Source organism: Dendrobates tinctorius, unplaced genomic scaffold (genome assembly GCF_039654945.1).
Source record: "Dendrobates tinctorius isolate UK_male_01 unplaced genomic scaffold, ASM3965494v1 ptg000040l, whole genome shotgun sequence".
Classification (NCBI taxonomy): Eukaryota; Metazoa; Chordata; class Amphibia; order Anura; family Dendrobatidae; genus Dendrobates; species Dendrobates tinctorius.
The window spans coordinates 6,349,733-6,638,090 of NW_027361708.1; the positions used below are offsets into that span (position 1 = coordinate 6,349,733).

The 288,358-nt window shown below is 44.9% G+C and overlaps 1 protein-coding gene across 1 annotated transcript; it reads right to left on the minus strand.

Moving 5' to 3' along the window:
* Window positions 1–19,999: 19,999 nt before the first annotated feature.
* On the minus strand, window positions 20,000–134,954 carry LOC141088727 (uncharacterized). Its single transcript, XM_073574910.1, has 3 exons — window positions 134,862–134,954; window positions 130,515–131,906; window positions 20,000–20,105 (listed from the first exon to the last, which is right to left on the minus strand). Exons 2-3 carry the CDS (start codon window positions 131,786–131,788, stop codon window positions 20,000–20,002), a joined length of 1,380 nt encoding a protein of 459 aa, XP_073431011.1. The 5' UTR covers window positions 131,789–131,906; window positions 134,862–134,954.
* Window positions 134,955–288,358: the final 153,404 nt, after the last annotated feature.

A 288,358-nucleotide genomic window follows, 5' to 3' on the forward strand; every position in this document is an offset into this window, starting at 1 on the left:
GGAAAGTGTCAGTGAGTCCTCTCTCAAATTTACACATCTCACAGGCACCTTCCCATTTTGTACGGTAGCCAATGTTCGGGCAATTTGGAGTCTGGGTGGCAGGTTCTCTATAGCAACTGGTTCTAGTTGTACTTCCACTCCTTCCAGAGGGGTACAGGCCCGGACAGGGATGGAAAGCATGGTCTGTCCCGGAGGTATTTCAAGACTGTTCGCAGCCGGAATGACCACTCTGCCCAGCACTTTTCCATCGCAGGAGCCTTCTTGTGCCTGAGCAGTCAGAATAAACTGTTGAAATATTTTCTTTTGAGGTGTTTGGGGGCTCCATTGCCTCAGAAACAGTTCTGGGGACTCGTTGATAAGCAAACTTCCGAACTCCTTAAGCACTTTCATCCCCAGGGTAACAGTATATCCATGCATAGTGCAACCCGAACTCAGTACCACACCTCTGCAACCCAAGTCTTTGCTGCCGACTTTAATTTGCATCCATGCCACCCCTGCGACCGGGATAGGGATCTGATTGGTGGCTGTCAACTTTACCACCTGTCCCCACTCAGGCCTAATCGCTTCAGGGAAATGGTTTCTGAAATATTTCTCGGGCATCGTGGTTACTTGGGAGCCGTATCTACCAGACAGCGCATGGCTTGTCCATCTATTTCGGCTCAGACTAACGTACACATTGAAACTAAATTGGTGGGACTTCTGGTTCTTCCTACTGGCTGTTCTGGCTCCGGGCCTTGGAGCCTCCTAGTTTAATGGGTGACGCTGGATAGGCTGCCCCCATTGTGGGCACATCCAGGACATGTGCCCCAGTTCTCCACAGAGGAAGCAAGTAGGAAGTTCCTCCTGTCTAGACACTCTTCTGCCCCGTCGCAGTTCTGATAAAGCTCTGTTCCCAGATGAGCTCAGCGAGGTCACCTTCTTTTTAGTTTCCGTCAAGTCTTCCCTCATCTCTTGGATTTCTCTCTGCAAATCTTCCACCCATCCAGTTGCAGCCACTACATTCACAGTCACCTCTCTGCTCCAGACCATTGCCCCCAGGAACTGTCACCTCCTGCATGCCTCACTTCCAACTTCTGCAAAAGTCATGTGTGTGTTCACACGCAAGTGCTCCCGCAGGGCCTGTTTCAGCAGCGCATCTCTCAACCCAGTCACCAACTGATGACATAGCACCACATCAATCGACCCTACCCCCACACTGTCTTTCCGAGATATGGCTTTGTCTATTTCCTGCAATACGTTCCCCCTCTTTTTGAACCTGGCTAAACAGTCGCATGTGCAGCTCTCCTACATCTGTGGGGTCCCCATATGTTTTCTCCAGTATACGTAACACCTTGTCAAGCGCATCCCACTGTCTGGGGGGGCCACAGCATCACTGAATCCCTCACCTCCCCTTCCAGGGCCATCATGGAAAACTTCATCTGTAGGGCGGGTATCATAGAGTGTATTCCTATCATCCCTTTAATATGTTCAGTCCAGCTCCACAACATGGTGTTACTCCCATTAAATTTAGGTAAGTTGTTTAACATTGCCCCCAAAGAAATGCTGGACCTAGGGCCCTCCCCAGATGCTTGATCTGCCCCCTCCATGCCAATAGACTGCATCCTGCCGACTACACCAAGTGTGAGCAGGTAGAAAGATGCAGTAATGGGTCAGATGCAGAGCAAGGGCTAACATGGGGTTAAATTTAACAGGTACACTCCTCGCAGGAAGAAAATAGGGAAAACAGTATGAAGGAACACAGGGTACGTAACTCTTGGGAATCAGGTGTGAAAAAAAGGGTAGGAAGTTCAAGAATAGCAAACTTATCAGTCTATCGACTTCAGGATGCGGTTTGTTCAGGACATGGATGTTGGCACCAAAGCTGTGGTGCATAACGGGTCCGGTATGGTACTGGAAAAGATGGCATCCTAGATCCTGGTGGCGGCGGTGATTCCTAGTGGTCCAGTGTAGTCCTGGAAAAGATGACATCTTGGCTCGTGGTGGCGATGGTGATTCCTCGTGGTCAGGTCGGTGATCGGTGTGTCAGGAAACGATGAGTCGGGCACAGCACAGTGTATCCCCCTGTCAGCTTACAGGGACAATGAGCGACTTGATTCAATTACAAAGGGAAACCTTTCACAGCGGGTGTCCCAAGTCTCCCGTCCGTGCGTGCAGCGATGCCAGGGGGACCAGGTACATTGTTGCTGGTAGTCTCTGACAGCGGCTTTTAGCCTCTGCTGGTTTAGGCTACTTTCACATTTGTGTTTTTTTTGTGCAGCGCTTCGTGCACAATAAAAGTGCATGCAAAAATGCATCATGCATTTTTGTATGCATTTGCATTTTTAGGCGCATGCATTTTAACCCTTTTCTTTCCATGTTAACTCTTAAACTGCATGCGTTTGCAAATGCAGGCGTACGCATGTCAAAGCGCACGCCTGCGTTCCCATAGACTGTAATGCATTATTTTGTCGCATTACGTGCGCAAGCGTGCACATGCTTTTTTTACGCCTTTCGACGCACCAAAAAATGCAACAGGTTGCGTCTGGCGCACCTAGGTGCACACCGTGAAAAACGCATGCGCACAAAAACGCATACGAATGTGTGCAAACAGAAGACCATGCGCATGCCATGTTAAACATAGGTGCGCATGATGCATGCACATGGACACACACAAAGCGTTGTACAAAAAAACGCTAATGTGAAACCAGCCTTAGTCCTACTCTGGCAGACGGCTCTACGGTAGGAGCCCTGACATTGCTCTCCTGCAAGTTCCTGCTCCAACTAACTGATTTCCTGCGTGCTGTGACCCTTATCTTAGCCATGCCCCATACTCCTAGGTACAGAGGTCGGTCCGGGGCCTTAAGCTTTCCCCAGTGAAACCTGGGTGACAACCCTGACAGTCCAAGATCCGTCACAGAGTAGGTAGGACTGGTCCAGGTCTTCTCCTTACATGTACAGTACATAGGAGAAAAGACAATTTTTAACAACGTGAACTATCAGCACTATGTGTAATTTATTATATTACAAAAAGCGATAAGATAAAATTCAAGTTTTGTTAAGCAGAAAAAAAATGAATTTTGCTGAATTTGTCTGCCCTATAGAAATACATAAAGCAATTTGTGTAAAAAAAATGTACTTTTTTGTGTTTACTCCATTAAAAACTTGAGCAATACCCCCCAAAAAACATTAAAAAGCCATGAAATCATTACTTTTAGAAAGCTGGTTTGATATATGACTACATTTTTATTAAAAAAAAGCTCCTGTAATCTCATTACTTCCTTGGATTCATTATAACCCGGGCTCCTCACTGCAGTAGCTTCATTCTAGCCAGTTCTGTATAAGGTCACTAGAATGGCGTCTAAGAGGAGCTACGGGAAGCACCGCCATTCTGGTCTTGTCAGTGCTGAGCTGTCTACATTGGAGTTGTTCCTGTGTGGACTTCACTACAGCAACTCTACACTGGTCACCTTGTAAGGGAGGGACAGGACTGTAGTCGTGACCTGTGTTACTGTAGCAGCTGTGTCCAGTCCTTCCCCTAAATGAAAAAATACTCTTCTCCTCTGCACACTTGCATCTCCAGATTCAGCTTCATCCGGGCACTTCCCAGGCCATAATGGTCCCTCTTCTAGGCGACCCCCATCAATGGAGATAAAGTCAGAGACAACTTAAACACTTTCTTTACTTAGTATTTTGCACGTTACATCCACAGTTGGTACATCATAACATTCGCTTGCTTCTTCATTTCCCTTGATCGTTGTCTCTTCTGTGCAGTACTTGCCCGGACCGGTCTGTCTTAGACTGCTTCCCAGTTCCTTCCTTGCCTGTCCTTGCTATAATGTAATTTCCTTTAGCCCCAGACATGAATTCATCAATCACTACGTTTGGTGACCCCCAGTGAAGCATCTGGCCCGTCTGTACCGATCTCGTTGAAGTGCCATCTCCTTTCATCTACTTTGTCCAGCCAACTTCTGCCCTAAAAGCATTGGCCCAGGCGATGAGATGCTGCATCTTTCCTTTCCTATTCGGGCCCACTGCTAAGACCCGCAGTGGCCTTGGGTAACGTGGGCTATAACAACTTAACTTTACGTGGCTGCCAAACTGTCCGGATCTATAGCCCATGTGGACACTTGGGTGCCCTGGCCCCGTCTCACTAAACTGCTTTGAATTGTCTAGTGGAGGCTTCGGTGAAACCCTCACTACAGCCCACTCCACTCTAGTGCCTGGTAGAGTGGAGCTGCTGGAAGTAGCCTCACATGAGCCTTCAATCTTGATGTAACCGTGACAGGAGTTGTTGGGATGCAGAGATCCAGGATGATGTGACTATTGGCTGCGATGAGCGGTGTTCACAGCCTCAAGTTAGTATAAGAACACAGTCTGCTGATTACTGCTCTCTGCCTGCGTGTTTCAGAGTACACCAGAGTAATCATCATGTTGCTGTGCTCTGGTCAGTGACTCAGCTCTGCTACATAGTGTAAGTCTCTGTAGGAGCCTTTCACTGGGATAACAGACAATATGTCTAATGCCCATCATGCATGATACGCTCCAGAGATGTGTATCTAATGCCCATCGCTTTACACCACTGCTCCCATATACGTGGACAGAGCGGGGACATTTTCATGTCACCTTCCCTTTAAATTGGCAAACTACTGCAAGTTTGATAGATCTTGCCATCTCAGGTTGTGGTTCCTAGAAACAATGAACCCTGTAGTGGAGCTTAAAGAGCTGTTCCCATAATAAACATTCATTACCTATGAGGGTTGATAAGTCTACCTTTCAGACTTCTATCTACTGATCATTCCTCACACCGTATAATTGTAGTGTAGAAAAGGCTTTATAGAATGGAAAATAGTAACGAGAAGGAAAAAAGAATTAGGAAAGCGCTACATATGACAGACACCTGATAAGTAGTCCTGAAGAAGTGATCGCTACAATACTGAAAAACATTGACATATTATCTTTGGAAAAAAGACTAATTGTCGTAGAGAACACAGCATATGGCGTGTACTAATTAGAGATCAGCAGATCTTTTGAAATTTGAATTTACCGACTTCACCAAATTTTCACAAAAAAATTTGATTTGCGTTGAATAAATTTACATGAATCTCAATACTGGAAAGTTTGTAATTGCTCAGTAATACGTTTACTCTGTACAGGAGCATAATAGTATGTTTCCACGGTCCGTTACGGCAGCGCTTAGGACGCAGCTCTGTTCAAAGCGCTGCCGGCTTTTGTACTGTCGGAATCACCTCATCCTATACATTGGACTGTGATATTTATCTTTCGGAGTCTGAGCACCTCCGCAAGATAAATAGACATGCTGCGGACTAGAAAGACGCGCCAAATGTGAGTATCCTCAGGTCTGCCACCTGCGTCTTTGAACTCATAGTGGAGTTGGGATTTCATAAAATCCCATCCACTATGCTGTAACATTTGGCTGCTGCGGATTGGACCCTTCTGCTGTACGAAGCGTCCAATCTGCAGCAAATACTGATCGTGGAAACATACCCTAAGAGATTACATTCTACAGGAGAGAGAGCCAGGACTGCTGACCATAAGAGCCTACACTCTACAGGAGAGAGAAAAAGGACCCTGCGGACTATACGAGCTTACAGTCTACAGGAGAGATAGAGAGAGAGAGAGAGATAGAGAGAGCTTACATTCTGCAGGAGAGAGTGACAGGAACCTGCTGACTATAAGAGCTTACACACTAACACACAACAGAACTGTAACAACCTTGCTGGGCCAGCATCACTGCATGGCCTCCCATCCCCCGCACACCAACTTACTTTCTGCTTCAAGCCATGCTGTGAATCTGCACCCATGCAGCTCTATCTGTGAATCTGCACCCATGCAGCTCTATCTGTGAATCTGCACCCTTGCAGCTCTATCTGTGAATCTGCACCCTTGCAGCTCTATCTGTGAATCTGCACCCTTGCAGCTCTATCTTTGAATCTGCACCCTTGCAGCTCTATCTGTGAATCTGCACCCTTGCAGCTCTATCTGTGAATCTGCACCTTTGCAGCTCTATCTGTGAATCTGCACCCTTGCAGCTCTATCTGTGAATCTGCACCCTTGCAGCTCTATCTGTGAATTTGCACCCTTGCAGCTCTATCTGTGAATCTGCACCCTTCAGCTCTATCTGTGAATCTGCACCCTAGCCGCTCTATCTGTGATTCTGCACCCTATCCGCTCTGCCTGCATGGTTCTCTAGCCGCTCTGCCCGCTCGGCTACCTAGCCGCTCTGCCCGCTCGGCTCCCTAGCCGCTCTGCCCGCTCGGCTCCCTTGCCGTTCTGCCCACTTGGCTCACTTGCTGCTCTGCCCGCTCGGCTCCCTAGCCGCTCTGCCTGCCCGGCTCCCTTGGAGCCCAGCCTACCTGCATCTCTTGTGTGAACAGGTCCAAACCTGTTCCTTCATATTCCACTCCTTCCTGCCTATATCCATACCTGCACTTCCTGTGTGAACAGGTCCAAACCTGTTCTCTCATATACCACTCCTGCTTTCCCTGTGTCTCAAGCCGTCACCTACCTGTCCTGTGTCTCCAAGCCATGCCCGCCTGTCCTGTGTCTCCCAGCTGTTCCCGCTTGCCCAGTGTCTCCAAGCTGTGCCCGCTTGCCCAGTGTCTCCAAGCCGTGCCCGCTTGCCCAGTGTCTCCAAGCCGTGTCTCCAAGCCGTGCCTGCCTGCCAGTGTACCAAGCCGTGCCTGCTTGCCCAGTGTCTCAGCCTGCCTGTTAGTCACACCTGTCCAAGTGACTTGACCCCGAGTGGGATCAGCAGCCACAGCCAGACACCACCCTGGAGTGGCACCCGACAGCTACCTGCCGCACAAGCCTGACCTCACCATCAGAGGCTCCAGTGAAGACCGAGGTAGCTGTCGTAGTCACGCCCCTTCCAGGGTAGTCTGGTTTGTGGCACAGTGGGGCCACAACCCCCGGCTCGCGCCATTCAGCCAAGGCGCGAGCGTGACAAGAACAAACTGCTGTACAAACTAGGTTCCACTAGAACTGTTGACCTTTGATTGCCCGGTTACTGATCACCCTAGTATTTGGTATGATAATCCATAAGAGGTCATAGCTGCAGGGCATTATGGTGAAGCCCACAGGGAATTGTGGGAAAAAGGTGCCTGGCAAGTATTTTCTCTTCAAGAACCACAAATCACATCTTAAAATGTTTAAATTCACTTGAAACCATGAATTTCTTCAAATTTTACTCAAACTCGATCCGCTTTAGATGAATCCACTCATCTCTAGTTCTATCTATGATCAGCACAGCACTGCAAACTCTCAAACTATTGAATTACACATGGTTGACATGACCGTTGTATGGCATATGCCTGAATTGCTGTAGGGTTGTGTTCCCCAACTCCAATCCTCAAGAGACACCAACAAGTCATGTTTTCAGGACTTCCTTAGTATGGCACAGGTGATGGAATTCTTGCCTGTCCATGTGATACAATCATCACCTGGGCATTAATAGGAAATCCTGAAAATATGACCTGTTGGTGGCTCTTGAGGACCGGAGTTGAGGAACACTGCTTTAGGATATTGTTAGGAATGTAATTGAAAGAAAATATGTCTTTAAAATGCTTACTACTAGAGAAGAGCCAATATTGTGAAATTCAAATTTGCCAGCTTCGACAAATTTCTGCAGTAAGTTTGACTTGTGGCAAATCGATTCTCCTCAAATCAAAAGTACTGCAAAGCTGCCAATTGCCCTGAAAAGATGTCTGTGACCCTCTGAGGTCTCCTAGTAAATTCCTTTCAAGCTCTTTAATGCAGTCAGCTTTAGTAAAGTCAAAGTGACCTTAACATATCTGACTACATACAGTATATGGCTGCAGTTTTTCGCTGCTGGGCTGCACACGCAATCTGTACAGGTCATTCAATGTTTAATGCCTTTCTCTATTTCTATATCTAAGATGTGAGCCATAACATCCAATCACTATCTAGATTAGGCATAAAATTACTGCATTTCCTGCTTCTGCTTTTAGACAAGCTTTGATAGTTTCTCCTGATTGGGTGTGCTATACCATGTGATTTGATAGTTGCAAGGCACTATTGGGAAACTCGCCTATCATGTGATCATTCTCTGGCTGAAATAACTTTCTGCAGTGTGTAAAAAAGAAGACTAGATCTAATAGATTCATGTGAATAAAATCTCAAATTTTTCAAACTTGTCAGGTTTAGGAAATTCCTAAGACTATGATGCACATTTGCTTATCTTTATTTACTGCCATTGGAGAATTCCTCAGATGATAACAATTTTTTTGCAGGACCCCTGACCAATGGTCATATCAGTGGTCGGTGGCCGCCAAGCTAGAGCACTGCGAACTGTCTCATACCTGCTTGATTCCACTGCACCACTTCCGATTTGCAGGCCTACTAACTAGAAGAGGTGCTGGAGATTCTGCCAGGCAGGTGGAGGGTCACATTCTCTGGTCCACCGTCCAACGACCCGGCTCCTGCAGTTCGTTTTGATTATCTCAAGAGAGTTGTACATGGATGAGGACCCCCAACCAATGGCCACATCAGTGGTAGGTGGCCGCCAAGCTGGAGCACTGCGAACTGCCTCATACCTGCAGGAATCCCCTGCACCACTTACAATTTGTAGGTCTTCAAACTAGAAGAGGTGCTGGAGATTCTGCCAGGCAGGTGGAGGGTCACAGGGTCTGGTCCAGCATCCAAGGACCTGGCTCCTGCAGATCATTTTGACTATCTCTAGAGAGTTGTACATGGATGAATTACAATGCAGTGGACATGTTACACCCCAGGCATCAGGATGTCAGTCCGAGTACTTACCAGATGTCCCAAATCTGATGATAAAAGTCTGGGTTAGATTATTTATAACAGCAAACAGCATTAAAAAATACTCCATTCATCACAAAATACCAGTAAGCATTAAAGAAACTCCTATCAGATGCTCTGAACACCCGAATTAACAAAGCCTAAGATGACTGGTTCTAAATGGCACAAAGATGTTACTATAACATAGATATCTGTACATCGACACTGAAGGGAAACAATTCAATATATGAGATCATTACAGCAGCCTGCTCAGTTATTTCCCATAGGTAAAGCTAGGTCAATTTCATTGTTAATTACATGTGAATGGAAAACCCTCCCTTATGCTTTTCCTTTAAAATGTAAACCTGGGAAAGTGTAATTAAACTGGGGGTGGAAATGCATCAGTGGCCGGACTGGCTGTTTGTACTTGATATTTGTTGTGGTTTTCATTACATTTGATGAAGTGGAAAGGAGACGATCACGGAAGTTAAACAAATCCATCATGAGAGCTCATCATTTTGTAGGTAAAAAAAATTAATTGCATCAAACATGTCTTGGGATGAAAAAATAATAAGATCTGTAAGCTTTGCAAAATGGTGTACTTAGGTAATGTCATAACTGAGATTTTTTAATTTGCCCATAATACACTATTGGCCTGCTGCATTAGAGCCGTGGTGACTTTCTTTTTGCCATCAGCAATAAAAGCTCTCAATTATGGGACCCTTTGAGACTCCTTGAACATGTTTAGAATCACTCAATGTAATTAACTGCCCTCCTCTCCGCCGGCCCTTCTGGTGGCAGAAATTAGAATTTTCTGTTGCCGTTCTGCAGATTTCTTTTGCTAATCAATCATGAGGGATCATGCCACACAGTCCAAGAAATTTCAGCAGCTCGGGACTCCTGAAACCGTGCTGGGTTAATGAGCACGTGCAAACCCAAATGCTTCTTCTAATTGACTTGTCCACTTGCTCTCAGTTCATTCCATGAAACGTTTGGCAGAACCGTAAATGATTCAGCTGTGCGGACTCAGCTATAGTCAGAGAGCGAAAATTGTACACCAATAAAAGCTGTTCCCCCTGGAACCGTGCTAGAAATAATCTCCTTAGAATGTTATGTTGTAATGCCGGAAAGCTATCCATCTTTATTGACAGCACATAAATGAAAATATATTGCAGCACTTATCTAACATGAATGATTTGTTTTCATGGGACAGAACTGGAGTGACAACTAGCTTTCTTAATGTTTCCTGCCTTTACTTGGGACTTTACAGCAGCTTTTATTCAAATGTAATATAGTATGTCTTATCAAGTCATACAGAAGATGGGACTGTAATATTGTATATTAATACTCAAATATGTGATACTCGTAAACAATACTGAAGATTTTATTCTAATGTTACTGTACTGTACATTAAAATATCTATCTATCTACCTATCTATCTATCTATCTATCTATCTCGTATCTATTATCTTTCTCTCTATATCTATCTTTCTATTATTCATCTTTCTATCTATACATTAAAATATGCTATCTATCTATCTGTCTATCTCATATCTATCTCATACAGGTGCATCTCACAAAATTAGAATATCATCAAAACGTCATTTTTCTTACAGTTCTTCAATACAAAAAGTGAAACTCCCATTGTGATGTCATGGGTGACTGGATACTCTGCCTCCAGCAGGGCGAATTTCTATGACACCCGTGGCCCTGGCTACACCGCCTCCAGCAGGGCGAATTTACATAGATAAGGGAAACACCACGGAAACCGATACAATGGAGGGCCCTGCAATAGGGAACGGGGACGTGGAGATCTTCTGCACTCCCCTGAGTCAGTGTCTCTACACTCCTGACGGTCCCTAGGCAGGTTCCGCACCAGGCGACGAGCAGGATACCTAAAAACCCTAGCTCGCCCTGCACCTATCCCTTTCTAATGAATTGGACGGTGCAGAAACTAATCCCACCACTGCACTAAAACACACATAAGGAAAGTTACAAAAAGGGAAAAACCACTTAGCTTTGCTCTGTTGCTATTGCTCCCAGCAACAGAGTCCAGAACCTGAGTGCAGCTTTCCTCCTGAATAGCTGCTACTTCACCAAAGCTTTGTCAGAGCTGCAAGGAACTCCTCACTGTTGCTCCTTCCACACCAGGACTCTGACTGAGCTGCAAGGAACTCTTCTCTAGCTCCTTCCTCCACCAAGGATGGTTGGAAATGACCAATATCACCAACAGTGAGTGAGACCACCTGACTCTCCTTTATAGGCAAGAGCCAGAGCCATCACACCTGCTAGTGATTCCCGTGTAATAATACTAGCCACCACCGGGGGCAAAACTAGAACTAAAGACACCATTGTGTAATGACCCTAATGGCCACCGGGGGCAAAACTAACTTTAAGCAAACAGCTTAAAGGAAAAAAAAAAGGTTACATGTGCTTTTATCTGTCACAATCCCGCATGGATCGTGACACCTATATTATATAGAGTCATTACAAACAGAGTGATCTATTTCAAGTGCTTATTTCTGTTTATGTTGATGATGATGGCTTGCAGCCAATGAAAACCCAAAACTCATTATCTCAGTAAATTAGAATACTTTGTAACACCAGCTTGGAAAATTATTTTAAAATCCGAAATATTGGCCTACTGAATTGTATATTGTAAATTTTGCAAGACTTCTTTCTTCCCTCAGCCGACAAGCTTTTTGGAGATGGAAATTTCATTCTCCAGCAGGACTTGGCACCTGTCCACACTGCCAAAAGTGCAAAAACAACAGTATCACTGTGCTTGATTGGCCAGCAAACTCGCCTGACCTTAACCCAATAGAGACAGATTTTCTGTCTCTACAGCATAATGTACTCAGATTAGATTGCAAAAACCTGGTGACAAAATTACTTTAAAATGGTTGTTCTTTTCCACATGAATTGAATGTCTCAACCTCCTTGTTGGGTTTTAATCAAAAGATATAATAGAATTTGCAGCCAAATATTCAAAAAGTGAAATTATTACATAATTAAAAGGAGCCTGTACATTTTTACTACCTCATCTGAGACCCTGATGTATGTCTTAGGCTAGTTTCACACTAGCGTTTTTTGCCAGCAGCGCATGCCGCCACTAAGCCCTGCCCCCTGTCCACCCCCTCTGGTCATCTCCGCCTAGTATCGCACACAGCTGCATGCGATCTGCACACCCTATCTTTAGTATAGGGTGCACAGACCGTGCACTGACCGTGTGCTAGTAGAATTTAGCGTGCGCTGCGCCCTTTTGACGGTGTGCCGGTGCACACCGAACGCACCATGTTCCATTTTGGCGCGCGCAGAGCACCGTCAAAAGGGTGCAGCGCACGCTAAATTCTACTAGCGCATGGTCAGCGCATGGTCTGCGCACCCTATGCTAAAGATAGGGTGTGCAGATCGCATGCAGCTGTGTGCAATACTAGGCGGAGATGACCGGAGAGGGCGGGTAGGGGGCGGGGCTTAGCTGCGGCATGTGCTGCTGGCAAAAAAAGCGAGTGTGAAACTAGCCTTACACTTACACAATCAGAAATTTTCGATACATGTAGCAGAGCTCAGAAAACTGACCCCTCTCAAACCACCACTTTCTGTGCGCATTGTATATTAACAGTAAGCTGCTAATCAAGACATTGGATGGTGGGTGGAAGGCAGTAGACAAATTGACAGTAACTCCAAAAGCTGTACAGAAGCTTTTCCAAAATTTTGATGTAAACTGAACACCTCTATCAGAAATGACATTGTCAGTTATTCCATGCAGCCTAAATATATCTTTGACTATTTATTCTGTTTGTTCAGCAGTAAGAATCCCTTTAGTTGGAATAAAACAGGCCATCTTTGTGAGCTGATACACCACAACAAAGATAACAGTAAGTAGGGAGGGAAGAGTCAGTTTGAGGGAAGTAGGTCCACGATAAAATTTATTGAGATTGATCCCCAAGTCCTTGATGGAACAGGACTGGAAGAGGTTGAAGAAGCCCAAGAGAAGAGGATTGTGGCATCTAGTTGCATGCACATTTTAAACAAGAGGACACATGTTTTCTCACATTCTACCTAAAATTAGGCCACCAAACAGAATGATGCTGGAGTTCATGAGTTTTCATGACTCTAGGGTGTCCTACAAGTTTAGAATCATGGGCAAATTTGAGGACTTCAAGTTGAGCAGATTTGGGGACAAATATTTGGTTGTTCTTCATCCAAAACCCCTCCTTAAAAAAGTCAATTTAATATCCATTTTTATTCTTTAGAGTGAAATATACACGGGCGCTACCCAGCCACAAAATAGCTCAGATGCAGCGGATAGGGAGACAGGACCATGTCGATCCCTGTTTGAAACCAAAGAATTGTATAATTAAATACCTTACCGCGCTATACTGAGCAGATATAAAAAACAGAAACAAGGGATCTATAATGGACAAGGAAAAAAGGGGGGGGGAAAGAGGGGTTTATAAACCAATACTTACTTTTAATTGAAGGGATTTTGAGGAATATTCTTAGTGATATAGGGCGTTTGTCTGGCGGATACCTCGCCTGTGATGTTGTTTTCGTGATTTCTTGTAGTGATCAGTGATACTGATAAAAGAATATATTAATAGGATTAAAATATCAGTAGTGTTAATATCCTATACTAAACCTTAATAAATTAACTGTACTCACTATGATTTACTGAATATTGCTATTTCCTTCAGGTTGGTACCGTGGTGTTTGTGATAATTCCTGCTAGTTGGACAAAGCAGGAGCAAGGTTTGCTGGTTATGTCAGGCACTAGACAGGAAGAAAACCACTTAATATAGTGATGTTATAGTAATCGGTCAGTCCAAAAAGGACTTATTTCATCTGGACTTACTTGTACCGCTTGCTGAGTGCCGCAATCAGCCTAGGTGGTGGCTGTTGGCGCAAAAATCCCTGCACACGGGAGCCTCATCCTCCCCGTGTGCAGGGATTTTAGTGCCTGACATAACCAGCAAACCTTGCTCCTGCTTTGTCCAACTAGCAGGAATTATCACAAGCACTCTACAAGTGAAAGTTTCTTTACAGCTAAAGCCTCATTACAATGCTTACATGAGAGGATACTGTTCCTGCTTACTTCTTACATACAAATATAAGTAAGTGCAGCGGCTACTCCATAGCTGTGATACTTTATCACGGTTATTAATACTAATTGTATTTAATTTTATTTGGTCAGCACTGTGAAAGTGGGCTATCAGCAAGCACCACAGTAAACACCACGGTACCAAACTGAAGGAAATAGCAATATTCAGTAAATCATAGTGAGTACAGTTAATTTATTAAGGTTTAGTATAGGATATTAACACTACTGATATTTTAATCCTATTAATATATTCTTTTATCAGTATCACTTATCACTACAAGAAATCACGAATACAACATCACAGGCGAGGTATCCGCCAGACAAACGCCCTATATCACTAAGAATATTCCTCAAAATCCCTTCAATTAAAAGTAAGTATTGGTTTATAAACCCCCTCTTTCCCCCCCCCTTTTTTCCTTGTCCATTATAGATCCCTTGTTTCTGTTTTTTATATCTGCTCAGTATAGCGCGGTAAGGTATTTAATTATACATTTTTATTCTTTGTTAAAAATTCTTTGATGTACAGAATTCCCCAAAAAATTTTTGGACAAATCCATTGGTAAAATGATTTTTGTAAAGTTTTTAAAGAATCTTTTGTAGAAATTTTCAAATCCTACAAAGCGCTGGATGCCTTTTAGATTTTTTGGGGGTAGCTCAGTCAACTACTGATCCGACTTTATTGGGATCCATTCTCAAACCTTCTGGGGAGAAGATATATCCAGAAATTCAGTCCTTATTTGTTCAAATTCACATTTTTTGAGTTTTATATAGAGATGATTCTCCTGTAGGCATTCCAGGACTAACTGGACATGCCTACGATGCTCCCCAGAGGTATCTGAAAATATAAACAACAACAAATTGATCCAAGAAATCTCAAAAAACATAAATAATAGCTGGCAAAGAAGAAGTTTGAATGAAGCCTTTCTCTAAATTTTCATCTAGGTATTCTTTTAGTACTTTCAATTCTGGTTCAGAAAGATTGTAAATTCACCAAAATGGAATAGATTGTCCAGGAAGCAATTGAATGGGACAGTCATAAGAATGATGAGGAGGCAGCAGTTGATTGGCTTTTTTTGTTACTGCAGACCTCACTGAACTGCTGTTACTGAGATGGCAATGTATCATAATTCTCATGAGAAATCTCAGATGCTTGAATTTGTTTGAATACAGATAAATTAACATGGCAACTGTTCTTACAGTTGTCAGAGGAAAAGGTAATGGTCCTCGATACCCAGTTGATGGAAAAGTTATGGATTGAAAAGCAGGTAATTCCTAGAATAACTGGAAATTTTGGCGAGGAAATAAAATGAAAACTAAGGCCGGTTTCACATTGGCGCTTTATGGTGCAGCGACGGTCTGCGCACAGCCGCCGCTAAGCCCCACCCCCTGCCGGCTCCCTGCCCGCCCCTTCCGGTCATCGACGCCTACTAGCGCACATGGACGCTTGCGATCTGCGCACCCTATTTTTAGCATAGGGTGCACAGATCGCGCGCTGGCCGTGCGCTAGCAGGATTTTGCCGTGCGCTGCGCACTTTTGAAGGTGCGCCCGTGTGCGCCGAATGCAGCATGTTGCATTTCGGCACGCACGGCGCACCTTCAAAGGTGCGCAGCGCACGGAAAATCCTGCTAGCGCACAGCCAGCGCACGATCTGCGCACCCTATGCTAAAGATAGGGTGCGCAGATCACAAGCGTCCATGTGCGCTAGTAGGCGGTGATGACCGGAAGGGGCGGGCAGGGAGTCGGCAGGGGGCGGGGCTTAGCAGCAGCCGTGCGCAGGCCATCGCTGCGCCATTAAGCGCCAATGTGAAACCGGCCTAACATCTTCATGAAGAGTTAATTCAATATGAATTTCAAATTCAAATGTCTCGTGTGTAACACGTGCAGAAAATAAAGGTGGTCAATCCACAGTTTCCTTATCGATTGGCATGGATTTAGTCCTAATTGCAATGTTATGATCAAGTGTAAATGGTAAGTTCATAAAATTCCCTACTGCTCCAGAATCTAACATGGCAGAGCTTTGAATTTGTATTGGCTTCTGATTAGGACCTAAATGGGAATGACTAAGGCTAGTTTCACATTAGCGTTTTTTTGCGCAGCGCATCGGGCGCATAAAAAACGCAAAGAAAAACGCAAAACAAACGCGCGTTTTTTTAACGTCATGCGCACGCTGATGTGTAAAAAAACCGCAGCGTTGTTTGCGTTTTACATGCGTTTTTTGCATGCGTTGGCGTTTTTTATGCGCATGCGTTTTTAAGTGTGACGTTTTTTCCATTGTCTAGAGAACATTCTAGACTTGTTTCACTCAAAAACGCATGCGTAAAAAAACGCAACCGTGCGCAAGACCATGCGTACGCATGCGTTACCATAGACTTCAATGTGTTGTTTTTGCGCATTCAGTGCGCAAGCGTGCGCATGCGTTTTTTTGCCGAGACAGGGCGCACCAAAAAATCCAACATGTTGCGTCTGGCGCACCTGGCGCAAAAGACAAAAAAACGCATGCGCACGAAAACGCAAGTGTGCGCAAAAACATGCGCACGTCATGTTAAACATAGGTGCGCAGTGCGCATGCGCACGGGTGCGCACGATGCGCTGCGCACAAAAGCGCAAATGTGAAACCAGCCTAAATGAGATGATGGTGATTGCTCTTTGCCTTTATCCTGCATTAAAGATGAGATAGTCTGCATAACAGGATCTGGCCATTCAGAAAGGTCTAAATCGCTTGCAGTGTTGTCATTTGTTAAGGTTGTAGTCCTTTTATTAGGACAGTTAAATGTAAAATGTCCAGAACCCCCACAATGGAGGCATACATTTTCTGTACGTCACCTCTCCATCTCTACTGCAGAGAGTTTTTCAGATTACATCAATTTGTAGAGTTTCAAGCACACTTTCCATTTCGTATTGTTTTTTTAACTGAGTAAATGTTTAATTAGGGGTGTTTCCAAATACTCACAGTCTTTCCTTTCTTCATTCAATGAGTCTCTCATCAATTTGGATCCACAATTATATAAAGTCCTCTAAATATTTAGTGCTCTTAACCCTTGCAAAACTGAAAAAATCCTCTGAAATAATATGATGATTGATGATCCCTTCCAAGCGTAGAATAGTAAGCAGAGTGTTCCCAAATTACCGTCTAAATTTTCTTAACTATCACAGACTCAAAAATGCCATGGAATTGTATTTGAAACCTGGAGTCCCAACCAGGAGATTAACGGTCTTTGAATCATTAATAACCCAGACCAAACGCCCAAGAGTTATACTGACAAAATTGTACCAGATACTCATGACCAATTCAATCTCTGTAAAAAGAGCGTATATACTGGTGTGGGAGAAAGAACTGGGCATCACACTGCAGGACTGGGAAGTTGAACATATATAAAAATTCATATGGCCCGTCCGGATGTGTGAGAGTCCAAGAAAACTCCTATAAGATTGTTACTAGGTGGTACATCACTCCAGTGATAACACATAGATGGTATCCCAATATTCCTCCAATTTGCTGGAGATGTGCTACAGATAAGGGAACATTCCTTCACTTATGGTGGTCTTGCAATATGATAAAGCCATTCTGGGAAGGTGTCCTGAAAATTATCACTAAATTGTGCAAGCTTACAAAACCAAATCCTTATTGTTATTTCTGGTGGCGGCAGCTGAATTACTTATTCCTCCAAAATGGCGCTCCCAGAGTTGCCCGTGCACTTAAGAGTAGATACAAAAAGTAGATCAGTTGTACTATATAGAAGAAATAATCGCATATACAAACCTCTCCCATGCTAAATTTAGGGAAATTTGGGCTCCATGGATATCATATAGAGAGTCTGATGAATATTACGGACTTCTTCAAAGATAGTAAGTTGAAAGAGTCAAAAAAATGGTCTTCCTCTTATACAAAAACTAGACCAGATGCTAAGGCAATGATAACACTATCCCTGAAATCCTTCTGGGATAGTCTGAATTTAGGCGTCATTCCGCCCCCCTCCCCAGCCTTGGGAACTTTTCTATCACTCCATTCCTATCTTCTGTTTATTCTTTTTATATCTGTATTTTATACTGTTTAGCTTTTAGAAATGTATGTAAAAGAATTAGTTTCCTAGAGAATAATTGTACAGGAGACCGAACTACATGGCTTTACAATAGGATATCGGATCTCTACTGAGGAATTATTACGGTATATATGAACAAATATGATTAAGGTCATGTTTGTATACTTACCTTTGATTAATCAAGAAAGGACTTTCAATACTCAGATTGTAAGACTACATACTTTTCAAAGAATGTTCTTTTTTGCTTTGCATTTAAAAATCAATAAAGAGATATAAAAAAAAAAAAGAATAGTAAGCAGAGGCACTGGCGTATTGAAAGGGCACTCAGGTTTTATGACGCCTCGCCTGGGTAACAGGTCCAATCAGCTGAATGGGTCATGTGAATGATTGATGTGCATGGTGAGCACCGCCTCCACTCTGATGCGGCAACATGACAGTCACGTGCCAGGACATTCATCAGATGCATTAAATATAGCCTACACAACAACTACTATATAAGACACACTGATTCACATTATTTGTACCTCCTGATAAAACTGCAGAGGTGGTGAAAAGCGCACCGAGGTGTAAGCACCTGTGCCGCAGTTGCCTTATCATGGCCACAGGAATTTAGTTACTTTTAATGTTGTACATTTTACATGCTATGCAATATTTATGCCAAGATATATACACAGAGCACTAGTGCCTATGGTGAGTACTTGTGGCGAGTACACCATTAATGCCAACTTGGTCACCTTTTTACAACTCTGCAAGCTAAACCTGCTTTACTACCTGTATCATAATAATTTCATGAAAAACCACCCCATTTATATTAGTCAGGTAAGTACATAAAAGTATAACACTACAAAAATGGGTATTACAATGGACATAATAAGACTATCGCAAATATATATGTAAAATATATGTAAGAAAAAACAGTGACAAAAGTCCCACACAAAAGTTTACAAAATTACAAAATAATTTTTTTAGAATATATCAGGAATATAGGAGAAAGGTGGAGTAAGAGTCAATAATGACCATAGATAGCACATGGGCAGAAGCATAGGGCACACCAACGGTACATGGACAAAGGGATAAATCTGATTTTATCAATGTATAATGTAAAAATTAAATATTCAACATTATCCCATATTAGTATAAAACAACCAGTCGTGGTGTACAAAATAGAGACATAAATATAACCATCACAAATGGTGGAACCTGCCACCTCATATAATGAATACTAAATACAATACTCGCACCAAATAAGTTCACTACATAGTATTAGCTCTAGACTGGTTGGTAGTAGAAGTCCACCAAGGTGTACCCTCCCCGACGCACGTTTCGGCTAAATGGTCTTCCTACCCCTTGATTCGCATTTCCCAGGGAGCATTGCACCTAGGATTTCACTGATTGAGCGCCTTTGCCGGCTGCCGCAGTGTTTTCTTTGACTGGTCTCCCTGAGGTCAGTGATTGTTTTGTGATGTTGGTCTGCTAGGCATTGCTCCCACCTAGCCAGAATCCTACTCCACACTGATGAGGGGCAACAGCTGTCTGTGGATGGGTACCTGGCCTTGGTATTTCCCTTGTCATATCTGTAAACTCGTAAAGAGCTGGATATTGACTTAAAGGGCCACTTAATATGGTGGTACTGGTGGTTTCCGAAAGGAACCACCCCTTGGCTGGGTCCTTCCCTGGAGGAAGATCTGGCTAGTCCCGTGTTTGAGACTCTTAAATGCCTGATGCCTGTTTACGATATAGTTTTACGGCATCACTACTTGTCCTTCCTTTTTTTCAGATTATTGTTATATTTCTATTTTCTTAATATAGTGTTATTTAACTTTAAATAAATATATTACTTTACATTATCCTTTGTGATCTCCTTCCTTTTGCTCTGTTTTGGTTATTCTCAACCCTTGCAAGTTCATACTTTAGTAGCTCTGATAATCCTCAAAGAAATTGACTCCTCTGGGCAGATGGCTGCCACCTAGTGGTGAAATTCTGAGGTATATTCATCTACAGAGTTCGGCCCTTGATGTAAATTATGTAAATTGGTTTCAGCGGTAGCGCCACTATTCGGGTCATGAAACACTTGATCTATAGCTGTGATGAAGGAAACTAAGTAATTAAGTAGGTCACAATTCTTTTCCATGCAAGAGCGTCATCAGTCAGGAGATGAATGATGAAAATAACCTTTTTCACTGGTAAACGGAGAAGGTTGATTCTGGAAATAGAAACAACATTAAGGAATACATGCTAATGATGACGATCCCCTCTGAACTTTGCAAGCAGTGGCATGCGTGCGTTTGATTCTGAGCCTGAGTTGTGCAAATCCAGAATTTACCTCCGTAACTCAATAATTTATTTTAGCTTATGCAACACCTGTGTTTTCGCAACTTAGAGAATTTTTATTGGTATGTGGCACCAAAATTCTGAAGCTCAGCAAATTCTTGCATCAGGGTGGCTGTAACAGACTTGCAAGATTACTCTGTTATGAACTGACCTAAGCTGAAGTGTTGGTATTGTAACTACTGAGGACAACATCAACAGGATCAGTAGATTACAGGGTAGAGCCAATCAGTAACTCACAGCGGAGACAATCAGGAACAACACAGCTAATAGTATCTGGGTTAGCAAGAACTTCCCAGCGAGCCCAATAGGTCAGAGGGAAGAGCTGCCGTCTGGTACACAAGAGCTATCCACAGATTTTCAATGATGTTCAGATCATTGAATTTTTTTTAAATAATGCCAGTAACTTTCCTCACATATATCTTATTTTTATTATAGATATGGACTTTGGGTGACATAATACAGTGTATAAGTGTATAAGGAGCTGTGGGGACCATATTGCCGTATATAAGGGGCTGTGGAGGCAATAATGCTACATGCTAGGGGCTGTTGGTGCCATAATACTGTATATCAGGAGCTGTGGGGGCCATAATACAGTATATAGGGGGATTCGGGGGCTATAATACAGTATATAAAGGGATATGTGGCTCACAATTCAGTATAAAAAGGGCTGTGGAATGCATATGGGCGTCATAATACATTATATAAGGGACTGTGAATGCCATAATTCTGTATATAGGAATCTATGGGGGTTATAATACAGTGCATAAGAGGCTGTGAGGGCAATAAGGCAATAATCTATATATATATAAAACTGAGGGTATGTATGTGTGTGTGTATCAAGCCACGCCCACTCCACATAGCCCTGCCCACTCCACATAGCCACTCACGCCTCATGCAGAGCCCCGTATAATAAATATCTAATCTAATATATACCGTATGTAAATAAATATCTAATCTAATATATATATATATATATAATGTAGGATCGCACGCATTCAGCAAAGCATCGCATTAGCTAGGCATCAAGCAAAAGTCAGTTATTCCATGGCAAGGAATTAACATCCATCTTCTCTATTCACACAGGTAATCAGATCATTCAACTTCTGAACTGATCCACCCTGCATGTATTTCACTCCATTCAATGTTAACAAGCAGCCTGAATGGTAATCAGATCATTCAATGTCTGAACTGATCCACCCTGCATGTATTCACTCCATTCAATGTTAACAACCAGCCTGAATGGTACAACTCCCCACCTCTGCTGGCTATTTTTTCTGCTGCAATATATCCTATTGGTAACCATTTCATTGAACTCCTTTGCTATAATTCATCTGTTACATTGTTCTCAGTACTTACTGTTGTATATCCTTGGGGGAGATCACTGTAGATGTTATCATGGGAGAGGTGCTATAGCATAGAGATGGAATCAGGGCTAGCATCTTTGATCATCTATTCCACATCAGGATGTTGAGCAGCTGTTGCTAATTTATAACAAACAGCTCCCACAATCCCTCTCTCTTGTCCCTGTATTGGGGCCTATAAATTTAGAAACATTCTAAGGGGTACAGGCATGTGTGGGGTCGCACGCATTCAGCAAAGCATCACATTAGCTAAGCATCACGCAAAAGGCAGTTATTCCATAGCAGTTAGTCAGGGTAGGAATCAGGCAACCCACACCTTGCACTCTCTTTTATCCATGTGCTTTATTTCTATCCTCCTATGTTCCCTTGCCATCCACATTCCCCACCCCATCTCCCTCCATTATGATTCATACACATCAGCCCATCTATAATTCCCTCTCCCATGTACAGCTCCCATGCACTTCTCACCTTCCTGAAAAACCTCAGCCCATATTGCCCATACACATTGCAGAAAAAAACTTCCTACAATTCCAATAACTACTTGCTCTTTATCTTCCTACTCCTAAAGATTTCAGGGGACAGCTCCCCCAACCCCAGTCCACCATCCCCCAACTTCAACCCGATCCCTACCTCATATCAAAACCATAATAATCTTATTAATATTACTTGCAATCTCACATCTCCTTCTTTTAATTGTGCCCTCTGTGTTAGGGATGACGAAATGCACTAAATATAAATAATAGGACGTGTGTTCGCCGCCCAGGGTCCACCATGCAGTAGGTGTAACAACCGCTGCTGAGTAATGGCAGACTCGCTATATGGCGGTATACTGCGCTCGAGTTAAACGTCAGCCGAGGTGCGCAGAGCGGACTCTGTTAAACTCACAGAGGCGCTAAAGCATAAATGCCGAGCCTGTTAGCTTCACAGGTCTCAGCTGGCGTGCACACACGGTATATGGTCACAGGACACAGCCTAAGACAGAGGTCGGTGTCTGTCTTGACATACCGCGCGTGTGGCGTCGCTACCGCGGATGCCGGTAAGTGCTGCTAACTGCAGCGCGGCAGTAACTACTGCCGCTATACGACAGTGCCGTGAGGATCTTCTGGAAAAGGACTTCTCCTGCACCGACGGAAGAGGCATCCACCCCCAGGATAAACAGATTATCCACATCGGGACGGTGTAAGATGGGAGCGCCAGCAAAATGGGATTTTTGAGATGAGAAGGCCTTGGAGACCTGTTCAGACCAAGCATTAGGATTAGCTCCTTTCTTTGTGAGAGCAACCAAAGGAGCCACCAGTGTGGAAAAGTGAGGTATGAACTGGTAGTAACCCTAGGAAGCGCTGCACCGCTTTGAGTGAGTGTGGTTCCTGCCAGTCCATTACCATTTGCAGTTTGGCCGGATTCATAGCCAACCCCTGGAATGAGATGATGTAGCCCAGGAATGGCAGGGACTCCTGCTCCAGCTGGCACTTCTCCAGCTTGGCGAAAAGAGAGTTCGCCCGCAGACGGTCGAAGACCCTGCAGACGTCTCTCCGGTGGGATGTCAAATCTGGCGAGAAGATGAGGATGTCACCCAGATAGACCACCACCGAGGTGGAGAGTATATCGCGGAAGATGTCGTTGACGAAATCCTGGAAGACAGCAGGCGCATTACAAAGGCCGACGGGCATGACCAGATATTCGTAGTGGCCATCCCTATTATTAAAGGCTGTCTTCCACTCGTTTCCTTCGCGAATGCAGATCAGGTTGTACGCCCCCCGTAGATCTAATTTCGTAAAGATCCGGGCCCCTCGCAACCTGTCAAATAGCTCAGAGATCAACGGGAGAGGTTATTTGTTTTTAACGGTTATGGCGTTGAGACCTCTGTAGTCAATGCAGGGACGTACCATATATACTCGAATATAAGTCGAGATTTTCAGCCCAAAAAATTGGGCTGAAAGTCCCCCTCTCGTCTTATATTCGAGTCATATACAAAGGGGGTCAGAGGGGGAGGGGGGCGGGGGTGTCAGGTCATACTTACCCGTCCTGACGCTGTCTCTTGAGCCCCCAGCTTCTCCCCGTGCTCTCTCTTCCTGCCTTCAGCGGTCACGTGGTGCCGCTCATTAAAACTCATGAATATGCGCATATTAATGAGCGGCACCACGTGACCGCTGAATGCAGGAAGAGAGAGCGCGGAGAAGCTGGGGACTCAAGCGACAGCGTCAGGACGGGTAAGTATAGCGATACTCACCTGTCCTGCGTCCATGGCTGCTTGCTGCTGTCTGTCATCGGTCAGTGACTTCAGACAGCAGAGGGCGCGGTGACGTGGTTAGTGCGCGCCGCGCCCCCTGCAGTCTGAACATCACTGACTGATGACGTGCAGATAGCGGTGAGCAGCCATGGACGCAGGACAGGTGAGAATCTGACACCCAGCGACGGAGAGGTGAGTATGTCATTTTTTTTATTTTTACATGCAGCAGCAGCATGGGGGCAGCATATGGGGGAACAACCTATGGAGCTATTTATGGGGGCAGCATATGAGGGAACAATCTATGGAGCTTCTTGTGGGGCAGCATATGGGGGAACAATCTATGGAGCTTCTTCTGAGGACACCATATGGGGGGAATAATCTATGGAGCATTTCCCACCCTAGACTTATACTCGAGTCAATAAGTTCTCCCAGTTTTTTGTGGCAAAATTAGGGGGGTCGACTTATACTCGGATCGACTTATACTCGAGTATATACGGTAACTCTCCGCTCTTCTTCTGCACGAAGAAGAACCCTGCACCAGGCGGCGACACCGACTTTCTGATAAAACCTCTAGCCAGGTTCTCCCGGATATATTGAGACATAGCCTCTGTCTCAGGGATTGACAGCGGATACACACAGCCTCTAGGAGGTTCCGTGCCTGGCAGAAGATCTATCGGGCAATCGTAAGGACGGTGCGGCGGGAGCGTCTCCGCAGATTTTTTAGAGAAGACGTCCGCGTACTGGTGGTAAGGTTTAGGAAGCGCGGAGAGATCAGCAGACACTTCAGTGGAAGCTACCTGAACACTGCCACTCAGGCACCTTCCCTCACAGTCCTTGCTCCAACCCAGTATATTCCCCGAAGCCCAATCAATATGAGGGGAGTGACAACGGAGCCAGGGAACTCTGAGAAGCACCTGGTCGATGCCATATGGCAAAGTGAACAAGGACAGAATCTCACGATGAGAGGGTGAGATTGAGAGCCCGAGTGGGGCTGTCTGGTGGGTCACCTGAGATGGTAAAGGTGCACCATTAACCACCCTGATGGTCAGAGGTTGGGGCAGTAACACCAGTGGAATAGCGTGTTTCTGGGCGAAGGTCGAGGACATAAAGTTCCCCTCAGCCCCGGAATCCATGGTAACCTCTACCTCCCAGGTGGAGGCCCCGCTATCTAATGTCCCTTGGAATACCGGTTTGGGAGAAAAGGGTCTCATATTTGTCTGACCACCACCTACGACCACTGGACATGATCGTTTTTCCGACCACAGAGGACACGTGCTAGCCAAGTGACCAAACTGCCGGCACTGGTAACAACGCGCGGAGCTTCGCACCGGACGTGGTTTGGGGCCGGCGCGAGACACCTCCATAGGTTTGGAGGTTGTAAGCTCCTGAGCGGGAGATCTTAGCGGCTCAGTGAAGGTGGGAGCTAAGTTAACCCTTCATCTGGATTTCGCACGTTCCAGTCCGCGCTCCATAAACAGGAGATGGCAATCACTTTCTCCAGACTTGTGGGGACCTCTCTAGTTGCTAGAGCATCTTTGACATGCTCTGCTAACCCTCTCCAAAACTCAGGGATGAGTGCTTTATCGGGCCACTCCAGTTCGGAAGCCAATGTCCGAAATCCGACGGCATAATGGCTGACCGAGAGAGACCCCTGTGTTAGGGCCAATAATTGGAGAGAGGTGTCATGCATGATCCGTGGTCCCAAAAATACCTGCTTCAGAGCGGCGAGGAACTGAGCAGCCCCCTGAACCATGGGATCATCACGCTCCCACAATGGCTTTGCCCACTCTAATGCCCTGCCAGATAAAAGAGAAACAATAAATCCCACCTTAGCCCGCTCTGTAGGGAACCGTGCAGCCAGTAACTCAAGCTGGATAGAGCACTGACTCACAAATCCCCTACAGGTGGTGCTGTCACCCAAAAACTTGTCGGGGAGCGGGAGGCGAGCTATTGTCGGCATAGGCATGAGTGTGGGCACACGTGAGACAGCCTCTGTGACTGCCTGAGCAGCGGCTAGCGTAGCATTCGCAGCTGAGGTGGTTCTCTCGATAGCCACCATCCCGCTCTCCAGCTGCCAAATGTACCGCTGCAGCTGCTGAAGGTCCGCCATTACTAGCCAGACCCTGGTGCTAGTATAATGTTAGGGACGGCGGAACACAGTAAATATATATAATAGGAAGTGCGTTCGCCACCCGGGGTCCACCGTGCAGTAGGTGTAACAACCGCTGCTCAGTAATGGCAGACTCGCTATATGGCAGTATACTGCGCTCTGGTTAAACGTCACCCGAGGTGTGCAGAGCGGACTCTGTTAAACTCACAGAGGCGCTAAAGCATAAATGCTGAGCCTGTTAGCTTTACAGGTCTCAGCTGGCGTGCACACACAGTATATGGTCACAGGACACGGCCTAAGACTGAGGTCGGTGTCCGTCTTGACCTACCGCGCGTGCGGCGTCGCTACCGCGGACGCCGGTAAGTGCTGCTAACTGCAGCGTGGCAGTAACTACTGCCGCTATATGACAGTGCCGTGAGGCTTCACACTATCGGACGCTGGTGTAGCTGTGTGGTATGCACTGTGGCGTATGGCTTGCCACGGACTGGCGCTGACTATAACTCTAATTCCCTATCCACATGCGTAATATCAGAGGGAAGGGGTTTCATAATGAGTCAGTCACCAGAATCACACATCCGTCACCATTCACACATAGCATGTATAGCCTATACTAGTGCATGGCCGAGCGGCCATGCGGGCCTTTTATAGCCATGCGCTTCTGGGACCTTCCAGACCTCTGAAATGGGCCAATCAGATCAGGACAAGGACCTGAGCACGTGACCCCCGATCTCCACTGGGAGATCGTATCATGGGCATGCCCAGTAGCACGGTGAGAGGACTTAGCCTCTGGAGTGGTTTCCTGCAAAACAGGCTGCGCTATCATTGCTGGTCCAGAGGTGGCAGCAACATCCAGACCCAGAGAGCTGGTCCGAGCAGGGCGCCTGGATCGCCGAGATTGCTGTGCGGTTCCCTGAGTGTTTGGAAAGGAATGGGAGACCGCTGGATATATGGCTCTGGATTCCAGCTGCAGGAACCCGACGCCTAACACTCTGGAATCCACGGTCTGCATGTAACAAACTTCCTTACCTGCACAATTACTTTCTGAACAACTCTCTGAATCTGTTGGCCCTCACTGAAATCTGGATTCAGGATTCTGATACAGTCTCCCCTGCAGCCATTTCCCATGGTGGCTTGCAATTCTCCCATTCCCCGAGACCCACAAACAGACTTGCTGGTGGAGTCGGCTTACTCCTGACCCCACAATGCACTTTCCAGGTCATCTCCCCAGTTCCATCACTCTCACTCCCTTCTTTTGAAGTTCACACCATCAGGCTCTTCCGTCCCCTCTCCCTCAGAGTAGCGGTCATATACCGGCCCCCAGGCTCACCCACTCGCTTCCTTGACCACCTCTCAGCCTGGCTGCCGCACTTCATGTCCTCAAAACTACCAACCCTTATCTTGGGAGACTTCAACATCCCCATTAACAGCCCCACTTCCACATCTGCATCCCAGCTTCTATCACTATCCACTTCTCTAGGCCTCTCACAGCTTTCAACCTCTGAGACACACAAGGACGGTAACACCCTTGACCTGGTCTTTGTCCTGCTCTGTGCAATTTCCTACCTAAATAACTCACTGCTTCCCCTCTCTATCCACAACATTCTCTCCTTCATGCTCACAAACTCTCGCCCACCCCTGCACACTCCTATCTACCACACATTCAGTAATCTACAAGCCATTATCCCTCAGACACTTTCAGACTCCCTACACTCATCACTGTCCCTAATCTCCTCTTTTTCCTGTCCTGATCTGGCTGTTCATCACTACAACGAAACTCTTAGAAGCACCCTTGACCAAGTAGCGCCCAACACCCTCAGAAGCTCCAAACACAGAGTAAAATAGCCCTGGCTCACATCGCAAACTCAACATCTCCAGTGATGCTCTAGGAGTGCTGAACGTCTATGGAGAAAAACCTGCTCCCCAAAAGACTTCACTTCAAATTTATGTTAAGAACCTATAACTCTGCCCTTCACATCGCCAAACAGACCTACTTCACCACTCTGATCTCCTCACTAGCCAACAATCACAAGAAACTTTTTGACACCTTTCACTCCCTCCTCAGGCCAAAAGCACAAGCCCCTATCACAGACATTTGTGCTGATGACCTGGCCTCTAACTTTATAGAAAAAATAGCTAATATCCATCAGGAAATCCGCTCTCAAGCAGTGCCGTGACTCCTATCCCTTCCTGAATTTCCCCTGGCTCACTTTCCACATTTGATCCCATCACAGAAGAAGTCTCCAAACTCCTCTCTTCTTCCCGTCTGACTACATGCACTACTGACCTCATTCCCTCACATCTCCTCCAGTCTCTCTCTCCAGTCGTCAAAACTCACCTAACTACAATCTTTAATCTCTCCCTCTCCTCGGGCATTTTATCTTTCTCCTTCAAACACTATTGTTACTCAATTACTAAAGAAATCCCCTCTCGACTTATCCTGCCTTACCTGTTACCTCTTCACTCACTCCCTCCTAGGCTCTTCATAGTCCAGCTTCTGCCCCTACATTCGACTGAAACTGCACTCATCAAAGTTATCAATGACCTTCTGACAGCAAAATGTAACGGTGACCACCCTCTGCTCATTCTTCTCGACCTTTCTGCAGCTTTCGACGCCATTGACCACCGTCTCCTACTCTCAAGGCTCCAGTCACTAGGCATTAAGGACATTGCTCTCTCCTGGTTCTCTTCCTATCTTTCTGACCGTTCCTTCAGTGTTTTACTCGCTGGCTCCATGTCATCTCCTCTTCCTCTCGCGGTCAGGGTACCTCAGGGCTCAGTCCTTGGCCCCCTTCTCTTCTCTCTCTACACGGGCCCAATTGGACAGACCATCAGCAGATTTTGCTTTCAGTACTATCTTTATGTTGATGACACACAACTATAAACGTCATCCCCCGACCTTACCCACGCTGTACTACAGAACGCCAATGACTGTCTGCAGTCTCCAACATCATGTCCGCTCTCTATCTGAAACTCAACCTCTCAAAAACTGAACTTCTTCTGCTCCTGCCGTCTACTAACCTCCCTAAATCTGACATTTCCCTCTCCGTGGGTGGCACCATAATAACACTCCGGCAGCAGGCGTGCTGTGTGGGTGTTTTTTGACATCAATCTCTCCTTCACATCCCATATATAATCTCTTGCCCGCTCTTGCTGCTTACACCTAAAGAACATCTCTAGAATCCTCCCTTTTCTCACCATGGAAACAACAAAAAACCCTCACTGTCGCACTGATCCACTTCCATCTGGACTACTGCAACGCTCTATTAATTGGCCTCCCCATTACTTAACTTTCACCTCTCCAGCCCATACTTAATGCAGCAGCCAGGGTCATCCATCTGGCTAATCGGTACTCGGACACGTCCGTTCTTTGCCAGTCCTTACATTGGCTGCCCATTCATTATAGGATGCAATTCAAAGTCCTTGTTCTCACCCACAAAGCTCTCCACAGTGCAGCGTCCCCCTACATATCCTCCCTCATTTCTGTCTATCAGCCTAACCGACTGCTGCATTCTGCAAACAACTTTCAACTAACCTCTGCGCCAATTCTCTGGAATGCTCTACTCTAAGAAATTAGGACTATCCACAATTTGCATAGTTTTAGGCGCTCCCTCAAAACACATTTGTTCAGAGCGGCCTATCACATTCACTAATCAAAGTCATTTTATGTGTAAGTGTGCATGTGTAGCCCATTCACTATCTACATCTATTCCTCACTCCCTCAAGATGGCTGGACGATCATTGTAAATACACCACTGAAAATACATACCTGTACTTTGTATCTCCCCAACCTCATTGTAGACTGCAAGCTCTCACGAGCAGGGTCATCTTATATTGCTTTAATTATTATATTGTTAATGATGCTACTTATGACTTGTGTTTTGGAACTGTTAAACTGTAAAGCGCTGCAGAATATGTTGGCGCTATATAAAGATTATTATTATAAAAATCTAATATATATGTTTCATAGGCACATTTTCTTGACCACATCAGGTTACACTGCCTGTGTTGCCCATAGCAACCAATCACTAAGCATCTTTCATTTCACCAGAGCTGTTTAAAAGTTGAAAGCTGAGCTGTGATTGGTTGCTATGAGCAAGTTTTCCTTGTAGACAGTTGTGGTAACTGAGGCCTATTATTCTTATGATTTCTATGGTGTTATCATCCTTCTGTAAAGCAGGAAATAACACAAAATATTACCGTGCCAATACAGACAACCCTCTGACACAGACTGCACGGGGAGCCCAGAATCAGGAACTTCTCTTTGTCTGGCATGAAGCATCTCCTTAACTTAAAAATGTAAATACAGATTAAAGAAAGAAACACAAGATGTAACAGCGTCAATCTGACAATGCCTGGTTCACGTTAAAATTATTTTTACAGCTACTACTAATCAACTAATGCCACTCCAAATTAGTCTTTCTTTACAATTTCTAACTAAAAGGTATTGCACTCAGGGGGCGGTGTCGCTGCACTGAAATGCTCTGTGCTGCAGGGACACTGTGTAAGGGGGTCGACCATACCGCGGGTACCTGCGTGCAGGGTCTGGAACTGTTGAGGCTGCATCCCCTGTTGTTAGGGGAAAGTATTAGCAAGCTGGACCTTCCTGCTGACTGAGGGTGGTGGAGGATATAAAGAAAAAGCGCACGCAGCAGCGCTGGTTTTCCACCAATCCAGGGTAGCACGCAGTCAGGCAAGTGGCGCACTCTGCTCCCCCTCCCCACCAGGTACCGATGCTGCAACAGGCTGCTTAAGGAGAGTCCCCCGCCATTTGCAGAGGGACTGCTGTGCTCAGGGGAGCCATATGTTCAGCAGTCCAGAGAGAGGAGTGCTCCGTCCTGGAAGCACCAGCATCGTGCAGCCCAGCATCCGCCATCTCCCATCGCCAACAGCGGTGACCAGAGAGAGAGAGGAACGTGCAGTGTGTGCCTGGTGACTACCAGAGAGAAAGGCGCCGTATGCTCCGTGTCTATGAATACAGCGCATGGGACACAAAAGAGGAACCGGGTACGTGACAGACACTTGCACCTTGATTTTGCCAGTGTATATTTGCTGAGCCACGTTGGGCTCATACAGGACTGTGGCCTTGTCAGCCACTGCCACATATGAACAAGGGGCTCAGCGGAAGATACCGGAGACCAACTGCTGCTGCCACAAGACGGGGCATTGTTGTCTTCAGGATCCCACTGGAAAAGGCATCACGTGTGCTGTTGTCGGCACTATTGACTTCATAGTCTGAGGAACTATTGACTTTCTAGCCAGAATTCAACAGAACTGCCTTTACTCTATCCGTTGTTCTTTACCCCTGAATATCCTTTGCAAATTGTACTGTTTTGTCCTCCCTTTAACTGTTTGCTCCCTGCGTGGAGTATTCCCCTGTTAGGTAAAACTGGTAACCCTTGCTCTGCCTCCTGTCCGTCACTGCATCCCACAATGCCTCCACCGTGTACTGTATAAACAGGAGGGAACCTGGAGATGACATACAGGTATATACTATAAACAGGGGAGATGACATACAGGTATACACTATATACAGGAGGAGATGACATATAGCTATATACTATATACAGGAGGAAATAACATACAAGTATATACTATATAGAGGAAGAGATGACATACAAGTATATACTATATAGAGGAGGATATGACATACAAGTATATACTATATACAGGAGGAGATAAGATACAAGTATATACTATATACATGAGTATAAGACATACAAGTATATACTATATATTATTTACAGGGGAGATGACATACAGGTATGTACTATATATAGGAGGAGATGACATACAAATATATACTATATACAGAATAAGATGACATACAATTATTTACTATATACAGGGGAGATTACATACAGGAATACACTATATACAGGAGGAGATGATATACAGGTATATGCTATATACAGGAGATGACATACAGGTATATTCTATATACAGGAGGTGATGACACCCAGGTATATACTGTATACAGGACTGTGGCCTTGTCAGCCACTGCAACATATGAACAAGGGGCTCAGCGGAAGTTACCGGAGACCAACTGCTGCTGCCAGAAGATTGTTGTCTACAGGATCCCACTGGAAAAGGCACCGCGCCTGCTGTTGTCGGCACTATTGACTTCATAGTCTGAGGAACTATTGACTTTCTAGCCAGAATTCAACAGAAATGCCTTTACTCTATCCATTGTTCTTTACCCCTGAATATCCTTTGCAAATTGTACTGTTTTGTCCTCCCTTTAACTGTTTGCTTCCTTGCATGGAGTATTCCCCTGTTAGGTAAAACTGGTAACGCTTGCGCTGCCTCCTGTCCGTAACTGCATCCCGCAATGCCTCCACCATGTACAGACGGGAGGGAACCTGGAGATGACATACAGGTATATACTTTATACAGGGGAGATGACATACAGGTATACACTATATACAGGAGGATATGACATACAAGTATATACTATATAGAGGAGGATATGACATACAAGTATATACTATATAGAGGAGGAGATGACATACAAGTATATACTATATACAGGAGGAGATCACATACAAGTATATACTATATACAGGAGTATAAGACAAACAAGTATATGCTATATACTATTTACAGGGGAGATGACATACAGGTATATACTATATATAGGAGGAGATGACATACAAGTACAGTATATACTATATACAGAATAAATGAAAACAGACCAAAAGCAGCAACAGCCAATATGAAGGGAAGCCACCCACAAGCACAATCATAGTGGGACATCAGTGAGGCTCCCTAAAGGACACTCCCAAATACTAATATGAAACCAAGAGAAACACACTGGAGTTCAAAGTCCATAATTATAAAAACTAATGAAATTTATTATAGCAACTTAAAATGACAGGAACAATAAATACATATACATATAATGCAGTATAAAGATCAGGCAGTAATGGCTGGGGTCAATAGTAATAAAGTTAAAGCAAATTTGATTACAATGCAGGGAGCACACAGGGCTTAATAAGCTCACACCTCTAACAATAATAGTCTAAATGCAAATGTACAGACAATAATCTGAGGTGTAAAGAAATGCTCAAGCAAAGTGCTAACCCATGATAAACTACCCAGGACGACAGACCGCTGCAACCGACACGCGTTTTGCTCACTCTTTTTCAAGGTGTGGTGTAGTGTGCCAGAACGGGTCACCCTTAAATATCCCCAAGACACATTGTGTTTCCATGCCTACCGATGATGCAAGTTCCGGGGACGGTTCCCGGACACAAGCGCCGCTATTGTGCTCAGCTGGTGTTGTAAAGCTGACAATACCATACGTAACTCATCACTCAGGCGCCAGTCACAGTTGAACTTCTGGCGATGGTGGCGAATCCTCTGGATCCTCATAATGGTCTTGGGTCCAGCAGATGAGGTTATGAAGAGGGATACGTCCTTATTCTCAGCGGTGAGTGTCTCAACACTATGGAGATTTGCCGCACTGCCCAAACACAGTTTACAATGGGCAGCCTGGTTCGCTGTGCCGAATCGACACATGCCTAAGTCCCGTTCACAGACCTTGTTTCTCACGGTCAGTACTGTCAGCAGGGGCGGCTGTGACAGTGTTGTCGGCTGTGTCAGTGGTCTCAGCGGCCTCATCGAGGACAGTGATGTTGGCTGGGACAGCGGTGTCTGAGCTTTACTCAGTTGACGGTCTCCTGTCAAAGCGCTCTGCCATCCCAGGCTCTGCTCTGCCCAGACCCCTCTCAGCTGATTTTACCTCACAGGCATCTCGCGTGCCCAAAGTTCCCGCCCAAACTGTCTGGACACTCGCGCGCTGCAGCTCTGTCCGCTTAACCACGTTCCCATTCTCAAACACAGAGTATGGTCTGGAGTCTCAAGCTTTCTACCCCGCAATATAGGTGACAGCCCTGATGGTTCCGAACCCTTCAAGGAGGAGACATGCCTAGTTAGTTCCTTCCCCTTACAGTATTAATGATGAATATTGTTAAGACAATTTTTTGGGCAGTGTGGAGGGCATTCACAATAAGAGAGACAGTGTGGGGTTCACATTTTGTGAAGGGAGCAAAGTGAGGGCAATTATTTATTCAGGGGCATAGCGTAGGGCAAATATTTTACATAGTAACACAGTAACATAGTTAGCAAGGCCGAAAAAAGACATTCTCGCATCCAGTTCAGCCGTTATTCCGTCAAATAAATCCCCAGATCTATGTCCTTCTAAAGAACCTAAAAACTGTAAGATACAATATTGTTATGCTCCAGGAAGACATCCAGGCCTCTCTTGAACCCCTCGACTGAGTTCGCCATCACCACCTCCTCAGGCAAGGAATTCCAGACTCTCACTTCCCTAACAGCAAAGAATCCTCTTTTATGTTGGTTAGAAAAACCTTCTCTCCTCCAGACACAGAGAATGCCCCCTTGTGACTGTCACCTTCCTTGGTATAAACAGATCCTTGGAGAGAAATTTGTATTGTCCCCTTATATACTTATACGTGGTTATTAGACTGCCCCTCAGTTGTCTTTTTTCTAGACTAAATAATCCTAATTTTGCTAATCTCTCTGGGTATTGTAATTCCCCCATCCCCTTTATTAATTTTGTTGCCCTCTATCTATTGTACTTGCTTTAATTCCATTGTATCCTTCCTGAGCACCGGTGTCCAAAACTGTACACAGTACTGCATGAGCGATTTAACCAGGGATTTGTACAGAGGTAGTATAATGCTCTCATCATGTGTATCCAGACCTCTTTTAATGCACCATCCTGTTTGCCTTGGCAGCCGCTGCCTGGCACTGGCTGCTCCAGGTAAGTTTATCATTAACTAGGATCCCCAAGTCCTCCATGTCAGATTTACCCAGCGGTTTCCCATTCATTGTGTAATAGTGATATTGATTAATTTTTCCCATGTGTATAACCTTACATTTATCATTGTTAAACAGCATCTGCCACCTTTCGGCCCAAGTTTCCAACTTATCCAGATCCATCTGTAGCAGAATACTATCTTCTCTTGTATTGACTGCTGTACATAGTTTTGTATCATCTGCAAATATCGATATTTTACTGTGTAAACCTTCTACCAGATCGTTAATAAATATTTTGAAGAGAATAGGTCCCAAAACTGACCCCTGCGGTACCCCACTGGTCACAGCGACCAAGTTAGAGAATATATCATTTATAACCACCCTCTGCTTTCTATCACTAACCAGATGCTTACTCATTTACACACATTTTCCTCCAGACCCAGCATTTTCATTTTGTGTACCAACCTCTTGTGTGGCACGGTATCAAACACTTTGGAAAAATCAAGATATACCACATCCAATGACTCACCTTGGTCCAGTCTATAGCTTACCTCTTCATAAAAACTTATTAGATTGGTTTGACAGTAGTGATTCCTCATAAACCCATGCTGATGTGGATTTAAGCAGTTATTCTCATTGAGATAATCCAGAATAACATCCCTCAGAAACCCTTCAAATATTTTACCAACAATAGAGGTTAGACTTACTGGCCTATAATTTCCAGGTTCACTTTTAGAGCTCTTTTTTGAATATTGGTACCACAATTGCTATGCGCCAGTCCTGCAGAACAGACCCCGTCGCTTTACAGTCCCTACATATAAGAAATAATGGTTTGTCTATTACATTACATTACTTAGTTCTCTTAGTACTCATGGGTGTATGCCATCCAGACCTGGAGATGTATTTTTTAATCTTATTTAGCCTGCTTCGCACATCTTCTTGGGTGACATTTAATATAGGGTTTTCTTTGTCTCTCGGCATTTCACCTAGCATTTTATTTTCCACCATGAATACTGTTCTGTCTCCAACATAATAAATGACTGTCTATTTTGATAACATATATTCAGTGATAATGCTCAGTTTTCCATAGATTTTGATGTTCTCCATTTTGTCTCCATCTAGTGGCCAAAGTAATTACTACAGTGCTATTTCTATTTGTTTTCGTTCTTGATTTCCCTCCAATTCCCAATGCATCCTGGGTAGGTTTGCAAGGGATTGTGGTTAGCTCAGCCCACTTCCTTCCAGTCCACCATTATCCTTCTGCTTGCATACTGGATGCACCTCATCCCTCTACTCCCCCCGCGTCAGCATCGTCGGTGAGTAATCACACTCCCCACATCTAATCGCTGTCCTAGATCACCCCGCTTAGTTAGCTCTCCCCTGGTTAGCTATTAGCGCAGGTAATCTATGTAATGTATATTATGTATTTCTATGTACCCATACTGACTGATTGTATTATATGTTCACCTGTAGTTTCACCATGCCAATATACCATCACGTTCAATAAAGCACAGATTCAACCTACAGTTTTCTTATTGGACCCCCGGTATAGCAGTTTAGCTGCCTGTATACGCTACATGAATCCCGGTTCATTAGTAAGGACAGAATAACAGTGGAGAAGAAGGTGTTTATATATTAGTTTTTTCCTCGTCATCTACAACCATTCTTTCCTACCAATTTTTTAAGGGGCCTACATTTTCATTTTTGATTCTTTCACTATTGATATAGTTGAAAAAGAGTTTGGGATTAGTTTTAGGGTGTGTGGACACGCTGCGGATTGTCCTGCGGATTTTTCCACGCGGATTTGTCAAAAACCGCAGGTAAATCTGCAGGTCAAAAGACCTGCGGTTTAGCTGCTGCAGTTTTTCTGTGGCTTTGCCTGCGGTTTTTCCCTGCGGTTTGACACCTGCCATGGAGCAGGTGCCAAACCACAGCGGAATCCGCACAAACAGTTGACATGCTGCGGTTTTGACACCGCAGCAAATCTGCGTGGAAAAATCCGCACTGTCTGCACAGCAGCTTCCATTTTTCATTGATTTTAATGGTACTGTACACAGCAGCAGAAACTGCTGCGGATCCACAGGACCAAAACCGCTGCGGATCTGCAGCAGAATCTGCAGCGTGTGCACACACCCTTACTCTCCTTAGCAATGTGCTTCTCTGTTTCCTTTTTGGCAGCTTTAACTAGCTTTTTAGATAAAGTATTTTTCTCCCTATAGTTTTTTAGATCTTCAACGGTGCCATCCTGCTTTAGTAGTTTAAATGCTTTCTTTTTACTGTTAATTGCCCCTCTTACTTCTTTGTTTAGCCACATTGGGTTTTTCCTATTTCTTGTCCTTTTATTTCCACAAGGTATAAACCACTTACAGTGCCTATTTAGGATGTTCTTAAACATTTCCCATTTATTTTATGTATTCTTATTTCTGAGGACATTGTCCCAGTCAACCAGATTAAGGGCATCTCTAAGCTGGTCAAACTTTGCCTTCCTAAAGTTCAGTGTTTTTGTGACTCCCTGACATGTCCCCCTAGCGAAAGACAAGTGAAACTGTACAATATTGTGGTCGCTATTTCCTAGATGCCGGACGACCTGCAGATTTGTTATTCTGTCAGGTCTGTTAGATAGTATTAGGTCTAAAAGTGCTGCTCCTCTGGTTGGATTCTGCACCAAATGTGAAAGATAATTTTTCTTGGTTATTAGCAGAAACCTGTTGCCTTTATGGGTTTCGCAGGTCTCTGTTTCCCAGTTAATATCCGGGTAGTTAAAGTCCCCCATAACAAGGATCTCATTATGGGTTGCAGCTTCATCTTTCTTTCTTAGTAGTAGACTTTCCATGATTTCTGTTATTTTTGGGGCTTAGTAACAGACCCCAATGAGAATTTTGTTACTATTTTTCCCTCCATGTACAGTATTTCGACCCAAATGGACTCGACATCCTCATTCTCTTTGCTAACATCCTTCCTTAAAGTGAACTTTAGACAAGACTTTACATAAAGACAAACCCCTCCTCCTCTCTGATTTTTACAATGCTTTCTAAACAGACTGTAACCCTGTAAGTTAACTGCCCAGTCATAGCTTTCATCTAACCATGTCTCGATTATTTTCAATCTCCTACCAGTAGAGTGTTTTAGAAATTTTCTTACCTCCCTTCTGAGAATGTTGTCTTGGTTGTTCTTTGCGGCACCTCATATCCTTCATCAGTATATTTTCTGGCTTCATGTTCCTGTCTAATGTTTTTCTTCCCATCCTCTCTTCCTCTAGTTTAATGCCCTCCAGATGAGTGCAGTGAGTAGAGTTGAGCGATACCGTCCGATACTTCAAAGTATCGTATCGGATGGTATCGGCCGATCTTTAAAAAAAGTATCGGTATTGCCGATTCCGATACCGGAAGTCCCATTCAAGTCTATGGGACTTCCGGTATCGGAATAAGAAAAACCCTTTCCTGCCCTTGTACAGCCTCTCTGGGGTCTGTACGGGCCTTTCGGGGGGCTGTGCCGGCCTGCCAGGGGGTCTGTGCAGGCTCCGGTGGTCTGTGCCGGCCTGCCGGTGGTCTGTGCAGGCTCCGGGGGGCTGTGCCGGCCTGCCGGGGGGCTGTGCAGGCTCCGGGGGTCTGTGCAGGCATCGTCCGATGGGACTACAAGTCCCATCGGGCGATGCCTGCTACCATGACAGTGATTGACACATTAGCCAATGATGGGACAGTAGTAGTCCCATCATCCGGCTAATGTGTTAAATGTAAAAAAAAAAAAAATTACATGCTACATACATACAACATGCATACTACATACATGCTACATTCATACTACATGCAACATACATACTACATATATACTACATGCATGCTACATACATACTGCATGCTACATACATACTACATATATACTACATACATACTACATGCATGCTACATGCATCATACATAACACATATATACTACATGCATGCTACATACATACTACATATATACTACATACTACATGCTACATACATACTACATATATACTACATGCATGCTACATACATACTGCATGCTACATGCATGCTACATACATACTACATACATGCTACATTCATACTACATGCAACATACATACTACATATATACTACATGCATGCTACATACATACTGCATGCTACATACATACTACATATATACTACATACATACTACATGCATGCTACATGCATCATACATAACACATATATACTACATGCATGCTACATACATACTACATATATACTACATACTACATGCTACATACATACTACATATATACTACATGCATGCTACATACATACTGCATGCTACATGCATGCTACATACATACTACATACATACTACATGCTACATACATACTACATATATACTACATACATACTACATACATACTACATGCATGCTACATACATGCTACATGCATGCCACATACATAACACATATATACTACATGCATGCTACATACATACTACATGCTACATACATACCATATACATACTACATGCATGCTACATACTACATGCATGCTACATATATACTACATGCATGCTACATACATACTACATGCTACATACATACTACATATATACTACATGCATGCTACATACATACTACATGCTACATACATACTACATATATACTACATGCATGCTACATATATACTACATACATACAATACATTCATACAATACATACATAGACATACAGTACATATAACATAGAGTAACATACTTACCAATACTTGTCACATTGTTCCCCGAAGCCATTGTCTTTCCGGAATAAATATTAACATAACAAACCACAAAAATACTCACCCACGATCCGAAGCAGTCCACGAGTGTGTCCCACGACGATCTTGGGTAGAGAACTGCAGCATCAGCTGTTGCTGCCGTTCTCTACTGGCTGCAGGAATCCAATGACGGAAGGTAGGTATCCTTCCGCACTGTATTCCTCCGCCACTTAAAAAAAAAAAAAGTCCCTAGTCTCACTTTATGCCATTGCTGTGTGGGAATTTCCCACGCAGCAATGGCATAAAGTGAGACTAGGGACTTTTTTTTTTTTTAAGTGGCGGAGGAATACAGTGCGGAAGGATACCTACCTTCCGTCATTGGATTCCTGCAGCCCGTAGAGAACGGCAGCATCATCTGATGCTGCAGTTCTCTACCCAAGATCGTCGTGGGACACACTCGTGGACTGCTTCGGATCGTGGGTGAGTATTTTTGTGGTTTGTTATGTTAATATTTATTCCGGAAAGACAATGGCTTCGGGGAACAATGTGACAAGTATTGGTAAGTATGTTACTCTATGTTATATGTACTGTATGTCTATGTATGTATTGTATGTATGTAGTATGTATGTAGTATGTATGTAGCATGCATGTAGTATATATGTAGTATGTATGTAGCATGCATGTAGTATATATGTAGCATGTATGTAGTATGTATGTGGTATGTATGTGGTATGCAGTATGTATGTAGCATGCATGTAGTATATATGTAGCATGTATGTAGTATGTATGTGGTATGTATGTAGCATGTAGTATGTATGTAGCATGCATGTAGCATGCATGTAGTATGTATGTGGTATGTATGTAGCATGTAGTATGTATGTAGCATGCATGTAGTATGTATGTAGTATGTATGTAGTATGTATGTAGCATGCAGTATGTATGTAGCATGTATGTAGTATGTATGTAGCATGCATGTAGTATGTATGTAGCATGTAGCATGCATGTAGCATGTATGTAGTATGTATGTAGTATATATGTAGTATGTATGTAGCATGTAGTATGTATGTAGCATGCATGTAGTATATATGTAGTATGTATGTAGCATGCATGTAGTATGTATGTAGTATTTTTTTTTTTTTTTTTTTTTTTTTAACATTTAACACATTAGCCGGATGATGGGACTACTACTGTCCCATCATTGGCTAATGTGTCAATCACTGTCATGGTAGCAGGCATCGCCCGATGGGACTTGTAGTCCCATCGGACGATGCTTGCACAGACCCCCGGACATCAGCACAGCCCCCCGGCAGGCCGGCACAGCCCCCCGGCAGGCCGGTACAGACCCCCACAGGGTGCACAGACCACCGGCAGGCCGGCACAGCCCCCCGGCAGGCCGGCAGAGACCCCGGGCAGTCCACACAGCCCCCCGGCAGGCCGGCACAGCCCCCCGGCAGGCCGGCAGAGACCCCCGGAAGGCCCGAAATGACGGCGCATCATGATGCGCACACACCGCGCATCATGATGACGTCAGGCCGTCAATCAACTGAACTTCCGATTCCGATGCCGAATTCCGATATTGAAAAAATATCGGAAGTCGGTATCGGAATTCCGATACAGCAAGTATCGGCCGATACCCGATACTTGCGGTATCGGAATGCTCAACACTAGCAGTGAGTCTTCTGGTGAATGTGTAAAATATATTTGAATTTCGGAGCATTATATGAAACTATTAGGCTATGTGCCCACGTAGCGTTTTAATCCGGACACTGAAAACCGGACTCCTTCCCAGAAATTGCGCGTTTTTTTCCGCGCGATTTTACCGCGATTTCATCACCATTATGTTTGTGATTTTGCCGCGATTTTATCGTGCGATATTCAAGCACTTTCCAAGCGATTTGAAGCATCGCTTGGAAAGTGATTGATAGGTTGGTCACAATCGTCAAACATAGTGTTTGACAAGTGTGAGCAGCTTTTTACTATTGAGGCTGCCTATGCGGCATCAATAGTAAAAGATAGTATGTAAAAAATAATAAAAAAATAAAAAATCGGGGTATATTTACCTTCCGACGTCCCGCGCTGCATTCCCAGGCCTCAGCGTTCCCAGTAATGCCTTACGAGACCTGTGATGACGTTGGTCTCGCGTTGCTATAGCGATCTTACGAGACCGCTAGAGTCACGCGAGACTACGTCATCACAGGACATTGCCGCAAGGCATTACTGGGAACGCTTAGGCCGGGAATGCAGCGCGGGACGTCGGAAGGTAAATATACCCCGATTTTTTATTTTTTAATTCTTTTTTTACAGGGGTATGGTACCCAGGGCCTGGAGGACAGTCTCCTCTCCTCCACACCGTGGGTACCAACCGCACATGAGACGCTTAACTTCGCGCATGGTGGGCATAGCCACATGCGGGAAGTAAACGGTTCTCATGCATTCCTATGGGTGCGGAATCACGGCAATTCTTTGCGATTCTGCACAAAAGAATGAGCATGCTGCGATTTTTTCAGCGATGCGATTCCGCCGTGGAAAAAAGCGCAGCATTAGCACAGCATGTGCGGAATGCCATAGGAATGCATGGGGGGCGTTCTGTACACGATTTTTAAACGTTTTCGCAGCATTTTCGCGCCAAAAATCGTGGCAAAAACGCTTAAAAATCGCACCGTGGGCACACAGCCTATTGTTAAGGGCACCATGTCAGGATGTGCTGCAGAAGATCGGAGAAAATGGAAGTCTGCAGAGATTAGCTATTTCTAGACCTAGTGTTACTATGCTATTTTAATTCTTTGTTCATTTTTTTTCTTTTTCACAAGGTTCTAATAAACGATGTTTTACTTATTTTTGTGGTTGCTGGATTGTTCCTATTTTATAAGGCTGTTTGACTCTGGAGCCAACCTGATACCTTGGTGCACCAAGCCCTCATCATAGCACTCTTCACACAGAAGAGCTGTTGTTTTTTCTCCTTAGGGCAGAGACAGACTGCCGTATTTCTCATGCGAGAATCGCATTGTAAACCTCGTACTGGCTGTCGGCTCTCCTGACCGGAGCTTGACGGCTGCATAGTAATCCATCATGCTGTCTTGCTCAAGTCAGGAGAGGTGGCGTGTCAGTCCATGCAGTGTGATGCGATTCTCACACCAGTTATATTGCAGTCTGACTTTGCCCTCACTCACAGGTGGAAAGGTGTACTTAAATGTTTAGCCATGCCATGATGTACCGAATACCTGTACTCAGTTTGAACAGTATTTTTGTACTGACTGAGACCCTTTAAGTACATACTGGGAGTTGTAGGTTCAGGCAAAGCAACTGTATATGGAGCTGACCTGACATTACACTTGACCACTGAACTGGGCTTGACAAAGTAGTCTTATACCGTTCTAGTGATGTATTTATATACTGATGGTGGTTCTTGTGATGTGTTAATTTATCGATGGTGGTTCTGGTGATGCATTCTTGTCTGATGATGGTTCTTCATTTTTGTACTATTGGTGGTTCTGGTGATTTAATTCTGTACTGATAGTTGCTATGGTGATTTTTTTTTCTGTACTAATTGTGGTTCTGGTGATTTAATTCTGTACTGATAGTTGCTATGGTGATTTTTTTTCTGTACTAATTGTGGTTCTGGTGATGTATTTTTGTATTATTAATGGTTCTGGTTATTTATTTATGTATTGTGATATTACAAATACTAACAGTACGTAATATACTCACTGTCAAGATTTGACAGTGCAATTTTCATACTTATGGTAATGTGCAAACCAATTTCTCTTCCTGCTTCTCTCAATGAAGTAGGAGCTGTAGTTTTGCACTGAACAGTGAGGAAATTTGGAAGAGCACTTAGTCGGCATGTGACTCTAAGTATGCAAATTACACATGAGAAGTCACATAATGAATGCTCAAACTGTAAATAGAAGGGGGCATAAAGCTTAATTTTTGCTCCAGATGCAGAAAAACTGAAATCTGCCTTTGATTAACAGCTTAAAGGGAACCTGTCAGTAGTTTGGGCCACTTTAAGATGCTGCCACTGCCTTTCAGGGCTTATCTACAGCATTCTATAATGCTGTAGATAAGCCCCTGATCTGACCTGCAAGATAAGAAAAATAAGTTTTATTATACTCACCCGGGTGGGTGGTTCGGTCAGATGTGTGTTGCAGGTCCTGGTCCGGCGTCTCCCTTCTTCTTGCAACGCTGCCCTCCTGTTTTCTTCATGGCTCCCAGGCATCGCACTCCTGTGCAAGCTTACTTATCTACCCTGTTGAGGGCAGAGTACAGTACTGCAGTGCACAGGCGCTGGGACTCTCTGACCTTTCCCAGTGCCTGCGCACTGCAGTACTTTGGTCTTGGTCTGTTGAGTGCAGATAAGTATGCCTGTGCAGGAGCATGATGCCAGGGAGCGATGAAGCAAGCAGGAGGGCGGCATTGCAAGAAGATGGGTGGTGCCGGACCCGTACCTGAGACACCGATCGGACACGACCTAACTGGACAGCCCCCCCAGGTGAGTATAATAAAACTTATTTTTCTTATCTTTCAGGTGGAACGGGGGCTTATCTACAGCATTATAGAATGTTTTAGATAAGCCCTGAAAGGCAGTGACTGCATCTTATATGGGCCAAAACTGCTGACAGGTTCGCTTTAAAATATTTCACTTATTATGTAGCGCAAAGTGTGAAACTGATTTACAATCAGTGTTGCTTCATAACTGTACAGGTTTCACAGAAGTGTGATTAACTTGGAGTAAGGCTAGTTTCACACTAGCGTTTCTGTCGTCTGTGCACGGCTGCCGATAACCCCCTGCCCCCTGCCGCGCCCCTCCTGACATCACCGCCTATTATCGCACATGGCCGCATGCGATCTGCGCACCCTATCTTTAATATAGGGTGCACAGACGGTGCGCTGACCATGCGCTAGTAGGATTTTTGAGTGCGTTGTGCAATTTTGAAGGTACGCCGAGTGCGCCAAACTGCAACATGCTGCGTTCGGCACACACCGGCGCACCTACAAAAGTGCGCAGCACACTCAAAAATCCTACTAGCGCATGGTCTGCACACCCTATATTAAAGATATGGTGCGCAGATCGCATGCGGCCATGTGCGATAATAGGCGGTGATGTCAGGAGGGGGCGCGGCAGGGGCGGGGCTTATCGGCGGCTGTGCGCAGACGGCAGAAATGCTAGTGTGAAACTAGCCTTACATTGTGTTGTTTAAGTGTTCCCGTTATTTTTTGAGCAGTGTATGTGTATAGATCACCTTTGAAGTAGTGGGAAGGAGTCATATGTGGAGACATAAACTTTGGGGCATGGGCCCCTGATCTTTTAGGACCCAAGCAACGCCTCTGATATACACAGTGATGTAACAGCACAGGAATGATTAACACATTCATGTCACAGTACAGGGATGAGCACACTGTTGTCACAGAACAAAGATAGAGATGAGTGTAGGTATCACATCACATGGTATAAAACATCCAGTTAGGAGAGTCTATCATAGCCTGTATAAAAGCATGACGTTGGGATTGTCAAGTTGTTCACGTTTATGGGAGACACAACCGTCCCCAAGCCCCACCCCACCCCCATGTATTAACCCATATGCCGCTTAAAAACACCAGAGACAAAGTTTCTTTTTGGAATTTGTATAGCCACAGCAGCCTTTTATTACATTAACAAACAACAAAACAATGTATTATGAACACCATAAATACAATACTTGAACACTGAGGAGGAGTCCTTGAAGCCACAAAGATCTAGGTGAATTACCCCAAAATGTTGTGGACAAAACCAACGTATTACTCCCAGCCGTTACCCCACTGGCTCGGGAGGCATCTTGTCCACTAATCAACTAGGGGATCCGCCCACTTTACGGAAACTCTCCCTCCACTTTTCACCAGACCACCACACCATACCATACCATATAAACGTAGGAGACCCAATACCGTGAGTCTCCAAAACCAATTTCAAAACGACTCCAAGGACCCCCCCTTTTGAACCGCCATGACCCGAGTAACAGCAACTTTACCATACACAAAGATAGAAAATACAGGGAGGGAGGTCGGGACAAACTTTCTTAGGGAAAAAGAGCGGGAACTGTGAGGAGGGAGGCCCGTTGCTCGCCCATATATATATGCCCCCACCTCCTCCTCTAAGCCCTCTCCCCCCACATTCACCCTCCACACCCCTCGTCATGCTGGCCTCCGCCTGACGCCTTTTCTGAGGGGAGGGGAGGCTCAGCTCCGGCCTTTACTGACGCAGTGAATGTAGTAATTATTTTGTGTTGAATCTGCAAAGTGAAAGGATTTCACAGCTCACAGCTTAGCAATAGAGATAGTACAGGGATAATAGACTCAGTAATGTCACAGTGCAATGATAGTAAAGACAGTGATCTCACAGTATGATAAACACAGTGATGTCTCAGTGCAGGGATGATGACCACAATGATGTTACAGTACAAGAATAATAAATACAGTAATGTGACAGTATCTAGATATCACACACGATAATGTCACACTACAGAGATAACAAACACAGTGATGTCACAATACAAAGATAACACGGAAATATCACAATGCAGAGATAACAAAAATAGTACAGTAATGTGACAGTACAGTGCTAAGAAGCCAGTCATGTCACAGTAAAAGGATAATACACACAGTGATGACACAGTACAGGGAATATTAACACAATGATGCCACAGAACAGATTTGATACACACACTGATGTCACAGGACAGTGAGAGCGCTGAGTGAATCGATATGATGCAAATCAAATTCATGTCTAATTTTGGGAAATTCACTTGGACCCAGTGAATATGAATAATTTGAAATTCAATTTTCACAAATTGCTAAAAATGACCACAGCCGTTTTTTCACAAAAAAGGTTTTTCTATAATGCTTTACAGGTAGCAAATCACATGGTAAAACACAGCCAGTCAGGAAAGACTATTGTAGCATTAATAAAAGCAGGGGCAGGAAATGCAGCAGTCATTGAGAGGTGAATCTAGAGGTGAATCACAGGTAAGCAATAAAGATGCCAACAGACAGAAAACACTGAATAAACTTAGATAGATGAGGGACTGTACAGGGATAATCAGCAAGCCTATGTAAGTATAAGCATAAGGGCTCACTCACATGAATATGGCCGGTTGCTCTCTGATGTCTTATTGGATAGCACTCAGATCAATCTTATACTATGGGGCAGTGCGGCTCTGCAATTATTTTCTCATGCCGATTCAGCAATAGAAAATAATTTCAGCATGTTGGGAGTCGCTCCAGAATTCGGATCACGTCTATGATTGTGTTATGTCATCCAAGTGCAATCTTACATCCGCAGACCCAGACAATGGAGAAAATAGATAAATTAAGTTTCCCATCTTCTACACACTGGCAATACAATTCTCACATGCAAGACAATCGGATCACACTAAGGGTATATGCACACAGTGTGGATTTGTCGTGCACAGTACAATGTTAATTTATGGAAATTAAAAACCGCTGTGCACATGCTGCGGAAAAATCCGCACGGATACACAGCGTATTTTTTTGCAGCATGTCAATTCTTTGTGCGGATCTGCAGTGTTTCTGCACCCATTGACTTGCATTGATCCGCAACAAAACCACAGGTCTAAAAAAGATCTGTGGTTTTGCTGCGGATGAAACGCTGCACTTCAGGAGGGGAAAGAGTGTGGGCGGTGTCTGTGTGTGCATGTATGGCCTATGGGGGTTGCAGGGACTGTACGGTGTCTTGCGGGGGGTCACTGGACTGTGCCGGGGCTGTGCAGGGGTTATCAGGCTGTGCCGGGGCTGTGCGGGGGTCATCTGGCTGTGCCGGGGCTGAGCGGGGGGGTGATCGGGCTGTGCCGGAGCTGTGCGGGTGCTGTGCGGAGGTCATCGGGTTGTGCCGGGGCTGTGCAGGGGTCATTGGGCTGTGCCGGGGCTGTGCGGGAGTTATCGGGCTGTGCCAGGGCTGTGCAGGGGTCATCGAGTTGTGCCAGGGCTTTGTAGGGATCATCGGTCTGTACCGGGAGTCATTGGGCTGTGTCGGGGCTGTGTGGTGGTCATTGGGCTGTGCCAGGGCTGAGTGAGTGCTGTGCAGGGTCATTGGGCTGTGCGGGTGCTGTATGGAGGTCATCGGGCTGTGCTGGGGCTGTGTCGGGGTCGTTGGGCTGTGCGAGTGCTGAGTGGGGGTCATCGGACTGTTTGGGGGTCATCGGGCTGTGCGGGGGGTCTCCCGGGGCTGTGCAGGGGGAGGGGGGTCTGTGGGGTTGTGTGTGTGTGTGTATGTGCATGCAGGCATCTTCCAATGGGACTACAAGTACCATCGGGCTATGCCTGCTACACTTACAGTGAATGACACATTAGCCAATGATGGGACAGTAGTAGAGATGAGCGACTTTGCCTTTTTTCGGGTCGAGTCGGGTTTCATGAAACCCGACTTTCTGAAAAGTCGGGTCGAACGAAATCAGCCGATTATCGTGAAAACTCGAAGGCCAACTGAAACACGAAACCCAATGCAAGTCAATGGGGAACCAAGGTCTTGCAGGGAGTTGAAGGCAGGAAACACACCTACAGTGCCCATTTAATGCTAAAAACATCAATTCTTATTACTTAAGCTTGTCAACCTTAATTTACTTTATAATAATAGTTAGGCATTGAAAATATGGGGTTATTTGGCTAACGTTGTGGGGGGGGTAGGACTGGCTTCAGATTTTCATGGGCCCTGGGCCAAAGAGTGTCACTGGGCTCTTTTAACACATGCCACAATTCATGATCCTCTGATACGGCAGAGAAATAGCAGTATAGTACAAAGAAAAATACTTCACTTCTTACATCTCATGACTTATATCCATTTTAAATTCTCCAATAGCTCCAAAAACGGACAGTATATTACTTCATACAGTATTATGGTCACCGCATAGTGCGTGATACAGAGTAATGAGGCCCATATATTTCTCCATACAGAATCATTGGTCCCATATAATGTTTGAAACAGTATATGATGAGCTCCACATAATGCTGCAGTATATGTTGGTCCCCATGGGTGAAGCTCCACTATGTTATGGGCCCAAATAATGCTCCATATATAATGGACCTCATTTCTAATGCTCCAGTGCATAATGGGCCCTGTAAATAATGCTCCCGTGTCTGATGTCCACCTTTGGAATGCTCCAGTGTATGGTGGGCCTCATATATCATTCTCCAGAGTATAGTGCTCCCCAAAAAGAGCTGTCCCAACATTGAAAACAATGAATTAAGTCTCCTCGCTACGGAATCCCCGTACTAGTCTGGACTCCTTGTCGTCCCCATCTTCCATCTCACTGATCTTGGACTGTTTAGGCAGAGGGCGTACAGACATGATGTCATCGTGCTCTCTGACCAGAATGTCACTGTCAGGAAACGCGGAAGACGTCAGGGCAACTTTGCAAGTGATGAGATCCTGAGCAAGCAGGGGGGGCCCACTCGATGGCGACGGCACTGGCACAGGGCGCCTCATAGTACGGCAGTGTGTCTGACGTGGGTTGGGCCTCCAACCGGCAGAGACACTTTTGCGTACTATGAGGGGCCCTGTGCCAGTGCCATCGCCCATGAGTATGCCCCCCCACCTGCTCAAGGAACCTGCACTTTCATCTGCACCTTCCTCTTTGTCACCGTGTAAGGTGGTATAGTATGCGAGAAGGGGAACCTGAGTTTCATCAGGGTCAGATTCTGGCTGTGTAGAGTGCGAGGGGAATGTAGTGGTCTGGGTCAATGTACCAGCAGAATCATCTAGCAGTGGCTGGGCATCAGTGCACTTGTGGCGCCCCCAGGAGTACAGTTGCCACAGTGGCATTAACTTCCTCCAAGGGAGTGTGATGTCATGCTTGGGAGCAACGAAGGATCTCTCTAGCAGTTAAACCAACCCACACACAGTTCCCACTCCAGGCCAGCAGGGAGACCTCTGAACCTGACTGCTGAGGAGCTGCTCTCTGTGGTCGGGAGGAGGTAAGTTAGGGCAGTCTGTGAAGGGAAGGGGAAGTGTGTGGACGTGAGAAGGGGAGCTGGAGGATGAGCAGAGTTAAGGCTCACTCCTAGCTGGAGCACATGGTCGGGATTTCGGTCTCCGAGTTTGTAGGGACACTGACGGTCCTGCAGCAGAACCTGGAGGAAGTAGCAGCTATAAATGCTCTGTTCCCAACTAAGGCTCGGAGGCCCCAGCAGCGACGTGTGTGAGCCAGAAGGAAAAGGCTATGGCTGCCTGCCATACAAGAAAGTTCCAAAAAAGAGTCAACAGGGGGAACTTCAGTGAACTCAGTACTGCGAGTACCTCAGATAAGCGCTAGAACGGAGGCCACACTACCTATCTGCAGAGAGAGAATTCCAAATTTGCTTTCAGACTGACCAACTCCTTCTCCATCTGTACTGTACCAAGTAAAGGTAAAGGAACTGCACGACTGTGTCTGTCATCTTTCTCTGGCGCACGACTCTGCTGCATCCTGCACTGCACACCATCTACCAACTCTGTCATCTGCCCGGCGACTACGGCCCTACCTGTGCAGGGCTTCTATTTCTAAGCTGCACCACAACATCTGTCCCAGAGAAGCGACACTGCAGCGCGGGTCAATGTGATCAGAAACCACAGGTGGCGTCACGTATCATTCACCTATAAACGTCATTCACCCCTTTGTATGGACGCCCAGGGCCACGGATCGAGTCATTACCACCAACGTGACATCCCTCTGAGACACCGGCCCGGTACCGATTAACCGCATTGCCCTGGCTGGCCACCCACACTCCATGTCAGATTCATCTTGGACTGGGGAATTCACGATTTGACTTGATAACCCAGGCAGAGCTGTATACACTAGTGTTGGGGTAATTTTTAAATGTACATCTAAATTGCAGGAGTAACCCACAGACTCTCACACGCTCAGGATGGATCACACCACAATATAACAAGAAGATCCGCAAGAAATAATCACACATGTGGGACAATGTTCCAGGTGTCAATGATACACTTAGAGTGGTGGGTGGAGGAGGACTTCCCGGCAGAAAGGGTACAGTATCACCAGATACCAGGTATATATAGCATAGTTTAAACATTAAAAATGTACGTCTATATATTCAGGAGTAGTGTTGAGCCACACCGCTAGTGTTCCAGTTAGTTTTGGATCGTCGAACAAGAGGCAACTTCATCGAATGTTTGTCGAACGTTCGACGAACAATGTCGAACACCATTGATAACAATGGCAGGCAAACACAAACACATACAAACACATAGAAAACAATTACAAAACACCTTAAAAGGTGTCCCAAAGCAGACAAAATGCTCAGAATACAAAAATAACATATGGAAAACGGCAACTACATATAGAAAAGAGGTGGAGGAGTAAAAGGAGGAGGAGGAGACACAGATATAGGCATGTCATTCCCTTATGAAGTCAAGAAAGGCTGGAATAAAATGTAAAATACCAAAAAACAGTAAAAATCTGAAATCGAAGACGATCATATACCGTCGGACTTCCCACCATAAATTAGGCCAACTGCTGATCGGGCGGCGTTATTCCCATGAACCTCCGAACAGCGACCATGAAGGCAAAGTGTTTGGTTTCCGGGGGCAGTATGGTTGCAAAGGTGAACCTTAAAGCAATGTCCAGAGGGGCACCACCAGGAGTGGAGCCTGCAGCTTAATTCGACTCCACCCGGGAAACCACAACCATGCCAGCTACAGAAAAGATTGACAGATTGCAAGCTTTGTTGATTCTGTGGGTGGTGGTGGATGTCCATTTATAGTTGTGCTAGCGATTTGTCAGCTTAATTCCATTAACGAACGAGACTCCGGCATGCCCCGCGGTACGCATCATGCTTACTAGAGGGACACGCGAGGCTCTGGCATGCGAGATCGATCAATAACAGGTCTGTCATACCCTTACATGTCCGGGGCTGCATGCGCGCTACACTGAAAGGTCCAGCGTGTGTCGCTTACAGGTGCAGACAACCCACTGAACCCCGTTAGTGATGGGGATCTGGGATTACAATTCTTCCCCGTGAACGAGGATTTCCCAGTAAGTGCAGGTCAACCGGAATTCCGGAATTAGGCCTAACCGGCATTCCAGAAAAAATGAAAAAATTAAGTGTCCAAACCACAGGTGCTGTAGCTTGCTTAACAGCTGGGGTCCTATGCTGAGTAGCACGCTGATCTTACATAAACAGGCGGCATAGCTTGGTTCACTGGTGGGCTCCTCTGCTGAGTAGCAGATAGTGCAAAAAGGCACAAAAGGATTTTCTGGACAAGATGCGGTAAAAAATAATTAGAAACACACACGGTGTAGCTCCTTGACAGGTGTACCACACGCCGCTACTATGCCATGAAACAGTCTATTAACATTGAAAACCATTATTAATGTGAAAATGAAGTTACGCTTTTGGTGAACGAACCGTTCTCGAACGGAACCTCGAACAGCCGAATTTTAAGCAAAGTGTTCGAGTTCGAAGAACAGCTCGAACACCGCCCAAAACAGCTGGAATTTTAAGTTGGCGAACAGGTTGACTCGAACACTGCTCATCTCTAATCAGGAGGCAGACTCAGACGTTCTCAGGCCCAGTATGGATTCAACAAGATTGCAGAAAGTTGAGAAAGGGTACAGTATCACCCGATAACAGGTATATATGTAGTATAGTTTACACATGAAAAACCTATGTCTATATATCAGGAGGCAGACTCAGAGGGTCTCAGGCCCAGTATGGATTTGACATGATTGTACAAAGTTGAGAATGGATACAGTATCACTGGATAACAGGTATATATAGCATAGTTTAAACATTAAAAACCTACAGTTGTGGGCAAAAGTATTAACACCCCTGCAATTTTGTCAGATAATACTCAGTTTCTTCCTGAAAATGATTGCAATCACAAATTCTTTGGTATTATTATCTTCATTTAATTTGTCTTAAATGAAAAAAACACAAAAGAGAATGAAGCAAAAAGCAAAACATTGAGCATTTCACACAAAACTCCAAAAATGGGCCAGACAAAAGTATTGGCACCCTCAGCCTAATACTTGGTTGCACAACATTTAGCCAAAATAACTGTGACCAACCGCTTCCGGTAACCATCATTGAGTTTCTTACAATGCTCTGCTGGAATTTTAGACCATTCTTCTTTGGCAAACTGCTCCAGGTCCCTGATATTAGAAGGGTGCCTTCTCCAAACTGCCATTTTTAGATCTCTCCACAGGTGTTCTATGGGATTCAGGTCTGGACTCATTGCTGGCCACCTTAGAAGTCTCCTGTGCTTTCTCTCAAAACATTTTCTAGTGCTTTTTGAAGTGTGTTTTGGGTCATTGTCCTGCTGGAAGACCCATGACGTCTGAGGGAGACCCAGCTTTCTCACACTGGGCCCTATATTACGAAGCAAAATTTGGTGGTAGTCTTCAGACTTCATAATGCCATGCACACGGTCAAGCAGTCCAGTGCCAGAGGCAGCAAAGCAACCCCAAAACATCAGGGAACCTCCGCCATGTTTGACTGTAGGGACCGTGTTTTTTTCTTTGAATGCCTCTTTTTTTCTCCAGTAAACTCTATGTTGATGCCTTTGCCGAAAAGCTCTACTTTTGTCTCATCTGACCAGAGAACATTCTTCCAAAACGTTTTAGGCTTTTTCAGGTAAGTTTTGGCAAACTCCAGCCTGGCTTTTTTATGTCTCAGGATAAGAAGTGGGGTCTTCCTGGGTCTCCTACCATACAGTCCCTTTTCATTCAGACACCGACGGATAGTACAGGTTGACACTGTTGTACCCTCGGACTGCAGGGCAGCTTGAACATGATTGGATGTTAGTCGAGGTTCTTTATCCAACATCCGCACAATCTTGTCAATTTTTCTTTTCCGTCCAAATCTAGGGAGGTTAGCCACAGTGCCATGGGCTTTAAAGTTCTTGATGACACTGCGCATGGTAGACACGGGAACATTCAGGTCTTTGGAGATGGACTTGTAGCCTTGAGATTGCTCATGCTTCCTCACAATTTGGTTTCTCAAGTCCTCAGACAGTTTTTTGGTCTTCTTTCTTTTCTCCATGCTCAATGTGGTACACACAAGGACACAGGACAGAGGTTGAGTCAACTTTAATCCATGTCAACTGGTTGCAAGTGTGATTTAGTTATTGCCAACACCTGTTAGGTGCCACAGATAAGTTACAGGTGCTGTTAATTACACAAATTAGAGAAGCATCACATGATTTTTCAAACAGTGCCAATACTTTTGTCTACCTTCTTTTTTATGTTTGGTGTGGAATTATATCCAATTTGGCTTTAGGACAATTCTTTTTGTGTTTTTTCATTTAAGACAAATTAAATGAAGATAATAATAACAAAGAATTTGTGTTTGCAATAATTTTCAGGAAGAAACTGAGTATTATCTGACAAAATTGCAGGGGTGTCAATACTTTTGGCCACAACTGTATGTCTATATATCAGGAGGCAGACTCAGAGTGTCTCAGGCCCAGTATGGATTTGACTTGATTGTACAAAGTTGAGAAAGGGTACAGTATCACTGGATAACTGGTATATATGTAGCATAGTGTACACCTGAAAAACCTATGTCTATATATCAGGAGGCAGACTCAGAGGGTCTCAGGCCCAGTATGGATTTGACGTGATTGTACAAAGTTGAAAAAGGGTACAGTATCACTGGATAGCAGGTATATATAGCATAGTTTAAACATTAAACATCTGCGTGTATATTTACGGAGTCCAACAAAGACACTCACAGCCTCAGTATGGATTAGACAAGAATATAAAAAGTAGAAAAAAGGTTATGTATTCGAAGCATACACCAGTATACACTGTTGGGGTATTTTTCAATCTTCATATATATTTCAGTCTCAGTAAGACAGTCCAGACTCTCTGCAAGAGGAAACGAGATGGATACAAGTACAGACGGAAAGTCGACTGATTGCAGAAATTTTAGAATTACTAATCACGGTAAAAACTCCTGGGAGAATTCTCAGAGGCGATGCTGACCCTCAATTACTTTGTCTGTGAAGACAGCGAAAACAGTTCTTGTGAAGAAAGGTTTGCTATATCTCAGTACCATGGAACCCATCAGCGTTACTCATCTCCATCAAATTGTGATCACAGGGAGAGATGTAGACATTGTCCTCACTACCTATCATGATCTGTCAGGTAACTTTGGAGTGCAAAAGACACAAGCCACAGGCCGTAGGCGATTCTATTGGATTGGCATGAGAGGACACATTTGAAAATGTGGGCAGGAATGTCACACGTCTATGAGTCGGAAAACCGTGAAAGCTGATGATAAACCACCACTGCATCTCATTGTGAGCCAATGTCCATAATAAATGGAAGCCATTGATCATCTGAAGATAGAGCTCAGCAGGACAGGGCATAGCTACGTCTTAACCATCATCTGTCATTTCACCAAATTTGTATTGGCAGTCCAAGTGAAGTATTTAACAGGCCAGACTACACAGTGGTGGAGCAGGGAGAGGTAAGTATTGCAAGTGCTGGTGCCCTGAGCAAGCAGGGGGGCCCATTCGTGGGCGGCGGTACTGGCACAGGGCCCCTCATAGTATGCCAGTGTGTCTGACGGCGGGTGTGCACCCCCACAGTCAGAGACACTTGATTCTACTATGAGGGACCTTGTGCCAGTGCCGTTGCCAAAGAGTGTGCCAACCCACTTGTACAGGGCAACGGCACTCGCACAGGTGCGTGCACCAGGTGGTGACCCCAGCCCTGTGCGGGGTGGCAGCCCAGTTAGGGAGGTGGAAAAAATGGCATATGTTGATGTTGGACATTCAGCAGCTGCAAATGGAGTAATTGGAGAAGTCCGCGGAAGAGGAGGACAAAAGCAAGCCATTTTTCTGGCAACGTACCTGTCAACAGGGGAGGGTGGGACAAAATCCTTTGAAACCCATGCATGGTTGATTTTAATGAAGGTTAGGTCATCAACATCAACATTTTGGTTCCATAGACGGGTCCTTTTTTCTGTCAGGATTGATCCAGCAGCACTGAAGACTCGTTCAAATAACACACTAGCAGCAGGGCAAGCGAGCTCCTGTAAGGCATATTGTGCCAATTCAGGCCAGGTGTCAAGTTTACTGGCCCAATAGTCAAAGGGGAATGACCGGTGAGGGAGAACATCGATATGGGAGGAGAAGTAGTTTGTTACCATAGTTGACAACTGCTGTCTCCTGTCACTTTCGATCGATGCAGTATTACCAGTCGTGTGAGCGGTACTTGAATAATCAGTCCACAACATGGTCATGAAACCCCTGTGTCCAAAGCAACGTCGGCTGTGTGCACCAGGAACACCTCTTCCATGTTGCCCCCTACGGCTCGTTGGAAAAACATCACCGCCGCTGTGTGCTGGGAATGCCTCAAACAAACGGTTTACCAGAGTTGCTTGTTTCTTAGCCAATATTAGCTCTAGGTTCTCCTGTGGCATGATGTTTTGGAATTTGACTTTATAGCGTGGATCCAGGATGCTGCCAACCAGTAGTCGTCATTAGAGTTGAGCGAAACGGGTCGAAAAAATTCAAAAGTCTCCGACTTTTGGCAAAGTCGGGTTTCATGAAACGAAACCCGACCCTAGGATGAGGTCGGCCACGAGGTCGGCGACTTACGCGCCAAAGTCGCGTTTCAAAAGTTTGTTTTGCGCTCTTTTTCAGCCAATCAGGATCCACGGACACTGTGGGCAACGTGATGACATAGGCACGGGTCACCACCATCTTTCAGAAGGGCATGCAAGTGATTGGCTTGCTTTGGTGGGCGTCACAGGGGGTATAAAAGGGCGTGCACGCCGACCGCCATGTTAATCATGCTGATCTCAGAATAGAGAGAGCTGCTGCTGCTGCTGATTTTGTAGGGAGAGCGTTAGGCAGGGAAGAAGACACCAAAAACTGCTTCTGCTGCTAGCGATTTTGCCTGTACAACACACCAGTCACTGTGTGTGCAGTGCAAGGGGAGGCTATATTGTGGTGTATCAGTGGTGTTGGTTGTTGGGCTGCCTTCTAAGGCTTCCTGACATTCCTGCATTGCTGTTTACCCACTGCTCCGCAAACTGCTTTTTTAAAAGCAATCACAATTTTTTTTTTTTGTCCTGCTGAGAAGAAGAAAAAAAAACTGCTTCTGCTGCTAGCGATTTTGCCTGTACAACACACCAGTCACTGTGCAGTGCAAGGGGAGGCTATATAGTGGTGTATCAGTGGTGTTGGTTGTTGGGCTGCCTTCTAAGGCTTCCTGACATTCCTGCATTGCTGTTTACCCACTGCTCCGCAAACTGCTTTTTTAAAAGCAATCACAATTTTTTTTTTTGTCCTGCAGAGAAGAAGAAAAAAAAACTGCTTCTGCTGCTAGCGATTTTGCCTGTACAACACACCAGTCACTGTGCAGTGCAAGGGGAGGCTATATAGTGGTGTATCAGTGGTGTTGGTTGTTGGGCTGCCTTCTAAGGCTTCCTGACATTCCTGCATTGCTGTTTACCCACTGCTCCGCAAACTGCTTTTTTAAAAGCAATCACAATTTTTTTTTTTGTCCTGCTGAGGTACTGAGCATGCATTTTTTCACACCATACAGCGGTGTACGCTCCTCACACAGTACCGTGTAACGGCTGTTATCACAGCCACAGTGAAGCTATCAGTGAGTCACTCTGTGAGAATAAGTCGAGGACATGTTCCGTTCTTACAGACCTGCACTCTAGGGAGATTCCAATTCTGCCCAATTCTACATACACCTTGTAGTTTGTGATACACTAGCCAATTTCTGCCTGTGACATAGCGCTCAGATATTCAGTGGGCCTCACACAATCCATAAGTGTCCAGTGTCCACAAGTGTTTGCAGAAATTAAAAATCTCCCTTATCCTCTAGTCACTTTGGTCACAGCTCTGCCATCGAGCCTGTGACAGAGCGCTCAGATACTCAGTGGGCCTCACACAATCCAAAAGTGTCCAGTGTCCACAAGTGTCTGCAGAAATTCAAAATCTCCCCTGTCCTATAGACACCTTGTACCTTGTTTTACATTACTATATAGTTTGTTGGATTTTGTCTACATTTCTACCAAAAATGAGGAAGGCTGGTGGAAGAGGCCGTGGAATTGGGCGGGGGTTGGCAGCTGGTAATGATGGTGTTGGTGGTGGATCTGATGGTAGTGGCAAGAGCAAAATAGGACCGAATGCAGGAGGTGTTGAGCCTGCGTCATCGTCTGGCTACATAAGGCCTCGAACGCTTAGTTTTCTAGGAGTTGGCAAACCGCTTTTAAAGCCAGAGCATCAGGAAAAAGTTTTGTCTTACATTGCTGACTCAGCCTCCAGCTCTATGGCCTCATGTTCTTCAGTTGTAAAAAGTAAAAGCACTGACTCATCATTGGAGGCTCATGTTCATGAACCACACCTTTCCTTGTGTTCTTCACCCCAACCAAGATTGAAGGATGACGCAGGCCATACTACTGATTACTCCATGGAGCTGTTTTCACATACCATGCCTGGATTATCAAGTGAAATGGTGAATTACCCAGGCCAAGATGAATCTGACATGGAGTGCACTGATGCACAGCCGCTGATGGATGATTCTGCTGGTACATTCACTCAGAGCACTACATTGTCCTCGCAGTGTACAGAGCCAGATTCTGACCCTGATGAGACTCAGGTACCCCTTCCCGCACACTATACCACCATACACGGTGACACAGAGGAAGGTGCACATGACATAGAAGACTGGATGACCCAGTTGTTGACCCAGATTGGCATCCATTGGGGGAAGAGGGTGCTGCTTCCAATAGCTCAGATGAGGAGCATCCACAGCAGACATCGACATCGCAACAGCTGTTATCTGGCAGGCCCGGAGCACTCCAAAGACAGGTTCCAAACATCAAAAGAGTTGCTGGACAGCTTGTCCAGAGGGTCAAAAGATCACAGCGTGCTAGGCCGCAAAATGTCTGCCAAAGTAGGAAGAGTGCAGTGTGGCACTTTTTTGAACAAAATCCTCATGATCAGGCCAAGGTTATCTGTAAGAAGTGCGCAAAGACCTTTAGCCGAGGGAAAAATCTGAAAAATTTGAATACCAGTTACATGCTTAGACATTTAACCTGCATGCAATTGCAAGCGTGGACACAACACCAAACCTCAAGTGCCACATGTGCAACTGATCACAACGAAGGTAGTCAGCAATGCTACATTGTTTCCCCCACTGTAAGCCCACCGGTTAGCACAGCAGCAAATGTTGAGGTGTCGTTGCAATGCCACAGCAGTCAGGGAATCCCACTGTTATATCAACGAAAGACTGATTCTAGGCCATCAGAAAGAACAACAACTCCATCACCATCATCAACCCTCTCTCAGTCCGCCCTGTCCACCGCTACTTCCACCATATGCAGCTCTCAAGTCCAGCTCACCCTCCCAGACACTATGAGTAGGTCAAGAAAGTACTCAGTCTCTCATCCGCGTACACTGGGTTTGAACGCCCACATTGCCAAACTAATCTCGTTTGAGATGATGCCCTTTCGGTTGGTGGAAAGCGCAGCTTTCCGCGAACTCATGGCCTATGCAGTACCACGCTATGACCTACCTAGTCGCCACTTCTTCTCTCGCAAAGCCATCCCAGCCCTCCACCATCATGTGAAAGACCGCATTGTCCATGCACTCCATCAGTCAGTGAGCGGAAAGGTGCACCTCACAACTGATGCATGGTCCAGTCGGCATGGCCAGGGCCGTTACGTGTCCATCACTGCGCACTGGGTTAATGTGGTGGATGCAGGGTCCACAGGGGACAGCGGTGGTGGGACAGTGCTGCCTAGCCCACGGTATAGGAAACAGTTGGCTGTAGGCGTTCGACCCTCAACCTCCTCCTCCAGAAGCGAAAGCTCGTCCACAGAGCGCAGTCGTACGAGCAATCCATCTGCAGCTGCCACTGTTGCACACGATGTGTCCCCCTATCGAGCAGCTAGTGGAAAGCGTCAGCAGGCTGTGTTGCAGATGATGTGTTTGGGCAACAGACACACCGCCGAGGTACTGGCCGAGTACTTGAAGCGACAAACTGAGTCATGGCTGGGCAGTGTACATCTTGAGGCAGGCAAGGTAGTTAGTGATAACGGCCGTAATTTTGTGGCAGCCATAGCCCTTTCAAAACTCAGCCACATACCTTGCTTGGCTCACACCTTGAACCTGGTGGTGCAGTGCTTCCTCAAAAATTATCCGGGGTTAACAGCCCTGCTCCAGAAGGTGCGAAGACTGTGCGCGCACATCCGCCGGTCGCCTGTACACTCCGTTCGTATGCAGAAGCTGCAGCGATTGCTCCACCTTCCCAACCACCGCCTCATTATCGACATTGCAACAAGGTGGAACTCCACCCTGCACATGGTGGAGCAGCTGTGCGAGCAGAGGCAGGCCATAATGCATTTGTGGGAGGATACACGGCCAGGCACTTTGAGAGCAGACATGGAGTTGACCGGTGTGCAGTGGTCGAAGCTGAAAGACCTCTGTAAAGTAAAGTAAAGTAAAGTAAAGGTTAGAAAGGGTACCGTATCCCCAGATAACATGTATGGATAGCGTAAACATTCAAAATATATGTCTATACATCAGGAGGCAGGCTCAGACGGTGTCAGGCACAGTATGGATTTGACGGCCCAGATTACACAGCGGAGGAGCAGGGAGAGGTAAGATTGCAAATGCTGGGGCCCTGCCCAAGCAAGGGGGGCCCACTCGTGGGCGTCGGTACTGGCACTGGGCCCCTCATAGTACAGCGGTGTGTCTGACGGCGGGTGTGCACCACCACCATCAGAGACACTTGATTGCACTATGAGGGACCCTGTGCCAGTGCCCGCGCCCAAGAGTCGGCCTACCCACCTGTCCAGGGCAACGGCACTCGCACGGTGTCGTGCGCTAGGTGGTGACCCCGGCCATGGGGGGGGAGGCAGCACAGTTAGGGAGTTTTAGAAAGTGGCATATGTTGATGTTGGACATTCAGCAGATGCAAAAGGCGAAATAGGTGAAGTCCCAGGAAGAGGTGGACCAAAGCAAGCCATTTTTCTGTCACCCTATGTGTCATCAGGGGAAGGTGGGACAAAATCCTTGGAAACCCATGCATGGATCATTTTAATGAAGGTTAGATCATCCACATTTTGGGTTGACAGACGGGCCCTTTTTTCTGTCAGGATTGATCCAGCTGCACTGAAGACTCTTTCCGATAGCACACTTGCAGCTGGGCAAGCGAGCTCCTGTAAGGCATATTGGGCCAATTCAGGCCAGGTGTCCAGTTTAGCGGCCCAATAGTCAAAGGGGAATGACCTGTGTGGGAGAACATCGATATGGGAGGAAAAGTAGTTTGTAACCATAGTTGACAACTGCTGTCTCCTGTCACTTTCCATCGATGCAGTATTACTAGTTGTGTGAGCGGTATTTGAAAAATCAGTCCACAACATTGTCATGAAACCCCTGTCTCCAATGCCACTTCTGCTGTTTGCACCACGAACACCTCTGCCAAGCTGCCCCCGGCCCGTACGGCTCGTGTGAGAACCATCACCGCTGCTGTGTGCTGGGAATGCCTCAAGCAACCGATTTACCAGAGTTGCTTGTTTATTAGCCAATATTAGGTCAAGGTTCTCATGTGGCATGATGTTTTGTAATTTGCCTTTATAGCGTGGATCCAGGGTGCTGGCCAACCAGTAGTCGTCATCGTTCATCATTTTGGCAATGCGGGGGGTCCCTTTTTAGGATCTGCAAGGCATAATCTGACATGTGGGCCAATGTTCCCGGTGTCAATGATGCACTGCGAGTGCTGGTTGGAGGAGCACTTTCTGGCAAATCCACATCCCTCCAGTCACGCACAAACCCTGTACCAGACCTTGCCACGCCAACATTTTCACTTGCCCCACGAGATGCATCCTCCTCCCCTAAGTAATCATCCCCATCATCATCCTCCTCCTCCTCTTCTTCCTCCACCTCGTCCAGGAGAGGTCCCTGAGCAGACAATGGCTGAATGTCATCAAGGATTCCCTCCTCCTCTTCCTCCTCATCAACATTGGCTGCAGACGCCTGCTCCTTAAGGTGCGTCAAAGTTTGCATGAGCAGACGCATAAGTGGGATGCTCATGCTTAGGATGGCGTCGTCTGCGCTTACCAGCCGTGTGCATTCCTCAAAACACTGAAGGACTTTACAGAGGTCTTTCAGCTTCGACCACTGCACACCAGACAACTCCATGTCTGCCTGCAAACTGCCTGCCCGTGTATCCTCCCACAAATTAATTACAGCCTGCCTCTCTTCGCACAGCCTCTGAACCATGTGCATGGTGGAGTAACACCTTGTTGCAATGTCGATAATTAGGCGGTGCTTGGGAAGGTAGAACAATCACTGCAGCTTCTACATACGACTGGAGTGTACGGGCGACCGGCGGATGTGTGATCACAGTCTTTGCACCTTATGGAGCAGGGCTATTAACTCTGGATAATTGAGGAAGCACTGCACCACCAGGTTCAAGGTGTGAGCCAGGCAAGGTATGTGTCTGAGCTTTGAAAGGGCTATGGCTGCCACAAAATTCCGGCCGTTATCACTAACTACCTTGCCTGCCTCAAGATGTAGACTGCCCAGCCATGACTCAGTTTGTCGCTGCAAGTAGTCGGCCAGTACCTCCGCGGTGTGTCTGTTGTCGCCCAAACACATCATCTTCAACACAACCTGCTGACGCTTACCACTAGTGGGACAACTCGTGTGCAACACTGGCAGCTGCGGATGGAGTGCTCGTGCGACTGCGCTCTGTGGACGAGCTTTCGCTTCTGGAGGAGGAGGAGGAGGGTCGAACGCCTACAGCCTACAGCCAACTGGTGTGTCGCCACCGCAAGGTGGCTTCGTCAGGGGCACTCCACAAGCTCCTCCATGTAAGCGTACCTTATTTGGACAGTGTAGGCAGGGTTCTTAATTTTACTATTTAAAAACTTTCTTGAGTATTTTTGAATTTGTCTGTGGGCGATACAGGGTCTGATCCTTATCTATCTTGGATCTTCTCTTGCCTGTCCATGATATCTTTTGCACTGTCTTGTGTGATTTTTTGGCTGTAGCTCAATTGAACATGTGGTTTTATCTGTGTTATAGGTAATTTTCATGGGCTTTTCAAGATATTTACATATGTTTAGTGTGCTTTGTAGGCGTCACTATATTTAAATACCCTTGATAGGTGTTTTTTCCATCCGCTTGTATCTATTGTGACCTGTTCATGTTTCAGAGCAAATGGATTATATTGCAGCTATTATATACAATAAGGTGGTGATATTTATACTATCCTGATTCACATCTTCTCAGTGTATTTTTCTGATTAACACCATTATTGTCTGCCCTTTGCCATTCGATAGGGTTTGAATTGTGAAATCATCCCCCTTTTTTTTTTTTTTCTTACATGAGGTTTGTTTTGTTGGCTCTATTATGAGCCCTTTTTGTGCTTTTGTCCTGACATTGTATATGACTTTTAAATGTTTTTAACACTAATTGGAGTTGTTTTTGTGTGTCCAATAAAATTTACAATATTTTCATATATTATGGTGATCCCTGCGTTTTTTTGATCAGTAGCTTTCTCTACTTTTCTTCTGGGTAGGTCATAGCGTGGTACTGCGTAGGCCATGAGCTCGCGGAAAACTTTGCTTTCAACCAACCGGTAGGGCATCATCTCTAACGAGATTAGTTTGGCAATGTGGGCGTTCAAACCCAGTGTACGCGGATGAGAGGATGAGTACTTTCTTGTCCTACTCAGATTCTCTGGTAGGGTGAGCTGGACTTGAGAGCTGCATATGGTGGAACTAGTGGTGGACATGGCGGACTGGGAGAGGGTTGGTGATGGTGATGGTGATGGTGGTGTTGCTGATGGCCTAGATTCAGTCTTTCGTAGCAATAACATTGTGATTCCATGACTGCTTTGCCCTTGTGACGACACCTCGACATTGGCTGCTGGTGGTGTGCTAACCAGTGGGCTTACAGTGGGGGAAGCTATGCAGCATTGCGGACTACCTTCATTCGGAGCAGGTTCACATGTGGTACGTGAGGTTTGGTTGCCCGTCCACGCTTGCAAGTGCATGGTGGTTAAATGTCTAAGCACGCAACTGGTATTCAAATTTCTCAGATTTTTCCCTCAGCTAAAGGTCTTTGCGCACTTCTTACAGATAACTTTTGCCTGATCATTAGGATTTTGTTCAAAAAAGTGGCACACTGCACTCTTCCTACTATGGAAGACATTTTGAGACCTTGCACTCTGTGCTAATTTGACCGTCTGGCCAAGCTGTCCTGCAACTTTTTTGGTTTTTGTAACACGTTTTTGGACTGCTCCGGTCATGCCAGATAACAGCTGTTGCGATGTCGTTGCCTGCTGCGGATCCTCCTCCTCCTCTTCTGAGCTATTGGCAGCGGCACCCTCTTCCCCAATGGATGCCAATCTGGGTCAACAACTGGGTCATCCATCACCTCCTCTTCAATTTCGTGTGCACCTTCCTCTGTGTCACCGTGTAAGGTGGTATAGCATGCGGGAAGGGGCACCTGAGTTTCATCAGGGTCAGATTCTGCCTCAGTACACTGCGAGGACAATGTAGTGCTCTGAGTGAATGTACCAGCACAAAAGTCTAGCAATGGCTGTGCATCAGTGCACTCCATGTCAGATTCATCTTGGACATGGGAATTCACGATTTGACTTGCTAACCCAGGCATGGTAAGTGAAAAGAGCTCCATGGAGTACTTGGTAGTATGGCCTGCCACATCCTTCACTTTTGGTAGGGGTGAAGGACACAAGGAAAGGTGTTGTTCCTGACCAGGAGCCTCCACTGACGACTCAGTGCTTTTATTTTTTGAAACTTCAGAAGAGGAGGCGAGAGAGCTGGAGGCTGTGTCAGCAATGTAAGCCAAAACTTGTTCCTGAAGCTCCAGCTTTAAAAGTGGTTTACCTACTCTCAGAAAAGAGAGCCTTCGAGGCCTTGTGGAACCAGACGATGATGCAGGCTCAACACCTCCTGCCTTAGGTGCTATTGTGCTTTTGCCACTACCAACAGATGCAACACCACCATCATTGGGACCAGCTGGCAACCCCCACCCACTTCCATGGGGTCTTCCACCATACTTCCTCATTTTTGTGAAAAATGTACCCAAAATACCACCAGCTAATGTATATGGTACTGTAAAACAAGGTAGAAGGTGTATCTACTATTGGTGAGAATTTGAATCTCACTATAGATTTGAGGACGCTGAACTATTTTCTCAGGCCCAGTAGAGATTACACCTCAATGTAACAGGCTGAAATTGGATGGTTTATGACAAGGTGGAGGGTGTCTATAGGATTGGTGAGAATTTGGATTTCACTATAGATTTGATGACGCTGACCTATTGTTTGAGGCCCAGGAGAGATTACACCTCAATGTAACAGGCTGAAATTGGAAGGTGTATGACAAAGTGGAGGGTGTCTATAGGATTAGTGAGAATTTGAATCTCACTGTAGATTTGAGGATGCTGAACTATTGTCTCTGGCCCAGTAGAGATTGCACCTCAATGTAACAGGCTGAAATTGGATGGCGTATGACAAGGTGGAGGGTGTCTATAGGATTGTTGAGAATTTGATTCTCACTTAAGATTTGAGGACGTTGAACTATTGTCTCAGGCTCAGGAGAGATTACACCTCAATGTAAGAGGCTGAAATTGGATGGTGTATGACAAGGTGGAGGGTGTCTATAAGATTGGTGAGATCTTGAATCTCACTATAGATTTGAGGATGCTGAACTATTGTCTCAGGCCAAGGAGAGATTACACCTCAATGTAAGAGGCTGAAATTGGATGGTGTATGACAAGGTGGAGGGTGTCTATAGAATTGGTGAGAATTTGATTCTCACTTAAGATTTGAGGACGATGAACTACTGTCTCAGGCCAAGGAGAGATTACACCTCAATGTAAGAGGCTGAAATTGGATGGTGTATGACAAGGTGGAGGGTGTCTATAGGATTGGTGAGAATTTGAATCTCACTATAGATTTGAGGACGCTGAACTATTGTCTCAGGCCATGGAGAGATTACACTTCAATGTAACAGGCTGAAATTGAATGCTGTATGACAAAGTGTAGGGTGTCTATTGGATTGGTGAGACTTTGAATCTCACTATAGATTTGAGGACGCTGAACTATTGTCTCAGGCCCAGTAGATATTACACCTCAATGTAACAGGCTGAAATTGGATGGTGTATGACAAGGTGGAGGGTGTCTATAGGATTGGTGAGAATTTGAATTTCACTATAGATTTGAGGACGCAGTACTATTGTCTCAGGCCCAGTAGAGATTACACCTCAATGTAACAGGCTGAAATTGGATGGTGTATGACAAAGTGGAGGGTGTCTATAGGATTGGTGAGATTTTGAATCTCACTATAGATTTGAGGACGCATAACTATTGTCTGAGGCCCAGTAGAGATTACACCTCAATGTAACAGGCTGAAATTGGATGGTGTATGACAAAGTGGAGGGTGTCTATAGGATTGGTGAGAATTTGGATCTCACTAGAGATTTGAGGACGCTGACAATGATGCTCTCAGTCCAAGTATGGACGCAGACAGTCTAATAAGCAGGACTGCTGCACACACAAAAGGGTGGAAAAATGAACGCTTGGTGACTGTGCAGAAAAGAGGAAGAAAAGTATTTTTGCTTTTAAAAAAGCAGTTTGCACAGCAGTGTAACAGAAATGCAGCTATCAGGGAGCCTTATAAGGCAGCCTAATAACCAACACAGCTGATGCACAAATATAGAGCCAGCCCTGTCACTGCACACAAAGTGTTGTGTTGCAAGTGGAAATCGCTAACAGCAGAAGCAGTTTTTGGTTCTTCTTCCCTGCCTAACGCTCTCCCTTATTCTGAATCAGCAGCCAGCAACCTCTCCCTAATGCTAAGATCGGCAGAAGTGGTCGACATTCATGCCCTTTTATAGCCCCTGTGACGCCACACAAAGCCAGCCAATCACTTGCATGCCCTTCTCAAAGATGGTGGTGACCGATGCCTATGTCATCGCGTTGCCCACAGTGTGCGTCCTCTATCATTGGCTGAAAAAGGGCGCTGGAAGCATCTTTTGAAATGCGACTTTGGCGTTGTGGTCGCCGACCTCGTGGCCGACCTCACGCTATGGTCGGGTTTCGTTTCATGAAACCCCACTTCAGTGAAAGTCGCCGGCTTTTGAATATGACCAACCCGTTTCGCTCAACTCTAGACAGTAGTAGTCCCATCATCTGGCTAATGTGTTGAATGTAAAAAAAAAACCATACAGAACATACAACGTGTAATAAAAATAAAATAATAAACCAACCTATACTTACCTTTCTGCCATTGGTCAATTAATAACGAGAGTTCCACAACGATCTCCCATGGAAAGCTGCCACATCAGCTGATGTGACCACTCTCCAGGGGCTCCATCAATGAAATGACTGGTGGGGTAATCCTCCGCTGTGTATCCCTCTGCCGGGAAAGAGGTCCCGTAACCCTAACCTAATTCTCAAGCAGCATTGCTGTAAAGTGAGACTCTGAACTCAGGTAACCTCAGTGATGGACTGCAGGAGCCATTGTCTCCTGTTAGTTCATCACTGGGAGGCCCTATAGAACAGTGACATGCCCTGATGACACTTTTCTATAGGAGAGATCATCGTGGGACACTCTATTAATTGGACTGCATCGGACAGGGAGTATACGGTTGGTTTATTATTTTATTTTTTATTAAAGGAGATCAAGGGCGTCGCTTGGATCTGGCATGCAATAAAAAGATGAAAATTGTGTTGTCTTTTATTTCATTGAAAGACTTTATGTGTGTGTTTTTTAACCCTTTCTAAAGATTAATAATGGATAGGTGTCTTATTGACGCCTCCCCATTATTAACCGGGCTTAATGTCACCTTACAATAGCAAGGTGACATTAACCCCTTATTACCCCATATCCCACCGCTACACGGGAGTGGGAAGAGAGCGGCTAAGTGTCAGAATTGGCGCATCTTATAGATGCACCATTTCCGGGGTGGCTTCGGGCAGGTATTTGTAGCCGGGGCTATGAATATCAGCCTGCTGTCTGCGTAGCCTTTCTGGCTATAAAATATAGGGGGACACCTCATCATTTTTTTTGGGGGGTTCCCCCTATTTTAATAGCCAGTAAAGGCTATGCAGACAGCTGAAAAGCATCTGAAGGGTTGGTAAACTACCTGAAAGCATTTTTCATTACATTAAGGTGAGCTGCTTTTAAAATGGAAACAAAATAGGAGAGAGGAGGGGGCGCTCCTGGTGTGATACCCGGTGGTCAAGTAAAGTAGGTTAGGAACAGAGTACATTAACCTGCCGTGGTTATGCTGCCGGCATAACCACATTTGCAGAGCCTGCAGTGCTTATCGTGCACCATTCGTCATCCTGGCTTCCAGGTTTCAAGGTTAGCTGGTCACAAGGGGCGTCACGTGATGCTGATGTCACCACAGGTCCTTCGTCTTTCAGGTCTTGCAGGATGATTGGAAGCCTGCTGGGTCCGTGCTGCACCAAGCCGCTCACCCAAGAAGGGTGTAAAATACAAGGAAAGAGAAGTACGGCTGATTAGGTGCTCAAACCAAGATAGACACTTTTTTGGATGGAAAAGAAACTTCTTTACTTGGTCATTATGTCCTCACAGAGCTTTTCGGCGGTGAATGCGCCTTCACTCTTTCCTTGATGTTAAAATGGAATCACTTTTGTGGGATTGCATTAAAGTCACTTCAAAACTGAATTGGTCCCTAAAAAAATAAGTTTTGTAAATTTCCTTGAAAAAAGATGAAAAATGACTGCTGCATTTTTAAACCTTTTAAAACGTTAACAAAATAAAACAACATTTTACATATTTTGCTAATGTAAAGCAGATATAAGGGAAATGCTATTTACTATTGATTTTATTTGGTATAATTATCTAGATTAAAGGAATAATCATTCAAAGTTTGAAAATTGCATTTTTTTTTTACTTTTTGACAAATTTCTGATATTTTTATAATTAAACACAAAACATATCAACCTAAGTTTACCATTATCATAAATCATAACGTGTCCCTAAAAATCTCCAAATCAATGGGATATGTTGAAGCATTCCAGAGTCATTGCTACATAAATTGAGGTCAAATTTAAAAAATGTTGCCTGATCATTAAGGGGTTAAATATATCCATTTATATACAAAAGTAATGATGGAACCACAAAGAAGGAGGGAGTCTATAAACTACCACCAAAGAGTATTATATAATTTAGTATTATTAGTAGTATAGCATTCAGGAGAAGAAGTCTATTACCAAACGTGCATTGGGGCGGCAGGAACACTGCAGTTATCCTTAAACAACCAGTAAGTTGCATTTTCTATGTCTCCTATATGCTTTATTGTATTTTCTAACCCATTGTGGGTTGTACACTTGTCACTAATCTGAGAATAGCACCTTTTGTGCAACCAGCAATTAGCACTTGGCACTTTATTTTAGCTGATGTTTGCATACCTCAATGTGCTTTTTTCTTATATAAGCACATCTCCAATTGGTCAATATGTTATTTCATTTTTATAATTGATTATTTCAATGGAGTATTGCATCATGAATTGTCCTAAATTAGATTTCCTTTTTAGTATGTATTATCACTGATGCAATATTTTGCACTTTGCACTTTTTTCTATTCTTGCTGCTAAATGTGTATAATGTATTACTGTATGTGGAGGTGTACTTATCTGACTCTGTTGATATGTTTTGTACTTTTGCATTTTACTGATAACTCTTGTACCTGTTAAACTGGTGTTTAGCAGTTGTGGAATACTTAGGAAAATGGAGGGCACCACTAGTTAATGTGTGCAAGAGGGCTCACCATGGGCAGGTAAATGTGAACTGAGACAAAGAGAAAAGATCATGACCATATAATGGGAGACACCTCAATTGCATATAGAAATAATTTTTATTTTACATATATATCAAAATGACACAAGAAATAACACAAAAAATACGTGAGGACACAGCACAAAGCGATTTAAAAACAGTTAAAAAGTGCATATAGTACACAGAAAAAGACCTATCATAGGCCCAGACTTAATATGAAGACCTGGGCGAACCACACCAAGTCCCACAAAAAAGCCCAATGTAAACCGTTAGAAAAGACTGTAATAACAGTTTGAGGCTGGTTTCACACTTGCGTTTTTTTTCGCGGGATTTTAGCGCTAAAAAACTCATGCGTTTTTTTTTCTATACTTTGCATGGGATGCGCTTATGTGCGCATACACATGCGTTTGTATGCGTTTTTCCGCGCATGCGTTTTTTTGCGGTATGCGCTCGGGCGCACAAAATGCATCCTGTTGCATTTTTTGGGCGTCCGACTTGCCTCAAAAAAACGCATGCGCGCGCAATGCATTTTTTTTACAGCAAGACACCCATTATAAGTCTATGGGTGCGCATATGTGCGCATTGGCATGCTTATGTATGCGTTTTTTTGCGCATGCATTTTTCATTAGATGGACAATGGAATTTAGGGGTTTGGGTTAGAGTTAGGGTTAGTTAAGGGGGTTTAGGGCTAGGGTTAGGGTTAGCTAGGGTTTAGAGTCAGGGTTAGGGTTAGGGTTAGTATGGTTTGGTTAAGGGTTAGGGTTAGGGTCAGGGTTAGTATGGTTTGGTTAAGGGTTAGGGTTAGGGTTAGGGTCAGGGTTAGGGTTAGGGTTAGGGTCAGGGTTAGGGTTAGGGTCAGGGTTAGGGTCAGGGTTAGGGTTAGGGTCAGGGTTAGGGTTAGGGTCAGGGTTAGGGTCAGGGTTAGGGTTAGGGTCAGGGTCAGGGTTAGGGTTAGTAAAGTCATGGTTTGGGTTAGTGTGAGGGGCCACCTAATGTTGGAAAAAAATGCAAACGCGGTAAAAACGCACTAAAAACGCATACAAACGCATAAAAACGCTGCGTTTTTTTCATGCATGCTCATAAAAATGCTTGAAAAAAACGCAGCATTTGTATGCGTTTGTATGCGTTTTTTCAATGCGTTTTTTTGCGGGAAAAACGCGCTGCAAAAAAAAGCAAGTGTGAAATTAGCCTTAGACAAATCCTGTATATGCAGGAAAAAGGTTTCAAAGGCAAATACTCACAGTACCATATGGGCCCCACATTATCAAAAAGGAGCAGATATGAAAACCTCAAGTTGCCAAGAAACTTTAGCTGTTTGAGCAACATAAGTGGTACATGGGATGCGTGGGCAATGGAAAAATGAGCTCTTTTGAGCAAACAGGCACATACACCAGAGCATGAATAAACTCTGGGATATAGTGCAGAATACCAGTGGGAAAGAACAAGGTGTGGGATAGAGTCAGAGGCTTCCTCAGGGAGAAATAGCTTGCTGTGCTCCCTGTCCTACATATATAAATACACAACAATCCAATTAGTAAAGAAGCTTCACCTGTGAGGGGAAGATCGGCAGCAGAGCAACTGATGAGAGGCATGGTTGTGGCCATCTTGTTAGTGTTCATGCTACTCTGATGTTAATAAAGTTAGGTGACTGCACATGCGTCCGTGAGCACCACGCTGTCTCACAATGTAACACCACGCTAAGTCTCATAATGGAGCACACTGCGCATGCGCTATAGTTTTTTATAGTAAAGCGCACGGCGCGTGCGCTATCAATCAGGACAGAGAATACATCAGAGTCTTTTATGCGCAGGCGCTATCAGAATACTAGATTGCGTGTGCGCTATAGTGTTTCAATCGGGACAAAATATACGTCAGAGAGTTTCTTAATGTGCAGGCGCATATACACATGTCGGCACATGAAAAAGACAATCAGAAGTTAGAGAAATAGTCCACTGTAATAAGGTATTCTTTGTCATTCCATGTGAACAAGTCCGTTCCTATTTTTGACCATGGCCTATGTGGAATTTCATGTGGTTGCAATGTCTCCTTTGGTTGCTTATCACTGTAGGATGCACATATTTAACATTGTGCTATATAATTTTTAATGTGATCATTCATACCTGGCCAATAAACATATTCTCACTCTCGACGTAGACATCCTTTCATGCCTAAGTGAGAGGAGTGCAATGTTTTCAGTATGTCTCTTCTGAGAACTTCTGGTATAACCGCCCTGTCTCCTTTAAAGATGATTCCTTGCTGCACTGACAATTCATCTCTTATGTGGAAGAATGGTGAAACTTCCCTTGGAGCATGTTGCTTGTATTTTGGCCAGCCCTGCAAGATGACAGTCTTTAAACTCTGGAGACTTTTATCCTTCTCTGTGAAAGTCTGGATTTTCTTCAACTTTTCTTTTGACACTGGAAGATAGTTACATAGTTCAATGTCTTTCTCCTCATCATTTGTAATAGGAAGGTAAGCTCTGCTTAGCGTATCTGCAATCAGTAAGTCTTTTCCTGGACAGTACCCCATGTCAAACTCATATTTCTGAAGTCGTAACAGCATGCGCTGTAGTCTCTTTGGGGCATTCAGTAGTGGTTTCTTTGTAATGCTCTCCAAAGGTTTGTGATCCAACTGTACTCTTACCTGTCCACCATAGGTGTATTGGTGAAACTTCTCCAACCCAAATACCACAACCATTAGTTCCTTCTCAATCTGAGCATATCCCTGCTCTGTTGTTGTAAGGACTCTGCTTGCAAATGTGAGTGGCTGTTTGTTCTGCATTAATGTAGCTCCAAGGCCGTTTTCTGAAGCATCACATTGTACCACTATTTCTTGATCTGGATCGAAATACTTTAGGGTTGCTGCACCTGCAATAGCTTTTTTTACTGATTGGAAAGCAGTCTCCTGGATTTCCGTCCATTCCCAGAGCACATCTTTGTTGGCTAGCTGTCTCAGTGGTTCACACATGTCTGACAGATGACTGCAAAATTGGAGAGATAATTTACCATGCCCAAAAATCATTGTATTCCACAACCATCAGTAGGGGTAGGCAAATCTTGTACTGCTCTCACCTTTTCAGGATCCATTTTTACACCGTTTGAAGTCAGACGTCCCATATAGGCCACTTCTGTCATTTTCAGTTTGAATTTGTCCAAGTTCAGCTTTATATGTTTTGCTCTGCATCTGTCCAAAAATTGTATCATCTTCTGATTGTGATCCTTGATTTCAGATTCCATATCTTCACCTTCTCCCACTATTAGTATATCATCTGTTATTGTCTTCACTCCAGGAAGTCCTTCCAAAGCCTGCATTAATGTCTGCTGGAACACCTCTGGAGCAGGTTTTAGTCCCATGGGCATTCTCAGCCATTTAAAGCGTCCAAATGGTGAAGAAAATGTTGTCAATAGACTTGATCTTTCAGTCAGTGCCACATGCCAAAAACCATTTTTCACATCACATACAGAAAATATACTAGCTTTTGATAGATATGGTAGAACATCATCTAATGTCGGCATCGGGTAATGATTTCTTTTCAGCGCCTTGTTGAGTGGCTTAGGATCAATGCATATTCTTAACTTGGCAGATGATTTCTGCACTATGACCAAACTGCTGATCCAATCTGTGCTCTTATGGACTGGTGCTATCATGCCTCTTCTCTGTAAATCTTGCAGTTCTACTTTCAGCGGTTGCATTACAGCTACAGGCACTCTCCTTGTAGGTAATCTGGTAGGCTGCATGGTGTTGTCAATTTCTAGCCTATACTTACCTTCAAAGCACCCATCACCTTCAAATAAATCAGCATACTTTGTTTATATTTTCTGAATATCCAAGTTGTGCTCTGCATTTAGTTTGGGATTTGGTATATCCTGGGAAACTTCAACAGACATAATATTCTGAGACTGTACTTTTATTAAGTCCATTGCCTGAACAGCTTTTACGCCCAATAATGGTACATGGTTACCACCACGCAACATGGTAAATTCAACTTTATAACTCTTTCTGTTACATGGGTTCCATATTTTGAGCTTACATGTCCCCATCGGTTTCAGAACACTTTTGCTGTACATCACCAGTACCTTGTCAGTTGGCTCAATAGAAACCTGTTTGTTCAGCAGAGCAGATGGAATTACATTGCAGCTTTCTCCACAATCCAGCTGAAATCTAATGGGCTTCTCATCCAACAAGAATGTTGCATAAAGCTGCTTGGCATCCTTGCCTACTGACTGCCTGACTACATTGACTTTCTCTGCTGCAGGCTGCAGTTGTAGCCATGCAATGTCCTCTGCACTGTCAGTGTCTGGTGTCACAGTGTGGAGCTGTCTGTACTGCTTGCCTGTTTCTTGCCTGCAGACAGCTGAGAAATGATTATTCTTTCCACACAATCTGCAGGTTTCACCAAATGCTGAACACTTGGTTTTGTCGCTCTCATGTCTTTTCCCACAATACTTACAGTGGACAGTGCTTATAGGGGAGCTTGGTCTTGTCTTTCCTTTCATAGATACTGCATTTACCTTATTATCATCATTATCACTGGTGCCTGCCATCATCTTCAGGCTGTCTTTTGTCAGTTCAGCAGCCCTGCAGATTTGCATGCATTTCTCTAAAGTCATGTTTTCCTCTCTCAGTAATCTTTCTTTGAGATGACTGTCTCTTATGTAACACACCATTCTGTCTTTGATTAGACTGTCCCTGATCTCTTCAAAACCACAAGTTGTTGCCAGCCTCCTCAGCTCTGTCAGATATCTGTCCACATTTTCACCATCCTCCTGATGTCTTGTGAAAAAGTTATATCTTTCCACTGTCTCATTCTTCTTTGGGTCACAGTGTTTATCAAAAGCCTGCACAATATCTGCTAGAAGGAGGCTGTCTGTGTGTGGGAGTAAGGTGTGGGCTAATTTTCTGCCATTTTCCCCAATAAGGTAATAAAACAGCTTCACTTTTCATTTGTCATCAGTGGGGGCCACTGTGAGATCCACATACAGTGTAAACTCTTCCTTCCAATGTCTCCAAGTCTGGGTCAAATTACATGAAGTGACATCCAGTCCCTGAGGGGGCTTCAGACCAGTCTCCATTTTGCAGCAATGTCAGGGAATCTGTACTTACAGGTGCTGTGATTCTCTGTGATCCTCTGTACAGTCCCAGCCTCACACAAGCTCTGAGGATTTGCAGGTTCTGTGCCCAGCTGCCACCATGTTCTGTTCTGTTTTTCCGGTCAAGGATCACACTCCTTGGATATCTCCAGGCTTGTTTATTACATGAGACTTGTGATACATTCCTCTATTACAAGATGTCTGCTAACAACAGCTAACCAACAAGTTCTTACACTCTATATTACACACATCAAAGTAGTGAGACCCCTAGAGGCCACATCAACATATAACATATTGCTACATAACCAAACAAAGATGAGGATATGAACAAAGTATGTACAAAAAAACAAAAATGTCCAATCTCCAAGAAATTATGATGAGATGAAAGTACCAATATCACTGGATGTCCTTAAAGGTGACTTGGCTTCACGATGGAAGTAGCTCAATTTCTTTCTGAAATACCATGGAGAGACAGGGATGCTTCCAGAATAGATGATCTTTGAAGTTTCTCGCCCTCCTAGCAACAACTCCTGAGGAATTGGCCCTTTGGAAGATTTTCTCCCAGATGCCGGGCGTGAAAACTTGTGAAATGAAGTAGGTTATTTGTAGCTGTTGTCTTGCGATATATCTTAGTCTGAATCCGGCAGCCTGCTTTTATCACCTTTAGATCTAAAAATTCAACCGACTCCATGGAAAACGATGCTGAAATTTGTTGGTTGAAAAAGAAGGACACCGCTTCGATCCCCAGAGAATGACTGATGCAGGTATACAAAGATGTAACATCCATCGTCACCAATATAGTATTATCTGGAACAATCAAGTCCTGTAGTTCACGAATCAAATGGGACGTGTCCTGAACAAATGAACCTGGATTCTCCTGAGCGACTTATGGACTTTGGGGAGTAGGTATAGAGTTGGAACAACTGGAAATGGAGTAGTCAAAAATTTTTGTTCCTTTTTGTCCAAGATATTGTTATTTCTTGCTGAGGCAATATGGCGGTCCAATTTATTCTTGAAAACTTCCGTAGAATCTGAAGGCAGAACCTGATAACACTCGGAATCATTCAACTGCCGCTTTGCTTCCTTCAAGTACATCTCTGTGTTATTAGGGACTGCGGCTGGTGTCATTTTCTCCTGTTGTATCTCAGTTGTCTCTTGTACGTGGGACACCAAGTCTGATATCGCTGTCCTTTTCTCTTTTGATTTGGCCTATTTTCTACGACCTCTTCTGTTGCGCTATCTTGGTTGCTGGTTCCTGAAGATAAAAAATCACTGATAGAGGAATCATCTACCGCAATTGTAGAGAGAGACTTTTTTTCACCTTGACCACCAAATTTATTCATATGTCTATTGCCATGATGTGACCATTTAAAAATTCGCTGGTTATCAAAATCTGTTTTATCACGTATAAACTTCTTATTTTTCCTTTGTATGATGTCTTTCTCTAAAGAATCAATAGTCTATTTTAGACATTGTTGGAAGGGCAATACACATCTTGTGAGTCAAGAGTGTTTAGTTGTACATCTTTCTCATTTATGCGCTCCTTCAGTTTGCTCAATAATTTGCGATCGTGCTCAATCAATAACTTTATCAGAATGGAAGAGCATTTTAAAAGACCAGCTTCCCATGTGCACTTAAAGTCATCATCTGCCTCCCAAGCTGGAAAGTGCGCTTTACTATGAAAACACAATAGCGCATGCGCAGTTTGCTCCATTATGAGACATAGCGTGGTGTTCCATTGCAAGACATAGCGCGGTGCTCACGGATGCATGTGCAGTCACATAACTTTATTAACATCAGAGTAGCATGAACACTAACAAGATGGCCGCAACCATGCCTCTCATCAGTTGCTCTGCTGCCGATCTTCCCCTCACAGGTGAAGCTTCTTTACTAATTGGATTGTTGTGTATTTATATGTGTAGGACAGGGAGCACAGCAAGCTATTTCTCCCTGAGGAAGCCACCGGCGTGTGGCGATACGGGTGGGACTCTATCTCACACCTTGTTCTTTCCCACTGGTATTCTGCACTATATCCCAGAGTTTATTCATGCTCTGGTGTATGTGCCTGTTTGCTCAAAAGAGCTCATTTTTCCATTGCCCATGCATCCCATGTGCCACTTATGTGGCTCAAACAGCTAAAGTTTCTTGGTAACTTGAGGTTTTCACAACTGCTCCTTTTTGATAATGTGGGGCCCATATGGTGCTGTATTTACCTTTGAAACCTTTTTCCTGCATATACAGGATTTGTCTAAAACTGTTATTACAGTCTTTTCTTGTGGTTTACATTGGGCTTTTTGTGGGACTTGTGGTTCGCTCAGGTCTTCATATTAAGACTGGGCCTATGATAGGTCTTTTTCTGTGTACTATATGCACTTTTTAACTGTTTTTAAATCGTTTTGTGCTGTGTCCTCACGCATTTTTTGTGTCATTTCTTGTGTCATTTTGATATATATGTAAAATAAAAATTATTTCTAATGCAATTGAGGTGTCTCCCATTATATGGGCATGATTTTTTCTCTTTGTCTCAGTTCACATTTACCTGCCCATGGTGAGCCCTCTTGCACACATTAACTAGTGGTGCCCTCCATTTTCCTAAGTATTCCAGTCTGTTGTCCTACATTTGGTCCTCTTTGCCTGAATTTCTCTTGGAGTGCTGGCACGCTTTTTGTATATGTTTCATTGTCTATTGCTTTTCATATATATATCTTGCAATTTGACCATTGTATCATATAGTTGTCAGAATATTCTTTTGAATGAATGACACTTTTTATAACTCTTTACAATCTGATATAGAAGTTTTTGCCTTGTCTGTATCCAGATTTTTCCTGGGGCAGTATTGGTTTACCCCTAAATTACCTTTTTTTGGGTGCATTTCACTTGTTAAAGACTAAACTTGAGACAGAAAGGCCCACAAACAAACAGCAACTGAAAACCACCACAGTGAAGGCCTGGCAGAGCATCAAAAAGGAGGAAACACAGCGACTGGTGATGTCCATGAGTTCAAGACTTCAGGCAGTCATTGCCAACAAAGGGTTTTTAACCAAGTACTTGAAATGAACATTTTATTTACAATTAATTAATCTGTCCAAATACTTCTGGTCCCTTTAAAAACAGGGTGGCACATGTTAAGGAGCTGAAACTCCTAAATCCTTCATCCAATTTTAATGTGGATAATCTCAAATGAAAGCTGAAAGTCTGAACTTCAACTACATCTGAATTGTTTTGTTTAAAATTCATTGTGGTAATGTCTAGAACCAAAATTAGAAAAATGTTGTCTCTGTCCAAATATATATGGACCTAACTGTATATGTGTGTGCATGCATATATGTATATACCACAGTACCATATGGGTTTCTTTAGGTCCTTTACTTACCCTTTGCATTCGGCCTCTTTGAAGTTGCTTCTCTGAGCTTGGACATCTTGTTCTCACATCACTGAAGTTGATGTATCTTCTTACTTGTTCATGAGGCAGCAGCATACAATATAGTATAGTATGGCTTAGTATATTGTATGTTTTGGTTTGACCACCTTTATCCATCTCGGCTCATACAGCCCTTTTGATATATGTCCTTTGGTTTAGGTTTCGGTAGTGACTACAAAATCTTTCTTGTGCATGGTATATAATAAAAACTAAAAAAAATTAAAGACCAAACTACCATGACTACTTTGTATTCTAACATACGTACAGCATATAATATTGTGAAATATATTTATTTGTTTCACCAACATTCGTTAACAAATTGTGGATATGCATGAAGATGCACTTTCCACTGGTCTGGCAGTGAATTGGTTAAATTCATAATGTACCCATATGTATGGTGTTGTGAACAACAATTTTGTGGGATCTAGGATTGTATAGAGTGTTAATGCTGGAACATATGAATTTCCTTGTCATGTATTTAAGTCAGAGAAATGACCTCTGCGTTTTCATTGTTATAGCACACTCTATACTCTCTAATGTATTATATTATACAGTATATATTATTTATCATATTTTCAGCTATCAACTTTGGTATCATCTGCTTCTGGGTTTTATCCTCTGAGTTTAACATGTCGATCTATATACATATACTGTATATACACGCTTACTTGCAATATGGCTATATGCTTATTGCAGCAGTGGATTATTGCCAATAATATGCCGATGTTAATGATTTTAGTGGTAGTTTAGCATCTTTATTTTAGTGATAACTTAGTACTTTGATATCGCCTGCGCATATGAAACTATCTGACATATATATATTTTTTCTATTTGAAATACTACAGCGCATGCGTATTACCCGCCGCTTAATTTCTCAAGTTTGACGCTTATTTTTTAATTCAATATGCTTATGTATATGTATGTATAAATATTCTATATGCTTTTTACAGTGGGGGACTACCAATATGCGCCCATGTGAATGTCCCCTTTTCATCTCAGTGGTGGTTCAGTCTTTTGACAACGCTTGCGCATAGGAAATTCCTCAATTTACATCTTTGTTCAATGAAACACTATAGCATATGCATAATATGTTTTATCTAATTGTCTTTGTCATGCGCCGACATGCATATATGAAGCGCATAGGAAGCATTGGAGCACATGCGCGGTCTAGTGCTCTGACAGCGCCTGCGCATAAGAAACTCTCTAACGTATATTTTCTCCCGATTGAAACACTATAGCGCACGCGCAATCTAGTATTCTGATAGCGCCTGCGCATGAGACTCTGACGTATACGCGCTTTACTATGAAAACACTATAGTGCATGCGCAGTGTGCTCCATTATGAGACATAGCGTGGTGTTCCATTGCGAGACAGCGCGGTGCTCACGGACGCATGTGCAGTCACCTGTGTATTTATATATGTAGGACAGGGAGCACAGCAAGCTATTTCTCCCTGAGGAAGCCTCTGGCATGTGGCGATACGTGTGGGACTCTATCCCACACCTTTTTCTTTCCCACTGGTATTCTGCACTATATCCCAGAGTTTATTTATGCTCTGGTGTATGTGCCTGTTTGCTCGAAAGAGCTCATTTTTCCATTGCCCATGCATCCCATAAGCAGCAAAAGTTTCTTGGTAACGAGGTTTTCACATCTGCTCCTTTTTGATAATGTGGGGCCCATATGGTACTGTGACTATTTGCCTTTGAAACCTTTTTCCTGCATATACAGGATTTGTCTAAAACTGTTATTACAGTCTTTTCTAACGGTTTACATTGGGCTTTTTTGTGGGACTTGGTGTGGTTCGCCCAGGTCTTCATATTAAGACTGGGCCTATGATAGGTCTTTTTCTGTGTACTATATGCACTTTTTAACTGTTTTTAAATCGTTTTGTGCTTTGTCCTCACGTATTTTTTGTGTTATTTCTTGTGTCATTTTGATATATATGTAAAATAAAAATTATTTCTATATGCAATTGAGGTGTCTCCCATTATATGGGCATGATCTTTTCTCTTTGTCTCTGGTGATTAGCAGTTGGTTATTACCTATCCCATCTCTAGTGAATAATTTAACAAAATTCTATTTTTAAAGGATTATACTCTTTGGTGGTAGTTTATAAACTCCCTCCTTCTTTGTGGCTCCACTGTATTTTTGAGTTTAAGTCCTTATTATTAAATCTGGGACTTTTTTTGTTACAAAAGTAATGATGTAGTCGACAGTTGTTTGTTATTGGAATCAACCTTAGTTACTGTAAACAGACATATCTCTTATGTTCACACATAAGGTCAGATAAAAATGACTGGACGGGATTGGTTCTTATACTGAGACAGAATATAATTATAAATGCTCACTTAGGCCTCATTCACATGTTCATATTTAAATACGTACAAGAAAAAAATCTTACTAGTGTTATGTGTTTTGCACCAGTGTGTTCATTTTTACCATCAGTGTGTCATCAGTGTTTCTGTTTTTACCATCAGTGTGTCATTAGTGTGTTTGTATGTCCATCAGCGTGTCCATTTTTACTATCAGTGTATTGTTATTGCATCCATTTTACCATCAGTGTGTTATAAGTGTGTCCATTTTTACATTCAGGGTATTGGCAGTGTATCCATTTGTACTATCAGTGTGTCATCAGTATGTCTGTATTTCCATCAGTGTGTCCCTTTTTCCTATCAGTGTATCATCATTGTACCTGTTTTTACTTTCAGAGTGCCCATTAGTACTATCAGTGTGGCATCGGTGTGTCCTTTATTTACTATCAGTGATTTATCAGGGTGTTTGTTTTTACCAAGAGTGTTTCATCCTTGTGTCTGTTTTTACCATCAGTGTTTGGTCCATGGTCTATTTTTACCATCAGTGTTTGGTCCATGGTCGATTTTTACCATCAGTGTTTGGTCCATGGTCCATATTTACCATTAGAGATTGGTCCATGGTCAATTTTTTACCATCAGTGTTTGGTCCATGGTCCATATTTACCATCAGTGTTTCGTCTATGGTCTATTTTTACCATCAGTCTGTCACCAGTACATGGTACATGGTCCATGTTTACCATCAGTGTGTCACCAGTGTTTTTCACAGTTGGAGAAAGAAATAAATAAATGATAAAGGTTTACCTGTTCTTTGCAATGTTACATAAGTACAAAATAGAGTAGACACACTGATGCCATTTATGTGTTGCACATGTTTTTCATGGAGCCACATACTTGTATGCAGTGGCGTAACTACAAAGTTATGGGCCCCGTTGCAAACTTTCAAATGGGGCCCCCCAATGCCAAAATACATGCACATCTCCACTCCGTACACCTTGTACACTCACCGCTCCATACACCTCGTACACGCTCCGCTCCATACACCTCGTACACGCTCCGCTCCATACACCTCGTACACGCTCCGCTTCGTACACCTCGTACACGCTCCGCTCCTCTCCGTCCACCTCGTACACATGCGGATCCGCTCCATACACTTCGTACGCACATGGCTCCGCTCCGTACACTTCGTACGCACACGACTTCTCTCCGTACACCTCATACACAAACGGTTGCGCTCTGTACACTTTGAACACACGGCTCTGCTCCGTACACCTCGTACACACACATCTTTGCTCCGTACACTTCGCACACGCGTGGTTCCGCTCCGTACACACACGGCTCCTCTCCATCTACCTCGTACACATGCAGTTCCGCTACGTACACTTCGTATGCATGTGGCTTCTCTCCGTACACTTCGTACGCACATGGCTCCGCTTCGTACACACACGGCTGCGCTCCGTACACTTTGTACACACATGGCTAATCTCCGTACACCTCGTACACACATGGCTCCGCTCCACACACCTCGTACACATGTGGCTCCGCTCCGTGCACTTCATACGCATGTGGCTTCTCTCCACACACTTTGTATGCACGTGACTCCTCTTCGTACACACACGGCTCTGCTCCCCTCATACATACACGGCTGCGCTCCGTACACTTCGTACACACGGCTCCGCTCCGTACATGTCGTACACATGCGGCTCCGCTCCGTACACCTTGTACACACTCCGGGCCCCCCCGCGACCGCAGTAGTCCCACCCCTGCTTGTATCCTGTTCCAGCCCCTAGAGTTGCACTTAAATTTTGTGATTTGCAAAGCTTTTACTTCAGAATTTTGGCGTGAGTGCTTTGATGAATTGAGCCCCCAAGTGTTTATATGAATAGCACTCAGATGCTACATATGTGCTGTGTGTTTTTCACTGACGGATAGGAGAGCCTTGAGAAACCTCCATCAGATTATTCTTCGTTTATAAGAAAAGCTGATGAATCTCTGCAGACAAAACTGACACAAAAAGCAAACTCTGATGAGAATCAGATCCAAAGCTAAGATGAAACTCACACCATTTTTTGCTTACTATGAACATCACTGATATATGAATGATCCTTTAGTATGTTGTCAACTTATCACTAAATCCAATATTGCATCACTTATGTAGGTGGCATAAATACATATAGGCTTGCGGCAGATTTCCTGGGTTGCAGAGTGCTGTGAATCCCTTTTCAAAGAAACATACGTAAGATAGTATGGAGATTAGCAATGGCGGTTATTAGACTTTTATGTTTTCTCTTTGAGCATACATAAGAGGAAAGCATTTGTTGCTTGTACAGTAAACAAATTATTAAAATGGAAGCACTTTTAATGAATGTCGTGCTTGAAAAGTTGCTCATTGATAATTACCAGCTGCTAAGAGGACACTCAAGTAATTATAGCAATTCATATCTGCCGAAGAGTTTCCTAGTATTCTGTGAAACTTGAAACAGCAGAAAGATACTTAAATCAGGTGATACACTCAATCATTTTAATACTATTCCCTCTACTTTGTAGAAATATTAAAGTAACATTCCCACTTGTGTATTTTAATCAGTTTTCAGCCACACTGTTTTCCTAAATCTTTTCATTATACTTTTTCTTTTTTGTCTGTTGTCTTTTTTCCTTGTCTTACAAATACATAGTTAGATAGTTAGATAGTTATATAGGCTGAAAAAAGACCTAGGTCCATCATATTCAATCTATTTCCACCAATTGTACAGTTGATCACTAATTTAGCTATAACCAGCAATGTTATGTGTACTGAAGACATTAACCAACCCTTTTTTAAAAGCTGTTTTAGTATCTGTCATTACTACCACTTGCTTTAGGGCATTCCACAGTCTGACTGATCTAACTGTAAAGAACCCTTTCCTGTTAAGCTGCTGGAATCGCTTTTCTTCCACTTGTAATGAGTGCTCTCTGGTCCTTAGCATGGTCTTTGGAAGGAATAAGTCATGTGCCAGTCCTTTGTACTGGCCACTAGAGTTGAGCGAAACGGGTCGAAAAATTTCAAAAGTCGCCGACTTTTGGCAAAGTCGGGTTTCATGAAACGAAACCCGACCCTAGGATGAGGTCGGCCACGAGGTCGGCGACTTACGCTCCAAAGTCGCGTTTCAAAAGTTTGTTTTGCGCTCTTTTTCAGCCAATCAGGATCCACGGACACTGTGGGCAACGTGATGACATAGGCACGGGTCACCACCATCTTTCAGAAGGGCATGCAAGTGATTGGCTTGCTTTGGTGGGCGTCACAGGGGGTATAAAAGGGCGTGCACGCCGACCGCCATCTTACTTCTGCCGATCTCAGTATAGGGAGAGGTTGCTGCTGATTCTGTAGGGAGAGCGTTAGGCAGGGAAGAAGACAAAAAAACTGCTTCTGCTGCTAGCGATTTGGCCTGCACAACACACCAGTCACTGTGTGTGCAGTGCAAGGGGAGGCTATATTGTGGTGTATCAGTGGTGTTGGTTGTTGGGCTGCCTTTTAAGGCTTCCTGACAGGCTGGCATTGCTGTTTACCCACTGCTCTGCAAACTGCTTTTTTAAAAGCAATCCAATCTCCCTTATCCTCTAGTCACTTTTGTCACAGCTGTGCCATCGAGCCTGTGACATAGCGCTCAGATATCAGTGGGCCTCACACAATCCAAAAGTGTCCAGTGTCCACAAGTGTCTGCAGAAATTCAAAATCTACCTTATCCTCTAGTCACTTTGGTCACAGCTGTGCCATCGAGCCTGTCACATAGCGCTCAGATATTCATTGGGCCTCACACAATCCAAAAGTGTCCAGTGTCCACTAGTGTGAGAAGAAATTCAAAATCTCACTTATCCTCTAGTCACTTTGGTCACAGCAGTGCCATCGAGCCTGTCACATAGCGCTCAGATATTCATTGGGCCTCACACAATCCAAAAGTGTCCAGTGTCCACTAGTGTGAGAAGAAATTCAAAATCTCACTTATCCTCTAGTCACTTTGGTCACAGCAGTGCCATCGAGCCTGTCACATAGCGCTCAGATATTCATTGGGCCTCACACAATCCAAAAGTGTCCAGTGTCCACAAGTGTCTGCTGAAATTCAAAATCACACTTATCCTCCAGTCACTTTGCTCACAGCAGTGCCATCGAGCCTGTCACATAGCGCTCAGATATTCATTGGGCCTCACACAATCCAAAAGTGTCCAGTGTCCACTAGTGTGAGAAGAAATTCAAAATCTCACTTATCCTCTAGTCACTTTGGTCACAGCAGTGCCATCGAGCCTGTCACATAGCGCTCAGATATTCATTGGGCCTCACACAATCCAAAAGTGTCCAGTGTCCACAAGTGTGAGAAGAAATTCAAAATCTCACTTATCCTCTAGTCACTTTAGTCACAGCAGTGCCATCGAGCCTGTCACATAGCGCTCAGATATTCATTGGGCCTCACACAATCCAAAAGTGTCCAGTGTCCACTAGTGTGAGAAGAAATTCAAAATCTCACTTATCCTCTAGTCACTTTGCTCACAGCAGTGCCATCGAGCCTGTCACATAGCGCTCAGATATTCATTGGGCCTCACACAATCCAAAAGTGTCCAGTGTCCACAAGTGTGAGAAGAAATTCAAAATCTCACTTATCCTCTAGTCACTTTGGTCACAGCAGTGCCATCGAGCCTGTCACATAGCGCTCAGATATTCATTGGGCCTCACACGATCCAAAAGTGTCCAGTGTCCACAAGTGTGAGAAGAAATTCAAAATCTCACTTATCCTCTAGTCACTTTGGTCACAGCAGTGCCATCGAGCCTGTCACATAGCGCTCAGATATTCATTGGGCCTCACACAATCCAAAAGTGTCCAGTGTCCACTAGTGTGAGAAGAAATTCAAAATCTCACTTATCCTCTAGTCACTTTGGTCACAGCAGTGCCATCGAGCCTGTCACATAGCGCTCAGATATTCATTGGGCCTCACACAATCCAAAAGTGTCCAGTGTCCACAAGTGTCTGCTGAAATTCAAAATCTCACTTATCCTCTAGTCACTTTGGTCACAGCTGTGCCATTGAGCCTGTCACATAGCGATCAGATATTCATTGGGCCTCACACAATCCAAAAGTGTCCAGTGTCCACTAGTGTGAGAAGAAATTCAAAATCTCACATATCCTCTAGTCACTTTGCTCACAGCAGTGCCATCGAGCCTGTCACATAGCGCTCAGATATTCATTGGGCCTCACACAATCCAAAAGTGTCCAGTGTCCACTAGTGTGAGAAGAAATTCAAAATCTCACTTATCCTCAAGTCACTTTGCTCACAGCAGTGCCATCGAGCCTGTCACATAGCGCTCAGATATTCATTGGGCCTCACACAATCCAAAAGTGTCCAGTGTCCACAAGTGTCTGCTGAAATTCAAAATCTCACTTATCCTCTAGTCACTTTGGTCACAGCTGTGCCATCGAGCCTGTCACATAGCGCTCAGATATTCATTGGGCCTCACACAATCCAAAAGTGTCCAGTGTCCACTAGTGTGAGAAGAAATTCAAAATCTCACTTATCCTCTAGTCACTTTGCTCACAGCAGTGCCATCGAGCCTGTCACATAGCGCTCAGATATTCATTGGGCCTCACACAATCCAAAAGTGTCCAGTGTCCACTAGTGTGAGAAGAAATTCAAAATCTCACTTATCCTCTAGTCACTTTGGTCACAGCAGTGCCATCGAGCCTGTCACATAGCGCTCAGATATTCATTGGGCCTCACACAATCCAAAAGTGTCCAGTGTCCACAAGTGTGAGAAGAAATTCAAAATCTCACTTATCCTCTAGTCACTTTGGTCACAGCAGTGCCATCGAGCCTGTCACATAGCGCTCACATATTCATTGGGCCTCACACAATCCAAAAGTGTCCAGTGTCCACTAGTGTGAGAAGAAATTCAAAATCTCACTTATCCTCTAGTCACTTTGGTCACAGCTGTGCCATCGAGCCTGTCACATAGCGCTCAGATATTCATTGGGCCTCACACAATCGAAAAGTGTCCAGTGTCCACAAGTGTGAGAAGAAATTCAAAATCTCACTTATCCTCTAGTCACTTTGGTCACAGCAGTGCCATCGAGCCTGTCACATAGCGCTGAGATATTCATTGGGCCTCACACAATCCAAAAGTGTCCAGTGTCCACAAGTGTCTGCTGAAATTCAAAATCTCACTTATCCTCTAGTCACTTTGGTCACAGCAGTGCCATCGAGCCTGTCACATAGCGCTCAGATATTCATTGGGCCTCACACAATCCAAAAGTGTCCAGTGTCCACAAGTGTGAGAAGAAATTCAAAATCTCACTTATCCTCTAGTCACTTTGGTCACAGCAGTGCCATCGAGCCTGTCACATAGCGCTCACATATTCATTGGGCCTCACACAATCCAAAAGTGTCCAGTGTCCACTAGTGTGAGAAGAAATTCAAAATCTCACTTATCCTCTAGTCACTTTGGTCACAGCAGTGCCATCGAGCCTGTCACATAGCGCTCAGATATTCATTGGGCCTCACACAATCCAAAAGTGTCCAGTGTCCACAAGTGTGAGAAGAAATTCAAAATCTCACTTATCCTCTAGTCACTTTGGTCACAGCAGTGCCATCGAGCCTGTCACATAGCGCTCAGATATTCATTGGGCCTCACACAATCCAAAAGTGTCCAGTGTCCACTAGTGTGAGAAGAAATTCAAAATCTCACTTATCCTCTAGTCACTTTGGTCACAGCAGTGCCATCGAGCCTGTCACATAGCGCTCAGATATTCATTGGGCCTCACACAATCCAAAAGTGTCCAGTGTCCACAAGTGTGAGAAGAAATTCAAAATCTCACTTATCCTCTAGTCACTTTAGTCACAGCAGTGCCATCGAGCCTGTCACATAGCGCTCAGATATTCATTGGGCCTCACACAATCCAAAAGTGTCCAGTGTCCACTAGTGTGAGAAGAAATTCAAAATCTCACTTATCCTCTAGTCACTTTGCTCACAGCAGTGCCATCGAGCCTGTCACATAGCGCTCAGATATTCATTGGGCCTCACACAATCCAAAAGTGTCCAGTGTCCACTAGTGTGAGAAGAAATTCAAAATCTCACTTATCCTCTAGTCACTTTGGTCACAGCAGTGCCATCGAGCCTGTCACATAGCGCTCAGATATTCATTGGGCCTCACACAATCCAAAAGTGTCCAGTGTCCACAAGTGTGAGAAGAAATTCAAAATCTCACTTATCCTCTAGTCACTTTGGTCACAGCAGTGCCATCGAGCCTGTCACATAGCGCTCAGATATTCATTGGGCCTCACACGATCCAAAAGTGTCCAGTGTCCACAAGTGTGAGAAGAAATTCAAAATCTCACTTATCCTCTAGTCACTTTGGTCACAGCTGTGCCATCGAGCCTGTCACATAGCGCTCAGATATTCATTGGGCCTCACACAATCCAAAAGTGTCCAGTGTCCACTAGTGTGAGAAGAAATTCAAAATCTCACTTATCCTCTAGTCACTTTGGTCACAGCAGTGCCATCGAGCCTGTCACATAGCGCTCAGATATTCATTGGGCCTCACACAATCCAAAAGTGTCCAGTGTCCACAAGTGTCTGCTGAAATTCAAAATCTCACTTATCCTCTAGTCATTTTGGTCACAGCTGTGCCATTGAGCCTGTCACATAGCGATCAGATATTCATTGGGCCTCACACAATCCAAAAGTGTCCAGTGTCCACTAGTGTGAGAAGAAATTCAAAATCTCACATATCCTCTAGTCACTTTGCTCACAGCAGTGCCATCGAGCCTGTCACATAGCGCTCAGATATTCATTGGGCCTCACACAATCCAAAAGTATCCAGTGTCCACTAGTGTGAGAAGAAATTCAAAATTTCACTTATCCTCTAGTCACTTTGGTCACAGCAGTGCCATCGAGCCTGTCACATAGCGCTCAGATATTCATTGGGCCTCACACAATCCAAAAGTGTCCAGTGTCCACAAGTGTGAGAAGAAATTCAAAATCTCACTTATCCTCTAGTCACTTTGGTCACAGCAGTGCCATCGAGCCTGTCACATAGCGCTCACATATTCATTGGGCCTCACACAATCCAAAAGTGTCCAGTGTCCACAAGTGTGAGAAGAAATTCAAAATCTCACTTATCCTCTAGTCACTTTGGTCACAGCAGTGCCATCGAGTCTGTCACATAGCGCTCAGATATTCATTGGGGCTCACACAATCCAAAAGTGTCCAGTGTCCACAAGTGTCTGCTGAAATTCAAAATCTCACTTATCCTCTAGTCACTTTGGTCACAGCTGTGCCATCGAGCCTGTCACATAGCGCTCAGATATTCATTGGGCCTCACACAATCCAAAAGTGTCCAGTGTCCACTAGTGTGAGAAGAAATTCAAAATCTCCCCTGTCCTATAGACAGCTTGTACCTTGTTTTACATTACTATATAGTTTGTTGGATTTTGTCTACATTTTTACCAAAAATGAGGAAGGCTGGTGGAAGAGGCCGTGGAATTGGGCGGGGGTTGCCAGCTGGTAATGATGGTGTTGGTGGTGGATCTGACGGTAGTGGCAAGAGCAAAATAGGACCGAATGCAGGAGGTGTTGAGCCTGCGTCATCGTCTGGCTCCATAAGGCTTCGAAGGCTTAGTTTTCTAGGAGTTGGCAAACCGCTTTTAAAGGCAGAGCATCAGGAAAAAGTTTTGTCTTACATTGCTGACTCAGCCTCCAGCTCTATCGCCTCCTCTTCTTCAGTTGTAAAAAGTAAAAGCACTGAGTCGTCATTGGAGGCTCATGTTCATGAACCACACCTTTCCTTGTGTCCTTCACCCCAACCAAGATTGAAGGATGACGCAGGCCATACTACTGATTACTCCATGGAGCTGTTTTCACATACCATGCCTGGATTAACAAGTGAAATGGTGAATTACCCAGGCCAAGATGAATCTGACATGGAGTGCACTGATGCACAGCCGCTGATGGATGATTCTGCTGGTACATTCACTCAGAGCACTACATTGTCCTCGCAGTGTACAGAGCCAGATTCTGACCCTGATGAAACTCAGGTGCCCCTTCCCGCACACTATACCACCATACACGGTGACACAGAGGAAGGTGCACATGACATTGAAGAGGAGGTGATGGATGACCCAGTTGTTGACCCAGATTGGCATCCATTGGGGAAGAGGGTGCTGCTTCCAATAGCTCAGATGAGGAGCATCCACAGCAGACATCGACATCGTAACAGCTGCTATCCGGCAGGCCCGGAGCACTCCAAAGACAGGTTCCAAAAATCAAAAGAGTTGCTGGACAGCTTGTCCAGAGGGTCAAAACATCACAGCGTGCTAGGCCGCAAAATGTCTGCCAAAGTAGGAAGAGTGCAGTGTGGCACTTTTTTGAACAAAATCCTCATGATCAGGCCAAGGTTATCTGTAAGAAGTGCGCAAAGACCTTTAGCCGAGGGAAAAATCAGAAAAATTTGAATACCAGTTGCATGCTTAGACATTTAGCCAGCATGCACTTGCAAGCGTGGACACAACACCAAACCTCAAGTGCCACATGTGCAACTGATCACAACGAAGGTTGTCAGCAACGCTACATTGTTTCCCCCACTGTAAGCCCACCGGTTAGCACAGCAGCAAATGTTGAGGTGTCATTGCAAGGCCACAGCAGTCAGGGAATCCCACTGTTATATCAACGAAAGACTGATTCTAGGCCATCAGAAAGAACACCAACTCCATCACTATCATCAACCCTCTCTCAGTCCGCCCTGTCCACCACTACTTCCACCATATGCAGCTCTCAAGTCCAGCTCACCCTCCCAGACACTATGAGTAGGTCAAGAAAGTACTCAGTCTCTCATCCGCGTACACTGGGTTTGAACGCCCACATTGCCAAACTAATTTCGTTTGAGATGATGCCCTTTCGGTTGGTGGAAAGCGCAGCTTTCCGCGAACTCATGGCCTATGCAGTACCACGCTATGACCTACCCAGTCGCCACTTCTTCTCTCGCAAAGCCATCCCAGCCCTCCACCATCATGTGAAAGACCGCATTGTCCATGCACTCAAGCAGTCAGTGAGTGGAAAGGTGCACCTCACAACTGATGCATGGTCCAGTCGCCATGGCCAGGGCCGTTACGTGTCCATCACTGCGCACTGGGTTAATGTGGTGGATGCAGGGTCCACAGGGGACAGCGGTGGTGGGACAGTGCTGCCTAGCCCACGGTATAGTAAACAGTTGGCTGTAGGCGTTCGACCCTCCTCCTCCTCCTCCTCCTCCTCCAGAAGCGAAAGCTCGTCCACAGAGCGCAGTCGTACGAGCACTCCATCTGCAGCTGCCACTGTTGCACACGAGGTGTCCCCCTATCGAGCAGCTAGTGGAAAGCGTCAGCAGGCTGTGTTGCAGATGATGTGTTTGGGCGACAGACACACTGCCGAGGTGCTGGCCGAGTACTTTCAGCGACAAACTGAGTCATGGCTGGGCAGTGTACATCTTGAGGCAGGCAAGGTAGTTAGTGATAACGGCCGTAATTTTGTGGCAGCCATAGCCCTTTCAAAACTCAGACACATACCTTGCTTGGCTCACACCTTGGACCTGGTGGTGCAGTGCTTCCTCAAAAATTATCCAGAGTTAACAGCCCTGCTCCAGAAGGTGCGAAGACTGTGCGCGCACATCCGCCGGTCGCCTGTACACTCCGTTCGTATGCAGAAGCTGCAGCGATTGCTCCACCTTCCCAACCACCGCCTCATTATCGACATTGCAACAAGGTGGAACTCTAACCTGCACATGGTGGAGCGGCTTTGCGAGCAGAGGCAGGCCATAATGCATTTGTGGGAGGATACACGGCCAGGCACTTTGAGAGCAGACATGGAGTTGACCGGTGTGCAGTGGTCGAAGCTGAAAGACCTCTGTAAAGTCCTTCAGTGTTTTGAGGAATGCACACGGCTGGTAAGCGCAGACGACGCCATCCTAAGCATGAGCATCCCACTTATGCGTCTGCTCATGCAAATTTGACGCACCTTAAGGAGCAGGGTTCTGCAGCCAATGTTGATGAGGAGGAAGAGGAGGAGGGAATCCTTGATGACATTCAGCCATTGTCTGGCTCAGGGACCTCTCCTGGACGAGGTGGAGGAAGAAGAGGAGGAGGAGGAGGAGGAGGATGATGGGGATGATTACTTAGGGGAGGAGGATGCATCTCGTGGGGCAAGTGAAAATGTTGGCGTGGCAAGGTCTGGTACAGGGTTTGTGCGTGACTGTAGGGATGTGGATTTGCCAGAAAGTGCTCCTCCAACCAGCACTCGCAGTGCATCATTGACACCGGGAACATTGGCCCACATGTCAGATTATGCCTTGCAGATCCTAAAAAGGGACCCCCGCATTGCCAAAATGATGAACGATGACGACTACTGGTTGGCCAGCATCCTGGATCCACGCTATAAAGGCAAATTACGAAACATCATGCCACAGGAGAACCTTGACTTAATATTGGCTAATAAACAAGCAACTCTGGTAAATCGGTTGCTTGAGGCATTCCCAGCACACAGCAGCGGTGATGGTTCTCACACGAGCCTTACGGGCCAGGGGGCAGCTTGGCAGAGGTGTTCGTGGTGCACACAGCAGAAGTGGCGTTGGACACAGGGGTTTCATGACAATGTTGTGGACTGATTTTTCAAGTACCGCTCACACAACTGGTAATACTGCATCGATGGAAAGTGACAGGAGACAGCAGTTGTCAATTATGGTTACAAACTACTTTTCCTCCCATATCGATGTTCTCCCACACAGGTCATTCCCCTTTGACTATTGGGCCGCTAAACTGGACACCTGGCCTGAATTGGCACAATATGCCTTACAGGAGCTCGCTTGCCCAGCTGCAAGTGTGCTATCGGAAAGAGTCTTCAGTGCAGCTGGATCAATCCTGACAGAAAAAAGGACCCGTCTGTCAACCCAAAATGTGGATGATCTAACCTTCATTAAAATGAACCACGCATGGGTTTCCAAGGATTTTGTCCCACCTTCCCCTGATGACACATAGGGTGACAGAAAAATGGCTTGCTTTGGTCCACCTCTTCCTGGGACTTCACCTATTTCACCTTTTGCATCAGCTGAATGTCCAACATCAACATATGCCACTTTCTAAAACTCCCTAACTGTGTTGCCTCCCCCCCATGGCCGGGGTCACCACCTAGCGCACGACACCGTGCGAGTGCCGTTGCCCTGGACAGGTGGGTAGGCCGATTCTTGGGCGCGGGCACTGGCACAGGGTCCCTCATAGTGCAATCAAGTGTCTCTGACGGTGGTGGTGCACACCCGCCGTCAGACACACCGCCATACTATGAGGGGCCCAGTGCCAGTACCGACGCCCATGAGTGGGCCCCGCTTGCTTGGGCAGGGCCCCAGCATTTGCAATCTTTACCTCTCCCTGCTCCTCCGCTGTGTAGTCTGGGCCGTCAAATCCATACTGGGCCTGACACCGTTTGAGCCTGCCTCCTGATGTATAGACATATATTTTGAATGTGTACGCTATCCATACATGTTATCTGGGGATACGGAACCCTTTCTCACCTTTGTGCAATCACGTGCAATCCATACTGGGCCTGACACCGTCTGAGCCTGCCTCCTGATGTATAGACATATATTTTGAATGTGTACGCTATCCATACATGTTATCTGGGGATACGGAACCCTTTCTCACCTTTGTGCAATCATGTGCAATCCATACTGGGCCTGACACCGTCTGAGCCTGCCTCCTGATGTATAGACATATATTTTGAATGTGTACGCTATCCATACATGTTATCTGGGGATACGGAACCCTTTCTCACCTTTGTGCATTCACGTGCAATCCATACTGGGCCTGACACCGTCTGAGCCTGCCTCCTGATGTATAGACATATATTTTGAATGTGTACGCTATCCATACATGTTATCTGGGGATACGGAACCCTTTCTCACCTTTGTGCAATCACGTGCAATCCATACTGGGCCTGACACCGTCTGAGCCTGCCTCCTGATGTATAGACATATATTTTGAATGTGTACGCTATCCATACATGTTATCTGGGGATAGAGAACCCTTTCTCACCTTTGTGCAATCACGTGCAATCCATACTGGGCCTGACACCGTCTGAGCCTGCCTCCTGATGTATAGACATATATTTTGAATGTGTACACTATGCTATCCATACATGTTATCCGGGGATACGGTACCCTTTCTCACCTTTGTGCAATCACGTGTAATCCATACTGGGCCTGAGAACAGATGGCGAGCTGTTAAGCAAGCTACAGCACCTGTGGTTTGCACACGTACGTTTTTCATTTTTTCAGGAATGACGGTTAGGCCTAATTCCGGAACTGCGGTTGACCTGCACTTACTGGGAAATCATCGTTCGCGTGTAATAATTGTAATCACAGATCCCCATCACTAACGTTGTTCAGCGGGTTATCTGCACCTGTAAGCGACAAACGCTGGCCTTTTCAGTGTAGCGCACATGCAGCCACGGACATGTAAGGGCATGACACACCAGTTATTGGCCAATCTCATGTGCCAGAGCCTCACGTGTCCCTCTAGTAAGCCAGACTCGGACCGCGGGGCATGACGGAGTCTCGTTCGTTAACTTAAGCTTGCAATGTGTGCATCTGTTCTGTAGCTTGCATGGTTGAGGTTTCCCAGGTGGAGTCGAATTAAACCGTAGGCTCCACTCCTGGTGGTGCCCTTCTGGACATTCCTTTAAGGTTCAGCTTTGCAACCATACTGCCCACGTAAAACAAACACTTTGCCTTCATGAACGCTGTTTGGAGGGTCATGACTCGTGGGAATAACGCCGCCCAATCAGTTAACCTGCTAGAGAGATCCTTCGTTGCTCCCAAGCATGACATCACACTCCCTAGGAGGAAGGTAATGCCACTGTGGCGACCGTACTCCTGGGGGCGACACAAGTGCACTGATGCCCAGCCACTGCTCGATGAATCTGCTGGTACATTGACTCAGACCACTACATTCCCCTCGCATGCTACACGGCCTGAATCTGACCCAGATGAAACTCAGGTTACCCTTCCCATATACAGTTCCATCTTACACGGTGACAAAGAGGAAGCTGCAGATGAAAGTGCAGGTTCGGCCCACCCGCCATCAGACACACCACCGTACTATCAGGGGCCCTGTGCCAGTGCCGTCGCCAACGAGTGGGCCCCCCCTGCTTGCTCAGGATCACAGCACTTGCAAGGTTGAAATACTGTGCAGTGAGATTGAAGATGGGAACGACGAGGAGTCCAGACTAGTACAGGGATTCCCTAGCGAGGAGACTTATTTGATTGTTTTCAATGTTGGGACAGCAATTTTTGGGGAGCACTATACTCTGGAGAATGATAGATGGGGCCCACCATACACTGGAACATTCCAAAGGTGGACATCAGACACTGGAGCAGCATTTACAGGGCCCATTATACACTAGAGCATTAGAAATGGGGCCCATTATGTTTGGAGCATTATTTGGGCCCATAAGACAGTGGAGCTTCATCCATGGGGACCAACATATACTGTAGCATTATGTGGAGCTCATCATATACTGTTTCAAACATTATATGGGACCAATGATTCTGTATGGAGAAATAGATGGGCCTCGTCATGAGATGTAAAAAGTGAAGTATTTTTCATTGTACTATACCGCTATTTCTCTGCCGTATCGGAGCATGATGAGTTGTGGTATGTGTTAAAGGGGCGCTCTTTCACCCAGGGCACATGAAAACCTGGAGCCAGCCCTCCCCCCCCACAACTTTAGCCAAATAACCCCCATTTTTCAGTGCGTAACTTGTATTATGAAGTTAATTAAGGTTGACAAGCTTAAGTAAGAAGAATTGATGCTTTTGGCATTCAAATGGGCACTGTAGGTGTGTTTCCTGTCCTCCTCTCACTGCCGACTTTTATTCCCCATTGACTTACATTGGGTTTCGTGTTTCGGGACGACCCCGACTTTTCCCTATAATCGGACGATCTTGCTCGACCCGACTTTTGGAAAAGTCGGGTTTCACGAAACAAAACGCGACCCTAAAAAACCAAAAGTCGCTTAACTCTACTGGCCACACATATATTTCTACATGTAAATGAGATCTCCTCTGAGGCGTCTTTTTTCTAAGCTAAACAAGCCCAACTTTTTTAATCTTTCATCATATGAGAGGCCTTCCATCACTTTTAATAATCTAGCTGCCCACCTTTGAACTGAATCTAACTTCTGAATATCCATTTTAACCCCTCAACGATCGCCGATACACCTTTTATCTGTGGCAATTAAGGGAACTTATGCCTCAGCGCTGCTTTTTAACGGTTGAAAAATAAGTGTTTAACGCTCCCCAGTGTTGGAATTTCTCCAGGGTCTCAGCTACTGGGGGTAGCTAAGAACCCAGAGAACATGCATTGGGTCGGTTTTTACTGACCCCAGTGTTGCAGTCACCGTTATTAATGGAATAACAGCGATCGCAAAAAAAAGTCAGATTTCCCATTTAATTTCTCTCTCCTCTGATGTGATTGCACATCAGAGGAGAAAGAAATAGGGTCCCCCAATTCCCCCCTGTGCCTCCAGAGTCCCTGCAACCCCCCGTGAAGTCCCCCAGGCCGTCGGCATCTTCCGGGAAGAAAATGGCGGGCGCATGCGCAGTGCAACCGCTGAGCTGTACGCAGAAACAATAGGAATTTTCTTCATATTGGTTCATTTTGATCACTGTGATAAACCCTATCACAGTGATCAAAATAACAAATATAGTAAATCAAACCCCTCTTTATCGTTCCCTTAGGTAGGTAAAAATATTAAAATTTAAAAAATGTACTTATTTCTTTTTTTCCATTAGGGTTAGAGTTGGGCTAAAGTTAGAGTTAGGGTTGGGCTAAAGATAGGATTAGGGTTGGGCTAAAGCTAGGGTTGAGCTAAAGTTAGGGTTAGGGTTGAGATAGGGTTAGGGTTGGGCTAGGGTTAGGGGGTGGGCTAAAGTTAGGTTTGGGCTAAAGTTAGAATTGGGGCTAGGGTTAGTATTGGGCTAAAGTTAGGGTTGGGCTAAAGTTAGGGTTAGGCTAAAGTTAGGGTTGTGGTTATGGTTGGGATTATGGTTAGGGTTGATATTTGGGTTAGGGGTGTGTTGGGGTTAGGGTTGGAGTTAGAATTGGGGGGTTCCACTGTTTAGGTACATGAGTGGGTTACCACATGCGACATGTATCCATATCAGTGTGTCAAGAGTGGGAGAAGAGGGCAGCATTGCCAATCCAACACAATGGGCAGCACTTTGAACACATTTTATAAGTGGTCATAAACTTGTAAATAACTGAATAATGAAAGAATAAAGTTATGTTAAAACCAGTCGTAGCACAGATCCCTGTGGTCCCCACTGACTGTAACCCATTTAGAAAATGTACCATTTATGACTCTTTGTTTCCTGTAATTTAGCCAATTCCTTACCCATCTGCATATAGTTTCACCCAGTCCTTGCTTCTATAGCTTCAGTATAAGGCTGTTATGTTGTACACTATCAAATGTCTTTGCAAATTCCAGAAAAATCACATCAGCCACATTACCAAGATCCAGATTTACACTTACCTCCTCATAGAATCCCAACATAGTGGTTAGACACAACCTATTTTTTATGAATCTGTGCTGGTTGTCATATATTATATTATTCACTGCAATATGCTGTATCTCTGCAGGTCATATCTTATGATGCCCTCAAAAACTTTGCACACTACTGATATCAGGCTTACCAGATTTAATTTGCTCCGACGCAGGCATACTTCTTCTTGTGTTAAACTAATTATATCAGGTAATGAACTCTGATTTTTGCCTTGATGTGAAAGATCACTGGAACAGATGGTGAACGTGGATGAAAAGTGCCTGGTTAATATCTCAGCCTTTCCTCTGTTCTCTATAATTATCTTATTATCATCTTTTAAGGGGTCAATACCATCTGTTTTTTTTTCTTTTTAGCATTAAGGTATTTTTAAAAATTTAGAGGATTTATTTTAATGTCACTGGCAATGTCACAGACTCTGTTGCCGGGTGCCCTGGGACCAGAGGCTCCTTCCCTGTCCCTAATGCTAATAGCACCCTAGAACACCCTGTTCCCCAGATTACTATTAGTCATGAAGATGCCCAGGCCACGTACCTTGCCTTAGCTCCTGAATCCACCCTCAGGCTGTACCCATCCCCTAGGGACGTCAGGCTGTGTGATAATAGGCGCAAATGCAAAGCACTCCTTCAAGGTTTTGAATGTCTCCCTGGCTGGACTGGACCACTTGGAAAAGCCTGTCCCTTTCCTGGTCATATCCATCAGAGGCTTTACCACTACCTAAAAGTTTTTGATGAACTTATGGTAGTAGTTGGAAAAACCCAAAAACCTTTGTATCTCCTTCAAATTCTCAGGGCGATCCCTAACCATTACCACCCAGACTTTTGCCGAATCCATGCAAAAACCGGTAGACGATAACACGTATCCTTGAAAACGTATCTCCTCAACCAAGAACATACATTTCTCTGGTTTGACAAATAATTTGTCTCTGAGTATCTGTAAGACCTGCCTGACTAATGCCTGATGTGACTCACGGTCAGGGGAATAAATTAATATGTCATCAAGATATTGTTAGGCGTCGGATTCCTGCAGCGGCACAACTAGAATCCAAAGCCTCACATGCTGCTCTGCAGCAAGCCATTCCTGAGGCTAAGTCCCTCTGCCGCCCCACTGAGCATGCTCACGAGACGATCTCCCGTTGGAGGTTGGGAGTCACGTGCTCAAGTCCTTCTCCAGATCTGATTGGTCCATCTCAGAGATCTGGAAGGTCCCGGCAGCGCACGGCTATAAAAGGCCCGCATGGCCGCTCGTCCATGCGCTAGTATAGACTCTTCTTGCTAGATGTATGAATGGTGATGGATGTATGACTCTGGTGACTGACTTATTAAGATTCCCCTCCCTCTGATATTATGCATGTGGATAGGGAACAAGGGAAAGAGTCAGCGCCAGTCAGTGGCAAGCCATAGGCCATAGTGCACACCGCACCTCTACACTAGCGTCCGATGGTGTCACGTCTCACACGGCACTATCACTTAGCGACTGTGTCTGCCACCGCGCGGCAGCCAGCAGCACTTACTGGCGTCTGCAGTAGTGACGCCGCATGCACGGTAGGTCTAGACGGACACCGACCCCAGTCTTGGGCCCGTGTCCTGTGACCGGATACCGAGCGTGCAATTTTGCTGAGACCTGTGAGTCTAACAGGCTCTGCATTTATGTTTATGTTACAGCGCCTCTGTGAGCTAACAGAGTCCGCTCTGCGCGCATCGGGTGACGTTGAACCCGTGCGCGTTATACCTCCATATAGCGCGTCTGCCTTTAATTAGCAGCAGTGTTTTTACCTTCTGCAAGGTGGACCCCGAGCGGTGAATGCACTTTATTATTTATTTATTTAGTGTGTTCCGCCATTCCTAACAGATATATTACAACAAATCTACCTGGTGACTAAAGATGTCATTTACTAAGTGCTGCAAGACGGCAGGGGCATTCGTCAAACCAAATGGCATCACAAGGTTCTCATTCCTCTCTTTAATATGAATGAGTTTATACACCGTACTAAGATCCAGTTTAGAAAACCATTTTGCTTCTACAACCTGATTAACCCCTTTCTGCCATCATACGTACTATCCCGTCCTTGTGCTCTGGGACTTAATTCCCAGGGACGGGATAGTACGTCATAGCGATCAGCGGCACTCACCACGCGGCCAGGTGTCAGCTGATTATCACAGCTGACACCCGGCACAATGTGTCAGGGGCGGTCACGGACCGCCCCAACACGTTAACCCCTTGTACACCGCGATCAAACACGATCGCGGTGTACCGGGGGTTAATGGGAAGCATCGGCAGGGAGGGGGCCCCCTCCGTGCTTCCCTGAGCCCCCCACGGCAGCTCAATGTGCAGTGCTGCTGCGGGGGGCTCTTTCCCTACAGGCCCCCGGATCCAAGATGGCGACGGGGACCTTCGGGGGCCTGTAGGGAGCTGACTTCCTCACTGCCTGCAAAGCGCAGGCATGAGGAAGTCTGCAGCAGTGCCTGTGACAGATCGCTGATCTGTCACAGTGATCTGTGATGTGACAGATCAGCAATCTGTCACAGGACAGTGATGTCCCGCCTGGGACAATGTAATAAAGTTAAAAAAAAAAAGTGTACGAATAATTTTAAAAAAATCGCTAAATAAATTAGTAACAAAAAAAAATCCACAATAAATTCATTTTTTGAAAATAAAAAAACAATAAAAGTACACATATTTGGTATCGCCGCGTCCGTAACGACCCGCCCCATAAAACTGTCCCATTAGTTAACCCCTTTAATGAACCCCTTAAAAAATAAAAATAAAAAACGAAGCAAAAAATGATTTATTATACCACCGAACAAAAAGTGCAATAACGCGCGATCAAAAAGACGCATATAAATATCCATGGTACCGCTGAAAACGTCAGCTTGTCCCGCAAAAAAAGAGCCACCATACAGTGTCATCCGCAAAAAAATAAAAAAGTTATAGCTCGCAGAATAAAGCGATGCAAAAATAATTATTTTTTATATAAAATAGTTTTGATTGCATAAAACCGACAAAACATAAAAAAAGACCTAAATGAGGTATCGCTGTAACCGTACTGACCTGAAGAATAAAACTGTTTTATCAATTTTACCGCAAGCGAAATGGTGTAAACGCACCCCCCCCAAAAGAAATTCATGAAACGCTGGTTTTTGTTCATTCTGCGTCCCAAAAATCAGAATAAAAAGCGATCAAAACATGTCACGTGCCCGAAGATGGTACCAATAAAAACGTCAACTCGTCCCGCAAAAAAAAAGACCTAACATGACTCGGTGGGTCAAAATACGTAAAAATTATAGCTCTCAATATGTGGTGAAGCAAAAACTATTTTTACAATAAAAAGCGTCTTTTAGCGTGTGACAGCTGCCAAACATAAAAACCGCTATAAATAGTAAATCAAACCCCCCGTTATCACCCCCTTAGTTAGGGAAAAACAATAAAATTAAAAAAATGTATTTATTTCCATTTTCCCATTAGGGTTAGGGTTAGGGCTAGGGTTAGGGCTAGGGTTAGGGTTAGGGTTAGGGCTAGGGTTAGGGCTGAGATTAGCATTAGGGGTGTGTTGAGGTTAGGGTTTGAGCTATAATTGGGGGGTTTCCACTGTTTGGGCACATTAGGTGCTCTCCAAATGCAACATGGCGTCTGATCTCAAATCCAGCCAATTCTGCATTGAAAAAGTCAAATGGTGCTCCTTCCCTTCCAAGCTCTGCCATGCGCCCAAACAATGTTTTACCCCCTCATATAAGGTATCAGCATACTCAGGACAAATTGCAAAATAATTTTTGGGGTCCAATTTCTCCTGGTACCCTTAGGAAAATAAAAAATAGGGGGCAAAAATATCATTTTTGTGGAAAAAAATGATTTCTTTATTTTCACGCCCAGGCGGTGTAAACTTCTGTGAAGAACTTGGGGGTTCAAAGTGCTCACCACACATCTAGATAAGTACCGTGGGGGGTCTAGTTTCCAAAATGGGGTCACTTGTGGGGAGTTTCAATAGTTTAGGTACATCAGGTGCTCTCCAAACACACATGACACCCGCAGACCAATCCATCAAAGTCTGCATTCCAAAAGTCACTACTTCCCTTCCGAGCCTCGACATGTGCCCATACAGTAGTTTTCTCCCACATATGAGGTATCAGCGTACTCAGTACAAATTGGACAACAACTTTTGGGAAAATAAAAAAATTGGAGACTAATTGATCATGTTTGTGGAAAAAATACGATTTTTTCATTTTCATGCCTGGGCATTATAAACTTCTGTGAAGCCCTTGGGGGTTCAAAGTGCTCACCACACATCTAGGTAAGTTCCTTAGGGGGTCTAGTTTCCAAAATGGGGTCATTTGTGGGAGGTTTCCACTGTTTAGGTACATTAGGGTGTTATGAGTTCATTTTCCCCTTCACCATTGAGGTCTGATGAACTCCCTCTTCTGGTGAAGGAAGGTAGTGAGGCTGATTACCAAGCACCTGAGCTGGGAGAGGATGACTGGGCGACGGGGATCTCTGACTGGATATAAGGCAGCCGACGCCCTTCTGCCTCGCTGGTGATTTCTTTGTGGAATTCTAGGAGACCAGTCTGATTCCTGCTCCTCAAAAGCTAAGTTTTCTGCTTTGCCTTTTTGCATTTGTGTTTTGGTTTTAGTTTGCCTTGCTTTTCTGGATTCTGCCATTCCCTGCTGGGGTGAGCTGAATTCCTTTTTTGTCGGTTTGCTCCGTCTTCAGAAAATACCTGAGTACTGACATAGTCTTTTTGAAGCCTAGCGTCTTCAGGGCCTTTTTCCCTGTCAGTCTGTTGGCTCTTATTTTGATAGGGTTTTTCGCGGATTGCAGACAGCAGCTTTCCTATCCTGTCCTATCTAGTTAGCTTGGGCCCCATCATTTGCTCAGTCTATCTTTCTATCTGTGTTAGTGTTTTTTCATCTTGCTTCACCGTCATTATATGTTGGGGGCTGCCTATTGCTTTGGGGTCTGCTCTGGGGAAGTTTAGATTTCCCTTTCTGTCTTTAGGCTAGGCAGTTCTCCGGCTGTGATCGAGGGGTCTAGTGCATCGTAGGAACCCCCCACGGCTACTGCTAGTTGTTGTTGATAGGTTCAGGGGTCTGCAATCCGATAGCTCCCAACTTCTCTGGTTTTCTGGACTTAGCTAGCATTTCTGTTTTTGCCTCCTACGGTGACTCATTCATAACAGAATCACCAGCCATACTGCAGATCCTAGGGTACTCAAAAGCAGGAAAGAATTGTAAAAAAAAAAAAAAAATGTGTATTTTTTCCTCTATATCTCTGAGGCTGTAGGGGGAATTTTTTTTTCTCTCAATGGAGATAAAGCAATTGTCTGATCGTGTGGAGCAGCTCGTTGCAGAAGTGCGGGGAATTTCCGCCTACCTTGCTCATTCACCTGCTGCTGAACCAAAGATCCCTACTCCTGATGTGTTTTTTGGGGATCGGTCTAAATTTTTGAATTTCAAAAATAATTGTAAATTATTTTTTGCCTTGAAGCCTAACTCGTCAGGGAGCTCCGCGCAGCAGGTTAAAATTGTCATCTCTTTGCTGCATGGCGATCCCCAGGATTGGGCATTTTCTTTGAAACCTGATGATCCTAGTCTGACTAATGTGAACGCATTTTTTCAAGCCTTGGTGTTGTTGTATGACGAACCTAATGCTATTGATCAGGCTGAAAAGACCCTGTTGGCATTGAGCCAGGGTCGAGATTCTGCAGAATTGTACTGTCAAAAATTCCAAAAGTGGGCGGTCCTTACTGCCTGGAATGATAATGCCTTGGCAGCTCTCTTTCGGAAGGGTTTGTCAGAAGCCGTAAAAGATACTATGGTGGGATTTCCTGTTCCCTCTGGTCTGGACGATTCTATGTCATTAGCCATTCAGGTTGATCGGCGTTTACGTGAACGCAGGACTGCACGAGAGGTGTTGCCACCTGTTGAACAAGTGTCTGAACCTATGCAATGTGATAGAGTTTTGTCCAGGGAGCAACGTCAGGAGTTCAGAAAGCGTAATAAGCTGTGTTTTTTTTGTGGAGATGCCTCGCATATTATTTCTGTCTGTCCTAAACGAGAGAAACGTTTTGCACACACGTTTTCTGTGGGTGGTGTTCAACCTAAGTTTCTTCTGGCAATTACTCTGATCTGCTCCTTGTCCATATTTTCCGCCAAGGCTTTTGTGGATTCTGGAGCAGCCCTGAACCTAATGGACTTGGATTTTGCTAAACGTTGTGGATTTCCTATGACACCTCTGCGGACGCCTATCCCTTTGAGGGGGATTGATGCTACTCCTTTGGCGAAAAATAAACCTCAGTTTTGGACCCAGGTGGTAATGCGGGTCGCCCCAAACCATCAAGAAAATTGCAGATTTTTTGGTGTTGCAAAATTTGCATGATACCATTGTTCTGGGGTTTCCCTGGTTGCAAATTCATAATCCAGTTTTGGACTGGAAATCTGTGTCTGTGGTGAGTTGGGGTTGTCGGTGTGCCCTTAGTGAGGCTCTGGTTTTTTCCACCTCTCCTCAGCCGCATGATGTTCCTGACTATTTGGCAGACTTTTATGATGTATTTAGTGAGAATGAGTCTGCGTCTTTGCCTCCTCATAGGAGTTATGACTGTGCAATTGAACTGAGCCCGGGGTGTAAATTTCCCAAGGGTCGGCTCTTCAATTTATCTGTACCCGAGCACGAGGCTATGTGATCCTATATTAAGGAGGCATTGGAGAAGGGTCATATTAGACTATCCTCTTCACCATTAGGTGCTGGGTTTTTTTTTTCGAGGCCAAAAAGGATGGTTCATTAAGGCCTTGTATTGATTATCGTGCCCTCAACAAAATTACTATTAAATATCAGTATCCGTTACCCCTGATTTCGAATCTATTCTCCAGAGTTAAAGGTGCTTGCTGGTTTACCAAGCTTGACCTCAGGGGGCGTATAATCTTATCCGCATTAAGCATGGGGATGAATGGAAGACGGCGTTTAATACTCCAAAGGGACATTTTGAGTACGTGGTGATGCCTTTTGGGCTCACTAATGCCCCTTCTGTCTTCCAGTGCTTCATGAACGACATTTTCCAAGACTTAGTGGATAAATTTTTGATTATCTATCTGGATGATATTTTGATCTTCTCCAAGGATTGGGATTCTCATGTGGAACATGTTCGGACGGTGTTCCGGATCTTGAGGGAGAATTCCCTGTATGTCAAAGGATCGAAATGCCTTTTTGGGGTACAGAGGATTTCATTTTTGGGATTTATTTTGTCTCCGTCAACTATTGAAATGGATCCGGCCAAGGTACAGGCCATTTATGATTGGGTTCAGCCCACTTCTTTGAAGGCCCTTCAGAAGTTTTTGGGTTTTGCTAATTTTTATCCGAAATTTATAGCAAAATTTTCTAGTATTGCTAAGCCATTGACTGATCTGACTAAGAAGGGTGCTGATGTGTTGAATTGGTCTCCGGAGGCTGTTTCTTCCTTTCAGGAGCTTAAGCGAAGAAGCACTTCTGCCCCGGTTTTGCAGCAACCTGATGTCTCACTCCCGTTCCAAGTAGAGGTGGATGCTTCTGAGATAGGTGCAGGAGCTGTTTTATCCCAAAAGGATCCTGTGACATCTAAAATGAATCCCTGTGCTTTCTTTTCCCGAAAGTACTCCCCATCTGAACGTAACTATGACGTGGGGAATCGGGAACTGTTGGCCATGAAATGGGCATTTGAGGAGTGGAGACATTGGTTGGAGGGAGCTAAACATCAAGTCGTGGTCCTCACTAACCACAAGAATTTGATTTACCTGGAGTCGGCCAAACGTTTGAACCCTAGACAGGCTAGATGGACCTTGTTTTTTACACGTTTTGATTTTGTGGTCTCTTTTCTTCCTGGCACTAAGAATGTCAAGGCTGACGCTCTTTCTAGGAGCTTCTTTGCTGATTCTTCTGTGGTGACCAAGCCTGCTACCATCTTAGGCGAAGGGGTAGTTCTTTCTGCCATCTCGCCCGATTTGAGACGTGCTCTGGAAGAGTTCCAGGAGGACAAACCTGAGCGTTGTCCCAGTGGAAAGTTGTATGTTCCTGACCAGTGGAGGAAGAGAGTGATGTCTGAAATTCATTGCTCTGCATTGGCTGGTCATCCAGGTATTTTTGGTACTAGAGATCTGGTGAGTCGGTCTTTTTGGTGGCCCGCCTTGTCTCGTGATGTCAGGAATTTTGTGCAGTCCTGTGGGACTTGCTCCCGGTCTAAACCTTGTTCTCGCTCTAGTGGGTTGTTGATGCATTTGTCGGTCCCAAGGAGGCCATGGACCCATATTTCAATGGATTTCATCTCTGATATGCCTGTCTCTCAGAGAATGACTGTTATTTGGGTGATTTGTGATAGGTTCTCTAAGATGGTTCATCTTGTACCACTCCCTAAGTTGCCATCTTCTTCTGAGTTGGTGCCCCTGTTTTTGCAACAGGTGGTTCGCTTGCACGGGATACCTGAGAACATTGTATCTGACAGGGGAGTTCAGTTTGTGTCTAGATTTTGGAGGACGTTCTGTTCTAAGCTGGGAATTCAGTTGTCCTTCTCCTCTGCCTTTCACCCTCAGACCAATGGGCAGACGGAGAGAACAAACCAGACCTTGGAGTCGTATTTGAGATGTTTTATTTCCGCTGGTCAGGATGATTGGGTTTCATTTTTGCCCTTGGCCGAATTTGCTTTAAATAATAGAGCTAGTTCTGCCACTTTGATGTCACCTTTTTTTGTAACTTTGGGTTTCATCCTCGATTTTCTTCAGGGCAGGAGGAGCCTTCTGCCTGCCCAGGTGTTGACACTGTGGTTGAGAGAATGTACCAGATAAGGGACCAAGTGGTGGATAAGTTATCTCTCTCCCAGGAAAAGGCCCAGCGGTTTTCCAACCGACATAGGACCGTTGGGCCCCAGTTTAAGGTGGGTGATATGGTTTGGTTATCATCAAAAAATATCGCTATGAAGGTAGCTTCTCCTAAGTTTAATCCTAGATTTATTGGGCCTTACAAGATTTTGGAGATCATTAATCCGGTCTCTTTTCGATTGGCTCTTCCTGTCACATTTAAAATCCATAATGTGTTTCATAAGTCCTTGCTGAAGAGGTTTGTTGAACCAGTAGTTCCTGGGGTGGCACCTCCGGACCCTGTATTGGTTGAAGGTAACATGGAATATGAGGTAGAGAAGATACTGGATTCCCGTCTGGCTAGATGGAGACTCAAGTATTTGGTTAAGTGGAAGGGTTATGGTCAGGAGGATAATTCCTGGGTCTCTGCCTCTGATATTCATGCCAAAAAATTGGTGCGTGCCTTTCATCGGGCTCACCCTGATCGCCCTGGTGACGTGGATGAGGGTTCAGTGACCCCTCCTCAAGGGGGAGGTACTGTTATGAGTTCATTTTCCCCTTTATCATTGAGGTCTGATGAACTCCCTCTTCTGGTGAAGGAAGGTAGTGAGGCTGATTACCAAGCACCTGAGCTGGGAGAAGATGACTGGGCAACGGGGATCTCTGACTGGATATAAGGCAGCCGACGCCCTTCTGCCTCGCAGATGATTTCTCTGTGGAATTCTAGGAGACCAGTCTGATTCCTGCTCCTCAAAAGCTAAGATTTCTGCTTTGCCCTTTTGCATTTGTGTTTTAGTTTGCCTTGCTTTTCTGGATTCTGCCATTCCCTGCTGGGGTGAGCTGAATTCCTTTTTTGTCGGTTTGCTCTGTCTTCAGAAAATACCTGACTACTGACATAGTCTTTTTGAAGCCTAGCGTCTTCAGGACCTTTTTCCCTGTCAGTCTGTTGGCTCTTATTTTGATAGGGTTTTTCGCGGATTGCAGACAGCAGCTTTCCTATCCTGTCCTACCTAGTTAGCTTGGGCCCCATCATTTGCTCAGTCTATCTTTCTATCTGTGTGACATGTTGGACGCTATTCACACCACAGCGTCCGGCAGGCAGCGGTAGTTCCATCTCCGTCCACTATAGCCTCAGTGGCGCCGGCTTGATTTTACTCAGGTTATCAGGGGTTAATCTAGCTGGAAATCAGGTGGGATGTTTGGTCACGCCCACGGTCTTTAAATAGTCGTGCTGGCCTGTGGGCGTCGCCGATTATAGCTTGTGTTTTATGCCAAGTGGTTCCTGTCTGGAGAGGTGGTGTTGGAGAGAGAAATTCATATCTGGTGTCGTATGATCCGTTGTTACCTTTTCGCCTTCCTATATTTGTGCTTTGTTTTGCCCTGTTCACATTACAGTATTGTCCGGTGTGTTTGCGGCGCAGTGTGGTTTAAGTTCTCCCTGTCTGTCTTTACTGTGTGGGCTTTGGTGGTTTGACAACTCACTGGGTGGAGGGTGGAGGGTTCAGCTTAGGGCTGAGCAGGAGATAAGGAAAGGTTGGAGGCTCAGGCATTTGCACCATTAGCAAAAACCCTGGGTTGAGGGTCAGACAGGGTTTTCCCTAGTTTGAGGGACTCCGCAGGGGCCCCAGGTATTTCAGCCTCCTTTGACCTAAGCCCCGCATAACATTATAATCGGCCCAACATTTTTCCATGGATTCCATGACTTCTATAAACCGCCAGTTGGCGGCGCTGTCCTTACAGGTCACCGAGTTGAAGGGGGCAGTTCAGCAGCAGGGCCTGGTTGTAGCTAATGTGCAAGCGGCTTCTGCTGGTGCAGGTGCAGAGCCAAAGATTCCGCTGCCTGAACGATTTTCTGGGGAACGCAGCAAATTTGTCATCTTTCGGGAGGCCTGCAAGTTATACTTTCGCATGCGCCCGGTCTCCTCAGGTAATGAGGCTCAGCAGGTGGGTCTGGTGTTATCATTACTGAGTGGGGACCCTCAAGCATGGGCGTTTTCTTTACCAGCCGACTCTGCTACGTTTCATTCGGTTGAGAATGTTTTTTCAGCACTTGGGCTCATTTATGATGATCCCGACAGATTGGCTTTGGCGGAATCTAAAATCCGCGCCCTCCGTCAGGGGGAATGTATAGCGGAAGACTATTGTTCAGAATTTTGCCGTTGGGCAGTAGACACACAGTGGAACAACCCAGCGCTGCGGAGTCAGTTTATTCATGGGGTTTCAGAAAGAGTTAAACAGGCCCTCCTGATGTATGAGACTCCTGCATCGTTAGAGTCTGCCATGAGTTTGGTTATTCGTATTGATCGCCGTTTGTGGCAAGGGTCGCAGGAGACGCTGCCCCTGGGGGAAAGCAGGGGTGCAAGTGTGGTTGCTGCAGGTGAGCCCACGGAACCTATGCAAATCGCTGGGGTATCACATGTGCAGCGTCGCGTTCCTGGGTTCAGGAAGCATGAAGCATGTTTTTACTGTGGTAAAAGAGATCATTATGTAAATGCTTGTCCTGTGCTACCAAAGAAAGTCGCACCGGCGGAAAACTGGTAAGCTCAGAGGGTATGGAGGAGGCCCAACTGAGCGTATGCATATCCTCCATGATGGTATCTCAATGTATGCTCCCTGCCAGGGTTATTATTGCGGGCAGAGAGCTACCCATATCAGTGTTTGTGGATAGCGGTTCCACCACCAATCTCATGGATGAGGAGTTTGCACGCATGGCAGGTTTTAAGATCGAAAAACTCCCTCATCCTATTTGCGTGGTTACCATTAATGCCGCTCCCCTCCCACAGGGGGAGATTACTGAGTTTGTAGCTGAGGTTAAACTCCACATTGGGGTCCTACATTCTGAGTGGGTTACATGTAGGGTACTCAATAATCTCCCAGCACAAATGGTCCTGGGTTTCCCATGGTTGTCCAAGCACAACCCGGTGATTGACTGGAGAACCCAAGACGTAGTTCAGTGGAGAGGTTTCTGCCAGGAAAATTGCTTGGCCACATGTGTGTCCGCCGTGAAGTCCAGCCTTCCAGAGTCGTTGCTGGATTTTGCGGACGTATTCTCTGAGAAGGGTTGCTCAGAACTACCTCCACATCGAGCCTATGACTGTGAGATTAGGTTAAAGCCCGGGGCTAAATTGCCAAAGGCGAGGATGTTTAGTATTTCTGGTCCGGAGAGACAAGCTCTTAAAGACTACATCGCGGAGAGTTTAAGTAAAGGGCACATCCGGCCTTCATCCTCACCTGTAGCAGCGGGGTTTTTCTTCATTAAGAAAAAAGGTGGGGGGTTACACCCGTGTCTGGATTTCCGGGAGTTAAACCAGATTACGGTCCGTGATCCCTACCCGATGCCTCTGATCCCTGATTTGTTCAACCAGGTGGCTGGTGCGAAGTGGTTTTCCAAACTTGACCTCAGGGGGGCATATAACCTCATAAGGGTCCGTCAGGGGGATGAGTGGAAGACGGCATTTAATACCCCTGAGGGTCATTTTGAAAGCCTAGTTATGCCATTTGGGTTGACAACCGCGCCTGCTGTTTTCCAACATTTCATAAATGATGTATTCGCTCATGTGCTGGGAAAATTTGTGATTGTGTACCTGGATGATATCCTCATCTATTCGAGCGACCAGAACACTCATTTAGAGCATGTCAGGCAGGTGTTACTGTTGCTCCGTGAGAATAAGCTTTATGCTAAGCTTGAAAAATGCGTATTTTTTGTTCAGGAGTTACCTTTTTTGGGTTATATTGTATCCGCCGCAGGGTTTAAAATGGACGCCGCGAAGGTGCAAGCGGTGCTGCGATGGGAACGGCCTGATAATCTAAAAGCGCTCCAGCTTTTCCTTGGGTTTGCCAACTATTATAGGAAGTTTATTAAGAATTTCTCTACTATAGCCAAACCGCTCACGGACATGACGAAAAAAGGTACCAATCTCGCTATCTGGTCTGATGATGCGGTGCGTGCATTTGAGCTTCTGAAAAACCGTTTTGCTTCAGCCCCCATTCTGGTGCAACCGGACGTATCTAAACCTTTTACGGTGGAGGTCGATGCGTCTGAGGTGGGAGTGGGGGCAGTATTGTCACAGGGCTCGTCCTTGAGCAATATGCGTCCATGTGCCTACTTCTCCAAGAAGCTGTCGCCTGCCGAACGGAATTACGACATCGGCAACAGGGAGTTGTTGGCCATCAAATTGGCTTTTGAGGAATGGCGACACTTCCTGGAGGGGGCGGCCCACCAGGTCACGGTCATCACCGACCATAAAAACCTGCTCTATCTGGAGTCGGCCAAGCGTCTGTCTCCCAGGCAGGCTCGCTGGGCATTGTTTTTTACACATTTTAACTTTCTGGTGACTTACCGTCCTGGGGCTAAAAACACCAAGGCGGATGCCTTGTCCAGGTGTTTTCCGGGGGGAGAACCTCGGGAAGATCCGGTACCCATCCTCCAGGAAGGTGTAGTGGTTTCGGCTCTCACGACTGAGGTAGAGGCGGAGATTGCCGAGGCCCAGGCGGAGGTACCGCCAGGACTTCCCGCTAATAAGTCATTCATACCCCTTCATCTTCGTCTTAAAGTGTTGGGGGAACACCACGACTCTGTCCTGGCCGGTCATCCAGGGGTTAGGGGCCCCTTGGAGCTGGTATCGTGCCGCTTCTGGTGGCCAAAAATCCGGCAGGACGTGGTCTCGTACGTGACAGCTTGCATCACGTGCGCCAGGGCCAAGTCGCCCAGAACCCGTCCTGCTGGCACTCTACAGCCTCTGGGGATACCTAGTAGGCCATGGACAGAAATCTCCATGGACTTTATCACGGACTTGCCTGCCTCGGCGGGGAACACGGTCATCCTGGTGGTGGTTGATCGATTTTCGAAGATGGCGCATTTTGTGTCGTTGCCTTCCTTGCCCAACGCGAAGACGTTGGCTCAGGTCTTTGTGCAGGAGGTGGTCAGACTACACGGAGTTCCGTCGGACATAGTGTCTGAGAGGGGGACCCAGTTTGTGGCGAAGTTTTGGAAAGCTTTTTGCTCACGATTGGGGATCAAGTTGTCTCATTCGTCGGCGTTTCATCCGCAGTCAAATGGTCAAACTGAGTGCATGAACCAAAATCTGGAGCAGTATTTGCGATATTTTGTGTCTGACAACCAAGAGGAGTGGTCTACTTTCCTTCCCTTGGCCGAGTTCGCGTTAAATAATCACCGCCAAGAATCATCGGGAGAGTCTCCGTTCTTTTGTGTTTATGGGTACCATCCTCAATTTTGTACCTTGTGTCAGGGGGGCTCTGGGGGCGTCCCAGAGGAGGACCGGTTAGGATTTCAACTATCATCGGTCTGGAGGAGTGTGAAACAGCGATTGCTGAGCATGAGTGCAAGGTACAAACATGTGACTGACGCTAGACGCGTGCCAGGTCCGGACCTGTGTGTGGGTGATTGGGTGTGGTTAGCTACTAAAAACATAAAACTCAAAATTCCATCATTGAAATTGGGTCCAAGGTTTATTGGCCCTTTTAAGATTGCTGCCATCATTAACCCAGTTGCTTATCGGTTGGAACTTCCTGCAGTATACAAGATACACAACGTGTTTCACAGGGCTTTATTGAAAAAGGTGGTAGGCTCTGTGGACACGACGCCGATGCCACCTCCAGTCATGGTGGATGGCGATTTAGAGTTTGAAGTCTCCAAGGTGGTGGACTCTCGAGTACTGCGCCGTTCTCTTCAGTATTTGGTACAATGGCGGGGGTATGGTCCGGACGAGAGGTCTTGGGTACCAGCCTCTGACATACATGCGGATCGGCTGGTCAGTTCCTTTCACCGCCATCATCCGGACAAGCCGGGTCCTATGAGTCTTGAGGGCCCTGGGGTCCCTCGTAGAAGACGGGGTACTGTCATGTCGGACGCTATTTACACCACAGCGTCCGGCAGGCAGCGGTAGTTCCATCTCCGTCCACTATAGCCTCAGTGGCGCCGGCTTGATTTTACTCAGGTTATCAGGGGTTAATCTAGCTGGAAATCAGGTGGGATGTTTGGTCATGCCCATGGTCTTTAAATAGCCGTGCTGGCCTGTGGGCGTCGCCGATTATAGCTTGTGTTTTATGCCAAGTGGTTCCTGTCTGGAGAGGTGGTGTTGGAGAGAGAAATTCATATCTGGTGTCGTATGATCCGTTGTTACCTTTTCGCCTTCCTATATTTGTGCTTTGTTTTGCCCTGTTCACATTACAGTATTTTCCGGTGTGTTTGCGGCGCGGTGTGGTTTAAGTTCTCCCTTTCTGTCATTACTGTGTGGGCTTTGGTGGTTTGACAACTCACTGGGTGGAGGGTTCAGCTTAGGGCTGAGCAGGAGATAAGGAAGGCTCAGGCATTTGCACCATTAGCAAAAACCCTGGGTCGAGGGTCAGACAGGGTTTTCCCTAGTTTGAGGGACTCCGCAGGGGCCACGGGTATTTCAGCCTCCTTTGACCTAAGCCCCGCATAACATTGTGTTAGTGTTTTTTCATCTTGCTTCACTGTCATTATATGTTGGGGGCTGCCTATTGCTTTGGGGTCTGCTCTGGGGCAGTTTAGATTTCCCTTTCTGTCTTTAGGCTAGGCAGTTCTCCGGCTGTTATCGAGGGGTCTAGGGCATCGTAGGAACCCCCCACGGCTACTGCTAGTTGTTTTTGATAGGTTCAGGGGTCTGCAATCCGATAGCTGCCAACTTCTCTGGTTTTCTGGACTTAGCTAGCATTTCTGTTTTTGCCTCCTATAGTGACTCATTCATAACATTAGGGGCTCTCCAAAGGCAACATGACACCTGCAGACCATTCCATCAAAGTCTGCATTCCAAAACATCACTACTTCCCCTCCGAGTCCCGACATGTGCCCATACAGTTGTTTTCTCCCACATATGGGGTGTCAGCATACTCAGAACAAATTGGACAACAACTTTTGGGGTCCAATTTCTCCTGTTACCCTTGGGAAAATAAAAAATAATGGGGACTAAAAGATGATGTTTGTTGAAAAAATACGATATTTTTATTTTCACTCTCGGTCGTTATAAACTTCTGAAAAGAACTGGGGGGTTCAAAGTGCTCACCACACATCTAGATAAGTTCCTTAGGGGGTCTATTTTCCAAAATGTGGTCACTTGTGGGGGGTTTCCACTGTTTAGATACATCAGGGGCTCTCCAAAAGCAAAATGACACCCGCAGACCATTCCATCAAAGTCTGCATTCCAAAATGTCACTACTTCCCTTCCGAGCCCCGACGTGTGCCCATACAGTAGTTTTCTCCCACATATGGGGTATCAGCGTACTCAGGACCAATTGGACAACAACTTTTGGGGTCCAATTTCTACTTTTACCCTTGGGAAAATAAAAAAATTGGTGACTAAAAGATCATGTTTGTGGAAAAAACACAATTTTTTTATTTTCACGCCCGGGCGTTATAAACTTCTGTGAAGCACTGTGGGGTTCAAAGTGCTCACCACACATCTAGATAAGTTCCTTGGGGGGTCTAGTTTCCAAGATGGTGTCATTTGTGGGGGGTTTCTACTGTTTTGGTACATCAGGGGCTTTCCAAACGCGACATGGTGTCCGATCTCAATTCCAGCCAAAACGTCAAATGGCGCTGCTTCCCTTCCGAGCTCTGCCATGCACCCAAATAGTCATTTACACCCACATATGGGGTATCAGCGTACTCAGGACAAATTGCACAATAACTTTTAGGGTCCTGTTACCCTTGGAAAAATAAAAATTGGAGGTGAAAAGATCATTTTTGTGGTAAAAATATGATTTTTTAATTGTACCGCTGTACGTTATAAACTTCTGTGAAGCCCTTGTGGGTTCAAAGTTCTCACCACATACTGTATCTAGATAAGTTCCTTGGGGGGTCTAGTTTCCAAAATGAGGTCACTTGTGGGGGGTTTCCACTGTTTAGGTACATCAGGGGCTCTCCAAAAGCGACATGGTGTCCAATCTGAATTCCAGCCAATTTTGCATTTAAAAAGTCAAACGGCGCTCCTTCCCTTCTGAGGTCTGCCATGCACCGAAACAGTGGTTCCCCCCACATATCAGGTATCGTCGTACTCAAGACAAATTGCACAATAACTTTTGCAGTCCAATTTCTCCTGTTACCCTTGGTAAAATAAAAAAAAAATTGAACCTGAAATATTTTTTTTGTGAAAAAAAGTTAAATGTTCATTTTTTTTTAAATATTCAAAAAATTCCTGTGACGCACCTAAAGGGTTAATAAACTTATGTGGTTTTGAGCACCTTAAGGGGTGCAGTTTTAGAATGGTGTCACTTTTGGGTATTTTCTATCATATAGACCCCTCAAAGTGGCTTTAAATGTGATGTGGTCCGTAAAAATAAAATGGCGTTGCAAAAATGAGAAATCGCTGGTCAATTTTTAACCCTTATAACTTCCTAACAAAAAAATTTTGGTTCCAAAATTGTGCTGATGTAAAGTAAATATGTGGGAAATGTTATTTATTAAGTTTTTTGTGTGCCATATCTCTGTAATTTAAGAGTATAAAAATTCAAATTTGGAAAATTGCAAAATTTTCAAAATTTTCGCCAAATTTCCATTTTTTTCACAAATAAACGCAAGTTATATGAATGAAATTTTACCACTAACATGAAGTACAATATGTCACGAGAAAACAATGTCAGAATCACCGGGATCCATGGAAGCGTTTCAGAGTTATAACCTCATAAAGGGACAGTGGTCAGAATTGTAAAAATTGGCCTGGTCATGAACGTGCAAACCATCCTTGGGGCTTAAGGGGTTAAAGAGGTCTGGGATGAGAGGCAGCAGATATGGATCCCAGACCATGATCTGATTGAGTTTGTTGAAATCTACGCAGGGCTGACACCCCCCATCTTTCTTCTTTACAAAGAAAAACCCCACAGCAATTTAGGGTAAGGATGATCTTATATGACCCTTTGCCAAAGTCTCTGCAATATAGTCCTTCATGATCTGCCTTTTTGCACCAGAGATATTATATAGTCTGCTCTTTGGATGCTTGGCCCCAGGGATGTTTTTTCTGCTTAGTTATAAGAACGAATGAAAGGATGTTCTTGGCACCCCTGCCACGAGAAGACATCCCCAAAGTCCAACAGGTATTTAGACAATACATCCAGAGGGGACTCTCCCTGTGCACTGAGGACTTCATCTTTATTCTCATATCACCAAATAATAAGCTAAGTAGTCCATTTAACATGTATGCATACTCCTGATTTATATTTTATTGGCCCACCTTCTTTATTGATTTTATTCATGTTGTCTTTCAAATAAACCTTTTAATGCGTCAAATGTCGTGCGCATGTTTTTAATTCAGTATCCCTGTTGCTATTTGTATTTAATAAAAACATATATTATACTTGTATAATCTTGCCTGGTGTTACATGGCTCTCCATAGTTATTTGTATTTTATCCTCTTTAGAGTAATTTTTTACTCTTTTGAAAGTACATTGGCGTGTTTTTTGATATATATATATTTTTATATTTTTTATATATATATATATATATATATATATATGTATATATATATATATTGATGAAAATATTTTTAACCACTATTTAACTACTGTTTAACTACTGTAATTATCCCTGAGGTTTTACTATTGTGCCGTTTTAATATTTAGTAGCAAAAACATGGTGACAGATTCCCTTTAATAGATATGGTAAATAGAACAACACATTAGATTGCTGCAAATGTATAATGTATAAGCAAAATTATAAAATGATTTAGATAAATTAAGTTTTGCAAAAACTCCATTCACATGCTGCGAAAATACACTATATGAACACATTTCAGTGAATAAGGCCACATTCAGAAATCTGTGAGTTATGGATGTGTTCTGTGCAATCAACAGAAAAGGTACCCATTATAGTCAATAGTACTGTTTACATGTTAATGTTTTTTGAGGATTCAGTGGTCCTCAAAAAAGCATGGCGATATGTCCATTTTGGATCAAAGTCACAGATCAGCATTAGGCTAAATTCACACCTCTGTTATTGTCTATGAAGTTGCTGAGCTTGGGTTCAGAGATACAGTTGTGTGAAAAAGTGTTTGCCCCCTCCTGATTTACTATACTTTTGCATGTTAGTCACACTTAAATGTTTCAGATCACCAAACAAATTTAAATATTAAAAAAGGTGACAAACCAAAACACAAAATGCAGTTTTTAAATGAAAACTTGTTATTAAAGGAAAAAAAATCCAAACCTACCCTTAGCAGCAACAACTGCAATCAAGCGTTTTCGATAACTGGCAATGAGTCTTTTACGATGCTCTGGAGGAATTTTGGCCCACTTATCTTTGAAGAATTGCTGTAATTCAGCCACATTGGCAGCATGAACCACCTTTTTAAGCTAATGTCACAGCCTCTCAATCAGATTAAAGTCAGGAATTTGACTAAGCCACGCCAAAGTCTTAATTTTGTTTTTCTTTAGCCCTTCAGAGGTGGACCTGCTGAAGTGTTTTGGATCATTGTCCTGCTGCATAACCCAAGTGTGGTTTAGCTTGAGGTCACGAACAGATGACCAGAAATTCTCCTTCAGTATTTTTTAGTAGACAGCACAATTCATGGTTCCATTTGCCACAGCAAGTCTTCCAGGTCCCGAAGCAGCAAAAGAGCACCAGACCATCTCATTACCACCACCATATCTTACTGTTGGTATGATGTTCCTTTTCTGAAATGTATTACTTCTATGCCAGATGTAATGGGACATACACCTTCCAAAAAGCTTACCTTTTGTCTCATCATTACACAAAGTATTCTCCTAAAAGTCTTGGGAATCATCAAGATGTTTTCTGGCAAAAATGACACAAGTCTTTATGTTCTTAATGTTCAGCAGTGGTTTTCATCTTGGAACTGTGCCATGTAGGCCATGTTTGCCCAGTCTCTTTCTTATGGTGGAGTCATTAACACTGACCTTAATAAGCCAAGCGATGCCTGCAGTTTTTTGAATATTGTTGTGGGGTCTTTTGTGACCTCTTGGATGTATGGTCACTGCACCCTTGAGGTAATATTTGTCAGCCGGCCAGCCACTCCTGGGAAGGTTCACCGCTATTTTTGCCATTTGTGGATATTGGCTCACTGTGGTTTGCAGGAGTCCCAAAGCTTTGGAAATGGCTGTATAACCTTTTCCAGACTAATAGATCTCAATTACTTTGCTTCTCATTTGTTCCAGAATTTCTTTGGCTCGTAGAATGAAGTCTTGCTTTGAGGATCTTTTGGTCTACTTCACCTTCTCAGGCAGTTCTTATTTAAGTGATTTCTTGATTGAGAACAGATGTCGCAGTAATCAGGCCTGGTTGTATCTAGGGAATTTGAACTCAGCTTCTCAAAGATGTGACAAGCCACACTTAATTTATGTTTTAAGGAGGGGCAATGATTTTTTCACACAGGGCCCTGTAGGTTTGGATTTCTTTTTCCCTTAATAATAAAGACCTTCATTTAAAAACTGCATTTTATATTTATTTGTATTATCTTTATATTTGTTTGGCAATCTGAGACATTTAAGTGTGACAAACAGGCAAAAGAATAGGAAATTAGGAAGGGTGCAAACACGTTTTCCCTCAACTGTACATGGACACTTTGTGTTTCAGCATGACAGATGTGTAAATCTAGCCTCAGTCATATAATTCGATGGAATTGTGAAAATCTTCTACAGCTCACAGTTGTCATTAGTGTACAATCCGTGTGCTGTCCGTGATTAACATTGTAATAGATAGGAGACACTTTACAATTTATTATAACTTTTTTATTACAGAAAAAACTATGATGGTGAAACCTAACACAATCACCATGAAAAGAGGAAACTCAGATCCAAAATACTGATGAACAAGGGTCTGTGTTTTTACGTACCAGAAAAATAACGGATGTCTTAATGAGGCCTAATGCAGATTTGCAAATGCACATCATACTCTATTCTGCTGTTAATTTGCAAATTGTTTCATGAGGCATGTGATCATTTCTTTCAATGTACCTACAGAGCAAAATATGCTTAGTATACCTGGCAGTTATATTATGCTCTTAGGCAGATTTATTGAGTTTAATTAGCTAATTAGTGGGCAATTTATTAACAGCTCAAGAGGTTAAAGACCTCTTTTCTCAAGTCAGTATTTAACCCCTTAGTGACTGAGCCAATTTTGACCTTAATTACCAAGCCACGTTTTACAATTCTGACCAGTGTAAAGCCCCCGTTACACATAGCGATATCGCTAGCAATATCGCTGTAACGTCACCGATTTTGTGATGTAGCAGCGATATTGCTAGCGATATCGCTATATCTGATACTTACCTCGGACCGGCTACCCCGCTGCTCATCGCTGGTCGCGCGAGAACGTCCTGGGCTTCCTGCTGTGGCGACGAGCGACGCATGGACGCGGGCGGGAGGACGTCAGGATCGCCACGTCTGACAGGTAAGTAACGACCCCTGACCCCTGCTATGTCGCTGGTGAGATCTGCCTGTGTGGCAGCTCACTAGCGACCCCTTAGCGATGCACCAGCGATCCATATCGTTGTCAGGATCGCTGGTGCATCGCTAAGTGTAACGGTACCCTAACTTTATGTGGAAATAACTCTGAAACACTTTAACGTATCCTACTGATTCTGATCCTGTTTTTTAATGACATATTGTACTTTATGATTGTAGTTAAAACAAATTTCGATATCACTTTGGCAACAATTTTGAAAGTTTAGCAATTTTCAAACTTATAAATTTTGTGCCTGTAAATCAGAGTGTTTTGTCACAAAAAATAGTTCCTAAATAACATTTTCCATGTCTTGTTTACATGATCACAATTTTGGAATCATGATTCTATTTTGTTAAGAAGTTAGGAGGCTTGATCAACGATTTTTGATTTTTCCAACAAAGTTTACAAGACAATTTTTTGAGGGACCACATTACACTGTAAGTGCCTTTGAAGGGTCTGTATGATAGAAAATACCCAAATGTGACACCATTCTAAAATCTGCACTCCTCAAGGTGTTCAAAACTACATTCAAGAAGTTTATTAACCCTTGCTTCACAAGACCTGAAGCAATCTGGAAAAAAAAATGAACGATTATCTTTTTCACAAAATATTTATTTTAGACCCAAACATTATTTTCACAAGGGTAACATGCAAAAGTGGACCACAAAATTGTTGTGAAATTTCTCCTGAGAACGCAGATGCCCTATATGTGGGGGAAATAAACTGTTTTGACGCACAGCAGGGCTCAGAAGGGAAAGATCACCGTTTGACTTTTTGAACCCAAAACTGGCTGGAATCGAGAGTGGATGCCATGTTGCATTTGGAGAGCCCCTGATGTGCATAAACAGTGGAATCCCTCCACAAGTTACCCCATTTTGGAAACCACACCCTTCAATGATTTTATCCAGGAGTATAGTGTGCTTTGTGAATCAACAGATACGACACAGAATTTAATAACATTAGATTGTCATATTGAATATGTCGTCATTAGTGTTGAGCACAAGTGTTCGCTAATCCAGTTTCCATCTGGTGCTCGGGTATGCATCAAATATCGCGAGTGCTCGAGTGATGTGTTGAGTCCCTGCCCGCATGTGTTGCGGTTGTTAGACACTCAATAAAAACCATGCGGGATATGCGATACTATGTGCATAGCCTAGCACTTAATTCAAACTTGAGTAGCGAGCACTTGCGCTGAACACTATATCATATCGTCATTTTTTTACTTTTAAAAAAATCAATTCTGACTCCAATCCTAACCACAACCTTAACTCTAACTCCAACCCTAACACAAACCTAACGCTAGCCCCTCACTCTAATTCCAACCCTAACACAACCCTTACCACAACTTTAAACTTAACCCAAACTCTAACCCTAACCCCAACTTTAACTCCAATCCTAACCCAAACACCAACCCTAACTGCAAAGAATAGAAAAAATGAACAGAAAGTATTTTATATTTTTTTTCTAACAAAGGGGCTGACAAAGGGGGATTTGATTTACTATTTTTTTATTTTGATCATTGTGATAGGGTCTATCACAGTAATCAAAGGGAGCCAATAGGACAAACTCCTTATTGTTGCCGTGAGCTGTCCGACAGATCTCAGTGGGCACTGTGCATGCGCCCGCTATTTTTTTCCAGAAAGACGACTTAGAGAGCCAGGGGACGGAGCAGGATGGTACAGGGATGGCAGTGGTATCAGAGAGGCACGGGGGTCTCCATTTCTCTATTTCCTGATATGATAGATCATATAAGAAAAATAATTTAATTTTAACCCCTTTCCGACATCGGGCGTATATTTACGCCGATGTCGGACTCCTTCCCTTTGATGTGGGCTCCGGCGGTGAGCCCACATCTTTACCGGGATATGTCAGCTGTTTTGAACATCTGACATGTGCTAGCATTAACCGTGGGTGGAATCGCGATCCACCCGTGGCTATTAACTAGTTAATAGTGTTGAGCTTTCCGATACCGCAAGTATCGGGTATCGGCCGATATTTGCCGTATCGGAATTCCGATACTGAGTACCGATACTTTTTTCGTATCGGATACCAGAATCGGAAGTCCAAAATGCAATGAGCCACTTTTGTGGCTCTGATTGGCTGCCGAAATGACGTCATCATGATGCGCTGTCTGTGCGCCTCATGATGCGCCGTCAGTTCGGGCCTTCGGGGGGGCTGTGCCGACTGTCCGGGGGTCTGTACCGGCCTGCTGGTGGTCTGTGCAGGCTCCGGGGGTCTGTGCTGGCCTGCCGGGGGGCTGTGCCGGCCTGCCGGTGGTCTGTGCAGGCTCCGGTGGTCTGTGCCGGCCTGCCGGGGGGCTGTGCCGGCCTGCCGGTGGTCTGTTCAGGCTCCGGTGGTCTGTGCCGGCCTGCCGGGGGGCTGTGCCGGCCTGCCGGTGGTCTGTGCAGGCTCTGGTGGTCTGTGCCGGCCTGCCGGGGGGCTGTGCCGGCTTGCCGGTGGTCTGTGCAGGCTCCGGTGGTCTGTGCCGGCCTGCCGGTGGTCTGTGCAGGCTCCGGGGGTCTGTGCCGGCCTGCCGGTGGTCTGTGCAGGCTCCGGTGGTCTGTGCCGGCCTGCCGGGGGGCTGTGCCGGCCTGCCGGTGGTCTGTGCAGGCTCCAGGGGTCTGTGCTGGCCTGCCGGGGGGCTGTGCCGGCCTGCCGGTGGTCTGTGCAGGCTCCGGTGGTCTGTGCCGGCCTGCCGGGGGGCTGTGCCGGCCTGCCGGTGGTCTGTGCAGGCTCCGGTGGTCTGTGCCGGCCTGCCGGGGGGCTGTGCCGGCCTGCCGGTGGTCTGTGCAGGCTCTGGTGGTCTGTGCCAGCCTGCCGGTGGTCTGTGCAGGCTCCGGGGGTCTGTGCCGGCCTGCCGGTGGTCTGTGCAGGCTCCGGTGGTCTGTGCCGGCCTGCCGGGGGGCTGTGCCGGCCTGCCGGTGGTCTGTGCAGGCTCCGGGGGTCTGTGCAGGCATCGTCCGATGGGACTACAAGTCCCATCGGGCGATGCCTGCTACCATGACAGTGATTGACACATTAGCCAATGATGGGACAGTAGTAGTCCCATCATCCGGCTAATGTGTTGAATGTAAAAAAAAAAAAAAATGTACATGCTACATACATACAACATGCATACTACATATATACTACATGCAACATGCATACTACATACATGCTACATACTACATGCATGCTACATACTACATGCATGCAACATACATACTACATATATACTACATGTAACATGCATACTACATATATACTACATGTAACATACATACTACATACATGCTACATACTACATGCATGCTACATACTACATACATACTACATACATAATACATATATACTACATGCATGCAACATGCATACTACATATATACTATATATACTACATGTAACATATATACTACATGCAACATGCATACTACATACATGCTACATACATACTACATACATAATACATATATACTACATGCATGCAACATACATACAACATATATACTACATGCATGCAACATGCATACTACATATACTATATATACTACATGTAACATACATACTACATATATACTACATGCTACATACATGCAACATACACACTACATGCTACATACATGCAACATACATACTACATACATGCTACATACATACACACTACATGCTACATACATGCAACATACATACTACATACATGCTACATACTACATGCATGCTACATACTACATACATGCTACATACATACTACATACATACTACATACATAATACATATATACTACATGCATGCAACATGCATACTACATATATACTATATATACTACATGTAACATACATACTACATATATACTACATGCAACATGCATACTACATACATGCTACATACATACTACATACATAATACATATATACTACATGCATGCAACATACATACAACATATATACTACATGCATGCAACATGCATACTGCATATATACTATATATACTACATGTAACATACATACTACATATATAATACATGCTACATACATGCAACATACACACTACATGCATGCAACATACATACTACATACATGCTACATACATACACACTACATGCTACATACATGCAACATACATACTACATACATGCTACATACATGCTACATACATGCTACATACATGCTACATACATACTACATACATGCTACATACATACCACATGCATGCAACATGCATACTACATATATACTGCATATATACTACATGCATGCAACATACATATATACTACATACAATACATACATATAGACATACAGTACATATAACATAGAGTACATACTTACCGTCACTTGTCACTTTGATCCCCAAAGCCATTGTCACCTGAGGGATAAATATCAAAATAAAAAAACACCAATATACTTACCCCGATCCGCAGAAGTCCACGAGGGTCCCACGTCCATCTTGCGTGGAGAACAGCAGCATCAGCTGATGCTACCGTTCTCTACCAGCTCCAGGAATACAATGACGGAAGGTAGGTATCCTTCCGCACTGTATTCCTCCACCACTGTAAAAAAAAAAAGTCCCTAGTCTCACTTTATGCCATTGCTGCATGGGAATTTCCCACGCAGCAATGGCATAAAGTGAGACTAGGGATTTTTTTTTTTTTTTTAAAGTGGTGGAGGAATACAGTGCGGAAGGATACCTACCTTCCGTCATTGTATTCCTGGAGCTGGTAGAGAACGGTAGCATCAGCTGATGCTGCTGTTCTCCACGCAAGATGGACGTGGGACCCTCGTGGACTTCTGCGGATCGGGTAAGTATATTGGTGTTTTTTTATTTTGATATTTATCCCTCAGGTGACAATGGCTTCGGGGATCAAAGTGACAAGTGACGGTATCTACTCTATGTTATATGTACTGTATGTCTATATGTATGTATTGTATGTAGTATATATGTATGTTGCATGCATGTAGTATATATGCAGTATATATGTAGTATGCATGTTGCATGCATGTGGTATGTATGTAGTATGTATGTAGCATGTATATAGCATGTATGTAGCATGTATGTTGCATGTATGTAGCATGTATGTAGTATGTATGTTGCATGTATGTAGCATGTAGTGTGTATGTATGTAGCTTGTATGTATTATGTATGTATTATGTATGTAGCATGTAGTGTGTATGTTGCATGTATGTAGCATGTAGTATATATGTAGTATGAATGTTACATGTAGTATATATAGTATATATGTAGTATGCATGTTGCATGCATGTAGTATATATGTTGTATGTATGTTGCATGCATGTAGTATATATGTATTATGTATGTAGCATGTATGTAGTATGTAGCATGCATGTAGTATGTAGCATGTATGTAGTATGTATGTTACATGTAGTATATATGTAGTATGTATGTTACATGTAGTATATATGTAGATGTATGTTGCATGCATGTAGTATATATGTAGTATGTATGTAGCATGTATGTCGTATGTAGCATGTATGTAGCATGCATGTAGTATGTAGCATGTATGTAGTATGCATGTTGCATGTAGTATATATGTAGTATGTATGTTACATGTAGTATATATGTAGTATGCATGTTGTATGTATGTAGCATGTATGTAGCAAGTAATTTTTTTTTTTTTTTTTTTTTTACATTCAACACATTAGCCGGATGATGGGACTACTACTGTCCCGTCATTGGCTAATGTGTCAATCACTGTCATGGTAGCAGGCATCGCCCGATGGGACTTGTAGTCCCATTGGACGATGCCTGCACAGACCCCCGGAGCCTGCACAGACCACCGGCAGGCCGGCACAGCCCCCCGGCAGGCCGTCACAGCCCCCCGGCAGGCCGGCACAGACCACCGGAGCCTGCACAGACCACCGGCAGGCCGGCACAGCCCCCCGGCAGGCCGGCACAGACCACCGGAGCCTGCACAGACCCCCCGGCAGGCCGGCACAGCCCCCCGGCAGGCCGGCACAGCCCCCCGAAAGGCCCGTACAGACCCCAGAGAGGCTGTACAAGGCAAAAATAGGGTTTTTCTTATTCCGATACCGGAAGTCCCATAGACTTGAATGGGACTTCCGGTATCGGAATCGGCGATACCCGATATTTTTTTTAGATCGGCCGATACCATCCGATACGATACTTTTAAGTATCGGACGGTATCGCTCAACACTACTAGTTAAATGCAGCTGTGAAACCCTGACAACAGCATTTAAATGGCGCTTCCAGCAATCGTTCTGGAAATACACACACCTGCGTCATGAGATCGCGGGTCACTGGTGTGTTGGCATGACAACCGTAGGTCTCCTGGAGACCTCCATGCATGTCAGTGCCTGCTTGCTCTGAGTACCACCCAGTGGTTGGCGCTCATAGCAAGTCAGTAATTCAGCTACATAGAGGCGAACTTATCATCGCCTCTATGTAGCTGAACCGATCGAGTTGCGGCAGCTTCTAGTCTCCAATAGAAACTATTGAAGAATGCCAAAAGTAAAAAGAAAATGTTTTTAAAAATATAAAAATATATATTTATAAAGCTCAAATCACCCCCCTTTCGCCCCATTCAAAATAAAATAAAAAAAATCAAACATACACATATTTGGTATTGCCATGTTCAGAATCACCTGATCTATCAATAAAAAAAGTATTAACCTGATCGCTAAACGGCGTAGCGAAAAAAAATCAAACCGCCAGAATTTTTTGGTCACCGCAACATTGCACTAAAATGCAATAACAGGTGATCAAAAGATCGTATCTGCACCAAAATGATATAATTAAAAACGTCAGCTCGGCATGCAAAAAATAAGCCCTCATCCAACTCGAGATCACGAAAAATGGAGACACTACGGGTATCAGAAAATGGCGCAATTTTTTTTTTGCTTTTAGATGAAAAAGAACCTAGATATGTTTGGTGTCTATGAACTTGTAATGACCTGGAGAATCATAATGGCAGGTCAGTTTTAGCATTTAGTGAACCTAGCAAAAAGCCAAACAAAAAACAAGTGTGGGATTGTACTTTTTTGCAATTTCACTACACTTGGAAATTTTTTTCCCGTTTCCTAGTGCAAGACATGGTAAAACAAATGGAGTCGTTCAAAAGTACAACTCTTTCTGCAAAAAAACAAGCCCTCATATGGCTATATTGACTGAAAAATATTAAAGTTATGGCTCTGGGAAAAAGGGGAGAAAAATGAAAAACCAAAAAAAGCTCCAGGGGTTAAGGGGTTAAATGGGACTTTCTTTTGTTATTGCTGTTATTCGGTAACTAACAGCGATCACGTGACAGGGTACTGTAAAAAAACAACCCTGATCTTGTTCTCCCAGGTTCGGCTACCCCCGGTAGCTGAGACCCAGGATATTTTCCTACACTGGGAGGGCGCTTTGCTCTTATTTCTCATTGCCGCTAGAAAGAGGTTAAGGAAAACCAGCTAACGTTGATCTATATTGTGAAATATGCCACATTATAAAAGGATATATACTGTATATATAAAACCTGTATAATATCTGAATTACCAAACTCTGTTGCGTGTATTTTATTAGCAACATTGGTCATTACTTTACCTAAGGCTAGGTTCACATTGCATTAGGGCATCCATTTAACATATCCGTTAAACGGATGCCCTAATGTTGATGTCATTTTTTACATCTTTTAGGACCTGGCGCTAACGGTATGCGTTAACGCATGGTAGCGCTAAGGTACCCTGCGCTACCATGCGTTAGCCCACACAGTTCTATGCACAGCGAACGGGTCCATTCGCTGTGCGTTACTGCTAACACACCCAAAAATGCTGCATACAGCGTTCGAGGGTGCGTCATGAATTAACGCATACTTGCTAACGCATGCCGATTTTGGCATGCGTTAGGATGCGATACATTCATTGCAGGCAATGGTGGCGTTATTGGGTCCGTTACATAGCGTTAGTGTCACTATGTAACGGATCCATCAGCGCGTTGCCCCCTAACGCAATGTGAACCCAGCCTAAGGGTCGGTTCACATGACAGTTTAAAAAATTTAGAGCTGCATCCAAAAAAGTGGGATGATTTTTTTCTCACTTGTCATCTGTGTACAACCTGTATTTTTTTGCAGCAGGTATAAATCATTTAAGACACCATTATCAGTTTCCTAAATTAAAAAATAAAGCTGGAGTGGTGCTTTAAATTCAGAAAAAATGCAGGCAAAATGCGTTTGTCAAACCAAGTACAAACCAAATACAATAAGGTATCAAACACAAAGCAGCTTTATTTAAAACATGACATTCCAAAAAGACTAAAACTGCAGAGTAGCCTTAGGCTTAGTTCCCACAATGAGTATTCAGAGAGTTTTTGGTGTTGCAGATTTTCTGCAGCATTTCCGCACCTATTGAACAAATTTGGTTACTTGCATTTTCTTCATTGAATTAGGCCGGAGTCACACTAGCAAGAAATACGGATGAGTGATATTTGAGAAAAAATCGCATAGCACTTGGACCAATGTTAATCTATGGGGCAGATCCCATCATCTGTTTTTTTCTGGCCCGTATTATACATGCGGAGGAAATCGCAGCATGCTGCGATTTGCGCCGTATTAGGCCCGAGACTCGCCAATTCAAATCTATGGGTGCAAGAAAAAAACGGATTACACACCGACCATATGTGTGCCTTACGAGAAATACGCATGGGTGTCCTTTAGAAAAGCCGGCAATTCAGTGCGCTATACTGTAAAATCACACTGACAGGTTAATAAAGAATAGATAGATTACATGTATACACATAGTTTAAGCATATACAGTGGGGAAAAAAAGTATTTAGTCAGTCAGCAATAGTGCAAGTTCCACCACTTAAAAAGATGAGAGGCGTCTGTAATTTACATCATAGGTAGACCTCAACTATGGGAGACAAACTGAGAAAAAAAAAATCCAGAAAATCACATTGTCTGTTTTTTTTTCATTTTATTTGCATATTATGGTGGAAAATAAGTATTTGGTCAGAAACAAGCAATCAAGATTTCTGGCTCTCACAGACCTGTAACTTCTTCTTTAAGAGTCTCCTCTTTCCTCCACTCATTACCTGTAGTAATGGCACCTGTTTAAACTTGTTATCAGTATAAAAAGACACCTGTGCACACCCTCAAACAGTCTGACTCCAAACTCCACTATGGTGAAGACCAAAGAGCTGTCAAAGGACACCAGAAACAAAATTGTAGCCCTGCACCAGGCTGGGAAGACTGAATCTGCAATAGCCAACCAGCTTGGAGTGAAGAAATCAACTGTGGGAGCAATAATTAGAAAATGGAAGACATACAAGACCACTGATAATCTCCCTCGATCTGGTGCTCCACGCAAAATCCCACCCCGTGGGGTCAGAATGATCACAAGAACGTTGAGCAAAAATCCCAGAACCATGCGGGGGGACCTAGTGAATGAACTGCAGAGAGCTAGGACCAATGTAACAAGGCCAACCATAAGTAACACACTACGCCACCATGGACTCAGATCCTACAGTGCCAGACGTGTCCCACTGCTTAAGCCTGTACATGTCCGGGCCCGTCTGAAGTTTTCTAGAGAGCATTTGGATGATCCAGAGGAGTTTTGGGAGAATGTCCTATGGTCTGATGAAACCAAACTGGAACTGTTTGGTAGTAACACAACTTGTCGTGTTTGGATGAAAAAGAATACTGAGTTGCATCCATCAAACACCATACCTACTGTAAAGCATGGTGGTGGAAACATCATGCTTTGGGGCTGTTTCTCTGCAAAGGGGCCAGGACGACTGATCCGGGTACATGAAAGAATGAATGGGGCCATGTATCGTGAGATTTTGAGTGCAAACCTCCTTCCATCAGCAAGGGCATTGAAGATGAAACGTGGCTGGGTCTTTCAACATGACAATGATCCAAAGCACACCGCCAGGGCAACAAAGGAGTGGCTTCGTAAGAAGCATTTCAAGGTCCTGGAGTGGCCTAGCCAGTCTCCAGATCTCAACCCTATGGAAAACCTTTGGAGGGAGTTGAAAGTCCGTGTTGCCAAGCGAAAAGCCAAAAACATCACTGCTCTAGAGGAGATCTGCATGGAGGAATGGGCCAACATACCAACAACAGTGTGTGGCAACCTTGTGAAGACTTACAGAAAACGTTTGACCTCTGTCATTGCCAACAAAGGATATATCACAAAGTATTGAGATGAAATTTTGTTTCTGACCAAATACTTATTTTCCACCATAATATGCAAATAAAATGAAAAAAAAACAGACAATGTGATTTTCTGGATTTTTTTTTCTCAGTTTGTCTCCCATAGTTGAGGTCTACCTATGATGTAAATTACAGACGCCTCTCATCTTTTTAAGTGGTGGAACTTGCACTATTGCTGACTGACTAAATACTTTTTTTCCCCACTGTATATACTAGATGGTGGCCCGATTCTATCGCATCGTGTATTCTAGAGTCTCTGTTAAAATAAAAAATAGTTATATACTCACCTTCTGACAGCCCCCGGACTCTTTCTCTCCTCCATGGTCCTGGCATCTTCCGGTCCCAGTAATGCTTTGCGCGAAACACCGCTGATGACGTCGCGCTCACGTGAGAGTGACGTACAGTCATATGTTAAAGTTTGGGCACCCCTATTAATGTTAACCTTTTTTCTTTATAACAATTTTGGTTTTTGCAGCAGCTATTTCAGTTTCATATATCTAATAACTGATGGACTCAGTTATATTTCTGGATTCAAATGAGGTTTATTGTACTAACAGAAAATGTGCAATCTGCTTTTAAACAAAATTTGACCAGTGCAAAAGTATGGGCACCCTTATCATTTTCTTGATTTGAACACTCCTAACTACTTTTTACTGACTTCCTGAAGCACTAAATTGGTTTTGTAACCTCATTGAGCTTTGAACTTCATAGCCAGGTGTATCAAATCATGAGAAAAGGTATTTAATTTGGCCACTTGCAAGTAGTTCTCCTATTTGATTCTCCTATGAAGAGTGGCATCATGGGCTCCTCAAAACAACTCTCAAATGATCTGAAACCAAAGATTATTCAACATAGCTTTTCAGGGGAAGGATACAAAAAGTTGTCTCAGAGATTTAACCTGTCAGTTTCCACTGTGAGGAACATAGTAAGGAAATGGAAGAACACATGTACATTTCTTGTTAAGCCCAGAAGTGGCAGGCCAAGAAAAATATCAGAACTGATGAGTTTGTGATTTGATCTTTATCTCTCAATGGGAGATCGATATGCTGGAAGGTTGCCAGATTATGATCTGAGGCCTACTCGAGTAGCGGAGAACAAACACACACAGAGACAGGGTATGTATCTGCAGGATGTTCCCCCTTTCCTGATTTAATTAGGTAGCTTATATGCTCATTTGAGTAGGCGGTAACATTACATCATCACATTTCATTGGACAATTGATCATTCAACAGTAAGCATAAATGGTTCCAACCAATCATATTCATATTCGTTAACCAATCAGATTGTACTCGGCTGTTAATTATTAGTATTTGTGTAGACGTGCTGAAAGCTTTAATAGGTCTTGGGTAAATTACACAAGACCCCAATATTATTCTCATTAATCTAGCCTCATGACAGTTATAGCTCCATTAGCCTCATTAACCTGTCTTACTAAGTATTCATGGCCCCAGTATCTACCTAACATGTGGACGTGTAGTTTCAATGTCCAACTGGGTGCAGTAAACAGTTTATCCATCACGTACAATTTCTTATGAAGAATAAGGTTATAGGTAATCATTATCATGAGACAGCATTTTCATATACAGAGTATGCATGTAAGACCCCAGAAATACATTGATATTAAAAGGACATACAGAATTCCCTGTCAGTCCCCCCTTTTGAGAACAGATATGACTCTACCATTCACATATAGGTACATTCAAAGGCCTAATGCCAGTGTCGGACTTCCTAACCCTTCTTCTGCCGAATTCCCCATAGGGAAAGGGAGATCATATCTAATTCTCAACCTCAAACCATTTGCTCATAATCATTATTGTAAGGTTTCATTGTAATATACATAGTTTTAGTAATAGACGCATCAATCAGTCTTTGAAGTAGTCCTCTGATACATGGTATGCAGCAGCATCCACAGGTCACAAGTACTGCTGCTACTACTGCCAGAGAGATGAGGAGGCTGGACACAAGATGACTCCATCTACCGAACCAGGATTCCAACCAGTCCATGAAGGGATTGTTGATACCCGAATTTTCTGCCAATTCTTCGGACAGGGATGTAAGACCCTCCAACGCCTTGGTGATACTCCCATCTGGACTTGTATTATTGGGGATGAAGGTACAGCAAAACGTTCCAAACATCTTGCACACGCCCCCTTTTTCCGCTAGCAACATATCCAAAGCCATCCTATTCTGATGTGTCATTAAAGAAGTTGGGCCTAATTGTTCAGCTATCCCTTTTACTGCATCCCTTGTGTAATTTATAAACCTTTGCTGATTATAATAAATATAATTTATCCAATCCACATTTTTATTAATTGTCACCCACCAAAAGAAAATTGATTCAAAACCTGCTGCTATCTGGTTCCTGGCCTTGTACTCATCCGGTACCCCTCTGGGTACCCCTATATTATCTATATAAACTCTAGGATCAAAGGACCCAGCAGGTACTGACCTTCTATTTCTGTGTAGGGTTTCAACATTCATTCCACCTCCTTTAATCTCTTCTGATGAAATTATTTTAAATGGCATGAGCACTTGAACTAGAGCACAGCTGCCAACCCAACCTGGTGGCAACCTAGGCCTTAATTTCATATCCCCACATAACCACCATATGTCACTCCTTGCTATAGTTTGGTTTTGAAACCAACTGGCTTTAAAACCTCCTGTATCTGTATTTATTGGGATGGTGTTGTGACAAAACTCTGAAGTTAGATTTCCTACCCATCTTCCTGGTCCTGTTCTCAGGAAGCAAGTGTAGTCACCTGGATATGCATAAACTCTAGGTGGTACCTGATCAATTTTTGCTATTGGATACCGGACTGATAGAGATTGACACAGAACATTATCACTAGGGTCATATGTGGCATTATACAAAGCTAGAATACACTGTAAGTCTACTTGATCCTGTTCTGAATATCTGAGGGGAATAGTCCCTAAATGGGGCCTAGCGGTTGCACATGCAATACAATCAGTTTTGTTATTTTGCTCTGTAGTATACTTCATCCATAGCAACCATTCATTCCTCTCTGTGTAGCCTGCTTCTACGGCTAACTTCTCCTCATAGCCTAATTCTCCAATTCCATCAACATCCAACATTTCTCCTGACCTTTGGGGTTTGTCCTCCTCTTGTTCCTTGTCCTGTGCAGGAACAGCTTTTAACCAAAATGTTCCCTGCTGAACCTGTCTACCTGGGGTATACAGTCCCAATACATAGAGACCTTCATCTCCAAGAGAGGGTTCATCCAGTGTTATAAGGAGAGGATTGCAAGAGAATCTCCAGTCCAAAACCTCTGGATCACAACCCCATTTTGGAATGGGTACAGCAATATTCATCCTCTTGAGGAGAGGCTTTCCTGATGAACTAACACGAGTCATGGCTTCCTCTGGCTTATACCCCCATGACGTTCCCGTGTTCCAAGCTGCATCTGACCAAGAATTACAGTTCTCATTTCCAGGTCTAGTTACACAGATATATACCACCGCCCCTTCAACTCCTGTTAGATATTTATAATTGGGGTTGCTACTCTTCTTCCCAAATTTAAGATTCCATTGACACTTCACTATCCGACACAAGTCCACCCTAAATGTAGCTGTTGCTGCCTTGGTGTCAAACCACAAGGTTACTGATGTGCTATTCTGAAGTGTCTCGTCCAGTTGTCCTTCTTGCAGTAGAGCTGCCAACATCATCAGGGACAGGACCCATATTCTTCCACTCCAGGACCTCATAGTAGCTTGTGTAGACCGGTCTTCCGTTTAACTCTACGGATGTGGCTTAGCGGGGACCATCAACCAGTGGCTCCAGTGGTCTTCGTGTCTTTTGGTCAGCAACCAATGTCTGGATTAACTAAAATAGAATCAAAAACTTATTTATACACAAATGGGAGTCCCTTTTGGACTCCGGACCTGCTGCAGGGGTTGTCAAATAGTCACAACATCTATGTGGACAAGAGAGTACCTCAGTTGTGGTAGCTTCTGACATCAGGAAGGCTTCCAGTCCCCTGAAAAGAGATCAACACACACGAGCACATACTTCATACATCTTACCTTGGGCAGCCTGTATGAAGTCAATCTGCAGTCATTGAAACGGATAGGAGGGCCCAGGCGCACGTGTATGTCTATGGCATCTTTCTAGTCTATCTGTGTTGTGCGCATCTAATCTATGTTAATGTAAAGCTAAACAGGTGGACCCAGCATCTTTCTTCAGAGCACATAGTTTTTGTCTTCACTCACGTGCGTTGAGTCATGAGCCATCACATGGTGCAAGGATTTTGGCAAACATACCCACTGTCCCACCATCCACGGTTCTGAGCTCCAGCTTCTGACCAGACTCCAGTCTCTTCCCCGGTTGGTGACCGAGTCAGAGCCTGTAAGATACTTAAGTCTAACTGGTTATCTTTAATGCTCACCATGACCAGTGGAGGCGCCTCAGGGGTCTCCCAGTACCTTGGTCTTCTGGCTGATTCCCAGCCACTTTGTTTGCTTCGTGCTCCACGGGTTCCTTCTCATATGTACCCTCACTTCCACTATGGCAACCTCTTCCAGGGCCTGTTGATGTAAGAAAAGACCTTTCCTCCCCATATGGGGCTGCAGTTCTGGGTTCACCTGAAAACAATGACTTGTATATGTGGTGTCTTGCTTACCTTAAAGCCCCCTAAACGTCTCAATGAGTGCCGTCAACTCCACCTCCCCTGTAGAGTTATGAGGGAGGAGTGGTTCTGCTTTCTACTATCTCATGCTGAGTGATCGCCATACAACCAGGTTCTTGGACCTTCCGGAAAGAAAGACTCAAAATCCAAATTAATGAGAGATACCTTTATGGATTAAAAATATTTAAAAATAGCTGACTCTCCTCTCTTCTCCCCCCCTTTGGAAATCACCAAATTAATACCGAATAGGGGGCAGAGTGGTGGATTTCCATTACACATATAACGGGATTTCCTCTTTTTTTTTTCTTTTCTCTCTAACACATACTAAAAGCATTCCTTATCTTTGCTACCTGACAATTGCCTTCCATGGATATCTAACACTGCTTCAAGTCAAAGGCAACGTTGTACCTTGAACCATCTGCCTCTCCTTTTTTTCTTATCAACATGCATTCTAAAAAAAAACTTGACATTATGAAAAACTAGCTGTATACCTTCTACAAATACGTATTATGCTATAATGTGAATCCAGTGAGCAGAGCTGCAAGCTGCGCTTCAACCAGGTACGTCTCTGGTTGGCCATTATTTAATGGACATCTGACAAGATTATAATTTTCTATGTCACTTAATGAAATTCCGTCGACCCAGGGAATTGCAGGAATACCATGCACATTGAGCCTAAACACTTTATACTCTGGAAATCTGTCTGACAGAAATCCAAAACCAGTGAGCTGTTGGATATACCCTCCTGGTATAATTTTGACAATTCTCCAACCTTCAGGAGATATAATCAACATTAATCCAAATGTGCAATTAGGGCACGACATTTTCTCATGGAATATCTGGCACACACACACACACACGGCAAGCAATACAACAGAATTTCACACATGAGATCATGCACTTCCACTTATCAGCAGAGAGTCTCAAAGGTCATTCACATTCCTTCACACAGATTCAGTAAACTGTTAACTCCTTAAGCTTATTACCTCCTGGTGCTCCTGCTAAAAATCCTATCTATGTTTTCTGGTTGATACTTGACTGTATTGGGGCGAAAAATTCTCCTGGCTTGTCCTAAAATGTAAAATGCCTATGGCTTGCGGACCCGTACTGACTGCACTTCGCTAACTCAATGTACAGGCCGCACCTAGACCGTATCTCTCTGTCTGCCTCTTTCTCTGGTTGCTATTCACTTATTCTCTTAATATACGCTGTTACTGTGTGCCCACATCTCAACAAGTCTACTTCTTCTTTATCACTGTGCTTAGCAATATCTATGCCGACATAGACTGCGTACCGTTGTTATATGAGGTTCCCGCTCAATGTTTGAACTTGCGTGTCCTAAACTGAAATTGATCAGTTGATAGGCATCAAACCCATGGGAACCTTGATAAGAAGGTTAACTATTTAGTGGTCTGGCCATGACCCTCCTGGTCATCTAACACTAAATCTCTACGTACTCAGTATGAGATGGCACTTCTCTATAATTAGTCCTAGCGTATTCAGCAATTCTATATATCAACCAGAGAGCAAATCCAATTAACTATAGGCAGACTAATATGACCCAAATTTTCTTATTAGCCCAGTAAAAATCTTTTCCCTCAACTAAACCTGCTGAGCCTTGTATACTCAGAGATCTTATTTATCAACCAGAAGACTAAAGCTATCATTAGTATGCAGGCTAATGTAATCCCTACTACCTCAAAATTCTTTAGCACCATTAGAGGGCAGTTTGTGCGTATCAGACAGAATAGAAGGTGGATAGACCTATCCTGTCTGTAACGGCGTTTTAACACCGTAATAGTACCTCTAGCACTCTCCAAGAGGACGTACGCAGCCTTCTTTATGCGTATGCCGCCAGAGACGTGTCCTCACATGAATCCTGGCAAGCCAGTTACCATGGAGAGACGCTCCCAAGGGGCAAAAACACAGTAAAGAATTCCTAGTACCCTCAAGGTTGGTTCAATCATTTATGCGCAATCATACGTAGCAGCTTTTAGGTTTCTCCCTCCAGCATACGTATTATGTATCACAAGGATATTCTACGGTTCTTAGCGCTGGTATGTAAGAAGACAGACTATACTGTACCCCAAAAGCCGGTTCAGAGCATTTAGCAGAGGGGAGACACAGAATTTGTAAGAATCAATATCTCTTACCTTCACCGGTGATTTTGATCTGTGTGTCCTCTAGGCCGTCAGTCTGCGGGTGCCGGATTTCAGGATACTGGGGTCTTCTGTTGTAACCAGCCCACCCAGGGACGCCAACTGATGAGTTTGTGATTTGATCTTTATCTCTCAATGGGAGATCGATATGCTGGAAGGTTGCCAGATTATGATCTGAGGCCTACTCGAGTAGCGGAGAACAAACACACACAGAGACAGGGTATGTATCTGCAGGATGTTCCCCCTTTCCTGATTTAATTAGGTAGCTTATATGCTCATTTGAGTAGGCGGTAACATTACATCATCACATTTCATTGGACAATTGATCATTCAACAGTAAGCATAAATGGTTCCAACCAATCATATTCATATTCGTTAACCAATCAGATTGTACTCGGCTGTTAATTATTAGTATTTGTGTAGACGTGCTGAAAGCTTTAATAGGTCTTGGGTAAATTACACAAGACCCCAATATTATTCTCATTAATCTAGCCTCATGACAGTTATAGCTCCATTAGCCTCATTAACCTGTCTTACTAAGTATTCATGGCCCCAGTATCTACCTAACATGTGGACGTGTAGTTTCAATGTCCAACTGGGTGCAGTAAACAGTTTATCCATCACGTACAATTTCTTATGAAGAATAAGGTTATAGGTAATCATTATCATGAGACAGCATTTTCATATACAGAGTATGCATGTAAGACCCCAGAAATACATTGATATTAAAAGGACATACAGAATTCCCTGTCAGCAGAGAAGAAGAATGGTGAGAACAGTCAAGGACAATCCACAGACCACCTCCAAAGACCTGCAGCATCATCTTGCTGCAGATGGTGTCACTGTGCATCGGTCAACAATACAGCGCACTTTGCACCAGGAGAAGCTGTATGGGAGAGTGATGCGAAAGAAGCCGTTTCTGCAAGCACGCCACAAACAGAGTCGCCTGAGGTCTGCAAAAGCACATTTGGACAAGCCAGTTACATTGTGGAAGAAGGTCCTGTGGACTGATGAAACAAAGATTGAGTTGTTTGGTCATACAAAAAGGCATTATGCATGGAGGCTAAAAAACACAGCATTCCAAGAAAAACACTTGCTACCCACAGTAAAATTTGGTGGAGGTTCCATCATGCTTTGGGGCTGTGTGGCCAATGCCGGCACCGGGAATCTTGTTAAAGTTGAGGGTCGCATGGATTCAACTCAGTATCAGCAGATTCTTGACAATAATGTGCAAGAATCAGTGACGAAGTTGAAGTTACGCAGGGGATGGATATTTCAGCAAGACAATGATCCAAAACACCGCTCCAAATCTACTCAGGCATTCATGCAGAGGAACAATTACAATGTTCTGGAATGGCCATCCCAGTCCCCAGACCGGAATATCATTGAACATCTGTGGGATGATTTGAAGCGGGCTGTCCATGCTCGGCGACCATCAAACTTCACTGAACTGGAGTTGTTTTGTAAACAGGAATGGTCACAAATACCTTCAGCCAGGATCCAGGAACTCATTAATAGTTACAGGAAGCGACTAGAGGTTGTTATTTTTGCAAAAGGAGGATCTACGAAATATTAATGTCACTTTTATGTTCAGGTGCCCATACTTTTGCACCGGTCAAATTTTGTTAAAATGCAGATTGCACATTTTCTGTTAGTACAATAAACCTCATTTGAATCCAGAAATATAACTGAATCCATCAGTTATTAGATATATGAAACTGAAATAGCTGCTGCAAAAACCAAAATTGTTATAAAGAAAAAAGGTTAACATTAATAGGGGTGCCCAAACTTTAACATACGACTGTAATCTCTGGCCCTTCTCACTAAGCATTACTGGGACCGGAAGATGCCGGGAGAGTGGTGAGAGGCGGGACAAAGTCCGGGGGCCGTCGGAAGGTGAGTATATAACTATTTTTTATTTTAACAGAGACTCTAGAATACCCGATGTGATAGAATTGGGCCACCATCTAGTGTAATATACTTCTGTTACACCCGGAGCTGCTGTCACTGTTCTGCTGTTACCTAATGTATTGTACTCCAGTTACAGCCAGAGCTGCAGTCACTGTTCTGCTGTTACCTAATATATTGTACTCCAGTTACACCCAGAGCTGCTGTCACTGTTCTGCTGTTATCTACAGTTGTGGCCAAAAGTATTGACACCCCTGCAATTCTGTCAGATAATACTCAGTTTCTTCCTGAAAATGATTGCAAACACAAATTTTTTGGTATTATTATCTTCATTTAATTTGTCTTAAATGAAAAACACAAAAAGAATTGTCCGAAAGCCAAATTGGATATAATTCCACACCAAACATAAAAAAGAGGGTGGAAAAAAGTATTGGCACTGTTCGAAAAATCATGTAATGCTTCTCTTATTTGTGTAATTAACAGCACCTGTAACTCACCTGTGGCACCTAACAGGGGTTGGCAATAACTAAATCACACTTGCAGCCAGTTGACATGGATTAAAGTTGACTCAACCTCTGTCCTGTGTCCTTGTGTGTACCACATTGAGTATGGAGAAAAGAAAGAAGACCAAAGAACTGTCTGAGGACTTGAGAAACCAAATTGTGAGGAAGCATGAGCAATCTCAAGGCTACAAGTCCATCTCCAAAGACCAGAATGTTCCTGTGTCTACCATGCGCAGTGTCATCAAGAAGTTTAAAGCCCATGGCACTGTGGCTAACCTCCCTAGATGTGGATGGAAAAGAAAAATTGACAAGAGATTTCAACGCAAGATTGTGCGGATGTTGGATAAAGAACCTTGACTAACATCCAAACAAGTTCAAGCTGCCCTGCAGTCCGAGGGTACAACAGTGTCAACCCGTACTATCCGTCGGCATCTGAATGAAAAGGGACTGTATGGTAGGAGACCCAGGAAGACCCCACTTCTTACCCCGAGACATAAAAAAGCCAGGCTGGAGTTTGCCAAAACTTACCTGAAAAAGCCTAAAACGTTTTGGAAGAATGTTCTCTGGTCAGATGAGACAAAAGTAGAGTTTTTCGGGCAAAGTCATCAACATAGAGTTTACAGGAGAAGAAAAGAGGCATTCAAAGAAAAGAACATGGTCCCTACAGTCAAACATGGAGGAGGTTCCCTGATGTTTTGGGGTTGCTTTGCTGCCTCTGGCACTGGACTGCTTGACCGTGTGCATGGCATTATGAAGTCTGAAGACTACCAACAAATTTTGCAGCATAATGTAGGGCCCAGTGTGAGAAAGCTGGGTCTCTCTCAGAGGTCATGGGTCTTCCAGCAGGACAGTGACCCAAAACACACTTCAAAAAGTACTAGAAAATGGTTTGAGAGAAAGCACTGGAGACTTCTAAGGTGGCCAGCAATGAGTCCAGACCTGAATCCCATAGAACACCTGTGGAGAGATCTAAAAATGGCAGTTTGGAGAAGGCACCCTTCAAATATCAGGGACCTGGAGCTGTTTGCCAATGAAGAATGGTCTAAAATTCCAGCAGATCATTGTAAGAAATTCATTGATGCTTACCGGAAGCGGTTGGTCGCAGTTATTTTGGCTAAAGGTTGTGCAACCAAGTATTAGGCTGAGGGTGCCAATACTTTTGTCTGGCCCATTTTTGGCGTTTTGTGTGAAATGATCAATGTTTTGCTTTTTGCTTCATTCTCTTTTGTGTTTTTTCATTTAAGACAAATTAAATGAAGATAATAATACCAAAGAATTTGTGGTTGCAATCATTTTCAGGAAGAAACTGAGCATTATCTAACAGAATTGCAGGGGTGTCAATACTTTTGGCCACAACTGTAATGTATTATACTCCAGTTACTCCCAGAGCTGCAGTTACTGTTCTGCATTTACCTAATGTATTGTAGTCCAGTTACACCCAGAGCTGCAGTCACCGTTCAGATCTTACCAAATGTATTGTACTCAAGTTACACCCAGAACTGCAGTCATTGTTCTGCTGTTACCTAATGTACTCCAGTTACACCCAGATCTGCAGTCACTGTTCTGCTGTTACCTAATGTCCAGTTACACCCAGAGCTGCAGTCACTGTTCTGCTGTTACCTAATGTAGTGTACTCCAGTTACACCCAGATCTGCAGTCACTGTTCTGCTGTTACCTAATGTATTGTACTCCAGTTATACCCAGAACTGCTGTCACTGTTCTGCTGTTATCTAATGTATTGTACTCCAGTTACTCCCAGAGCTGCAGTCACTGTTCTGCTTTTATCTAATGTATTGTAGTCCAGTTACACCTAGCGCTGCAGTCACCGTTCTGCTCTTACCTAATGTATTATACTCCTGTTACAGCCAGAGCTGCAGTCACTGTTCAGATCTTACATTATGTATTGTACTCCAGTTACACCCAGAGCTGCTGTCACTGTTCTGCTGTTATCTACAGTTGTGGCCAAAAGTATTGACACCCCTGCAATTCTGTCAGATAATACTCAGTTTCTTCCTGAAAATGATTGCAAACACAAAGCATTATCTAACAGAATTGCAGGGGTGTCAATACTTTTGGCCACAACTGTAATGTATTATACTCCAGTTACTCCCAGAGCTGCAGTTACTGTTCTGCATTTACCTAATGTATTGTAGTCCAGTTACACCCAGAGCTGCAGTCACCGTTCAGATCTTACCAAATGTATTGTACTCAAGTTACACCCAGAACTGCAGTCATTGTTCTGCTGTTACCTAATGTACTCCAGTTACACCCAGATCTGCAGTCACTGTTCTGCTGTTACCTAATGTCCAGTTACACCCAGAGCTGCAGTCACTGTTCTGCTGTTACCTAATGTAGTGTACTCCAGTTACACCCAGATCTGCAGTCACTGTTCTGCTGTTACCTAATGTATTGTACTCCAGTTATACCCAGAACTGCTGTCACTGTTCTGCTGTTATCTAATGTATTGTACTCCAGTTACTCCCAGAGCTGCAGTCACTGTTCTGCTTTTATCTAATGTATTGTAGTCCAGTTACACCTAGCGCTGCAGTCACCGTTCTGCTCTTACCTAATGTATTATACTCCTGTTACAGCCAGAGCTGCAGTCACTGTTCAGATCTTACATTATGTATTGTACTCCAGTTACACCCAGAGCTGCAGTCACTTTTCTGCTGTTATCTAATGTATTGTACGCAAGTTACACCCAGAGCTGCAGTCACTGTTCTGCTGTTACCTAATGTATTGTACTTAAGAATATGTAAAGGACCGTGCCTGTGTAATGAGCGTTGCAGCAGTGATGCCTTTAACGGCTGTAATGTGCCTGTACAATAAGCAATGCAGCCGTGTTGCCACTACGACTAAGCAACTGTCGCTGATTGGTCGTGGCCTAACTGCCGCGACCAATCAGCAAGGCGGAATTTCCATTACAGACAGACAGACAGACAGAAATAGACATTTATATAGTAGATATATATTTATATTTCAGAGAGATATATATGTAGTAGAATCGCTTATAATTCAATTGCAGGATTCTGTAAAATCATTACAGAACCCGACATGAAATGATACATGGTTTACATACAGTAAACAATTCCATTTCAATTAATTTTATATATGTCTTTGACTAATAATTAGATTAGTGTATGTGTGTAAAATATGGACATGTAGGTGTTAAATTAACGGGTATATTCCTGGAAAAAAATTGAATGGGCTTCCGCACAATTTTCTCCGCCAGAGAGGGAAAGCCAGTGAGTGAAGGCAGATATTAATAGCCTAGGGAGGGACCATGGTTATTGCCCCCACTGGCTACAAACATCTGCCCCCAGCCACCCCAAGAAAAGGAACATTTGTAAGATGAGCCTTTCGTGGCATTAAGCCTCTCTATTCCCGCCTTTAGCGGTGACATGTGGGTTAATAAGGGGTTAATGTCACCTTGCAATTGAAAGGTGACATTAAGCTGAGCTAATAATGGAGAGGTATCAATAAGACACCCATCCATTATTAATCCAATAGTATTAAAGGGTTAAAAATGCACACACATTAATTAGAAAATATTTTAATGAAAAATTGACAGTTTTTGACCAAATTTATTACACAGCCAATCCATCTGAAGCCATCGTTCTCCTGTAATAAGAATTAAAATAAAAAAGCAACAATATCCATACCTCTCCGCTGTTCAGTCATATCCCCTGCTGCAATCCATCTGAAGGGGTTAAATAGTTTACAACCGGGAGCGGTGCTAATGCTACCGGTCCGGCTGTAAACCTATGAGAAATGATTGGAAACCTGTCTGCGCAGGCCTCCCTGCTGGCCGGAGATTAACTGATTAGCGAGAGAAAGTTTCAAAACTTTTTCCCACGCTCCTGAGTTCACTTCAGCCTTTGTGACGTGACATCAGCAGTAGACATATATTCTTTCTTTTCTATTTTAACCTGTCATTGGGACCCATTATATGTCCATTTTGCAAGCTGGCGAGAAAATCTCACCATACGGATGCCATACCGATATTTTAATGCTAGGAAATCACATGCTCGCATCAAAAACGGATTACATACGGATTAATGTTCATGAAACATTGATACACTTCTCGGCCGTAAAAAATGGACCGATTTTTATACGTTGTGTGTGACTCCGGCCTTAGAATGTTTTTTTTTACATACATTTTTATTTCGTTTTTTACCCTGTGCCTTCTGTCTCATTTCAGTTTATCTTGTTTTACATAAAGCTGCTTTGTTTTTTATACTTCCTGGTATTTGGCTTTGACAAAACTTTATTGATGCAGTCATGTGCGGATGACATGCATTTTAATGTGTTTCCACAGTGGAAACGCAAAATAAATGCATTTATAAATTCAAATTTACTACATCGAATGTTAATCTATGGGGAAAATTTTCACATAAAACTCATCATATTTGAAAGAGAAATTGATATGTTTCCGATTTGAAACACGCACCGCTGGTCATAGAGAAGTAAAAAAGCCCAGCATACATGAGATTTCTATAAAATCTATCTACTAGAGTTGAGCAAAATGGGTCGGTCAATTTCAAAAAGCGTAGACTTTCGCCAAAGTCGGGTTTCATGAAACGAAACCCGACCATAGCATGAGGTCGGCCATGATGTCGGCGACCCGAGTGCCAAAGTCGAGTTTCAAATGATGCTTCCAGCGCCTTTTTTCAGCCAATGATGGAGGACGCACACTGTGGGCAACGCGATGACATAAGCAGTGGCCAGCACCATCTTAGGCTGGTTTCACACTTGCGTTTTTTTGCGCTGTATTTTAGTGCTAAAAACGCATGCGCTTTTTTCCCTATATTTTGCATGGGATGTGCTTATGTGCGCATACACATGCGTTTGTATGCGTTTTTACACGCATGCGTTTTTTTGTGGTGTGCGCTCGGGCGCACAAAATGCATCCAGTTGCATTTTTTGTGCGTCCGACTTGCCTCAAAAAAACGCATGCGCGCGCAATGCGTTTTTTACAGCAAGACATCCATTGTAAGTCTATGGGTGCACATATGTGCGCATTGGCATGCTCATGTTTGCGTTTTTTTGTTGAGCATTGGTTAGACAATGGAAATTAGGGGTTTGGGTTAGAGTTAGGGTTAGTTAAGGGGGTTTAGGGTTAGGGTTTGGGTTAGGGTTAGTATGGTTTGGTTAAGGGTTAGGGTTAGTATGGTTTGGTTAAGGGTTAGGGTTAGTATGGTTTGGTTAAGGGTTAGGGTTAGTAAAGTCATGGATTGCGTTAGTGTTAATCCTAACCCTATCTTGATTTTTTTGGCGAGGCCAACTAATATTGGAAAAAAACGCAAACGGGGTAAAAACGCACTAAAAACGCATAGAAACGCATAAAAAGGCTGTGTTTTTTTCATGCATGCGCATAAAAATGCTTTAAAAAATGCTGCATTTGTATGCGTTTGTATGCGTTTTTTCCATGCTTTTTTTGCGGGAAAAACGCGCTGCAAAAAAAGGCAAGTGTGAAAGTAGCCTTTAAGAAGGGCATTGAAGTGATTGGCTGGCTTTGTGTGGCGTCACAGTAGGTATAAAAGGCTGTGAATGCCGACCGCCATCTTACTTCTGCCGATCTTACAATAGGGAGAGGTGCTGCTGCTGATTCTGAACAGGGAGAGCGTTAGGCAGGGAAGAAGAAAAAAAAATTGCTTCTGCTGATAGTGCTTTTCACTGTATAGTTAGTGTGCAGTGAAAGGGGAGGATTTTTGTTGTGTGCAGCAGCGCTGGTGGTGATTAGGCTGCCTTTTAAGGCTACCTGCTAGCTGCATTGCTGTGTGCACACTGCTGTTCAAACTGCTTTTTTCAAAGCACTCCAAATTTTATTATTTTGTCCTGGTGAGTTACTGAGAATTCATTTTTTCACACACCGTCTAGCGGTGTACGCTCCTCACACACTACCTTGTACCGGCTGGTATCATGGACAAATAGAAGCTATCTGGGTGTGACTCTGGAAAAAAAAGCAGAGATTGTCCATTTTTCCAGGCCTACAACTTAGAGTCGTGTCTGTTTTTCAAACAGTTTTGTATATCTGCTGTTTGATCACGGTCAAAACTAGACAGAGACAGCGTGTGTCAGTCCATATACAAATACACAGAGCTTGACAATTTTCCATACAGACACCGTCTAGCGGTATACGCTCCTCACACACTACCGTGTACCGGCTGGTATCACGGACAAATAGAAGCTATCTGGGTGTGACTCTGAAAAAAAAAGCCGAGAAGTTTTTTCGTTTTTCCAGACCTACACTTTAGAGTTGTGTCTGTTTTTCAAACAGTTTCGTATATCTGCTGTTTGATTACGGTCAAAACTAGACAGAGACAGCGTGTGTCAGTCCGTATACAAATACACGGAGCTTGACAATTTTACATACACACACCGTACAGCATTGTACGCTTCTCACACACTAAACATGTACTGCCTTCTAGCACGGACTAATAGAAGCTACCTGTGTGTGACTCTGGAAAAAAAAAGCCGAGAAGTTTTTCCGTTTTTCCAGACCTACACCTTAGAGTCGTGTCCTTTTTTCAAACAGTTTCGTATATCTGCTGTTTGATTACGGTCAAAACTAGACAGAGCCAGTGTGTGTCAGTCCGTATATAAATACTCGGAACTTGACAATTTTACATACACACATCGTATAGAGCTGTCCGATTCTCCAACAGTATTGTATATCTGCCGTTCCCATAACAGTCACTTTTATACCTAGTCAGCGTGTGTGTGACACTCCGTAAATACATATACGGAGATTGTTAGTTGCACACAAATCGTATACAGCTGTACACTTCTGATACAGTTCCGTATATCTGCTTGTTGGACTACGGTCCAATACATACCGTGACAGCGTCTGTGACTAACATAATATATACGTTGATTTAATTTGTTTAATACACCTTACACAGCTGGATGCTCCTCATACAGTACCATCTCTCTGCTGGTATTTTTGGTACGTTTTCCCAAGCATGAGGAAGTATGGTGGAAGAGGCCGCGGACGTGGGCAGGGGGGTGCAGCTGGTACAGATGGTGGTGGTGCATTGGCTGGTTTTGGCAAAAGCACAATAGCAGCTAAGGCAGGAGGTGTTGCGCCTGCGTCATCCTCTGGCCCAAGAAGGCCTGTAAGGTTGCCTTTTCTTGGAGTAGGAAAACTGCTTTTAAAGCCAGAGCATCAGGAACAGGTTTTGGCATACATTGCCACCAGCTCTATTGCCTCCTCTTCTGAACAGTCGAAACCTGCAAGCACGGAGTCGTCAGTGCAGGGTTCTGGTCATAAAAAAACCCTTTCCTTGTGGCCTTCACCCCCACCAAAAGTTAAGGATGCAACAGCCCACACTTCACATTACTCTATGGAGCTCTTTTCACATACCAAGCCTGGGTTATCCAGTCAAATCCTGAGTTCCCCAGTCCATGATGAATCTTACATGGAGTGCACTGATGCACAGCCACTGCTAGATAATTCTGCTGATACATTGACAAACAGCACTACATTGCCCTCGCAGTCTATTGAGCTAGAATCTGACCCTGATGAAACCCAGGTGCCCCTTCCCGCATACTATACCACCTCACACGGTGACACAGAGGAAGGTAAAGAGGAAGGTGCAGATGACTTTGAAGAGGAGGTGATGGATGACCCAGTTCTTGACCCGGATTGGCATCCATTTGGGGAGGAGGGTGGCGCTGGCACTAGTTCAGATAAGGAGAATGATCCATAGCAGGCTTTGACATCGCAGCAGCGGTTATCTAGCAGGCCCGTAGCTGTCATAAAACGTGGAACAAAACCTAAGAGTTGCAGGATAGCTTGACCAGACAGTCAACTTAGCACAGCGTGCAAGGCCAGAAAATGTTTACCATAGTAGGAAGAGTGCAGTGTGTCACTTCTTTGTCCAAAATCCTACTGATGAGGCAAAGGTTACCTGTAAGAAGTGCGGAAGGACCTTTAGCCGAGGTAAACAATTCAGAAATTTGAATACTAGTTGCATGCTTAGACATTTAATCAACATGCATTTGCAAGCATGGACGGACTACAAAACCTCAAGTAGCACATGTGCACCTGCTCCGACTGAAGGTAGCCAACAACACTCCATCGCTACCCCCACTGTAAGACCACCGCCATCATTAAGCACACCACCAGCACTAAATGTGGAGATGTTGTCGCAAGGCCAAAGCACTCAGGGAATCACAATGGTTTTGCAACACAACACTGAATCTAGGCCATCACCACCATTACCATCACCAACCCCCTCTCACTCCATCTGGTCCACCGCTACTTCCCCCATGTGCAGCTCTCCAGTCCAGCTCACCCTACCAGACACTCTGAGTAGGACAAGAAAGTACTCATCCCCTCATCCGTGTACACTGTGTTTGAACGACTACATTGCCAAACTAATCTCATTAGAGATGATGCCCTACCGTTTGGTTGAAAGCAAAGCTTTCCGCTACCTCATGTCCCACGCTATGACCTACCCAGTCGGCACTTCTTTTCTCGAAAAGCCATCCCTGCCCTCCACCGGCATGTGAAAGACCGCATTGTCCATGCACTAAAACAGTCAGTAAGTGGAAAGGTGCACCTCACAATGCATGCATAGACCAGTAGGCATGGCCAGGGCCGTTACGTGTCCATCACTGCGCACTGGGTTAATGTGGTGGATGCAGGCTCCACTGCGGACAGCGGTGGTGGAACAGTGCTGCCTAGCCCTCGGTATAGGAAACAGTTGGCTGTAGGCTTTCACTCCTCCTCCTCCTCGTCTATAAGCGAAAGCTCGTCCACAGAGCGCAGTCGCACAAGCACTCCATCCGCAGCTGGCAGTGTTGCACACGAGATGTCCCACTATCGAACAGCTAGTGGTAAGCGTCAGCAGGCTGTGTTAAAGATGATGTCTTTGGGCCACAACAGACACACCGCAGAGGTACTGGCCGACTACTTGCAGCGACAAACAGAGTCATGGCTGGGCTGTCTTGAGGCAGGCAAGGTAGTCAGTGATAACTAGTGTTGAGCGATACCATCCGATATTGAGAAATATCGGATCAGATTGGATCGGCCCGATACCCAAAAAAGCATCGGGTATCGCCGATTCCGATCCCGGAAGTCCCATTCAAGTCAATGGGACAGAAATATCGGAATTCAAAAAACCCCTTTCTTTACTTGCACATCCAGTTCGGGAGGGGGGAAGAGTGTGGGCGGTGCGTGGGCGGACACTGTGCGTGTCTGTGTGTGCGGGCAGGGTCTGTGCGGGCCTGCCGGGGGTCTGTACAGACCTGCCGGGGGTCTGTACGGGCCTGTCAGGGGCATGTGCCTGCTGCCGGGGGTCTGTACGGACCTGCTTGGGGCTTGTGCCGGCTGCCGGGGGTCTGTACGGGCCTGCCGGGAGCTTGTGCCGGCTGCCGGGTGTCTGTACGGGCCTGTCAGGGGCTTGTGCCAGCTGCCGGGGGTCTGTATGGGCCTGCTGGGGGCTTGTGCCGGCTTCCGGGGGTCTGTATGGGCCTGCCAGGGACTTGTGCCAGCTGCCGGGGGTCTGTGCGGGCCTGCTGGGGGTCTTGTGTGTGTGCAGGCATCGTCCAATGGGACTACAAGTCCCATCGGGCGATGCCTGCTACAATGACTGTGATTGACACATTAGCCAATGATGGGACAGTAGTAGTCCCATCATCCGGCTATTGTGTTGAATGTAAAAAAAAAAAAAGAAAAAAACATACATACTACATACATACTACATACATACATACTACATATATACAATTCATACATACTACATATATACAACATTCATACAACATACATACATACTACATACATACTTCATATATACTACATTCATACAACATACATACATACTACATACTGTACATTCTACATATATACTACATTCATACAACATACATACTACATATATACTACATTCATGCAGCATGCATACATACTACATTATACTACATTCATACAGCATACATACATACTACATACATACTACATATATGCTACATTCATACAACATACATACTACATATATACTACATTCATACAACATACATACATACTACATACATACTACATATATAGTACATTCATACAACATACATACTACATATATACTACATTCATTCAACATACATACATACATACATACTACATACATATATACTACATTTATGCAACCTACATACATACATACATACTACATACTTACTACATGCATACAACATGCTACAGACATACAACAGACATACAACATACATACTACATACAATACATTCATACATTCATACAATACATACATATAGACATACAGTACATATAACATAGAGTCAATACTCACCATTACTTGTCACTTTGATCCCCGAAGCCAGTGTCTTCTGTGGAAAAATCTGAAAATAACAAACAACCTACATACTCCCTGATCCACAGAAATCCACAAGTGTCCCATGCCGATCTCCCATGGAGAACAGCAGCATCAGCTGATGCGACCACTCTCAACGGGGCTCCAGGAATACAATGACGGGAGGTAGGTATCCTTCCGCACTCTATTCCTCCGCCACTGCAAAAAAAAATAGTCCCTAGTCTCACTTTTGGCATTGCTGTGTGAGACAGTTCCCACACAGCTTTTGCCATAAAGTGAGACCAGGGACTATTTTTTTACAGTGGCAGAGGAATACAGTGCGGAAGGATACCTACCTCCCATCATTGTATTCCTGGAGCCCCGTTGAGAGCGGTCACATCAGCTGATGCTGCTATTCAACATGGGAGATCGGCGTGGGACATTCATGGATTTCTGCGGATCAGGGAGTATATCGCTTGTTTGTTATTTTCATATTTTTCCACCGATGACACTGGCTTCGGGGATCAAAGTGACACGTGATGGTGAGTATGTACTCTGTGTTATATGTACTGTATGTCTATATGTATGTTTTGTATGAATGTATGAATGTATTGTATGTAGTATGTATGTAGTATGTACGTATGTATGTTGTATGTCCGTAGCATGTTGTATGTATGTAGTATGTATGTAGTATGTACTATGTATGTATGTTGTATGAATGTAGTATATAAGTAGTATGTATGTGTTGTATGAATGTATGAATGTATTGTATGTAGAATGTATGTTGTACTGTATGTTGTATGTATGTAGTATGTAGTATGTATGTTGTATGAATGTAGTATATATGTATGTATGTTGTATGAATGTAGTATATATGTAGTATGTATGTAGTATATATGAAGTATGTATGTAGTATGAAGTATGTATGTATGCTGTATGAATGTAGTATATATGTAGTATGAATGTTGTATGAATGTAGTATGTAGTATGTACGTTGTATGAATGTTGTATGTATGTAGTATGTATGTAGTATGTATGTAGTATGTATGTATGCTGTATGAATGTAGTATATATGTAGTATGTATGTAGTATGTATGTATGAATGTAGTATGTATGTAGTATGTATGTATTTTGTATGAATTTAGTATATATGTAGTATGTATGTAGTATGTATGTATGTTGTATGAATGTAGTATATATGTAGTATGTATGTAGTATGTAGTATGTATGTTGTATGAATGTAGTATGTATGAATGTTGTATACATGTAGTATGTATGTTGTATGAATGTTGTATATATGTAGTATGCATGTATGTAGTATGTGTGAATGTTGTATATATGTAGTATGTATGTAGTATGTATGTTATATGAATGTAGTATGTAGTATGTACAGTACGTTGTATGAATGTTGTATGTATGTAGTATGTATGTAGTATGTATGCTGTATGAATGTAGTATATATGTAGTATGTATGTAGTATGTATGTATGAATGTAGTATGTATGTAGTATGTATGTATTTTGTATGAATTTAGTATATATGTAGTATGTATGTATGTTGTATGAATGTAGTATATATATAGTATGTATGTAGTATGTAGTATGTATGTTGTATGAATGTAGTATGTATGTAGTATGTATGAATGTTGTATACATGTAGTATGTATGTTGTATGAATGTTGTATATATGTAGTATGCATGTATGTAGTATGTGTGAATGTTGTATATATGTAGTATGTATGTAGTATGTATGTTGTATGAATGTAGTATGTATGTAGCATGTATGAATGTTGTATATATGTAGTATGTATGTTATGTGAATGTTGCATATATGTAGTATGTATGTAGTATGTATGAATGTTGTATATATGTAGTATGTAGTATGTATGTAGTATGTTGTATGTATGTAGTATGTATATATATATTTTTTTTTTACATTCAACACATTAGCTGCATGATGGGACTACTGCTGTCCCATCATTGGCTAATGTGTGAATCACTGTCTTTGTAGCAAACATAGCCCGATGGGACTTGTAGTCCCATTGGACGATGCCTGCACACACACAAGACCCCCAGCAGGCCCGCACAGACCCCGGCAGCCGGCACAAGCCCCCAGCAGGCCCGTACAGACCCCCGGCAGCCAGCACAAGCCCCCGGCAGGCCCATACAGACCCCCAGCAGCTGGCACAGGCCCCCGGCAGGCCCGTACAGACCCCCGGCTGTCGGCACAGACCGCGCATCATGATGCGCCCAGACCACGCATCATGATAACATAATTTCAGCAGTCAATCACAGCCACAACAGTGGCTCATTGCATTATGGGGACTTCTGATTCCGGTATCCGATATTGAAAAAATATCGGTACTCAGTATCGGAATTCCGATACAGCGAATATTGGCCGATACCCGATATTTGCAGTATCGGAATGCTCAACACTAGTGATAACGGACATAATTTTGTAGCAGCCATAGCCCATGCAAAACTCACACACATACCTTACCTGGCTCATACTTTGAACCTGGTGGTGCAGTGCTACCTTAATAATAATCCAGAGTTAACATCTCTGCTCCATAAGGTGCGAAGACTGTGCTCGCACATCCATAGCTCGGCCGTACACTCCAATCGTATGCAGAAGCTGCAGCGATTGCTCCACTTCCCCAAGCACCGCCTAATCATAGACGTTGCAGAAAGGTGGAACTCCACCCTGCACATGGTTGAGAGGCTGTGCAAACAGTGGTAGGCTGTAATGCATTTGTGGGAGGATACACGGGCAGGCAGTTTGATGGAAGACATGGAATTGTCGGGTGTGCAGTGGTCAAAGCTGAAAGACCTCTGTAAAGTCCTTCATTGTTTCGAGGAATGCACACGGCTGTATTATGAATGAGTCACCATAGGAGGCAAAAACTGAAATACAAGCTAAGTCCAGAAAACCAGAGAAGTTGGCAGCTATCGGATTGCAGACCCCTGAACCTAACAACAACAACTAGCAGTAGCCGTGGGGGTTCCTACGGTGCCCTAAACCCCTTGATCACAGCCGGAGAACTACATAGCCTAAAGACAGAAAGGGAAATCTAAACTGCCCCAGAGCAGACCCCAAAGCAATAGGCAGCCCCCAACATGTAATGACGGTGAAGCAAGATGAAAAAACACACACAGATAGAAAGATAGGCTGAGCAAATGATAGGGCCCAAGCTAAGAGAATAGGACAGGATAGAAAAGCTGCTGTCTGCAATCGGCCAAAACCCTCTCAAAACAAGAGCCAACAGACTGATAGGGAAAAAAGCCCTGAAGACGCTAGGCTTCAAAAAGACTATATCAGTACTCAGGTATTTTCTGAAGACAGAGCAAAAAGGAATTCAGCTCACCCAACAGGGGAAGGCAGAAATCCAGAAAAAGAAGGCAAAACAAAACCAAAACACAAATGCAAAAAGCAGAGCAGAAAACTTAGCTTTTGAGGAGCAGGAATCAGACTGGTCTCCTAGAATCCCTCAGAGAAATCACCCGCAAGGCAGAAGGGCGTCGGCTGCCTTATATCCAGTCAGCAATTCCAGTCACCCAGTCATCATCATTCTGGTCAGTTGCTTTGTAATCAGCCTCACTACCTTCCTTCACCCGAAGAGGGAGTTCATCAGACCTCAATAGTGAAGGGGAAAATGAACTCACAACTGTACCTCCCCCTTGAGGAGGGGTCACCGAACCCTCATCCACGCCACCAGGGCGATCAGGGTGAGCCCGTTGAAAGGCACGCACCAATCTTTTGGCATGAATATCAGAGGCAGAGACCCAGGAATTATCCTCCTGACCATAACCCTTCCACTTAACCAAATACTGGAGTCTCCGTCTAGCCAGACGGGAATCCAGTATCTTCTCTACCTCATATTCCATGTTACCTTCAACTAATACAGGGTCCGGAGATGCCACCCCAGGAACAACTGGTTCAACAAACCTCTTCAACAAGGACTTATGAAACACATTATGAATTTTAAATGTGACAGGAAGAGCCAAATGAAAAGAGACCGGATTAATAATCTCCAAAATCTTGTAAGGTCCAATAAATCTAGGCTTAAACTTAGGAGAAGCCACCTTCATAGCGATATTTTTTGATGATAACCAAACCATATCACCAACCTTAAACTGGGGCCAATGGTCCTATGTCGGTTGGAAAACCGCTGGGCCTTTTCCAGGGAGAGAGATAACATATCCACCACTTGGTCCCAGATCTGGTGCATTCTCTCCACCACAGTGTCAACACCTGGGCAGGCAGAAGGCTCCACCTGCCCTGAAGAAAATCGAGGCTGAAACCCAAAGTTACAAAAAAAAGGTGACATCAAAGTGGCAGAACTAGCTCTATTATTTAAAGCAAATTCGGCCAAGGGCAAAAATGAATCCCAATCATCCTGATCAGCGGAAATAAAACATCTCAACTACGACTCCATGGTCTGGTTTGTTCTCTCTGTCTGCCCATTGGTCTGAGGGTGAAACGCAGAGGAGAAGGACAACTGAATTCCCAGCTTGAAACAGAAAGTCCTCCAAAATCTAGACACAAACTGAACTCCTCTGTCAGATACAATGTTCTCAGGAATCCCGTGTAAGCGAACCACCTGTTGCAAAAACAGGGGCACCAACTCAGAGGAAGATGGCAACTTAGGGAGTGGTACACGATGAACCATCTTAGAGAACCTATCACAAATCACCCAAATAACAGTCATTCTTTGAGAGACCGGCATATCAGAGATGAAATCCATTGAAATATGGGTCCATGGCCTCCTGGGGACCGGCAAAGGCTCTTCCAGAGCACGTCTCAAATCGGACGAGATGGCAGAAAGAACTACCCCTTCTTCTAAGATGGTAGCAGGCTTGGTCACCACAGGAGAATCAGCAAAGTAGCTCCTAGAAAGAGCATCAGCCTTGACATTCTTAGTGCCAGGAAGAAAAGAGACCACAAAATCAAAACGTGTAAAAAACAAGGCCCATCTAGCCTGTCTAGGGTTCAAACGTTTGGCCGACTCCAGGTAAATCAAATTCTTGTGGTTAGTGAGGACCACGACTTGATGTTTAGCTCCCTCCAACCAATGTCTCCACTCCTCAAATGCCCACTTCATGGCCAACAGTTCCCGATTCCCCACATCATAGTTACGTTCAGAGGGGGAGAACTTTCGGGAAAAGAAAGCACAGGGATTCATTTTAGATGTTACAGGATCCTTTTGGGACAAAACAGCTCCTGCACCAATCTCAGAAGCATCCACCTCTACCTGGAACGGGAGTGAGACATCAGGTTGCCGCAAAACCGGGGCAGAAGTGAATCTTCGCTTCAGCTCCTGAAAGGAAGAAACAGCCTCCGGAGACCAATTCAACACATCAGCAACCTTCTTAGTCAGATCAGTCAATGACTTGGCAATACTAGAAAATTTTGCTATAAATTTCCGATAAAAATTAGCAAAACCCAAAAACTTCTGGAGGGCCTTCAAAGAAGTGGGCTGAACCAAATCATAAATGGCCTGTACCTTGGCCGGGTCCATTTCAATAGTTGACGGAGACAAAATAAATCCCAAAAATGAAATCCTCTGTACCCCAAAAAGTCATTTCAATCCTTTGACATACAGGGAATTCTCCCTCAAGATCCGGAACACAGTCTGAACATGTTCCACATGAGAATCCCAATCCTTGGAGAAGATCAAAATATCATCCAGATAGATAATCAAAAATTTATCCACAAAGTCTCGGAAAATGTCGTTCACGAAGCACTGGAAGACAGAAGGGACATTAGTGAGCCCAAAAGGCATCACCAGGTACTCAAAATGTCCCTCCGGAGTATTAAACGCCGTCTTCCATTCATCCCCATGCTTAATGCGGATAAGATTATACGCCCCCCTGAGGTCAAGCTTGGTAAACCAGCAAGCACCTTTAACTCTGGAGAATAGATCCAAAATCAGGGGTAACGGATACTGATATTTAATAGTAATTTTGTTGAGGGCACGATAATCAATACAAGGCCTTAATGAACCATCCTTTTTGGCCACGAAAAAGAAACCGGCACCTAAGGGTGAAGAGGATGGTCTAATATGACCCTTCTCCAACGCCTCCTTAATATAGGATCGCATAGCCTCGTGCTCGGGTACAGACAAATTGAATAGCCGACCCTTGGGAAATTTACACCCCGGGCTCAGTTCAATTGCACAGTCATAACTCCTATGAGGAGGCAAAGACGCAGACTCATTCTCACTAAATACATAATAAAAGTCCGCCAAATAGTCAGGAACATCATGTGACTGAGGAGAGGTGGAAAAAAACGGAGCCTCACTAAGGGAACACCGACAACCCCAACTCACCACAGACACAGATTTCCAATCCAAAACTGGATTATGAATTTGCAACCAGGGAAACCCCAGAACAATGGTATCATGCAAATTATGCAACACCAAAAATCTGCAATTTTCTTGATGGTCTGGGGCGACCCGCATTACCACCTGGGTCCAAAACTGAGGTTTATTTTTCGCCAAAGGAGTAGCATCAATCCCTCTCAAAGGGATAGGTGTCCGCAGAGGTGTCATCGGAAATCCACAACGTTTAGCAAAATCCAAGTCCATTAGGTTCAGGGCTGCTCCCGAATCCACAAAAGCCTTGGCAGAAAATGTGGACAGGGAGCAGATCAGAGTAATTGCCAGAAGAAACTTAGGTTGAACACCACCCACAGAAAACGTGTGTGGAAAACGTTTCTCTCATTTAGGACAGACAGAAATAATATGCGAGGCATCTCCACCAAAAAAACACAGCTTATTACGCTTTCTGAACTCCTGACGTTGCTCCCTGGACAAAACTCTATCACATTGCATAGGTTCAGACACTTGTTCAACAGGTGGCAACACCTCTCGTGCAGTCCTGCGTTCACGTAAACGCCGATCAACCTGAAAGGCTAATGACATAGAATCGTCAAGACCAGAGGGAACAGGAAATCGCACCATAGTATCTTTTACGGCTTCTGACAAACCCTTCCGAAAGAGAGCTGCCAAGGCATTATCATTCCAGGTAGTAAAGACCGCCCACTTTCAGAATTTTTGACAGTACAATTCTGCAGAATCTCGACCCTGGCTCAATGCCAACAGGGTCTTTTCAGCCTGATCAATAGCATTAGGTTCGTCATACAACAACCCCAAGGCTTGAAAAAATGCGTTCACATTAGTCAGAATAGTATCATCTGGTTTCAAAGAAAACGCCCAATCCTGGTGATCGCCACGCAGCAAAGAAATGACAATTTTAACAATTTGCGCGAAGCTCCCTGACGAGTTAGGCTTCAAGGAAAAAAATAATTTACAATTATTTTTGAAATTCAAAAATTTAGACCGATCCCCAAAAAACACATCAGGAGTAGGGATCTTTGGTTCAGCAGCATGTGTGTTGTGAGTTCATTTTCCCCTTCGTCACTGATGTCTGGTGAACTCCCTATTCTGGTAAAGGAAGGTAATGAGCCTGATTATCAGGCACCTGAGCCTGATGAGGATGACTGGCTGAGTGGAGTCACGGACTGGATATAAGGCTGCCGACGCCCTTCTGCCCTGCGGGTGATTTCTCTGTGGACTTCTAGGACACCAGTCTGATTCCTGCTCCTCTAAAGCTAAGTTTTCTGCTTTGCCTGTTAGCAGTTGTGTTTTGTTTTTGTTTTCCTTGCTTTTCTGGTTTCTGCCTTTCCCTGCTGGGGTGAGCTGAATCTCCTTTTGCCGGTTGCTCTGTCTTCAGAATATTCCTGAGTACTGACTTAGCGTTTTTGAAGCCTAGCGTCTTCAGGGCCTTTTTCACTGTCAGTCTGTTGGCTCTTATTTTCATAGGGTTTTTCACGGATTGCAGACAGCAGCCTTCCTGTCCTTTCCTATCTAATTAGCTTGGGCCCCGTCTTTGCTCAGCCTATCTTTCTGTCTGTGTTAGTGTTTTCATCTTGCTTCACCGTCATTATATGTTGGGGGCTGCCTATTGCTTTGGGGTCTGCTCTGGGGCAGTTTAGATTTCCCCTTTCTTTCTTTAGGCCTATTTAATTCTCCGGCTGTGATCGAGGGGTCTAGGGCATCGTAGGAACCCCCCCACGGCTACTGTTAGTTGTTGTGGATAGGATCAGGGGTCTGCAATCTGATAGCTGCCAACCTCTCTGGTTTTCTAGACTTAGCTAGCATTTCTGTCTTTGCCTCCTACGGTGACTCAATCATAACACATGTGAATGAACAAGGTAGGTGGAAATTCCTCTCACTTCCGCAGCGAGCTGCTCCACACGATCAGACAATTGCTTTATCTACATTGAGAGGAAAAAAAAATTCCCCCTACGGCCTCAGAGATATAGAGGAAAAAATATACACACTCTTTTTTTTTTTTTTTTTTTTAACAATTCTTTCCTGCTATTGAGTACCCTAGGATCTGCGGTATGGCGGGTGATTCTGTTATGAATGAGTCACTGTAGGAGGCAAAAACTGAAATACTAGCTAAGTCCAGAAAATCAGAGAAGTTGGCAGCTATCGGATTGCAGACCCCTGAACCTAACAACAACAACTAGCAGTAGCCGTGGGGGGGTTCCTACGGTGCCCTAGACCCCTCGATCACAGTGGGAGAACTACATAGCCTAAAGACAAAAAGAGAAATCTAAACTGCCCCAGAGCAGACCCCAAAGCAATAGGCAGCCCCCAACATATAATGACGGTGAAGCAAGATGAAAAAACACTCACACAGATAGAAAGATAGGCTGAGCAAATGATGGGGCCCAAGCTAACTAAATAGGACATGATAGAAAAGCTGCTGTCTGTAATCCGCCAAAACCCTCTCAAAACAAGAGCCAACAGACTGATAGGGAAAAAAGCCCTGAAGACGCTAGGCTTCAAAAAGACTATATCAGTACTCAGGTATTGTCTGAAGACAGAGCAAAAAGGAATTCAGCTCACCCAGCAGGGGAAGGCAGAAATCCAGAAAAACAAGGCAAAACAAAACCAAAACTCAAATGCAAAAAGCAGAGCATAAAACTTAGCTTTTGAGGAGCAGGAATGAGACTGGTCTCCTAGAATCCCTCAGAGAAATCACCCGCAAGGCAGAAGGGCGTCGGCTGCCTTATATCCAGTCAGCAATTCCAGTCACCCAGTCATAATCATTCTGCTCAGGTGCTTTGTAATCAGCCTCACTATCTTCCTTCACCAGAAGAGGGAGTTCATCAGACCTCAATGGTGAAGGGGAAAATGAACTCACAACACGGCTGGTAAGTGCAGACGACACCATCATAAGCATGAGCATGCCACTTATGCGTCTGCTCATGTAAAGTTTGACGCACATTAAGGATCAGGCATCTGCACAGGAGGAGCAGGAGGAGGGAAGCCTTGATGACAGTCAGCCATTGTCTGGTCAGGGAACTGTCCTGGACGAGGTGGAGGAAGAAGAGGAAGAGGAGGAGGAAGAGGGGGATGATTATTTTGGGCAGGAGAATGTTTCTGAGCAGGCAAGAGAAAATTTTGGCGTTCCAAGGTCAGGGACAGTGTTTGTGCGTGACTGTAGGGATGTAGATTTGCCAGAAACTACTCCTCTACCCACCACGGGCAGTGCATCATTGACACCTGGAACATTGGCCCCCATGTGTGATTATGCCTTGCGGATCCTAAAAAGGGACACCCGCATGGCCAAAATGACGAGGGATCATGACTACTGGCTGGCCAGTATCCTCGATCCACGCAACAAAGGCAAATTACACAACATAATGCCACAGGAGAACATAGAGATAATATTTGCAAACAAACAAGCAACTCTGGTAAACCGTTTGTTTGAGGCTTTCCCAGCACACAGCAGGGGTGCTCGTTCTCCCACGAGCCGTAGTGGTCACAATGGAAGAGGTGTTCGTGGTGCACACAGCAGAAGTGGTGTTGGAGACAGGGGTTTAATGACCATGTTGTGGAATGATTTCTCAAGTACTGCTCACACGACTAATAATACTGCATCGATTAATAGTGACAGGAGGCAGAAGTTGTCAACTATGGTTACAAACTACTTTTCCTCCCATATCGATGTTCTCCCTCAGAGGCCATTCCCCTTTGACTTTTGGGCCTCTAAACTGGATGCCTGGCCTGAATTGGCACAATATGCCTTACAGGAGCTCGCTTGCCCTGCTGTTAGTGTGTTATCTGAAAGAGTCTTCAGTGCTGCTGGATCAATCCTGACAGAAAAAAGGACCCATCTGTCGACCCAAAATGTTGATGATCTAACCTTCATTAAAATGAACCATGCATGGGTTTCAAAGGATTTTGTCCCACCTTCCCCTGATGACACATAGGATACCAGAAAAGTGCCTCGGTTTTTTCCTCCTCTTCCTCGGACTTGCCCAATTACACTCATTGCAGTAGCTGAATGTCCAGCCAACACATCTACATATGCCAATTTTTAAACCTCCCTAACTGGGCTGCCCACCCCTCCCCCAATTGGCTGGGGCCAAGACCTGGTGCACCCGGGCAAGTGCCATTACTCTGAACAGGTGGATGGGCCCACTGATGGCTGACAGCAATGGCACAGGGCCCTTCATAGTACAATACAGTGTCTCAGATGGTGGGAGGGCACACTCGCCATCAGACACACCAGCGTACTATGAGGGGCCCTGTGCCAGTACTGTCGACCACGATTGTGCCCCCCCTGCTTGGTCATGGACACAGCACTTGCAAGATGCAATACTTACCTCTCCCTGCTCCACCGATGTGTAGTCTGGGCAGTTAAATCCTTCACAGGGACGGCCACTAGAAATTTGGTGTATTGATCAATGATGGTTAAGATGTAGCTGTGGCCTGTCCTGCTGGCCTGTACCTTCAGATGATCAATGGCTACCATTTGAAATGGACGTCAACTTACAAGCGGATTCAGTGGTGGTTTATGATCACCTTTCACAGTTGTGATAGTCACAGACGTGTGACATTCCTGCCACCATTTTTCAATGTCTCCTCTCATGCCAATCCAATAGAATCGCCTACGGCCTGTGGCTTCTGTCTTTTGCACTCCAAAATGACCAGACACATCATGTTAGGCAGTGAGGACCATGGGTGCAACTCTCCCTGTGATCACAATTTGATGGAGAAGAGTAACCGTGTTGTGATCCACGCTACTGCGGTAAAGCAATCCTTTCTTCACAAAGAACCTTTTTCGCTTTCTCCACAGACACAGTAATTGAGGGTCTGCATCGCCTCTGCAACATCTACCGGGAGGTTTTCCCGCGATGAGTAATTCCAAAATTTCTGCTAACACTCGACTTTGCGTCTATACTTGTATCCATGGAGTTTCCAGTAGCGGAGATTCTGGACTGGCTTACTGAGATTGAAATATATACGAAGATTTAAAAGTACCACAACACTGTATACTGGTGTACGCTATGAATACCTTTCCCTTTTTCTACTTTTTTAATTCTGGTGTAATACATAGTGAGCCTGTGAGTGTCTGTGTCTGACTCCGGAAGTATAGACGGAAATTTAACTCTAGACTGGACACACCTGGTATGTGCTGATACAGTACCTTGTTTCAAAAATTTGTATTAAGGTATCATCTGTAGGATAACCAACTGTGGGGGGAACCCTCTTCTTGCCGCAGACAAACACAAGACTGAGACAGAGTTTGTATTGAACAGGTCCATTTTTAGTGCCCATCCTTCTGTCGACAACAGCAATTCACCACAGCCGTTTCACATTTCTCTGTACGCAAGCCCAGGTACCTTCACTTCCTTTGTATCTATAATCGTGGCGTCCTCTGTGGCTCTTTCACTGTGGCTGGTCTAGGCCCAACCACCACAGTGCTGCACCATTCTGAGCACACCGTCTGTATGATAGCCCCAGCCCGTCTTCGTCTGCAGCTACTGTCCTCTGGGCCACCACCCCCCGTGACCACCTCAACTGTCAGTCCTCTCTGGAGCCTTTCCACTGTCTCTATATCCACAGCAGAACTTCCTCTTTACTGTGCTCCCTTCGCTGACTGACTCTTCCAGAACCTTCCCTCAGCCTTTTATACATCCAGTTCTGGTAACTCTGCCCACCATCACCTAACAGTTTCTCTGACCAATGGCAGTTATTCAGTCCCACTCCTACAATCTCCACTGCCCTTCAATGGGCAAGCTAAAACACTGCACCATTTCTCTTTATCTTAGCGGTTTCACACCTACACTGTGCTACACCTCTGCTTCTCACTACAGGCTGGTTTGTCTGTCAGTCCACCTTCCCTACATCATCCATAGTGAGTGAGCGTGTGTGGGTTATGCCTTCTATATATATGGTGAATCAGAGAAACAAATTTTTACACTGTACTCGATACAACTTGTATCTTGTTATACAGTACCTTTGTTCGACATTTAGCATTACGGTCAAATCCATACTGTGTAAGCGTCTGAGAGTGACTATGGGACTATTTATACGGAGATTTCAATTGTACCCCAAAAAATATATACTTGCTATCTTGTTATCCAGCACCTTTTTTACAACATTTTTTATTATTGTCAAAACCAAACTGAGTGAGCGTCTGAGGGTGACTACGGAAATATATACCGATATTTTCAACACTGTATACAGCAGAATGCTTCTGATACAGTAACCTTTTTAGCTATTTAGATTCTGGTATAATCCATAATGAGCTTGTAAATGTCTGTCTGTTACTCTGGCAATATATTTGGAACTTTAAGACTACCCCAACACTGTATACAGCTGTACGCTTGTGTTACATAACCCATTTACAGCTTTTCAGATTCTTGTGTAATCCATACTGGGCCTGAGAGCGTTTGTGTCTGCCTCCTGAAATGTATACGGAGAATCAGAATTTTTACACTATACTATATATACCTTGTATCTGGTGATACTGTACCCTTTTTCAACTTGTTATTTTATTGGGTAATCCATACTGAGCCTGTGAGCGTCTGTGTATGCCTCATGAAATATATACGGAGATTTACTGTTATCCATAGACTGTATAGAGCTGTACGTTTCTGATACAGTACCATATATCTGCTGGTATTATGGGTCCATTTTCAAAAACATGAGGAAGTATCGTGGAAGAGGACGCGGATGTGGGTGTGGAGGGCCACCTGGTACTGATGGTGGTGGTGGTGCATCTGCTGGTAGTGCCAAAAACACAATAGCAGCTAAGGCAGGAGGTGTTGAGCCAGCGTCATGGTGTAGCTCTGGAATGCCTGTAAGGCTCCCTTTTCTGGGAGTAGGTAGACTGCTTTTAAAGCCGGAGTATCAGGAACTGTTTGTGGCCTACATTGCTGAAACAGCCTCCAGCTCTATCGCCTCCTCTTCTGAAGTTGTAAAAAATGCAAGCACTGAGTCGCAACTGCAGGCTTCTGGTCAGGAGCAACCCCTTTCCTTGTGTCCTTCACCTACACCAAAAGCGAAGGATGTAGAAGCACACACCTCAAATTACTCCATGGAGCTCTTTTCACATACCATGCCTGGGTTAATTAAAAATAGGGCCTATCATGTACTGGTGCATTGTAAATGGGGCAGATCAGACACTGGAGCAGCATCTACGGGGCACATTATACACTGGAGCATTACAAATGGGGCCCATTATATAGGGAGCATTATTAGGGCCCATGATGCACTGGAGCATCATCCATGAGGCCCATCATGTACTGGAGCATTGAAAATGGGGCATATCAGACACTGGAGCAGCATCTAAGAGGCCCATTATACACTGGAGCATTACAAATGGGGCCCATTATATATGGAGCATTATTGGAGCCCATCATACACTGGAGGATCATCCATGAGGCCCATCATGTACTGGAGCATTGTAAATGGGGCAGATCAGACACTGGAGCAGCATCTAAGGGGCCCATTATACACTGGAGCATTACAAATGGGGCCTATTATATATGGAGCATTATGTGGAGCTCATCATATACTGTATGGAACATTATATGTGACTAATTATTTGGTATGGAGAAATATATGGGGCTCATTATTCTGTATGGCGCACAATGTGGTTGCCATAACACTGCATGGAGTAATATACTGTCCTGTTTTTGAGCTATTGTACAATTTAAAATAGATCAGTCATGTCATGTAAGCAGTGAAGTATGTGTCATTGTACTATACCTGTATTTCTGTGGAGCATCGGAGCATCATGAGTTGTGGTATGTGTTAAAGGGGTGCACTGACACTCTTTGGCCCTGGGTCCACGAAAATCTGGAGCCAGCACTACCCCCCCACAACTTTAGCCAAATAACCCCCAGTTTTCAATGCGTAACTATTATTATGAAGTAAGTTAAGGTTGACAAGCTTCAGTAATAAGAATTGATGTTTTTGGCATTGAAATGGGCACTGTAGGTGTGTTTACTGTCCTCCACTCCCTGCCGACTTTGCTTCCCCAGTGACTTGCATTGGGTTTCGTGTTTCAGTCGGCCTCCAACTTTTCCCTGTAGTTGGCTGATTTCGTTCGACCCAACTTTTGCGAAAGTCGGGTTTCATGAAACCCGACTCGACCCGAAAAATGGCAAAGTCGCTCATCTCTACTATCTACCTTTCTGGAACTGTAAAATGAGAAAACATGCAGCGTCAAGAATGCACTGAAAACCTCATTGCATGAACACATCCAAAAGACCCAGGACAGATTTTTTTTCCTCACTGTCAACCGTGTGCAGTCGTTTTTTTTTTCTTTTTTCACACCAGCAGCTATTAATCATTTCCAAGAACATTTACAGTTGTCTGTGACAGAATTGCATGTAAATGTGAAAATCAGATGCTTTGTTGTTCCGTATGAGATCTGCTTTTTTTCATGCATCCATAGACTTGAATGGCCAAGTCTCATCTAATTTACAGAAGAAACATGATTCACAAGCAGATTTCATCAGTGAGAAAAGCAACAAAGTCATCTGTGCTGTCACAAGAATATCATGTGTCCGAGTGCTGTCTTTTTTTCCTCGGACAGCACTCAGACTGAAAATATGGTGGCATGAACAAGCCCTTAGGCCACGTGCAAATGTTGAGTATTTGATGAGTTTTTTACCTCAGTATTTGCAATCCAAAACCAGGAGTGGGTGATAAATCCAGAAGTGGTGACGTGTTTCTATTATACTTTTCCTCTGATTGTTCCACTCCTGGTTTTGGCTTAGAAATACCAAGGTAAAATTCTGACCAAATACTTAACGTGTGCACATAACCTTAGATGCATAAGCCTTTTAGGCTATGTTCCCAGCATGAGCTTTTGGTGCCTTTTTGACTCTGCGTTTTTTGCTGCATCAAAAACACAGCATCTTATAATTCTAGCAAAGGTAATGGGACTCCTAGAAATCTTATGCCCACTGTGCCTCTTTTTACAGCTGCATAAACTCACTTTTCAAATTTGCAGCATGTCAATTTCTGTTGTGGGTACACTGAGTTTTCTATGGCGATTTTCCCCATAGACTTACATTGGATAAGGAAAATACGCAGCAAAAAAAAGCACAAGTGACGGAAGCACATCAAAAATGCATGGAATCAACACCTAAGTATATCAATAAAGTGTTTTCAAAGCAAAAAAACAGGAAGTATGAACAACAAAGCAGCCTTGACATACCATCAAGAGAAATAAATGCAGTGTCAAAAACGCAATAAAAATGCATGTTAAAAAGTGCAATGAAAAAATAACCCAATTTAGATAACACTATTCTACATATTTTCAAATATTGTCAGATTCAGTTATGAAATGAGCCTTTTCTTAATGATTTTGACCTGAATTCAAATCTGAGAGAGAAAATTTTTAGTTGACTCTTGTCTCTATAATATTAATGCTTTCTTTTTACTGCTTTTTAGTTTCATTTTACTGATACACAATGAATGCATAAAAAATTCAGAACTTTGAAACATTATTATTTTCGCAAATATAAAGATGCAGAACATTATGATACGGCAAATTTCTGATATTTATTTAGAGGAAGCTTAGCAACAATTCAAATAACTAAAACATGACTAAACAATATTGCGATTTATAAACAGTTACAGAAATTGCACTACAATATTTGATCCTCATTCAGTGACATCTCTTTTTTGCTCGACTCCTGTACTCGGATCATCTCATATAATTGTAGAACAGTAATCTGCGATGACTGATGGATTCCATTTTCCTTGATATCTTTTTGCCATAGCAGCAATATCTTGGTGAAATCTCATACCATGCTCATCGCTCATTACTCCGCAGTTTGGCGGAAAAAAAGTTTAGTTGCGAATGTAAGAAATGAATCTTTAAGGACATGTTACAGCCAAGATCATTAAATGTTTTGAAGAAATTTACCACCAACTGTTTATAGTTATCTGCTCCTGAGTTTCCCAAAAATAGTTACCACTAATGCAAATGCTGCCAATAAAGCCTTTTCCTTGCCCTGCAACAGAGAAACGTCTCATCTTAAAAAGATTATGAATCAGCAGTCCAATAAGGACTCCTTGCTTTATCTTTGCTTTGCTCACCTTGGAAAGTTATCAATGAGCTACTTGAATGCATTTGCATTTTTTTTTGCAAAATAATTCACTAGGCCCAACTTGATATGCAAGGGTGGTAAAAAAAATCTTATGTGGGTCAACAAGTGCTGGATACAGGACATTTTTACTCCCTGGCTGAAGAGAATGGTGGAGAGGTCAGTCTTTTTTATTGTAGTGATATTTCTTGGACGAATATCCTCCACAGAAAGAAAACAGCAATACTTTGTGTATCCACCCTGAAGACCAAGTATGAGGGCAACCACCTTTAAGTCACCACAGTTGCGGAGCAAAGAAATCCGCACATCGCCCACTAGGAGATTCCACTGGTATAGCCTGAAACCTAAGAGCTCAGCCTTGCTCTTGGGCAGATCCAAATCTCTATTAAGATAATTCAGTTCACTTTGTGTCAAAGGCCAGGGTCACACTACCATAGAGTACGAACGAGTGCTATGCGAGAAAACATAGTATAACACTCGGACCAGTGTTAACATATGGGGCAGTTCACATCACCGTTTTTTTTCAGGCATATTCTACATGCTAAGATTGTATGCATATATCATCCGAGACTCGTAAATGCAAGCCTATGGGTGCGAGAAAAAAAAATTGCACAGCACTTGGACCTTGCGAGTGCTGACTGATTTTTACCCACCGATGTCCTTTGAAAAGCAGGATAATCGTGTGCCGCATACAGTAAAATCACACTGACAGGTTAGAATAAAATAGATAGAATAGATATATACACATAGAATACATAGATATTGTAGATGTCAGTGACACACACACAAATATATATATATATATATATATATATATATATACAGCTCTGGCAAAAATTAAGAGATCATGGCACAGTTTTATAAAAATCTGCTTCTCTACATGTCTGACAGCCATTCCATTCCAGTATCAGTTGAATTCCAACCAGAGTACACATCATTCTACTTACTGTGCTTCTGATTAGGTGATCACCTGAACCAAATCTTATTTAATGAAGGACAGTATAAAAAAACCTGCTGTGGTGTTCACAATCCTCTTGCAATAAGACAAGCTGGATGGCAAAACAAGTGTTAGTAATACCCCAAAAGTAATAGGAATGGAAAAATAACTTTTAACCATGCCAAAGGAGGTGAAAAGAAAAGTCTTGAGTGAGTAAAATAAAGGCTCAATTCTGCCTTTACTAGCAGAGGGATACAGTGAGCGTCATGTTGCCTCCATCCTTAAAATTTCTAAGATGGCAGTCCAATACAGCAAGGTCAAGCAGCAGACATTGGGGACAGCAAAGCTACTGACAGGCAGAAGGTGAAAACGACTCTCCACTGACCGGCATGACCGTCATCTTATTTGAACGTCACTCAACAACAGCAGAATGGCATCAAGTGACATACAAAAGGAATGGCAAATGGCAGCTGTGGTGATGTGGTGAAGTGCACGGCAAGAACCGTTCGTAACAGGCTCCTAGAGGCAGTGCTCAAGTCATGTAAAGCTAGAAAAAAACCTTTCATCAATGAGAAGCAAAGGAGACCTAGGCTGGAATTTGTCAAAGACCATAAGGATTGGACCATAGAGAACTGGAGTAAGGCAATCTTCTCTGATGAGTCTAATTTTCAGCTTTGCCCAACACCTGGTCGCCAAATGGTTAGACGGAGACCTGGAGAGGTGTACAAGCCACAGTGTCTTGCACCCACTGTGAAATTTGATGGCGGAAAAAGAAACATTTCAAAATGCTAAGAAACTCAGCTAGGCAATCCAAATTCTGTACACCTTCCACATTGAGCATTTACATGAATAATTATGATTATATTAGGCCTTAATGTATCAGGAGTGAGTGACAAGTGGTATGTGCCTCTCTGTGCCTCACCAATAATCTGCTTCAGTGACTAAAATAAGATTTCAGGTGTCAGTTACATTGGAGCAAGTCATGAATTAGACAAGCAGGAGTGTCACACTTGTGTTCAACCCCAGTCCCACACCAACTTACAATTCTGGTGGACTTGGGTGAAAACGCCAAATGTCTCAATCTTTTTGCACAACTTTGTGTCCACATAATCAGGAGACTACCTGCTTAGTATATAGAAAGAAGCACATGTACATGTTCCCTTTCTTTACCTACACTTAAATTCAGAAATAAGTGGTAAAAAGAGGAAAAAAATGTCCACATACCAAAGAACAATCCAAAAACTCAAACTTAAAAGAAAAAAAATGACCCTCTTTACACTGAGTGCTGGAATATGTTACAAAGCTGTTAAATTATCTCCAGCAAATTGCACGGCAAGGCCAGTCAACGTCTCCATTTATGCGGGCTAAATTAGAAGAATCACTTAGCAATGTGTATGTGCATTTTGCCCAATCCAAATGCATTTTTCACTGTGCACTGCAGTCTTGTCAAGGCTAATTTATAGACATAATGGTCTGAATGGAACTGCCTTATTAATCACTTTTGCTAATTATGGAAATTGCTTTAGGTTTTTTTTTCCCTACTTAAACCAACAGGGACAGATTATGCCGCTTTGACATTTTTCTGAAAAGTCTACTTTGAAAACAATTAAAGTTTCAATAATTATGCCGTAGACCTAGAAATAAACACACACGTGTCCGCTCTTTATACTTAACTAGTTTTGTGCCAGAAGAAAGGAGATAATACCTTATTGATTAAGAATTGCTTAGCTTAGCTGTTCATTAGAATTATGAGCATGGTTTGGTCTGCAGCATTGAACCAAAATAATCAATGGTAAATAGTTTAGAGTAACAAAGCTGCAGGGAAGCTGAGCTATGAGATGGCAATAAATGTGGAAGGGCTTCGCTAACTAAGCAGTACTGAGAAAATGCTCTTCAGCTCGATGGAGCAGATTTATCAATGTCATAAAGGTCCTGCAAATTATCTCAGATTCATTTTGAAGACCGTTAAAATTATATTTGATGTATATTTTCGAGACCGTGGATGCTATTGTTAAAAGTAACAGTTTCAGTAATTTCCCTTAAATGGTTAATATTTTTATGGGATTTTTTCCCTCCAGAGCCAATGTTTACAGCCATGGAGGTCACTACAAAATTATAGAACATGATTTAACAAGCAACTCTTTTTTTGTTCAATATGTAATAATTCAGAAAAAAAACTGTCTGTGTGCATGAAGCCTATTGTCAGTTGTATGCAACTTATGTGAAATTTGCAGTCCCACTATGATAGATTATACTTTGGTGTGCTGTGCAAAATGGATGATATTCAGGCAGTAGATGGACAAATTATATTCAATGGGCTAGATCAACTGAGCCTTCTATTCACACGGAAAGAGCGTCTTCATATGAAGGAAATGCAGAAAGCACTGGTCTCTACAGTTTTGCACATGAGACTCATCAATAAAATCCCATGGGTGCGTAAAAAAACGGATGTTGTCTGACACTATTTGCATGGCACCTGTTTTTAAAGGATCCTTTGCAAAGATTATATGAAAAGATGCAATTGGTCTTTATTATTTTATTACTTTTTTATTGTGGAAGTACAAAATATACAGATAAGAAAAATTGACATAGAAGAGCAGTAAAATAAAAGTGTTTTTTGCACTCATGGGGAAGTTAGATATCAGTCACATCGGCTTTCATCTCACCCATTTGTTTTAATGTTTTTATATACTTATAAAAATGGCAGAATTTTCCAAAAAAATTTGATGGCATTTTTGGTAATAATTTTTTCTTTGGTAGCAAATGGGGTTTTGTCATTACGTTAAAAATGTATCAGTCACAAAGGAGATAATAAAGCCTGCAATTATTTTCCATCAAATTGCAGTGCTGTACATTCTTTCATCTCTATTCCAGCAAAGCAGAAAACTTACACCTAATCCTAAAAGTAAATATCTATGTAAGTGTCATGATCCAGGTCGGGAAGAGGATAACAAAAGGTAAACCCCAGGGTTAATTTTCCCTGCCTCTCTTTGGGATCTGTTTTTGCTATTTCTGTCTGCTGCAGATGGCATGCAGCGTGACTTATGGTTCCCACCTCCGGCTTGAGCGGCTGACCCCATTACACCCTGATTTGTCCTCTGCCCTTTCGCTGTGCTCCCGTGCCTGTCCCCTCCTGTTACTCCGTTAGTCTTAGGCTACTTTCACACTTGCTTTGTTTTCCCGCAAAAAACGCATAGAAAAACCGCATACAAACGCTGCGCTTTTTTCAAGCATTTTTATGAGCATGCATGAAAAAAACGCAGCGTTTTTATGCATTTGTATTCGTTTTTACCGCGTTTGCGTTTTTTTCCAACATTAGTTGGCCCCTCACACTAACCCAAACCATGACTTTACTAACCCTAACCCTAACCCTAACCCTAACCCTGACCCTGACCCTAACCCTGACCCTAACCCTAACCCTTAACCAAACCCTTAACCAAACCATAACCCTAACCCTAACCCTGACCCTAACCCTAACCCTGACCCTAACCCTTAACCAAACCATACTAACCCTAAGCCTAACCCTAACCCTTAACCAAACCCTATCCAAACCCTAACCCTAAACCCTATCTAACCCTAAACCCTAACCCTTAACCAAACCATACTAATCCTAACCCAAACCCTAACCCTAACCCTAAACCCCCTTAACTAACCCTAACTCTAACCCAAACCCCTAAATTCCATTGTCTAACTAAAGGTCAACAAAAAAACGCAAGCGCAAAAAAACGCATACATGAGCATGCCAATGCGCACATATGCGCACCCATAGACTTATTATGGGTGTCTTGCTGTAAAAAAACGCATTGCGCACATGCGTTTTTTTGAGGCAAGTCGGACGCCAAAAAATGCAACAGGATGCATTTTGTGCGCCCGAGCGCACACCACAAAAAAACGCATGTGCGTAAAAATGCATACAAACGCATGTGTATGCGCACATAAGCGCATCCCATGCAAAATATAGGGGAAAAAAACGCATGCGTTTTTTAGCGCTAAAATGCAGCGCAAAAAACGCAAGTGTGAAACCAGTCTTAGTGTCTGCTCCCCATGCTACAACCCCTTAGTATTTGACCCGGCTTGTTCTCTGACCTGTCTAACTGTTCTCCGTCTCTGGCGCTTCTGTTACCGACCGGCTCAGACTTCTCTGGCTTGCTTCTGACCATGTGTATTGCTGCTTCTTCCGGTACCGCGTTCCCTGTCTGTTTCTGACCCGGCTTGTCTGACTGACTACTCTTCCTCCACCTAGTGGCTGCTGCGCTGCTGTACCTCAGTGCTACGCTGTTAGTGCATTCTTTTACCCTCACCAGCACGCCTGGTGGAGGTTGCTCGTAACAGCACTGCAGCAGCCTGACAGTAAGATAAGCAAATAACATGCATTTTATTTCCTAGTGATGATCATAGGGTTATGGTAACACAGTGCATTGTTTGCATAAATTAAGCACGGTTTTCTCAGTACTTTTTTATTCTACATTATTCTGCAAGATTATTACTTCATTTGTTTTACATTGATTCATTTGGCAAATAAGTTTTGGGTAAAAAATGCACTGTCTACACCAACCTTGCTCATGTAAAAAAATGCTTGCAATTATGGATTGCATCAAAACTGCACTGTGTGGCCTTAGGGCTCATTCAGACGTCTGATTTGTCTGACATCTTGATTTTCACGAATATCCCTTGTACCTGTGATAGTCTATGGGGCATTCACATGTCTTTAAAAATTGTGGAAACATGTCCGATTTTGATCCAAGGGCAATGCAAGTGAATAGGTCTGTGAAAAATTCAGACCACATTTGAATGACATCGGAGTGTGGACTGATTTTCACGGACTGTCAAAATGGAAAAAGTGGAAAAACTTGTTTCTTAATTTGTCCACTTATGAGAAAACCAGATGAAACTCAGAAATACTGTGATCAAACTCTGTTCAAAATAATCTGTCCATTTTTCTCATAAGTGAGAACAATGAGTATGTATGAATGAGGTCTAACATATAATATAATGAGATCAAACCATTAGGGTAAGGCTTGATATGGCATTTGCATCGTGGCTTGGATGGGGGTGCAAAGTAGGCAAGAACTGCAGCAGGTAGGTGCTTCCTGGGTGTTAACATTTTCTATTAGTTTTTGGATTTTGTGGTGGAACAGCTGTCTAATCCACAAAAGCGCAGAAGATACCATGGCTACATGTTTAAGCAGGTGAAACAGTTGTTCCAAGGTAAAATAAAAAAATGAGCAATATTAAAGCCCCAGTGGCACCTTGGCAGTGCTATTCACATCCAAGTTGCAAACACCATGTCTGATCTTCACTTTTGGGCTGTATTCATTACTGAAGTTAAAGGGTCCATCTAGCCTCAAAAGCAAAGTTTGCAGACACTCTGCATAAATGCGAAATTATGACGATGGGCAGGTGAGTCCATAGCATCAAAGCCTTCATGGTGCAGGAACTGCTCACACACTTGAGCCACATGAGGCCTAACATTGTCATGCATCAAAAGGAACTCAGTCAGGGCCCACTGCACCTGCATATGATCTTACAATGAGTCTGAGGATCTCATCCCAGTCCCTAATGGCAGTCAGGGTACCTCTGTCTAGCACATGGAGAGCTGTGCGGCCCTCCAAAGAAATGCCTCCCCACACCATTATTGACCCACTGCCAAAACCGGTCATACAGGAGGATGTTGCAGGCAGCAGAACGTTCTCCATGGCATCTCCAGACTCTGTCATGTTTGTCACATGTACTAAGTGTGAACCTGCTCTCATCTGTGAAGTGTTCCTTCTGCCAATCTCGAATCTGCCAATCTGGGTGTATTCTGGTAAATGCCAATCGCCCTGCACAGTGTTGGGTTGTAAGCACAACACCCACTTGTGGATGCCGGTCCCTCATACCACCCTCATGGAATCTGTTTCTGACAGTTTGAGCAGACACATGCATGTTAGTGGCCTGCTAGAGGTCATTTTGCAGGGCTCTGGTGCTGGGTTGTTGCCTTCCTACAGTGCCCTCCACGTCTCCTGTTGTACTCTCCCTGCTCCATGCTCTGGACGCTGTGCTGACAAACACAGCTACCCTTCTTGCTACAGCTTGCATTGATGTGCCATCTTGGGTGACCTGTTGTGATGACACAGCATTTCTTCTTAATAATGCCAAACATAAATTATGTAGGCTCAGAATCATAAACTGTTGTCTGAAGTATTGACTCTTCTTGTAGGATGAATATTTAATTCTAATATTATCTCTTACAGTTTTTTTTCTGCTACCAGATAGGAGACGTAGATATTACCAGTGCGGCTGTGATAATAACGATCCAGGTATATGGATAGAAAACAATGGTATTTCATTCACTCTTCTTTCATCACGTTTCGAAGTTCATAAAATTTCTTATCACGGCAGCGTGGGTATTATCCACGTCTCCTTCTATCTGGTACTTTTAATAGGTCAACTTTGTTTAACCTGTGGATCCACGGCAGCTGTTTACTCTCATGAGTCCTATATGCTTTTGCATTGTGGAATACTAGGTGAGTGCAAACTGAAATTAATTTTGATACTATCACCGGATAAGACCCTATTTGCGCTTTTCTCTCCTAGAGTGGTTGTGTGTTTATTTTCTGTCATCTTTGCAAAACAGTAATGTATGGCCACTGAACAATAATGTTTGCTGATATGTTGATTACATACATTGTCCATGCTAGACAGTTTGTTGGCATTCTCAAACAGAGGAGGAAAAACTATGCAAATAGATTACATAATCAAACAATGCAAGTTGGCCTCATTAACTTCTCTCTCTGACCTCTGGATGCAGGATGAAGGCCAGTTGTGAACTACAGGGGTTGGACAAAATAATGGAAACACCTAACGATTTGGCATCTTCGAACATGTTATAAACTTGCAAACCGTGACATATGGTAATGTTTTATAGTTGATTATTTGTGTTATGTGATGTATTTGTAAATTAACTGTTTGTTTTGCAGAATTGTAAGAACATTGATGAGAACCTGATACCAATGGCAGACTTCTCCGATTTTCAAAGAGGCCAAATTGTTGGTGCTCGTATGGCAGGCGCTAGTGTAACAGAAAGTGCCTGAATGCTTGGTGTGTCAAGAGGTATTGTCTCCAAAGTAATGACTGCGTTTGAAAGAGAAGGAAAAACATCCGCAGCAAAGCACAGGTCCAGCCGAAAGTCGAAGTTGACTGAGAGAGACCGTTGGACTCTAAAGCGAATTATGAGAGAGGATCGCAAGACCACGGCTCCGAAAATCACTGCTGAGCTCAATGAACACCTACAGAACCAAGTTTCCACAAAAACTGTTCGTCGGGAGCTGCACAAATCTGGATTCCACGGAAGAGCTGCAATTAGAAAACCGCTGCTCTCAATGACAAATGTTTCCAAGCGTTTAGAGTGGTGTAGAAACCTCCAGAATTGGTCCCTCGAGCAGTGGAAACATGTGATATTCTCAGATGAATTATCGTTTACTCTATTTCCGACCTCCGGCCGAGTGTACGTTTGGAGACAGCCGAAAGAAGCATTCCATCCAGACTGCCTTCTCCCAACCGTAAAACATGGCGGAGGTTCTGTGATGATCTGGGGTGCCATTTCGTGGAGATCCGCCAGGCCAATGATATCCCTTCATGGAAGAATTAACAGCCGAGATTATTTAGGCATTTTGGGTGACCAAGTGCATCTTATGGTTCAAGCACTGTTCCCGGAGGGGAATGCCAACTTTCAAGATGCAGGAGCACCTCATCTTGCCCCCACAATCCCCAGACCTCAACATTATTGAGCATTTATGGTCAATTTTAGAGATTCAAGTTAGACCTCTATTTCCGCCGCCATCATCGCTCAAAGAACTGGAGAGTGTTTTAACTAAAGAATGGGCTAAAATTCCTTTGGAAACAATTCACACCTTGTATGAATCCATACCTCAGAGAATTGAGGCTGTAATCACCGCAAAAGGTAGACCTACACCATATTAAACTAACTTTTGTTGATGTTCCCAGGTGTTTCCATTATTTTGTCCAACCCCTGTATATAAAGAAACTTTTTCTACTGGTCCGGGTGACTCTACAAATCAGCTTAAGGGACTACAGCCCCAGCTGGAAAAACACAGGACTGCTTCATTGACCATCACTGAAACCCCAGCGACATCTTAAAAAATCCATGTTGGGACAATCAGGTCATCTGGCCAAGTATGTCACTGCTCCCGGTTAGTTTCCTCCTTGCTGTGGGGGCCGTCAAAAGTGGGGAGCCACTGGTGGGGGTATTTGGCACTGGAAGCAGCTCTAATCCGGGTAAGTCAGTGAATGGGCGAGACTCTGTAATTTCCACCATCTTGGGTATTTGTGGACACTGTTCTGTATGCTGTTGTGTGTTGGTGGTTCAATAAATTATTGCCACACTGTTTTACTCTCACCATGTGTTGTCTCAGTAGTGTTCTGCCATCAGGAAGAGAGCGGGCGTTCAGTGGTATGAGCCCTGGTCTGTGCAGTCTATCTAAAGACAACCGGGCCAGTGGATGAGAGCACCCATTGACCCTCGTGTCTCCACACTTGTTGCCAGCAGTGGGATACTATTCAGCCTGGTGAAACCGGGGGAGCTGCAGGGGACTGATGTTCTCACACACTGTCCTGGGCTCCACAACCAGGAAGGCATACAGGCAGACCCAGCAGACCATTGGTGAGGCATGCACAGCAGGTTTTGGACACCACTATGTCCAACCCCACCAATTCAGCCTTGGGAAAAAGACCACAGTGGATGTATAGCCTCAACAAGAAACAGAAACTATAGGAGCTGCTCCAGCTTCAACAGATTGAACGGGATTTAATCCAGGAACAAAGTAATGTGGAGGACACCATGTGTGGACCCAAAGGATAACCGTTGTTTCTCCTCAATTTTGTATGGAGTTTATTTTCTTAAGGAAGACATGGCATATGCGCTGAGGAAACTGGATTATAAAAAGTTTTGTTGTCATAAAGATGAGATCTCTTCCATTCATGACTGTGCTTAAAGACATGTTGTGGACTATTCCCCATAAGTGGAGAAGGATGATCAGAATCCTATCACATCTGGCTAATTAAGATGGAGGAGCAATGTGAAGAGACAGCATTGTATCTTAATTAACCAGACTACTATTATTTCAGTAGGCCCAAGGACATGAATAAAGGTACTGTCACACTTGGCGATGCACCAGCGATCCCGACCAGTGATATGACGCTCAAGGAGGCTGAAAGACACAGAGAGAGAGCCAGACAGAAATTTTGCCAATACATCGATACATCCAAAGGACCAGAGACAGGACAGCAGTCAATACATCATGGCGTCATCACGAAGGACATGGATCTATCATTCTACAGGAAACAACCTAGGAGACCTCGGCCAAGTTGGAAGAATACAGATCAGCTCCACTGACCATTGCTGAACCATAGATACCTTTGGAGAAAGTCATGATTGGGACCATTACCCAATTACCATTACCTGGCTCCACGGAGATGTTGTTAGGGTTGGCGGAACGCACTAAATATAAAATAATAGAAAGTGCGTTCACCACCCGGGGTCCACCGTGCAGATGTGTTAAACTGCTGCTACATAAAGGCAGGTGCACAATATGGCGGTATATCGCACACGGGTTGAACGTCACCCGGTGTGCACTAGGCATACTTTGTTAGCTTCACAGAGACGCCTTAGACATAAACATAAGTACTGAGCCTGTTGGACTCACAGGTCTCAGAGAAATGCACGCACGGTATATGGACACAGGAGCTGGGCCCAAGGCAGAGGGACAGAGTTCGTCTAGACCTACCGTGCGTGCGGCGTCGCTACCGCGGACGCCCACAGGTGCTGCAGACTGCAGCGCAGCTACTGACACAGCCGCTATGCGACAGTACCCAGGAGGGGCGCACTGTTGGACGCTAGTTAGGTGATGCAAAACAGAAGCCCCGGAGACACCATCACATGTTTCTCAACGCAAGCAATGACTAGACAGGTCTTTCACCGGGAAGGAACAACCACGGGAAGGGCAGTCTCCAATGAAGGAAACCACCTATGCCAAAACATGGTATCCATCCACAGACAGCTGTTTCGGGGTATTTGCCCCTCATCAGTGTGGAGTAGGAAACTGGCTAGTAGGAGCAATGCCTAGTAAAAGACTGTGAAAAATGAGGATGATTGACCTCATAGAGATCAACATGAAGGAAACCACCTCTGCCAAAACATGGTATCCATCCACAGACAGGTGGTTTCCTTCATAGGAGACTGCCCTTCCCATGGTTGTTCCTTCCCGGTGAAAGACCTGGCTAGTCATTGCATGCGTTGAGAAACATGTGATTGTGTCTCCGCGGCTTCTGTTTTGCATGTTTTGCATATTTCCCATAAGGGATGGGGGCAGTGCTCTAGAATCACTGCGTTGAGAAACACGTGATGGTGTCTCCGCAGTGTTGGATGTTGATCTCCATGAGGTCAATCATCCTCATTTTTCACACGCTAGTTAGGTGATGACATGCAGTGTGGCCTGTAGCGTGCCACTGACTGGCGGTGACTCAATGACTAAGTCCCTATCCACACACGTAATATCAGAGGGAGGGGAGTCTTAATGCGTCATTCGCAGGTTCATGCATCCGTCATCATTCACACATGTAGCAAGCAGAGTCTATACTAGCGCATGGCCGAGTGGCCATGCGAACCTTTTATAGCCGGGACCTTCTGGAAGCTTCTAGATCCCTGAGATGGAGCAATCAGATCACGAGACGGACCTGAGCATGTGACTCCCGATCTCCAATGGGAGATCGTCTCATGAGCATGCCCAGTAGTGCGAGTATGGATTACACAAGAATATGAAAAGCTGTAAATGGGTAATGTAACACAAGCATACAGCTGTATACAGTGTTGGGGTAATCTTAAAGCTCCAAATATATTTCGGAAGTAACAGACAGATGTTCACAGGCTCATTATGGATTACACCAGAATCTAAATAGCAAAAAAAGTTACTGTATCAGAAGCGTACAGCTGTATACAGTGTTGGCCCATTTTGAAATATCGGTATATATTTCCGGAGTCACCCTCAGACGCTCACTCAGTCTGGGTTTGACCATAGTAAAAAATGTTGTAAAAAAGGTACTGGATAACAAGATACATATTATAGAGTACAATTGAAATCTCCATATAAGTAGTCCTGTAGTCACTCTCACACGCTTACTCAATATGGATTTGACTGTAATACTAAATGTCGAACAAAGGTACTGTATATATACAAGATACAAGCTGTATTGAGTATAGGGTAAAAATTGGTATCTCCGATTCACTGTATATATAGAAGGCATAAACCACACACGCTCACTCACTATGGATGGTAGCGTAATAAAAAATTTTGAACAAAGGTACTGTATCAACACATACCAGGTGTATCCAGTCTAGGGGTAATTGTAAATTTCCATCTATACTTCCGGAGTCAGACACAGACACTCACAGGCTCAGTATGTATTACACCATAATTTAAAAAGTTGAAAAAGGGAAATGTATTCGAAGTGAACAACAGTATACAGTGTCGTGGTACTTTTAATTCTTCGTATATATTTCAATCTCAGTAAGCCCGTCCAGACTCTCCGCTACTGGAAACTACATGGATACAAGTACAGACGGAAAGTCGAGTTTTAGCAGAAATTTGGGAATTACTTATCGCGGGAAAACCTCCCGGTAGATGTTGCAGAGGTGATGCAGACCCTCAATTACTGTGTCTGTGGAGACAGCGAAAACGGTTCTTTGTGAAGAAAGGATTGCTTTATCGCAGTAGCGTGGATCACATCACCGTTACCCATCTCCATCAAATTGTGATCACAGGGAGAGACGTAGACATGGTCCTCACTGCCTATCATGATGTGTCTGGTCATTTTCTACTGCAAAAGACAGAAGGCACAGGCCGTAGTTGATACTATTGGACTGGCATGAGAGGAGACATTGAAAAATGGTGGCAGGAATGTCACACGTCTGTGACAATCACAACTGTCAAAGGTGATCATAAAGCACCACGGCATCCTCAAGTGTAAGGCATAATATGCCAATTCAGGCCAGGTGTCCAGTTTAGAGGCCCAATAGTCAAAGGGGAATGACCTGTGAGGGAGAACATCGATATGGGAGAAGTAGTTTGTAACCATAGTTGACAACTGCTGTCTCCTGTCACTTGTAATCGATGCAGTAATAGGAGTCGTGTGAGCGGTACTTGAGAAATCACTCCACAACATGGTTATTAAACCCCTGTCTCCAATGCCACTTCAGCTGTGCGCACCACGATCACGTCTTCCGTTGTGCCCACTATGGTTCGTGGGAGAACCAGCACTGCTGCTGTGTGCTGGTGCTGGGAAAACGGTTTACCAGATTTGCTTGTTTGTTAGCCAATATTATCTCTAGGTTCTCCTGTGGCATGATGTTGTGCAATTTGCCTTTGTAGCGTGGATCGAGGATTCTGGCCAGCAAGTAGTCATCATCCTTCATCATTTTGGCAATGCGGGTGTCCCTTTTTAGGATCCGCAAGGCATAATCGCAAATGTGGGCCAATGTTCCAGGTGTCAATAATGCACTGCCACTGCTGGTTGGAGGAGCACTTTCTGGCAAATCCACATCCCTACAGTCACGCACAAACACTGTACCTGACCTTGGAATGCCAACATTTTCTCTTGCCCCCTGAGAAGCATCCTCCTGCCCAAAAAAATCATCCCATTCATCCTCCTCTTCTTCCTCCACCTCATCCAGGACAGTTCCCTGACCAGACAATGGCTGACTGTCAGCAAGGCTTCCCTCCTCCTCCTCCTCCTCCTGTTCGTCCTCCGCTGCAGACGCCAGATCCTTAATGTGCATCAAACTTTGCATGAGCAGACGCATAAGTGGGATGCTCATGCTTATGATAGCGTCGTCTGTGTTTACCAGCCGTGTGCATTCCTCAAAACACTGAAGGACTTTACAGAGGTCTTTCAGCTTTGACCACTGCACACTCGACAATTCCACATCTTCCCTCAAACTGCCTGCCTGTGTATCCTCCCACAAATGCATTACAACCTGCCTCTGTTTACACAGCCTCTCAACCATGTGCAGGGTGGAGTTCCACCTTGTTGCAACGTCTATGATTAGGCAGTATTTGGGGAGGTGGAGCAATCGCTGCAGCTTCTGCATACAAGTGGAGTGGACTTTTGAGAGACGGATGTGCGAGCACAGTCTTCACACCTTATGGTGCAGGGATGTTAACGCTGGATAATTATTAAGGAAGCACTGCACCACCAGGTTCAAAATGTGAGCCAGGCAAGGTATGTGTCTGAGTTTTGCACGGGCTATGACTGCCACAAAATTACGGCCATTATCACTGACTACCTTGCCTGGCTCAAGATGTAGAGTGCCCAGCCATGACTCAGTTTGTCGCTTCAAGTAGTCAGCCAGTACCTCCGCGGTGTGTCTGTTGTCGCCCAAAGACATCATCTTTAACACAGCCTGCTGACGCTTACACCTAGCTGTTCAATAGTGGGACACCTCGTGTGCAACATTGCCAGCTGCTGATGGTGTGCTCATGTGACTGCGCTCTATGGACGAGCTTTCACTTATGGAGGAGGAAGAGGGTCGAAAGCCTACAGCCAACTGTTTCCTATACCATGGGCTAGGCAGCACTGTTCCACTGCCGCTGTCCCCTGTGGTGCCTGCATTCACCACATTAACCCAGTGCGCAGTGATGGACATGTAACGGCCCTGGCCATGCCTACTGGATCATGCATCTGTTGTGAGGTGCACCTTTCCACTCACTGATTGCTTGAGTGCATGGACAATGCGGTATTTCACATGCACGTGGAGGGCTGGGATGGCTTTTTGAGAAAAGAAGTGCCGACTGGGTAGGTCATAGCGTGGGACTGCGTAGGCCATAAGCTCGTGGAAAGCTTCGCTTTCAACCAAACGGTAGGGCATCATCTCTAATGAGATTAGTTTGGCAATGTAGGCATTCAAACACAGTGTACGCGGATGAGAGGATGAGTACTTTCTTGTCCTACTCAGGGTGTCTGGTAGGGTGAGCTGGACTGGAGAGCTGCATATGGGGAAAGTAGCGGTGGACCGGATGGAGTGAGAGGGGGTTGGTGATGGTATTGGTGGTGATGGCCTAGATTCAGTGTTGTGTTGCAAAACCATTGTGATTCCCTGAGTGCTTTAGCCTTGCAACGACATCTCAACATTTAGTGCTGGTGGTGTGCGTAACGGTGGCAGTGGTCTTACAGTGGGGTAATTGATGGAGCATTGCTGGCTACCTTCAGTCGGAGCAGGTGCACATGTGCTACCTGAGGTTTTGTAGACCGTCCACGTTTGCAAGTGCATGTTGATTAAATGTCTAAGCATGCAACTGGTATTCAAATTTCTGAGTTGTTTACCTCGGCTAAAGGTCCTTCCGCTCTTCTTTACTCTTTACCTCCCTCTGTGTCACCATGTAAGGTGGTATAGTATGCGGGAAGGGGCACCTGAGCTTCATCAGGCTCAGATTCTGGCTCAGTAGACGGCAAGGACAATGTAGTGCTCTGGGTCAATGTACCAGCAGAATCATCTAGAAGTGGCTGTGCATCAGTGCACTCCATGTCAGATTCATCTTGGACTGAGGAATTCAGGATTTTACTGGATAACCCAGGCATGGTATGTGAAAAGAGCTCCATAGAGAAATCTGAAGTGTGGGCTGCAGCATCCTTAACTTTTGGTGGGGTGAATGACACAAAGAAAGGTGTTTTTCCTGACCAGAACGCTGCACTGATGACTCCATGCTTGCAGATTTCGAACTTTCAGAAGAGGAGGCAATAGAGCTGGTGGCTGTTTCGGCAATGTACGCCAACACCTGTTCCTGATGCTCCGGCTTTAAAAGCGGTTCTCCTACTCAAAGAAAGGGGAACCGTACAGGTCTTCTGTAAAGTTTTGACTGTAATCAAACAGCAGATATACGATACTGTTTGAAAAGTGGACAGCTCTATAAGGTGTAGGTCTGGAAAAAAGGAAAATCTCCTCGGTTTGTTTTTCCTGAGTCACACCAAGATAGCTCGTATTTGTCAGCGATACCAGTCGGTACATGGTAGTGTGTGAGGAGCGTACACCGCTATACTGTGTCTGTATGGAAAATTGTCAATCTTTGTCTATCTTTATACGGAGTGACACACGCTGTCTCTGTATAGTTTTGACCGTTATCAAACAGCAGATATATGAAACTGTTTGAAAAGTGGACAGCTCTATAAGGTGTAGGCCTGGAAAAAAGGAAAATCTCCTCAGTTTGTTTTTCCTGAGTCACACACAAATAGCTCGTATTTGTCTGTGATACCAGCCGATACACGGTAGTGTTTGAGGAGCGTACACCGCTATACGGTGTGTGTATGGAAAATTGTCAATCTTCGTTTCTCTTTATACGGAGTGACACACGCTGTCTCTGTATAGTTTTGACCGTGAGCAAACAGCAGATATATGAAACTGTTTGAAAAGCGGACAGCTCTCTAAGGTGTAGGTCTGGAAAAATGGAAAATCTCCTCGGTTTGTTTTTCCAGAGTCACACACAAATAGCTCGTATTTGTCTGTGATACCAATCGATACACGTTAGTGTTTGAGGAGCGTACACCGATATACGGTGTGTGTATGGAAAATTGTCAATCTTCGTCTATCTTTATACGGACTGACACACGCTGTCTCTGTATAGTTTTGACCGTTATCAAACAGCAGATATGCAAAACTGTTTGAAAAGCAGACAGCTCTATAAGGTGTAGGTCTGGAAAAATGGAAAATCTCCTCGGCTTGTTTTTCCAAAGTCACACACAGCTTGTATTTGTCCGTGATACCAGCCGGTACACGGTAGTGGGTGAGGAGCGTACACCGCTATACGGTGTCTGTATGGAAAATTGTCAATCTTCGTTTATCTTTATACGAAACTGTTTGAAAAGCGGATAGCTCTATAAGGTGTAGGTCTGGAAAAATGGAAAATCTCCTCAGCTTGTTTTTCCAGAGTCACACACAGCTTGTATTTGTCCGTGATACCAGCCAGTACACGGTAGTGTGTGAGGAGTGTACACCATTATACGGTGTGTGAAAAAATGTTGGAGTGCTTTGAAAAAAGCAGTTTGAACAGCAGTGTGCACACAACAATGCAGCTATCAGGTAGCCTTAAAAGGCAGCCTAATCACCACCAGCGCTGCTGCACACAACAAAAATCCTCCCATTTCACTGCACACTAACTGTACAGTGAAAAGCGCTATCAGTAGAAGCAATTTTTTTTCTTCCCTGCCTAGCGCTTTCCCTTATTCAGATTCAGCAGCAGCACCTCTCCCTATTCTACGATCAACAGAAGTAAGATTGCGGTCAAGGCCTTTTATAGCCATTCTGACGCCACACAAAGCCAGCCAATCACTTCAATGCCCTTCTCTAAGATGGTGGTGGCCGCTGCCCATGTCATCACGTTGCCCACAGTGTGCGTCCTCCATCATTGGCTGAGAAAAGGCGCTGGAAGCATTATTTGAAACGCGACTTTGGTGCTCGGCTCGGTGACCTCATGGCCGACCTCACGCTATGGTCGGGTTTCGATTGGCAAAACCCAACTTTAGCTAAAGTCGGCGATTTTTGAATTTGACCAACCCGTTTCTCTCAACTGTCGTCAAGAGTAATGGCCAATAGAGTTGAGCGACTTTTGGTTTTTTAGGGTCGCGTTTCGTTTCGTGAAACCCGACTTTTCCAAAAGTCGGGTCGAGCAAGATCGTCCGATTATAGGGAAAAGTCGGGGTCGTCCCGAAACACGAAACCCAATGTAAGTCAATGGGGAATAAAAGTCGGCAGTGAGAGGAGGACAGGAAACACACCTACAGTGCCCATTTGAATGCCAAAAGCATCAATTCTTCTTTCTTAAGCTTGTCAACCTTAATTAACTTCATAATACGAGTTACGCACTGACAAATGGGGGTTATTTGGCTACAAACTGTGGGGGGGGAGGGCTGGCTCCAGGTTTTCATGTGCCCTGGGCGAAAGAGCGCCCCTTTAACACATACCACAACTCATCATGCTCCGATACGGCAGAGAAATATCGGTATAGTACAATGAAAAATACCTCACTTTTTACATCTCATGACGAGCCCATCTATTACTCCATACAGAATCATTGGTCCCATATAATGTTTGAAACAGTATATGATGAGCTCCACATAATGCTACAGTATATGTTGGTCCCCATGGATGAAGCTCCACTGTCTTATGGGCCCAGATAATGCTCCAAACATAATGGGCCCCATTTCTAATGCTCTAGTGTATAATGGGCCCTGTAAATGCTGCTCCAGTGTCTGATGTCCACCTTTGGAATGTTCCAGTGTATGGTGGGCCCCATCTATCATTCCCCAGAGTATAGTGCTCCCCAAAAATTGCTGTCCCAACATTGAAAACAATCAAATAAGTCTCCTCGCTAGGGAATCCCTGTACTTGTCTGGACAGGTGCTGTAGCTTGCTTAACAGCTCGCCAGCCGTTCTCACGCCCAGTATGGATTACACGTGATTGCACAAAGGTTAGAAAGGGTACCGTATCCCCAGATAACATGTATGGATAGCGTACACATTCAAAATATATGTCTATACATCAGGAGGCAGGCTCAGACGGTGTTAGGCCCAGTATGGATTGCACGTGATTGCACAAAGGTTAGAAAGGGTACCGTATCCCTGGATAACATGTATGGATAGCGTACACATTCAAAATATATGTCTATACAGCATGAGGCAGGCTCAGACGGTGTTAGGCCCAGTATGGATTGCACGTGATTGCACAAAGGTTAGAAAGGGTACCGTATCCCTGGATAACATGTATGGATAGCGTACACATTCAAAATATATGTCTCAGGAGGCAGGCTCAGACGGTGTTAGGCCCAGTATGGATTGCACGTGATTGCACAAAGGTTAGAAAGGGTACCGTATCCCTGGATAACATGTATGGATAGCGTACACATTCAAAATATATGTCTCAGGAGGCAGGCTCAGACGGTGTTAGGCCCAGTATGGATTGCACGTGATTGCACAAAGGTTAGAAAGGGTACCGTATCCCCGGATAACATGTATGGATAGCGTACACATTCAAAATATATGTCTTTACAGCATGAGACAGGCTCAGACGGTGTTAGGCCCAGTATGGATTGCACGTGATTGCACAAAGGTTAGAAAGGGTACCGTATCCCTGGATAACATGTATGGATAGCTTACACATTCAAAATATATGTCTATACAGCATGAGGCAGGCTCAGACGGTGTTAGGCCCAGTATGGATTGCACGTGATTGCACAAAGGTTAGAAAGGGTACCGTATCCCTGGATAACATGTATGGATAGCGTACACATTCAAAATATATGTCTCAGGAGGCAGGCTCAGACGGTGTTAGGCCCAGTATGGATTGCACGTGATTGCACAAAGGTTAGAAAGGGTACCGTATCCCTGGATAACATATATGGATAGCGTACACATTCAAAATATATGTCTCAGGAGGCAGGCTCAGATGGTGTTAGGCCCAGTATGGATTGCACGTGATTGCACAAAGGTTAGAAAGGATACCATATCCCTGGATAACATGTATGGATAGCGTACACATTCAAAATATGTCTCAGGAGGCAGGCTCAGATGGTGTTAGGCCCAGTATGGATTGCACGTGATTGCACAAAGGTTAGAAAGGGTACCGTATCCCCGGATAACATGTATGGATAGCGTACACATTCAAAATATATGTCTATACAGCATGAGGCAGGCTCAGATGGTGTTAGGCCCAGTATGGATTGCACTTGATTGCACAAAGGTTAGAAAGGGTACAGTATCCCTGGATAACATGTATGGATAGCGTACACATTCAAAAAATATGTCTATACAGCATGAGGCAGGCTCAGACGGTGTTAAGCCCAGTATGGATTGCACGTGATTGCACAAAGGTTAGAAAGGGTACCGTTTCCCTGGATAACATGTATGGATAGCGTACACATTCAAAATATATGTCTCAGGAGGCAGGCTCAGACGGTGTTAGGCCCAGTATGGATTGCACGTGATTGCACAAAGGTTAGAAAGGGTACCGTATCCCCGAATAGCATGTAAGGATAGCGTACACATTCAAAATATATGTCTATACAGCATGAGGCAGGCTCAGACGGTGTTAGGCCCAGTATGGATTGCACGTGATTGCACAAAGGTTAGAAAGTGTACCGTATCCCTGGATAACATGTATGGATAGCGTACACATTCAAAATATATGTCTATACAGCATGAGGCAGGCTCAGACGGTGTTAGGCCCAGTATGGATTGCACGTGATTGCACAAAGGTTAGAAAGGGTACCGTATCCCTGGATAACATGTATGGATAGCGTACACATTCAAAATATATGTCTATACAGCATGAGGCAGGCTCAGACGGTGTTAGGCCCAGTATGGATTGCACGTGATTGCACAAAGGTTAGAAAGGGTACCGTATCCCTGGATAACATGTATGGATAGCGTACACATTCAAAATATATGTCTCAGGAGGCAGGCTCAGACGATGTTAGGCCCAGTATGGATTGCACGTGATTGCACAAAGGTTAGAAAGGGTACCGTATCCCTGGATAACATGTATGGATAGCGTACACATTCAAAATATATGTCTCAGGAGGCAGGCCCAGACGGTGTTAGGCCCAGTATGGATTGCACGTGATTGCACAAAGGTTAGAAAGGGTACCGTATCCCCGGAAAACATGTATGGATAGCGTACATATTCAAAATATATGTCTATACAGCATGAGGCAGGCTCAGACGGTGTTAGGCCCAGTATGGATTGCACGTGATTGCACAAAGGTTTGAAAGGGTACCGTATCCCTGGATAACATGTATGGATAGCGTACACATTCAAAATATATGTCTATACAGCATGAGGCAGGTTCAGACGGTGTTAGGCCCAGTATGGATTGCACGTGATTGCACAAAGGTTAGCAAGGGTACCGTATCCCTGGATAACATGTATGGATAGCGTACACATTCAAAATATATGTCTATACAGCATGAGGCAGGCTCAGACGGTGTTAGGCCCAGTATGGATTGCACGTGATTGCACAAAGGTTAGAAAGGGTACCGTATCCCTGGATAACATGTATGGATAGCGTACACATTCAAAATATATGTCTCAGGAGGCAGGCTCAGACGGTGTTAGGCCCAGTATGGATTGCACGTGATTGCACAAAGGTTAGAAAGGGTACCGTATCCCTGGATAACATGTATGGACAGCGTACACATTCAAAATATATGTCTCAGGAGGTAGGCTCAGACGGTGTTAGGCCCAGTATGGATTGCACATGATTGCACAAAGGTTAGAAAGGGTACCGTATCCCTGGATAACATGTATGGATAGCGTACACATTCAAAATATATGTCTCAGGAGGCAGGCTCAGACGGTGTTAGGCCCAGTATGGATTGCACGTGATTGCACAAAGGTTAGAAAGAGTACCGTATCCCCGGATAACATGTATGGATAGCGTAGACATTCAAAATATATGTCTATACAGCATGAGGCAGGCTCAGACGGTGTTAGGCCCAGTATGGATTGCACGTGATTGCACAAAGGTTAGAAAGGGTACCGTATCCCTGGATAACATGTATGGATAGCGTACACATTCAAAATATATGTCTATACAGCATGAGGCAGGCTCAGACGGTGTTAGGCCCAGTATGGATTGCACGTGATTGCACAAAGGTTAGAAAGGGTACCGTATCCCTGGATAACATGTATGGATAGCGTACACATTCAAAATATATGTCTCAGGAGGCAGGCTCAGACGGTGTTAGGCCCAGTATGGATTGCACGTGATTGCACAAAGGTTAGAAAGGGAACCGTATCCCTGGATAACATGTATGGATAGCGTACACATTCAAAATATATGTCTCAGGAGGCAGGCTCAGACGGTGTTAGGACCAGTATGGATTGCACGTGATTGCACAAAGGTTAGAAAGGGTACCGTATCCCTGGATAACATGTATGGACAGCGTACACATTCAAAATATATGTCTCAGGAGGTAGGCTCAGACGGTGTTAGGCCCAGTATGGATTGCACATGATTGCACAAAGGTTAGAAAGGGTACCGTATCCCTGGATAACATGTATGGATAGCGTACACATTCAAAATATATGTCTCAGGAGGCAGGCTCAGACGGTGTTAGGCCCAGTATGGATTGCACGTGATTGCACAAAGGTTAGAAAGAGTACCGTATCCCCGGATAACATGTATGGATAGCGTAGACATTCAAAATATATGTCTATACAGCATGAGGCAGGCTCAGACGGTGTTAGGCCCAGTATGGATTGCACGTGATTGCACAAAGGTTAGAAAGGGTACCGTATCCCTGGATAACATGTATGGATAGCGTACACATTCAAAATATATGTCTATACAGCATGAGGCAGGCTCAGACGGTGTTAGGCCCAGTATGGATTGCACGTGATTGCACAAAGGTTAGAAAGGGTACCGTATCCCTGGATAACATGTATGGATAGCGTACACATTCAAAATATATGTCTCAGGAGGCAGGCTCAGACGGTGTTAGGCCCAGTATGGATTGCACGTGATTGCACAAAGGTTAGAAAGGGTACCGTATCCCTGGATAACATGTATGGATAGCGTACACATTCAAAATATATGTCTCAGGAGGCAGGCTCAGACGGTGTTAGGACCAGTATGGATTGCACGTGATTGCACAAAGGTTAGAAAGGGTACCGTAACCCTGGATAACATGTATGGATAGCGTACACATTCAAAATATATGTCTCAGGAGGCAGGCTCAGACGGTGTTAGGCCCATTATGGATTGCACGTGATTGCACAAAGGTTAGAAAGTGTACCGTATCCCCGGATAACATGTATGGATAGCGTACACATTCAAAATATATGTCTATACAGCATGAGGCAGGCTCAGACGGTGTTAGGCCCAGTATGGATTGCACGTGATTGCACAAAGGTTAGAAAGGGTACCGTATCCCTGGATAACATGTATGGATAGCGTACACATTCAAAATATATGTCTATACAGCATGAGGCAGGCTCAGACGGTGTTAGGCCCACTATGGATTGCACGTGATTGCACAAAGGTTAGAAAGGGTACCGTATCCCTGGATAACATGTATGGATAGCGTACACATTCAAAATATATGTCTCAGGAGGCAGGCTCAGACGGTGTTAGGCCCAGTATGGATTGCACGTGATTGCACAAAGGTTAGAAAGGGTACCGTATCCCTGGATAACATGTATGAATAGCGTACACATTCAAAATATATGTCTCAGGAGGCAGGCTCAGACGGTGTTAGGACCAGTATGGATTGCACGTGATTGCACAAAGGTTAGAAAGGGTACCGTAACCCTGGATAACATGTATGGATAGCGTACACATTCAAAATATATGTCTCAGGAGGCAGGCTCAGACGGTGTTAGGCCCAGTATGGATTGCACGTGATTGCACAAAGGTTAGAAAGGGTACCGTATCCCCGGATAAGATGTATGGATAGCGTACACATTCAAAATATATGTCTATACAGCATGAGGCAGGCTCAGACGGTGTTAGGCCCAGTATGGATTGCACGTGATTGCACAAAGGTTAAAAAGGGTACCGTATCCCCGGATAACATGTATGGATAGCGTACATATTCAAAATATATGTCTATACAGCATGAGGCAGGCTCAGACGGCGTTAGGACCAGTATGGATTGCATGTGATTGCACAAAGGTTAGAAAGGGTACCGTATCCCTGGATAACATGTATGGATAGCGTACACATTCAAAATATATGTCTCAGGAGGCAGGCTCAGACGGTGTTAGGCCCAGTATGGATTGCACGTGATTGCACAAAGGTTAGAAAGGGTACCGTATCCCTGGATAACATGTATGGATAGCGTACACATTCAAAATATATGTCTCAGGAGGCAGGCTCAGACTTTGTTAGGCCCAGTATGGATTGCACGTGATTGCACAAAGGTTAGAAAGGGTACCGTATCCCTGGATAACATGTATGGATAGCGTACACATTCAAAATATATGTCTCAGGAGGAAGGCTCAGACGGTGTTAGGACCAGTATGGATTGCACGTGATTGCACAAAGGTTAGAAAGGGTACCGTAACCCTGGATAACATGTATGGATAGCGTACATATTCAAAATATATGTCTCAGGAGGCAGGCTCAGACGGTGTTAGGCCCAGTATGGATTGCACGTGATTGCACAAAGGTTAGAAAGGGTACCGTATCCCCGGATAACATGTATGGATAGCGTACACATTCAAAATATATGTCTATACAGCATGAGGCAGGCTCAGACGGTGTTAGGCCCAGTATGGATTGCACGTGATTGCACAAAGGTTAGAAAGGGTACCGTATCCCTGGATAACATGTATGGATAGCGTACATATTCAAAATATATGTCTATACAGCATGAGTCAGGCTCAGACGGTGTTAGGCCCAGTATGGATTGCACGTGATTGCACAAAGGTTAGAAAGGGTACCGTATCCCTGGATAACATGTATGGATAGCGTACACATTCAAAATATATGTCTCAGGAGGTAGGCTCAGATGGTGTTAGGCCCAGTATGGAACGCACGTGATTGCACAAAGGTTAGAAAGGGTACCGTATCCCTGGATAACATGTATGGATAGCGTACACATTCAAAATATATGTCTCAGGAGGTAGGCTCAGACAGTGTTAGGCCCAGTATGGATTGCACGTGATTGCACAAAGGTTAGAAAGGGTACCGTATCCCTGGATAACATGTATGGATAGCGTACACATTCAAAATATATGTCTCAGGAGGCAGGCTCAGACGGTGTTAGGCCCAGTATGGATTGCACGTGATTGCACAAAGGTTAGAAAGGGTACCGTATCCCTGGATAACATGTATGGATAGCGTACACATTCAAAATATATGTCTCAGGAGGCAGGCTCAGACGGTGTTAGGCCCAGTATGGATTGCACGTGATTGCACAAAGGTTAGAAAGGGTACCGTATCCCCGGATAACATGTATGGATAGCGTACACATTCAAAATATATGTCTATACAGCATGAGGCAGGCTCAGACGGTGTTAGGCCCAGTATGGATTGCACGTGATTGCACAAAGGTTAGAAAGAGTACCGTATCCCTGGATAACATGTATGGATAGCATACACATTCAAAATATATGTCTATACAGCATGAGGCAGGCTCAGACGGTGTTAGGCCCAGTATGGATTGCACGTGATTGCACAAAGGTTAGAAAGGGTACCGTATCCCTGGATAACATGTATGGATAGCGTACACATTCAAAATATATGTCTATACAGCATGAGGCAGGCTCAGACGGTGTTAGGCCCAGTATGGATTGCACGTGATTGCACAAAGGTTAGAAAGGGTACCGTATCCCTGGATAACATGTATGGATAGCGTACACATTCAAAATATATGTCTCAGGAGGCAGGCTCAGACGATGTTAGGCCCAGTATGGATTGCACGTGATTGCACAAAGGTTAGAAAGGGTACCGTATCCCTGGATAACATGTATGGATAGCGTACACATTCAAAATATATGTCTCAGGAGGCAGGCTCAGACGGTGTTAGGCCCAGTATGGATTGCACGTGATTGCACAAAGGTTAGAAAGGGTACCGTATCCCCGGATAACATGTATGGATAGCGTACACATTCAAAATATATGTCTATACAGCATGAGGCAGGCTCAGACGGTGTTAGGCCCAGTATGGATTGCACGTGATTGCACAAAGGTTAGAAAGGGTACCGTATCCCTGGATAACATGTATGGATAGCGTACACATTCAAAATATATGTCTATACAGCATGAGGCAGGTTCAGACGGTGTTAGGCCCAGTATGGATTGCACGTGATTGCACAAAGGTTAGCAAGGGTACCGTATCCCTGGATAACATGTATGGATAGCGTACACATTCAAAATATATGTCTATACAGCATGAGGCAGGCTCAGACGGTGTTAGGCCCAGTATGGATTGCACGTGATTGCACAAAGGTTAGAAAGGGTACCGTATCCCTGGATAACATGTATGGATAGCGTACACATTCAAAATATATGTCTCAGGAGGCAGGCTCAGACGGTGTTAGGCCCAGTATGGATTGCACGTGATTGCACAAAGGTTAGAAAGGGTACCGTATCCCTGGATAACATGTATGGACAGCGTACACATTCAAAATATATGTCTCAGGAGGTAGGCTCAGACGGTGTTAGGCCCAGTATGGATTGCACATGATTGCACAAAGGTTAGAAAGGGTACCGTATCCCTGGATAACATGTATGGATAGCGTACACATTCAAAATATATGTCTCAGGAGGCAGGCTCAGACGGTGTTAGGCCCAGTATGGATTGCACGTGATTGCACAAAGGTTAGAAAGAGTACCGTATCCCCGGATAACATGTATGGATAGCGTAGACATTCAAAATATATGTCTATACAGCATGAGGCAGGCTCAGACGGTGTTAGGCCCAGTATGGTTTGCACATGATTGCACAAAGGTTAGAAAGGGTACCGTATCCCTGGATAACATGTATGGATAGCGTACACATTCAAAATATATGTCTATACAGCATGAGGCAGGCTCAGACGGTGTTAGGCCCAGTATGGATTGCACGTGATTGCACAAAGGTTAGAAAGTGTACCGTATCCCTGGATAACATGTATGGATAGCGTACACATTCAAAATATATGTCTCAGGAGGCAGGCTCAGACGGTGTTAGGCCCAGTATGGATTGCACGTGATTGCACAAAGGTTAGAAAGGGTACCGTATCCCTGGATAACATGTATGGATAGCGTACACATTCAAAATATATGTCTCAGGAGGCAGGCTCAGACGGTGTTAGGACCAGTATGGATTGCACGTGATTGCACAAAGGTTAGAAAGGGTACCGTATCCCTGGATAACATGTATGGACAGCGTACACATTCAAAATATATGTCTCAGGAGGTAGGCTCAGACGGTGTTTGGCCCAGTATGGATTGCACATGATTGCACAAAGGTTAGAAAGGGTACCGTATCCCTGGATAACATGTATGGATAGCGTACACATTCAAAATATATGTCTCAGGAGGCAGGCTCAGACGGTGTTAGGCCCAGTATGGATTGCACGTGATTGCACAAAGGTTAGAAAGAGTACCGTATCCCCGGATAACATGTATGGATAGCGTAGACATTCAAAATATATGTCTATACAGCATGAGGCAGGCTCAGACGGTGTTAGGCCCAGTATGGATTGCACGTGATTGCACAAAGGTTAGAAAGGGTACCGTATCCCTGGATAACATGTATGGATAGCGTACACATTCAAAATATATGTCTATACAGCATGAGGCAGGCTCAGACGGTGTTAGGCCCAGTATGGATTGCACGTGATTGCACAAAGGTTAGAAAGGGTACCGTATCCCTGGATAACATGTATGGATAGCGTACACATTCAAAATATATGTCTCAGGAGGCAGGCTCAGACGGTGTTAGGCCCAGTATGGATTGCACGTGATTGCACAAAGGTTAGAAAGGGTACCGTATCCCTGGATAACATGTATGGATAGCGTACACATTCAAAATATATGTCTCAGGAGGCAGGCTCAGACGGTGTTAGGACCAGTATGGATTGCACGTGATTGCACAAAGGTTAGAAAGGGTACCGTAACCCTGGATAACATGTATGGATAGCGTACACATTCAAAATATATGTCTCAGGAGGCAGGCTCAGACGGTGTTAGGCCCAGTATGGATTGCACGTGATTGCACAAAGGTTAGAAAGGGTACCGTATCCCTGGATAACATGTATGGATAGCGTACACATTCAAAATATATGTCTATACAGCATGAGGCAGGCTCAGACGGTGTTAGGCCCAGTATGGATTGCACGTGATTGCACAAAGGTTAGAAAGGGTACCGTATCCCTGGATAACATGTATGGATAGCGTACACATTCAAAATATATGTCTATACAGCATGAGGCAGGCTCAGACGGTGTTAGGCCCAGTATGGATTGCACGTGATTGCACAAAGGTTAGAAAGGGTACCGTATCCCTGGATAACATGTATGGATAGCGTACACATTCAAAATATATGTCTCAGGAGGCAGGCTCAGACGGTGTTAGGCCCAGTATGGATTGCACGTGATTGCACAAAGGTTAGAAAGGGTACCGTATCCCCGGATAACATGTATGGATAGCGTACATATTCAAAATATATGTCTATACAGCATGAGGCAGGCTCAGACGGTGTTAGGCCCAGTATGGATTGCACGTGATTGCACAAAGGTTAAAAAGGGTACCGTATCCCTGGATAACATGTATGGATAGCGTACATATTCAAAATATATGTCTATACAGCATGAGGCAGGCTCAGACGGCGTTAGGACCAGTATGGATTGCATGTGATTGCACAAAGGTTAGAAAGGGTACCGTAACCCTGGATAACATGTATGGATAGCGTACACATTCAAAATATATGTCTCAGGAGGCAGGCTCAGACGGTGTTAGGCCCAGTATGGATTGCACGTGATTGCACAAAGGTTAGAAAGGGTACCGTATCCCTGGATAACATGTATGGATAGCGTACACATTCAAAATATATGTCTCAGGAGGCAGGCTCAGACTTTGTTAGGCCCAGTATGGATTGCACGTGATTGCACAAAGGTTAGAAAGGGTACCGTATCCCTGGATAACATGTATGGATAGCGTACACATTCAAAATATATGTCTCAGGAGGAAGGCTCAGACGGTGTTAGGACCAGTATGGATTGCACGTGATTGCACAAAGGTTAGAAAGGGTACCGTAACCCTGGATAACATGTATGGATAGCGTACATATTCAAAATATATGTCTCAGGAGGCAGGCTCAGACGGTGTTAGGCCCAGTATGGATTGCACGTGATTGCACAAAGGTTAGAAAGGGTACCGTATCCCCGGATAACATGTATGGATAGCGTACACATTCAAAATATATGTCTATACAGCATGAGGCAGGCTCAGACGGTGTTAGGCCCAGTATGGATTGCACGTGATTGCACAAAGGTTAGAAAGGGTACCGTATCCCTGGATAACATGTATGGATAGCGTACATATTCAAAATATATGTCTATACAGCATGAGTCAGGCTCAGACGGTGTTAGGCCCAGTATGGATTGCACGTGATTGCACAAAGGTTAGAAAGGGTACCGTATCCCTGGATAACATGTATGGATAGCGTACACATTCAAAATATATGTCTCAGGAGGTAGGCTCAGATGGTGTTAGGCCCAGTATGGAACGCACGTGATTGCACAAAGGTTAGAAAGGGTACCGTATCCCTGGATAACATGTATGGATAGCGTACACATTCAAAATATATGTCTCAGGAGGCAGGCTCAGACAGTGTTAGGCCCAGTATGGATTGCACGTGATTGCACAAAGGTTAGAAAGGGTACCGTATCCCTGGATAACATGTATGGATAGCGTACACATTCAAAATATATGTCTCAGGAGGCAGGCTCAGACGGTGTTAGGCCCAGTATGGATTGCACGTGATTGCACAAAGGTTAGAAAGGGTACCGTATCCCTGGATAACATGTATGGATAGCGTACACATTCAAAATATATGTCTCAGGAGGCAGGCTCAGACGGTGTTAGGCCCAGTATGGATTGCACGTGATTGCACAAAGGTTAGAAAGGGTACCGTATCCCCGGATAACATGTATGGATAGCGTACACATTCAAAATATATGTCTATACAGCATGAGGCAGGCTCAGACGGTGTTAGGCCCAGTATGGATTGCACGTGATTGCACAAAGGTTAGAAAGGGTACCGTATCCCTGGATAACATGTATGGATAGCGTACATATTCAAAATATATGTCTATACAGCATGAGTCAGGCTCAGACGGTGTTAGGCCCAGTATGGATTGCACGTGATTGCACAAAGGTTAGAAAGGGTACCGTATCCCTGGATAACATGTATGGATAGCGTACACATTCAAAATATATGTCTCAGGAGGTAGGCTCAGATGGTGTTAGGCCCAGTATGGAACGCACGTGATTGCACAAAGGTTAGAAAGGGTACCGTATCCCTGGATAACATGTATGGATAGCGTACACATTCAAAATATATGTCTCAGGAGGCAGGCTCAGACGGTGTTAGGCCCAGTATGGATTGCACGTGATTGCACAAAGGTTAGAAAGGGTACCGTATCCCTGGATAACATGTATGGATAGCGTACACATTCAAAATATATGTCTCAGGAGGCAGGCTCAGACGGTGTTAGGCCCAGTATGGATTGCACGTGATTGCACAAAGGTTAGAAAGGGTACCGTATCCCTGGATAACATGTATGGATAGCGTACACATTCAAAATATATGTCTCAGGAGGCAGGCTCAGACGGTGTTAGGCCCAGTATGGATTGCACGTGATTGCACAAAGGTTAGAAAGGGTACCGTATCCCTGGATAACATGTATGGATAGCGTACACATTCAAAATATATGTCTCAGGAGGCAGGCTCAGACGGTGTTAGGCCCAGTATGGATTGCACGTGATTGCACAAAGGTTAGAAAGGGTACCGTATCCCCGGATAACATGTATGGATAGCGTACACATTCAAAATATATGTCTATACAGCATGAGGCAGGCTCAGACGGTGTTAGGCCCAGTATGGATTGCACGTGATTGCACAAAGGTTAGAAAGAGTACCGTATCCCTGGATAACATGTATGGATAGCATACACATTCAAAATATATGTCTATACAGCATGAGGCAGGCTCAGACGGTGTTAGGCCCAGTATGGATTGCACGTGATTGCACAAAGGTTAGAAAGGGTACCGTATCCCTGGATAACATGTATGGATAGCGTACACATTCAAAATATATGTCTCAGGAGGCAGGCTCAGACGGTGTCAGGCACAGTATGGATTTGACGGCCCAGATTACACAGCGGAGGAGCAGGGAGAGGTAAAGATTGCAAATGCTGGGGCCCTGCCCAAGCAAGGGGGGCCCACTCGTGGGCGTCGGTACTGGCACTGGGCCCCTCATAGTACAGCGGTGTGTCTGACGGCGGGTGTGCACCACCACCGTCAGAGACACTTGATTGCACTATGAGGGACCCTGTGCCAGTGCCCGCGCCCAAGAGTCGGCCTACCCACCTTTCCAGGGCAACGGGTCCTTTTTTCTGTCAGTATTGATCCAGCTGCACTGAAGACTCTTTCCGATAGCACACTTGCAGCTGGGCAAGCGAGCTCCTGTAAGGCATATTGGGCCAATTCAGGCCAGGTGTCCAGTTTAGCGGCCCAATAGTCAAAGGGGAATGACCTGTGTGGGAGAACATCGATATGGGAGGAAAAGTAGTTTGTTACCATAGTTGACAACTGCTGTCTCCTGTCACTTTCCATCGATGCAGTATTACCAGTTGTGTGAGCGGTATTTGAAAAATCAGTCCACAACATTGTCATGAAACCCCTGTCTCCAACGCCACTTCTGCTGTGTGCACCACAAACACCTCTGCCAAGCTGCCCCCGGCCCGTATGGCTCGTGTGAGAACCATCACCGCTGCTGTGTGCTGGGAATGCCTCAAGCAACCGATTTACCAGAGATGCTTGTTTATTAGCCAATATTAGGTCAAGGTTCTCCTGTGGCATGATGTTTTGTAATTTGCCTTTATAGCGTGGATCCAGGATGCTGGCCAACCAGTAGTTGTCATCGTTCATCATTTTGGCAATGCGGGGGTCCCTTTTTAGGATCTGCAAGGCATAATATGACATGTGGGCCAATGTTCCCGGTGTCAATGATGCACTGCGAGTGCTGGGTGGAGGAGCACTTTCTGGCAAATCCACATCCCTCCAGTCACGCACAAACCCTGTACCAGACCTTGCCACGCCAACTTTTTCACTTGCCCCACGAGATGCATCCTCCTCCCCTAAGTAATCATCCCCATCATCCTCCTCCTCCTCCTCTTCTTCCTCCACCTCGTCCAGGAGAGGTCCCTGAGCAGACAATGGCTGAATGTCATCAAGGATTCCCTCCTCCTCTTCCTCCTCATCAACATTGTCTGCAGACGCCTGCTCCTTAAGGTGCGTCAAAGTTTGCATGAGCAGACGCATAAGTGGGATGCTCATGCTTAGGATGGCGTCGTCTGCGCTTACCAGCCGTGTGCATTCCTCAAAACACTGAAGGACTTTACAAAGGTCTTTCAGCTTCGACCACTGCACACCTGTCAACTCCATGTCTGCTCTCAAAGTGCCTGGCCGTGTATCCTCCCACAAATGCATTATGGCCTGCCTCTGCTCGCACAGCCGCTCCACCATGTGCAGGGTGGAGTTCCACCTTGTTGCAATGTCGATAATGAGGCGGTGGTTGGGAAGGTGGAGCAATCGCTGCAGCTTCTGCATACGAACAGAGTGTACAGGCGACCGGCGGATGTGCGCACACAGTCTTCGCACCTTCTGGAGCAGGGCTGTTAACTCCGGATAATTTTTGAGGAAGCACTGCACCACCAGGTTCAAGGTGTGAGCCAAGCAAGGTATGTGGCTGAGTTTTGAAAGGGCTATGGCTGCCACAAAATTACGGCCGTTATCACTAACTACCTTGCCTGCCTCAAGATGTACACTGCCCAGCCATGACTCAGTTTGTCGCTTCAAGTACTCGGCCAGCACCTCGGCTGTGTGTCTGTCGCCCAAACACATCATCTGCAACACAGCCTGCTGACGCTTTCCACTAGCTGCTCGATAGGGGGACACATCGTGTGCAACAGTGGCAGCTGCAGATGGAGTGCTCGTACGACTGCGCTCTGTGGACGAGCTTTCGCTTCTGGAGGAGGAGGAGGGTCGAACGCCTACAGCCAACTGTTTCCTATACCGTGGGCTAGGCAGCACTGTCCCACCACCGCTGTCCCCTGTGGACCCTGCATCCACCACATTAACCCAGTGCGCAGTGATGGACACATAACGGCCCTGGCCATGCCGACTGGACATGCATCAGTTGTGAGGTGCACCTTTCCGCTCACTGACTGCTTGAGTGCATGGACAATGCGGTCTTTCACATGATGGTGGAGGGCTGGGATGGCTTTGCGAGAGAAGAAGTGGCGACTGGGTAGGTCATAGCGTGGTACTGCATAGGCCATGAGTTCGCGGAAAGCTGTGCTTTCCACCAACCGAAAGGGCATCATCTCAAACGAGATTAGTTTGGCAATGTGGGCGTTCAAACCCAGTGTACGCGGATGAGAGACTGAGTACTTTCTTGACCTACTCATAGTGTCTGGGAGGGTGAGCTGGACTTGAGAGCTGCATATGGTGGAAGTAGCGGTGGACAGGGCGGACTGAGAGAGGGTTGATGATGGTGATGGAGTTGGTGTTCTTTCTGATGGCCTAGAATCAGTCTTTCGTTGATATAACAGTGGGATTCCCTGACTGCTGTGGCCTTGCAACGACACCTCAACATTTGCTGCTGTGCTAACCGGTGGGCTTACAGTGGGGGAAACAATGTAGCGTTGCTGACTACCTTCGTTGTGATCAGTTGCACATGTGGCACTTGAGGTTTGGTGTTGTGTCCACGCTTGCAAGTGCATGCTGGTTAAATGTCTAAGCATGCAACTGGTATTCAAATTTTTCAGATTTTTCCCTCGGCTAAAGGTCTTTGCGCACTTCTTACAGATAACCTTGGCCTGATCATGAGGATTTTGTTCAAAAAAGTGCCACACTGCACTCTTCCTACTTTGGCAGACATTTTGCGGCCTAGCACGCTGTGATCTTTTGACCCTCTGGACAAGCTGTCCAGCAACTCTTTTGATGTTTGGAACCTGTCTTTGGAGTGCTCCGGGCCTGCCAGATAACAGCTGTTGCGATGTCGATGTCTGCTGTGGATGCTCCTCATCTGAGCTATTGGAAGCAGCACCCTCTTCCCCCAATGGATGCCAATCTGGGTCAACAACTGGGTCATCCATCACCTCCTCTTCTATGTCATGTGCACCTTCCTCTGTGTCACCGTGTATGGTGGAATAGTGTGCGGGAAGGGGCACCTGAGTCTCATCAGGGTACACTGCGAGGACAATGTAGTGCTCTGAGTGAATGTTCCAGCAGAATCATCCATCAGCGGCTGTGCATCAGTGCACTCCATGTCAGATTCATCTTGGCCTGGGTAATTCACCATTTCACTTGATAATCCAGGCATGGTATGTGAAAACAGCTCCATGGAGTAATCAGTAGTATGGCCTGCGTCATCCTTCAATCTTGGTTGGGGTGAAGGACACAAGGAAAGGTGTGGTTTCATGAACATGAGCCTCCAATAACGACTCAGTGCTTTTACTTTTTACAACTGAAGAAGAGGAGGCGATAGAGCTGGAGGCTGAGTCAGCAATGTAAGACAAAACTTTTTCCTGATGCTCTGGCTTTAAAAGCGGTTTGCCAACTCCTAGAAAACTAAGCGTTCGAGGCCTTATGTAGCCAGACGATGACGCAGGCTCAACACCTCCTGCATTCAGTCCTATTTTGCTCTTGCCACTACCATCAGATCCACCACCTACACCATCATTACCAGCTGCCAACCCCCGCCCAATTCCACGGCCTCTTCCACCAGCCTTCCTCATTTTTGGTAGAAATGTAGACAAAATCCAACAAAATATATAGTATGTAAAATAAGGTGTCTATAGGACAGGGGAGATTTTGAATTTCTGCACACACTTTTGGACACTGGACACTTTTGGATTGTGTGAGGCCCACTGATATCTGAGCGCTATGTGACAGGCTCGATGGCACAGCTGTGACCTAAGTGACTAGAGAATAAGTGAGATTTTGAATCTCTGCACACACTTTTGGACACTGGATACTTTTGGATTGTGTGAGGCCCACTGATATCTGAGCGCTATGTGACAGGCTCGATGGCACAGCTGTGACCTAAGTGACTAGAGAATAAGTGAGATTTTGAATCTCTGCACACACTTTTGGACACTGGACACTTTTGGATTGTGTGAGGCCCAATGAATATCTGAGCGCTATGTGACAAGCTCGATGGCACAGCTGTGACCTAAGTGACTAGAGGATAAGTGAGAGTTTGAATCTCTGCACACACTTTTGGACACTGGACACTTTTGGATTGTGTGAGGCCCACTGATATCTGAGCGCTATGTGACAGGCTCGATGGCACAGCTGTGACCTAAGTGACTAGAGAATAAGTGAGATTTTGAATCTCTGCACACACTTTTGGACACTGGACACTTTTGGATTGTGTGAGGCCCAATGAATATCTGAGCGCTATGTGACAAGCTCGATGGCACAGCTGTGACCTAAGTGACTAGAGGATAAGTGAGAGTTTGAATCTCTGCACACACTTTTGGACACTGGACACTTTTGGATTGTGTGAGGCCCAATGAATATCTGAGCGCTATGTGACAAACTCGATGGCACAGCTGTGACCTAAGTGACTAGAGGATAAGTGAGATTTTGAATCTCTGCACACACTTTTGGACACTGCACACTTTTGGATTGTGTGAGGCCCAATGAATATCTGAGTGCTATGTGACAGGCTCGATGGCACAGCTGTGACCTAAGTGACTAGAGAATAAGTGAGATTTTGAATCTCTGCACACACTTTTGGACACTGGACACTTTTGGATTGTGTGAGGCCCAATGAATATCTGAGCGCTATGTGACAAGCTCGATGGCACAGCTGTGACCTAAGTGACTAGAGGATAAGTGAGAGTTTGAATCTCTGCACACACTTTTGGACACTGGACACTTTTGGATTGTGTGAGGCCCAATGAATATCTGAGTGCTATGTGACAGGCTCGATGGCACAGCTGTGACCTAAGTGACTAGAAAATAAGTGAGATTTTGAATCTCTGCACACACTTTTGGACACTGGACACTTTTGGATTGTGTGAGGCCCAATGAATATCTGAGCGCTATGTGACAAGCTCGATGGCACAGCTGTGACCTAAGTGACTAGAGGATAAGTGAGAGTTTGAATCTCTGCACACACTTTTGGACACTGGACACTTTTGGATTGTGTGAGGCCCAATGAATATCTGAGCACTATGTGACAAGCTCGATGGCACAGCTGTGACCTAAGTGACTAGAGGATAAGTGAGAGTTTGAATCTCTGCACACACTTTTGGACACTGGACACTTTTGGATTGTGTGAGGCCCAATGAATATCTGAGCGCTATGTGACAAGCTCGATGGCACAGCTGTGACCTAAGTGACTAGAGGATAAGTGAGATTTTGAATCTCTGCACACACTTTTGGACACTGGACACTTTTGGATTGTGTGAGGCCCAATGAATATCTGAGCGCTATGTGACAGGCTCGATGGCACAGCTGTGACCTAAGTGACTAGAGAATAAGTGAGATTTTGAATCTCTGCACACACTTTTGGACACTGGACACTTTTGGATTGTGTGAGGCCCACTGATATCTGAGCGCTATGTGACAGGCTCGATGGCACAGCTGTGACCTAAGTGACTAGAGAATAAGTGAGATTTTGAATCTCTGCACACACTTTTGGACACTGGACACTTTTGGATTGTGTGAGGCCCAATGAATATCTGAGGGCTATGTGACAAGCTTGATGGCACAGCTGTGACCTAAGTGACTAGAGGATAAGTGAGAGTTTGAATCTCTGCACACACTTTTGGACACTGGACACTTTTGGATTGTGTGAGGCCCAATGAATATCTGAGCGCTATGTGACAAGCTCGATGGCACAGCTGTGACCTAAGTGACTAGAGGATAAGTGAGAGTTTGAATCTCTGCACACACTTTTGGACACTGGACACTTTTGGATTGTGTGAGGCCCAATGAATATCTGAGCGCTATGTGACAAGCTCGATGGCACAGCTGTGACCTAAGTGACTAGAGGATAAGTGAGAGTTTGAATCTCTGCACACACGTTTGGACACTGGACACTTTTGGATTGTGTGAGGCCCAATGAATATCTGAGCGCTATGTGACAAGCTCGATGGCACAGCTGTGACCTAAGTGACTAGAGGATAAGTGAGATTTTGAATCTCTGCACACACTTTTGGACACTGGACACTTTTGGATTGTGTGAGGCCCAATGAATATATGAGCGCTATGTGACAGGCTCGATGGCACAGCTGTGAACTAAGTGACTAGAGAATAAGTGAGATTTTGAATCTCTGCACACACTTTTGGACACTGGACACTTTTGGATTGTGTGAGGCCCAATGACTATCTGAGCGCTATGTGACAAGCTCGATGGCACAGCTGTGACCTAAGTGACTAGAGGATAAGTGAGAGTTTGAATCTCTGCACACACTTTTGGACACTGGACACTTTTGGATTGTGTGAGGCCCAATGAATATCTGAGCGCTATGTGACAAGCTCGATGGCACAGCTGTGACCTAAGTGACTAGAGGATAAGTGAGAGTTTGAATCTCTGCACACACTTTTGGACAGTGGACACTTTTGGATTTTGTGAGGCCCAATGAATATCTGAGCGCTATGTGTCAAGCTCGATGGCACAGCTGTGACCTAAGTGACTAGAGGATAAGTGAGAATTTGAATCTCTGCACACACTTTTGGACACTGGACACTTTTGGATTGTGTGAGGCCCAATGAATATCTGAGCGCTATGTGACAAGCTCGATGGCACAGCTGTGACCAAAGTGACTAGAGGATAAGTGAGAGTTTGAATCTCTGCACACACTTTTGGACACTGGACACTTTTGGATTGTGTGAGGCCCAATGAATATCTGAGCGCTATGTGACAAGCTCGATGGCACAGCTGTGACCTAAGTGACTAGAGGATAAGTGAGAGTTTGAATCTCTGCACACACTTTTGGACACTGGACACTTTTGGATTGTGTGAGGCCCAATGAATATCTGAGCGCTATGTGACAAGCTCGATGGCACAGCTGTGACCTAAGTGACTAGAGAATAAGTGAGATTTTGAATCTCTGCACACACTTTTGGACACTGGATACTTTTGGATTGTGTGAGGCCCAATGAATATCTGAGCGCTATGTGACAAGCTCGATGGCACAGCTGTGACCTAAGTGACTAGAGAATAAGTGAGATTTTGAATCTCTGCACACACTTTTGGACACTGGACACTTTTGGATTGTGTGAGGCCCAATTAATATCTGAGCGCTATGTGACAAGCTCGATGGCACAGCTGTGACCTAAGTGACTAGAGAATAAGTGAGATTTTGAATCTCTGCACACACTTTTGGACACTGGATACTTTTGGATTGTGTGAGGCCCAATGAATATCTGAGCGCTATGTGACAGGCTCGATGGCACAGCTGTGACCTAAGTGACTAGAGAATAAGTGAGATTTTGACTCTCTGCACACACTTTTGGACACTGGACACTTTTGGATTGTGTGAGGCCCAATTAATATCTAAGCGCTATGTGACAAGCTCGATGGCACAGCTGTGACCTAAGTGACTAGAGGATAAGTGAGAGTTTGAATCTCTGCACACACTTTTGGACACTGGACACTTTTGGATTGTGTGAGGCCCAATGAATATCTGAGAGCTATGTGACAAGCTCGATGGCACAGCTGTGACCTAAGTGACTAGAGAATAAGTGAGATTTTGAATCTCTGCAGACACTTTTGGACACTGGACACTTTTGGATTGTGTGAGGCCCAATGAATATCTGAGCGCTATGTGACAAGCTCGATGGCACAGCTGTGACCTAAGTGACTAGAGGATAAGTGAGAGTTTGAATCTCTGCACACACTTTTGGACACTGGACACTTTTGGATTGTGTGAGGCCCAATGAATATCTGAGTCTATGTGACAAGCTCGATGGCACAGCTGTGACCTAAGTGACTAGAGGATAAGTGAGATTTTGAATCTCTGCACACACTTTTGGACACTGGACACTTTTGGATTGTGTGAGGCCCAATGAATATCTGAGCGCTATGTGACAGGCTCGATGGCACAGCTGTCACCTAAGTGACTAGAGAATAAGTGAGATTTTGAATCTCTGCACACACTTTTGGACACTGGACACTTTTGGATTGTTTGAGGCCCAATGAATATCTGAGCGCTATGTGACAAGCTCGATGTCACAGCTGTGACCTAAGTGACTAGAGAATAAGTGAGATTTTGAATCTCTGCACACACTTTTGGACACTGGACACTTTTGGATTGTGTGAGGCACAATGAATATCTGAGCGCTATGTGACAAGCTCGATGGCACAGCTGTGACCTAAGTGACTAGAGGATAAGTGAGAGTTTGAATCTCTGCACACACTTTTGGACACTGGACACTTTTGGATTGTGTGAGGCCCAATGAATATCTGAGCGCTATGTGACAAGCTCGATGGCACAGCTGTGACCTAAGTGACTAGAGGATAAATGAGAGTTTGAATCTCTGCACACACTTTTGGACACTGGACACTTTTGGATTGTGTGGGGCCCAATGAATATCTGAGCGCTATGTGACAAGCTCGATGGCACAGCTGTGACCTAATTGACTAGAGGATAAGTGAGAGTTTGAATCTCTGCACACACTCTTGGACACTGGACACTTTTGGATTGTGTGAGGCCCAATGAATATCTGAGCGCTATGTGACAAGCTCGATGGCACAGCTGTGACCTAAGTGACTAGAGGATAAGTGAGAGTTTGAATCTCTGCACACACTTTTGGACACTGGACACTTTTGGATTGTGTGAGGCCCAATGAATATCTGAGCGCTATGTGACAAGCTCGATGGCACAGCTGTGACCTAAGTGACTAGAGAATAAGTGAGATTTTGAATCTCTGCACACACTTTTGGTCACTGGACACTTTTGGATTGTGTGAGGCCCAATGAATATCTGAACGCTATGTGACAAGCTCGATGGCACAGCTGTGACCTAAGTGACTAGAGGATAAGTGAGAGTTTGAATCTCTGCACACACTTTTGGACACTGGACACTTTTGGATTGTGTGAGGCCTAATGAATATCTGAGCGCTATGTGACAAGCTCGATGGCACAGCTGTGACCTAAGTGACTAGAGGATAAGTGAGATTTTGAATCTCTGCACACACTTTTGGACACTGGACACTTTTGGATTGTGTGAGGCCCAATGAATATCTGAGCGCTATGTGACAGGCTCGATGGCACAGCTGTGACCTAAGTGACTAGAGAATAAGTGAGATTTTGAATCTCTGCACACACTTTTGGACACTGGACACTTTTGGATTGTGTGAGGCCCAATGAATATCTGAGCGCTATGTGACAAGCTCGATGGCACAGCTGTTACCTAAGTGACTAGAGGATAAGTGAGAGTTTGAATCTCTGCACACTCTTTTGGACACTGGACACTTTTGGATTATGTGAGGCCCAATGAATATCTGAGCGCTATGTGACAAGCTCGATGGCACAGCTGTGACCTAAGTGACTAGAGGATAAGTGAGATTTTGAATCTCTGCACACACTTTTGGACACTGGACACTTTTGGATTGTGTGAGGCCCAATGAATATATGAGCGCTATGTGACAGGCTCGATGGCACAGCTGTGACCTAAGTGACTAGAGAATAAGTGAGATTTTGAATCTCTGCACACACTTTTGGACACTGGACACTTTTGGATTGTGTGAGGCCCAATGAATATCTGAGCGCTATGTGACAAGCTCGATGGCACAGCTGTGACCTAAGTGACTAGAGAATAAGTGAGATTTTGAATCTCTGCACACACTTTTGGACACTGGACACTTTTGGATTGTGTGAGGCCCAATGAATATCTGAGCGCTATGTGACAAGCTCGATGGCACAGCTGTGACCTAAGTGACTAGAGGATAAGTGAGAGTTTGAATCTCTGCACACACTTTTGGACACTGGACACTTTTGGATTGTGTGAGGCCCAATGAATATCTGAGCGCTATGTGACAAGCTCGATGGCACAGCTGTGACCTAAGTGACTAGAGGATAAGTGAGAGTTTGAATCTCTGCACACACTTTTGGACACTGGACACTTTTGGATTGTGTGAGGCCCAATGAATATCTGAGCGCTATGTGACAAGCTCGATGGCACAGCTGTGACCTAAGTGACTAGAGGATAAGTGAGAGTTTGAATCTCTGCACACACTTTTGGACACTGGACACTTTTGGATTGTGTGAGGCCCAATGAATATCTGAGCGCTATGTGACAAGCTCGATGGCACAGCTGTGACCTAAGTGACTAGAGGATAAGTGAGAGTTTGAATCTCTGCACACACTTTTGGACACTGGACACTTTTGGATTGTGTGAGGCCCAATGAATATCTGAGCGCTATGTGACAAGCTCGATGGCACAGCTGTGACCTAAGTGACTAGAGGATAAGGGAGATTGGATTGCTTTTAAAAAAGCAGTTTGCGGAGCAGTGGGTAGACAGCAATGCCAGCCTGTCAGGAAGCCTTAAAAGGCAGCCCAACAACCAACACCACTGATACACCACTATATAGCCTCCCCTTGCACTGCACACAGTGACTGGTGTGTTGTGCAGGCCAAATTGCTATCAGCAGCAGAAGCAGTTTTTTTTTCTTCTCAGCAGGACAAAAAAAAAAATTGGGATTGCTTTTAAAAAAGCAGTTTGAGGCCCAATGAATATCTGAGCGCTATGTGACAGGCTCGATGGCACAGCTGTGACCAAAGTGACTAGAGGATAAGGGAGATTGGATTGCTTTTAAAAAAGCAGTTTGCGGAGCAGTGGGTAAACAGCAATGCCAGCCTGTCAGGAAGCCTTAGAAGGCAGCCCAACAACCAACACCACTGATACACCACTATATAGCCTCCCCTTGCACTGCACACACAGTGACTGGTGTGTTGTGCAGGCCAAATCGCTAGCAGCAGAAGCAGTTTTTTGGTCTTCTTCCCTGCCTAACGCTCTCCCTACAGAATCAGCAGCAACCTCTCCCTATACTGAGATCGGCAGAAGTAAGATGGCAGTCGGCGTGCACGCCCTTTTATACCCCCTGTGATGCCCACCAAAGCAAGCCAATCACTTGCATGCCCTTCTGAAAGATGGTGGTGACCCGTGCCTATGTCATCACGTTGCCCACAGTGTCCGTGGATCCTGATTGGCTGAAAAAGAGCGCAAAACAAACTTTTGAAACGCGACTTTGGCGCGTAAGTTGCCGACCTCATCCTAGGGTCGGGTTTCGTTTCATGAAACCCGACTTTTGAATTTTTTCGACCCGTTTCGCTCAACTCTAATGGCCAATATTTCTCAAGTGCTTCTCTGACTTTGCACCATCTTTCATTGTACGTGGCTATGAATCTCACTTGTTGAGAATTAGCAGTTATTTTCTTTTTAGGTTCCAGAAGGTCCATCCTATTAGCCTGACTAGCTCTGTTCTTTCCTCTTTTTATACTGCGTTTGGAGCAGACAGATCTATACTTTGTTCCTGAAATGTCTCCTGATGATGCTCTAACGAGGAGACTTTTCAGGAACAAAGTATAGATCTGTCTCAGAGATTTTTAGCGAGAGGTTACTCCAAATGCAGTATAAAAAGAGGAAAGAACAGAGCTAGTCAGGCTAATAGGATGGACCTTCAGGTATCTAAAAAGAAAATAACTGCTAATTCTCAACAAGTGAGATTCGTAGCCACGTACAATGATAGATGGCGGGAAGTCAGAGAAGCACTTGAGAAATATTGGCCATTACTCTTGACAGATAGGACCTTGGAGGGATATATTTCAAAACAGCCATCTATCACATATAGGAGATCGGGAAATCTGAGAGATCATTTGGTGCAGTTATGATGGTGGCCCCAAACCAGAGAAAGCATTTGGCTCTAAGGGCCAGAAGTGGGTTTTTTTCCCATGTAATCAATGCATTTCGTGTCCAAACATGGTATGGGCAACCATTTTTGTTTCAAGTGATGGTAACAAAACGTTTACCATCACTCAACATATTACTTGCAGCACAGTGGGAGTGGTCTATTATGCCACATGTCCGTGCATGAAAATTTATGTAGGGATGACCTCCTGACCATTGAAAACTCATATTAGGGAGCACTATAGGGATATCAAGAATGCACGTGAAAGAGAAGATACCGTTACTCTCAAGCTAATACTCAGACATTTTGAAACCTATCATGAATGTAATCCTAAGCTGTTGAAAGTGATGGGCATCGATAGAGTCTATGTTGTCAGAGAGGTGGAAATATAATAAAAAGATTAGCACAAATGGAGGCCCAATGGATCTTTAGAATAGGCTCAGTGCAACCAAGAGGTCTTAATGAGGTCTTGAGCTTTGCTCCCTTCCTTTAAAGAGTTTTTGATTGTGGTAGGTGTTCTTAAGAATTTTAATACTTTTCATATGTCCTTTATCTTAGATTTATGTACATTATTTATGGGCTATATGGAATGAAGTGATGGAGGAATACGATAGTTATGATGGATTACTTATAGGACTATGCTCTGCTATCAAGTTATCCTATCTATGGATGGAGGAGGAATCGTGAGGAGACTCTCATATATGGACATACAAGGAATACTATGGCAACTATGGTGGATTATTTTATGTATTCCCAGATCCATGGATAGTAATACCCTAGCTGGATCCCCATGGACAAAATTAAGTCCTTCTGTTATGACAGTATATTCTCCCCATACAGTATTAGGATATATTATAGTATTTATTGTATATTGTGAGATTATTATATTCTTTCAGACATATATAATTAAAGCATTTTGTGAATATATATATACTAATTTACTATGCATGGGATGGTAGTTGATATTTGTATATTTGTTATGATCATTGTTACTGATTAGGAGTTGCTTTTATAGCAGCAATCATTTTCATGGATTAATATATTTATCTACCATACTGTATGTTATGTATACCTTCACTGTATTTCTCCTTTTTTCTTTTCTTTTTACTTTTTGTACTCTAAAGTATGGCACATAATACTCCAGTGCTTCTCATTATAGGGGATACTTTTTGCAGCTTAGGCTACTTTCACACTAGCGTTTTTTTGCGCTGCGTTTGGAGCGCACATGAAACGCATGTCAAAAGCGCATGCAAACGCTGGTAAACGCTCCGTTATTTTGTAGCATTATTGTGCGCATAACAACAAAAAATCGCAGCGTTTTTCATGCGTTTGCATTTTTTATGCGCAATTAACTGGAGAAAAAATCCTTGAAAAATTCTTGCAACACACTCCACCAATGGGACACCAATGGGTGTGTCTATGGAAATTCTTTATATAGACCCAGTTTACACCTGAATTCTTCACATTTGCTTGCATTTGACTTGAGAAACATGGATCTGCGCTGGAAGAGCTTTTACTTTGACTTTGATCTGGACATGAGGATGGCTCAGGCTTATGTCGTTGCTTGCCATGAACAGAGGGAGAGAGAGAGGCAGCGAAGACGGCAGCAACGGCGTATGTGGATACATCCCATTATGGAACTCCGGGAGAGCCGTGGAGCGTACCACACCCTCTACAGCGAGCTACAGGCAAACCCGGAGAAATTTATGGATTATACCCGGATGACCCAAGAAACATTTCACTATTTGCTTGTTCGCGTAAAAGAAGTCATCCAGAGACAGGACATGCAGCTCCGGCGTGCGATTACTCCTGAGGAATGGCTCCTGGTCACATTAAGGTACGTAGTTTTGCTAAACCAATGTCTGCTGAATTTTCTTGCTTGTGACATGTACTCTTCAAAATCTGGCAGAATTACAGTTCTGCCATGTCGGTAGCTACAAGCTGCGTTAATTTTTGGATGCCATGTATTGAACCAAATGCTGCTGAATTTTTTTTTTTTTTTTAATGCAACGTGTGTAAAAAAATTACATAAACACAAATATTAATTTTTGTTGTTTTCTTTCTGTCACAGATTCCTGGCTACTGGAGAGACCCTCTCCTCACTGCACTTCTAGTACCGGATTGGAATCTCCACGTTGTCTGGAATTGTAGCAGACACCTGCCGGGCTCTCTGGAATGTTCTCTGTCCCGAATTCATGCCCATGCCAACCGCAGAAAAGTATTTGGACATCGCTGAAAGATTCTGGACTGTATGCAATTTCCCTAACTGTTTGGGAGCGGTGGATGGGAAACACATCAGGATTATCAAGCCCAAAAGAACAGGCTCTGAGTTCTTTAACTACAAAAAGTACTTTTCAACTGTACTGATGGCCATTGCGGATATAGACTGTACGTTTATTGCAGTGGACATTGTGGCATTTGTTTGTGGGAATGACTCCCAGGCTTTTAAGAGCTCTGACATGGGCAGGAGGTTGTATGGCAACAACTTCAATTTCCCCATGCCACGGCCTCTTCCCAACACTGAAGGTCCGCCACAGCCATTTGTAATGGTAGGTGATGAAGCGTTCCAGATGTGCCAAAACCTGCTCAAACCCTACTCCAGCCGGGACTTGGACCTCCACAAAAGAATTTATAATTACAGACTCACCAGGGCCAGGAGAACAGTAGAGTGTGCCTTCGGTATACTTGTTTCTAGATGGCGCATTCTTGGCACAGCTATAAATCTGAAACTGGAAACAGTGGATGAGGTGGTCAAGGCCTGTGTTGTTCTACATAACTTTGTACTTTCTCGAAAGCATCCGAACTTTGATCTTGATGATGTTGATCCTAATCCATTGCCTGAATTTACAGAGCACCCTCTCAGGTCATCTGTTGAAGTTGGCAAAATGAGGGACCAATTTGCGGCATACTTCAACTCAGATGTGGGACGGGTGGAATGGCAAGAGCAAATGGTTTAAAAAATTTGTCTTGCATGTTGTTTGTATGTTAATAAAAAAAAACTGTTTTGATACCTGTACTTAGTGCATTCTCTGTTTTTACACTCCCAATACCATTAGCAAGTAGCCAGGTGTATCAGTGAATTTATGATGCTGTATTTTGTGCATCATGATTTCACTAATACTCCAGAGTAGGTGACTATATAGATTATGTGGTTATTTACAAGGTATATCTATAGTTCCTTGCATTTTTTAAATGAGAACAATAGATATACAGTACCTTGCACTCAACACCATCCTCTATAGCCAGGGTTTTAAAACTTTACTCCTAATGTCAACCAACATATCATGTTTAATTTTTTTTTTTAACTCCAATGTAATTACTAAAAACATGCTATGTTGGTTTGGTTTGAACACTGTAGTTAGGGAAACCAACTCTATTCAGTTTGCAATACACCAGATATCTCGATTACTGACATTTCTTGTGTCAGACTTGGAGATATGTTTTGTCATTGAAACCAATCTACATCTTCACGAACTCCACAAGGTTCAACAACTGATCATGTTGTAATGAAATCCATAGTTGCTAAAAAATTTACAAACAGAGGATTCCATACAACATGATCTTTTGTTGGACCTTGAGGCCTGGAGTTGGGGAACCCTGCTGGATGCACTCTGTGCAATATTCCTACAATGTAGAGATTGTTCTGGAAAAGGAAAGTCATGTAGATTATACCTATATGACTTTTCCACAGCAGTCTCTACATTCTAGTAATATTGAACACACTAGATCCAGCAGGGTTCCCCAACTGCACTCCACAAGGTTCAACAACTGTTCATGTTGTAATGAAATCCATAGTTGCTAAAAAAATTTCAAACAGAGGATTCCATACAAAATGATCTTTTGGTGGACCTTGAGGACTGGAGTTGGGGAACCCTGCTGGATCGAGTATGTGCAATATTTCTAGAATGTAGAGACTGTTGTTGAAAAGACAAGTCATGTAGATCTGGTTTGTTGACATCACACATATCTCCAAGACAGACACAATAAACATGTCTCACACAAGAAACAGTAATGGAGATATATGTTGTTGCAAAAACGCTAAGTGTACGGCGCAGAGTGTGTAGTCGGCGATAGACATAGTAACCATTCCAAATTTTTTGAAAGCACAAGTGCACATTTATTTTGTAACAAAAAAGAACCAAAAAAAACTTTATTAGGAATGACGTTTGGGGGAAGAATGGGAGACTTTGGGTGTATGGAGAGACGAGGAATGACTGGAGGTAGAGGAAGGGGTTCTAGGAGAAGGGGCGACAAAAGTACTGGGGGAAGGGAGCTCTGGAACGGACATTGAGCCTGCTTGAGACACATTAGGAGGAGACGGTGGATGGACAAATAAAGTTTTTTTTTTTCTTCTTCTTTGGCACAGGAATATCCTGCCTGGACCGACTTGCAGCCTGTGACCGCCTTACTTTTGTTGACCGCCTGGTGACGGTGGACTGTGGCATTGCCCTGTAAAATAGGGAATGCGGATCAACCCCTTTGCTGCTCTGTGGTGGTGATGGCGGTGCTGCTAGAAGTGGCGGTGCTCCTAGAAGGAGAGAAATTTGGGTCGGTGCTCTGAGCAGGAGGCTGCCTGTCTGGGATCTCATCAAAAGTTCTTGGGGGACTCAGAGGAGGAGAATTGGTGGCGGTTATGTTGACATGAGGAGTGGTGGTGGGGCTCCTTTGCTGCGGAGTGCTGGCGGTGCTCCTTTGCTGATGAGTGGTGGTGGTGCTCCTTTACTGCGGAGTGCTGGTGGTGCTCCTTTGATGATGAGTGGTAGTGGTGCTCCTTTGCTGCCGAGTGCTGGTGGTGCTCTGCTGCTGCGGAGTGGTGGCGGTGCTCCTTTGCTGAGGAGTGCTGGCGGTGCTCAGTTGCTGAGGAGTGTTGGCGGTGCTCCTTTGCTGATGACTGCTTGCGGTGCTCTGTTGCTGTGGAGTGCTGGCGGTGCTCTGTTGCTGCAGAGTGCTGGCGGTGCTCCTTTGGTGTTGACTGGTGGTGTCGGTGGCCCAAGCAGGTTCTGTGGTGGTTTGGCTCCAATCTGGTGGTGCTGTGGCGGTGGTGGTGCTCCATACAAGAGCAGCACTTGCCATAGTGGTGGTGGCAGAGGAGTGTCCAGCAGCACTCAGACTTGAGGTGGTGTAGTGATGTCCGGCTTCGCTGGAAATGCAGGTGGCCATGCAGTGGTATGCAGCAGAAGTCGGTAGTGTGGCTAAGCGAGTCAGCAGTGGAACTGTTGGAAATGACACCACTGACTGCTGAACATACCGATACTGCTGCATAGCCTGCAAGTAAGCAGTGTTGCAGGCCTGTAACACACTCAGCTGTTGCTCAGGACTAAGGTGTTCCGCCATGCTCTGTTCAATTTTACTGAAAAAATGGTGCGCTGGTCTTTTGAGGTCGGCCTCCAGACGGTCAAGGCACTGGTCGACACAGTGGAAGCGGTATTCCATGTGGTTAAAACCACACTCCATGTGGTTAAAACCACGCTCCATCAGGGAAAAACCGCTTTCCGTTCTGGCGGCCAGCGCCTTGAGGCTGGCCTTAAAGGCCTCGCTCAGGCTAGTTTCACACTTGCTTTTTTTTGCAGCGCGTTTTTCCCGCGAAAAAACGCATTGAAAAAACGCATACAAAAGCATACAACTGCTGCGTTTTTTTCAAGCATTTTTATGAGCATGCATGAAAAAAACGCAGCGTTTTTATGCGTTTGTATGCGTTTTTAGTGCGTTTTTACCGCGTTTGCGTTTTTTTCCAACATTAGGTGGCCCCTCACACTAACCCAAACCATGACTTTACTAACCCTAACCCTGACCCTAACCCTTAACCCTGACCCTAACCCTAACCCTAACCCTTAACCAAACCATACTTAACCCTAACCCAAACCCTAAACCCTAACTAACCCTAACCCTGACCTTAACCCTGACCCTAACCCTAACCCTAACCCTGACCCTAACCCTAACCCTAACCCTAACCCTAACCCTGACCCTAACCCTAACCCTGACCCTAACCCTTAACCAAACCATACTTAACCCTAACCCAAACCCTAAACCCTAACTAACCCTAACCCTGACCTTAACCCTGACCCTAACCCTAACCCTAACCCTAACCCTAACCCTGACCCTGACCCTAACCCTAACCCTAACCCTAACCCTGACCCTAACCCTTAACCAAACCATACTTAACCCTAACCCTGACCGTAACCCTAACCCTAACCCTAACCCTTAACCAAACCATACTTGACCCTAACCCTGACCCTAACCCTAACCCTAACCCTGACCCTAACCCTAACCCTGACCCTAACCCTTAACCAAACCATACTTAACCCTAACCCTGACCGTAACCCTAACCCTGACCCTAAACCTTAACCAAACCATACTTAACCCTAACCCTGACCCTAACCCTGACCCTAACCCCAACCCTAACCCTGACCCTGACCCTGACCCTAACCCTAACCCTAAACCCCCTTAACTAACCCTAACTCTAACCCAAACCCCTAAATTCCATGGTTAACAAAAAAAAACGCATGTGCAAAAAAACGCATACATGAGCATGCCAGTGCGCACGTATGCGCATCCATAGGCTATAATGGCCATTTTTAGCGCAAAACGTGCGCATACGTGCGCATGCGCTTTTTTGCAGGGCCAAAAAATGCAACATGCTGCGTCTGGAAAATACAAACGCACACCCAAAAAAAACGCAGCGCATGAAAATCGCATACGTGCGCTTACCAGCGCGCAGGTATGCGCACCCATGTTAAATATAGGGGAAAAAACGCATGCGCACGTATGCGTTTTTTTCCAGCGCAAAAAAACGCAAATGTGAAACCAGCCTAAAGTGCATGAACTCGGGCATGACATTCCTGTCCAAGGCCCTCTGCCGCTGGCGGGTAGTGGCCGCATAACCAGTGACAGAGACCTGGGACAGGGGAAAAACCTGATGGACCAGCTTCCTGGTCACCAGCTGTCTGTGTTGCTGACCTGCAAGATGCTTCCTGGCTGTCGGATGGCTGGAATGGGCCGAGGTCCATCGATGAAGAACCACTCCCAGGACAGGTTGCAGGGTGCTGCTCCAAGTGCTGTGGAAAGAAAGGGAAAACATGAGTATCATGAATGTACAAGAAGCATCACCTGTGGAATAGAAAAGCACATAGTAATAACAAACCCCCCCAAAAAAAATTACACTCTGCTGGCAAGGACCGGTCTGAGAAAAGCTAACTCGCGATGGTAGCGGTACTTTCTTCTGCGCCTTGCCGCAGAACCACTCCAAACCTGTCCCTCAGCACGAACATCAGTGTTGAAGCGGTCCTTCATCGAGCGCAAACGTGTGCGGATTTTTTGCACTGTTGGTAAAAAAAAAAAAAAAATTAAAAATGCACTACTTTAACGTCATTCTCACCACACACACACCTGATTGAACTTTGAAAACAGTCACTGCTACAGCACCAATAAAACACCACCACCGTCAGGTCCACAAAACATTGTAGCAGTTGAAGACACAAATCAATTACAGTTTTCCACCAGGCATTGGTGTGTTTAATGCAAGAATATATCTTGCAAAAAACACATCAGCGCCGTCAGGTCCACAAAACAATGCAGCAGTTGAGGACACAAATCAATCACAGTTTTCCACCAGGCATTGGTGTATTTAATGCAAGAATATATCTTGCAAAAAAAACACATCAGCACCATCAGGTCCACAAAACAATGCAGCAGTTGAAGACACAAATCAATCACAGTTCTCAAAAAGGCATTGGTGCTTTTCATGCAAGAATGTATCTTGCCAAAAAAACACCACCACCGTCAGGTCCACAAAACAATGCAGCAGTTGAAGACATAAATCAATCACAGTTTTCCACCAGGCATTGGTGTGTTTAATGCAAGAATATATCTTGCAAAAAAACACATCAGCACCATCAGGTCCAAAAATCAATGCAGTATCACAGAGCATCTTTATACTTACTGAACGCCCTTTTGGAAGCTGCAGATGCACTGTCCAAGCCATCCATCAGTGCTGCGGCCACCTCATTCCAGAACTGCCAGGTCACCACTGTGTCTTTGTACTGCTGGTCACGGCTGTCCCACAATGGGATACGCTCGTCAACGAGGTGGATGAGGTGCTCGTTGTCGATGAAGACTTCGTCATCCCGCTGTGGAACCTAGAAAAAAAAATATAGATTGTTTAGAAGTATGGAAAAGACACAAAAAGAAACAAAAGAAGCAAAAGAAAGAAAGACTGAAAAAAAAAATATATATACTCACATTGCGTCTCCTCGCCACAACTTGACTACGCTGCTCCCGCTCAGAATCCTCAGACGGCTCCCGCTCAGACGGCTCCCGCTCAGACAGCTCCCGCTCAGACGGCTCCCGCTCAGACGGCTCCCGCTCAGAACGCTCCCGCTCAGACCGCTGCCGCTCAGACCGCTCCCACACTCCATCTTCACTGCCCGTGTCCAATGTCTGTAAAAGAAAAAATTAAAACACATTTCTAGAAGAAGCTATACTTACCAAAAGGCAGCAAGATTCTCACCTCACGATCAGCTTGGGCCCGTTCTTGCCGAGATGGCGAATAGACCGATCCGGAAGAAGACATGCTGAAAAGAAAACAAAAAATACATTAGTACATAATACATTGTACAGGACACACAGACATTATTTTTAAGAATACTCACATTTTGGCTCCTGAAGCTTGAATCCACAGGTAGTACATACTCTTGTAGAATGCTTGTCTGGTCTCTGCAAGACTGTATGTTGAGTAATTGTCTGACCCTGAAGACATCTTCCTTTATGTACACTCCTCAAAACAATGTTGCTTGTTTAGGGGGAGTTCTAGACAAGTGTCTAGACATTGTTTTAAATCAAATCACGTGCGAGCACAAGGTGCTGACGTGCGCGGTGCCAAGCGCTCATCAGCGACCACATACACTGTAATGCTATTTTTGTGCGCACATCGAGTGCACACGTGCGACGGTGCCGCCGAAAAAAAAATGCTACATGTAGCATACGGCGCGTCTGGGCGTACACCTGTAAAATGTGCAGCGCACACTAAACACTGAAGAGCGCGTACATTTGCAAGACCCTGCAATCACCATGTTAAAGATAGGGGGACATTGCGCATGCGCCCGATAGCGCACGATGCGCTGCGCGATCGAACGCTAGTGTGAAACCAGCCTTATTTAGTTTTATTTAATGGGGCCTGTATTGCTTTGGATTCTTATTTTAGCACTGTATGATGTTATTATATATCATCTCTACTTTTATCTTAGTTTTTAAATAATCTACACATACTTAGTCACTATGATATAATGTAAACATTCCTATGTTTATTTGTATATTGATTATCACTAGCTCACATATTGATATTGCTATATTATTAATTTATATATACTTTTTATATATTTGATCATGTTCACATTTTTCTTCACTGTTATCAGCCTCATTTTCAGCTGCATAGCATAGATTTGACTCTTCCCCTTGCTCCCAGGCACTCATGGTGTAGGTATGTTTGTATGGCCTGCTGATGCGGCTCCTCTGTCTTGACACATAGGACGGGGGCGCGGCAAGGTGGCTGATGACGTTGTCTCACGATGAGGTGCGTTACCATGGAGACGCATCCTGCTCGGTGCGGCACTGCTTCCTTCCCGTTCTGATGTGTGGGATGGGGGAGTGGCAGAGCGATGGGCGGGCGTGCTCCATGGTGGCGTCACACGCCAGGAGCCATGCGATGTAGCCACAAATGTGAGGTAATTAGATGGCACAAATGGCTATATAATGGTATGTTTAACATCAAGCCACATACATTAACCCCCCTAAGACGAAGCAAACGTGAAACGGGCATCGGGGAGCCATACTTCACAAGGTTGCATGCTTTCTTTTTGTATACTTTGCTGTTTATATTTTCCAGTGTATTAGTGGTGGAAGTGACTGGGATGATTCAGGTTGTGACTGCACTAAGGTGCTTTACATGCTATACTAGCCTCATAGGGAATGTGTTTTGATCTTCTTATATCGGTCACTACTGAACGTTATTTTATCCTGCAGTATTGTGCATGATTTCATGTGTTAGTCACCTCTAATGGCCACTATATGCCTTATGTATATATTACTTGGCACTTGCTTATTTGGTACTGCTGAGGTTATATATATCTCTTCCCTCAGATTCTCTGGATATATTTTTCCCTGTATAGATGCATTTTGCAATATTTAGGATTATCTTTGCAGAGTATACACCTGGCACATACATATTTGTCATTTATTATTGGTCTGGACATTGTGCTTATATACTGTATTACAATATGGACACTGTTTGATCTTTTTTGTAAGTGCCTTTCTTTATGTCTCATACATATTTGTACACATGTATATTTGCATACGTACCTTGTGTTAGTATCTTGGACATATATCTCCTTTTATGCATTTTATGGTTTTGTTACTTTAGTAAAGGCTATCTATTTTATGGCTTTGTACTTCCTGATCCTTATTTGATGTTTTAGTCTATTGGAAGTGCCATTCATTTAGGCCCAATTCTTTGGATATATTTTGATTACCCTCTAAGATCAAGTCTAGAAAACACCCTGGCCCCCAGAATCTGATTATACAGGTTGGGGATGAGTGGAAATGGGTAAGTATTTTTAACAGTGATCTTGTTAAGATCTCAGAAATCAAGGCAAGGACGGAGACCCCCATCTTTCTTTTTAACAAAAAAAAATCCAGCAGCTATAGAACAGTAGGAAGGATGGACATGACCCTTCCATAAACTTTTGTTAACATATTCTTTCATGGTGAGCCGTTCAGGCCTTGACAAATTGTTAAGATGAGCATTTGGCAACTTGGTACTAGAAAAAAGATCAGTAGCACAATCATATTGAAGATGGGGAGGTAGTATCTGCACCTCTTTTTCCGAGAACGCATCGTCGAAGACCTTCAGGTACCCCAGAGGACCCTTCAGACTAGCTGCACATATTTATCCTTCGTCCGGCTGAGTAGGTACAATTGTACCTATTCCGTTTTAAAATTGCAATAACTTTTTTTCGAAAAGCCGTAGACGGCTGAAATTTCGTGACATCTCTGCAGTTTTGGTCCAGAATATATCGGCCAAATTTCAATAAAATATCTCCACCCCCTTCCGAGATAAGGGGTCGAGATATTTTTGCATCCATAACAAGCTGCATAGGTCCAAATGTACCCTCATATATTTTGAATGAAGATAATGCAAGGAAAAAAGAATAATTTTTTTTTAATGATAATGCTATTTTATTATTATAAACAAGTAAAAAAACTGTTCATTTACATTATAAAAGAAAATGTAAGAAACTTTTTTTATTGATTTTCTTCGCAAGTAATGCATGTTGTCTTTGCTACCGAGTGTTCATCGCAAATGGGTTTCACACAAACCACACAAGACTTTCTAGTCTTACGTTGTTTTCGCCTCAGGTCTCGGCAAACATAGCAACTACCAACAACAGGTGAGGGTCCACGACTGCCATGAGGTATTTGAGGGCCAGCTGCTGCTTGCGATGCTACCCGAATGCATCGTCCAAGCACCATTTCTACTGCACCTCGAAGAAAATGGTTTCTCATCATCATTCGGTTTGTACTACGATCTTCAATTGCAGGCATACACTGCTGATTTGCGAGATCTTTCAGGAACTTTCTTCGTTGATCCTTTGCCCTGAAGCTTGGATTGTGTTCTCTGTAGATGATGTAGGATGCAAACCCAGTGACGTCAATCAAATTGTAGAAAAATGCCAGAGGCCAACGTAATGTTCGTCGTTTCACAGTGTACTCTCCCAACATTTTATCCATAACATCAACTCCGCCTTTTGTTTTGTTGTAGTATTTTATTATCTCTGGCTTGGCTGCTAGTGTCTCTTCAACTTCTCCAGTCATGTGCATAGATGATAGAAGCACGACTGATTTGTTCTTCTTTGGTACATATGAACAGACTGTTACATCATGATTGTAGGCAAAATTTGTCGAGTTTACAGGCCTTTCTTTGGCAGGCTGCATGTTGCTAGGTAGGAACCTTTTGTTTTTTCTCACTGTACCAACTAGTGTCATGTTCCAGGAGTTCAATACCTTAGCTAGTTCCATGGTTGTAAAGAAGTTATCGGTGGTGACATTTCTTCCAGAGCCTTTATACGAGCTCACTCGGTCCAATACTGTTCGTTCACCAATGTTTACTTGTCGAGGACCATCAGTTGGTTTCCCAGTGTAGAGCTGACCTTGTAATGGGTCGGCGTTTGACGAGTCACAAGCCCAGAAAATCTTTATGCCATATTTAGCTGGTTTTGAATGTATATACTGGGTAAATTTAGTATGGCCTCTAAATGGAAATAATTGCTCGTCGACGGTGATACAATTATATGGCTTGCAGATTTCTGTTCAGCATTGTCCAGATGTCCCGTATTGGTGCAGCTTTACCTGTTTGCACACGTTCTGCACGTGTATTTTCATTGTCAAATCTGATAAATCTGAGTATCATCTTGAAGCGGTCATGAGACATGGCTGCACGTATAAGAGGCAGAGCATCAACATTCCACATTTCCTCCAGATTCTCTTTGTTGTCTCTGTGCACACCAGCAGCAATCAGTATGCCCAAAAATGCACGAAGTTCAGTTTCAGTAAATTATTTGAATGTTTTTTGTGGTGGCCGTTCAGAAGAATTAGGAAAACGTTGTACCAGTTCATTGTTGTAAGCATCACAAACTCTCTTGGCCTTTCGATTCGTTTCTCGTAATATGATGTCACACATCTAGGGAGTCATGATTGACTTGAATATCTCTTTTGCTGTATACAGGTTGCTGATTGCTGCAGGGCCACCTCTTTGTCGAAGGACATTACGAGATTTTGTTTGTGCATTTGGCAGTGGATCACTACACCATTGAGTTTTATCCTTAGCAGTCCAAATGTCGACTGCACTTTGAGGCACAGACTCATCCTCAACACTTTCGTCTGAGTCGTATTCTTTTTCCTGCTCAATGACCATTTCTTGTTCAATGTCTGAATCTTCTTCAGTAACATCCACTTGTGGTACATAGTTTTCATCATCAGATGCAACATATGGTTCTTCCTCATGCTCAGAATCAGATTCTTCTAGCATTCACATTATTTCGTCAGACGTAAATCTGTAAATATGAAAAAATGAAAAATAAATAATTTTCCGAAATACTACACAATACTACATTATTGGCTTTTCACAAAATGATACTAAACTGCAAACACGTTTTCTTGGATTATGGCGGAAACTAGATCCAGCATCACTTGGTAGATGAATTTTGGCTTCGTAATTTAGTTCAGTAACACGTGGCAAGTAGAATGAAACTCGATTCTAAAGTGCAGGTAAAAAAGTAAATTATTTCTAGTGATAATTATTTATACATTTCATTTATATATTATGTAAACCGTATACGGTTTCAGAATTTTCATTCCATCTTCGACTGTTTTTTCGACCAATAGGAAAATTGTAACAGAGCCACGATCTTTATTTTATGCTGAATATAAGTAAAACATCGTAAAACAATATGCAGATACTAACTATTATCCATTTTTCGTATAAAAATCATACCTATAGTGATAAGTTTCATACAAAATATTTGTAAGCCAAGTCCAGGCTCAATGACAATTTCTGACTGTTCTGTCCCCACATAAGGTGAATGAAGGTATAACTGGCTGTTAGATGCTGTGAGACTTTTCTACCTTCGTATCCAAGAAATTGAAGACTTCACAAGCCTAGAAATGTGTGTGCTCACAGCAATGAGATGAACAGCAAAATGGCTACTGAGAGGAGGGAGGCAGGAAGAGAAGTAGAAGCCACTCCCAGTTTGAATCAACTTAATTGACAGCAACATATGGAGCAGTAACAACACTGGCCAATAGATATCAGCATAACATTTGTAGCTGAATGAACTTTAGTTTCTGAAACCAAGTAAAGGAGAAAGTCTTCCCACAGTGGAGGTATATATGAAGGTACAATTGTACCTCTGCAGCCTGTTAACGTTGTAAAATTATGCAGCCTGACGAAGGTTATACATTTTTTAGACATTTCTTGTAATAATTGGGGCTCCATTTCACAATCTCCTTCTGACACCAATCAATAGCAGGATTGTGAATCTGCAACCATAGAAACCCCAGCACCAATTCAGCAGGTTGATTTTCCAAAACAAAGTAGGAGATGGATTCAGAGGGGAGTACTCCCACTTGAAGGGTGAAAGCCACCATTGCTCTACTGACAAAATTGTGAACTAACAGTGTCTTGTCACGAGGGACACTGTAATGGGTCTTTCTAAACTAATTGTCCCTAAACCTAATTTCAGAACCAGTGCCAAATCAATAAAGTTAGCAGCAAACTCACTGTCAATGAACGTCAATGTACACCTGGTTCTTGAAGTATAACTTTGTATTTTTCAGTACTTAATCAGAGGAAGAAAATGGTACCTGGGAGTCTAGCTGACCTCCTCAGCCATCGCCCAGACTTAGACGTTCTCCCAATGGTTTGATAGCTTGAGGATAAGTTGGGCAATTCTTAAGAAAATGTCCAGAGAGACCACAGTATAGACAGTCTCCATCTTCTCTCCATAAGTCTGAGACTAGAGTAAAAATCACACCAACACCAGAGAGCACTAACAAAACATACAGTATATAAATATATGGAAACAATGTCATATCATAAAATAGCAATAAAATTATTCATAAAATTATATTATAATAATCTGGTCCACCTGGTGCATAGTGGATAAAGAAAAGTGGAAACCACTTAGTATATGAAGCAGAACCCAAAAGTCAAAACATAGAGGAGACAAAGAATTCCAATCAGGGAAATTAGGTAATAATCATAATATAAGTTGTAAAAAGGTATTAGTGAAATCCAAGTGTAATAGGTAAAGTGCCGAGTGCAAAGAAAATACCAGAGGGCATAGTTACATGTATAGCAAAATACCTTTTAGTGTTAAAATCCTGAGCGCACACGTACCCCAACGCGCATTTTGGATAGACTTTCCTTCGACTGGTTTGTGCCAAGTCAAATTGACAGAACCCCACATAAGTGACCCCATTTTACAAACTACACCTCTCATTGAATTCATCTAGGGGTGCAGTGATCATATTGGCACCACAGGTGGGTCACAGAATTTTATACCATTGGGCAGTGGAAAAAAAAATATTACATTTTTACCACCCAAATTTAATTTTAGCCCCAGATTTTACATTTTAACATTGGGGAAATGGTAAAACTGGCACCAAAATTCATCACACAATTACTGCTGAACGTAGAATTGGCGAGGAGCCATTTGGCTTTTACAGAGCCTTTGTGTTACCAGTAGCTTCGTAGCCCCCTATGTTTCCATTAACAGATGACGGTCCTTAGTGGCGACTTTTTTTGTGGATTGGGTTGAAGCTTTTATTTGGAACATTTTATTTACGTTTTGAGATCACATTTATCCTGTGCCCTACACTAAGCATTTACTTTGGAGTTTCCATCTAAATCTCCAAGTGACATGATTCGGATGAAACCCCCAAAGGATCCGTTCACTATAATAAGGCAGCAGAGTAGCCTTTTTTCAGTGCTGTCCTTTATCCAGAAATGGAGAAAACTGTGGCGGACCGTGTTTTTATGCACGTCTAAAAGACACACACAGATGGCTCACAGGCTAGACGATGTCCACAGTGTCTCTATCTGATTCATTACAGGGAATCTTCTGCAGAGGGTTTTGTCTGAATCACGTGTTTCAGAGATTTACACGGAAACCCCGGTGTAAGCGCCCAGCACAGAGCACAGGATATATGTGAACCCAACTTAACTGCGATCTTTGGGAGGGAGACTCAACAATTCAACAATTACTGAATAATTAGTTTTATTTATCTTTTGCAGCACTCATCATGTGGTGTAAGTGATTAGATGACTTTATTCTTTGGGTCAGTGCGATTACAGCAATGCCAGATTCATATTGGGTTTTTATGTTTGGCTGTGACACACACTAACGTTTATTTTTTGCAAAACTTTGAAAGATATAATTTTTCCATATTTTGGCCAACACAGTCATGTGAGGGATTGTTTATTGTGGGTTGAGTTGATGTTTTTATTGGTATTATCTTCCGACACATGACATTTTTTTGATCCCTGTTTGTTCTGATTTTTGGGAGGCCGAATGAACAAGAATCATCAAATCAGGATTTTTTTATGCCGTTCTGCATGTGGTAAAATTGATAAGGCAGCTTTATTCTTCGGGTCAGTACGATTACGATTTATGTTTTGGCGCTTTAACACAATAAAAACTATTTTACAGAAAAACTAATTCTTGCATAACTTTATTCTGAGAGAAATAACTTTTTATTTTTCTGCTGATGGAGCTGTGTGCCAGCTTGTTTTTTGCATGGCAAGATGACGTTTGCAGCTGTACCATTATTTGCATTCATCTTTTTGATCACGTTTTATTCCACTTTTTGTTTCACAGTATGATGATAAAGCATTGTTCTTTGCATCATTTCTTTTTCCGGTGTTCACTAAAGGGGGTAACTAGTGAGACAATTTTATAGATTGTGTTGTTCCAGATGCAGCGGTACCAAATATGTGTGCTTTTATAGTTTATTTTTGAATTTTTCATAAAAAATATTTATGGTGACAACATATATATGTATCTATATAAATGTGTATATAATTATTATTTTGTGATTCTTTTATTAATACTTTTACAATTTTTTTTCACTTTTTTTAACTTTGTCCTACTATGTGACTTTCACTTTTTGCAGTCTGAACGCTTGTAAAGCATAGCAAAGCAGTAGCTATGCTTTACAAACTTTTACCGCTGCACTGACAAACTTGCTTACCCCATGCTTTGAGCATGGGGTAAGCAAATTTGTTAGCTATGGTGACCTGGATGTCATCATGACGACATCGGGTCACCATGGAAATAATTGGCCACTTGCGATGATGTCAAGGGAATGCCTATAGGAGATCAAAGGGGGCTACTTCCCTCTGTTTACCTGCTAACTACTGCGATCCATATTGATTGCAGTATTAAGTGAAAGTACTGGGAGTGGTACCGGGTGTCAGCGGTACCAAAACTGCCATGACATATCCATACGTCCAAGGTTGGTAAGTACCAGGCGACCAGGACATATGGACATGTCAAAGGTCATAAAGGGGTTAATGGCAGTGTGACATGGATCAATCACATCACATAGTTATAATTTCCAGGTACTGACTGATAAATGTCACCACCGTATGAAATATCCCAATACAGCCACTATCACTAAACTCTGTAACAGTATGATACACTATCATTAAGATCACATCTGCTACAGTGTCTGACCATGTCTGCTGAACTTTCATCTGTCTGACTGCTGTGGAAAAACTAGAATATACTTTGTATATACAGATGTGACTGGGTGAGCAGCATCTGATAAGAATTTAGTCATCACGGAACACCCTTGATCTAGAAGCGAGTGGGAGAGAGAGAGACATATTCATGGAGATAATAGAATTCAGTCAGTTTCCATTGCTTTCAAATCTTCAGCATTCTGTCCTCATTATCTATTCCACACTTGCTCTATTTCTCCCTGTTTCTAAAGTCACCAGCCAATGAGATAAGATGCAGCCTGTCACTTTTTATCACTTAACAAGGAGAGCAAGTCAAAAGCAAGACTTGCCAACCGGAAATCAACATGCTGTAGGCTTTTCCTCTTCTTTTCTAATCCTTTGAACATATGTGTTGTGTAATTGCCACTATATTTTTTCATCTCCTTTCTGCCTATGGGTCTTGATAGGTATGTACTATTAGGAAATGCTCAAATGCTGGAACAACTGTCTGACACGCTGTAGATCTCTGAGTTACGAATGTTCTTATTCTCCGTTATATGTCAATGCTTGCAGAAAAACCTATTGAGCCTGAATGCTTTTTACAGATGGAGCATTTGTTTCTTAAAATGACAAATATGACAATGCTGCAAAATATCCTAATGCAGAAAAGTGTAACTCCAGACCTACTTCTAGAAGTTTAATGGTTTGTGTTGTAAGTATTATTTCTGCAACATGATTTCTACATAGTGTGTTTGCTTAAGTGCTCGCTCACATGAATGTTTAGATCAGACGAGTGCTATCCAATGTTGCATCTGATAGCAGTCAGATCATTGTTATTCTATGAAGCAGTGCTGATCAGTGGGCTTTTTCTCATTTCGCTTTGGCACCAGAAACAAAAATTACAGCATCTTGTGAATTGCTGCTCAAATCGGATTGCGCACACCCATTCAAGTCTATGGGTGCATTGAAAATCATGGACTGCACTCGGATATCATCATGTTTTTAATGTTCAGTACTTCTCATTTGCCAAATTTGTGTAATAAAGGTATTTTTATTTGACTATTTCTTTTGTCCGGCACTTCCTCTTGGTCTTTTGCTTTTTGGTATCTTTTTCTTGTTATTATGAACAGTCAAGGATGTTGAAGAAGAAATAATCTCTAAAAGTGCTAAAGCTAAAGACAACATATTTCCTTATATATATTGTCATGATCTCAGTGCGAGTTTGACTCGCACACGTGGGGTTAATGTCTGGAACCAGTGCTGATGACTGGCATTTCTGGGGTTGTAGGTTGTGATCCCGATGCAGGCTTACCTGCACACCTGGGGCTATGATTGTGGCCTCTCCCTGGTTCTGGGAGAGGCTTCTTATAGCCTCAGGACGCTCCCATCCCTGTCAGTTATACTCTTGCCCTTGGCATAGCGTGGTGACCCCTGAGTGTGTTTGTGCTGTGTTCTGGTTGCTTGATTCTCTGTGTACGACTTGGTCTGTTCTCTGGATATTGCTTTGTATTCTGCTTGGTACCTTCTATGTCTGTTTGGTTTTGACTTCTGCTTGGCCCTGACTATCCGTTCTGTCTCATCCCTGGTACTTTACTGATATCTCTGTGTATGACCTCCATTTTGCCTGACTCTGAGTATTTCTGTATAGTATCCAGCCATCTCTGAAAGCAGGATGCTAAGCCCCGCCCCCTTGCAGTCACATGACCGTAGGTCCTGTGACTGCTTGCCAAACTTCAGCGTCCACAGGTCCTGTGTATCTGTACTTTCCAGCTGTACCTGACCCCGGGCCCCCCTACAGTGCTGGTGAGTCCCTGCTCAGCGGAGGCTGCACGCCGGCGCTGACAGGATCCTGACATTATAACTGACGGTTAAGTTTTTGGGTTTTTTTTTTCTCTGCTGAGAAGTATGGATCCCATACAATCTCTTGCTGAGCAAATGAAAAATCTGATTCAGATGTTTCAGGGTTTATCTCTGGAGCAGCAAGCTCTGGTTCGTTCTCAGCAGCTCGTTTCTGAGACAGTGCGGGGGGCTTTAGCTGCTGGGTCTCTGGGGGCTGGGGCGAGTGATATTGTTTTGGTGTCCCCAGAACCACCTGTTAAACTGCCTGATTTCTTTTCTGGGAACAAAACGGAGTTCAGGGTCTTCATGGAGGGATGCAAACTCTTTAGTTTGAGGCCACGTTCCTCTGGGGATGAAAGTCAGAAGGTTGGGGTCATTATGTCTCTGTTAAGAGGATCCCCACAAGCTTGGGCTTTCTCCCTTCCTCCCAGTGCCCCTGGGAGAGTGTCTGTGAATGCGTTTTTTGAGGCCCTCGGGCACATATATAATGAGCCAGACCGAGTGCGATTGGCAGAGGACATGGTGATGAATGTCTGTCAGGGGAAACACTCGGCTGAGTGGTTTTATACAGAATTCTGCCGCTGGGCCGCAGAGGTCTCTTGGGATGACGCCGCACTCCGAGGACTCTTTCGTAGAGGCTTGTCCAAGCGGTTGCAGGATGCCTTGGCATTACATCCCCCACCTAACTCACTCGAGGACGCCATGACCCAGGCCGTCCAGATGGACCGCAGGCTGCGGGTCAGGGGAGTCATGCAGGCGGAGACTCCATTGTTCCCTAGTGGAAAAGAGACTGTTTCTGTGCCCATGGACGTAGGGGCTCTCTCCCTGAAGGAAAAGGAGAGATAAAGCCAGAGAGCAAAGCAGTTATGCTTCTACTGTGGTAAAATGGGACATTGGAAAAGGGAGTGTAATGATTGTCCATCCTCAACCCGGTCGACGGGAAACAACTAGGTCTGGGTAGTCAGCGGGGAGACTACTCAGACCCTCAGGTACCCTTTTCCTAGTTTTCTAAGGTGTTGCTTCATGTAGAACTGTTAGTGGACAATTGTTGTTTTCCCTCTACAGCTTTCGTGGACTGTGGATCATCCATCAATCTCATTGACTCCCAATTGGTCACACGCTGTAAGATAGGGACAGTTAGACTTAAGGTTCTGATCAAAGCCGTGGCCATTGACTCCTCCTCCCTCACTAAAGAGGGAATTCTCTTTATGTCTGACTTGTTTTCGCTCAAAGTGGGCGCCACCCATGTGGAAAAATTAAGTTGTTTGGTTCAGGACAATCTACCAGCAGGATTGGTGTTGGGCATGCCCTGGTTACAACACCATAACCCATTCATTAACTGGAAAACGGGGGAGATTGTTCAGTGGGGGTTTAATGATTCGATGTTATGTGATAAGTCTGCACTATTGGTTGAACCTGTTAAATCTGTATCTGTGTCATCTGTCGAGCTGGAAAGTATTCCGGAGTTCCTGAAAGAATTCGAAGATGTGTTCTCTGAAAGCGTGGCAGAGACGTTGCCGCCACATAGACCCTTTGACTGCGCTATCGAGTTAGTCCCGGGGGCTAAATTGCCTAAAGCCCGTCTGTTTAATTTATCTGGCCTTGAGTGCTTGGCCATGAAAGATTACATTGCTGAGAGTCTTCGCAAAGGACACATACTTCCCTCAGTCTCACCTGTGGCGGCAGGGTTTTTTTTTGTATAGAAAAAAGATGGTGGTTTACATCCCTGCCTTGATTTTCGTGAGCTCAACAAGATTACTGTACGAAATACGTACCCCCTTCCGTTGATTCCCAATTTGTGTAACCAACTTTCAGGGGCAAAATGGTTCTCCAAACTGGATCTTCGGGGGGCATATAATTTGATAAGGGTCCGAGAGGGGGATGAATGGAAAACCGCGTTCCTCACGACCGAAGGACTGTTTGAAAATTTAGTCATGCCAAATGGTCTTACCAATGCCCCAGCCATATTTCAGAATTTCATCAACGTGGCATTCTCGGATCTCATTGGTCATTTTGTTGTTATTTACTTAGATGATATTCTGATATACTCACCCGACAGTCAATATCATCTGACTCATGTACGAACCGTTCTCCAAAGACTGAGGGAAAATCATCTGTATGCCAAATTGGAGAAATGTGTGTTTTTTGTTCAAGAATTGTCTTTTTTGGGATTAATTGTGTCCTGTGAGGGTTTTCGCATGGACCCCAAGAAGGTGCAGGTCATTGCGGATTGGGTGCAACCCCGAGACCTTAAGGGTCTTCAGCGCTTCTTGGGGTTCACCAATTATTACCGCAAATTTATTTGGGGGTTTTCACAGGTGGTCAAACCACTCACAGATCTTACTTGTAAAGGTGCGGATGTGAGAAACTGGTCCTCGCTCGCAAAAGAGGCCTTTGCGACCCTGAAAAGAAGCTTTATGTCTACTCCCGTGTTAGTACAGCCAGATCCGTCCAAACCATTCGTCGTGAAAGTGGACGCCTCTGAGGTGGGGGTCAGGGCGGTGTTGTCCCAAGGGCCTGCCACTCTAACCAACTTCAGGCCATGTGCTTTCTTTTCCAAGAAGTTCTCTGCTGCAGAAAGAAATTACGACGTAGGCAATAGAGAGTTTCATGCGGTCAAATTGGCGTTTGGAGAATGGAGGCACTTTTTGGAGGGGGCCAGTCACCCGGTTACGGTGATCACGGATCACAAAAATTTGTCATACATTGAGTCTGCTCAAAGACTAACGCCCAGACAGGCCCGTTGGTCACTTTTTTTTCCGTTTTCAGTTTACGATTACATTTCGTCCAGGGTCTAAGAATGTCAAGGCTGACGCCTTATCGCGCAGTTTTCAGCCGGTGTCAACCCCTGAGCCACCGTCCTCCATTCTTCACCCTGGGGTTGTGATAGTAGAGGTCTCATCTGAATTGGAACTGGAGATTCAGGGGGCCCAGTCGCGGGCCCCGGCGGCCAAGCCGGAGGGAAAGATGTTTGTCCCAGAGCAACTTCGCCTGAAACTCTTGCAGGAGTTCCATGAATCCAAGCTGAGTGCTCACCCTGGTATTTCAGCCATGCATCTGGCGGTGGCTAGGATCTTTTGGTGGCCTACCCTTGGTTCGGACATAAAAAAATTCATTGCTGGTTGTGGGGTCTGCGCTCGTTCTAAAAGCTCTCATAGCCGGCCGGCAGGGGAGCTGATGCCCTTGGCAGTGCCCGAAAGACCATATACACACTTATCCATGGATTTTGTTAGCAATCTCCCTCCATCTAATGGTAATACAGTGGTATGGGTAGTGGTGGACAGGTTTTCTAAGCAGGCTCATTTTGTACCCCTGTCCACACTACCGTCAGCTAAGACGTTGTCCAGGTTGTTTGTGCAGCATGTGATCCGGTTGCATGGGGTACCCCTGAATGTGGTGTCTGATCATGGTGTGCAGTTTGTGGCTAAGTTTTGGTGTGCTTTCTGCAAAAAATTAGGGCTATCTCTGTCCTTTTCATCTGCATACCATCCTGAGAGCAATGGTCAGACGGAGCGCACTAACCAGTCCCTGGAACAGATCCTCAGGTGTCTAACCTATGCTAGACAGAATGACTGGTGCGATGCACTGCCATTGGCTGAATTTGCCTTCAATAGTTGGGTGAGTCAATCCACGGGTATGACTCCTTTTTTGATGAATTATGGGTTCAGTCCTCATTTTGGTGAGTTTTCTCGTCTGGACTCGGGGTGTCCCGGGGCTGAGGGCACTGTTCAGCGATTACAAAATATGTGGGCAGAAGTTCAGCGGAGTATATCTAGGTCTCAGGGCAGGTATAAGTTTTTCGCGGATAGGAAACGAACACCAGGGCCCACGTTTCAGGTTGGAGACAAGGTTTGGCTCTCCATGCGAAACATTGAGTTGAAGGTTCCTTCAGCCAAGTTGGGGCCCAAATTCTTTGGCCCAAACAAGATTGTGGAAAAAATCAATCCAGTGGCGTATAGGCTGTGCCTTCCACCCTCTTTCAAGATCCCTAACGTCTTCCACAAATCTCTACTGAAACCTTTTGAAGCAGTCCGGGGAGACTCCGAGTCCGCTGCTCCTCCTGTTTTGGTCAAGGGGCAGGTGGAGTACAAGGTTGGTCATATCGTAGATTCCAGGTTCGTACAGCGGCCGGCACAGTATCTGGTTCATTGGAAGGGGTATAGACTGGAAGACATGTCCTGGGTACGGGCCCGGTTGATGCATGCTGATCGCCAGGTGCGGGCTTTCCATGCTAAGTACCCAGGCAAGCCTGGGGGTCCAGAGGTCCCCCATTGAGAGGGGGTACTGTCATGATCTCAGTGCGGGTTTGACTCGCATACGTGGGGTTAATGTCTGGAACCAGTGCTGATGACTGGCATTTCTGGGGTTAAAGGTTGTGATCCCAGTGCAGGCTTACCTGCACACCTGGGGCTATGATTGTGGCCTCTCCCTGGTTCTGGGAGAGGCTTCTTATAGCCTCAGGATGCTCCCGTCCCCATCAGTTATACTTTCGCCCTTGGCATTGTGTGGTGACCCCTGAGTGTGTTTGTGCTGTGTTCTGGTTGCTTGATTCTCTGTGTACGACTCGGTATGTTCTCTGGATATTGCTTTGTATTCTGCTTGGTACCTTCTATGTCTGTTTGGTTTTGACTTCTGCTTGGCCCTGACTATCCGTTCTGTCTCATCCCTGGTACTTTACTGATATCTCTGTGTATGACCTCCATTTTGCCTGACTTTGAGTATTTCTGTATAGTATGCTGCCATCTCTGAAAACAGGATGCTAAGCCCCGCCCCCTTGCAGTCACATGACCGTAGGTCCTGTGACTGCTTGCCAAATTTCAGCGTCCACAGGTCCTGTGTATCTGTACTTTCCAGCTGTACCTGACCCCGGGCACCCCTACAGTGCCAGTGAGTCCCTGCTCAGCGGAGGCTGCACGCCGGCGCTGACAGGAACATGACATATATAATCATTTTTTACATTTTAAAAATTACAAAAAGGAAAATTGGCAGATGCAAATGTTTGGCCACCTGTCATGTTGGACACTGTTCGCACCAAGGTGTCCGGCAGACAGCGGTAGTACCCCATCCTACCACTTGGTGCTCAGCGGTGCTGGTTGGTCTTCTGATCCGGCTTGGATTGGGTTAACCAGGTTGTCATTCTGGCTGAGGGCTTAGCCACACCCTCTGTCTTTAAATTGTCCTGCGTGACTATGGGCGTCGCCGACTATAGCTCTTGCCTTGTGCTAGCGATGCCGGTCTGGAGTGGTGGTCTAAGGAGCATACGGATTCTGGTGTAGTATATTCCGTTGTTGCCATTTTGCCTCCCTGTGTTGTATTTTTTGGTTGCCCTTGCACATTATTGTATTTTCCTGTGTGTACGCGGTGTGGTGCGTTTCCTTTATCCCTGTCTATACTTATTTGTGGGGTCCGGTGTTTGGTCTCCTCACTGGGTGGAGGGTGGTGGGTTCAGCTTAGGGCTGGACAGGAGACAAGGACAGGGTGGAGGCCCAGGCAGGCACACCTTCAGTGTAAACCCTGGGTTGAGGGACAGACAGGGTTTCCCCTAGTCTGTGGGACTCCGCAGGGGCCCCGGGGTTTCAGCCTAAAGTTACCTAGGCTTCCCATGACATTATAGTCTGCCATAAAAAAAAAGGATTATTTACCATGGATCCTATAGTCTCCATAACCAAGCAGCTGGAGGCTCTGTCCATACAGGTCACTGAACTGAGGGGGGCGGTCCAGCAACAAGGCCTGTCAGTTCTTGTTGTGCAAACTGAGGCAGCAGTCAGGGCAGCTGAACCCAAGTTACCTCTTCCTGAACGATTTTCTGGTGATCGCTGTAAGTTCTTTGTATTTCGTGAATCCTGCAAATTGTATTTTCGTATGCGTCCACTCTCCTCAGGAAATGAGGCTCAGCGTGTGGGCTTGGTAATTTCCTTGCGGAGTGGTGATCCACAAGCATGGGCTTTTTCACTACCTTCTGATTCACCTGTATTTGAGCCCATAGACCTTTTTTTTCTGCTCTTGGTTTAATCTATGATGATCCTGACAGACTGGCGTTAGCAGAGTCTAAAATACGCTCTCTACTCCAGGGTGAGTGTCTGGCGGAGGATTATTGTACGGAATTTCGTCGCTGGGCTGTAGACACTCAATGGAATGACCCTGCACTAAGGAGTCAATTTTTGCATGGGGTTTCTAGAAGGGTTAAACAAGCTCTGCTAATGTATGAGACTCCCGCCTCTCTGGAGGCTGCTATGGTGCTTGTAGTACGCATTGATCGGCGCTTTCGTCAGAGGTCGCAGGAGACGTTGCCTGTGGGGGGGCAGTCTCTGGTGAGGTTGCCTCGGGTGAATCTGTGGAACCTATGCAGATCGCTGGTATATCACATACACATAATAACAAGCATAAATGTCCCTTGCCCAGAAAGCAAGGGGTCTGTTTTATTGTGGCAAAAAAGGACATTTTATTAATGCTTGCCCCCTGGTACCTAAGAAAGACGTGCCGTCGGAAAACTGCTAGGCTCAGAGGGTTTGGAGGAGTCTAGTCTGAGCCTTTGCATATCCTCCGTGGTGGTCTCCCAATGTATGCTCCCTGCCAAGGTAGTAATCGGGGGCCAAGAGCTGTCGATTACTGTATTTGTAGATAGTGGTTCAGCCGCTAATCTCATTGATGAAAAGTTTACGCGTACAGCGGGATTTAAGATGAAGACGCTGCCTAATCCTATCCGGGTGGTTACCAGCAATGCCTCCCCTCTCTCACAAGGGGAGATTAAAGAGTTTGTGGCTGATGTAAAACTCCACATTGGGGTCCTACACTCTGAGCGGGTAACATGTAAGGTACTCAGTAATTTACCTGCTCAGGTAGTTCTGGGGTTTCCATGGCTGTCTATGCACAATCCGGTGATTGATTGGAAAACCCAGGACATAATCCATTGGAGCAGATATTGCCAGGAGAGTTGTCTGGCCACATGTATCTCCGCTGTGACTCCAAGCATCCCGGAGCCACTGCTGGACTTTGCTGATGTATTTTCTGAAAAAGGTTGTTCAGAGCTGCCACCGCACCGACCCTATGACTGTGCTATTAGGTTAAAACCGGGGGCCAAGTTACCGAAAGCCAGGATGTTTAATATCTCAGGTCCTGAGAGGCAAGCTCTCAAAGAATACATTGCAGAAAGTCTAAGCAAAGGGCACATCAGGCCTTCATCATCTCCATTGGCGGCGCGGTTCTTCTTTGTCAAGAAGAAAGATGGCGGATTACGCCCGTGTCTGGATTTCAGGGAACTCAACCAGATTACGTTTCGTGACCCATACCCGATGCCACTGATATCCGATTTGTTCAACCAGGTGTCTGGTGCCAAATGGTTTTCCAAGCTTGACCTCGGGGGGCGTACAATCTCATAAGAGTCCGTCAAGGGGATGAATGGAATACGGCATTTAATACCCCTGAGGGTCATTTTGAGAATTTGGTGATGCCATTTGGGTTGACGAGCGTGCCAGCAGTATTTCAACATTTCTTAAATGATGTCTTTTCTCATCTCTTGGGGAAATTTGTTATTATATACCTTGATGACATTCTTATTTACTCACGCGACCGTGATGCATACATAGAGCATGTTAGGCAGGTATTGCAGTTGCTCAGGGAGAACAAGCTCTACGCCAAGCTTGAGAAATGTGTATTTGTCGTCCAAGAATTACCTTTTTTGGGTTATGTAATTTCCGCCTCAGGGTTTAAAATGGACACCGCTAAGGTGCAAGCAGTGCTGCAGTGGGATCGGCCTGATAATCTCAAGGCGCTTCAGCGATTCCTGGGATTTTCCAACTATTATAGGAAATTTATTAAGAATTTTTCTATGATTGCTAAACCGCTCACCGACATGACTAAAAAAGGTACCATTTTTTCTGACTGGTCTGAGGCTGTTGTGCGCGCGTTTGAATTCCTAAAAAACAGTTTTGCTTCAGCTCCCATCCTGGTTCAGCCTGATGTCTCCCTACCATTTACCATGGAGGTGGATGCATCTGAGGTTGGAGTGGGGGCGGTACTGTCTCAGGGTCCATCCTTGGGCAAATTGCATCCGTGTGCCTACTTCTCCAAGAAGCTGTCGCCTGCCGAGCGTAATTACGATATTGGTAACAGGGAATTGTTGGCCATCAAGTTGGCATTTGAGGAATGGCGACACTTCTTGGAGGGGGCTGTCCATCAGATTACTGTTATAACAGACCATAAAAATCTGCTTTATTTAGAGTCTGCTAAACGCCTGTCCCCCAGACAGGCTCGCTGGGCGTTATTCTTCACCCGGTTCAATTTATTTGTAACATATCAACCAAGTTCTAAGTATACTAAGGCGGACGCCTTGTCCAGATGTTTTCCGGTGGAGAGCCACGTGAGGATCCGGTGCCTATCCTCCAAAAGGGAGTTGTGGTCTCGGCTCTCACGACAGAAGTTGAGGCAGAGATTGCTGAGGCTCAGGAGGAGGTACCGCCGGATCTGCCTCCTAATAAATCATTTGTGCCACTACACCTACACTTAAAGGTGTTAGGGGAACATCACAATACTGTCCTGGCAGGCCACCCAGGGGTTAAGGGCACTCTGGAACTTGTATCACGTCGTTTTTGGTGGCCCAAAATCCGGCAGGACGTGGCCTCATATGTGTCAGCCTGTACCACGTGCGCACGGGCCAAGACACCACGCTCCCGTCCTGCTGGCACGTTGCATCCTCTCTGTGTGCCCAGTAAGCCATGGACTGAGATTTCCATGGATTTCATTACGGATTTGCCCTCCTCGGCTGGGAACACGGTCATTCTGGTAATAGTTGATCGGTTCTCTAAAATGTCGCATTTCGTTGCTTTGCCATCTTTGCCCAATGCGAAGACCCTTGCTCAGGTATTTATTCGCGAGGTGGTGAGACTTCATGGTGTCCCGTCTGACATTGTATCTGATAGAGGTACACAATTTGTGGCAAAATTTTGGAGAGCTTTTTGTTCACGCCTAGGGATTAAGTTGTCTCATTCATCGGCTTTCCATCCGCAGTCAAATGGGCAGACTGAGCGTATGAACCAAAACCTGGAACAATACTTACGCTGTTTGTGTCTGACAATCAGGAAGAGTGGTCGGCGTTTCTTCCTCTGGCTGAATTCGCGATAAACAATCATTGTCAGGAATCGTCTGGGGAATCTCCTTTCTTTTGTGTTTATGGTCAACATCCCCAATTCTGTACCTTACGCCAAGGGTGCTCTGCGGGCGTCCCTGAGGAGGACCAGTTGGGAGCACAATTGTCATCTGTTTGGAGGAGAGTAAAGTAGCGCTTGCTGAATGTAGGTTCTAGGTACAAACGTGTGGCTGACGGTAGATGACTGTCATGTCGGACGCTATTCACACCACAGCGTCCGGCAGGCAGAGGTAGTTCCACCTCCGTCCACTGTAGCCTCAGTGGCGCCGGCTTGAGTTTCTCAGGCTATCGGGGGTTAATCTAGCTGAAGATCAGGTTGGATGTTTGGTCACGCCCACGGTCTTTAAATAGTCGTGCTGGCCTATGGGCGTCGCCGATTATAGCTTGTGTGTCATACCAAGTGGTTCCTGTCTGGAGTGGAGGTGTTGGAGAGAGAGAGAGATTCATATCTGGTGTCGTATGATCCATTGTTACCTTCTCGCCTTCCCATATTTGTGTTTTGTTGTGCCCTGTTCACATTACTGTATAGTCCTGTGTGTATGCGGCGCGGTGCAGTTTAAGTTCTCCCTGTCTGTCTTTATTGTTTGGGGCTTTGGTGGTTTGTCTCCTCACTGGGTGGAGGGTGGAGTGTTAAGCTTAGGGCTGAGCAGGAGATAAGGAAAGGGTGGAGGCTCAGGCATTTGCACCTTCAGCAAAAACCCTGGGTTGAGGGTCAGACAGGGTTTCCCCTAGTTAAAGGGACATCACAGGGGCCCCGGGTATTTCTGCCTTAGTTGACCTAAGCCCCGCGTGACATTATAATCGGCCCACATTTTTCAGGAGTCCATGGATCCCATGGATTCCATAACCCGCCAGTTGGCGGCGCTGTACTTACAGGTCTCCGAGTTGAAAGGGGCAGTTCAGCAGCAGGGCCTGGTAGTAGCGAAGGTGCAAACGGCATCTGCAGGTGTCGGTGCAGAGCCGAAGATCCCGCTGCCAGAACGATTCTCAGGGGAACGCAGCAAATTTGTCATATTTCGGGAGGCCTGCAAGTTATACTTCCGCATGCGCCCGGTCTCCTCAGGTAATGAGGCTCAGCGGGTGGGTCTGGTGTTATCATTACTGAATGGGGACCCCCAAGCATGGGCATTTTCCTTACCAGCTGACTCTGCTACATTTCATTCTGTCGATAATGTTTTTTCTGCACTAGGGCTCATTTATGATGATCCTGACCGACTGGCTCTAGCGGAATCTAAGATCCGCGCCCTCCGTCAGGGGGAACATATGGCGGAATACTATTGCTCCGAATTTCGCCGTTGGGCAGTAGACACACAGTGGAACGACCCAGCGCTGCGGAGCCAGTTTATTCATGGGGTTTCAGGAAGAGTTAAACAGGCCCTCCTGATGTATGAGACTCCTGCATCGTTGGAGTCTGCCATGAGTTTGGTTATACGTATTGATCGCCGTTTGCGTCAGGGGGCACAGGAGACACTACCCCTGGGGGAAAGCAGGGGTGCAAGTGTGGTTGCTGCAGGTGAGCCCACTGAACCTATGCAAATTGCGGGGGTGTCACAGGTTAAGCGTCGCGTCCCTGGGTTCACGAAGCCCGGAGCATGTTTTTACTGTGGTAAAAGGAATCATTATGTTAACGCTTGTCCTGTGCTACCGAAGAAGGTCACACCGGCGGAAAACTACTAAGCTCTGTGGGTATGGAGGAGACCCAACTGAGCGTATGCATATCCTCCATGATGGTATCTCAATGTATGCTCCCTGCCAAGGTTATTATCGCGGGCAGAGAGCTACCAATATCAGTGTTTGTGGATAGCGGTTCCGCCACCAATCTCATAGATGAGGAGTTTGCACGCACTGCCGGGTTTAAGATCGAAAAACTCCCTCATCCTATTCAGGTGGTTACCATTAATGCCGCTCCCCTCCCTCAGGGGGAGATTACAGAGTTTGTGGCTGAGGTGAAACTCCACATTGGGGTCCTACATTCGGAGTGGGTTACATGTAGGGTCCTCCGTAATCTCCCAGCACAAATGGTCTTGGGTTTTCCATGGTTGTCCAGGCACAACCCAGTGATTGATTGGAAAACTCAGGACATAGTACAATGGAGTGGTTTTTGCCAGGACAATTGCTTGGCCACATGTGTGTCCGCCGTGACGCCCAGCCTTCCGGAGGCTTTGCAGGATTTCGCGGATGTTTTCTCTGAGAAGGGTTGCTCAGAACTGCCTCCACATAGAGCCTATGACTGTGCGATTAGGTTAAAACCCGGGGCCAAATTACCTAAGGCCAGGGTGTTTAATATTTCTGGTCCAGAGAGACAAGCTCTGAAAGACTACATCGCGGAGAGTCTGAGCAAAGGACACATCCGGCCTTCGTCCTCGCCTGTAGCAGCGGGGTTTTTCTTCATTAAGAAGAAAAATGGGGGGTTACGGCCGTGTCTGGATTTCCGGGAGTTAAACCAGATTACGATCCGTGATCCATACCCGATGCCTTTGATCCCTGATTTGTTCAACCAGGTGGCGGGGGCAAAGTGGTTTTCCAAGCTTGACCTCAGGGGGGCGTATAACCTCATAAGGGTCCATCAGGGGGATGAGTGGAAGACGGCATTTAATACCCCTGAGGGTCATTTTGAAAGCCTAGTTATGCCATTTGGGTTGACAACCGCGCCTGCTGTTTTCCAACATTTTATTAATGACGTGTTTGCTCATGTCCTGGGGAAATTTGTGATTGTATACCTGGATGATATCCTCATTTATTCGAGCGACCGGGACATTCATTTAGAGCATGTCAGGCAGGTGTTACAGTTGCTCCGTGAGAATAAGCTCTATGCTAAGCTGGAAAAATGCTTATTTTTTGTTCAGGAGTTGCCTTTTTTGGGATATATTGTGTCCGCCGCAGGGTTTAAAATGGACACCGCTAAGGTGCAAGCGGTGCTACAATGGGAAAGGCCTGATAATCTGAAAGCTCTCCAGCGGTTCCTTGGGTTTGCTAATTATTATAGGAAATTTATAAAACACTTTTCTACTATAGCCAAACCGCTCACGGACATGACAAAAAAAGGTACCGATCTGACTAGCTGGTCTGAGGTGGCGATATGTGCATTTGAGCGTCTGAAGAACAGTTTTGCTTCAGCCCCCATTCTGGTGCAACCGGACGTGTCTAAACCTTTTGTGGTGGAGGTTGATGCGTCTGAGGTGGGAGTGGGGGCAGTACTGTCACAGGGCTCATCTTTGAGCGATATGCATCCATGCGCCTACTTCTCCAAGAAGCTGTCGCCGGCCAAACGGAATTATGTTATCGGCAACAGGGAGTTGTTGGCCATCAAATTGGCTTTTGAGGAATGGCGACACTTCTTGGAGGGGGTGGCTCACCAGGTCACAGTCATCACCGACCATAAGAACCTGCTCTATCTGGAGTCGGCCAAGCGTCTGTCTCCTAGGCAGGCTCGCTGGGCATTGTTCTTTACACGTTTCAATTTTCTGGTGACTTACCGTCCCGGGGCTAAAAACACCAAGGCGGATGCCTTGTCCAGGTGTTTTCCAGGGGGTAGAACCTCGGGAAGAGCCGGTACCCATCCTCCAGGAAGGTGTAGTGGTTTCGGCTCTCAAGACTGAGGTAGAGGCGGAGATTGCCGAGGCCCAAGAGGAGGTACCGCCAGGACTTCCCGCCAACAAATCATTTGTACCCCTTCATCTTCGTCTTAAGGTGTTGAGGGAACATCACGACTCAGTACTGGCTGGTCATCCAGGGGTTAAGGGCACCTTGGAGCTGGTATCGCGTCGTTTCTGGTGGCCCAAAATCCGGCAGGACGTGGTCTCGTACGTGGCAGCTTGCATCACGTGCGCCAGGGCCAAGTCGCCCCGAGCCCGTCCTGCTGGCACGCTACAGCCTCTGGGGGTACCTAATAGGCCATGGACAGAAATCTCCATGGATTTTATCACTGACTTGCCAGTCTCGGCGGGGAACACGGTCATCCTGGTGGTGGTTGACCGATTTTCAAAGATGGCGCATTTTGTCTCATTGCCCTCCTTGCCCAATGCGAAGACGTTGGCTCAGGTGTTTGTGCAGGAGGTGGTCAGACTCCACGGAGTTCCGTCGGACATAGTATCTGATAGGGGTACTCAATTTGTTGCGAGGTTTTGGAAAGATTTTTGCTCACGTTTGGGGATCAAGTTGTCACATTCATCGGCGTTTCATCCACAGTCAAATGGTCAAACTGAGCGCATGAACCAAAATCTGGAGCAGTATTTACGATGCTTTGTGTCCGACAACCAAGAGGAGTGGTCTACTTTCCTTCCTCTGGACGAGTTCGCATTAAATAATCACCGTCAAGAGTCATCGGGAGAGTCTCCATTCTTTTGTGTTTACGGTCAACATCCTCAATTTTGTACCTTACGTCACGGTGACTCGGGGGGGCGTCCCGGAGGAGGACCAGCTAGGAGCTCAATTATCATCGGTCTGGAGGAGGGTGAAACAGCGATTGTTGAGCATGAGTGCGAGGTACAAGCGGGTGGCTGACAGTAGACGCGTGCCAGGTCCGGACCTGTGTGTGGGTGAATGGGTGTGGTTAGCGACTAAAAATATAAAACTCAAAATTCCATCTTTAAAATTGGGTCCAAGGTTTATTGGGCCTTTTAAGATTGCTGCCATCATTAACCCAGTTCCTTATCGGTTGGAACTCCCTGCAGTATACAAGATACACAACATGTTTCACAGGGCTTTATTGAAAAAGGTGGTAGGCTCTGTGGACACGACGCCGATGCCACCTCCAGTCATGGTGGATGGCGATTTAGAGTTTGAGGTCTCCAAGGTAGTGGACTCTCGAGTAGTGCGCCGTACTCTTCAGTATTTAGTTCACTGGCGGGGGTATGGTCCGGAGGAGAGGTCTTGGGTACCAGCCTCGGACATATATGCAGATAGGCTGGTCAGTTCTTTTCACCGTCGTCATCCGGACAAGCCGGGTCCTATGAGTCTTGAGGGCCCTGGGGTCCCTCGTAGAAGACGGGGTACTGTCATGTCGGACGCTATTCACACCACAGCGTCCGGCAGGCAGAGGTAGTTCCACCTCCGTCCACTATAGCCTCAGTGGCGCCGGCTTGAGTTTCTCAGGCTATCGGGGGTTAATCTAGCTGAAGATCAGGTTGGATGTTTGGTCACGCCCACGGTCTTTAAATAGTCGTGCTGGCCTATGGGCGTCGCCAATTATAGCTTGTGTGTCATACCAAGTGGTTCCTGTCTGGAGTGGAGGTGTTGGAGAAAGAGAGAGATTCATATCTGGTGTCGTATGATCCATTGTTACCTTCTCGCCTTCCCATATTTGTGTTTTGTTGTGCCCTGTTCACATTGCTGTATAGTCCTGTGTGTATGCGGCACGGTGCAGTTTAAGTTCTCCCTGTCTGTCTTTATTGTTTGGGGCTTTGGTGGTTTGTCTCCTCACTGGGTGGAGGGTGGAGGGTTAAGCTTAGGGCTGAGCAGGAGATAAGGAAAGGGTGGAGGCTCAGGCATTTACACCTTCAGCAAAAACCCTGGGTTGAGGGTCAGACAGGGTTTCCCCTAGTTAAAGGGACATCACAGGGGCCCCGGGTATTTCTGCCTTAGTTGACCTAAGCCCCGCGTGACAATGTGTGCCAGGTCCGGACCTGTGTGTGGGTGATTGGGTGTGGTTGTCTTCAAGGAACATCAAACTCAAAATACCATCACTTAAGTTGGGTCCCAGGTTCATTGGTCCATTTAGGATCTCCGCAATTATCAACCCTGTGCATTTTGTTTGGAGTTACCTGCCGTATACAAGATACATAATGTGTTTCACAAGGCGTTACTTAAGAAAGTCGTGGGTGCTGTTGATGTTTCTCCCGTGCCACCACCTCCCGTCTTGGTGGATGGCACGTTGGAGTTTGAGGTGTCCAAGGTGGTTGACTCTCGGGTAGTGCGTCGCACTCTACAGTACCTGGTCCACTGGCGTGGCTATGGTCCTGAGGAGATGACTTGGGTGCCGGCGTCGGACATACATGAAGACCGACTGATTACAGGGTTTCATCGCCGCCATCCGGACAAGCCGGGTCCTCGACATTGTGAGGCTCCTGGGGTCCCTCGTAGAAGGCGGGGTACTGTCATGTCGGACACTGTTCGCACCAGGGTGTCCGGCAGACAGCGGTAGTACCCCATCCTACCACTTGGTGCTCAGCAGCGCTGGTTGGTCTTCTGATCCGGCTTGGAATGGGTTAACCAGGTTGTCATTCTGGCTGAGGGCTTAGCCACACCCTCTGTCTTTAAATTGTCCTGCGTGACTATGGGCGTCGCCGACTGTAGCTCTTGCCTTGTGCTAGCGATACTGGTCTGGAGTGGTGGTCTAAGGAGCATACTGTTTCTGGTGTAGTATATTCCGTTGTTGCCATTTTGCCTCCCTGTGTTGTATTTTTTGGTTGCCCTTGCACATTATTGTATTCTCCTGTGTGTACGCGGTGTGGTGCGCTTCCTTTATCCCTGTCCATACTTATTTGTGGGGTCCGGTGTTTGGTCTCCTCACTGGGTGGAGGGTGGTGGGTTCAGCTTAGGGCTGGACAGAAGACAAGGACAGGGTGGAGGCCCAGGCAGGCACACCTTCAGTGTAAACCCTGGGTTGAGGGAGAGACAGGGTTTCCCCTAGTCTGAGGGACACCGCAGGGGCCCCGGGGTTTCAGCCTAAAGTTACCTAGGCTTCCCATGACACCACCCTTGCAGATTTCTGTACTCAGATAACATTGACCAAGGTTTCAGACCTTAATTAATTCCGCTGACTTTCCTGGATAATGGTAGATGTTACATCAGAGCTCCCAGGGTCGTTATTCCACCTGTGATATACACACAGAGAAGAGATATCGACAAGCATAGGGAGATAACCGAGAAGAGTCCATCGAGTCCATACAAGGTCCAAAGCCAGTTTACACTACATCAGAGCTCCCAGGGTCGCTATTCCACCTGTGATACTCACACAGAGATCTCTGTCCTTCCAGCTGGAGCCGAAAAACTCTAGGTTGCTTCCTATAGAATCATAGATCCGTGTAAATGGTGCCATGATGAATTGGCTGCAGTTCTCTCGTCCATTGAGTGTTTTGCTGAATGTCAGACTGGTAGCTGTGTGATGAGATGAGATCTGCTCTCTCTATCTCTTGAGTCTTTTTTTTACCCGAGGCATGTGATCTGTTTTAGATTTACCCAGTGTCCTTCAGTCCACCCTCACAGCCTTTCCCTATCTACCTTTGAAGTAAAAAAGCTGGTTATAGAATACAATACACAATTAGCATACCAGCACACAATAAACAAAGATAAAGACACACTATGTACAAGTCACTATTACAGACTTAAGGGGGTTTTACACATAGCGATATCGCTAGCAATATCGCTATAACGTCACCGATTTTGTGACGTTATAGCGATATCGCTAGCGATATCGCTATGTGTGATACTTACCTCCGACCAGCTCCCCCGCTGTCCATCGCTGATCGCGCGAGATCGGCCGGCTCCATTTCTCGTCGGGCGCTTCCTGCAGGGCTTCCTCTGACGCCGATGAGTGACGCGTGGACGCGGGCGGGATGACATCTTCATCGCCGCACCTGAAAGGTAAGTATCATCCGCTGTATCGCTGCTGCATCGCTGTGAGATCTGCCTGTGTGGCAGCTCACTAGCGATCATTTAGCAATGCACCAGCGATCCTGACTAGGTCGCATCGTGGTCGGGATCACTGGTGCATCGCTAAATGTAAAAGGGCCTTTACACAGTATGGTAATTGGTATGCAGTCTGTCTTCTTGACCACCATACATAAACACTTAAATCCACAAACCAATATACAGGGAACCAGGGATTGGAACCAGGGATTGAAGCTTGAGGAAGATAATTTGCATATTCCAGGTGTCTTCTGGGAAAAGCAAAGAGTCTCCCTAAGCAAGAGGATCGTTGGATACAGCCAAGACCAGCTGCTTGGAAAGCATCGCCGAACCGCGCACCAAATTTTTGCCTCTAGGACATTATTGCAAGAAAGCTTGCCTGATTGAGTAGATTACACAAGAAGGAAGACATGCAGCAAGTCAGCAGGATCTAGGAGCAACATGGCAGATGTGACAACCTACATGGTGAGCTACAACATGTGCTACATGTTCACAGATCGACCAGAAGAAGAATCCAACTTCACCTGCCAGAAGTGTAGATTAGTGGCCCTTTTAGAAGACAAGGTGCGTGGTCTGGAAAAAAGAATTGCAACTTTGAAACTCATCAAAGAAAATGAAGACTTCCTAGACAGAACAAAAGCATCTCTACTGGTCACAGAAGGTGAAGAAAGTGTCAGAGAACCTCCAAAAGCAGACAAATGGAAGCATGTGACCAAAATAAGCAAGAAGACCATAGAGACATCACCAACCACACAACTGACAAACCGATACCAAGGCCTTGCGGAGGATGACGATGGTACACCTAAGGATGAGGCACAACCAGCAAGCAAAGAAGAAAAGGGCACACAGCAACACCCAGAAGTGACAACAAAAAGTACAGCCAAGAAGCGAAGAAGAGTGGTAGTAGTGGGAGACTCACTACTGAGAGGCACAGAAGCAGCCATCTGCAGACCGGATATAACCGCAAGAGAAGTATGCTGCCTCCCAGGTGCGAAGATCAAGGATGTGACCGATAGGATACCAAAGCTCATCAGTTCCAAGGACGTCCACCCATTTCTTCTGATACATGTTGGCACCAATGACACGTCAAGGAAGGACCTGCCGACAATCTGCAAGGACTTTGAAGAGTTGGGGAAGAAAGTTAAGGAAATGGATGCACAGGTAGTTTTTTCTTCTATCCTTCCAGTAGACGGGCATGGCATCAGGAGATGGAACAGGATCCTTGATGCGAACAACTGGCTAAGACGATGGTGCAGACAACAAGGATTCGGATTCCTGGACCATGGTGTGAATTACCTGTACGATGGACTCCTCGCCAGAGACGGACTACACCTCAACAAGCCTGGGAAACACACGTTCGCCAGAAGACTTGCTACACTCATCAGGAGAGCATTAAACTAGAGACGAGGGGATGGGAAGAAAAATGTTAGACACGAACATGAAACCAAATATTATACTGATGAATGATATGAGGTGTGGCAAAGAAGATCCAAGACAACATACTCAGAAGGGAGGTAAGAAAATTTCTAAAACAATCAACAGTGAGGAGATTGGAACAAAGCAAAATTCTCTAAAATGCATGCTCGCAAACGCCAGAAGCCTGACAAACAAGATGGAAGAACTAGAAGCAGAAATATCTACAGGTAACTATGACATAGTGGGAGTAACCGAGACATGGTTAGATGAAAGCTATGACTGGGCAGTTAACTTACAGGGTTACAGTCTGTTTAGGAAGAATTGTATAATTCGGAGTGGAGGAGTGGTTTGTCTTTATGTAAAGTCTTATCTAAAGACCACTTTAAGGGAAGATATTAGCGAAGGGAATGAGGATGTCGAGTCCATATGGGTCGAAATACATGGAGGGAAAAATAGTAACAAAATTCTGTTACAAACCCCCAAATATAACAGAAATCATGGAAAGTTTACTACTAAGGCAGATAGATGAAGCTGCAACCCATAGGTCCTTGTTATGGGGGACTTTAACTACCCGGATATTAACTGGGAAACAGAGACCTGAGAAACCCATAAAGGCAACAGGTTTCTGCTAATAGCCAAGAATAATTATCTTTCACAATTGGTGCAGAATCCAACCAGAGGAGCAGCACTTTTAGACCTAATACTCTCTAACAGACCTGACAGAATAACAATTCTGCAGGTTGTTGGGCATCTAGGAAATAGCGACAACAATATTGTACAGTTTCACTTGTCTTTCGCTAGGGGGACATGTCAGGGAGTCACAAAAAAAGTTCAGCTTTAGGAAGGCAAAGTTTGACCAGCTTAGAGATGCCCTTAATCTGGTTGACTGGGACAATGTTCTCAGAAATAAGAATACAGAAAATAAATGGGAAATGTTTAAGAACATCCTTAATAGGCACTGTAAGCAGTTTATACCTTGTGGGAATAAAAGGACAAGATATAGGAAAAACCCAATGTGGCTAAACAAACAAGTAAGAGGGGCAATTAACAGTAAAAAGAAAGCATTTAAACTACTAAAGCAGGATGGCACCGTTGAAGCTCTAAAAAACTATAAGGAGAAAAATTGTTTATCTAAAAAAATAATTAAAGCTGCCAAAAAGGAAACAGAGAAGCACATTGCTAAGGAAAGTAAAACTAATCCCAAGCTGTTCTTCAACTATATCAATAGTAAAAGAATCAAAAGTGAAAGTGTAGGCCCATTAAAAAATTGTGAGTAAAGTATGGTTGTAGATGATGAGGAAATAGCTAATATATTAAACACCTTCTTCTCCACGGTATTCACGGTGGAAAATGAAATGCTAGGTGAAATGCCGAGAGACAAAGAAAACCCTATATTAAGGGTCACCAATCTAGCCCAAGAAGAGGTGCGAATCCGGCTAAATAAGATTAAAATAGATAAATATCCGGGTCCAGATGGCATACACCCACGAGTACTAAGAGAACTAAATAATGTAATAGACAAGCCATTATTTCTTAAATTTAGAGACTCTATAGCGACGGGGTCTGTTCCACAGGACTGACGCATAGAAAATGTGGTACCAATATTCAAAAAGGGCTCTAAAAGTGAACCTGTAAATTATAGGCCAGTAAGTCTAACCTCTATAGTTGGTAAAATATTTGAAGGGTTTCTGAGGGATGTTATTCTGGATTATCTCAATGAGAATAACTATTTAACGCCATATCATCAAGGGTTTATGAGGAATCGCTCCTGTCAAACCAATCTAATCAGTTTTTATGAAGAGGTATGCTATAGACTGGATCAAGGTGAGTAATTGGATGTGGTATATCTTGATTTTTCCAAAGCGTTTGATACCGTGCCACACAAGAGGTTGGTACACAAAATGAGAATGCTGGGTCTGGGGGAAAATGTGTGTAAATGGGTAAGTTACTGGCTTAGTGATAGAAAGCAGAGGGTGGTTATAAATGGTATACTCTCTAACTGGGTCGCTGTGACCAGTGGGGTACCGCAGGGGTTGGTGTTGGGACCTATTCTCTTCAACATATTTATTAACGATCTGGTAGAAGGTTTGCACAGTAAAATATCGATATTTGCAGATGATACAAAACTATGCAAAGCAGTCAATACAAGAGAAGATAGTATTCTGCTACAGATGGATCTGGATAAGTAGGGAACTTGGGCCGAAAGGTGGCAGATGCAGTTTAACAATGATAAATGTAAGGTTATACACATGGGAAGAAGGAATCTATATCACCATTACACACTGAACGGTAAACCACTGGGTAAATCTGACATGGAGAAGGACTTGGGGATCCTAGTTAATGATAAACTTACCTGGAGCAGCCAGTGCCAGGCAGCGGCTGCCAAGGCAAACAGAATCATGGGGTGCATTAAAAGAGGTCTGGATACACATGATGAGAGCATTATACTACCTCTGTACAAATCTCTGGCTAGACCGCACATGGAGTACTGTGTACAGCTTTGGGCACCGGTGCTCAGGAAGGATATAATGGAACTAGAGCAGGTACAAAGGAGGGCAACAAAATTAATAAAGGGGATGGAGGAACTATAATACCCAGAGAGATTTGCAAAATTAGGATTATTTAGTCTAGTAAAAAGACGACTGAGGGGCGATCTAATAACCATGTATAAGTATATAAGGGGACAATACAAATTTCTCTCCGAGGATCAGTTTATACCAAGGAAGGTGATGGTCACAAGGGGGCATTCTCTGCATCTGGAGGAGAAAAGGTTTTCCCACCAACATAGAAGAGGATTCTTTACTGTTAGGGCAGTGAGAATCTGGAATTCCCTGCCTGAGGAGGTGGTGATGGCGAACTCAGTCGAAGGGTTCAAAAGAGGCCTGGATGTCTTCCTGGAGCGTAACAATATTGTATCTTATAGTTATTGTTAGGTTCTTTAGAAGGACGTAGATCTGGGGATTTATTCTGACAGAATTTTATAGGCTGAACTGAATGGACTAATGTCTTTTTTCGGCCTTACTAACTTTGCTGCTATGTTACTATGTTACAGATAAAAAGTTGATTCTTCTTGGTTTGCACAAACATGGTTGTCTGGGAAATTAAGATACAATCTGGTTTCTTCACACCCAGCCTCCTCTATCTAACATGTCAAAAAACAACAGCCATGGGTTATTCTAAGCAGCTGCCTAGCACTCTAAAAATTAAAATGGTGGAAGCCCACAAAGTAAAAGGCAATAAGAAGATAGCAAAGCGTTTTCAAGTTATGCTTTCCTCTTTTCAAAATGTAATTAAGAAATGGCAGTTAACATGAAAAGTAAAGGTCAAGATAAGGTCTGGAAGACCAAGCAAAATTTTAGAAAGTGTTGCTTTTGAAATTGCTAGAGAGGCAGATCAGAATCACCACTTGACTGCTTGACTGCAAAAGACATTCAGAAAGATTTAGCAAACTCTGGAGTTGTGGTACATTGTTTTACTGTTCAGAGACTCCTGAACATTATAGCCTTCATGGAAGAGTCATCAGAAGAAAACCTCTCCTGCATCCTCATTATATAATTCAGTGTCAGAAGCATGCAATATAACATCTAAACAATCCTGACACATTTTAGAAACAAGTTCTGTAGAACAATGAGGTTAAAGTAGAACTCTTTAGCCACAAAGAGCAAAAGTATGAGTGGAGAAAAAAGGGCTCAGAGTTTCAGGAAAAGAATATCTTGCCAACCATTAAGCATGGGGGTAGATCAATGATGCTTGGGATTGTGTTGTGGCTAATGGCATGGGGAAAATTTCACAGGTAGAGGGAAATTTTTTAACAAATTCTTGATGCTAACATAACTCCATCTGTAAAAAAGCTGAACTTGAAAAGAGCATGCCTCCAACAAGTGGATAATGATCCTAAACAAACAAGAAAATCCACAATAGACTACCTCAAAAAGTTTCCATTGATGGAGCTGTATTAGTACTTATTTTTACAAGGAAAGCTGGCATTTTGTAATTATAACATTTTGGAGTAAACACAATACCCTGATCACTTTTTATTTCAAGTTTTGAGCGAGGTGTGACAACCAGCTTTATTACCTTTATATAGTGATAATTTGGACACTTGTGGACACGTTTTTATTTATTAATTTTTACAATTCCTTTGTTTTTATTTTTTTTTAGTGGGAAAAGGGGGAGATGATTGGAGTTTGCATATTTTTATTTTCCTTAGACTGGTTTCCTTACTGGAGTATTAAAATGGCAGATATCTTGGCCTTTAGCAGGCCCCTGACTGCCATTATAACTCCTTTGTGACTTGCGATCACACTTTTTATATTCCACTTATGGTAATCTACAGTAGCACCTAAATCGATAAATAGTAGAGATCAGAGCAAGCTCCAGTCAGTGTTGTTACAGGCAGAAAGCGGTGCAAATGTACAATTCTGTCAATATGCGCCAAGAAGTTCATAGGTTGCTATGGGTAACAGCTTATAATGGGTCAGTAGAAATACCACCTCATTAACTCACATGTCCTATTGCTTTGCAATTGCCATATTGCTGAATACTATATGTCATTTAGGTAATGCTAAATTACATGACATGCTTGCGCAATAATGAATGCATGTTATACTGTATATGCTGTGTATTATCTATGACGGATTCCAGCTTTCCTGCTGCCTGAGGTAAATACTGAAATGTCACCTCTTTCCACAGTGCAACATAAACCTGCAGTGAATAAACTAAATTTCCCCATTGTTTTATAGATTTTACTTTTAGGGCTCATGCTCACACGCCATACCCGGCACTGCCGCCGGCACTCGAATCCGAGCGTTCAGCTGCATGTATTTCTATGCAGCTGAGCGCTCCGGTCCCTAGTGCCGGCAGCAGTGCCGGGTACTGAGGTGCGAGACTCGTCCTAGTTTCCCGCATGTGAGATCTCCTTGACTTTATTTTACACCATAATTATTTCTTGTTTGATTGGTCATTTTTTCATCAGGTGTCCGGTGTTGCGACGGGGGCCAGGTGTGCACCAGCCTATGCCAACATATTTTTAGACTGACACAAACACATGGGCCATGCACAGTGAACAAGTCTGTATGACAGTGTTCACACCACCAAAAGACTGAAACAGAGAAAAACACAGTAAAACAAACGCATAAAAATACTCTGTTGTAAAAAAGTAACAGTAAACCGCAAGTGCTAGTAAAAAGATTGTAACAAAGCAGATTATTTGGTTGATACATTTTTTGCAAAAAATGTATACAAAGCCACTCTACCAAATGTCAAGGTATACCAATCAGAGCAGTCCCTAACCGATATATTTAAAAACCTGAATATTTTTATGCATTTGTTTTACTGTGTTTTATGTGTTTCAATCTTTTGGTGGTGTGAACACTGTCATACAGACTTGTCCACTGTGTGCATGGCCCATGTGTTTGTGTCTAATTGGTTTCTTGTTTTTGTAAGACTGGGTAAGTTCCACCCCTCCTTTATGGGCCATGCACACAAAGAGCCATCTTCCATAGCGTGTCCACATCGGACATTGCCTGCCTGGGTGCTGCTCATGTAGGTACTATTCACATGATCAGGTTTTTAAATACATCAGTCATCATTACATCAGGGTAAGCATTCCGTCGTTGAATATGCTTCTGAATTTAGACGGCAGGCGGTAGATACGGTTTGGGACTATTATGCCCAATTACCCATTTTTAAGAGGGGAATTTCTAGTCTGATTAAAGACAAGTTAGCAAATGCAGGTGCTCCACAAGTATTAGAGGCATGAATACAGCATTGAAATGCCAATTACTGAGCGTAAACAGTAGAGATTTGCAGCCTCTAACAGTGTCACTAACTCTACCCTTTCTCCTAAAGAACTTGCGTGCAAAACCTCTTGGGAAGTTGAACCAGTTCCCATGCAAGTGGATGCCTTACAGACGCGTGAGAGCAAAGAGCTCAGGGAGCATTGTTTTCAGGAAAGTTTGTGTTTTTACTGTGGTCAGTCAGATCACTTCCTTATCAACTGTCCCAAGTGGCCTCGTAAGGTATTAGCTGCTGTAGGGAAATATGATGATCAGGATGTTGAATCTGTTGCTTCTGAGCCCAGTTTTTCTATGAATGCTGTTTTTCATTCCTATTCAGTGACTGCCTCTCGTAAAATACAGAAGGATAAAGAGACACATTGTTCCTTTCCCATAAAGATCCGGTTGTCGGGACAATGGATCTCCTGTGCACCAATGGTGGATTCAGGAGCAAGAGGTAACTTTATGGACTTAACCTTTGCTAAGGAACATGGCATACAGACTCAGCAGAAAGCCTCCCCAGTAACCATAGAAACTGTGGATTGTTCCCCTCTAGTTTCTGGACTGGTGGATCAGGAAACAGTACCTCTGGAGGTTTTCATTGAACTCAATCATCAGGAAATACTATCCTTCATGTTAATTTCTTCACCACATTTCCCTCTACTTTTATGAATTCCCTGACTGCAGTGGTAGAATCCAATTATCAACTGAGAGACCAAGGAGATCACTTTTCCACCAAGGGAGACACCAGTAACAAGTCAGGCAAGTTCTCAGGATACGGAAAGTACCACTGTGGTATCTATGGTACCATCCATTTATAATTACCGTATATACTTGTGTATAAGCCGAGATTTTCAGCCCATTTTTTTGGGCTGAAAGTCCCTCTGGGCTTATTCACGGGTCACATACCTGGGGGTCGGCGGGGGAGCGGGTGTGTAAGAGATCATACTTACCTGTCCTGCCGTGGTCTCTGCAGCCTCACTCGCTTCTCCACGGTCTCCCTTCCTGTCTTCAGCGGTCACGTGGTGCCGCTCAATACCACTCATGAATATGCGCATATTCATGAGTGGTAATGAGCAGTACCATGTGACCACTGAAGACAGGAAGGGAAGAGAGACAGTGGAGAAGTGAGCGAGGCTGCAGAGACCACGGCAGGATGGGTGAGTATAGCGATATTCACCTGTCCCCCGCTCCCGCTCACCGCTGTCTCTGCTGCATCCTGTGTCAGTGACGTTTAGGCAGCAGGGAGTGCGGTGATGTGATTAGTGCACGCTGCCCCTCTGCTGGCTGAACAGTCACTGACACAAGAAGCGGCAGACAGTGGCGATGGACCCAGGAGAGGTGAATATCGCTTTTTTTGCAGCATATGGGGGCATATTCTATAGAGCAGCATATGGGGGCATAGTCTATGGAGCAGCATATGGGGTATATTCTATGGGGCAGCATATGGGGGCATATTCTATGGGGCAGCATATGGGGGCATAGTCTATGGAGCAGTATATGGGGCATATTCTATGGAGCAGCATATGGGGGGCATATTTTATGGGGCAGCATATGGGGGGCATATTCTATGGAGCACAATATGGGGCATAGTCTATTGGTCAGCATATGGGGGCATATTCTATGGAGCAGCATATGGGGCATATTCTATGGAGCAGCATATGGGGACATATTCTATGGGGCAGCATATGGGGGGCATATTCTATGGGGCAGCATATGGGGGGCAAATTCTATGGAGCAGCATATGGGGCATATTCTATGGGGCAGCATATGGGAGCATAGTCTATGGAGCAGTATATGGGGGCATAATCTATGGAGCCGCATATGGGGCATAATCTATGGAGCAGTATATGGGGGCATATTCTATGGAGCAGCATATGGGGCATATTCTATGGAGCAGCATATGGGGCATATTCTATGGGGCAGCATATGGGGGCATAGTCTATGGAGCAGCATATGGGGGCATAGTCTATGGGGCAGCATATGGGGGCATAAACTATGGAGCAGCATATGGGGCATATTCTATGGGGCAGCATATCGGGGCATACTGTATGGAGCAGCATATGGGGGCATAAACTATGGAGCAGCATATGGGGGCATAAACTATGGAGCAGCATATGGGGGCATAGTCTATGCATTCCACCCTCAGCTTATAAACGAGTCAATAAGTTTTCCCAGTTTTTGTGGCAAAATTAGGGGGGTCGGCTTATACACGGGTCGGCTTATACACAAGTATACACGGCAATTCTCTGATATTTGTGAAAAGAAAATGGCAGATCAGCTTCCTCCTCATAGACCTTTTGATTGCCCTATTGAACTACTTCTGGGGGTGGCTATTACATTCAAAAATGTCTACCTACTGGCAGCTCCAGAGCTGCAAGCCTTGAAGGAATACATTGATGAGAATCTGTCTAAGGCTACTTTCACACATCAGGTTTTCGGCGTCAGGCGCGATCCGGCGTCGTGCCGGAATGCCGGATCCGGCAAATGTTTTGTAAAACCTGATGTGCCGGATCCGGTTTTCTGCCGGATCTGTCTTGTTCTTGACAAACAAAACCGGATCCGTCTCATCCGGTTCATCCGTTTTTCTATCCGTTTTTCGACGGATTACGCCGGATCCGGTTTTTAAAATTGACCCTTGTGGCCTTCCGAACGGGATTGGCTACTGGAAAACTATATATAGCATGTTCCCACAGCCCTTCTTTGACAGGTTGTAGAGGAGAAAGTGCAGGTTGGAGAGAAGAGCAAGTTACTGGAGAAGATGGATGTTGTCATTGGAAATATTTTGAAGAATTTGGCGGATTTTATAGCGGAGGCGAATCGTTTGAGGGTGATTGTTCTGGAGAAGGAGAGAGCGAGACAGCAGCGCATCAGGCATCGTAGACGACGTTTGTGGATCCACCCCATCACAGCCAAGAGAATGACGCGTGGGGTCTATTCTATACTCTGCATGGACCTTCGACGAAACCCGGATAAATTTTTTGGATATGTTCGGATGAAAATGGAGAATTTTGATTACTTGGTGGAGTGCATTGCACACCTCATAAGAAAAGCAGACACCTATTGCCGCTTCTCTGTTTCACCCGCAGAGCGTCTGATGGTGACTTTAAGGTAAGCCACATTTATTGGATGTGATCGCATCAGAGCACACTTTCACTTCAATCTTGTTGGTGGTAGTTTGTATCTCCAAGTGTTATAGCTCAGTTTTGGTATGTAATGCTGTGATTTAAAACTAATTTATTGTTTTTTAATTCCCCACAGATTTCTTGCAACTGGAGAATCCCTTTCGTCACTGCTAGAGTTGAGCGAAACGGGTCGAAAAAATTCAAAAGTCGCCGACTTTTGGCAAAGTCGGGTTTCATGAAACGAAACCCGACCCTAGGATGAGGTCGGCCACGAGGTCGGCAACTTATGCGCCAAAGTCGCGTTTCAAAAGTTTGTTTTGCGCTCTTTTTCAGCCAATCAGGATCCACGGACACTGTGGGCAACGTGATGACATAGGCACGGGTCACCACCATCTTTCAGAAGGGCATGCAAGTGATTGGCTTGCTTTGGTGGGCGTTCCAGGGGGTATAAAAGGGCGTGCACGCCGACCGACATCTTACTTCTGCCGATCTATGCATAGGGAGAGGTTGCTGCTGATTCTGTAGGGAGAGCGTTAGGCAGGGAAGAAGACCAAAAAACTGCTTCTGCTGCTAGCGATTTGGCCTGCACAACACACCAGTCACTGTGTGTGCAGTGCAAGGGGAGGCTATATAGTGGTGTATCAGTGGTGTTGGTTGTTGGGCTGCCTTCTAAGGCTTCCTGACATTCCTGCATTGCTGTTTACCCACTGCTCCGCAAACTGCTTTTTTAAAAGCAATCCCAATTTTTTTTTTTGTCCTGCTGAGAAGAAAAAAAAACTGCTTCTGCTGCTAGCAATTTGGCCTGCACAACACACCAGTCACTGTGTGTGCAGTGCAAGGGGAGGCTATATAGTGGTGTATCAGTGGTGTTGGTTGTTGGGCTGCCTTCTAAGGCTTCCTGACAGGCTGGCATTGCTGTTTACCCACTGCTCCGCAAACTGCTTTTTTAAAAGCAATCCAATCTCCCTTATCCTCTAGTCACTTTGGTCACAGCTGTGCCATCGAGCTTGTCACATAGCGCTCAGATATTCATTGGGCCTCACACAATCCAAAAGTGTCCAGTGTCCAAAAGTGTGTGCAGAGAATCAAACTCTCACTTATCCTCTAGTCACTTAGGTCACAGCTGTGCCATCGAGCCTGTCACATAGCGCTCAGATATTCATTGGGCCTCACACAATCCAAAAGTGTCCAAAAGTGTGTGCAGAGATTCAAACTCTCACTTATCCTCTAGTCACTTAGGTCACAGCTGTGCCATCGAGCCTGTCACATAGCGCTCAGATATTCATTGGGCCTCACACAATCCAAAAGTGTCCAGTGTCCAAAAGTGTGTGCAGAGATTCAAACTCTCACTTATCCTCTAGTCACTTAGGTCACAGCTGTGCCATCGAGCCTGTCACATAGCGCTCAGATATTCATTGGGCCTCACACAATCCAAAAGTGTGTGCAGAGATTCAAACTCTCACTTATCCTCTAGTCACTTAGGTCACAGCTGTGCCATCGAGCCTGTCACATAGCGCTCAGATATTCATTGGGCCTCACACAATCCAAAAGTGTCCAGTGTCCAAAAGTGTGTGCAGAGATTCAAACTCTCACTTATCCTCTAGTCACTTAGGTCACAGCTGTGCCATCGAGCCTGTCACATAGCGCTCAGATATTCATTGGGCCTCACACAATCCAAAAGTGTCCAGTGTCCAAAAGTGTGTGCAGAGATTCAAACTCTCACTTATCCTCTAGTCACTTAGGTCACAGCTGTGCCATCGAGCCTGTCACATAGCGCTCAGATATTCATTGGGCCTCACACAATCCAAAAGTGTCCAGTGTCCAAAAGTGTGTGCAGAGATTCAAACTCTCACTTATCCTCTAGTCACTTAGGTCACAGCTGTGCCATCGAGCCTGTCACATAGCGCTCAGATATTCATTGGGCCTCACACAATCCAAAAGTGTCCAGTGTCCAAAAGTGTGTGCAGAGATTCAAACTCTCACTTATCCTCTAGTCACTTAGGTCACAGCTGTGCCATCGAGCCTGTCACATAGCGCTCAGTTATTCATTGGGCCTCACACAATCCATAAGTGTCCAGTGTCCAAAAGTGTGTGCAGAGATTCAAACTCTCACTTATCCTCTAGTCACTTAGGTCACAGCTGTGCCATCGAGCCTGTCACATAGCGCTCAGATATTCATTGGGCCTCACACAATCCAAAAGTGTCCAGTGTCCAAAAGTGTGTGCAGAGATTCAAACTCTCACTTATCCTCTAGTCACTTAGGTCACAGCTGTGCCATCGAGCCTGTCACATAGCGCTCAGATATTCATTGGGCCTCACACAATCCAAAAGTGTCCAGTGTCCAAAAGTGTGTGCAGAGATTCAAACTCTCACTTATCCTCTAGTCACTTAGGTCACAGCTGTGCCATCGAGCCTGTCACATAGCGCTCAGATATCAGTGGGCCTCCCACAATCCAAAAGTGTCCAGTGTCCAAAAGTGTGTGCAGAGATTCAAAATCTCACTTATTCTCTAGTCACTTAGGTCACAGCTGTGCCATCGAGCCTGTCACATAGCGCTCAGATATCAGTGGGCCTCACAAAATCCAAAAGTGTCCAGTGTCCAAAAGTGTGTGCAGAAATTCAAAATCTCCCCTGTCCTATAGACACCTTGTTTTACATACTATATAGTTTGTTGGATTTTGTCTACATTTCTACCAAAAATGAGGAAGGCTTGTGGAAGAGGCCGTGGAATTGGGCGGGGGTTGGCAGCTGGTAATGATGGTGTTGGTGGTGGATCTGATGGTAGTGGCAAGAGCAAAATAGGACCGAATGCAGGAGGTGTTGAGCCTGCGTCATCGTCACATACCATGCCTGGATTATCAAGTGAAATGGTGAATTACCCAGGCCAAGATGAATCTGACATGGAGTGCACTGATGCACAGCCGCTGATGGATGATTCTGCTGGTACATTCACTCAGAGCACTACATTGTCCTTGCAGTGTACAGAGCCAGATTCTGACCCTGATGAGACTCAGGTGCCCCTTCCCGCACACTATACCACCATACACGGTGACACAGAGGAAGGTGCACATGACATAGAAGAGGAGGTGATGGATGACCCAGTTGTTGACCCAGATTGGCATCCATTGGGGGAAGAGGGTGCTGCTTCCAATAGCTCAGATGAGGAGCATCCACAGCAGACATCGACATCGCAACAGCTGTTATCTGGCAGGCCCGGAGCACTCCAAAGACAGGTTCCAAACATCAAAAGAGTTGCTGGACAGCTTGTCCAGAGGGTCAAAAGATCACAGCGTGCTAGGCCGCAAAATGTCTGCAAAAGTAGGAAGAGTGCAGTGTGGCACTTTTTTGAACAAAATCCTCATGATCAGGCCAAGGTTATCTGTAAGAAGTGCGCAAAGACCTTTAGCCGAGGGAAAAATCTGAAAAATTTGAATACCAGTTGCATGCTTAGACATTTAACCAGCATGCACTTGCAAGCGTGGACACAACACCAAACCTCAAGTGCCACATGTGCAACTGATCACAACGAAGGTAGTCATCAATGGCTACATTGTTTCCCCCACTGTAAGCCCACCGGTTAGCACAGCAGCAAATGTTGAGGTGTCGTTGCAAGGCCACAGCAGTCAGGGAATCCCACTGTTATATCAACGAAAGACTGATTCTAGGCCATCAGAAAGAACACCAACTCCATCACCATCATCAACCCTCTCTCAGTCCGCCCTGTCCACCGCTACTTCCACCATATGCAGCTCTCAAGTCCAGCTCACCCTCCCAGACACTATGAGTGGGTCAGGAAAGTACTCAGTCTCTCATCCGCGTACACTGGGTTTGAACGCCCACATTGCCAAACTAATCTCGTTTGAGATGATGCCCTTTCCATTGGTGGAAAGCACAGCTTTCCGCGAACTCATGGCCTATGCAGTACCACGCTATGACCTACCCAGTCGCCACTTCTTCTCTCGCAAAACCATCCCAGCCCTCCACCATCATGTGAAAGACCGCATTGTCCATGCACTCAAGCAGTCAGTGAGCGGAAAGGTGCACCTCACAACTGATGCATGGTCCAGTCGGCATGGCCAGGGCCGTTACGTGTCCATCACTGCGCACTGGGTTAATGTGGTGGATGCAGGGTCCACAGGGGACAGCGGTGGTGGGACAGTGCTGCCTAGCCCACGGTATAGGAAACAGTTGGCTGTAGGCGTTCCACCCTCCTCCTCCTCCTCCTCCTCCAGAAGCGAAAGCTCGTCCACAGAGCGCAGTCGTACGAGCACTCCATCTGCAGCTGCCACTGTTGCACACGATGTGTCCCCCTATCGAGCAGCTAGTGGAAAGCGTCAGCAGGCTGTGTTGCAGATGATGTGTTTGGGCGACAGACATACCGCCGAGGTGCTGGCCGAGTACTTGAAGCGACAAACTGAGTCATGGCTGGGCAGTGTACATCTTGAGGCAGGCAAGGTAGTTAGTGATAATGGCCGTAATTTTGTGGCAGCCATAGCCCTTTCAAAACTCAGCCACATACCTTGCTTGGCTCACACCTTGAACCTGGTGGTGCAGTCCTTCCTCAAAAATTATCCGGAGTTAACAGCCCTGCTCCAGAAGGTGCGAAGACTGTGCTCGCACATCCGCCGGTCGCCTGTACACTCCGTTCGTATGCAGAAGCTGCAGCGATTGCTTCACCTTCCCAACCACCGCCTCATTATCGACATTGCAACAAGGTGGAACTCCACCCTGCACATGGTGGAGCGGCTGTGCGAGCAGAGGCAGGCCATAATGCATTTGTGGGAGGATACACGGCCAGGCACTTTGAGAGCAGACATGGAGTTGACAGGTGTGCAGTGGTCGAAGCTGAAAGACCTCTGTAAAGTCCTTCAGTGTTTTGAGGAATGCACACGGCTGGTAAGCGCAGACGACGCCATCCTAAGCATGAGCAACCCACTTATGCGTCTGCTCATGCAAACTTTGACGCACCTTAAGGAGCAGGCGTCTGCAGTCAATGTTGATGAGGAGGAAGAGGAGGAGGGAATCCTTGATGACATTCAGCCATTGTCTGCTCAGGGACCTCTCCTGGACGAGGTGGAGGAAGAAGAGGAGGAGGAGGATGATGATGGGGATGATTACTTAGGGGAGGAGGATGCATCTCGTGGGGCAAGTGAAAATGTTGGCGTGGCAAGGTCTGGTACAGGGTTTGTCCGTGACTGGAGGGATGTGGATTTGCCAGAAAGTGCTCCTCCAACCAGCACTCGCAGTGCATCATTGACACCGGGAACATTGGCCCACATGTCAGATTATGCCTTGCGGATCCTAAAAAGGGACCCCCGCATTGCCAAAATGATGAACGATGACGACTACTGGTTGGCCAGCATCCTGGATCCACGCTATAAAGGCAAATTACAAAACATCATGCCACAGGAGAACCTTGACCTAATATTGGCTAATAAACAAGCAACTCTGGTAAATCGGTTGCTTGAGGCATTCCCAGCACACAGCAGCGGTGATGGTTCTCACACGAGCCGTACGGGCCGGGGGCAGCTTGGCAGATGTGTTCGTGGTGCACACAGCAGAAGTGGCGTTGGAGACAGGGGTTTCATAACAATGTTGTGGACTGATTTTTCAAATACCGCTCACACAACTGGTAATACTGCATCGATGGAAAGTGACAGGAGACAGCAGTTGTCAACCATGGTTACAAACTACTTTTCCTCCCATATCGATGTTCTCCCACACAGGTCATTCCCCTTTGACTATTGGGCCGCTAAACTGGACACCTGGCCTGAATTGGCACAATATGCCTTACAGGAGCTCGCTTGCCCAGCTGCAAGTGTGCTATCGGAAAGAGTCTTCAGTGCAGCTGGATCAATCCTGACAGAAAAAAGGACCCGTCTGTCAACCCAAAATGTGGATGATCTAACCTTCATTAAAATGAACCACGCATGGGTTTACAAGGATTTTGTCCCATCTTCCCCTGATGACACATAGGGTGACAGAAAAATGGCTTGCTTTGGTCCACCTCTTCCTGGGACTTGACCTATTTCGCCTTTTGCATCAGCTGAATGTCCAACATCAACATATGCCACTTTCTAAAACTCCCTAACTGTGCTGCCTCCCCCCCCCATGGCCGGGGTCACCACCTAGCGCACGACACCGTGCGAGTGCCGTTGCCCTGGACAGGTGGGTAGGCCGACTCTTGGGCGCGGGCACTGGCACAGGGTCCCTCATAGTGCAATCAAGTGTCTGACGGTGGTGGTGCACACCCGCCGTCAGACACACCGCTGTACTATGAGGGTCCCAGTGCCAGTACCGACGCCCACGAGTGGGCCCCCCTTGCTTGGGCAGGGCCCCAGCATTTGCAATCTTTACTTCTCCCTGCTCCTCCGCTGTGTAATCTGGGCCGTCAAATCCATACTGTGCCTGACACCGTCTGAGCCTGCCTCCTGAGACATATATTTTGAATGTGTACGCTATCCATACATGTTATCCGGGGATACGGTACCCTTTCTAACCTTTGTGCAATCACGTGCAATCCATACTGGGCCTAACACCGTCTGAGCCTGCCTCCTGAGACATATATTTTGAATGTGTACACTATCCATACATGTTATCCGGGGATACGGTACCCTTTCTAACCTTTGTGCAATCACATGCAATCCATACTGGGCCTAACACCGTCTGAGCCTGCCTCCTGAGACATATATTTTGAATGTGTACGCTATCCATACATGTTATCCGGGGATACGGTACCCTTTCTAACCTTTGTGCAATCACGTGCAATCCATACTGGGCCTAAAACCGTCTGAGCCTGCCTCCTGAGACATATATTTTGAATGTGTACGCTATCCGTACATGTTATCCGGGGATACGGTACCCTTTCTAACCTTTGTGAAGTCACGTGCAATCCATACTGGGCCTAACACCGTCTGAGCCTGCCTCCTGAGACATATATTTTGAATGTGTACGCTATCCATACATGTTATCTGGGGATACGGTACCCTTTCTAACCTTTGTGCAATCACGTGCAATCCATACTGGGCCTAACACCGTCTGAGCCTGCCTCCTGAGACATATATTTTGAATGTGTACGCTATCCATTCTTGTTATCCGGGGATACGGTACCCTTTCTAACCTTTGTGCAATCACGTGCAATCCATACTGGGCCTGACACCGTCTGAGCCTGCCTCCTGAGACATATATTTTGAATGTGTACGCTATCCATACATGTTATCCGGGGATACGGTACCCTTTCTAACCTTTGTGCAATCACGTGCAATCCATACTGGGCCTGACACCATCTGAGCCTGCCTCCTGAGACATATATTTTGAATGTGTACGCTATCCATACATGTTATCCGGGGATACTGTACCCTTTCTAACCTTTGTGCAATCACGTGCAATCCATACTGGGCCTAACACCGTCTGAGCCTGCCTCCTGAGACATATATTTTGAATGTGTACGCTATCCATACATGTTATCCGGGGATACGGTACCCTTTCTAACCTTTGTGCAATCACGTGCAATCCATACTGGGCCTGACACCGTCTGAGCCTGCCTCCTGAGACATATATTTTGAATGTGTACGCTATCCATACATGTTAGCCGGGGATACGGTACCCTTTCTAACCTTTGTGCAATCACGTGCAATCCATACTGGGCCTGACACCGTCTGAGCCTGCCTCTGAGACATATATTTTGAATGTGTACGCTATCCATACGTTATCCGGGGATACGGTACCCTTTCTAACCTTTGTGCAATCACGTGCAATCCATACTGGGCCTAACACCGTCTGAGCCTGCCTCCTGAGACATATATTTTGAATGTGTACGCTATCCATACATGTTATCCGGGGATACGGTACCCTTTCTAACCTTTGTGCAATCACGTGCAATCCATACTGGGCCTAACATCGTCTGAGCCTGCCTCCTGAGACATATATTTTGAATGTGTACGCTATCCATACATGTTATCCGGGGATACGGTACCCTTTCTAACCTTTGTGCAATCACGTGCAATCCATACTGGGCCTGACACCGTCTGAGCCTGCCTCCTGAGACATATATTTTGAATGTGTACGCTATCCATACATGTTATCCGGGGATACGGTACCCTTTCTAACCTTTGTACAATCACGTGCAATCCATACTGGGCCTGACACCGTCTGAGCCTGCCTCCTGAGACATATATTTTGAATGTGTACGCTATCCATACATGTTATCCGGGGATACGGTACCCTTTCTAACCTTTGTGCAATCACGTGCAATCCATACTGGGCCTGACACCGTCTGAGCCTGCCTCCTGAGACATATATTTTGAATGTGTACGCTATCCATACATGTTATCCGGGGATACGGTACCCTTTCTAACCTTTGTGCAATCACGTGCAATCCTTACTGGGCCTAACACCGTCTGAGAATGATAGATGGGGCCCACCATACACTGGAACATTCCAAAGGTGGACATCAGACACTGGAGCAGCATTTACAGGGCCCATTATACACTAGAGCATTAGAAATGGGGCCCATTATGTTTGGAGCATTATTTGGGCCCATAAGACAGTGGAGCTTCATCCATGGGGACCAACATATACTGTAGCATTATGTGGAGCTCATCATATACTGTTTCAAACATTATATGGGACCAATGATTCTGTATGGAGAAATAGATGGGCCTTGTCATGAGATGTAAAAAGTGATGTATTTTTCATTGTACTATTCCGCTATTTCTCTGCCGTATCGGAGCATGATGAGTTGTGGTATGTGTTAAAGGGGCGCTCTTTCGCCCAGGGCACATGAAAACCTGGAGCCAGCCCTCCCCCCCACAACTTTAGCCAAATAACCCCCATTTTTCAGTGCGTAACTTGTATTATGAAGTTAATTAAGGTTGACAAGCTTAAGTAAGAAGAATTGATGCTTTTGGCATTCAAATGGGCACTGTAGGTGTGTTTCCTGTCCTCCTCTCACTGCCGACTTTTATTCCCCATTGACTTACATTGGGTTTCGTGTTTCGGGACGACCCCGACTTTTCCCTATAATCGGACGATCTTGCTCGACCCGACTTTTGGAAAAGTCGGGTTTCACGAAACGAAACGCGACCCTAAAAAACCAAAAGTCGCTCAACTCTAGTCACTGCATTTCCAGTACAGACTCGGGATTTCCACCATATCTGGAATTGTGAAGTACACATGCCGTGCACTGTGGGACTCCTTAGCTGAAGAGTTTTTACCAGAGCCCACAACAGAGAGGTGGATTGAAATTGCTGACAAGTTTCAACAGATATGTCAGTTTCCCAACTGCTTGGGCGCTGTGGACGGGAAACATATCCGCATTGTAAAGCCAGCTGGATCGGGATCGGAATATTTCAATTGCAAGAAATATTTTTCAATTGTCCTCATGGCCATCGCTGACGCGGAATACAAATTTATTGCGGTTGATATTGGGGCCTATGGCCGCTCCAATGACTCTCAAGTTTTCAAACTGTCTGCCATGGGGCGTAAACTGTATGGAAACACCTTCCAGTTCCCACCACCTAGACCGCTGCCGCAAACATCTGGTCCACCTATGCCATTTGTCTGTGTAGGGGATGAAGCCTTCCAGCTGTCAGAACACCTTTTGAAACCGTACTCTAGCAGAGGATTGACAAGACCAAAACGCATTTTTAATTACCGCCTCACAAGAGCAAGAAGAATGGTTGAATGTACCTTTGGTATTCTGACAGCCAAATGGCGGGTCCTATTGACTACGATCAACCTCAAGACAGAAACTGTGGACGAGGTGATCAAAGCTTGCGTGGTACTCCACAATTTTGTTATCTGCAAGGAACCCATTTCCATTGAGGACACCTCTGAAGAAACCACCTTGCAAGATTACCATGACATTACCACTAGAAGTTCTGTGACGGTTTCAGTAATGAGGGACAATTTTGCACTATACTTTATGTCACCTCAAGGCAGAGTACACTGGCAGGATGACAGAGTGTGAAAGATTTGTGCCCTAACCAAACTTGTGTACCTTCTGTACCAACAGTATATACCTTTGCCAACCAAAGTTGGCTATCTTGTCATGGTCTCTATTTTTAGCTTTAGGCCACAGGTGTGTACCTGGTTGTGTTTTATGCAAAGTATTTCACCTTTTAACAAAAGTTGTGTACATTGTTAGGAAATCACCAACAATAAACACAACTTTTCAGGTGAAATACTTTGCTTCAAACACAACCAGGAACACAACTGTGGCAAAAAGCTAAAATTTACCCACAGTTATATACCTGGTTTTGAATACCTTTTTACCTTCTAAATACCCTGTATTTAACCTTTTTTTTAAACATATTTCGCCGCAGAAAGAAATGACAGACAACCAGTGTAAACAATAATTTAACTTTTATTTAAAAATTTTTTTTTGTGTAAACTGTTTTTAAAGTTAAAAAAACTTTTTTAATAAAGGTTTGAAACCAACCAAATGGGCATTTTTATTACAAAAAAACATTATAACTCGGTGTAGTGTGGGGTGGAAATACTGCTGGAGGGGCTGCGGGACACTTCGACAATGGGAGTGTGGAGAGAGGACTGGGATCGTGGTGGGGAAGGAACAGTTAGAGGTGATGGTGTGGAAAAAGCTACAGAATGGGTGGACATGTGGGAGGCAGAAGAGGTGGTGTGCGGTGGAGTGGAGGGTTGGGCAGGGACTGTAGGAGCAGATGATGTTGATGGAAAGTTGTATGGGGAAGGAGTTTGGTACGGGGAAGGAGTTTGGTACGGGGAAGGAGTTTGGTACGGGGCAGGTTGCTGGAAGTGGGGAGATGTCTGGTACTGGGGAGGTTGCTGGTACTGGGGAGGTTGCTGGTACTGGTGAGGTTGCTGGTATGTAATAGGAGGGGGAGGATGGAAAGTGGCTGGAGGGGGTGCAGATGTAATAGGAGGGGGAGGATGGAAAGTGGCTGGAGGGGGTGCAGGTGGAACTACAGTGGTGGGAGGTGGAGGTTGGGAGGTAACCTGCTGTAGAGCACTGTGGCACGAATGCATTACATGCATCTGCTGGGTAGGAGATAGTGTTGCCATGCGCTCCACAACAGACCTGAAAAGGGTGTGGTTTGGCGAAGATCTTGCTTCTGAATGCATGGTTTGCAGAAGTGTCTTCACCTTCAGAATGCTGGAGTTGATCTGCTGAAAGCCTGCGGAGATTTGCTCTGACAAGACTTTTAGACAGTTCTGGAAAGATGCATTCAGATGCAAGAACTCTGGCGCATAACTCTTTTCCTGACCCCTCTGCCGCTGCCGCCCAGTACCCGCAGGTGTACTAGAGGTGGCAGGGGCAGAAGGGTGGGGTAAAGGGAAAGCGATCTCCTCACCAGCAGCTTCATGTAATGTAGGCGGCCACGATGCTCCTGTGCTGGTGGATGGGACAGATGGGTCGAATGTGTGGGAAGGCTGGGAAGGTGCAGATGTACCGGGGCGGTTGAAGTGTCCCTCGGTGCCGGTCTCCTCAGGGATCGCCTCAGAAGGGTCTAATCGTGCAGGCTCCCGAGTGCTGCTCACCGTGCTGTGGAATAAAGAGAAAAAAAAACACAATTAAAATACTGACATGGTATGGCCCTGGCTGAAAAAAAAAAGTTACATCTAACATTTTTTTTCACATGTGGTGTGTAATATTTACCTTCTAGTGACCATTGTTTCCCGGAGGAACGACAGGGCTTGTGCGTACTTGTACTTGCTCCTGCGTCCTCCAGATCCACTCGGGGCCCGCATCTCTTTATTGAACTCCTTCTTGAAACGATCCCTCACAGACCGCCACCGATTCACAATTCTGTTCCCTGAAACGAGAAAGGAGTGGTTAGTATACAACATCAGTGTTTCCCAAACTCCAGTCCTCATGGTCCCCAGGGGTCATGTTTTCAGGATTTCCATAGTAAATAGAAATCCTGAACACATGATCCGTGGGGACCACGAGGACTGGAGTTCGGGAAACACTGGTTTACATCAAGCAACCGGTACTGTATATACTTACGCTCTTTAATCTGGGCCCGAGCATCGAGGTCCTCCCAGCGGCCCACAAGGAGCGAACAGATTTCCTCCCAGAGTCGTCGGGTAACGATAAGGTCAGCATGGCGGCGGTCAGCCATATTCCAGAGCGGCTCCCTTTCTCTGACGAGATCGATGAGGCTGTTAAAGAAAAAGACAAAAATAACATAATTAGCCTCCACAAAAGAAATGAAATAAAAAGTGCAAAACAACAAAGCAAAAATATTTATACTTACACGCTGGTGACCGCCGCGTTGCTGTCGCCGACGACCCTGGGAGGCACTGCGAGGACCTCTTGGCCGAGCACCAGATTGGGAAGACTAGAGAAGAAAACAAAAAATGTTATGTCTTTGGATGTAGGCATTTGTTTGCTGTGTGTGGTCTGCAGAACATTGTTTTCTATGTGTTGTGTGTAGTGTGATGTTGTGTTTCTGCGTTTGATGCAAAAAACTTACCAATTGTGAGCCCACTCCAAGTGTCTGTCCACCCCTTCCTTCTTCTTCTGGGAGCTCCTCTTCATCTTGTGAATCCTGTTTTGAAATAAAAGGCAATGAATAGACATACACTCACTGGCCACTTTATTAGGTACACCATGCTAGTAACGGGTTGGACCCCCTTTTGCCTTCAGAACTGCCTCAATTCTTCGTGGCAGAGATTCAACAAGGTGCTGGAAGCATTCCTCAGAGATTTTGGACCATATTGACATGATGGCATCACACAGTTGGCGCAGATTTGTCGGCTGCACATCCCTGATGCGAATCTCCCGTTCCACCACATCCCAAAGATGCTCTATTGGATTGAGATCTGGTGACTGAGGAGGCCATTTGAGTACAGTGAACTCATTGTCATGTTCAAGAAACCAATCTGAGATGATTCGAGCTTTATGACATGGCGCATTATCCTGCTGAAAGTAGCCATCAGATGTTGGGTACATTGTGGTCATAAAGGGATGGACATGGTCAGCAACAATACTCAGGTAGGCTGTGGCGTTGCAACGATGCTCAATTGGTACCAAGGGGCCCAAAGAGTGCCAAGAAAAAATTCCCCACACCATGACACCACCACCACCAGCCTGAACCGTTGATACAAGGCAGGATGGATCCATGCTTTCATGTTGTTTACGCCAAATTCTGACCCTACCATCCGAATGTCGCAGCAGAAATCGAGACTCATCAGACCAGGCAACGTTTTTCCAATCTTCTACTGTCCAATTTCGATGAGCTTGTGCAAATTGTAGCCTCAGTTTCCTGTTCTTAGCTGAGAGGAGTGGTACCCAGTGTGGTCTTCTGCTGCTGTAGCCCATCTGCCTCAAAGTTCGACGCACTGTGCGTTCAGAGATGCTCTTCTGCCTACCTTGGTTGTAACGGGTGGCAATTTGAGTCACTGTTGCCTTTCTATCAGCTCGAACCAGTCTGCCCATTCTCCTCTGACCTCTGGCATCAACAAGGCATTTCCGGCCACAGAACTGCCGCTCACTGGATTTTTTTTCTTTTTCGGACCATTCTCTGTAAACCCTAGAGATGGTTGAGCGTGAAAATCCCAGTAGATCAGCAGTTTCTGAAATACTCAGACCAGCCCTTCTGGCACCAACAATCATGCCACGTTCAAAGGCACTCAAATCACCTTTCTTCCCCATACTGATGCTCGGTTTGAACTGCAGGAGATTGTCTTGACCATGTCTACATGCCTAAATGCACTGAGTTGCCGCCATGTGATTGGCTGATTAGAAATTAAGTCTTAACACACAGTTGGACAGGTGTACCTAATAAAGTGGCCAGTGAGTGTATATTACAGAGATGATGGATTTTGGAAATAAAAACTTACTGTCAAACGCTGACGATGCGAGGGAGGGCTCCCAGAAGATGTGCTGTCTTCCTGGTGGCCACACTCCATGCCTGTGGGTGGTGTTCCAGCTGCTGCCATTGCTGCTGCTGCTGCATCTATTGGGCGGCTGTTGAATAAAGAGAAACAAAGGGCCAATGAATATCTTGATATTCAATAGCCCTAGTTTGGAGGAATGGGGGATTTGATAATTACCGTCTCTCATCTGCTGCTGGCCTCCCCTCCTCAGCATGTTCCATTTGCTGCTCCATTTGGGGTGGTGGTGGTGCTGATGGTGCTGCAGTGGTCTCCTGCCTTCTCCTGTGCTTGGTTGCTTTCTTGGGTGGCATGTTGGGTGTGGCTGTGGGTCCCACTGTCTTGCTTTTATATATGTCTTGTGGGCAGAGCTACTGAGCATGCTCAGACCAAAAAAAACGGATCCGGCCACCGGATCCGGCTTTCGCCGGATCAGGCGCATTGCGGCGCTCATAGGCTTTCATTGTGTGAAAAAGCCGGACGTGCCGGATCCGGCGTGTCCGGCTTTTTCGCCGGAGACAAAAAACGTTACAGTAGCCGTTTTTTCCAGACGCCGGATCGCGACACATTGCCGGATCCGGCGAAAACCGGATGAAACGCATGGCCATCCGGCGTGATTCTGCGCAAATGCAAGTCAATGGGGGGGAACCGGATCCGGCATTGCATTTCGCCGAATCCGGTTTTTGTCAAAAGCGCCGGATCACGCCTGACGGCGAAAACCTGATGTGTGAAAGAGGCCTAAGGGTTTCATTTGCACCTCCTCATCACCGGCTAGAGCAACCATCTTTTTTGTAAAAAAAGAAGGTAAAAAAGAAGGATGGAACTCTTAGACTTTGTATTGATTATCAGGAGCTCAACATGAAACTATTCAGAACCGTTATCCTTTGCCGTTAATTCCTGAAATGTTGGAAAGAGTACGACATGCTAAGTTTTTCTCTAAGTTGGATCTTGGAGGAGCTTATAATCTGATTTGGATCCGCTCTGGGGATGAATGGAAGACTGCGTTCAGATGACGTTACGCATACTTCGAATACCTTGTGATGCCTTTTGGTCTCTGCAATGCTCCGGCAACCTTCCAACAAATGGCTAATGACATTTTTAGAGTTCTGTTAGATCATTTTGTCGTAATTCATCTGGATGATATTTTGATTTTTTTCTGATTCGTTGCAGGAACATCAAGAGCTTGTTAACAGGTTAACTGTTCATCTCTACATCAAGCCTGAGAACTATGAGTTCTAGCGCATAAAGATTCAATTTCTGGGTTATGTCATCTCACCACAGGGGTTTAACATGGAGGCAACTAAAATCCAGGCTATTCTTGATTGACCCACACATTAAAAATGTCAAAGAGGTACAACTTTTCATCGTGTTCGCGATGCCATGGATTCCATACCTGGGACACCGTACAAGACCATTTTGTCGGATGCCAACTTTATCGGAGTTGTCCAGAATAAGGACTTATGGAAGACTATTAAGGAGGCCTATGAAGCAGACCCATTTCTCACTAACCCGACTGATGATGTGGACTTAGTTCTCAAGCTTGGTATGTGGGTCCGAGATCAACGTTTATAATTTCGAATGTCGTAAGGCTGCAGGTCCTCAAGATTGTCCCTGACTCCAATTTGGCTGGTCATCGGGGGGTACAGAAGACACAAGAGTTTCTGAGCCACTTCTTTTGGTGGCCTACCTGTCTGAGGGATGTGAAGAGCTACATTCTCTCTTGTGAGGTATGTGCACATTTTAAAACTCCTCGTGTATCACCTACTGGTTTGCTGCAACCACTGCCCATTCCTGCTCACCCTTGGGGGTCTATTTTTATGGACTTTATAGTGGAATTGCCCACCTCTGGGGGAAAGAACTCTATTCTGGTGGTAGTAGATTGCCTTACGAAAGCTGCTCAGTTCATTCCTTGTACTGGTCTTCCCTCAACTAAGGAGATTATTATTAATTATAATAATAATTATTATTATTATCATTTAAATAGCGCCATTAATTCCATGGTGCTGTACATGAGAAGGGGGGTTACATATAAAGTTATAGATATCGGTAACAGTAAGCAAATTTACAATAACAGACTGGTACAGAGGGGAGGGGACCCTGTCCTTGCGGAGTTACATTCTACAGGATAGTGGGGAAGAGACAGAAGGTCGGGAGTGCAGAAGCTCTGGTGGTGATGAGGCGGCAGCTCAGGCGGTGGTGAGGTGGCAGAATGGTCATTGCAGGCTGTAAGCTTTCCTGAAATGATGGGTTTTCCGGTTCCGTTTGAAGGATCCGAGGGAGGTGGATAATCGAACGTGTTGAGGCATGGCATTCCAGAGGATAGGGGATATTCGGGAGAAATCTTGGAGGCGATTGTGTAAGGAATGAATAAGTGTGGAGGAGAGTAGGAGGTCTTGGGAGGATCAAAGATTACGTGAGGGAAGATATTGGGAGATTAGTTCAGAGATATAGGGAGGGGAAAAGTTGTGGATAGCTTTGTAAGTCAGTGTTAGTAGTTTGAACTGGATTTGTTGGGGAATTGGGAGCCAATGGAGGGATTTGCAGAGGGGAGAGACAGGGGAGTAGCGAGGAGAGTGGTGGATTAGTCCGGCAGCAGAATTGAGGACAGACTGGAGTGGTGCAAGATAGTTAGCAGGGAGGCCACAGAGGAGAGTGTTGCAGTAGTCGAGGCTGAGATGGTAGATCTGGTCATTCAGAATGTGTTCCGGCTGCATGAAGTTCCAGATGAGATCATCTCTGGTCGAGGAGTGCTGTAAACTTCCAGATCCTGGAAAGGATTTTGCTCTGCGCTTGATATCAGTGTCTGTCTTTATTCAGCGTATCATCCTCAGGCCAATGGGCAGACGGATCGGACTAATAAGACTCTAGAGCTGTATCTTCGGTGCTACTTTATTATTATTATTTATTTATATAGCACCATTGATTCCATGGTGCTGTACATAAGAAGGGGTCAGGTAGGCCACCAAAAGAAGCGGCTCAGAAGCTATATCAGCCACTCGCAGGATAACTGGTTAGAGTTGCTTCCTCTAGCAGAGTTCTCTTTACAATAACTTGCAAAATGCATCTACTAAGGGAACACCCTTCTTTGCCAACCTGAGTTATCATCCTAGTATTCTTCCCAGATCCCGGATTGATGCTCCGGTGCCTGCAGTAGATGAGAGGCTGGTGGTGATGAAACAAAATCTGGAAACTCTGAGTAATGTAATGATTCTGGATGTTACTTGGAGCCTGTTTTGCCCTTGTCCAAGATGGAATCTGGTACTTCGCCCTGTCCTGGTACTTCCTGTCAGTCCTGCTATTTAAGTCCAGATCGGGAGATTCTCCTTGCCTGAGTATTTTGTTGCTGTTGGCTCCTGAGCTTCTGCCTGTTTCTTCTGAACTCCTTGCTGTTGCAGCTCGATACTCGGTGCTCTATTTCTCCATGTTATGCTGCCTTCAGTCCTCTGTGCTGCTCCTTCATCCTGACCAGGATTACCTATTGTCTGGACTTCTGGTGTGGGGCTACTCATCTCTGGAACTGCTGTGGTCAGTAATAAATTCTGACACCATTATTTCTTCCTGGACTGTGTCTGTTGGGCTGCAGTGTTGGACTTGGGAGGGACTTTTCAGCCCAAAAGGTACATCTAGAGACCGTCTCCTGCTAATGCTCAACCTGAGTATTGCTGGACTCCACGTTTAAGTGCTGTGTGCAGTCTCACACATATTATTGCTGGACTTCCATGTTTAAGTGCTGTGTGAATTCCTGCATCATATTACTGCTGGATTGGTTCGTATTATCGGTCATATGAGCATGCTCTGGATGGGCTCAGTGATATAAAGTAGGGTGGGGAGAAGGTGAGGAAGATCAGGACAAAGCAGTAGGTAGCTGAGTAATAGTAAGATGAAAGGGTAGAGGGGAAAGTGCCAAGGAGCCCAGGCCTGATCTGGGAAAACATAGTAAATATGTCTGTTTGCCAGATATTAGGAAACCAAGCCAAGAACTAGAATTACTACATCAAGACATTGCTCCTAGTAACCAAGAAAGAAGAAAAAATTACTGCTGCAGGAAGAAGGAAGATGGGAGTGCAGCAAAGGCCAGTCAGATGTGGTTTGTAAGGGACTCTTAGGGGGACAGACAGGGTCTTCTGCCACCGAGACTGCGAATGTCGAACATTACTGTAGGTCACAGTTGACAGAGAAACAGAGGAAGGCATCTGACTAGGTCATCTGAGAAGTTGGAGGAGGAAGATGAGATTATGTTGTGCTGTATGGCACAGACACGTAGTGATGTAGCCATGATGAGCAATGCAATGTGGCTGTGGCCAGCAGTGTTCCCGGGTCTGTAGTTTTCAGCGGCAGCAACAACTGTCTAGCCTGGGTCTTTATTGACATTGTAAAGGATGAGCCAACTCAAGTTATCTGCCAACTTTGCAAAGAAAAAACTGAGTATAGGGAAAAAGTGCAATAATTTGACTACTACATGCATGAACCTTCCAACAGTTATTAGATATATGAAACTGAAATAGCTGTTGCAAAAACCAAAATTGTCATAAAGAAAAAAGGTTAACATTAATTGGGGTGCCCAAACTTTAACATACGACTGTATGTTTTCTGCTGAGTGCTCCGGTTCAGGGTATTGCCGAACAGATAGACATATTTTTCGGTGGGGCTGGGAAAAACCTAGTGATCATAGCGCACATCGGTACAAATGACAAAGTTAGAGGGAGGTGGAAAGTCCTTAAAAACGATTGCAGGGATTTAGGAGAGAAGCTGAAGGCCAGGGCCTCCAAGGTGGTGTGTTCAGAAATACTACCAGTGCCAGGAGCGTAACTAGAAAGACAGTGGGAGCTTAGGGAGATAAATAAGTGGCTTAGAAGTTGGTGCAGGAAGGAAGGGTTTAGGTTAATGGAGGACTGGATCAACTTTTTGCTATGCTAGATACAGGTTGCACCTCAATGGGGAGGGTGCAGCTGTGCTTGGGAAAAAATGGTCAGATGGATGGAGGAGCTTTTAAACTAGGATCTGGGGGAGGGAGAGTAGATGTCCTAAAAATAGGATAAATTAGACAGAGAGAGTGAGGCAGAATAGGTCAATGAGGATTTATGGGGGCTAGGACAAGCAAGGAACATAGGAAGGTGAGAAGAAGTAATAAATGTGCTGATAGTATTGTTTGCTGGGAAATTCAAGAAGTCTTGAAAACAAAATGAATGTGCTGAAGACATTTTGTCAGCCACAGAATACGATGTGGTGTGAAACGAAGAGTATTACACTATAATTGGAAAGGACAGGAAAGTGAAAAAGGTGGAGGGGTGTGTATTTTTATTAATTCTTAAGAGCTGTTGTGTTCATTGATGACTAGTATTCAGCATTCCGATACAGCAAATATCGGGTATCGGAAGATATTTGCGGTATCGGAATTCCGATACTGAGTTCCGATACTTTTTGCATATCGAATACTGGAATCGGAAGTTCCCATAATGCTATGAGCCAGTTTGATTTGATTCAGCCAATGAGGAATCCTCAGAAGTGTGGGCACATCCTGTTAGGCATGTAGGCATGTTAACTAATGGCATGGCTGTGATTGGCTGCTGAAATGATGTCATGATGCACTATAAAAGCCGACACCATTTAGGGTTCACTCTGCAGTGAATTCAGTTAGGGACAGGCTGCTGTTCAAGACTCTGAGGGACAGTTAGAGATAGCGATTTGCTATATAATATTGTGCTTTACCCAGGCTACATTATCAATCATTGTAGCTTTCTTTTGCCTTGCAGTGCTGTTCACAGCTGTCTGCAAGGTCTGTGTGAGTGCAGATCATGCTGTAGTGTGTCCTGCACCCACCTCTGGTTGTAGGCCGCTCGGCGTGCGTCACTGCCTCATACATATTTATTTTTGCTTTATTGCTGCTCATTTTTCACTAATTCTCCTATTAGTGTGCATCCATCCGTATCCATCTACATTGGTTGCAAACACTATAGGAGTAGACAGTGGAGCCTTTCTGCAGCCTTTCAGTGCTAGTGCCCAGTTCTCTGCACTGTTCATGGCTGTCTGTGAGGTCTCTGTGTGTGAGTGCAGCTCACATTGTAGTGTGTTCTGCAGCCACCTCTGGTTGTAGTCTGCTCAGCGTGCATCACTGCCTCAAACATAGTCCTTTTTTTGTTTTATTGCAGGTCATTTTTCCTGATTTGTTTCTCCTATTAGTGTGCTTCCATCAATATCCATCTACATTGGTTGGTTGCAAACACTATATAGGTGTGGATAGAGGAGCCTTTTTTCTAGCTTGTGCCCTGCAGCCGCATCCAGATTAGTATTAGCCTATTTTTTGGAGCCTCATCTATTACATTGTAGGTTACCTTCCTGCATTGTAATAGCTCCAAAAAGTTTGTGATACTTTTGCTTTCACATCTTTGGTCACATCCTTTTTGGGTTTTTTTTTAAAAAAAACATGTAAATAAAGTTCACCAAACACTCCACTTGACAGTTGTGTAGGCCACATTAGCTCATATTAAAGTGTAGTCCACACACTTTATAAAATTAGTGTTTCTTATACCTGTTAGCAGCTGTTCAGGAATAAGCACACTAAGCCCCCCTTTTGTACTTTTCTACCTATCTTTATCAGTCTACCAAGATGAAGAAGGCAGGGAGTAAGGCACGTGGTCGTGGGCATGGAGTTTCAGCAGGGAGAGGATGTGGGGATTCTGTGCCTGCTGCGGGCACCAGTGACTCAGCATCCCCCAGTTTTACCAGGCAACAGTCCTTTATGCGCAGCTTTGGAGGACCTCGCCGTACCCCACTGCTGCGGGACGAACAAATTGAAGCCGTTGTCGGATGGATGGCAGCTAATGCATCGACTTCAATTACTTCCACATCTTCTCAGGGCCAGAGCACTGAAGAGCAACCATCTGTCTCTTCACCACCTGCCAAATTGCATAGGCAGTCAGAGAGCACTGGACAGGAGCCATCTCTACGTCTGTACTCTGAATCTCTTGGCTTGGAAATGTGAAGAAGAGGGAGTATGCAATGATGCGCAACTGCTTTGTCTCTCTGAATCTGAAGAGGCGGGTGGGCAAGTGCCTATGGTCAGCACACCTCAGTATGCATCAGATGATGAGACTCAGGTGCCACTTTCTGGTGCGTACTGTGCTGGCGAGACTACCCAGGAGAAGCAGGTGTTTGAAGAGGGGAGTGTAGATGATGATGTCCTTGACCCATCTGTTGTGAGTTCATTTTCCCCTTCACCATTGAGGTCTGATGAACTCCCTCTTCTGGTGAAGGAAGGTAGTGAGGCTGATTACCAAGCACCTGGGTATGATGATGATGACTGGGTGACGGGAATTGCTGACTGGATATAAGGCAGCCGACGCCCTTCTGCCTTGCTGGTGATCTCTCTGAGGGATTCTAGGAGACCAGTCTGATTCCTGCTCCTCAAAAGCTAAGTTTTCTGCACTGCTTTTTGCATTTGTGTTTTGTTTTGCCTTGTTTTTCTGAATTTCTGCCATTCCCTGCTGGGGTGAGTTGAATTCCTTTTTGCTCTGTCTTCAGAAAATACCTGAGTGCTGATATAGTCTTTTTGAAGCCTAGCGTCTTCAAGGCCTTTTTCCCTATCAGCCTGTTGGCCCTTGTTTTGATAGGGTTTTTGCGGATGGCAGACAGCAGCTTTCCTATCCTGTCCTATGTAGTTAGCTTGGGCCCCATCATTTGCTCAACCTATCTTTCTATCTGTGTTAGTGTTTTCATCTTGCTTTACCGTCATTATATGTTGGGGCTGCCTATTGCTTTGGGGTCTGCTCTGGGGCAGTTTAGTTTTTCCCCTTTCTGTCTTTAGGCTATATAGTTCTCTGGCTGTGATCGAGGGGTCTAGGGCACCGTAGGAACCCCCCACGGCTACTGCTAGTTGTTGTGGATAGGTTCAGGGGTCTGCAATCCGATAGCTGCCAACCTCTCTGGTTTTTCTGGACTTAGCTGGTATTTTGTTTTTTCCTCCTTCGGTGACTCATCATAACAAGCTCCTGTGTTAGTGGGGTTCAGTAACACCAGCTGCTCCCCTGCTGTGTGTACGGCAATGTCTCCTGCTCCCTCCACATTCAAACTACATCAGATATTAAACTTGCTCCAATTAGGCATCAGCCTACTCCTTGATTGACCCTGGGCTCCAACACCGCCAGTTGTTGCTCAGAAGTGCCATCTGCACAGAAAAAAACACTATCTACTGTGTTAGTGGGGTTCAGTAAGGCCAGCTGCTCCCCTGCTGTGCGTCCGGCAAAGTCTCCTGCTCCCTCCACATTCACTCTACATCAGATATTAAACTTGCTCTAATTAGGCCTCAGCCTACACCCTGATTGACCCAGGGCTCCAACACTGCCTGTTGCTGCTCAGAAGTGCCATCTGCACAGAGAAAAACACTAGCTCCTGTGTTAGTGGGGTTCAGTAACGCGAGCTGCTCCCCTGCTGTGTGTTCGTCAATGTCTCCTGCTCCCTCCACATTCACACAATATCAGATATTAAACTTGCTCCAATTAGGCCTCAGCCTACACCCTGATTGACCCTGGGCTCCAACACCGCCAGCTGCTGCTCAGAAGTGCCGTCTGCACAGTCAACATATGGTCCCGTGTTATTGGGGTTCAGTAATGTCAGCTGATCCCCAGCTGTGTGTCCGGCAATTTCTCCTGCTCTGTCCACACTCACACAACTACAGATTTTAAACTTGCTCCAATTAGGCCTCTGTCTCCACTCTGTTTGTAGTATTTACCCTGGGTTCCAGCACCGCCAGCTGGTTCCCAGCAGTGTCTTTGGCACGGGTACTCCCTCCTGCCCAGCCTGGTTCCAACATGCCAGCCGTTTCCGGGTAGTGTCAACGTCACTTTGCCACAAAAACTTTGTCCTGTCGCGTTGCGGTCGGGTTAGCAGACTCTATGGTGCCTGCAGTTTAGGTGCTTCCTATGTGGGCTGCGGGATCTGGCAATAAAGGCTGGTTCCGTAGTGCCAATAGGACAAGCACCCCCTGTAGGACTGTGGGGTTTCGGTAACTGAGGCAGGCTCGCAGCCTTGCAACTTTGTTTTTCATGGGTACCTTCTACTACCCATCCAGGTTCCAGTACCGTCAGCTGGTTCTCGGCAGTGCCTTTGGCTTAGGTGCCTCCTCCGTATCCGAGTTCCAGCAACATCTGCTGGCCTTTGGTAGTGCTTTCTGGCACAGTTACCTCCTGCTTAGTAACCGGGTTCCAGTACCATCAGCTAGTCCTCGGTAGTGCCATTGGCTCTTGTTCCTTCTGCTGCCCCTCTGGGTTCCAGCACCGTCAGCTGGTCCTCGGCAGTTCCATTGGCTCTTGTAGCTTCTGCTACCCATCCGGGTTCCAGCACCGTCAGCTGGTTCTCGGCAGTGTCTTTGTCTCTGAGGAAGAACCTGGTGTAAGGTTCGAAACGCGTCAGGCGTGGGGGTCTGTTTTCCCCTTTATGGTTTTATCATGAAATTATGTGAATAAAACTTATCGTGGATTTTATCAAGTCTCCAGTGCCGGATCTTCCTTCTCTCTTCATGTTTGGCACGTGTACTCCCTCCTGCCCAGCCTGGTTCCAGCACGCCGGCTATTTCCGGGTAGTGTTAACGTCACTTTGCCACCAATACATTGTCCTGTCGTGTTACGGTCTGGTTAGCCGACTCTATGGTGCCTGCAGTTTAGGTGCTTCCTATGTGGGTTGCGGGATCTGGCAATAAAGGCTGGTTCCGTAGTGCCAATAGGACAAGCACCCCCTGTATGACTGTGGGTTTTGGTAACTGCGGCCGGCTCGCGGCCTTGCAACTTTGTTTTTCATGGGTACCTTCTGCTACCCATCCGGGTTCCAGTACCGTCAGCTGGTTCTCGGCAGTGCCTTTGGCTTACGTGACTCCTTTTCGGTATCTGAGTTCCAGCAACGTCTGCTGGTCCTTGGTAGTGCTTTCTAGCACAGGTACCTCCTGCTTAGTAACCGGGTTCCAGTACCATCAGCTGGTTCTCGGTAGTGCCATTGGCTCTTGTTCCTTCTGCTGCCCCTCCGGGTTCCAGCACCGTCAGCTGGTCCTCCGTAGTTCCATTGCCTTCTTGTACCTTCTGCTACATTTCCAAGTTCAAACTTTTAGAAATGTTTTTTGGTAATCACTCTGGATCTCCCTGACGATGACCCTGAAGACGACGACCCTGAAGACCACACCGAAGAAGACGACGACCCCGAAGACGATGACCCTGAAGACGACGACCCTGAAGACCACCCCGAAGAAGACGACGACCCCAAAAACGATGACCTGAAGACAATGACCCTGAAGACCACCCCAAAGAAGACAAAAAAGATGACCCTGAAGAAAACCAAGAGGACAAAGAATATGAAGACAACCACCAAGATACAGAACAACAAGAGACAGAAGACCAAGAGGCAGAAGACCAAGAAGCAGAAAAACAAAAAGCAGAAGAGCAAAAAGCAGAAGAACATTAAGTATAAGACTAAAAATCAGAGCAAAAGATATTATCTAAATTATAAGCAGAAGAAGACTAAGCAGTGTATGGGGGTGAGTCCTTTCCTCCTCGTGGTGCCCCTGGAAAATGCCTGCTGCTGCAGGCCAAACTGAACGCGGACAAATCCTGTTGTAAATCTTTTGTGACAGGCAGAACGGAAGGTGTAATCTTCAATCTTTTATAGATAACAACTACATGAATGCCTGTCACAAATAAGAATATGATGAAGAAGAATAGGAAGAAGATAAAGAAGTAGAATATGAAGAAGAATAATAGTTGAATAAGAAGAATATGAAGAATGTAAAAAAAAAGAATAATAGGAAGAAGGTGAAGAAGATGATGATGAATAAGGTGAAGAAGAAGTTGATGAAAAAGATGCTGCTGCTGAGGATGAAGGAGAAAGTGTGGGAGAAGTAAAAAAGAAGGTGAAGAGCATGGAAGTAGTGAAACATACATATCTGACAAAATATAAAAAAGGTTAACATAGTCAATATCTTTGTAACTCCGATCGTCTTAAAAAAAATAAATAAATAATTCCTGCTAATACATTTGATTGGGCTAAACCTCTATGCCTTTAATGTCTCCTCCACCTCCCCCAATACATGCTACATTATTCTTAGTTGTTTTCCTTCATGTAGATTTAACCTACAAGTAAAGAAAGGGTTTATTTTAATTCCGATATTTCTGTCCCATTGACTTGCATTGGTTTCTGGTATCGGAATCGGCGATATCCGATACTTTTTGGGTATCGGTCCGTTCCAATCCGTTCCGATATTTCCCGATATTGGAAAGCATTGCTCAACACTACTGATGACACCAAACTATGTATGATATTAAAATCTGACCTAGACAGTACAATATTGCAAAATGATCTGGATAAGATATCTGAATGGGCAAACACTTCCAAATGAGATTTAATGTAGTTAAATGTAGAGTAATGCAACTAGGTCAGAATAATCATATAGCTGCATATGCATTGAATGGGAGTATACTCTTGACTACAGAACAGGAGAAGGACTTGCGTATTCTGGTTACAATTACAATGAGCAGCAGCACTCAATGTCAATCAGCAGCCGCAAAAGCAAACAAGATTTTAGAATGTATAAAAAGAGAGAAACTATCCCACGATCCTAAGTTATTGTTACCCCTTTATAACGCACTTGTGAGGCAACATCTAGAGTAAGGGATCCAGTTTTGGTCTCCACAGCTTTTTGGATGATTTCCTCGATGCACAAAACATTGTGGGTTATAGTTAATTTAGTGACAAAATGCACAATTGGTGGTGAAAGGTTGAACTGATCTTTGTTTTTTTAACCTATTTAACCATGCAATTATGTGCGTGTTCAAATGCCCTTTTCTTTCAAAGTGTAACAATGATAGTAATGTCATACAGTAGTAGTAATGTGCGCCCCAAAACAAACTACTGATAGATGAATTTGTTACAAAGGTGCCTGTACTGTTTCTATCTTTGTTTTTTCTGTTGAGTGGCCAATGTGAACGTGCTGCATGCACACTAGTTTGTATCCAAGTTAACTTCTTTGGGTTTTTCGAGTGCCCAAACTGCAACCTAAAACCCAATAATTTATGACGAAGTGCCAACACATGCCAAATGCCCCATCATGATCCCCTTCATGTAGAAATATGCCCCATAAATATCCCCTTCATGTAGAAATGCCCCATCATGATCCCCTTCATGCTAAAATATGTCCCATCATGATCCCCTTCATGCAGAAATATGCCCCATATGATCCTCTTCATGTAGAAATATGCCCCATCATGATCCTCTTCATGCAGAAATATGCCCAATCATGATCCCATTCGTGCAGAAATATGCTCCACTATGATCCCCTTCATGCAGAAATAAGCCCAATTATGATCCCCTTCATGTAGAAATATGCCCCATCATGATCCCATTCATGCAGAAATATGCCCCACTATGATCCCCTTCATGCAGAAATATGCCCCATTATGATCCCCTTCATGTAGAAATACCCCATCATGATCCCCTTCATGCAGAAATATGCCCCATCATGATCCCCTTCATGCAGGAATATACCCCATCATGATCCCCTTCATGCAGAAATGCCCCATCATGATCCCCTTCATGCAGGAATATGGCCTTTCATGATCCGCTTCTTGCAGAAATGCTCCATCATGAGCCCCTTCATGCAGAAATATGACCCATGATGATCCCCTTCTTGAAGAAATTGCCCATTCCACCATCTCAATAATTTCCTCCTCCCCATCATTCCCCTCTTCCCATCACTCCCATCATTACCCTCTCCCCATCACTCCAATCATTGTCCCTCTCCCCATCACTCCCATCACAGCCATCATTGTCCCTCTCCCCATCACTGGCCCTCTCCCCATCACTCCCATCATTGTCCCTCTCCCCATCACCACCATCACTGGCCCTGTCCCCATCACTGCCCCTCTCCCCATCACTCCCATCATTGTCCCTCTCCCCATCACTCTCATCATTGTCCCTGTCCCCATCACTGGCCCTGTCCCCATCACTCCCATCATTGTCCCTCTCCCCATCACTGTCCCTGTCCCCATCACTCCCATCATTGTCCCTCTCCCCATCACTCCCATCATCGTCCCTCTCCCCATCACTCTCATCATTGTCCCTCTCCCCATCACTGGCCCTGTCCCCATCACTCCCATCACTGGCCCTCTCCCCATCACTCCCATCATTGTCCCTCTCCCCATCACTTGCCCTGTCCCCATCACTCCCATCATTGTCCCTCTCCCCATCACTCCCATCATTGTCCCTCTCCCCATAACGCCCATCATTGTCCCTCTCCCCATCACTTGCCCTGTCCCCATCACTCCCATCATTGTCCCTCTCCCCATCACTCCTATCATTGTCCCTCTCCTCATCACTCCCATCATTGTCCCTCTCCCAATCACTGGCCCTGTCCCCATCACTCCCATCACTGTCCCTCTCCCCATCACTCCCATCATTGTCCCTCTCCTCATCACTCCCAACAGTGTCCCTCTCCCCATCACTGGCCCTGTCCCCATCACTCCCATCACTGTCCCTCTCCCCATCACTCCCATCATTGTCCCTCTCCCCATCACTCCCATCATTGTCCCTCTCCCCATCACTCCCATCATTGTCCCTCTCCCCATCATTGTCCCTCTCATCACTCCCATCATTGTCCCTCTCCCAATCACTGGCCCTGTCCCCATCACTCCCATCATTGTCCCTCTCCTCATCACTCCCATCATTGTCCCTCTCCCCATCACCGCCATCACTGGCCCTCTCCACACACACAGGGCCACACTCACGACACACACACACCAGCGGCCACACACACCAGCGGCCCACGCATACACACCAGCGGCCACACACATACACACACACCAGCGGGCACACACGCTCACACACACATACACACACCAGCGGCCACACATGCACACCAGCGGCCACACACACCAGCGGCCACACACACACCAGCAGCTACACACACATACAGTACACTCACACACCAGCGGCCACACACACCAGTGGCCACACACACACCAGCAGCTACACACACATACAGTATACTCACAAACCAGCAGCCACACACACACACACCAGCGGCCACACACACATACACACACACACACACACACACCAGCGGCCACACACACACCATCAGCCACACACACACAGCAGCAGCCACACACACACACACCAGCGGCCACACACACATACACACACACACACCAGCGGCCACACACACATACACACACACACACACACACACACACACCAGTGGCCACACACACACACCAGCGGCCACACACACACCATCAGCCACACACACACAGCAGCAGCCACACACACACACCAGCGGCACACACACACACCAGCGGCACACACACACACCAGTGGCCACACACACACCAGCGGCACACACACACACACACCAGCAGCCACACACACACACCAGCAGCCACACACACACACACCAGCGGCCACACTCACCTCTCCGCCGTCTCCGCGCGCCAGCAGCATCCTTCCTGCCACTTCCTCTCACACATTGAGCCTCGCGGCCACAGCTGGATGACATCATCATTCAGCTCTGCGGTCGTGCCGCTCTATGTGTGTGAGGAAGCTGCAGCTCTGAACAGTGAGGCGAGGCCTTGGCCACATACCAGCTGAGAGGGCTCTGTGTGCCCTATTTGGCACGCGTGCCATAGGTTCGCCATCACTGCACTATGCTGTTTATTTAGTTACTGCAGAGTTCTTATGTATTATGTTTCTGTCTTGGTTTTTCTCTTTTCAAGATAACCTGTTGCCTTATGCAAAACTGCTGTAACCATATGCTAATTGCCTCCTGCAGAGATTAACCCCGCCCACGAAACAAGCATCACTTTCAGGGATGGTGCTGGTCTTTTTTTGCCATGTTCTCTCCTTACAGTGAGCTCTGCTGCCTGCTCAACTCTAATTAGACCTGGTGAGGGAGCACAATGTCACTGTGCATGGAGAAGAACAGTAAGGCTATGTGCACACGTAGCGTTTTAAAACGCTCACTAAAAACCGGACTCCTTCCCAGAAATCGCGCGTTTTTCCACGTGATTTCACTGCGATTTTACCGCGATTATGATCGCGATTTTGCCGCGATTTTCGTGTGCGATATTCAAGCACTTTCCAAGCGATTTGAAGCATCGCTTGGAAAGTGATTGACAGGTTGGTCACACTCGTCAAACATAGTGTTTGACAAGTTTGACCAGGTTTTTACTATTGAGGCCGCCTATGCGGCATCAATAGTAAAAGATAGAATGTTAAAATGCTAAAAAAAATAAAAAAATCTGGGTATATTTACCTTCCGGCGTCCCGCGCTGCATTCCCGGGCCACAGCGTTCCCAGTAATGCCTTGCGAGACCTGTGATAACGTTGGTCTCGCGTTGCTATAGTGATCTCGCGAGACAGCTAGAGTCACGCGAGACTACGTCATCACAGGACCTTGCCGCAAGGCATTACTGGGAACGCTTAGGCCGGGAATGCAGCGCGGGACGTCGGAAGGTAAATATACCCCGATTTTTTATTTTTTTATTCTTTTTTTTACAGGGGTATGGTACCCAGGGCCTGGAGGATAGTCTCCTCTCCACCAAACCGTGGGTACCAACCGCACATGAGACGCTTAACTTCCCGCATGGTGGGCATAGCCACATGCGGGAAGTAAGCGATTCTCATGCATTCCTATGGGTGCGGAATCGCGGCAATTCTTTGCGATTCCGCACAAAAGAATGAGCATGCTGCGATTTTTTCCGCGATGCGATTCCGCCACGGGAAAAAGCGCAGCATTAGCACAGCATGTGCGGAATGCCATAGGAATGCATGGGGGGCGTTCTGTACACGATTTTTAAACGTTTTCGTGCCGAAAATCACGGCAAAAATGCTTAAAAATCGCTACGTGGGCACACAGCCTAAAGAGTAGGAATAAAGCTTGTAGTGAGCATACATGACAACCAATGAAGGCTCAGTAGACCAAAAACCAACCCAGATGCTGAAATGAACATCACTGTTGATGCTTCGTTTTAGAGTAGGCACAGAGGCTGTGCCAGTAACTGCAGCTTCTGCTTCCTAATGGAGTCCCATTTGATTATCCCAACATGTCATCAAAACAGAAATAAGTGGAAAAAAAGCAGCTGGAGAACAGGGTGAATCGTAAGAACTTTGTAATTAAAATATATTAGAAAAGCTATTAGATTATTACAATAAATACAATGAACAGAAATATAAGAGCAACACTTTTACCCCCATTTTTCTTGAGCTTAGCTCAAAGATCTTAGACTTTTTCTATTTACACAAAAGTCCTTTTTCTCTGAAATATTGATTAGAAATTTGTCTAAATCTGTGTTAGTGAGCAGAGCAGGTCTCCTTTGCCAAAATAATCCATCCACCTCACAGGTGTGGCAAACCAAGATGCTGACTAGATAGCATAATTATTGCACAGGTGTGCCTTAGTCTGGCCAAAATAAAAATATGAGTTGGAACGATGGGACGAAAGTCACTTGACTAGGCTCTGATGAGTGCAAATGGTTAGGAAGAATCAAGGGATAGATAGCTAGAATATATAGATATCCAGTAGCTAAATAATGCAACAAACCCCCTACATATTATTAAACTTTTAAATAAATAATTAAAGAAAAAAAAATGACTTAGGGTCCTTTCTACTTTTCATAACCAGCCATGGTAAAGCAGACAGCTGTAGGCTTATATTACCAGGCTTGGAAAATCTCTGGTTATTTTTCCCTTCCCAGCCTAAAAATGCAAGCCTGCAGCTACTCCAGAATTAGCTCATTACATTAGATGCAACAATTCTGGCACTTTACTTGGCTTTCCCAGTTTGCTTTGGCGCGGTGATAATCGGGGTAATTTTAGTTGGGGTTAATGACAGCTGAGCTGTGTTTTGTCAAAAATCAAAGCTGTCATTAAGTGCTTGGGTTAGTAATGGGGATGTCTATCAAACACCCCCATTACTAACCCAGTATTCAAAAATAAAAAACACACAGAAAAAAACGTTATTTCAATAAAGACGTCTCCATACTATCCCTCCTTCGCCATTTTATAAAAAAAAAAAAAAAAAAATCCCATGCAGGTCAGCCTTAATCCAGCAAATCCAATGTAGTCCAGAAATGAGTACCTGTAAAACATAAAAAGACAGAAATAAACACAAGAGACAGTCTCTTGTTCACCAGTTTATTACCAAAAAATGTTCCCAGAAGCCCCGACATAGTCCACAGTCCATGAATCTGGCTCTGATGACTTTGAATAGTGGCTTTAAAGTAACCGCTATTCACAGGCGCCAGGAAGTCGCCGGGTCTCGCTGACTGCAGCGTGAGCCAGGAACGCTGAAGAGTAGAGTTGAGCGAAATGGGTCAGTCAAATTCAAAAATCGCCAACTTTCGCTAGTCAGGTTTTGCCGATCGAAACCCGACCATAGCGTGAGGTCGGCCAAGCGGTCTCCGACTCGAGCGCCAAAGTCGCGTTTCCCATAATGCTTCCAGCGCCTTTTCTCAGCCAATGATCAAGGACGCACACTGTGGGCAACGCGATGACATGGGCAGCGGCCACCAGCATCTTAGAGAAGGGCATTGCAGTGATTGGCTTGCTTTGTGTGGCGTCACAGTGGCTATAAAAGCCCTGAACGCCGACCGCTATTTACTTCTGCCGATCTTAGCATAGGGAGAGGTTGCTGCTGCTCGTTCTCAATAGGGAGAGTGTTTAGGCAGGAAAGAAAAAAAAATCTGTGCTTCTGCTGATAGCGATTTTCACTGTACAACACTACAGTTAGTGTGCAGTGACAGGGGAGGATTTTTTTGTGTGCAGCAGCGCTGGTGTTTATTAGGCTGCCTTATAAGGCTACCTGATAGCTGCATTGCTGTTTTCACACTGCTGTGCAGACTGCTTTTTTCAAAGCAAAAATACTTTTATTCCTTTTTTCTGCACAGTTACTAAGCGTTCATTTTTTCACACACTGTATAGAGGTGTACGCTCCTCACACACTACCGTGTACCGGCTGGTATCATGGTCAAATACATGCTACAGTATATGTGAGTGACTCCGTAAAAAAATACAAGGAGATTTACATTTGTCCATATATGCACCGTATAGAGGTGTCTGCTTCTCAAACAGTATCGTATATCTGCTGTTTGGATTACAGTCACATCTACAGTATACAGAGACAGCGTGTGTGTGTGACTCCGGAAAAAAATAGACGGAGATTTAACATTTTCCATACATACACCGTATAGAGCTGTCCGCTTCTCAAACAATATCGTATATCTGCTGTTTAGATTACGGTCACATCTATACAGAGACAGCGTGTATGTGACTCCGGAAAAAAATAGACGGAGATTTAACATTTTCCATACATACACCGTATAGAGCTGTCCGCTTCTCAAACAATATCTTATATCTGCTGTTTGCATTACGGTCAAATCTATACAGAGACAGCGTGTGTGTGTGACTCCGGAAAAAAATAGACGGAGATTTAACATTTTCCATACATACACCGTATAGAGCTGTCCGCTTCTCAAACAATATCTTATATCTGCTGTTTGCATTACGGTCACATCTATACAGAGACAGCGTGTGTCTGAGACTCCGTAAGTACATATATGGACTTTTCCATTATTCCATACACCGTATTGAGCTGTCCGCTTTCAATCAGTATCGTATATCTGCTGTTTGCATTACGGTCACATCTACACAGAGACAGCGTGTGTGTGTGACACTCTGTAAATACATATACATACATTTCCATTTTTCCAAACACCGTATAGAGCTGTCCGCTTCTCAAACAGTATCATATATCTGCTGTTCGCATTATGGTCACATCTATACAGAGACAGCGTGTGTGTATATGAGACTCCGGAAATACTTATACGGACATTTCCATTTTTCCATACACCGTATAGAGCTGTCCACTTCTCAAACAGTATCGTATATCTGCTGTTGGATTACTGTCACATCTATACAGAGACAGCGTGTGTGTGTGAGACCCAGATAATACATATACGGACATTTCCTTTTTTCCATACACCGTATAGAGCTGTCCGCTTCTCATACAGTACCGCATATCTGCTGGTTGAATTATGGTCTGTGTGTGACTCCGGAAACATATATACGGAGATTGACATTTTCACCAAAAACGTATACAGCTGTACACTTCTGATACAGTACCGAGTACCGTATATCTGCTGGTTGGATTACGGTCAAATATATACTGTGAGAGCGTCTGTGACTAAGGAAATATATACGGATATTTAAATTTTTCCACACACCTTAGACAACTGTACACTCCTCATACAGTACCATATATATGCTGGTATTTTTTGTACATTTTCCCAAACATGAGGAAGTATGGTGGAAAGGCCATGTACGTGGGCAGGGGGGCGCAGTTGGTACTGATGGTGGTGGTGCATCTGCTGGTTATGGCAAAAGCACAATAACAGCTAAGGTAGGAGGTGTTGAGCTTGCGTCATTGTCTGGCACAAGAAGGCCTTTAAGGTTCCCTTTTCTGCGTGTAGGAAAATGGTATTTAAAGCCGGAGCATCAGGAACAGGTTTTGGTCTACATTGCCGAAACAGCCTCCAGCTCTATTGCCTCCTCTTCTGAAGTTTCAAAAACTGCAAGCACTGAGTCGACAGTGCAGGCTTCTGGTCAGGAGCAACACCTTTCCTTGTGTCCTTCACCCACACCAAAAGTGAAGGATGTGGCAGCCCACACTTCAGATTACTCTATGGAGCTCTTTTCACATACCATGCCAGGGTTATCAAGTCAAATCCTGAATTCCCCAGTCCAAGATGAATCTGACATGGAGTGCACTGATGCACAGCCACTGCTAGATGATTCTGCTGGTACATTGACTTAGAGCAATACATTTGCCTTGCAGTCTAGTGAGCCAGAATCAGACCTTGATGAAACTTTCCCACATACTATACCACCTTACACGGTGACACAGAGGAAGGTGCAGATGAAATTGAAGAGGAGGTGATGGATGACCCAGTTGTTGACCCGGATTGGCATCCATTAGGAGAAGAGGGTGCTGCTGGCAATAGCTAAGAAGAGGAGTAGGATCAGAAGCAGGCATCAACATTGAAGCAGAGGTTATCTGGCAGGCCCGTAGCTGTACCAAAACTTGTTACAAAAACCAAGAGAGTTGCAAGACAGCTTGGCCAGACGGTCAAATTAGCACAGCGTGCAAGCCCTGAAAATTTATACCATAGTAGGAAGAGTGCAGTGTGGCACTTTTTGACCAAAATCCTGTTGATGAGGCAAAGGTTATCTGAAAGAAGTGAGGAAGGACCTTCAGCCGAGGTAAAAATCTCCGAAATTTAAACACCAGTTGCATGCTTATACATTTAACCATCATGCACTTGCAAGAGTGGACGGACTACAAAACCTAAAGTAGCACAAGTGCACCTACTCCAACTGAAGGTAGCCAGCAGTGCTCCATCGCTTCCCCCACTGAAAGCCCACCGGTAAGCACACCACCAGCAAGAAATGTTGAGGTGTTGTCTCAAGGCCAAAGCACTCAGGGAATCACAATGTTTTTGCAACAAAAGACTGAATCTAGGCCATCACCACCACCACCATCACCAACCCCCTCTCAGTCCGTCAGGTTCACCGCTAGTTCCCCCATATGCAGCTCTCAAGTCCAGCTCACCATATCAGACACTCTGAGTAGGATAAGAAAGTACTCATCCTCTCATCCGCGTACACTAGCTTTGAACGCCTACATTGCCAAACTGATCTCATTAAAGATGATTCCCTTCCGTTTGGTTGAAAGCGATGCGTTCTGAGAGCTCATGGCCTACGCTGTCCCACGCTATGACCTACCGAGTCGGCACTTCTTTTCTCGAAAATCCATCCCTGCCCTCCACCTGCATGTGAAAGACTGCATTGTCCATGCACTCAAACAATTAGTGAGTGGAAAGGTGCATCTCACAACTGATGCATGGTCCAGTCGGCATGGCCAGGGCCGTTACGTGTCCATCACTGCGCACTGGGTTAATGTGGTGGATGCAGGCTCCACAGGGGACAGCGGTGGTGGGACAGTGCTGCCTAGCCCACGGTATAGGAAACAGTTGGCTGTAGGCATTCGACCCTCCTCCTCCTTCTCCTCCAGAAGCGAAAGCTCATCCACACAGCGCAGTCGCACGAGCACTCTATCCGCAGCTGCCAGTGTTGCACACGAGGTGTCCCACTATCGAACAGCTAATGGTAAGCGGCAGCAGGCTGCTTTACAAATGATGTCTTTGGGTGACAAAAGACACACCGTGGAGGTACTGACTGACTACTTGCAGCGAGAAACTGAGTCATGGCTTGGCACTCTACATCTTGAGCCGGGCAAGGTAGTCAGTGATAACGGCCGGAATTTTGTAGCAGCCATAGCTGTTATGAATGGGTCACCGAGGAGGAAAACTAAACAAGCTAAGTCACAGAAAACCAGAGAGGTTAGTAACTATGCAGATTTCAGACCCCAGATCCTAGCCACACAACTAGCAGCAGCCATGGAGCGTTCCTACAATGAATCTAGACGCCTCGATACAGCCAGAGGACTAAATAAGCCTAAAGCAAGAAAAGGGGAAAACTAACTGCTCCAGAGCAGACCCCAAAGGAATAGACAGCCCCCACACATGTATTGACAGTGAAACAAGATGAAAACACAAA

What these genes read in the sequence shown, in the direction of transcription:
- LOC141088727 (XM_073574910.1), bottom strand. Translation starts at nt 131,788, where the DNA reads ATGAGGTCCTGGAGTGGAAGAATATGGGTCCTGTCCCTGATGATGTTG. An exon ending in ACCCTACACAGAAATAGAAG is followed by an intron (nt 20,106 to 130,514) that starts GTCAGTACCTGC and finishes TTCTATTTCCAG; the next exon opens with AATCAACCTTCTCCGTTTAC.